Genomic DNA, 287385 nt, shown 5'->3' with positions numbered 1-287385 from the left:
AGAAGACAAACTGTGCAATACCTTATTTTCCACTCACGTGTGAATTGCTTTACTTCTCTCCCTCTTTCTAGTCACCTAATTGAACTCTTCTTTTGTCAGGCGGAGAGGGAGAACCCTGGTCTGACTCAGGACATTATAATGAAGATCTTGGAGAAAAAGAATGTCCAAATCAACTTCACTGAGTCCCTACTGCGCATGGCAGCTGATGATGTGGAAGGTGAGTTATGATGTGAGAGGAAGAAGCGTTGAGATAATGGGGTGGGAACGGTCTTTTGTGACTCTGAGATCCAGGTTCGGAGGATATGCAGCAGCGCCTTTCTCCAGTTTACACACCAGTGTTCTGTTCTTTTCCGACTTCACTTGTTTCGTCTGTCTGCCCATTTACAGAAATCATTTAGTCCCTGGGAATGTACTAAACACCTTTTTCCTGCAGAGTTCATGATTGACCGGCCTGAGCAGGAGTTCCTGGACCTAAATGACAAGGCCAGAGCTCTGAAACACATCCTCAGCAAAATCCCCGATGAGATCAATGACAGAGTACGCTTCCTACAGACTATCAAGTGAGTGCGAGCAGCGAACACACACACACACACACACACACACACACACACACACACAAAAGAAACGGCTATTTACACATGACCAACAAATGCTGATTTGTCAAATAGGGTGCAGTGTTGAGGCCTTTAGTAACTTAAACCAATGGTTAATAGTTGACAAGACACTGTACTCAAAACAACAAATGTCAGTGTCATGTTGAAGCTTGAGGAAGTCAGGGTATCACCAAGGTCAGCATTATTCAGCCTCTGGGGAACATCTGCATAAGAGTTCAAGGGCATCCGTCAGGGTTGGGCGATGTGTTAAAATTTTTCAACCAGCCACCATCAGCCCGACAACCTCCAAGAGCTGTCTAGACTAAAGTGGTGGACTGACCGATATTCCTATATTCTTTTATTCCTATATTCCTGCTTGCATAGCTAAAAATCTGCTAGTTTAGATTGTTTGTGAATGCAAATAATCTTTTTTTTTTTTTTTTATGAATCTTTTTATTGGAGGATCAAGGATGTTACATTTTACAGGAAGTGAAACAGTTCTCCAGTTTCATTTTATCTTAAACAAATATATACACATGTGGCTGTCTGAACCGATTGACTCGCTATAGTCAGCAATAGCGAGGAAATGGAACAAACAAAAAAATATTCAGGCCGCATAAGGTCGATTATATACCCCAGTATACAGTGTACTGCATTAGAATTCCAGCATTTATTGGTGAGGATATTACAGTGGTCAATTCATTGCTGTACACTTAAAGTGACTCACCTTTTGGCTTAATTTCTGTTGTGAAACCCTCACTTGTGTTGTTGTTGTTGTTGTTGGTGTTTTCCCACAGAGACATAGCCAGCGCTATAAAAGAGCTCCTGGATACAGTCAACAATGTCATTAAGAAATATCAGTACCAGAATCGCAGAGTGAGTAACGGAAACACAAACACACACCTGTGTACATTTCTCACGTTCCCTTGTTAAAAATAAAATAACGTTTCTGTTTATGTGAAGGCCCTGGAGCACCAGAAAAAGGAGTTTGTGAAATACTCCAAAAGTTTCAGCGACACCCTCAAAACATACTTCAAAGATGGAAAGTAAGTGAGACCGTAACACCCCCATGTGATGCTTCATCAGTGCACCTTTGAAACAGAAATAAATAAACCTGAAATAATAATAGTACTAATTGTTCGATGTTTTAACAGCTCAAACTCCCTTCAACTCAATTCTATTGAGGTGGAACCAGATTAATGGGGGAAATATTTATCTGTCAGTTTGTTCGATGCCTGTTCCCATTCTGAATGAATGCGCTCAAGTTATTTGTAAAGGGATAGTGACGAGACGAGTCCAGGAATGTGTTTATATACATATGTTTGGTAGGTAGCCAGTAAACTGCCAAATGTTGAAAAGGGGATTTGTTTTTTTAATTAATCCAACTGTTTATGTATTTTCATTTCATTCAAGGCAGGAATGTTTCCAGTAAACCCACTTGTCATTTGTGTTGTGTAAGCCTCCTGTGTGACCTTCTTCAAAAGTCTTAAGAGAACCAGTCTGCCCCACATTCCCAGTTCAGGTTCTTTTTGTTAGTTCCAGTTTGTTTAAACACACCTCTGTGAGCTTTTCTGGTCCTGTTTTTCTGAAGTTGCAATTTTTCTGTGTTCCCAGGGCGATAAATGTCTTCATCAGTGCAAACCGGCTCATCCACCAAACCAACCTCATACTGCAGACCTTCAAAACCGTGGCCTAGCCCCTCAAGACACCAGAGCCCCCCTCCCTGTCCTGTGGGGAGCAACTGCTAGAATGGTGGAAGCTTGAAGAGCGCCTGACCCATATATGTAAATTAGAAAGAGTTGATTTTAGGGTTGGGGGATCGATTCCATTGAAGTCGATATTCTAGATTCCAGTTCAAGAGACTGAAAAGTGCCATTTGTTTTTCCAATGAGGATTTTCCAGTCTTGAAATGGAACTGAATGGGCCCAAAGTCTTTGTTGATTGATTTTATTTGGACAGTTTTAATTTATAACCCTGGTCTTGTTTGGGAGTAGGTGAGGCGAGGTGTTTATTAAGGACTAATTGCCATTTTTCTAATATATTGATCATTTTACTTTTAGCTTTTCAATCACGGCTACACATCTCAGACCGCATTCAGTAGGGGTGTGTCTCAGTCGTCTATACTGGTTTTCTCTTCTCGGCTCCTATTTGTGTCATTTTGCCATGGTCTGTACGCGCAGGATCAGGATCTAGCTGCGAGGAGGAAGCAGTGTTGGACATTTGAGAGGCAGACTCAGATTTTGTTTCTCTTTATTATCAGAAGACAGAAAGCCAAATGACTTCCAGCACAGTGTGCGCCTTACCAAGTCCTGTAACATTCCCTCCTCTCAGTGTAATGAAGTGGAGCCAGTCCCTGCTGTTGGGGGATGTAAAGAGAGCATTGAAAGTTCTGTATTTAACTGATATCTGGTTGCAAATGTTCAATAAATAGTTTCCAAATGATGATGCTTTTTTAAATGTGTCCGAGTCCAATATGTGTGGGGTGACTCCTTTTATGATAAGGGGATGGAGTACTGTCATTTTACTTTGTTAGGCTCAGGCTCTTTTTATTTTTCTATGTAAGCTAGAAATAACATACAGAAAATACATTTTCCTTGGTAGTGTCCAAAAGAGGAAATAAATTGACTCAAATGAGGCACCAGCATTTATATGTTACTATGTAACCAATGCTAAATTACTCTCTCTGCACTTTGTCTGGCTTGCAATGGACAGTTTTAAAAAAACAAAAAAAAGAAAAAGTACCACAATTGAATTGAGCGCAATTTTGAGTCCACGGATGATTCTTCCTTGTCAGAAGCTGATGAGATTGTTATTGCGTTACCCATTATCCAACTCGACCTCTTACAGTTCGGTCAGACACTGTGTTATGCTAGTAAGAGCAGGCTACAGAGGTCTGGTGAGATAACTTCTTTCTCACTGCACACACCTAGATATTTTTGTTGCCTTCCACTCCAACTGACCCTGACTATAGTGACATCACTTGGGACAATTCATTGGATATCAAGTAGCTTCCTCTGTGACAACAAAATGCCTCTGACAACTTTTTTCCTGTTTTTAAATATCTAGTGGTACTCCCTAAGACCTGTAAACAGACTTGATGTATAAAATTGGTGGTGTTCTTAAAGACACCATCTGAAGGATGCAATGGTAATACGCCAGACGCACAAACTGAACGAAGAGATGTTTTACTTTACGTGTGCAGTTTATCTGAGACAGGTCCTTGCTACATGAGCCAGAAAGCAAAAGGAGATTGTTTGCCTTACCGAGAGAATTTCTGTGGCTCTTTTTGTTCTCCATTAGGACCAGCAGCTGATAAGTTAACACTGTTACTGAAAATAAACCTTTAAAAAAACCTTGGAAAATATCTGTCAGCATTTCAGCAAGTGTTGGCAGCCTTTATCAAGTTCAATTATATATATTGCACAAGTTATCAAGAATTTCTTTCCTCAATTGTGGTAACTGTACCAGATCATTTCCGTGATACTGCTTGTCAGCTAAAACAATTGCGTTAACAGTGCACTGGGAGAATAACATTTCCAGCACTGCCTGGACACAGCAAAGCATCAACCATGTAATCGCTGGGGAACAGAAGGAACAGCTCTGTCAAATGAGGGGTCCGTCCCTTTCTTTCCTGCTTGGTAGCTGGAGTCAAAAACTCCATCCTTTTGTGAAAAGGGTTGAAGTTGTATAGAAGAAGAAAGTATTCAGAACATTTACTTAAATAGCAACTAACATAGGATGTAACAACAATCTATATGGCAGCTGTATAGCTGTATAATGGAGTAAAATGGGATAAGTAATGTGATAGTTAAATATATGTATAGCTCAATATTTGCATATGTTTTTCAGGGAAAGGTGCAGATATTCATTGGTTCAGGCAATTATTTACTTAAGTCGGAAACATGAGCTTTTTATTTCACAATGAGCCAGTTAAAAATGAAAGGTAAATAAATTAACACATATATCCTGAGGGAATTATAAACATTTGAATCCTCCTCCACTCCCAAGACAACAGGGTCATTTAACCAGGTGCTTACACAAACAATGAGCTATTAATACTCTTGTATTTCCATTAGGTACAGCATATTTGCCAGGACAAATATTTTAAATATATATATTACACAGAATTCCCCTGAGCTCACTGTTTTTGTTTCACAGCCCCCAACTTTCAGACTTGGTTCAGTCTCTCATTAACCCTTGCTTCTGGCAGCAGCAGGCAGCTGTTACACTCAGCACTCAGCAAATGGCAGACAGACAAGGTTAATGACTAGCTTGTGACCAGAGCTAAGGAGCCAGATATTTCCTACAGGAGTTGGTGGAGACCAATAGAAGAGAAAAAAGGAGAGTGAATACAAAAATAAAATTAAATGTGTTCACTTGGTGGGGCTGATGTTGCTCTCTCATTCCATTAACTGCTGTGTCCTTAGCTGTAGTTTAAACGGCACCCGTGGTTCAGTCTAACCCCAACTTTGCGGTGTCCTGTAGAAATCAACTTGAATCTCAGATGCAATGACATCTAGTGAGTTTTAGTCACAGTGAAAGTCTTTAAGATGTATGTAAGAATCAAACAGAATGGATTTGCAAAGTGGGATCATAAGTGTACTGCTGCCAGAGCGCCCTCTTGTTCCACATGGAAAAGTCTCATTAATTTGTCTTATTGACCGTGTTACATGACATGAAACACTGCATGAAACTCTCCCGGTGAAAAACGAACCAAAACTCTTCTATTCCATTAGGGACTCAAATTTGAAAAGTGGCCGTGACTCAGCGACATAGGCACGGTTGGTCACAAGTGTGAATTTACATCCTTGCTTTGCTTGAAGTTCAATTCTAGTGAACTTTGGCAAAGTCGTAGGCATCGCAAGGCCTCACAGCCTCAACCAATAGCAAAGAAGTGTGTGTGGTTAATTGTCAGCAGGTGATAGTCAGCACGTGTGAACTTGTCCTAGCAGGGCATTGTTGTTCTGCCGTTAAACCGTTATACCACATAGTATATCTACAGTGCTTGAAATTCTTTAAATTTTGACAACTGAGCAGCATTCGAGTCATTCAAATGGCCATTAAGTGCAAAATAAGACAGCATTTCAGAAAACATACAGCATAAAACAATGGCAATGATATTCACATCCCCTGCCCAGATATAAAATGAAATTCATTTGAAATAAGGGTGTACATTCATCATCGGATTTAACATGTTCATTATGTTAGTCCATCTGTCCATCCATCAGCTCTGGCCCTCTGTTTTTAGCAGCCCTGCTCTCTTCAGTTGTTTGTCCACATTGGGAATCAGTTTATCGCTGAAGTCCCACAGTCGTTTGTCCACATTGAGCTGCTCCACCTTTAATCCCCCGCGCAGAGGCACACGGACATGAATGATCCGACAAACCTCCAAAGGAACCTTGTATCGTTGTCCAAAATTCTTGAGCACTTCGTGCACTGAAGTCTGCTCCACCATCCTGCGACGCAAAAGAGACATAAATCAGGTAAGTGCAATTCTTTGTCACTACCTTTATTTGCTATGACAGTCATGAAAAATTGGGTGTGTAGATGAAAATAATTTAAGCTTGCTAAGCCTCTTGACAATGTCTTTACTTCTCCTGATTTAAGTGTCTACCATTCTAAATCTGTGTTAAATCTGCTGCGTATCATTTCTCTATTTACCCTGTAAGGTACAAAAAAGGTCCTTAAGGTCATAACTGTGGGTGGAGTACATAGTTGCACTTTTAACAAAATATTGATTTAAATAGACAGTTGGGTTTGTTGAAATAAAACAGGTCACTAGTAAATGTGTGGCCAGGGAATAATTTCATGAGCAAACAACTAGGGCGTCCTCGAGCAAGGTCTTTAACGCCAACCACTGTGGTTGCACTGGGCACCTTCCCTCCTTTATTAATGTGTAACAGTGTGAATGTTATCAGGGTGTTTCTTCCTCCTAGTGAACCTTTCCTGAGTAAATCAAGATTTAAAAAATACATTTATATCCTGGTACAAATAACCACTGCAAATGAAGCTACAGGGTTAGGGTTAAAAACGTTCTGAGCTGATGATGTTAAAATGTTCCACGTATTTTATACATTATGCACTGTATTCAACTTTTTTTTTTTTTAAACACACACTACTCTCTCCTCATCTTTAGCCTCCTTATCATACTTTCCTTGTCTCTTTTCCATTATCTTAGCCCAGCCCAGATCCTTGGTTTAACCTGTTGTTTCCTGTAACACTGTATAATCCTGACTCTTCTTAAACCCCGCCCCTTTTGGAATCTGTCAAATTTCTCTTTTCCCGTACTTAGATGTGCAAAGATTGTCTATGTTGAAAGGACAACCACATTTTGATGATGATTAAAAATAAAAGCTACATATACGCTACAGTACAGTAAACAGTCACATCTTAAGTTAGCTAATGTTAGCAAAATGTTAGCTAACTTGCTAGCCAATCTTCATAAATTGTTAGCGAGATCATTTTACAAACATTAGATCTCAGATGTAACTAACAAGCTGTCAATTGATGTAGATTTGCTAGCTAGTATTTTGCTAACCTTATCTGACACACACACACACACAATTAAAACATTTTTTTTTTAAATATATGTATTATATAGATATACTGGACTGAATGGCAAACTGGAGATTTGTTTTTTTTTTGTTCAACAACATAAAATATGTCAGTAAATACCCAACCTGTGAATTGTTTGTGCTTTTACTTCTCTTAAAAAACAAGTGGCTATATTAGACTACAGAAGTCGACATTTAACGGCAGCACGCTGAACACACTAGTCCGCTTTTACAGCGTTGTTGTGTTTATACTCTCACTTCTGCAAACTATTCTACACTCAAACTTTCCAACTTGCAGATTTTAATAACAAATCATTGGAGTCTTGTAATGTGGTGTAGTCCATTTGTAGCCATATAACGTGAGCTTTTTACTTCTGGCGATCGCATTTACACTCCAAAACCATAAAAGTGGTATTAATTTGTTAAGATTATCTTGCTGAACAAAATGTATAAGTATTGTAACGTTTTGTCCGCCACAAATTTTATTTTCTGCATTAATCCAAAATCCAATAGAAAAAATTCCCACTGTCTTTTTGTTGAAGGAACCACGGCGATGCCAACTTCCGGGTTGGGCTACAATATGTTGTCCCTGTAGCAATATTTCTTGAAGCATTTTTTGGGCTATTGTGAGTTTTACAGCATTTGAACAATGTTTTACTTTGGTGTGTTTTACAAAAAGACTTTTTTCAGTCTAACAAATTAAGCATACCTCGGTTGAATGATCATCTTGTGCGGGTGGTATCGACTTCGGTCAGGGTCTTCCCTGTAGATGTGCTCCAGAATATTAACCCCTGGCACTCCGTTCCACTGAGGCAGGTGAAACTTCCCACTTGGCTCAAAATGTATCTTGGGGAAAATATGGTTCTCAATTAAGAACACCCCCGTCTACAGGACAGGGCACAACATGGAAAGACGGGAAGAGAATATGCATATTAATAAATAGCAAATGTTTGAATATTTATGTAATATTTGTATTCCTCAAATGCCTGCCAAAAACACCCTACATCTGGATGCTGCTGTTGGAGCATGTTCATCAGAGACATCAGGTTGTTGTGTTGGTATGGCATTATAATCTCATCTATGTCGTTCAACAGGACGTAGCGGGACCGGTCCATGGATCTGTAAATGCACTCATTGAGAGTGGTCATCTGTCCAAAGTAGTGCACGTCCCCACCACTCTCTGAGAAGAGCCAGCCTCGAGATGGATTCAGATGTTTGTGAATGGGCCAAGGAACCATCTCCACAAAGCCCTCCTGACTATAGATCTGCAACAGGCGGTTGAGGTCTGGGCCGCAGCTGGTGTTATAGATCACCACTCTGTCCACACCTATCAGCCTGGGACAAAATGAGGCTAACGTTAAATAATTGGCTCACCCAAATTACAAATAAAACAAACATGTCATTTAGCCCAGGATTAGACATATACATTCACCAGCTATTTAAGTATATTTGAACTGTAATTACTTGTTTGATTAAAAAAAAAAAGTACAGTCAATAAGCCAGCTATTTGCAGTACTTTGATTTGCAGTCTAGCAGAGGGAATTCTTAAATTCAGTATTCACCTGACATTTTTTGTTATGCTATATATATATATAAAAGACGTCAACTGACATCTGAACCTCATGCAGCCCCATGATGGCTGCCGTTGTGTTTAGTGGTGTCGTGGTTTTAGTGCAGGTGCACACTCCCTGCGAGTACTGCAGGGACAGTGGTTCACCAACCAAGAAAGTTTGTGCTTTGAGATTTATCTGGCAATTCATTTCTGCAATTTCAGCAATGCTTTAGAAAGAGTTCCGCTCTCAGCCTTCACACTGCAGGAAATACATTTTCTAGTCAGACATAGTGGTTTGTGGCGTTGGAACTGCCTTTTTGCACTACCATAAGTATTATATATTTTATTGTCTATCTTTTTAGCATTAGTAATTGTCTTATCTGTTGTGAAACTTTTAGTATTAGAAAATGTCTGTTGTGCCTGTGCACTTTATCTGTTTCACCGTGGGAGAGTGAGAAACGTCCTCTCGATTCCTTTGTATGTTTGGTGCATGTGAAGAAATTGACATTAAAGCTGACTTTGACTTTGTTGTTGTACTGACCTGTACATCTCCAGCGTCTGTGCAAACTGAAGCACATTGTTGTAGTCTCCAAACAGGTTGGAGATGCAGACTGTGAAGTTCAACTTTTTCTCCCTGTTCCCCTCAGTCTTTTTGTTTCTTATAGGAAGCCAAGTTGGGTTAAATACACTATTTTTGTCTTGCTGAGTCAAAAGAGTAACATGTGTGGGATTGCAGTTTTGAGGAACGTGACACATGAAATCTGTAGTGACGAAGGGAAAACCAAAGCTTTCCGGGTGTTGTAAAATCTGAGTTGGAGTTGGAGTTGAAAAGTGGCTCACACAGCAGAAAAGACAGTAAAGAGGTTGGATGGAGTCTTTCCTTAATAACCCAATGATGCGTATATCAAAGCCATTCACTCTCTGGTCCATGAAGGCTGATATTAGTAAGTGCTTAGTATTGTTGAGAGGGGTGATGGTCTCCTTAGAGATGTGGAAGGGGCAAATCTTTGGAGGCCCAAGTGGCTTTGGGGTCGACCCGTATATCTTAGGTGCTCTCACAGTGATGAAGAGGAGGACGACGGAGGTAGCAACGAAAAAGAAGAAGAACTTCCTTCTTAATTCTTTTGTTTTGTCCATCCAGCCACAGACGAGATTGATTCCCAACCTGAGGCAGAATAAGGAGTCACAGTTAGAATTACACATTTGAAGAACAAGCTGGGCTGCCATTACTGCAATATACAGGTGTGAATGCGATCACATATCATTCGTTTTTCCTCTTGAGGGGAACATGTATGTTTGAACTAAATTTCATGGCAATCCACCCATGAGTTGTTGAGACCTCTGCTAAAATCGAAAAAATGTTAACCATAACAGTATTTCAGTTGAGACCACAATGGTCCCTAGAGCCACGTTGCTGCCATGGATAAAAATAACTGAGATGAGGTTTAAATGATAGCTTCAAAATGTCAATTATGATTCATCTTTTTATTCATCGAGCTAAACAGACAAACAAGATGAGATAGGATAGGAGGATGTGTGTAGCAATGACACTGAGTCTACATCAAATTAGGGCTGCAGCTATCGAATATTTTGGTAATCGAGTATTCTATAGAATATTCCATCGATTCATCGAGTAATCGGATAAAACATACTTTTGCTTAATTAAAGCCTGCTTATAAATATACAATAGAAAACAAGACAGATCACTGCTTCCAATTTTCAGTCCCGGCGTCTGCCGTTCTGTACAGCAAAACTGTCCACACACGTTACAGAGCCTGCTTCCGTCTTCTTCCGCGTTGTAGGGGACACATAGCCTGTGACGTAAGCACGTTGTGTCACACTTAAAATAATCCGTGCAAAATGTGGGTTTTACAAGGCTTCGAGGCGGACGAAACTCCTCGATCATTCTTTGTAATCGAGGTACTCGAGTAATCGTTGCAGCCCTACATCAAATATTGCTTAAAAGACAACTGTCTACACTGCTAGGGATTACCTAAATACACGATGACATACACCATGACACCATGCATCAATAAGAATGTTAAGAATGTAATACACCTTTTTCACAACAGCCATTTTGACTTTAAATAGTAGGGTAAACACAGGTGTTACCAATGATACTAATTTACAGTTCAGCTCCATTTAGTGTAGCAGAGCGTTTCCAGTGAGCCAACATGCACAGTAGCAGCACCTGGACCCTGTTTGGTGCGAATGAAACCGTCAGTATCATTATCATCATTTTCCCCACCCTGGCAGCTGCAACTGTAGTGGAAAAATACAACTTAGACTTTGCATGAAGTGTAATGGGGAAGTTGAATGAATTTAAAGAGGTCCTAAACAGCTAAAAGCGCAGCCTAATTTGGTGCTACATTTTATTTCTCTTAGTATTTCACAGTGTTTGCCTTTTTAAACACCAGTCCCAGTATTGAGGTGTCAGGAACTTGCAATTAGGGCCAGGGCAGTTCCCACCAACAGACGAGAAAAACAAGCATATGAGGTTTTTGAAAAAACAAAAAGCTTCTTGCTCTTTGCTGTGGAGACCATTGATCTCTGTATGCTTTGAGTCCGTTAAATAAACTCACAGAAGAATTGTTCATTGTTGGTTGTATTGTATGATTGTTTGTATATAGACTGCCACTACACAACAGGAGAATGAGAAAGATGTTAATCATTTAAACACTGCACACGTCCACAGACTTCAATAAGGCTATATCAGAAATTATATGTAAACTTTTATTGTTAATGCACTAACCTTTCTTAAAAATCACATTTAATGTTCTTGATACAGATAATAAAGTTGTTCACTACAAGGAGCTCTGTGTTTTACTAACTTACTTTTGGTTGGTGTAAATGTTTTTGGCAGAACATTTACTGTGACTCAAAATACAGATTAAATGGGGTTATTGTGTTTGTAGAGGATTGTGTATACTCTTGTTACCCCTCCTAAGTCGGACTGACTGGTGCAGCGAGTTTTGCCTCTAAATACGGGCTACCACATTGTTGGGGGAAGTTACTGGGCCAGATTGAACCTGGAAGAACTACTTGCAGAACTATCTGCAGAACTTAAAAGGCAGTTTTTCCTTGCCGCTGTTGCCAAGTGCTTGCACGTGGTGGGAACTGTTGGGTCTCGGTAAATAATGCTATAAGGAGTTTGGTCTAGACCTGCTCTATTTGAAAAGTGTCTTGAGATCACTTCTGTTATGAATTGGCGCTATACAAATACAACTGAATTGAATTGAACTGAACTATTTTGGAGGAACATCTGCACCACTTCCCACTTAGATGAGTGCTCTGACCACAATGTAAGTAAGGTAACAAGTTTAAACTTTTTGTCACCTCATATGGCTCAACAGGAAGAAAACAATTTAGAGGGAGTAACCTAACCCTAACTCGTAAAGTGAGAGGGACATGCAAGAGGGGACAGTGTGGCCAAGGGTGTATCCCCCCCCCATACTTTTGCAGTTTTTGTTGGATTAATAATTATTAATTAGCTCATCAGAAATGTTATTTTGCTCATATGAGTTCCCTTTAGAATTATCGTGTGCTAAAAAGCAATTGAAGTCACTAGCATTCTTATTTTCCCTGGGTTTCGCCTCTCAGGCATACACAGAGGATAGAACATCTTCTTGGAGTGTGTGCATGGTCTAAAACATAAAATAAGAGGCAAGTCCAGGTGGGACGCTGCCTCGCTGCAGGTCTGTCTGACCCCTCCTATATCACACAACTGCATCTGTCAAAGTAAACCCATTACAGTTCCTGTTTTTTTTAAATTCTATCTTAAGACATTTCCGACACTTGACCTGAAGCAATCACCAACTGCTGCAGCATCCACACGGCCAGCTGGGCGCTCATTAAAGCCCTGTGTCCGTTCTCTAAATCCATCTGCAAACACAGGTTGATAGGATGACCCGCAATGCATACTTTACAGTGGTTTGAGAGTTGAGTCATTGGAAGAGAAAAAGAAGTGGGTTAACTGGTGCAGCACCTGTCCTCCTCCTCCTCTTGCTGCTGCAGCTCTATGTTTCGTCAGAGGATGTGTGAGCAGCTTTCACAATAAAAAGAAAATCCTGGCGGCTGATATTTAACTGATTTAAATGTTGTCCCCCGACCCGGTGCAGAGCGCTGACCTGTACCTTCTCTGCAGCTAAAGCCGTGCTGTGTATTTTCTATTATACTGTCCAGACCTTTATTGTCACTCCATCCATCGAACAACCTGTTGTTGTTGTTTATTTTTTCAAAGATCTTATCGTGCTCAGATCTGCAGATGATGCTCTAATGTCAACCTTTTTCCGCTGTGCATTGCAAACTGAGTGGTAGAGCTCCAGGCCCATGGCAGGTTCAAAATAGGACTCTTAAGTCTTGCATCAGACTGACAGTCTTACTCTTGAGCCTTGCTGATCAGAACGGTAGCAAATTTAAAAATCTTGAACCAGAATTTAAGTCTTTTAAGTCTATAGATGAAATTGATTTAAGCTGAAGATTGTAGTTTTAGTTTTCTAAACACACATTAGTGGTGCACAAAAACAGAATTTTAAGATCAATTATTGGATGTTTTTTGCCAAAATGTGCTGGATAAGAAAAAATTAATGGGACTTCTAGAACCAGGGGGTCTAAAATCCCTCCTCTTACTCTGCACCTCTATCATATTATATCTCTCTAAAAAAGAGCTTTTTAACTGCAGCACCTCGTGGAAATGATTTTTCTGACAGTGAAATGTGATTGTCAGCTTGCCGTATCTTCGGCCCTATATCGTACAAGAGGAAGTTAAGCAACAAACCAAAACCTAAAGACCCTAGCACATACTGCTGCTACTTGCTGCACTTATCAACACGTTTTATACGCCTCATTTTACCATCAGCGATCACACAGAACAAACTCTGCTTGATGAGGAAGTGGAAACCCTTTCTCAGGAGGAAATTGGCCCAACAGGTCTTACAACAAGCAGATGCTTAAATACCTTTCAAACAAAGCCAATCTCTTGACGATCAATGTCGAAAGGCTTACAGTGACACGAATCAGAGCAGTCAAGGGCTTAATCTTGCACTGGTTACAAGTTCTCATGAAACCAGAGTGCCCCACCAATCAGTCAAGTTTCTTGTAACACTGCCTTATCAAAGCAAATATTTGAAGTCTTGCTAGTATTTACACACCCTGAACAAAAACCCACTTAATCTTTAACAGCACAGCTACAAAAGAAATGTTCTTTTTCTCTAAACCAATGAGCACAATTTGACTGATGGAAAATCAATCAGTGTGTCAGTGTGTGAGTATAAGAATACTCTTTTCTTATGGAGGGACAGTGCCTTATATAACACAGGAGGGAGCTTCGCATATAAAACCTATTTCTATAGGCCTACTTAGATCACGTATGCAGATTCTGTCTGAAAAGAAAGTTAAGACAATGTGACCGGATGAATGTGGGCAACTGTGGTTCTGTAGCTCCAACTGCATTTGCAACAGCTGCAAAACGCCATTTCAGTAGCCTAATTAATTATTAAATAAATCATGCCCATTTTTTCTTATAGGCCTATAGTATATTTTTCTTGGGAACAGCTGTAGCAGCCTGTACGTGATAGAAGCCCTATAAGTATTACATTATAGGACACAAATATAACAGCAGGCAACGGTAATCTGATACACTGTTAATCTCCTACAAAAGAATTTAAAGAAACATTTGCAAGGGAAATAAATCACACACAATAAAATAAGTAGGCAATATAAATAAACTTACTATAAGGTACAACGCTATAAAGTCATTTCTGAGTGTGTCACATAAAGGGAATATTAAAGCAGGAGCGTTTTTACGGTCAGCTCAGGAGAGAAATACGCACATTGAAGTGTCATAACTTATTCCGAGCTCATTCGCATGTACGTTAGTTCCAAGGTTAAAATGAAGGGTGTATTCAACATGTAGTATAATTTAACTTACTCAGAGATAAAGCGCAGTCCCTGTTCGCTCTCCTGGTGTGAGGAAGACGACTGAAAACCCAAGCTGGGGTGTCTTTAGAGTCTTCAGATGTCACCTATCACCACCACCCCCGACTCCCTTTACGTCTCCCATTCTCTGCTCTTCCTTACTGCGCCTTCTCCCTGTATTGGACTTGTTAATCTCGGTGTGTAGTCATCGCTGGGCGTGACCAGCCCCCACGGCGGTGGGGGCTACGGGGGCAAATAAAAAAATAAAAAAAGAGAGAGGCTTTTTTGAAAACTGGAAGTGGTTTATGTGTCGTTTAAAAAACTACTGCCCGCTCACAAATGTCAGTCGGCTACATGAACGTAGTATACAGTATATTCAGGTCGCATCCTTTAACCGCTACTGTGACTGTTTCGGTGCATGTTGCTTTTTGTTTAGCGACTTGTAGACATCAAGGACACGCGTTCACACGAGTTTACTTTACAGGTGAGTCAGTTGCAGTTAGTTTGAATAGACCAGTTTCTGTGTCACAACCTGCGGGCTATATAGGCAAGTAGGGCTATCTGGCGTTGGATAGGATGTCTTTGACATGTAGTCAGTTACAGAAGACAGGTTTCTGTAATGTAATCCATTAGATTTCTTCAACATCAAACATTGAATAAATTGTAACAAAAAAAAAAAAAAAAAAATGGGTGCAGCCACTAATATTTGAGTTACGCAAATATTATTTACGTGCAAGTAAAATACATTTAGCATATTCAGCATTGAATTCTGTTTAATTAGACAAGTTACAGGTGTACTGTTGCTGCTGTTTTTTTAATTAAAGGCCACATAGAGGATATTTTCGATGTCTGTGATTTTATTTTAATGTAGAAAATTCATGTATTCATGTCAATGTAAAACAATTGATTCAGTTATTTAAGATAAATTGTTAAAATAATTTTACTTTCAACATACATTTTCATTTAATTAAGACATGGTACGTGCATTGATGAGAAGGGGATAGCATGTAGCAATGAGTATTGTATTTGACCTTATTTCTTTGCTAGATTTGTTATAATTTAGGCATTTTAAATCGTCCAAATCCACCTTGTTGGCTTGATATATAGTAGAAAGGCCAAGGGCAAGTATTGGGTTTGTTTGTCTTGTTGACAGTAAGTCTATGTGGAGCATGGTTTCAAATTTCAGAGGTGGGTGGGGGTTTGCAAACAATAGGGGCCTGCCCCACCTGGTCCCTACCGAAACCTGCAGATTACTTTCTTTTAATCAAGTTAAAACGAATGGCTTTGTCGGGATAAAAGATAGATGAATTGCCTTTATTTTTTAACTAGCGACACATGTTAGTGCCTCCTAAATTTGTGTTTCATGTTGGACACAAGAGCAGTTTCTACCCACAGGCCATCACTCTGATTAACAGTGTCAGGAACAAACCCTGAGACTCAAATATCCACTGCACCTGTGAATGATTTAGTCTTATTGTTTATTTTTTAAAACCTATCAATACCATTAAAACACTGTACTGTACGTACTGTCATCTATGTACAGTACACCTCATAATAACTTACACAAAAATATTTATACCAGCATCCTTCACACACTGCACAACTAAACTTTTGTTTTACTGTCTACAAGGTTATGTTTGGTGTGTGTGTGTGTGTGTGTGTGTGTGTGTGTGTGTGTATATATATATTTATTTTATTTTATTTTTTTCTTAGTTTTATATTTATACTTATATTGTTTACCGTGTGTGTTATGTGCAATCACTACTGTTTTACTGTAGTAGTATTTTGTTTTTCTTTACTACTGGCTGCAGGTACAAAGAATGCATTTCACTGTGCATTGTACTATGTATAACTGTGCATGTGACAAATAAAACCTCTTATCTTATTTAAACACTGTAGTAGTTTATGTTTACGTTGTCGAGCTTGTGTGTATGTACAATTGGAGCAAAGTAAAACCGGTCTCAGATTCCTTGTATGTGTATACATACTTTGATAGAGCGTCTACATACATAAAAAGAAAATATCAATACACATACTGAAGCACAGGAAACAGGAAATAATGAAGCCCCAGGAAAAACAGACACAGGTGTAGATATGGTAAAGAAGTGTATAGAAAGACAACGAGAGCACAAAGACGCAGACATATTTAATCTTTACCAGCACACTGTTAAACCAGATAACTTAACTTAACTCAAACAATTGGTGAAATTGATCACATCAGCATTTTTGAGTAAAATTAACTTTATTTTATTTTAGTTAAAAAAACATTTTAAAAAAGTAAGAATGACTTCATTTTGTAATATTTATTTGTACTGTAAAAACACAATACCCAGTAAAAAGTTATTACTCACGAATGTTTCTGTAACTTACAAAACTAAATTAGTTCAACCTAAAATTACTAGTAAAAGCTGCTTAATTGAGAGATTAAAAAAAGACTCTTGAATAAGCAAAACTGAGTTTGTGTTACTTTAAGATTTTGATGTAACCAGTTTTTACCTTACAAGTTTAATTTTAATACACTGGACAAACACATAAGTAACATTAATTCTCTCACCAGAGCTTAACGGTTATACCCGAATCATTTGAGTGTCGGATCCTTGATGTTCCCACCTCTGTCGAAGCCCTGAGGCGACGCAGCGAATTGATTAGTCTGATGAACCTCATTATTCCCTAATCTGAAACTACACAGTATCACTCAGTTCCTTCAGAAATGTAAATGCTCCGGTACACTTAACGCTTGGATCCTAAGGCACCAAAGGCACCAGAGGCACCAACCCCCTTTGGCACCACCCTTGACACACAAGACAAACTTGGCCCTGTTAATATTACATAGGCTACGCTGGTACAGAGTTTACTTAGAAACAAAGTGCTAAAAGAAGCATTATTAGGCTGCTCATAACACATTCAAATCTTTATAGGTTTCATTTTACATAAAGACAGTGTAAAGAGATAGCATTGTATTGCAGCTTTTACAAGGTGTAAACAGACACCTGCACCTTTTGTCTCACAGCCCGCCTCCTCCCCCCATATACCGGCTGTATGTGTCCGCTCTTTGGACTTTGGAGGTCGGCAGTAAGTTTTACAAAGTCGTCCAGGAAACACAACTCCCTCCCGTTTTTGCATGTGTCTCCACCCCAAACAACATTTTCAGGAACACCATGTGAGTCGCGGAAAAGAATGACGTCACCTATCGAAAACGAAACTGCTGATTTACCTGCTCGGTGCTTGTAAAATAGCCACTATATGACGTATCCCCCCCCTCTCTGTTTATGTAAATCTATGCGTGTCAAAGTTGAATCCCCCTTACGTGGAATAAAATAAATGCGTCAGCTGATCGGCGTTTAATGGGAGATCGCCGATTAAACTAAATAGAGCGAATATCGACCGATTACGATTACGATTATTCTCAAAATAATCGTTATTAGGACTAATTATCTTTCTTTTTTAAGTGTAAGACTTGTTTTCCACCAGCAGATGTCACCACTCTGCACAACATTAACCTTCATTCTCTGCTGCCGCATTGTACCTGTTGACCTTTATGACAGCCATATTTGAGTAACACAGAACAGTGAATGTAAGTGAATATGGCTGCTTTTGCCTTGGTCTTTATGGAATCTGTGAGCCTGGTGAAAGTCACCTCTCATCCACAATAACCAGTGGGAAAGGTCTTCCCAAATGGGTCAGTATAAAACACATAAAATAGGTGGTGCCCTTGAATGAATTAAACTGAGATAATTTAATTTGATAAATATGTGAGCGGATGATTGAGTAGGTTTTCCTCAGGCAGCTACAAAAGGTTTGTGCTGATGTGTCAAAAAGCACTGAAAACAAGTGACATCTAATTACATTATTACCAGAACACCATAAATACAAGTATGGGATGCTTATAATATTGGTAAAGACTAAACACACCGTCTAACACTATTGGTCAGCCACATAATAATCAGGTAGGCCCTGGTTCCATTCGATCATCTGTTGGCTAAACCTGCCGTGTGAGCAATATTTTTAATGTTAGTCATACTGAAACATCTGGGTGGCCTTACCAAAAGCACACTTCACCATTCAGGTAAACAGGAAAGCTAGTTGTTCTATGAGGTTATTTTTTTAACCACAGCAGTGCTTTGAACTAAATGCTAATGTCACATGCTAACACTTGCTAAATAGCCTTAAATTTAAAAAAAGTACTACACGGAGGACCTGATGATGGAAAGGTGGGGCGGAGGGGCTAGGATAAATGTTTTAAGCGTGAATTTCTGAACAAAATTTGAGTTGTTTCACAAGAGAGATGAAAACTTTGACCTGCTGGTGGTGCTGGAAGAAAACTCAAAGTTTTATTGCAACTCATCCTGTACTTGTTGGGATATTTTACTCATCCATTGCCATCCACAGAGCCATGCAGCTAGAATGACAAAAAAAAAAGGGAAAACAATATATAATCTCTAAATTACATTTATTTTTTCCATGTACATTACAGGCAGATGAAAACCGACTTACATTAAGAGAATTCAAACCACGCAGAAGCAAGAGCTACTTATCTAAAAGTGTATCCCTTTTAAGCAAATAAATAACTAAAATCATGTTCAGTGATACAGTACAAGCGTTTAGAGACCACAGGGTCCTGTGAGTTATAGGATTGCCGAACGTCCAGAGCACCATGGTCAGGCCGGGGATGTCAGTTTGAACTGGATGCAGTCATCAGCAGATCATCAGAATCTAGATATACACAATATAGTGTAACATCAGATTGTTTCTTGACAGGATGCAGTTACTTCCTGGAAACGACTATCTGCTTTTACACACAAACAAGATATTACAATTAGTGAACTTTAGACCTGTTGGTAGGCTGATTTGGAGAGAGACAGGCTGGCTCTTTTCCCCCCCGTTTCCAGTTTTTATGCTAAGCTAAGCAGCTGCTGGCTGTAACTTCACATTTACCGTACATACATGAAAGTGGTAACAGTCTTCTTATCTAACACGCAAGAAAGCGAATAAACACATTACCCATAATTTCACACTCTTCCTTTGAGGTTATAACAGTTGTCAGTAGCTACAATGCACAAAGCATTTATCAATAAAAACAGATTCAAAATCTGAACAAAGTTGGGTAAGATGAGGTAAGCTACTAATATCATGAGTCTCATCCCAGTTTAACTTAAAATAAAATCCCTGATAATTATTAGCCTTTGAACCAATACTGGACTGTATCCTATAAAGTCATATTAAAATTTTAATTCTTAATTCAAGAAGTCTATGTGCATAAAAATTTAAGAGCTACCCTAAAGTTGACATTTGTTATTGACCACACCTATTATAATCCTGTCATGAAAGCCAACGGTGTACGGTAAATGGGACAATCTGGTAAGACTTTCTTGGTTGATTCTGACAGTTTAATGAATACTAAAGGTCAAATATTTCCTCTCATTTTATTGTTCATCCAAATATAGGTTTTAGGTCACAACTTTTCACAACCCACAGACTGAAGCCACAAGCTGTTCCAGAGCATCATGAGCAGAGCCACACTGCCAAACTTGTGTATTATTGCGGTAAATTATTAAAACCTGAAATATGTAATTCTATATGATTTTTGAGTGTGAAATGATCAGTGTGGATATAAAAAAAACACAGAAGCAGAGGCAGTATACAGTCACACTTCTACATTACAGTTCTTCATATGTGCTCACACGCACCTAGTATGATTCGCTGTTATAGGCAAAGGAAGTATGCACACGCACACGCATGCGCGCGCGCGCACACACACACACACTCTCTCTAAAACAGTGCAAAGTTTTCACAGCAGACCAGAATATCTTCATTCTGCACACATCAATGCAAAGCTCTGCACCGTCACTGCTTCCCTGCTGCATGCTTTCACGCATTTAACCACCACTGTAACAACCTCCCATATACACAAAGTATTTACTCATATGCAAATGTTTTATGAGAGACTGGGTCAAGCTATGATCTAAAGCAGTGGTTGCTAGCCTCAGGAAATTTTTTTTTTTATTATTTACCATTAAAAAAACTTTGTTGTGTTTTAACAGGTGATTAAGTATTAAACAGAGAATAATAAAATAAATGCCTTATGTTTGGCAAATCAGTCAGTCGTAATGAGATGGTAAGGTGAGTTTTACATGACCAATAGAGATACTGTAGGATGACTTGTGCTATGAAGTTTCTTCTACTAAGTTCACCCACAGAATGAAGCCACCAGCTGTTACAGAGCATCATATGAGCAGAGCCACACTGTCAAACTTGTGTATTGTTGCAGTAAATGATTAAAACCTGAAATATGTAATTCCATATGATTTTTTGGTCTGCTGGTGTGAAATATAAAAGCAGCATAGAAGCAGAGGCAGTATACAGTCACACTTATACATCACAGTTCTTCATATACTAAGGAGTCTTCAAATGGACCATTAAAGCCACTGTTATCGTGCCACTTGCTGTGGCATTGAACATAATGAGCTCTGTGTGGAACCAGGATGTGTTTGCTCGCACTTTGTACAATTTGCTGTTATTGCTGGAAGTATTTGAAATTCATCACATGTTGCAGGACTTTCTGCTGGGTTTTTCGTCTCTTTCAAATGACCTGTAATTAAGCCAAAGTCTTCCTTTCACAGGATACATTTGTGTACCAAAAACAGAACCAAGAGGAGGTGCAGAATAAGTCTGATTTTCTCCAAGCAGCGAGCTCTGTGGCTGGCACATGAAGCCAGCATAGAAGTAACAAAAACTGCAGTGCCTCGGATGACCACTTGAGACTGGATACAGAAGTGAGTCAATATCCATAAGGCCTCATGTTAAAATGTCCACAGTGTAAAGTATACTTTAATATATAAATACAAACAAAATAAAACAACTTAACAAATTAAGTGATTTAGCACTAATGCCCAGTTCAGACCAAAGATTGAAGTTGAAACTACTTGTGGCTTGCTGGTGCAACACTGAAACCCTGCCAGTTTACACCAGTAGGACAAGACAGTGCATCTTCTCAATAGCAACGAAGCTCTGTACTAACTATCTAACTGCTAGATTTTCAAACTTTTTTTGTAGCTGGATATCATTTGTAGTGTCCTAAAACATAAAATGAGAATAGTGATTTGCTACAGTTGCATTTTTTTGATGAAACAATGAAAAAATAATATGAGAGGGTTGAGAATTTGGTAAATTTTAAGGTTTGTGTAAAACTAATTGATGAGGTGATCCCCTCTTTCCTCCCTCCAAATATCTGCCGTTTCGGCCAGCTGGCAGTTTTTAACCGAATTAACCAGCTGACTTGGCAAAAATCCGATTGGCTGTTGAAACAGGTGACGTGCATTACATTCTAAAACCAGCCACTAAAGATTTGACAAGCTGAGTTGTACATGCCATCAGCCAGCTTGAGTTGAGCTGAGACTACCAGTTCACCCTGCTGCAACTCTTTTACCTTCAATGTTCCAAAACCTGTTTTATCTCGTCTTGAATCTCTGGTCGACACTGGGCTTAAATAACCCCAGCTTCAAATTTCAGCAATTCTTCAGCAGAAATATGATCATATTTGCTGCTGTAGTCATCATCAAGAGACAACATAAATTAATGGAAAGTCACGTAGCATATACTATTCATAACTATGCATCCAATCAGCTACACTCAAGACCGTTTAGTTTGGCATTTTAATGTGTTCAAGGTAGCTACTGGCTAACAGTAGGTTACCTGCTGCCAGAGCCAAGTAGAGAGAGAGTTGTGGTATCTGTAACTAGCAATATGACGTGTGTTGATGCCTCCGTTGCCTGTAACATCCACACCATAGATTAATGACAGCTCAGGTAACGAAATGAGGCACCGACATCTGCATTGTGATTCAGTCTGGTAGATACCAGTCGTATAGAACCATATTGGCACCGTGTTGTGATACCCAAACCTGCTGCCAAGATTGCGACGACCCTAGCCATCACACTTTGAACGGTTCTGAGCTCAGCAGCCCCACTCTCCCCAGCACCTTGGTGACAGCGGGCAACAGTTGGTCTTTAAAGTCCCACAGTCGGGTGTCCACGTGGAGCTGCTCCACTGGCCGTTGTGTCGGGGTACTGATTGGGCTATGAATGATCCGACAGATGTCCGGTGGAACCTTGAACATTTGTCCAAACATCTTGAGCACTTCATGTACTGAGGTCTGCTCCACCGACCTGTGATACACATAAACATTCACACATGAAACTCAAAATATCTGTAATCCATGTACCGTATTCATCCACATTATGAGTGTGTGAGCCTTGAGGAAAAGGCATTCTTCACTAATAGTCCGAGAAGTGAACCTACTTTGGTTGAATGATCAACTTGTGGGGGTGGTATATCTTTCTGTCAGGCTCCTCCCTGTAGATGTGCTCCAGGATATTAAAGCCAGACACCCCTCTCCATCGAGGCAGGGGCCCCCTTTTACTTTCCTCAAAGGGTTTCTTGGGAAAGATGTGGTTCTCAATGAGGAACACCCCCGTCTGCAAAATGGTTCAATGGGTGCAGCATGGATGTTGGAAAGAAAATATATAAAGAGTTTAATAAATAATTAATAGTGTATATATAAATAATTTGTGTAAAATGTTGTGTTATTCTGAAAATTCACACACAAAATGACCCTACCTTTGGATGCTGCTGTTGGAGCATGTTCATCAGAGACATCAAGTTGTTGTGTTGGTATGGCATTATAATCTCATCTATGTCGTTCAGCAGGACGTAGCGGGACCGGTCCATGGATCTGTAAATGCACTCATTGAGAGTGGTCAGCTGGCCAAAATAGTGCACGTCCCCCCCATACTTGGAGAAGAGCCAGCCACTTGATGGATTCAGATGCTTGTCGATGGGCCAAGGAACCATCTCCACGAAGCCCTCCTGGACGTAGCTCTGCAACAGGCGGTTGAGGTCTGGGCCGCAGCTGGTGTTATAGATCACCACTCTGTCCACACCCAGCATTCTGTAGCAATGTAAGGCAACGGTTAAAAATGTATCACTGATAGATATCAGGCAAAACTGGGAGTGTATCTCTTTTAAACAAATAACTAAAAGCATGTTCAATGCTGCAGTGGTTGATGAGATGTGGCCTGACTTCACCAAAAAAGTCTACCAAGTTTAGTTGGTAGACAGACAGATGCTATGTCATGCCTAACTTCCAGCACACATACAACAATATTTCCATACACCATGGTGCTGCACACCACCACAACCTCCACATATAAATGCATAAATGAATTCACATCTAGTAAACAGAAATATCTGTTGTGGCCCTGAATATAGTGCCTTTTGAAGCTTGTAATTGTTTAAGGAACTGCCTGACATTTTGGAATTTGCTTTCTTGCCAGTAGTTAGATCAGAAGATTGATTCCACGCTCATTTCTGCACGCTAAACACAAAGCTAGAGTCACTTTGTGATTTCATTGAGGGTTATTGATTTTGATATGGATGAAATGAGTCTGATGTAACGTGTAAATTAGTGTGCTGTAGAGGTGCTTTTAGGCGGATTAGTAACTTTTAAAACAGAGCCAGGCTAGATGGTTCCCCCTGTTTCCAGTGTTTGTACAATGCTTAGCTAACTGATGCCTATCTACTATATTTGCCTTGTAAATTTGTGGTCTACATCTACAGCATGTGTGCACACTACTAGCACATCATTGTAGTCACTTCTTTTACAATGCCTGTTACATATGTTTAGGATGCCATGTTATTGGAAGCACATTTACATCCAAAAATGCAGTTTTTTGCACACAGTGTCAGTGGGACATTTATTTGACATTTTTGACATTGTGGTTTCTGGTGTTGTTGCTGTACTGACCTGTACATCTCCAGGGTCTGTGCATACTGAAGCACGTTGTTGTAGTCTCCAAACAGGTTGGAGATGCAGACTGTGAAGTTAAACTGCAACTTTCCCCCCTCGTTCCCCTCACTCTTTTTGTTTCTTATGGGAAGCCAAGTTTGGTTAAATATCCTCTGCCTGTCTGGCTCAGTCTGAGTCAGAAGAGTAACATGTGAGGGAGTGCAGTCTTGAGGAATCTGACACATGACATCCGTAGTGACAAAGGGAAAACCAAAGTTGTCTGAGTGTTGTAAAATATTTGTTGGAGTTGTAGTTGATAAGTGGCCCTCACAGCAGAAAAGACAGTAAAGAGGTTGGATGGAGTCTCTCCTAAATAACCCAATGATGCGTATATCAAAGCCATTCACTCTCTGGTCCATGAAGGCTGATATTAGTAAGTGTTTAGTATTGTTGAGGGGGGTGATGGTCTCCTCAGAGATGCAGAAGGGGCAAATCTTTGCAGCCCATCGCGGCTTTGGGATGGACCTGTATATCCTAGGCGTTCTCACAGTGATGAAGATGAGGAAGACCAAGGTAGCAGCGAAGAGGAAGAAGAACTTCCTTGTTAATTCTTTTGCCATCCAGCCACAGACGACATTGATTCCTAACCTGAGGCGGAACAAAGCAAACACGACCTTTTCTTAGTACAGGGATTATTGCGATAATAAGAAAGCTTAATGTTTGACAGGTCCATCAACCTTAAGCGTGAACTTTGTGGCTCTCTATACTAAATCACCTTACATTTTTTCTTTCTCTTACGTCTCTCTCTCATTTGCATGTAAAATGACACCCTGTCTCTGCACAATATAAGTCAGCAGAGACTAAATGACATGAAATGACACGGGAAAAGCCAAAAATGTGTTGACATGTACTAAGAGAATAGTCTGCGTAACATGTTAAAATCCTTAAAAAGGGACTTACTCATTCTACCGCATTGAAAATATATGAATATACAAAATGTGTTTATTCATTCGTCACGTTAAAGTCCATTCTCAGTGTATGTGCCAGAAGATGAGTGTGAAAAAAATCTTTCTAGTGTCAAATTCGGCACATACATCATTCTATAAACTGTTCTGGTCATTGAGGTTGCTAAGAAAACAAATGTGCAGTGCCCTTCCCTTCTACACTCCTGTGGAAAAACCTGACCCCCAACATTTTTGCAGTATTGAGTAAAGAGTAACAGTAAGGACGAATTACCGGTTCTTATGTCTTATCTCATGGGGGTTTTAAATCAAACACAACCAGGACACATTTTTATATTTACTGTATGTATAATAAAACTTATACCCATTCATGTAATTTGCATATACCTGGTGTGAACACCTTAACTTAGAATAATATAGTTAATAATTGTCCTAACTTTGCCTATCCACAAAGTTTTAAACATTTATTTCAGGGAAATGAGAAAACTGATCATGAAGTCGTGAAACCTTCTTATCAGCTGCGTCTGGATCGTTTCAGAACCGTTAAAAAAAACCCCACAAAAACAAAAACATCAAAATGCGGATGCGGTCCATGCTTTGAGCACAGAGATGCTTGTATTGCGTGTTGGTGTATTGCTGGTCTAAGCATGAATAATAAATCGTATAACTTACTGAAAGACTGTGCGTGTTCTCTTCCTGATGTTAGAGCCGGTGGCGAAAGATTGGAGGAAGAGAGTGAATGCGCTCACAGTCTCTGTCTGCGGTTTCCCCTCAGTCATGTCTCAACTCAGTGCTGAGTGGTTGTTGCATCCTAGGGTGGAGCCACGCATGCACGGTGCAGTTTTCTGAAAGACCGTCAGTAGTGGTGACAGTGCTTTGTGTGAGATAAGGTGAGATAAGGTGAGATAAGATGATCCTTTATTGATCCGCCCTTGAGGGAAATTTAAAATCAGACACAGCAGCATAGGGGAATGCAGTTCAAAAAGTACAGAAGTCTAAAAGTACAATAAAGAATCACAAAATAAGAATACAATAAAATATAATAGAAAATATAAGACTATAATGAATAATATATACACTGTATACAATATGCAATAAAATGGTGTGCAAAATATTTTGAGCAGTGTATTAAATAAAAAACTAAACTGTACATGTGCAATTAAAATATTACTGGGTGCTGTGGCATTAGTCTGATGGCTGATGCAACCATGAGATGAGACAGACCTTATGTACATTGGGCGACCAGAGGTGGTAAGTAACAAAGTACAAATACTTATACTATGTTGAGTATTTCTTTTTTGATTGTTCACTTTTACCCCCTACATTTTTACATAAATATCTGTACTTTCTGCTCCTTACAATTTCAAAACAGAATTGTTACTAGAGTTGCATTATTCTTCGCCTTACCAACATCAAGACATAAGATTTAACTTTAGTATACATTTTAAATTGAGGACGTGTGGCTCCAGTGTGTGATGGGTTTTCTCTATTTTGCATTAATGTGTAGTGATTTGCTGTGATTAGGTGTGTGGTGCATCTATAGATGGTTTTGTGTGCATTTGAATAGTGTGGTCAGTTTTGGTTTTTACTCCCCTGCCTAGCTGAGCTCCCAAAATTCCTTTTTGACATGAATCAGAATCAGAATCGGGTTTATTGCCAAGTAAGTTTTTACACATAGCTTGGTTCATTGGTAGATAAACAAATCACAAAAAAAAATACATTTATTACAATACAACAGCACTGGCAATTGCTAGGGGGAGATAAAAAAAAAAAACAAGGGTTAGCATTTATGATGAGGGGTGTGTGTCTTATAGACAGTGCAGGGCAGTCTATTCTGTAGGAATCCTGTGTATATGTGTTGGTGTGTTGGAGCTGCCCCAAACAAACCAAACCAGAGATTAATTAAGGGGTGGGTGGGGGTATAATCTTATTTTTGCAAAGTGACCCAATTAGCCTGTCAGATAAAAGATAAGATTGAGAAGAACAATACTGTAGCACCTGACATGTTTCCAGAGGGGATGGGGAGCTTGACTAGCCACCCCAAGTGCCACCCCGTTATCCTTACGTCTTCGACCCCACACTTTCAGAGTCAGGCTCTGTGTTTTAACTAGAGTGAAGATACTGATATTGTAATTAAGTAGATGACTTAACGCCCCCATTGGTACCAACCATGCCATACTAGCATGTCAGGACAGGAAGGGAGCTAAATAACGCTCCAAAGTAAAGCTAAACTGGCATGGCCAACTTTATGCTAATCCCATGCAGTTTTGTGGCAAAAACCATGCAGTTTTTTTGCATGTGGTATACATTTTCGCCTAGTGTATTTGTATATTCCTGTAGATGGGGGTCCATAAACAGTCAAAGAACACCAGTGAAAGAAGTCTGGAAATGCCTCTGCTGCAGCCTGAAATAGTAATACTAACTAAAGTACCCCAAAACTTTCAACTCAAGTCCAAAAAACTTTATTATACTGTACAAATAGCCAATCACAGCAAATTAAACTAATCAAGTAGTCCAAACACACTGTGCTGCATGTCATACATGATAACCCACCCTTAAGGTTATTAGAAGTAGGGATGCATGTTATGGATTTCTTTTTCATCCGATATGATAACCAAGAATTACTCGCTTCTCATGGCCGATACAGTTCATAACAAAAAGACAGTGAGCAAAAATGGATGATTTAAAATTCCATTGTTCTGATCTAACTGACACACAAACTTCACAAACATACTTTGGCTTTCATGGTGCATGAAGCCAATCAAACATTTTGCATAAGAATTCAAAATAAATGGTTATTATGGACCAATAATTTATCAGTTGTAATTTAATTATTGGAATAATTTATAATATAAATTTCTCATTATCAGCCAATAATTTATCTGCTCCAATAATTTTCATGCATCCCTAATTAGAAGCTCTTTTGAGACGGCTCTTGTGGGAATATCTAGTAAATTTTCTCCAGGATTTAGTACACTTCTTGCTTTTTTGCCCAGTAAGTCAAAAGGCATTATCCATAATGTAAACCAATGGATTTTGGGTACCACATAGATTTAATCATAGTAACTTCTCATAACTGAATATTAAATACAAATACTACAAATCCTGAAGTGTAAGAGGACCACTGCTGAAAAGCTAGCCACTCACCAGGTGGAGCACTGGGAATATCCTACCTATCTGTAACATGGACACGTGCAAAGAAATTATGCGTTAGGGTTTTAAAGTACCCAAAAAGCCATTCAGCTGTCTCATTAGTGTCTGGGCAGGTTATTAAAAGTGAACTGCAGTATGAAAGTAGCTTTGTGAATCATAGCAGATCCTCTAACCCTTTTGAAAGATTTAAACACCACTTTGTCCTGTGATAATGTGAACATCTTTTAAACTTGTCCCCACATTTTATTATGTTTTAGTTCCGTAAAAGCTTGTGAGTCTACATGTCACAGAACACGTATTCCTTCAATATGGTGGCACTGATGGGGTTCATTAGGCTCTAGGCAATAGGCTAAGGTACATATACACTGATCACCACCTGGGCACCCTGGTTATACAGCCCCATACGCAAAACAAACTGCGAACAAACTGTGTGTGACACCTCTCCATCAGAACCAGCATTAACTTTTTCAGCAGTTTGAGCAGTAGCTTGTCTGTTGGATCGGACCACACGGGCCAGCCTTCGCTCCCCATGTGCATTAACGAACACATGATCCTGTCTCCGGTTCACCACTTTTGAGAGGTACTGACCTCTGCAGACCGGGAACACCCCACAAGAGCTGCAGTTTTGGAGATGCTGACCTTCTAGCCATCACAATTTGGCCCTTGTCAAAGTCACTCAAATCCTAACGCTCTCCATTTTTCCTGCTTCAACTTTAAGGACAAAATGTTTACCTGCTGCCCAATATATCCTACCCACTGACAGGTGCCATGATATTCACTTCAGTCGGTGATCATAATGTTATGGCTGATTGGTGTATATACACAGTACACATCCACTGAGGTGAGATTTATCCAGGTTTTCCTTCTCCCCTCTATTTCTGCCAGGTGTATCTTGTCAATACAAGATGTGATGCCACTAATTCTTAAATATATATTACTGAGAAGAATTCTCACTCAGGGTAGACACATTATTTCAATTTATTTCAACCTTAATCAATCCTGTCCATTCTACACATTTATAGCAAATATACCAAATAGGAGCCAGACAGAGATCCACAAGGGCCTTGACAATGGTGGTGGAGTGTTGGAGGAGTGAAGCAGCACTGACTGCAATGATAGAGAGACAAAACAGTTTACAGTAGGTTTAGATCATTTCAACAATATTATCTCTCTGTGTGACAGAAAAAACCTGAGATTCCAACAATGTCGTCTGCTTGAACTTTACTTGCTAAAAATGACACAAGACGAGAGTTTACAGCTATGCTAGGGGCTCTGTCAGGGTGTAGTTAGGAACAGAAAAGCTTTGTGCTAAATGTCAGCACTTTGATGTAGTTTTTCTAACTATTAATTTATAGACCAAAGTGAAGTGATGTTGAAATCAAATTACAATTTTGACTTGATAGCACTAGAACAACAGTCAGCAGAATTCATCCTTGGGACCATGAATGTCTGCACCAAATGCCATGGCAATCTACGCAATAGCCTGAGATATTTCAGTCTGGACCATTGCAATCTGTAGAACTAAGCTGCTAGCATGGCTAAAAATATTGCAGAGATAATTGATAAATACATACGTGCAATGCAGTGTTCTTCATCCCTCTTTGTGTTTCTCCATCCCATCCATCAGGTCTTACTCTCTGAGCGCAACAGCCCAGCTCTCCTCAGCACGTTTTTCACATTTGGGATCAGCTTGTCATTGAAATCCCACAGACGGGTGTCCAATTGGATCTTCTCCAGTGGCTGAACAGTATGGGTGCTCAGTGGAGCGTGAATAATATGACACAACTCGGGTGGAATCTTGAACTCCTCTCCAAACTTCTCAAGCACTAAATGCACCGAAGTCTGCTCCACCATCCTGTGAAGCACACACGGTCACTCACAGATCATTATCTGAATGTTGCTGCTGAGACCTATTATACTATAGTTTTAAAGCACCATATGGGGGAGAGGAAAAAAAAAAAAAAAAAAAAAATATCAGTTTACCTTGGCTGAACAATCAGCTTGTACTCTGCCTTCCCGTCAGGCACCCACTTATAGATGCGCTCAAGAATATTAAAGCTTGGTACCCCTCTCCATTTAGGCAGGAGACCACTTTTACTTTCCTCAAAGGGTTTCTTGGGATAGATATGTTTTTCAATGAAAAACACCCCAACCTGCAGAATGTGGATGCAGTAGTTTGATGGATGCATTTTAAGTTGGGAGGACAGAAAGAAAATACAGTAAATACCAAATATGATCAGTATGGATATTAATATTATATGACTGAAAAGCACACAGAGTACCCTACTTTCGGGTGCTGCTGTTGGAGTATGTCCATGAGAGGTTTTAGGCTGTTGTGTTGGTATGGCATTATAATCTCATCGATGTCATGCAACAGAACATAGCGGGACCGGTCCATGGATCTGTAAATGCACTCATTAAGTGTGGCTAACTGGCCAAAATAGTGAATATCCCCTCCATACATCGAGAAGAGCCAGCCACGAGAGGGGTTCATATACTGGGTGATGGGCCAAGAAACCATCTCCACGAAGCCCTCCTTGCTGTAGCTCTGCAACAGGCGGTCGAGATCTGGGCCACAGCTGGTGTTATAGATCACCACTCTGCCCACACCCAGCAATCTGTAGTTAGGTGGTTCACAAAACAAAGTCATGTTGATTCAAGAAACACTAAAAAAGACTACAGCCACACGAATGGCTCTCCCAAGGTACAGCAGTGCTCTTAGCTATATGTAAATAATGGAATGCCAACATACTGATGTGGGTTTGGGAGATAGCAGTGACTTCCTGGTGTCTTGTTACCATGAAGTTGCTAGGCAACCAGTGGAGACTTTAGGAAACTAAGCTGAAGCGCTATCAACCTTCAGTCTGGACCAAAAATGGTGGACTAGCCGACCGACTAACCCTTGTTATTTACTCCTTAGGCATTAGCATGGCTAATGTAGTTAAGACTTTTGCACCCACACTGAGTAAGAATAATAACTGCATCACCTTACAGTGTAATGCTGTCTAGAAGCCCTACCATAATATAGTACCTTTGAGAACTGTAATGCTCATTTGAGGCCATTCTTCGTGGTGGTGGTGGTGTTGTTCTGTCTACCGTCTGTATTCTGTATGTGTTGTGTAGCGTGCTGACCTGTACATCTCCAGGGTCTGTGCATACTGAAGTGCATTGTTGAATTCAAACAGGTTGGAGATGCAGACTGTAAAGTCATACTGCAGCTCCTCTTCCTTTCCTTTGGTCTTCTGGTTTCTTATGGGGAGCCAAATCTGTGAAGATACCTCCACACTATCTAGCTGAGACAGAAGACTGACATGGGTTGCCCTGCAGGTTTGAGGAATTTGACACATGACATCCGTAGTGGCAAAGGGAAAACCAAAGTTGTCTGAGTGTTCATGAATTTTAGCTGGAGTTGTTGTATTTGATACCTGGCCTGCACAGCAGAAAAGACACTGAAGGGGTTGGATGGAGTCTCTTCTGAATATACTAATGATGCGTATATCGAAACCATTCACCCTTTGGTCCATGTAGGCTGACACCAGCAAGTGCTTGGTATTCTTGAGGGGGGTGATGGTCTTGTCAGATGTCTCCAGGGGGCAAGAGTTTGGACCCCGACGCAGGTTTCGGATCGGGTTTGGGATGGCCTCATCTGGTCCGGGGAAAATGACAACCACAACCACGAAGATGAAGATACCAATGGAGAGGAAGAAAAACTTCCGTCTGAGGTTCTTCCACTTTTCCATTCAGCCAAAGATGAGAGAATTCTGCAGCAGAAGTTAAAGTCATCATTACAGATATTAGACATTTTAAAAACGACACTTTAAAATACACATCTGAGTTGATGAAGTCAAGCTAGCAGCTCTGGAACACAGTATACAGATGGAAAATTGATGAGTGAAACAAAATCAACTTGTTAGACAAATCAAACTTTGTTTAATCACCCATGTATTCAACAAAACGACATTCATATCCTTTTCTGTGGGGTGCCTCAAGGCTCTGGATAAGGACCATTGCTTTTCTCATCGTATAGGGTCCCACTTGGCAACACACACTGAATTTAATGTAAATTTCCTTAAATATGCTCCTATTTATATTCTTGTCTTTCTCAGTGATCCATATAATGCATGTAAACAGACATTTATCATCATGGACCTTAATCTGTTAATCTCAGCACATTGCTCTGCACACAACCAAGCTGCGTCCTTGACGGGCAGACTGGGAACATTTCGGCCAGGATGGGATTGGTTACTATCCATTTTGTTGCGTAAGGCTTTAACTCTTGTTCAACTTTGTGTTCATTTTGTTTCCATGGGGAGATTACTTAAGAGCTGGTCCTTGGCAAGAACAGAGCAAAGTCCTAGATATGGTCACTGGATGTTAATGTGGGGAGATTGATTACTTTGTGCATGTTGCTTAGCTCTTTAGACTAAAAGGTGCCGTCACGTATGTTAACACTGACTACTTAAAAAAAAAAAAAAAAAAAAAAAAAAAACACATACAAAGCAGTTTCTAGACGTTTTATATCATTCTGTATATTTGTTGTTGTTAACAAACAACAAATGAAGAACCAAAACTTGCTCTCTTATGAACAGTGGATGAATGGTTTCAATTATATATGACGAGGTAGTTTAAACTGATGATGACTGAAAATTAAATAATCACACACTGGATTATATTATATTTTTGACATCATGTCAGAGGGAGGCAGGGTGGAGGGCTGGAAATGGCTCCCCATGCTGGCAGTTTGAGATTTAGGTATTTGTAAAGGTTTAGGCTACTGATATTTGTACACATGTTCACATTACAGGCAAAATAAATGCATTAGCCATTATGGCTGGCTGCAGGGTATGTTGGCTGTGGGACAGTTAAGATGCAAAACAATTGTAGTCTGTTTATTCAGCAGTCTGTAGTCCTTTAGAAATGTACCTAAGTTCGCCTACATATCTTCATTCACATTTATTCATTGTGCACATATTAAAATTCTAAATATAAATATTAAAAGTCTCTCCTGATTTAAAAATGCATTTTTTTGTGTTGCTCGGCCATGGGTCTCTCTCTTGGCCCTGGTCCACCTCTCTCTCCTCTGACCGCATCACGCTGCGTTGCGTTTAATGACGAACCACACAGACAGAAATATTAGACAAGGGCGATATAATTGCTGAATTTCCGGAGAGTTTATGCATGTGAAAACATCACCGGTGTGTGGGATTTCACGTTCATAAAAACAAGTCGTTAACAACAGGAAACACGAAAGGATAACTAACTAAAACAGTTCATGAACCCACCCAGAGTCATTTTATTGTATATTAAACATTTAATTTTCTCTATTTCTCAATCTGACAATGTTTTTTTAAACCAATAAAAATGTTTGCACAAATGATTTATCATATCCCTTGAGAAGAAAACACCTCTTATAACAATAAGCAATGTGCCGAATGTGTCCCCTAGAGAATGAATGGGCACCGTGGTCAGTAGGTCGCCGCTGTCATTTGACCTATGCTATAGTTAGATCACTTTGGTCAAAGTAAAGTGACTTAAACAAGCACAGTTCAAATAATAGCGACCGAACAATAAAGAGACTTACATCAATTGCGTGAAACATGGAGACAAACAGCAGGCCAGGGTCCAGCATCAGCTGCAGGTGTGTCTGTGATGTGCGCAGGTGGAGCGAGATGAACAGACGTTTGGCACAATGTGGCCCTTAAAATGTGAGACAGCCAATCAGAAAGAGGTATTGCCACCGTGTCCTGACAGGATAAAGCAGTGGTGGAAGAAGTAGTCAGCTCCTTTACTCAAGTAACAGTATGTCCTGTATTTAAAATCTTAGTAAGTATTATCAGCTGTATGTGGGACTACTAGTACTTTATAAGTTATAGTTAGTTTAGTCCAACTGTATCACATCAGCAGCAAACACAAAAGATAACATGGACACTGTAGTTAATTTTGTTGTAAATCAGACATTTAATTTCCTGTATTTCTCAATCTGCCACTGACTTTATAAACCAATATGTTTACACAAATGGCAAATCATATTCCTTGAGAAAAAAACACCTCTCTTAACACTGCACTAACATTATGTAACTGTAATTGTGCAAATACTTATTAATCCTGTGTTGTTTTTTATATAGAACAATATATGAGCGATATATTTATTTTCTCTTTTCTGTGTGCTTTCTAATCGTTACCCTAATCCTTACAGGTTGTGCCATACCCAGCTGGTGGTTGTAGTAATAGTAGTAATAGTGATCTTCAGATTATAGCCCATCAGCAGAAGCATTAATCTACTAAAAGAATAGACATTGTTTTTCACCAGCAGATGTCACCAAACAGCAAACATTCACCATTATTCTCTGTTGCTGCGTCAGTCTGGCCCTGGCTGCGATGTATTTGTTGTGCTCATCATCATGACAGATGGCAATTAAAAAGAGCCATCTTTGATATGAAAGATAAAAATATATATCATCCCATAAAAGACAAATCAGACTGTAATATAAAAATATATATATTGCTGACTGCTACTGAGCATACGGTATAAATATATCCATAGGGGAAATGGAGAATCCTTACAGTCTAAAATGTAGAAGAATCCTTTGACCGCTGATCAGTTCCCAGGTTATAAGGACACAACCATGGATTAACATATTAGGGGGCACCAGGGCCATTTGAGCCCAGTCACCTCCAAGCTTAGTACAGAGCACACAGCAGATTATAAACGGACGGCAGCTTCATTATTTGCCCAGACACTAACCAGTGCTCCTGTGCTGTATCTGGCCCCAGGTTTTCTGTGTGTTAGGTTGAGGTAATTTGATTATACACAGCTTTATTTATGTGTCCACTGTGTGCACAATATGATTTAGATCTTATTTAGAAACAGGGCTCCTCTACGAGAGAGGTAATAATGCCGCCTTACTTGATATTGTACTTTGATATGCAATTAATCAAATTATCAAAAAACAAGAGTCTGCAGCCATACTAGCGACCCTGTGACGCTGTGCTTTGGCACAATGATGCTTTGAGCCAAATGCTAAAACCAGCATGCAAAAATTCTGGAAATGTTATGTATAATATATATAATGTTTACCATGTTCTCCATCTTAGTTTTAATATTTACCACTGAACATCTGTGACTGATGAGTGTTCATTAGTGTTGCAGGTACTTTAAAAATTAACATTTTGACCTGATGATGCTCAATGAAGAGTCAGCGGATCCCCAGAGTTATTGCTATTCCTCTGGGGACCTTAAGTGTGTGATAAAAACCACTGACACAAAGTGAACCTGGGACTTTTCAGTCTCCTAATTGCCTTGGGCTGGTTTATAATCTAGCCTTGGACACAAAAACAACACTACACTTGAATATGCTGACAATTTTTATTTTACATTAACAATAGCTAGAAACAAAGAACTAATTGGTTTTCTTTGGGCTTTAATGGTATCTCTAGAATCCCTGTTAGCAGCAGAAGATCTCAAGCAAGCAAATTTTCCCTGGTATCGTTACACTTCTCAACGATTCAGCACTTTTGGAAACACAAATCAGAACAGCATCAGCACACAGGCCCTGCTCATCCACCAAACCAACCTCAAACTGCAGATCTTCAAAAGCCTGCTAGCCCTCAGAGACCACAGAGTCTCCCATCCTCCCAACGGTGGAAGCGCCTGACCCATTTATGTAAATTGGAAAAAGTTGATTTTAGGGTTGGGGTTGTATCCAGATTCTAGATTCACATTCAACTGCCAATTAATTATTCAATGAGGACTTTTTTCTTCTTAATCCAGAACCAAACTGGTGAAAAACGTGGCTGGATGATTTTATGTAAACTGTTTTAATTTTGCTGAGGTGAAGGGCTTATTAAAGACAAACTGCTTTTTTTCTATCATGTTAATCATTTTACTTTTAGCTCTTCAATCATGTCTATATAATCTATGGCAGCACGGTGGCCCAGTGGTTAGCACTGTCACCTCACAGCAAGAAGATCCTGGGTTCAATTTCCGACTGGGGAAGGGCCTTTCTCTGTGGATTTGCATATCTGTATGTGAAGTTTATTCTCCAGTCAATGCATTTGACCAAGGCACTGGCTTAGATCTGGAGCCAGCTGCCCACTGCTCCTAGTGCTTAAACAAATTTCACTAAATGTTGTACTTAACAATCAAGTTGATTTTGATCCTAGACTCCATTCAATCAGTTATGTGGTTTTCTCATCTCATTGAACTTTTATCTTCTTTACCCATGAGCTGTATGCACATAATTGACAAGAGCACCAGAAATGATTTCACTAATAAGCGATTTTTAGTCTGTCGACCGCAGGTGAAATTACTGTGAGGACAGGAAGCAGTGTTGGACATTTGAGAGGCAGACATATTTTATTTCTCTGTATCATCACAAGACAGAAAGCTAAATCATTGCTAGCACAGTGTGCGCCTTACCAACTCCTGTAACGTTCCCTCCTCTCAGAGTGCAATGAAGTGGAGCCAGTCCCTGCTGTTAGGGGATGTATTAAAAGTTATGTATTTCATTGACATATGGTCGTACATATTCAGTAAAAAGTTTGTACAGTAAATCAGTAAATAATGTGTCTCAGTCCTATGTATGGGGTGTCTGAAGAACTGTCTTTTTATGTGAGAAAGTGAGAGAAAGCACTCTAGGTTAGCTGGGCTTTTATTTTCAGTTGTCATGTAAACTAGGTAAATACATCCTTCTTTACAATGAGCCCAATGTGAAAGGAAAAAACAGACAAGGAGTGGAATGGTTCACCTGTTTGTGTACAAAAATCTACAACCCTCGTGCCAGAACTGTGTTTTAAATGTGCAACAGCATGTTTCTTTGGCCACTTGGGGGCAGCACAGATGAACTGTAAACACAACCATATCATATTATCATCTTAAAAAAGGTAACTTGATATTAGCAAATAGTTTCCTATTTACACAACCAGCGGACACACATATAGCAACATTAGCATTTCCACCTGACTAACGTAAGTCCAGTATTTACCCTCTGTACAAATCTGTTTTGGTCCATCAACTCCTGAAGGACATATATGTCTTTTTAGCTGCAAAATGCTCTGCTATGTTAACTAGCTGGTCACTAACTTTGTCTGTTTGGTGTTTGGCAGGTATAACCCACAGTGGGTTTGAGCAGTGAGAGTGAAAGAAACGCAGTAAAGTTGTGAACTGGGAAACCGAAACAATGAGCTGAAAGATTGTAAAAAGTTATGAGAGGAACTGCAGAGTTGAGTGATAATTCTTTGTAGGTGCATATGAGTGACCACTTTCATATTACTCATAGTCTTTTGATCCATTGTTAATATAAAAATATTGATTTCAGAGCTTCTTTCTGCTGCAGCATCATCAAAGTGTCAGCTCATCCTGTGCATTATCTACTCAGCACACACTCGGCAAGAGGCAGGGTTCAGTTGTTATATTCATGATGATGTATGATTTTCATAATTAAGTCAATCTAAAACATTGGGGCATTAGGGTTTTAAAGGAATACAAAAACCATTCAGATGTCTTCTTAGTGTCTCTACGCATTAAAACTGAGCTGCAGTGTAAAAAAAGCTTTGTAAATATGTGAAGTGTAGCAGATCCTCCAGCTCTTTATAGCAACCTGTGTACCATGGACCAGTGTCTCCACCTGCTGTAAGAAATCAGTTCAGACAGCAAAATGTACACACATATATAGGAAGATGTAAACGTCTTCTAAACCTTTATCTGTCATTTTACTGTAGCTTCTGAAAAGCTTGTTAATCGTACTACCTTCCATGTTTTTCCCAGATGGTGGCAGTGAAGGTGTTCATAGCAGCAGGTTAGGGTACATACAGTACAATGCACTCCTGGTGAGATGAGATTTATCCAGTTATTACATGTCCCCTCTGAGAGAACATGCACATCCCGATTAATAATTTAATTTCTCACTTAAAAGTGTTTTGTTCTTCCTACACAAACAAGACTTATCCAGTGCACACACACACACAAGATCCTATTATTACAGGCATCATTTTCTAAATACTGTAGTGTATGAAACTGTAAAAGTCATGAAAGGAAATTCATGGCATCCATTTTGGCTGGTAACACCGTATATAGAGAGTTCAATCAGGAAAGATGCCACAAGTGATTGAAGACTTTGGTGGTGACCTTGTATATTATACCAGTTTAGTCCTAGAAATAGTCAGGGATTACCCCAAGGGAGCCATAGACTGGGCTTTGACACTGGTGGGGGTGTGCTGGAGGTGGGAAGCAGTATAGACTACAATGATGACAGAGAAACAAAACAGTCCAAAGCTTCACAGATCGGTTTCAAGCTATTCATAACAAGAACAACATTTGGATTGCCAAGACGATAGTGTTTATAGTTTCTGGTTGGTTTGATATAAATGCTTGCTTTGCATTAATAACTCCTTGTGGATTTTTTACTTTTTAATAAGGCCTTGAGCCTGCACTTATAAATGTCAATAAACAGCTCTTTTCCAGAAGGTAAGAGGTAATAGGTCTTCCTCATGAACTAAAGAGGATAAACAGAGACAACAAACCCAACCCAAACAAAATTGTTCTTTTCAATAGCTTATAACTACTAAGTATACTAGGAATCTGAAAATATTTTAGAATAAAACCTCCTGGGCCTCTAAGGGTATTAATGTTGCTTGTCTTAGTATTATTACATTCACATTCCACGTAAGCTTTTTTTGTGATCTATTTTTTGGGCCTTTTATGCCTTTATTGGGGGTGGAAAATGTCAAAACCTGGCACCTACATTACCCATAATACATCTCAAATGGCAACAGGTGAGTTGGACATTCTGGTGTGTTAAGCTAATTGTAATGCTACAATCTAGCAACAAGCAGAGATGAGGACTGAGGTCTGATGAGCTATCTTTTTTCTAACTCCACAAACCAATATTTTTTTTTATTTTCAAACTTCAAATTTTTCATTTTTAAAATTCAATCCCAACAGACTCTGACTCAGATGACATCACTTGAGGCAATTTTCCCACACAGCTCCCTCTGGAGCCACAAAAGACACTTTAAAAGACAATTAACCAGCACACTGCTGTACTGCTGATGTGTACAGCACAGCTATTGTCTCCCTCTCGCCCATAACAAACTTAATTAATGCTACACAAATAGCCCATCATAGCAAATTAAGCTATAGCTATTAGTCTAGTACAAGCCAAGAGCTCCCTATAGCAGCATGTCATACAAAGCAACCAACCATTAAAGTAATTAGAAGCTTATTTAAGTAAGTCATAGTTCCTCAATAAATATTATAGATTAAGGTTTTAATAAACTCTTTTTCTGAAACTTTCTCAATGCTTGGCAACCCAACAAAGGTCCACACACAAGGGAAACGCACCAACTCCCAATGTGTAATGTAGGACAAATCCAAGACAGTCAAGGCCGAGTCCAAAGAGGCTCAAGTCCAAATGAGAAAGACGGAGTCAAGGCAGAGACAGAAAAGAATGCTTTAGCCATTTGCTAATGAGATGAGTTTTGGCAGCCAGGTATATGATTGCAAGTGACCTTGATTGGTAACCATGGTTACCATGCGGCCAATGTCAATGCCTGTTGTAGATGGATTTTGAATTAATTCATTAATTATTTTCTGAACAAGTGCAATTCATCAATGGTTTTGTTTTGAAGAAAGGAAGTTACTTAACAAAAAGTCCAGAGTCCTACCGCCCTGCTTAAAACCACACTGTCTGAGATGTCATCATCCCACTGCCTTCTGGCTTCCATCATCACTATTACCACCATCATCTTTTATGCTCATCGGACTTCCGCTGTCTTCAGCAACTTTGTTGTTTCCGGAGGCGAGGATGGTATATGATAGGGACAGTTTCTCTTGCTAAGGGAGGTAGTAGTCGATGGTCTGGTCCCACAGTGCCGTTGGATCTGATGCTGCTATATAATCTATTTCTCCAGTTGAGACTCGCTGTGTCATGTTTGTGTTGTGTTGCAGTGTACATTGAACTTGACACTGATTTATGCTGACAAACATATTTCACACCACATCAATAATGTGTCTTGGCTGTTAAAGGACAAACGTCTCTTTGGTCATTGTAGTCCATCAAATACCAGCCAGTGAATTACTTTTTCCTCACGTCTCCCTATCACATACACAAACACACAGATTTGTCCTGCTGTCTCTATTACAGCAGTACACAAACACACACTCACAATCATCCCCCACATTTACAAAAATGTTCTCACACTTTCTTAATGGAGGAAGTCTGATCATTGATTTTCATGGGAGTGCTGCCTTCACACGATCCTGGTGGTGTTTTGAGCTGCAGGCCACAAAGGCAGAGCGATGTGTGATGCAAAGGAGGCTTTAGAGAGCCTGCTTTGCATTTGATCGACCTCTTACTCTTTCATCAGCAGCAATGAGAACTTCTCCTCAGCCACGATTAGAGGGGCATGTAGAGAGATGTAAATTTAGACAAGATCATAGCGAAAGCTGGAAGGCTTAGCCAGCCAGAAGTTAGACAGATAAATCAGGTCAAACAGAACAGGGGACAGAAGCCGCAGGAAACATTTGTGCAGAGTTTCAATTCGCACTGAAAGATCCATCCCTTTGAAAGTAGTGAAGTGGCACACACACTTGACCAGATGCAAATGTGTTGATTTTCCTGTATTTATACATTAAGGGTGAGTTTCACAGAACATGCATAAATGTGAAAAAAGCAAAATGATTAAAATTCACCAAAAATGTTGCAAAGTCAGTCATGTTTCTCACCTGTGCTCTGTGCTGAGTTCAGAGATTAATCCATTTTGTAAGACTTTCATAAGTTATGAGAAGAAAAATCTGCTAATATTTCACTGTAAACTGTTTTCATAGACACAATTTCACTGGTAAAAAACAAGGTGTGCAGATTATCCAGAAAAAAATTGCTGCTGTTTTGTTAGGGTAAATTACGAGGAAGAACTAGGAAGAATCATGCAATCTGGCACTAATTCTGGGTAGATCAGAATCTATTATAGGTCGACTAGCTCAATTGAATCATGGTCACCTGAACTTGCAAAAGGAAAGCTTACAAAAAGACGATTAATAATTCATACTTGGGCCAAAATGGAGCACTTCTTTCAAAGAAACTCATCTGGAAATGAACAACTTCTTATAAACCCAACACAACCTACAAAACTGAATTTCTGTCTTAATCTTTCCCATAATTAGTACCAATTTGCAGAGTTCTTTTCAGAAAACCTTAAAGAAGTTATTAAGTCAGAACTGTAAAATTAAGTACCATAATGGTTTTATTGCATTACATAATTCAGAAGTTTTAGGATGGAGGCATCTGTTTCAGAAGCAGATACCTCAAAACCTGTGCACATAAAACTGTGATTTGGGTTCATTTGCAAGCACACCCATCTGGAGGGTCTAAACAAACAGATCTTAAGTTGCACTGAGCATTGCTTGCAGTACTGTGATAGACAGCCGCTGTATTTGCACAAGTTCAGTTTTGTTTCTGGTATATTGCTGCCTTTACAAACATTCACACCTGGGAGTAGAACCCCTGTCTGCTACTGTCGACTGCTGAGCGGCTCCACTGGAGCATGTGAGTGCTAACTGCCTTTCTCATTCATTTTTCCAGAGCACACTTTTCATGAGCTGACCTGCATGGGGAGCTGAACCAGAATTTCCAGTCTCAAGGTTTTACCTTTTAATCTACCAGAACAATGAAAATCTAAATCACGTCAGATAAACCTGATAGGTAGATATAAGATAAATGCAATTCCTCTCTAGATTTTTTTTAGATGTTCTCGTGTGAGGTACAGAAAAGTGGTCGCCCACTTTCCCAGAGAAAGGGAAAATTGACAGATTTGGGTTTTAACTAGCTTGTTGTGAATGTGGTGCAGTAAAAATCTGACTTAAAAAAAACAACCAAACAAACAGGATTAGCTGCAACCACAGTTAATCCCATTTTATTGCAGATACCTCTGTGTGTGTGATCTGTGTGTGTGTGTGTGTGTGTGTGTGTGTGTGTGTGTGTGTGTGTGTGTGGTTGTGTGTGTTTGTGTGTGATACATGTGTGTTTTTGTACATGTAGATATGAATGCTTCTTGTTCATGTGTGCTGTGTTCAGGTTTGAAGGCGTTGTGTTGATGGAGGGATTCAGTAGCTATTTCCTTTTTTTAGATTGAATAAATTATTGTGTTGGCAAGCATCCGTGTCTGTATGTATCTGTGTCTTGCATGTGTGTGTGCGTGTGTGTGTGTGTGTGTGTGTGTGTGTGTGTGTGTGTGTGTGTGTGTGTGTCTGTTACACACACTGTAAATCAGCTCCCTAAGGTATCACCACCTCTCAGCTCTCTTCACATGTTGTGTAGCCTCATTTTCAGCTTGAGTGCACAGATGTTTGCATTGAGGTAAAGAGACACAGCACAAGTGGGTGTGTGCACGCGTGTTAGTATCACATGTAGGTGTACGCACATATGAACAGCAGAGAAAGATAAAAAAAGGAACAACAAACACACTGAGTTGAATAATGTGTTTGATGAGGGTAAATGTGTAAGCGAATGACTGTATCGTTGCCTGTTGTTATATGTGCTAATTGACTAGATGTTTCCGAGCTATTAGACTGTGTATTTCCATTGGCCAAGGGGCAATTAGCTTATCAGGCGGGAGCACACACACTCAAAACCCCACAGACGCACAGACGCACACACGCATACACACAAACATAGATACTTGACAGTTTGATCAATGGATGTCTTACTGACCATAATGACTCGGTACGGCCCCCTTTCAATGCAGCACAGCTTGAGTCTGAATACAATAACCCTTTATCACAATCTCACGCTCGCACACACACATATACAACGCACACACACACACACACACACACACACACACACACACACACACACACACACACACACACACACGTACACAACACACGCACACACACTATAAATAAAAGGCACATCAATCATAATCATAGGCACCTTTAAAGACAATACAGCCGAGAAGAGAAGGGAAATGGCATATCCCTAATTACTGTCTCACCGTTGTTTATGCCCAATTATCACACATAAACACACATATACTGTATGAGTGCCTGTGCACACATACACACAGAGACACACAGTGGCAGTAAGGGAGGATGATGAAGTTTCTTTAAAGACAATTGGGTCTCATGGACCCAGAACAGCCCTTAGTGCCACAAATCTTTTTTCTTCTCTTCACATCCACTGACTTTACATACAATCCCTCTCTCTCTCTCTCTCTCTCTCTCTCTCTCTCTCTCTCTCTCTCTCACACACACACACACACACACACACACACACACACACACACACACACACACACACACACACACACACACACATAACTCAACAGATTCATGGATTGTTTTTTCCTTTTCTCTTTCCCCCTTTAAGTTTAAGTGATCTATTGATCTGGTGGATCTCTCCCAGTAACCCCCTGCTGGGTTGGGAGAGCCAGCCAGTCCCCGGAGATTGGAGAAGCTAGACTGTCTCCCATCGATTAAAATGAGTCATCAACGCACCTTAAGATTGCATTTATTTTTCTGTGTAGCATGTCAATGTGTCTATGTTGACAGTGTGTGTGAGTATTTAGTCCGTGGGGGGTCTCTCATTGATTGTGCAATATTTTTCTGTATGTGTTTGTGTGTGTGTGTTCTGGTTTAGCTATACTTGTGAAAGCTGAATTACGACTTGCCTGGTCCTCACTGCAACACATATTTTAGGAACCATTTCTGGTCTTTGGCAGGGGTTTGATGTACCTATTTCTTAGCGTTAGTTTAAAGTCTTGTTGTCAGCGGGGGGTTGTCGGGCAAACAACAGAAAAAAATGTTACAGCACCAAACTTCAAGACATTTCTGTATATGAAACATGCTTTAAGACCTGCTTTAAGACCTTTATGCTAAAATGTAATATAATATTCACAGGTATGTTCTCAATAGTGTATAATCACCTAAATATAGGAAACTTGCAACAACAAGGAGTCATGGTGGAGAGTAAGAAACGATCTAAAGTGTGGCCTCATTTCATTTCACAAAGCAAGTTGACAGCGAGATGCCACTGAATAGTTTTCTGGCCACTTTTTCAGAACTTCACAATAAGATTTTAAAAAATCAAACACATTTTACATATCACAGGGCTTATGAAGTTGATATTGCTAACGTGTTAGCAATTTCCTGTTTACACATCCAATGTGTTGCCTTGCAGCAAGAAGGTCCTGGTTTTGAACCCAACTTGGGACTTTTTGTGTGGAGTTTGCATGTTTGCATAGTTTTTCTATGGCTTTCCTTCTGATGCTCGGGGTTCTTCCTCCCACATCAAAAGACATGCATGTAAGCTATTACACCGTGCCGTGGCTACACACTGCTGCTAAATAGATACAAATTCACAAAACATGACAATTGGTTGTAATTATGCAAAACAATCTGCATTCTTAAATGGCAAAGATTCCCATTTGTGTTAAAAAATGCGAGAATTTCCTGATCATCCGGTTAAGCCACTAAAAGCATTTGTTGTAAGATTAGGGGCATGGTTAAGGTTAGGAAAAATTCTGTTATGTTTAAAAAAAACCAATGTTGACTGAGAGATTGTTTGGAAATGGTTAAACAAGCACCAGTCTTTGGTTACATTACACAGCTTTCTGGCTAAACAATTGCAATTGTTAACCTATATCCAGCATACCTGATTGCTGGACTAGAATTGGCCAAAAAGCATTTAGGTGTTTATTCTCAACTTAAATTGTACCCAAGTCTAAACCTAAACCTAACCTAACCTTAAATATATCTGGCAGCCATATAAGCCATTGATGGATCATATTTGGTATTGCAGAAAACAGCCAAGTGAACTCAAACTCAGCAGCAATCTGCCCGATCTAAGAGTTTACATTGAATATTTTCTTTTTTCCCCTCCATGTCCTGAATTTGTAATGTGTCAGCTACAGCGGGTGGTGTGTTGAGTTCAAAGGCTTATATGAGAAGAACATGATATTAGTAATTTTGTCTTTGAAACACTTAGTAACAGGAGTTTTTAATATGAAGCAAAATCATTTGTTTCTTTGGTTTATGTGCTATAAGGTAGGATTTTGTATCTTCTTTTACAGAGCAACAGTGGATGGAAAGACAGAAAAAAACGTTTTATTTTTACTAAAATTCAAGAAACACAGACAAAATCGAGGCTAAGAAGCTACACAACATCCAACATGGCTGTTTAATTAGTACTGGAGTTAAAGTTGTATTGAAGTTATGTTAGGGCTACAGACATTTAGGTTTAAGGCAGGGGTCAGCAACCTTTACTATCAGAAGATAGACTTTTTTTTTGGTCCCAGATTTAAAACAAAATCTCTTTGGAGCCTTATAATGCTAATTTCTCCTCACAGATGAAGCACACCAGTAAGCCAGCAGCATAGTTAGTGAAAGGATGTGATGTATAACACACATTTTAGTAACAAAATGTTACAGTTTTTAAATTCGGTGTGTAATGGCTACACATTTTTACAATTGGAGAACGTAAGAATCACTTTAGACCATCGACAATGATAATTGAAAGTGAATGGGAGCGACTAGAGAGGAGCTAAAGAGCCGCAGGTTGCCTAAGGGTTCATAAACCTCCAGCAAATGAGAGGGGAGTCAGTACAGTGTCCTCACAGGTGTAGCATAACCAACATGTGTGGTAAGTGTGAAAATGCTCATGCAGAGTGGATCTTTTTTCTTTGGCCTGTGGGGACTCTGAGTACAGTCAGCATCGATTTTCTCAGAGGAAGTCAGCTGCTGTAAGTGGAAGCTTTCTATTGGATTTATTTACTCCCTTTTCTTTTCCTCCTCTCTCCACATCTCTTGTTATCTCTTCCTCCTGTTTTTTCTGTCTTCCCCTCAAAGCATCCTTCCCCCCTTTCCCCCTTCTGCTGTCTTTCTCTCTCTTTTTCTTCATTTCTTGCCCTCCCTTTCCTTTGTTCTGTTCTCTCTTTCTTTCTGTGTCACATTTCCATGTTGTTGCTGCTCTCTCTCTCTCTCTCTGTTTCTCTCTCTCCTGTGTCTTGTGTTTTTGTCCTCTGCAGCTGGCGTCACTAGACAAACAGGACAGTAAATTTGCATTGCAACACAGAGTTCGCCATCACATTCTGCACTGCAAGTAGATACTGCTGAAACAGGAGCAACCTGTCGCCCCCCCCCCCGCACTGACGTTTCCTCCTCTGCCTCTTCCTCCCTTCTTCACTCCCCTCTTCATCTCAAGAGCTGCCGTCGACAGGCTGCAGTAGGATAATTGAGAGTTCTATAGATCGCATGGGGAACATCGATTCCCTCCACTGCTCTATTCTCTTCTTACTTTCAACAACACCTCCTCTTCCCTCCTTCCTCACCTGTTTTTGTTTCTCTCTCTCTCTCTCTCTCTCTCTCTCTCTCTCTCAATATCTCTCTCTCTCCACCTGTCACTCTTGTTCTGTCTCCCTGCCTCTCGTTCCTTCTGTGATCACTAGTTGTAACTGCTGTGATTCGCTGCATAGATAATTCAACCACCTCCTGATCTATCTGTCTGGTAATCTGTTGGCGTATCTCTCGTTCAGTCTGTCTGCTGTACAGCGCATCATTTTCTATTGTGGTCGAGAGGAGAGATGGCTCGTGAAATAGCCCTCGGAAGCTGCCAAAAGAAATGAAGAAACAGAGGCAAAATAAAAAGCAACGTTGTGATTTCACAAATATTGAATTTCACTCCCTTTTACACTTGTTGTCTTAACCTGCCTCCTCCACCTTGTTTTTACCGGCTTGTCAAAATGTGAAATTGTTGAGGGGTTGTTGTTGCTTTTACCCAGATTGTTCTGGGATTATAAGGCATTTCATACACGTTCAAGTAATAATATAAACCGCATCCATCTATCCATCCAGTCATGATTATCCTTAACCTTTTGGTGCAAATAAATCTCCTCCATTTTTTGCAGTTAAAACAATGATTCAAGCTCATGGAAGTCATTATATTTGTGGCTGAAAACAGCCAGGAGCCGCAGTTTGAATGGAGTAAAAAACTGGGTAGTTTGCAGCAGGACAAGACAAACGAGAGCTCCATCTACAGCAACATAAACTTTAACAGCACAGAATCTAAGGAGAAAGAACTTTCTCCTTGTCTGAATGACGAGTGCTCGCCACAGAGTAAAGTGGACAAACACAAGGGCAATGAGGCACCACATACAGAGACAGATAACAAAACCAGGTTGTCACAGATTATCACTTTTAACATTTCAGGGCGAATACTTACAGAGACTAAAGATTTCATAAACTGTGTATATATATTTGTAATAATATACAGACATTTTTCATCCCTGCGTTAAGATAAGAGTGCAGAAAAAAGTTCTCTAACTGGAGCAGAGGGCTCTGTTTTCTTTGCTGTTGCAAGGCTGGGTTGTTTGCACATTGATCTGCCTTTCACTACTCTGCTTCTCTCCTGATATGGATTCTTTGGCTTGGCCTTGACTAGCTCGCTTACACTCAGTCATCTTGATCTGCTGCCGACGCCGAGCAGCGAACACAAACAGCCGACCCTCGGCTGGTTTCTCCCTCTATCTGGTTTCTGAGCACTATGCCCGCTCATTGTTTCACCTTCAAGCAATTACTGCGGTGAGTTGTTATCGCAGCCATCATGTTATTTGGATGTCCACATCAGTTACGGTGTGTCATATAAAATGTCTTCATATATTTCTTATGTGAAAAGTCCAATTTTGGTGACTCACGCTGCAGGTTATATATATTTTTCTGTCTCTTTGGCTTGTGAATCTTTCTCAGAAACCCACTGGATGATGTCAAAAATGCATTGTCACCCAGCCAAAAGTAAAATAGTTTTCCTTAGTCTGTGAGAAGTTGACATTGTGGAGATGAAGGCTTTTCACCCAGAGCTGGACAAGGGGCCCTAGAAAATGTCAAGGATTATAGATATTGTGTCAGAGCTGCTGTTGAGCTGTTGTCACGGGGCCCACAGTTTCGAGCCAGGTCCCTGCTTATAACAGCAGCAACATGTCTCTCATTTGTAGATCCAGTCTGTATTATATGGAGCCCCAAAGTGTTCAATATTAAATAAATAAATTAGATATAAAAATTTAAAACTAAACCTATTATTATGAAATGTTATTTCAGCATTTTTATTTCAAATTCAAAACTCTCTTTTTACTTCACAGTGGCATTTCTCATGGCAGTGGGGATTGTCAGCAGATATGAGATCCCGCCCCTCTCAACTGTCAGCCAATCAAATGTGTCCAAGCCCCTCTCCTAGCTGGCTCAGCACCTGCCACCCTGAACTGTGCTGCCAGCTAGCTAACTAGCTCCTGTTGGCTAGAGGAATCAATGAGAGAGACTGTCCTTTTACTCTTCACAGAGTTTTCTCTCTGGAAAATCTGTAGAATCACAACACTGCTGAGGTAGCTCTGAATTAATCAGCTAGCTGTTGCCGTTAACACTGGATCTTCAGTTTGATGCTGAGTAATAATTCAAGGTCACAACCTAGTCGAGCTATTTGGCTCGGGAAGCAACATATGTGGCCTTGTTGAACCTGCAATAACTTTTTTGATCACCTGTGGGCAGCTGAGACAAGTTAGGAACATACTGGCATGCCTTTTATTTTGATTTGGTGGCCGACAGTTGCTTATGCACTCCACGTTCCTGAGAAGTGACAGTAAAAAGTGACATGAAATAAAAGTCTCATTGGGAAAAGTTCATTATGGAATAAAAACAGACTTTTGAAAAACAGCATTATTAAATAAAGAAATCTATACTTAAATAAGAAGGATATAATTTCATAATAATGGGTCGAGTTTTTATAATTTGTCAAGTTTTCAGTATTTACTGAGTAACTTTTGTATTTTAGTTTATCTACTCCATTGCATACCACCTCAGAAAATATTAGGTACCACCATTATGACCGACATTAAAATACAGTAGCATAGGCCAACCCTATTCAGCTATGGACTGTTCACGCAGGAGGTTCATTCCTAATAAGAAGATGACTTATTTTTTGTATTGTATTTGTTTGGAGACACTACAGTGTTTTTTAACTACTGATTTTACCTCAGCTTACTATCTTACCATCACATTTCAGCTCATAACTAATCATGGATGTTTGCGCACACTACATGGATGTGACTATGTAGCAATATTACAGGAAACTAAAAACCTATTTCAAATTACATTTCAACAATTTCGTATTTTAATTATTTTCATTCAAAATTGTGCAGTACTTTGATAGTATTATATGTTTTTAAATTAACGGATTTCATTTTTAACGTACCACTAGAGGCAGCTCACGTAGTAGTACACGTACCATAGTTTGAGAACCAGTGATCTATTCTATTTTTTTTTTACTGTCCTTGTTATTATTATTTCATAATGTTTTTATTTAAATATCCTTCCAGACATATTTAAGACAATTAAAAATAGTCTGCATTGAGTAATATTTTGATCTGGATATAGTTTTTTCCACGGAGACATAAATATACCTCCTGAAAGATGTCTTCTATATGTTGCACGTGTGAGTTGTATAGGAGCACAAACTAGTTGTGATGCCACAAAATCATCATCATATAAACGTCTTAAACTCAGATTTAAGGTGAAACTTTTCTCCTTCGGCAGATGAACGTGAAAACAGATTCCTAGTGTCAAACTCTGCACATACATCATTCTGCACAGTGAAGGTCAAACATTCAGATGAAGAAGGAGGGGGACTTCGGTACTGAACACTGGAGTTCACTGCATTGTCAATGTGTGCACAAAACCTTATATTACATTGTGTGCTTTATAATGTATTCTAATGTGCTACCATTTATTTTTGAAAAAGTATTTCTTTGAAAGTAGTTAGGAATCTAATTTCTGAGGGAGCCTGCCATTCTTTAATATTCTTTGTCTTTTCATGACAACAGTAGGCAAAAACCTTGCTGGTTTTTAAAATAAAATGAATAATTAGATAAATAATATTCACTCATTTTCCAGTGAAGGCACTGTTTATCTTTAGCACCAGGCTGTTACAAGTCATTCTCACTTAGCTTAGCTTTGTAGTCGTTAAGTCTGACCTGTTGCAGGAGCGCCACCACGGTCTAACCATCTGTTTCAACTTGAAACGAGCTGCAGCTGTAGGCGGTCTAGTTTTGCCGTTTCCATCTACACTTGGAATACAGAACAAAATTTCTCTTTGAAATCGGTCAGAATTTTAACTCTCTCCGTCTTCACAGGGTATGTGCTGACAAAGGGAATTTACTGTATTGAACAATGGCAATTAACAAAAGGCAGTAAGGAAGCGGAGCAGGCTGAAGAGGGAATGTCTAAGGAGAGATGAGAGAGCCTTTACTTCCTCATCAGTAAATCCTTGCTGATGGGCACAGAGGATTCTCTCTCCTAATGCTTTTTTTTCCTCTCTCTCCATCTCTCTTTTAATGAGCACACACACTCTTTCACACACCCCCACATGCATACTCTCTATCTGGATTCCTCTGCCTGTGTTTGTGCCTTTCTTTCTCTTCTGACACACACACACACACACACACACACACACCCTAAAGAGCAGAGATTGCCTCATTCTATCATCATTGGCCTTATTTTGAGCGAAGCGTGTACGGGCATACACTGCAGAAAAGCCTAAGTCAGGAGGAGAGCAGCGTCTGGTTTCTATCAACAAAGCATTACATTACATTCGAAACCACCTCCTCTGTTTGGTGTTAATCTAATGGCCCATTACCCCACCTGTCATGATGAGAAAATATGGAGGAAAAAAAATTCTACCTGACGCCCGTCTCCCATGCCTGAGTGGGGATGAGCATCTTCCTGTCATTGATGTGTGTTTGCAGGGGTGTGTGTGTGTGTGTGTGTGTGTGTGAATGTTTATGCATGCATATGTGCAGTGTGTGTATTTGGAGCGGGCATGCATGTGTGTTTCTGTATTGATGTGTTGCTCTGTGTGCGTACAGAAGGGGATTGTTGATTCCTTGGCAAGCAGAACTATCTAAACAGTCTAAACAATGGCACTTTAAAAATCCCCCTGATGCACACACACACACACACACACACACACACAGGCAGACACACACATGCTCACACTCGCACACTGTTTGTGATCTGGCATGTGATCTGTGAGAACAAACCCCAGAGTGGACACAGTGACGGGGGTGATAGCTCTTGTTTATCTGCCGCTAGAGCTCAATGTTTGCCACAGTAACACGCAGGTGTGTGTGTGTGAGTGTGTGTGAGTGTGTGTGTGTGTTTATATGCACGTGCGCGTGTGTATGCGCGGGCATGTGTACATCTGGACGCAAGTGCATGCACATGCCTTTTGTGGACCAACCCAAGGCTTTTGGTTGCCTGGCAACCAGATAGAGAAACTTGTACCTACAGAAAAAGGATTTCACTTTCTCGTTGACAACACCCAAAATAACCAAACCTGTGCAAACACACCCGCCTCCACGTTAACACACACACACACACACACACACACACAACACACCACTGTACAAAGCACACTCATTTAACACTGCTATAAAAACTGGGATTAACTGCATTGTGACCTTTGTTTTGATCATCTGTATAATGTGCGTGTTAGCATCCTCAGCAAGATCCAAAATAACCAAAGCTGTGCAAATACAGAGACAGACACACACACACACACACACATACACACACACACACACACACACACACACACACACGATACACAAATGTAAATCAAGATACATCGGTAAAGTATGCAAAGTCTGAATTACATTTTGTTTAATAGACTTACACGTGTGTGGTCGTGCTCAGAAGAAAGTGTTTCCTTTTTGTGTGTGTGTGTCTGAATCCTGTTAAGTGAGTTATTGTGTTTTCTGTGTCTTATACCCCCCGGTACACTGCTTAGCTGCTTTGAGACCCATTTAAAAAAAAAAAAAAAAAGAAAAACCATAACAACACCAACAAAAATATGAAGGCTCATTTCTGCAGCCCTCCATGCAATCTCCTCTCGCTCCGTCTGTCGCTTCGCCCGCCACCTCTTGATCCCCAACTTCCATTGAGAAAATAAATGCAATCCATTATCATTATAGACAAGAAGAGATACAAGGACAAAGAGAATGAAATGCTTCGCATCGCTTCTTTTGACACATTCATCACATTTGTGATGAGCAGGATAGGCAGAGTGCGCCTCACTTCAGCGGCTGAAACAAGACCGGGTAAGACTTTGGGACCGGAGAGGCTTGAAGTGACGCCCACGCTAATGTTCTAATCTTATTCCTGGGCCTATATTTGGATCCCACCCATGTAAATTTAGCTTCACGGATGCCTCGACACACCCAAGGCGCTCTGGTTTCTATCTCACATTTGAATAAGTCTGTTTTTCATGAGCAAATCTATTCCACGATTACACAGCGAATAATTACCTACAGCTGAATATGGAGGATGAAATCATTATTCACCGTCAGATTATTAATCACTACTCCAGACCTGATCTGGCTCCTCAGCTGTGAAATTATAGTTCTACTTTAGCAAACAACAATAATGGACTGTACTGAGTTGAACAGGGTGAAAACGAGGGAGGAAAGAGGGAGGGACTGAAGAAGCTGAGACAGACTGAAGAGGAGGAGGAGGAGGAGGAGGAGGAGGAGGAGGCAGAAGAGAGGGATAGGCAGAGAGAATTATCAACCTGAGAGGAAGAGAAACTCAGGTGGAAAACGACAGATAGACAGAGAGGGTGAGAGGAAGAAAGAACAGAGAGGAAGAACACAGGAAAAATGAGGTTGCCGAACACTGTGCTGGAATCCAGAGTAATAATTACAGCACTGGGTCCTTCCATTGTGTGTCTTGGGAAGCCGAATCCAGCCACAGCCAATTTCAATTCATCTTTATTGAAGCTATTGTCAGCAACCTGGTTGGCAGAAAGCAAAGTAAGAGGGAGAGAGAGAGGGAGGGAGAGAGGGAGGAAATGGGACAGAGGGAAGTGCTTGGGGAGAGCAGACAGAAAGGGACAGAAAGACATGATGCATGAAAGGATGAGAGCTTCTTGTGTTTTTTTTGTCACCAATTGACTGTTCGATAAACCCCGTCCTGTTGCTATATCTGTAAAGCTTTCTGTTCTTGGCACAGCCCTGAGAACGATGGCAGATTTACCGCCTGAAATCTGCAGTAATTTTTGAAACCATGGGTCTTTGCAATGACTGTGGATTTTGTCATGAGCAGTTTTGGTATAGCTAGCACCTCACATGTGGATGATCCATGTAGGAATCATGGAGGATTAACACATCCCGGCAGGTATGGAGGAACATTATCATTCATTTTGAGTCATGTTTGTGTCTACCTGATGAATGTAAGTCCAACATTCACACTCTTTTAGCTCTGCTCTTGGTTTCTACCAACCCCTGAGGGAAATATCTGGCTATTTAGCTGCTAAAGGCTCCATTAGGTTCCCCAGCGACACTGTTTGAGGTTTGACTGGTGCTCTTGTAATTGCGGCATCTTAACGCAGCCTCTTTTTCTGCAATGTCAGCACCCAACTACCAAATTAACACCGCTCAATGTTACAACACCATCCTGAACTAATATTTGCATAACGAAACACACATTCATTTGCATATTCTCCAGATGAAATGAGAAATTTTATTTTAACCCTTTAAGATTACATCCTCAGTTATATTGTACCCCTATTTAACAATGTATGCCAACAAATTTACAAAAACTAAATTTCTTGTATTTTTATATCAAAATCGAATATTTTTTTCTTCCTGTAAAACAAAATGTGACGAATGCTTACTTGAATGGATGAACTAGCCGATTTCAACCAATAATATCATGAGATTCACCCATCAATCATTCTTCAACTCTTATCGACACAGAGCGAAGATTCATTAGTTAGCCAGAGGGCGTTAGGGAGGGCTAAACACACAGCGCCATTGGCTACTGTGACAAGTCCCTCCCGAGCTGCCTATTTTTTAAAGGTAAATATGAGGAAGCAAATAGCACTTCTTCTATGTGGAAATTTGCGCTACCTTCGAACAGAAACCTGGCTTATCGCAGTTCAGGGTGGGATTTAGCAAAAAGTCATTTGGTGCACAGCAGCTTATGACTGACTATATCTGAGTGTGCATGTTTCTGCTTATATGTATTCGGTCGTGTGTGATCGCCCATCATGTTTGTGCACCATACCTCTGTGTGTTTGCGTTGTTGTTCTTCCCGTTGCAGAGAGACAAGCCTTTAATTCTGGGAGGCTTGCTGGGAGGTATGACGAGTGATGCGTCCCAGAGCAATAATATTAAGGGGGTAAATTTTACAACATCCCCTCTCTGTTGGTATTGAAGCTCTTGGAACATTGCTCTGCTCATTTTCATACATATTGCCTCTTCTGTCTTCTTTGGATGCACCTCTACCAAGATCCATCACAGAAAGAAAGTGTTTTCTTTAAGACGTATCTTACCGTAGTCAACACTGCTGAAATGCCCCTTTGAAGCGATTTTTCACAGCGGCAGAATGTTTTCAGTGCTTTTTTAAACACACACACCTCCAGAGGAACTCAGGAGCAGTCAACCTACAACACTGGCAGCCTTGGGAATCGGCTGTAACCACCAGTGTTCAGCCTTTTTTTTCCCCTTCCCTGCACTCAATATAGATTGTTGCAACGAACACAGATCTAAACTCTTTGTTAGAAATGAAGGTATACTGATCAAAATGCTACTTCTTTAGTATAAATTACTATGTCTTTTTGAACATATTACAGGTATAAATAATATCACTTCAAAGTAAGTATGGTAGTTAGTCTGTTCATGACCTCCTGTGGGGATGTACCTGCTAAAATGTGCAAATGGAAACAATTGTCACCTACTCGCACAAAAATAATTGCTGGCATGGGAGCACTTTCTATTATCATCAAAATCAAAAGTCACACTTAACACATTTGCTTCAATAAAATACATTTAAAAAGTTAAGAGTTATTAACTAATACATTACAGAGCAAAAAGAGCTTTTCCTAAATGGGTGTGTAGTGTTTTGGAAAAGCACATCCTCCAAAAGCACGAAAGTCCCTTTAAAGCTCATGCTATAGAGATTAAGAGCTGAAAGGTTACAGACCCCATTTCTTAGTGTAATCCACTGTAAAGCCTCAAAGTTAAGCATTGTACAAGACACCATATAGGGATACTTGTGTGAAGGATTATAAGGTGTCATCAGATAACCAACCCACACAAACCATGAGCTGAACCACAGGAGAAGACAACATCCCAGGAGTCGACTCTCAACCCCTCGGGCCAAATCTGCAGCCAAAGATAACAGCATTGCCTCCGCAGCCTGCCGAGGGTAAGGGGGAGTTTTCTCGTATGAATTTGACCCCTAAAGATGACCGTAAAGAGACAGATCCTTATCCCTGAATGCTCACTCCACTGTTGGTTGACATTCATCTGCTGGCACAGAGCCCGTCGCCTCAGTTGTTGGCGTGTGGAGTGGACATCACCAGCCTGACCTGCCATGACACTGCAGTAATACTGTTTCAACGGGAAATAACATAAGGTGGGTGGAAGTCCTTGTGCAGCTAAACACCACCTTGCAGTCTGCTTGACACGTTGGCAGTTTCCAGTGTGTTTTATTTAGACGCAGCAGTTTGTGCACTACAGCTAAAACGGAGGAAAAGGTATCACACTGTAGGGAATGCACTAAAATTAGACTGAAACAAAAAGCAGAAAAAAGACAAAGTACTTGAGAGCAGACCTCTAACAACTTGAGACAGGAGGAAATAAACAACTGCTTTGTTACTGGAAGTTGGTACACTATCAAACGTGGCTGTCTTCAGAACACGTCTTTATGTAATCAAAAGGGGTGAATTTTTATAATAACAATGTAACAAAGACAATGTGAAAACTTTGTGATGAGCCTACAGAGAATTATCTCCTGAATCTGCAGCTCCCCTCGCCTTTATGAAGTTGAGCAAGTTTTTGGCAGCAGCTCAGTAACAAAAGGCAGACAGACACATCAACTATCAGGTGAACAGAGTGGAGCATTTAGCAGCTAAAGAGCCAGATACTTCCCTCAGGAATTGGAGACTAAAAACAGAACAAAAAGAGAGTGAATACTGGACTTGCATCCATCAGGTGGCCAGGAACACGACTCCAAATGATTAATAAAGTTTCTCAGTACCTACTGGATGTATAAATAAGCGACTGCTTGCTAACAAGTTCAACATTTCAACTTAGGAAATGATCTGCCAACGTTGTGTTCACATGACCAGTTATTGCAGGTCTAAAGCTAAGAAAATATCCAACATTCAAATACACCGCAGCCCTATAGGCAACAAACTGTGTGATACACTGTGTGTTCTGACATCTTTCTATTAGAACCAGCATTAACTTTTTCAGCAGTTTGAGCTACAGTAGCTCGTCTGTTGGATCGGACCAAATGTGCCAGTTTTCGCTCCCCACATGCATCAAAAAGCCTTGGCTGACCATGACCCTCTCTCTCGGTTCAGTGCTTTTCCTTTCTTGGACCACTTTTGATAGGTACTGATCACTGCAGACCGGGAACACCCTGCAAGAGCTGCAGTTTTGGAGATGTTCTGACCCAGTCGTCTAGCCATCACAATTTGGCCCCTGTCAAAGTCGCTCAAATCCTCACGCTGCCCATTTTTCCTGCTTCTAACACATCAACTTCTGGGAACAAAATGTTCACGAGATAATCAGTGTTATTCACTTCACGTCAGTGGTCATAATGTTCTGGCTGATCAGTGTATGACAAGCTGGATTTAGAGTTCTGCATTAAGGAGTAACACCATAGCTGACGTGAGACCTTATCAAAAATATAATTACTTGTACATGTAGGGCCTAGGGTGGCTACAGAGGTAGAGATTGTTGATAATGATAAAGCAAGCTGAAGAAAGACTAACACAAATCTAGCAAAGCCATCACCACTGCAAACCTTCTGCCCACCGTGATCACAACTCTGTATCAAAGTGAGTGACAGAATTTGACCGCAGTGTTTGCACAGTAATAGTCTCCTATTCAGTTATGAGACAAGGTGAAATAGAAGTTACCTGGATGTAATTCCAGTGCTGTAAGCTCTTGAGTAGCACTGTCACTCTATAAGACCAAGTAAATAAAAGAATGCAAACACAATCTCTGTGGGTATTTTAATTAAAACAGGACACGACCTGATCACATACTGTACGGTATATTATAAATCAGTCTAGTGTCGCTGTGGTGTTATGAGTGGATAAAATACTTTGAAGTCACTGAAGTATAAATCCAGCTTAATTTGTATGGTAACCTTTAAGAATAGAAAAAATACATAATTGAGGCTACATCACATATATATAACTAGGTCAAAATATGTCTTGGTGGTTACAGTGTAATTTGTATATAATGCCAAGCAGATCGAGCTTAACCTGTCTAGTAATGACAGATCATTGAATCATTTACTTAAGCTGTACAAGCACAAGACATAAATCAAGCTATATCACTTATATAACCAAACTCACACACAATATTTGGTGTAAGATCCTTCTATCAATACAATATTGATATAGTGTATCTCCCAGCTCTCATATGAAGCGATGAAGCAGAAGACAGAGCAGAATTACAAACTGTGCAGCTGAGATAAAAATGGGACTTCTAAAAACATTTCACCCTCTGTTAGTTCTGACTCCTGACTCTCTGCTTCCTACGCTCTCTAAAATACACCTTCCTTCCAATCACGTCACTTAAAATTGACAAATGTACAAAATTTTATTTTTGGAGCCGCAGACGTTGAAATAACTCAATACTAGAGACCAAAAAAAGTAGAGGGAGAAGCCGTGCTTTAAGTGAAAACACAAATCTCTTTCTAATCATCTGTCTAATTCAAACTAGTGCAAGTTAAGGGGAACGTTTTTTTTGGGGGGGTTTCTGTATCAGTACATAGGTGTGCAGCAGACAGAGGCAGAATAGGTGTGAGGACAGGCAGTAGAGGTAGAGGTGGAGAGGATAGCATGCAGCAAAGGTCAGGAAACAGATTCAAACTCACAAAATTATAGGGGCACAAGGCCTGGTCCTGTTGAGCCCCTTTGATCCACAAAATTGACCGTCCATCAGTTTTGGTCTACAGAGAGCTATTTGTAAGTTGGCAGCTATCGAGGCTGAAAAATGTCACGGCGTTCCCCGACAATCAGCCCTGCAGAGCTCCTACCAGAAGCAGAGCAGCACGATGGGCTTGTCCGGCTGTGCTGCCGCCACCGGGCTGTCAGGCTGTTTGGTAATCAGTGAACTGTTGCAAACATTAGGATGCTTTGTCAAGTGGCCTGTGAACACAGGAGAGTACTGCAACTCCGGAAATGAAGGTGGTTTATAATACAAGAGGAAAACAGTGTCACTAATCCCGCCAGAGCAGGAAACACAATGACTGGACTGTCAGCAGAAACACTACAAGCAGAGGATGAGAAAATATTGGCACTGAAAAGACAAAGAAAGGAGACAACCCTTTTCCGGGAACAACACATTCATTAAAACACAAAACAACATTCAGCCTACAAAAACAGAGGCTTATTACAACCTCCTACATGCTTCATTTTTACTGCTGGTCGTTAATCTCGAGGAAAATAAACTGGAACGTCTATGTATCTTTCATCAACATGTCTCAAATGAAGTCTAAGTACCTGTACCTCTGGACTGTGAAGCTTGTAAAGTTTCTTCAGCAACCTGGAATTAATTTAATCATGAAAGAGTAAAATAAAAAAAACCAAATTAATCAGAAAGGTAATAGAAAACAGAGAACTGAAACAGTGTGAATCTTACCAAGCAGTTTGATTCTCCAGTCCTCATTCCTTTTGTCTGTTGTCAAAACTAATTATGTTTTTATTGTAAACCTGACAGCACATTTAATTGTGATATTTTAAAGCTGACAAAATGCTTCATTATGCTGTCTTTATATTGACAAATTTAGTTGATGAGCAAGTACTTAAAATAAGAAAAGACTATTTCTCAATACAAAAAAAACAATTACGTCTGTACTATGGAAACTGAAGTGGGACTTTGTGTTGTTGAATGACACATTCTCTACCAGCCTTTGTCTCCTATTTAAAATATTACTCACATATGCCATTCATAGGTAGCTCTGAAAACATCAAGCTCAGTCTGTGTTTGTCATGTGAGGACTGAAGACCTTGTTCTTTCCTAAGACAGAAGCATCATGTTTTGAAGAGAGTTACTTAACTACCAACTCTAGTCTGCAACTGCACTAAAATGGTGTATCTTCAGGCTACCCATTTTCTGTTACTTCAGGTTATTTAAAATGATCCCCATCATTAGTTTTCAGGGGCAGTGTCTCCTCCTTTTATTAACTGTTTGCAGAGAAAGCAAAACCACTTGAAGTCAGCTTACATCCACTTGATTTCTAATCGTGTCCCCGTTATTTTGATAGAAAGAAAACAATGAATTTTAAACAGGCACTGCAAAGAAGCATCCGCGAGGTTCAGCGACATGACATGACATTTACGTATTATACAGAAAAAGATACACATAGACAGAAACACTGGAGGACTTTTGCTGCAGTGCAAGACATGAGATAATTTAATGTGATGGGGGGCTACAGACCAATGGCAAACCCACCACAATATACTAAAATGTGTTGTCCTGCAATGCAGTATGATATTAAGGTTGCAGCTCTATTCTTCGAGTTCTGCAGTATATATATAACGCTAGCTGCTCGGTGAGGCATCACAGGGGTGTTTTAAACTAAATGCTAACATGAATATGCTAACATGCTCACAATGACAACACACTTTAGAAATATATGACTATGTTTAAAAATTGCTGCAAATGCACCCTCTTGGATGTCCCTATGGTAGATAAAACAAAGGGCCCTCTAGGGCGCCTTTCCATAGGAGAACATGTAATGAAGTACCCTCTATAGGGTGCCCTTCCAGTAGAGAAATCATAGTAAAGTGCCTTCTAGGGTGCCCTTCCAGTGGAGAAAACATGGTGAATTTCCTTTTAGGGTGCCCTTCCAGGGGAGAAAACATAGTGAATTTCCTCCTAGGGTGGCATTCCAGTGTAGAAAACATGATGAATTGCCTTCTAGGGTGCCCTTCCAGTGGAGAAAACATGGTGAATTTCCTTCTAGGGTGCCCTTCCAGTGCAGAAAACATGGTGAATTTCCTTCTAGGGTGCCCTTCCAGTGGAGAAAACATGGTGAATTTCCTTTTAGGGTGCCCTTCCAGTGTAGAAAACATGATGAATTGCCTTCTAGGGTGCCCTTCCAGTGGAGAAAATGTAGTAAAGTGCCGTCTAGGGTGCCCTCCAGTGGAGAAAACATGGCAAAGTGCCTTCTAGGGTGCCCTTCCAGTGGAGAAAACATGATGAAGTGCCCTCTCTAGGATACCCTTCCAGAAAACGTGGTTAAGTGCATCACAACTTTCTATGTGCTGGTGCCCTTTTTATTTGTTTTGTCCCTGCCCCTCAAATAGTCAGAGTCAGAGCCACAACATCAAAGTATTGGACAAATTAAAATTCGGATTGATGACGCTAGATGAAAAGTTAGACGATCACCAAAGTTATTACAATTCATCCTGAGGGGAACATAAATGTCTGTGCGAAATGTTATGACAATCCATCCAATAGTGTCCAGTGTGAACCTCGTGGCTATATAGGAAAAGTCCATCTAATTCTTGTTGAGATATTTTAGTCTAAAGTGGTGGACTGACCTGAGAACACTGCCGTCCCTATAGTCACACCAGTAGTATGGCTAAAAACTTTCCCTCTGCGTGTTCCTTTTGTGGAAAGTGTACCCATTACATGTAACACCAGTTTTCACAAAATGAAAAATGAGTGCAAGTAACAGTGTTAATCGATATGTTGCCTAAATGAAGAGGATCAATACCACAGGCTGATACATCTAGAAATGACTGAAAGTCACACAGTTCAGCTCAGCAGAGGAAACTGAAGGTCTTGCAGCATTTATTGTTATTCACTCCACATGAAATCTCAGTGTTTGTCAAGTGAATTATCAGCATGCTCAAGCCTCTTTGTTTGCTTCAATTGATCTAAATCATTTAAAGGCCTAAAGAGTGGAGCAGTTTTGAAATGCTTTAAGTGGGAGCGGGTGAAATGGTTGAAGTCATTATCTGGGGCCTTGATTAGTATATTCAATACCCAGTATATTACAACATAGTAAATGTGTTCAGAACCTCAAATGACATAATAAAAATTTAATTTCCTCACACTGAGGACTGCAGTGAAAATAAGATTGTAACTGTATAGTCCAGATTTCGCCTGTATTGACTCTTATATTATTGTATATGCCATATATAAAGGTTGTAAATTAAATGGATATTTCATTAGTGTATAATCACCTCAATGTAAGAATCAGTTCTTGTTACCTTAAAATTACCCATTTTTATCTACAGATGGAGCAGGTCCTCTTCTATGGAGTCCGCCATGTTGAACTGCCATGTTTCTATAGTAGCCCAGGACGGACAAACAAAACACTGGCTCTACATAGGGCCTTTCATTTCGCTGCCACTGTATTTTCTTTGTAACTTTACCGCTAAATGTCATTACATCCTTCATCCCTGGACTTTTAATTCTTAACCACGCCATCGGTGTGACTCTGTGGATAGCAAATTTTTTTCAGTTTGTCAGCTGCTCTACCATTTAGATTCAGGCTAAAATACCTCAGCTTTATATCTCAGGGTAAACCAAATTAATTAATCATGAAAAAGAACCCTACTGTAGACTCTTGGTCTTGTTTTATGTGACTCTGTGTTAATTATACTACACTGCTATTTGGACCAGGTCAGTCTTGATTAAGAGATTAGTTATTTCCAAAGAGTTCCTGGATAAATAAAGGTGAAATAGAAAACAAATGTAATAAGTGTTTGACATTTTTGTAGTTATGTGAGATTTATTGTCCTTCAGCTTCTAAAAACCTTTGTTCTGCTTTTAAATACTTTAGATCAAACTTCAATAACTAACTTTGTTTTAATTACAGGTTGCTCAGAATAATGAAAACATGATATCATCATATACACACACATACATGAGTATTGAACAAAAACAGAACTGAAATGGCAGAGTGCAAATCATGAAAAACTAAAGATCTGTCAAAAGTGTTCATATTTATCGCTACTTGTGAATATAAAAACTGCAAACTGTGTCAAATCTGCCCTTAGGCTCAGAGGAGAAAAATGATTTTAACGAGGACCTCTGACAGCTGGTGGAGTTTAAAAAAAATAAAAAATGATGTCATACACAGTTTTCATTTGAGTTATGAAACTCATCGGACACACACACGTCTAAAAATATAAACATTTAAAGAGCATAAGTGGAGATGTGTCTCTGTTATCTCTTCCCTGTTGTCTTCTAGCAGGTTGAAATCACCGCCCAGGTTTTTGGGCCCCACTTTTAGCAGCCCTGAGCAAGTAGTAAAACAACTAGCAACTTCTCTTTCCTGTTTTGGTCCAGCGACAGCCCACCAAGACGCCTCCTGGCACTCCAGCTGGCTGCTCAGCTATTGTGCAGGAGTAATGGCCACGAGGCTCCTGTTAGCTGCACGTTGTACTCCGGGTTTCTTCCCGGATCTGTGGACTCCCCGTGCAACCACCGAGCCGTTTTAAATCATGGCCTCTGATACTGGAGAGGTATCAGGGAATATAGTAACAGACTGACGCTGAGGCAGGCAGACAGCGACAGGGAGAGGCAGATGGACACAAACACACTTATATACTCGCACACACAGACTGGGCACACACTGCTGCGACTGTGAGTGAAAGCGTGACTGTGACAGTTCTGCTGTGGGGTTATCAGTGGCCAGCAGAGCATGCCCAGACACACACACACACACACACACACACACACACACACACACACACACACACACACACACACACATACAACTCTATATGCACACACACATACAATCCTGTGGGCTCTGCAGTCACTATTATGTACAGTCAGAGTCTGATGGGAGCAAACTTTGCCTTTTCCTTGCCTGCCATCATCCCTCCTCAGCTTCTTTTATTCACCGTCTTGTACCTCTTAGCCCCCCTCCTTTCTCCCCTCATCCACGCATCTACCTCTTACCCCCCCCTCCTTCATCTCCTCCTCCCCTCTACCTCCTCTACCTCTCCTTCCCCCCTGATCCATATTATCCTCTTAAGTAAAACGCCCCAATCATTCTTCCCGCGTCATCGGCAGCTATATTGCTGAGGTCACACAGACAGACAGACGAGCCCCATGAGTGCATGCATGAGCGTAGGTGCCCCGAACGGATGCTAGCGAGGCAAATATGGGTGTCATCATCTGAGAGATCATACCGCATGAGCAGGAGTGTCTGTCTGGCTCCCTCCCTTAGATTTTTCTCTCACTCTCTCTCTGCAATAACAGTTTCACACTCCCTTCCCCTCTCCACTGGGAGACAAACATTAAAGAGCTTTCTCATAATGAGGGAAACTACAGAGAAAAGACCTAAACTACACACACACACACACACACACACACACACACACACACACACACACACATACGCCCATGCATTTACACACACGTGCATGGAGCGCGCACACACACACACACACACACACACACACACACACATGCACACTGAAACACGTACACATGTCCCATAGTTACGTAAAGGTTACGTAAAAGGCATTAATATTAAAAGGAATGCTAGTGCTGTCATTAAAAGTGTACATACAGCTGTGTGCGTGGGGGATTGTGTGTGTATATGCGCATACATTCATGTGTCTGACCGTCATTAAAATACCTAATATTTTATGAAGGAGCTGGATGTAGGAGACCCTAGAGCTATTAAATTAGAGCTGGTAATGCAGGGATGGGAACCTCTGTGATGCTGTTAAGTTATAGGAGAGCTCATCCTGAACCATCCTACAGTCAGTGATGCAATGGTAATAATAACGATACATTTTATTTAGATGGCACTTAAAACCATAAATGCATGTGGACAATAAATTATTAAATTATTAAACTCCTAAGGTGGGAATAAGCCTGCACAATGTTTTCGTAAAATTTGACTAGTTAATAACACCCACTCCACAAGAGTTTGCATTAACACTTATTATTATTATGACATGCCATTAGGCCATGGACAGGTGTCATTCATTTTTAAATCACATTTTGAGAGGGAACACTTTCCTGGTAATGCTTCTACTTGTATCTTTTGTGGTGTGAGTTGGCCCAGATGCTGTGTTGTCATGCAGAGGACTGCATTGAGATGGGGATCCCACTGGACCCAACACAAATGGGCGGTTTTGACTTTGCTGCAGGTGGGAGTGGGCGGTCGAAAAATAAACTGTAGGTCCTGAAGGATAGAGACACAGGACACAGAGATGTCTGCCATATGGAGAAATTTCTCAGTTGTTATAAGTAAACGTCTTTTTCACCTACGGGACAGGAGAAGACACACAATGTTTGCGGGAGTGGGTGGTAATTGTCAGAAATCCAGTGAGAGCAGTGGAGGAGTGGGACTAAGAAAACAGTTCCACTCAGGGCTCTTTGGGTTGGTTATCTTTTGCAATGACACACTACACCAGTTAAAATGAAAAAAATGTTGTGTCTCCCGCTCATTTTTATTTTCAATACCCCCCCGTGTGCCTGGTTGTTGGGCCAATGTCGGACCGTTATTGTGTATGCTGCATTTGGCAATAACCAGAAGCTGCATGCTGGCGAGCCAGTCATAACGACAGTGTGCTGTGGAGCCAAACATTGTTCAAACCCTTTTCAGAATTTTATTTTGAATTCTGGTGGGAATCCCAAAGTCTCAAAAACAAACCCAAACCTGTCAAGCTGCAGTTTGGGGAAATGTGTATAAAATGATGCACAGGAAAACAACTTAATACAGAATACTGTATATATAATATTGTTAGCCAGTGTGGACTAATGTCATTTTAACTTCTTCTTGAAGGGGGAAACCAAAAGGGAAAAATGGTTGCTAAAGGGTTAAAAACTTCCTCTCAGAAGGGAAAGGGATACCAGCCCTTTAAAGTAGATTTTCATTGTATGAATTCATGCTACACTGTTGTGAAAAGTTTCAAGTAAGTCACATAAAAATAAGGCTATATTGTATGAATTCCATCTATTTTGTTCCAAATATTTTTATTTATGAATTTTTACTACACACTGTAATGAGGATCAGCCTTATGTAAGCTGCAAGCAACTCATGCCTTCAATAAAACATGAACTCATAGTATTCTAAAAGGTATGATAATATAATATTTACAGTTATTACAATGATGCTTGTTCTCTTTAGCAATGCAGAGTGCAGTTGAGGGACAGACTTCTCTTTGCCTTTTGGGAGCCACGCCGACTTGTAAGATATAATATAAACAGACGTGCTTTTTTTTCAGTAGGTGTTATTCCCACAGCTCATGGCGCTCGCTCTTACCAGACTCCTAACTGCTTACACTGACCGAGGGAATATAAAAAAAAACAGAGGGTTAATGAGGTTCAGGTACCGCTCCTCATCTCTTTCTACCTCCCAGCCACGGCTCCAACCCGCCTCCGCTTGCTGCATCCACCTCAACGCCAAGTTCAAACTGCCCTGCAACACCAGAGAGCAGGGAGTGTGTGCGGTGAAAAAGACTTCAATATTTATCTCCTGCCTCGAACAAAAGTATCACTTCTACAGAAGTTAGTGTAACATTTTAAAGGCATACGTGTGGCCTCAAAAGTTCACTGTTTGTGTTTTTAGCTTTTTTTTAAAAGTCAAATTTAGTTCAGCGTAGTCAAGTCTGACGTGACATCCATCTGTTCACCAAGTGAATATGATTTGCTTTTAGGTTGCAAGCTTACCACAGCTACTATTTTGGCTCTGTTGCTTTACTTGCACACATCATGCTAGCATTAGTAACACAAGGGTCTGCAAACTTTTTTAAAAATGGGGTTTTGTAGAAAGATGGCTGATTGTTGAGTCTCATTCCAAGGTCATCAAACTCCAATGTTGTGTTGCCTGCTCCAAGCCACTTTCTTTGTTCCCCACCCACCATAACCCAAAGTGTCAGTATTTGACAACCTGGGAATGAGACTCAACATCAACTATCCTTCTCTCATAATCAGGACATTGTAATTATTTATGAAAGCGTTATACAAGAAGGCTGCCGCCCTCATGAGCTGAAATGATATACTGTATAGCTATGAGGTGCTTTAATAAGACACAGAGTACAACTGCCAGTGGCTGCAAAAGAGGTCATTTGGTATGCAGATGAGAGTTCACTTCAACACAAAAAATCCCTCTTGCACACTTGCCAAAGGTTGCTGACACCTGGTTTAGCTTGTCATAGGTCAGCATGCTTCATCCTCTTCATCCAACAAGTTGTTAATAGTTAGTAATCAGCGTGGGCCAAAGTGGTGGACCGACATTGCCATCCCTAGAAACAAAAACTGCAACAAAGAAAAAAAAAGGTGGCTAAAAATGTGGATACCAGTATTAAAAACTAGTGGGGCACAGATTTTCACTTAAATCGTCTACTCACCCTACAGTCTTCACTGTATAGCATTTGGATTCAGGTCTCATCTCCAATGGTCTTAAAAAAGATAATAATTTTATTGTGGATATACTATATCTGGATTAACATCTAAATCCAATTGGTTGTTTCTTAACCCAAGGCTGTCCTCAAAACTTTCCTAAGTCCTTGGTCGAAGAAATCAAAAGATGATTTTACCAAAAAAGACTATAGTTATGGTCTTCAGATGAGTCATAGCTTCACGTTAACAGACAATAATAATTACCGTTGAAATGAATGAAATGACACCTCAAAATGTAATTAAATTCTATGTTGTACGAGACACAAGCAAATAAATTTTCTGCGATTGATTTATTTAGATTTTTTTGGGATGGGTTGCCTTTATTCTCAAGATGGACAGTAAAGCAGGGAGAGAGAGTGAAGGGAGGACACACAGCAAAGGGCCACAGATCAGAATTAAACCCAAGGTTGCTGCAGCACGGACTCAGCCTTGGTATATAGGGCTCCAGCAGGTGAGCTACCAGGGCACCCCACATTTACTGCAGATTCAACTCTTTATTAACAAGATGTCCGCAGAAAGATTTACTTTGAATCAAATCTCAGAGCTGCTTCCACTGGATTCATGAGCTAGTTATAGCCCTTGCATTCAGACACTATAAAGACCCAAGGCACCACAGAAAAAATGTGTTATGTGGAGAATATGGAAAGACTACATTCAGCTTTAAAAGAGCTTCTGAAAAGACATACTCTGACAAGTCGGTGCTTCCAGCAGCTACAGTTAACTTTGCCTTGATCTAATGCCACTGCAGTTCATCCTGTAATATCACACATGTTAACCGTTTGTTAACTTTGTTCAAATGTACAAACCTTTGAAAGGTAGGGATTTGTTGAAGTTGTCAACATGTTAACTTTCATTATTAGTCAAATAATGCAATGCAATGTTGTTTAGAGTGTACTGTATATTGGCTGCATGCCGAAGACACACTGAAACGGATGATTCTGCAGACTTACCTAATCAGATTTTATTGCTGTTTAATGTTATCAAGATGTAAGAAGCTGGAAACTGACACATTTAAGCACATGGAAGAGTGAGCAACATGTTGTACCTATGCTTCATCAGGCTCGCTAATACAGGAGAGCAAACCACAGCTCTTTATTTATTTCTTGTGCATTTTACAAGCACCCAACTGAATAATACTACTGTGCAGAGGGCCTCTGATTTTCCCAGTTTTAAAATATTAAAACTGTTTATTGTGTTTTTGTTTCATTTTAAAACCGTATTGTGTTTTAAAAGTTGTTATAATTGTGGATCCCATATACCCTCATTCATTATTTATAAGATATATTCTTATGTAGGGAAAACTTAAAACATCCCCTCCAGACATATATTACAATATATACAAACAGTCTAACTGGAACAATAATGTCTGTCTGATGATGTTTTTTCTGCAAAAAAAGTATAATTTCCAAATCAAAATCCTTAAAAAGGCCTTTACTAATTCCACCTAATTCAAAAAGGTATTCATAAAGTTTTCCTGCTGGACACAAGATGTTTCCTACTTCACTGTAAAGTCCATTCTGGTGGTTTCAAGTTTCTACATCATATTTGTGTAGGTTGCATATTGGACCATTTGTGATGTCACAAATCAGGATAGAAGGCCCCACCCCTTAAAATCTGATTCTTAGTGAGCACAGAGAAACTTGAGAAATGTGAAAACATCCTTCTAGTGTCAAACTCTGCACATACATCAATCTGCACAGTGAAGCTAAAAACATCCAACTGTAGCAACAGGAAGAAAAACATATTTGTGAGTGGAGGGGGACTTAAGACTTATATTATAATATAATATAAACCAAATGAAGACAACTATACACTGTGTATAGTAAAGTTATGTGATATATCAGAAGAGGTAATTGCCTGCTTGAGCGACAGAAAAAATCCCACAATGAATAAGTAGAAGGACATAAACACATTCCTGGAACAGCTAATGTCAGAGGTGAAAGAAAGGATGGAGTCTTGCCAGAAGAATACACTGTAAAATTGCTCAAAGTGAAATGTCACATAATTTCTACTCCTCATTCAAGGCTTACAAAAAGCATATTGGCATGAGCACCACTTCTGTGCGTGGAAACGTACAGACAGTGAAGCGAGAGATGATATTTAATGCTAAGATGCTTTCTGGAAACTGAGCCAAGGACTCGGAAGGAAACCAGAAGTTGTGCTGCTAAGTGGATTATCGCGGTCAGTTTAAGAAAATGAAAGTCCGGTCTGGTGCGAATGGGCCAAGCTCACCCCCAAGATCAAGTGCAAACAGGGGCTCAGTGTCCAATTCAGCTTTTTTGATACACTGTTTGATCTTGAGTGAAAGAGAGAGACTTAAAAGAGAGCGAGGTAAATAGAGTGAGGCAGATGGAAAGAGGGAGAAAGAGAGTGTACGGTTCAGTGTTTCTGTGAGGCTGAAATAAGAGAAGGTGATCGAAGGCAGTCAGGTGTAATACAACAATAATCGAGTGAAGAGGAATACAGGTTGAACAGGGAAAAACTCAGAGATCTTGGAAGCAGAGCGAAAGAAAGCTTCTGAAAATACCAACTCTCACATGTCAACTGGTAAAACTAGCTGTTGTGTGTCTATGTGTCTGTGTATGTGTGTGTTGCTTTTTAACCAGCCCATTATCTGAATAACAGAAGGCACAGACTCGGTCTACATGCAGAGCTTGTGGATGCGCTAATGCTGCATTTACATTGCAACATTTAAAAAGCCCTTCTGGGTTGGAATGAGTTGAACAGAGCAGCACATTCTGCTCTGCTGAGTCTGCTCAGCTGTGCAGTTTTCCGGCAGTTTGCTGCGTATTTATTCGATTCAACAATTGGGTATCTGCAGCCTTCCAACCTCTTGCGAAGTCGCAGGGTAATCTTACTTATAATTGCAAATTCGCTGTCATAAGAAGTTTTGTCGAGCTTGAAAAATGCAGAATGGAGATCGGCGCAGCATTTGCTTTGGATCTGGATGGCTTAATATATTTTGAAATGATTTACCGCAGCATCTTCAACTGCTGCAGTCAACATCAGCAGTGCCCCGATCTCCCATCGTCTCTCATCATCGTGGGAATGAGTGAAATTCATTTTGCCATCAACTGTCCACATGTGGCTGAAGTATACGAGAGCTGTTTCTATAGAGGCAGAAACAGTGGGGGAGAGGCAGAAGAAGGATGTCCTGTGGAGTGACGGAATGAAAGAGGAAAATAAAAATGAGGGCAAACACAGCAGACTCCAAAAAGCATTTTCAAACAGAGGTTTTACACCTTCCAAAAACACCTACGGCGTCACTCTAATTCCTCTCCTCTCATCAAAACAACAGTGTAATCAAGACTTATATAATCTTACTTATTTAAATAAAGTTTTAAGTGCTTGGTAGTGATGAAACAAGAAGTTGATTAAATAATTATAGTGATTGCTAACCATTTTGATAATCAATTAAATCTTTAAGTCATTTATTATGCAAAAATGCCAAATGATAGCGGTTTGGGCTGTTAGGTTGGACAAAGCAAACAATCTGAAGATGTCACTGTGGATTCTGGAAAAATTGTAAAACAATTTTCTGACATTTTATAAACTAAACCAGTGGTTCTCAACCAGGACGGACCTGAAGTGCTTCCACAATAGCAAAGCAATTAGTGTTGGAGTGACAAAGTGTCGTTCAGGCAGCAAAACAGCATGTAAAGTACAAGATGGACATATTTTTAACTGGGAAGAAAATAAAAACAGGTGCAGCACTCATCCAGCCGAGATGTTCAAAACCGAAGTGAAGAAAATAGCCTCAAGAGCCGATCTTGCTCACAGGTTCACTGTCAGCGGAACAGAAAGAGGAAGAGAGACTTTTGAAGCAGCACACAGTATGAGACCAAGCTCGAATGTGAAGGCAACACATGTAGACGTTAAGGTGGCGTTCAGACCGACTAGAGCCCTGCCTGTTTGTTGGAGCAGCAGGAGTGCCAATGCAGGGTTATCCTGCAAAATTGGTTATGGTTGAAAATAGCAGTATTTTCATTGTCGATTATGTGTTAGTTATTTTCTTGATTTAATGATTAAATGTTTGGTCTATAAAATGTCAGAAAATAGTGAACATATCCATGACAATTTTCCAAAGCACAAGGCTGAATATTAAAATTGCATCTTCTGCCTAATCGATTAGTCAAGTAATCATTTCAGCTCAAGAGACATTACAACCCAATCATGTTGATAAGCCACTTAAGTTTTGGCAGAAAATACTGTCAGCTTTGTAAATAAAAAAAAATGAGAAATATTAATATTATTATTTTTTTAAAGTAAAAAAAATAGTTCAGCGGGGTTGGGGGGCTTGCATGACAACCACTGGACTAAGCAATGACTCTATCAATCGGGGAATAATTAAGAGATAAATCAATACTAAAAATAATGTTTTATTGCAGCACGATGCTGGATCATTGAGAAACTGACAAAGCGGACGTTTAATCGCAGGATTTCAATATTCATCTTCAGAATTTAATCAAGTCATCAAACTAATCAATCACATATTTGCAAGTGAAAGAGCCGCCTGAGGAGGAAATCTGCACAAGCAGCAGCAGCAGCAGCAGCAGCAGCAGCAGGTCGTGTTACATCCAGCTCATGAACTGTGAACACTCCCAGCCTCTGGGTTGTGTTTGCTATTGTGGCCCCGCGATCCCATTGTCCCACCATTGTTAATGATAATGTCAACGGTGACGGGTGTGTGAGGTGTGCGTATGTGTGCTTTGGAGAGCGTGCAAGCCTTTGTGTGCACTGTGTCGGTGTGTATCAGCGCAGTGTGTATGAGAGCAGTGTGTGTGTGTGTGTGTAGGTGTGTGTGTGTGTGTGTGTGTGTGTGTGTGTGTGTGTAAGACCAGAGGTGACCCAGTGGTGTCCCTGCTGGTCCGGAGCAGGGATAACACCCTCTGGAGGCAATGCTCATTAATCATCCCATTCAAACACACGGAACGTAATCCATCCTCCCATCCTCTCCTCCTTCTGCTCCTCCTTCCATCTCCTCCTCTTCCTCAGCACCAACGCTCCGTAATGGGGTCACTGCTCCCATTTAACGGAGACAGTAAGAGGAGAGAGAAAGGAAAAAACGGGAAGGGATGGAGTGAGGAGGGGGGCATAGTAAAAACCAAATGAGATTAAATAAGAAGTAACGAAGGGGGAAGGCCGGCGAGGGAGGCAGAAATAATATAAAGAGGGGGAGGGAGATGGGGGGGGAGAGAGAGTGGAAGGAAATAATTACAGAGGGAGGTGTTTGAAAGTAGGAGCGATTAAGGGGAGAGGGAGGGGTAATAGAGTGAGGGAGAAAGAGGGGTAAAAAAAAAAAGTGCTGAAAAACAGTAAAAGTCTTTCCCCCTGATTAATGTCGCACAAGAGAGAAGCAAAACATTGTGTTCTTTGGAAATGTGGAGAAGAATCTTTGGAATATGCCGCTGTGGGAACCCAGCACTAATTATGTGACTGTGTGTGTGTGTGTGTGTGTGTGATTCATTCTTGCGCTGGAGGACAAGCATGTGTACATAACCGGCACACACAGAGACGCACAAAAGCTGGTACAGGCACATAGACACACAGTAGCTAGTGAGCAATGCCAGGGGACCTCGGTAGAACTGGGTTCCTCCTCCTGCTGCATTATTCTCTTTGGAATGTTGTTTTTATTTCCTGGTTCGAAACTGTGGTTGCATCGCCCCGGGTTATCAAGCATCATGCGCACACACACACACACACACAAAACGCACGCACACTGGAGCGCTTCACTCATCCTCGTCCCAGAACCACTTTCGAGAAAACAGCCTCTGACAGATGCCCCAAACAAAAAGGAAACTGGAGGCCAAAAAAACATCTGAGCCTGACAAAAAACGTCGCTTTCCCTCCCTCCCCGCGCGTGCCCTCAAAATAACAAGTTCATTTTGTTTCCTGGTGGAGAGTGGCCCTCGTGAGATGCTGCCGCCCCCTTTGCTGTTAAAGCAAAAGTTATACATGTTGGGAAATCCTCTTATTTGCTTCATATGTTAGATGACACAGTTGATACCACTCTCATGTCTGAACAGTAAATATAAAGCTACAGCCAGCTGACAGTTAGCTTAGCACAAAGACTGGGGGGGGTACAGCTAGCCTGGCTCTGTCCAACAATAACAAAATCTGCCTAAAAGCACCTTTAAAGCTCAGTAATTAGCCCGTAATACTTCGCTTGTTTAATCATTTGTCTAATCCAAAGATTTTGTTCTGGGAGGAAGTAGGAGAGTTGGAGGGGGGGGATGAGAGGGCTAGAGGTGGAAAATCATGAATTACTTTGCTGATTCAAATCACTTTGTTCGGCCCAGTTCAAAGATTCATAGTCACTCACTGTAGTCCGTTTTTCCTAAGCACTGCACATAAGGTTAATAGCTCAGCAGCTTATTATTTTCAACGAGTTTCCAGATTATGATTGTGGTTTTCGCTGTCTTTTAATGGGCTTTTAACGAGGAAGTAACGTACTGTGAATCACAGCTGAGCAACGGTGCTCTCAGTCACAGCGAGGAGCTCCACTGCTAAAAGCTACCGATTCTGTTAGTGGCAACGGTGGTTCAGTAACGTCAGTTGATAGTTCATACATATGCTGAACACCTCTGTGCGTGAGGCAAAGAAACTGCATGAGGTGAAAGGGACAGGTGCATCTAGAGACAACGGGAAGTTGATTTGCCCGCCTATCAACACGATCGACAGTCGGGAGCTGCAGCCATGGCACAGTTCATGGAGGCAATTAAAACCCTCCCCTAGAGCCTGATTGCCGCAATCTGCGTCAAAAATAGCACACAATCATAAATCTGAGACATGATATCAATCAAGGCATCAAACACACATACATGATATGATTGATTTGTGACAAACACTCCTGTTTATTATCTCTGAAAAATCCATAAATCTGCTGAAATGATAGAAAAGTGACTCCGTATAACTCCAGAATGGTAATAGCTAATACAGCCCACTTTTAATGGTGCGAAAATATAAACAGATACAGGCTTAAAATGATGGGTGCTCATGTTGAAGCGCATAGCCTAACTTGTGAATCCAAGGTATAGTTCTTGTTTATATCCGTTGGGGACCAAAACCAGTTGAGCTGCTTCCTCCCCCGAATGTTTCCAGTCTTTGTGCTAAGCTAACCTTCAATAAACGTTAGAATGGTATAAATCCTTTCACTTAACTCTCCACCAGAAAGCGAATAAACCTATACCCCCAAAATGTCGAACTATTCCTTTAAAGTGCTGCGGTCGAAGAAAAGATCATGGCTGTTCCTTGTAGTCGCAGCGATTCCACCCAACTCAGAGCAGAGAGGTCTGGGCATTTGGTGTCGACTCAGAAAGCTCCGTCTGCCAGAGACGAGGAAGCTAATTTATATAAGAATGGGATGGAGATTAAGACCTCTGAGGGTATTATGGATTTGGGGAATTAAGCATAATGGATTTCATGTAGGGCTTTCTTTTACGAGTCCCCCGTTGGAGAGAGGTACACAGTCTTGAGAGCAGATCTGATTCATTCCACGGCTGGAGAACTGGCACGTGCACGTACCAACCAGCTCTCATTCAGTAAAAAACAAACAAACACACACACACACACACACACACACACAAAGTCGCCTTTTCTTATGCCCACATTCATATAAACAGCAGCTCCCAGGGATGAGCCAGAAACTGTCAGAACTAAAATGCCTTTTGTCATCCCCAAGTGTATATTTATGAAGATTTTACACTTCTATTTCACACTGCTCTGGTTTTTGGAAACATGGATTGTTGGAAATCATCAAAATCACAAAACACTGCACAACAGTTAGTAATACTCACAGACAGGATAACTGGAAAGTTATCAACTATTTTATCTTTCGTCATGACGATGTAAACAGTGGAAATGTGTCATTCGTGTTAAGAAGCAATCCAACAACAATAAAATCGGGCAAGATTTTTTTGTAAACCTTTAAATTGTTTCCCCTGGATAGATTTTGAAGATTAACTGTTAAAAGTACCGGGGCGGACACAATAATATGAATACCTGTAAAACATCATGCTAGTCAGCACTGAACATAGCAAACCAGAGCTTCAAAAATGAACACAGAAATTAATTAAGCGCATACTGCAGGTTCAGGTCAAGTACGTCTAAGTATTACTTTTAAATATGGAATGTTACAATTAATTATTAGTTTAAAATTTCAATGACACAGTGCGTAGAATAATGCGCACTGATGATTTTCATCCTTGCTTCATCACACTCACACACACACACACACACACACACACACACACACACACACACACACACACACACACACACGATAAAGGAGATAAGAGAGAATTTGCTCCTGAATTTATCTGTTTGGTGAAGACTTGGATAATGCCTGTAACCTTGCATTTTTTCATTATATTCTTCTCAAGTCAGAGTTAACTCACAATATTGATTTATTAAAAATAGTTTGCCAGCTTATTGTTCTAATTGTTGTTTATCAGTGAGGTTTAAAGCTGTACCAAAGGTTTTTTTCTGCCACTTGGGGGCAGTGGAACAAGTTGTTAACACGACACTGACAATATCAACTTTATAAAGTCTATATGGCGAAACTTGTTAACAAACTATTGCCTATTCACACATCCAGCAGACAAAGTTTGTGGGCATCTGATTAACCGTAGTACCAATACTCGCTTTTACGTTTTTGTCCTCCACCACCTAATGAGGACAATATCTGCCTCTTTAGTCGCTAAATGCTCCACTACATTCATCAGTTAGTTGCTTACTTTGTCTATCTTCGGTTTGGTGCTGGGCAGGTAGTGTACAGTGGGTTTAGAGCTTTTTGACTGGAAAAAGCTCATGAGAGCAGTGAGAATGAATCAAAACAGCAATAACACCAAAACAATGAGCTGAAAGGCGCTAAGAGGCTCCGTAGTGGTGTGGAGAACTGCAGGGTCGGGTGATAAATCTGTGGGTTTACCACTACCAGCGACTCCTTTCACATTACACATAGTCATATGACCAGTTGTTAATATAAAAATATTGATTGGCGCAGCTTTAAAGATTTTATTTGTGTGTGTGATGGATTGCTAACTAAGAGAGCCACATAAGTCCAGTTGATGTCAATATTTTCAGTCGATTCAGTTGTTACTATATTATGATGGATAGGTTGATTAAACAGCAGCAGACAAGACAATTTTCCTATTACCCTGTTGCACTGAATGCATTTCACATAAAGGATGATGTCTATGGTTCGAATCTGGCTGCACTGGGATTACATTTTATCTGCCTCTATTGTGCTTCTTTAAAAATAAAGGCAGAACTTGGAAAAGTTTGTTAGTTGTTTTGAGGCACTTCTATAACAAATATGTAACATTACAAGCGATCATATACAATGTTATTATTATTATTTATTGCAAGGATATTTTAAAGCAGTACTGATATTCATGTTGTTGTTGTCAGTCCCTTGTATAGTTTTAACAGCTTAGTGCCATCAGGTAAGATCTTTCAGTAAATCAAAATGTGTGAATTTTTGCAATAAGGCTGGGTGGATTTAGATGCCATCACTGTGGTGATGAAAAAGTACAAAGGCCCCAGAATTCCCCAATGTGCACAGGACCCATAAATCACTGTTACGCCCCTGCACCCAGACACATAAACACAATCGCACTCCCCAGTTTCAGAGCGGCACTTGGAACGAGAGAAGATATTTTGGGTTATCTCTGTGAACGGGTGCCTTCCCCTGGCTCCCACTCCACTCGCCTTCCTCGCCAGATAAACATGTTGTTCCAAACACTGGTTCAACACACGGCGACGGGCGGAGATTAAGGCAGACTTAAGTTTATCATAAATGAAGAGCAAAGTCGACAGTTGTGTGGCCCACTGCCTCTCAATACTAAAACCACCAGCTGGGGTATTTAGGAGGTGATGGGAGCTGTGCAATAGCAGCCACCAGGCATTCCAGTGCTGAGGTAGGCTCTAATCCTCTGCTCCTGGCTCGCTCCTGACAGGGGAGGAAACAAGTCGAAACAGCAGGGAGAGGGCTCACAAATCAGAATTTATGGTGCAATTCAACACTGTCTTATAGTTGTTTCAGAGAGACACTGATCCCGAGGCTTTGTGCTTTTTGTTGTAGCTCTCAATACAGCGAATAATTCGTATATAGTGAATGTTAAAAAAGTGGAAAATTAGATTAAAAAATCAATAATACCAATATCATAGTGAAAATCTGATTACGAAAAATACATTGGTAGCAAAAAACAAACACCTGTAGTTGAATCATTTATTGGGGTTTTTTTGTATTACTTTCAGGGATGCATGATCAGCAGGTGATCTACATTTTCCCCCATTTCTATTCTCTTCTTCTGAATGCAGCAGGAAACCTGAGGTGAACAGTGCATTCTTGCAGCAGGAAAGTCAACACCTTGTTTTAAAATCTGGGTGAAAATCTGTTCAAAGCAATCTGCCCCGTCCAAAAAATATTTTTCAGAAAAAAACAAAATGGAAAAAGTTCTTCTATCCTCATCCATATTCTCCATATTGTCTGTTTCTGATCTACAAACCTTAAAACTCACATAAATGTGCACAAGGACATAACATCCCCCCCCCCCCACCACCACACACACACACTTTGAAAACTACAGCAAAAGGACCGTAAAGCTCATGTGATGTTTTCAACGTCAGCCAGGCCCCGGTCCCTGCCATCTTAGTGTCTCCGCACCAGCTTACTGCAACAGCAGAATGACACAGTAACAGACACATATCAGCTTACTATAATAACACCTAGCCAACACACTGAATAATCCGCCATTTTGCTTCAAGACACTGTAAATAAGTATTGTCATGTTACACTAGGAGGCACGAAAATCGTCATCTTCTGACCGTAACTGTTTGGCAGACACGTAATTGAGCTCCGAGTGTTTACGGAGATCATGTGGGTGGCGTCGTCTGCCAGAGAGCAAAAGGGGGCCAGAAAATGTGTGGATTCACAGTATGTGTGTCTTACATACTGTAAGTTCTTCTGTGTCTCACTACCTACTGTAACTCTCCTCTCACACACAAATTAACAAGTCCTCCAGCAGCCTTAAGCCTGGAAACACCCGCTCGCTGATCTTTCTCCCCCTCTTTTCATCTCCTCCCATCCTCCCGCAAATCTCCCTCTGTCCTCTTTAGTCCATCTTTCCCTCCCTACCTTCTCATCATCCTCTTCCTTCCAGCATCCTCCTCACCCTCCCCTCTCCGTCTCACTCTCTCTCTCTCACTCTCTCTAGGTCTCTCACTCTCTTTGTAGGTATTTCCCTTGCTGATGTTGTCCATTGAGAGCCAGTGATTGTCTGTGGGTGAGAGCAGAGCAGAAGAGTGGAGCCGATTACTGCAATGCAGAGCAACCAAACAAAATCACCGCGCTGCAGCAGACGCAGACGTGTGTTTGCATGTGAGCTCGTATGTACAGTTTGTGTACTTATTTAAATGGACTTTGTTTGTATGTGGGAGAACAAAGCGTGCGCACATTCACACGCAGTGATAAAATGATGTAAATGTTTATGTGTGAGTGTGCATCTGTGTGTGTTTGTGAGCGATGACCAGCTCTACCACAACTATTTGTCATGCCCAAACACCAAAGCTTCTGCAGCTATGCACCATGACTTTTAAATAGATCTCTTTTCACTGACATCAAACTATGCCCAACTGTGCATTTTTAATACCCTGCATGTTTATGCAGAGAAGAATATGGTTTCATGCCTTCACACACACACACACACACACACACACACACACACACACACACACACACACACACACACACACACACACACACACACACACACACACATACACACACACACAAGCTCACTCAGAAAGGATCTGCCTATCGCAGCTCAGGCTAAATCTATTATGCAAAATGACAGTGTTTTAATCAGGCTAATTGTCCAGCTCCTCACCATGTCTCTGCCATCTCTACTTAACCGATGCCACAGCCGCACTGTTTTTTTTTGTTTTTTTTAAAGGAATAAATGACACGGCGGTGGAGGGAGAGCGAGAGGCAATCTAAGCCACAGAGGCCCACAGGCGTTTGAAGTCTAAAGACTCTTTCATCCTCGACTCTGGGAAATGAATGATTTTTTTCACACAGTGACAGGACAGCTCTGACAGGACCCAAACACATGAACCATGGCAAAGCTGTCAGATAGTCAAACACACATACACAGTGATGCATACACGCACATACAGGGAAACACAAGTGCAAAATACATCCTCACACACACACACACACACACACACACACACACACACAAAAAAAGCTGGAACAAGTCCAGAACAGAAAGTGTTGCAAAAAAAAAGAAGGCGTTCATGGGAGAGGAAGTGAGAAGGGAGTGTTAAAAAGTGAGAAAGAGAGGGAGAGAAAAGGATGGAGAGAATGATGCTATAATTAGTCGTTTGTTGCTTTAACTGGCATTTAGTTTTAACTGGGTTTCTTTGTCTGTAGACACAATGGGGCTGATGTGGCATGAGTGAACTACACAGCTTAGAGGATTAAGGCTGGACTGAGGCTGTGCCGCCGCACTCACTCTCTCCGTCACGCACACGCACACAAACAGACAGAACTAGCTGCACAAACACCCAGCTTCACACACTTTCTTAAACACACACACCTACAAACAAAGGCACACCCCACTGAATACACACACACACACACACACACACACACACACACACACACACACACACACAAACGCACCCACAGGGGGATTATCTGTGCAACAGAGTTCTGAACACTGAGAGTGAGGAGGCGTCTGAAGAACTGCACTCATCACCGAAGGATGGAAAGAGCACAGCAGAGAGAAACAAAAAAAAAACACACACACAGACACACACAAACGTAGACACACTTCAGTGCGAGCTACCTGTGTGTCGAGCAGCATATAGAACAGCATCTCTCTGTGTCTGTCCTGTGAGGCTGAGCTGACAGCCAGAGCATCGAGAGAGAAAGAGAGGGAAGGGGAAATAGAGGAGAGGAGAAAGAACAAAAGAGGACGGTGAGAAGAAGAGGAGGGGAAGAAAGAGAAAAGAGAAAAAAAAAGAGGAGAGAAAATCCGATGGAGAGATGAAAGTGGAAGAGGGAAGGACAATGGAGAAAATCATTAAGAAAGAAACAGAGCCGGGCAGAGATTGAGCAATTCACGACCTTGGCCCAAAGGGCCACCAGCCTTACATGTCCTTATTTCACAAATAGATTGTATTGATTTTATACCATTAATGTGGTAAATTTCACACTATTAGCTTCTATCTCCATCCTTTAGTATGTGAGGAACCCTGCAGGCTCCCAGCTTTACTCAACTCTCATCTCATCTCTCCAACACGCTGCGTGGACAAGCTTACGGGCTTAGCATACCTCGAGCCGTTTCTTTCATGCACTATTAAGTCAATCGAGACGGAGAGAGTGAGTGTGCATTTATGGGGGTCAGGACATTTGTGTATGTGTGTGGTGTGTGTGTGTGTGTGTGTGTGTGTGTGTGTGTGTGTGGGGGGGGTGTTTGTTGTTTGTGTGTGTGTGCGCATCAATTTGCTACACAGGAGCTGCCAACGCAAGTTTTTTTTTACGTAGCACCCTTTATTGTATTTCGTGGGTCGGCGGTAAGAAGGCTGAACCAGATGCAGAATCATCCTATACATTAATATAACATGATCCCTTACAGGAGAGCTTCAACACGCAAAAACTAAGAATAAATATATTCACAACTGCCTCTACTATTGGTAGGAGATGAAAGCATAAAAAGGTACCTCCGTAAAAGATAATAATTGATAGTTGATAGAAGTGTCTGTCTTTTTTTTTGACAAAAAAAAAAAAAAAGCCTTCGCATCCTGGTTTTTTGTCCATTTTTTTGCCATTCAATTTTCCTCTGAGAAATACAGTAACCTCTGCGCCTTTGTCCAGTGAAAGAAAACATGGAGCAGAGGTCCTTGTGGCCACATTAAGTCTGGCTGATTAAGAAATCCAGAGTGCATCCATTGCCACAATGTCCTTCTGTATGTCGGCCTTCCTTGGTTTTGTCTTGCATTAAAGAAAAATAATTTCTGTATCCTTTTCTCCATAAAACCAGAACCTTTTTTAGAATTTCACACAGCAAACCAACTATTCCTGGATATGTCCCTCATCTAGCCCTGTAAAAAATTCAAACCGGATAAGCAAATTAAGTTAACTGGATGAGATGAAAATGAACTGAACTGCATACAAACAACTCCAATATTGATTGGGTATATTATTATTTTTGGCTCATCCAGGGAATGCAATTATTCGGCGGCTTTGATTGGTTTCAGTCTCAGTCGTCCATCAGCGTCCCATCCGTTGGTAGTCAAACCTCTTTGTTTAGATAAATAGATCTGTATTCATAGAAAAATAAGCATTGACCACACTGCTGGCTGTTCATTGCTAAGGCACTTGGCTGTTTTCAGTCATTTCTCTCCCTCTCACGTTGTCTCCATCTTACATGTCCGCCCAGCTCGCTCCACACCTTCCGGCTGTCACAGTTTATGACTCTGTGTTTGATGTTGCAAAGAGCTGGTGTGTTTCTCCTCCACACAGGTCTTTTGAGAGTGATAATATGAACATTAACGCCCACCACCACCACTGCGCTGTCTCCCGCTCATTGTGGCTCTGAGTAAAAAAAACGGAGCCTCAGTGCTTTACGATCGTGAGGTGTAATGGAGGGAAAAATTCTGTAGTAGCTGCAGCTGAAGTTTCGCCTCCAGGCAGATATCTGGGATCAGCTAATCCTTGCCAAATACCAACCTATACGCCAGTAGTGGGGAAAATACAAAAACTGACCTCAGCTCGTTATCCAGGAATAAACATAGTGTGTAGTATAGTCCCACTCCCCCACAGGCTCCTCTCAAAGCCACGCCAGCCTCTGTACAGGAGTCATTGTTACTGGATGATTCATCACCAGAGAGGGAGATGATGAGGAGACAAGAGAAAAGGGGTAGCAGGAAGAGGAGGCAGAGAAGGAGGAGAGTTAAAACTGGTAAGAGCGGTCCAGCACCTCCATGTAGTCTGGTGTGGTCCTCAGTCTGGCTCTCTGCTCTCCTGCTCCCTGCTCGCTCTGGCTGCTGTTGCTACCGCCTGCTGTGGAGCTGGCGGTGGTGACCACGAGCGTTTGGTCGGGTCTGGCATCCTGCTTAGAGTCCTGGGGATGAGGGTAGCGGGGCGGCGGCCTTGCGTACCGATCTGGCAGGTCTCTGAACTCAGGGGCAGGGAGTCTGAAGAGGCAGTCCACCAGTTCGACCTTAGGGGTGGGGCCCTGGCTGTCGATCACTGTGGGGCAGAGGATGCCGTTTCCGTGGAGGCCGGCGAGCGGTCCCATTGCTCCTGTAACTGTGTTGATGGGGGATGAGGATTCCTCCAGAGTCCACTCTCTCTCCTTATCCGCTGCAGAGCAGTATCCTCCCTCGCTCTCTTTGGAAGCTGCAAACGTCTGCTGCTGCTGCTGCTGCTGCTGCTGCTGCTGTGGTCGCTGTGTCACGGCTGCGTCCTGCTCCTCTTTGTAGATGGGGTTGCTACACATGTGCGAGGCTGTGGCGGGGTCGGGACCTTTCGACGCAGCCTCCGGGGGCAAGATGGTGTCATAGACGTGGTTGTGTTCGGGCGGAGGTAGAGGTGGCGTCTCTGGGAGGCCGTGGTGATGGTGGTGGTGATGGTGGTGCGTCTGCTCAGTGAAGATTCCACACTCCATCTGGATGCCAGCCAAGTCTACCTCTCCCTGGCGACGGAACGGCAGCTTGTCCCTCCTCCTCAGGGCGTAGGCGATTAGTGCCGCTGCCGCGAAGAATGCCGACACAAACAACACCAGCAGGCTGAGCACTAACACCGACAGTGGGATTGAATCCTTCCCGGGAGGGATCAGGGGCCCCAGCCCTGAGCCGGGGTAGCCAACCGATACACCGCTGTCTGCAGCTGTGGAGGTGGCTGTCTGCTCCTCCTGTTCCTGGCCCTCCTGGGGCTCCAGCTCAGGGCAGAGAAGTTCCATGGAGAGAGAGCGGAGGTCTACACCTTTGGTCTTTTCCGGGGAATGGCAGACCACCTCTCCCATCACCACCACGGCGCTGAGACCCTCCAGCCAACGCTTCAGTGGAGCTGCTTCACAGTTGCACTCCCACGGGTTCTGCTGCAAGTCCACCTGGAAAAACACATAACACCACATCATGCTGTCATTGTGTAATAGTACACTAATTACTGGTCTGCCATGCAATGCAAATTCATGAATCACTTTGGAATGTAAACACAAAATAGATAATTTAGCTGACATCTGTGTGATACATATTAGTAACTTGGTAACTGTCTCTTATGTTGAAGGATAATCCGGCAGCTCGCACTCTAATAGGATGACAACAAGAAAAATTATGTTTTCTCTGCTACCTTTGCCTTTCACCAGCTAGAATATATGGAAAATTAGTTTTTCTGCATTTGCCTAATAGAATACAGCTCTCCACGATGGCTGATGTCTTGAAATGAATTTGTGAAATATGCAGATGATGTAAAGTACTGATTAATGTAAATAACGTCATTATAGGGTCATCAAAACACTGAAGTGCCCACATTTCCTGAATGGCTGCGCACAGGCGCGATTCGAGAGAACAAGCTGAGCAGTGACCAATTCAACTTCTAGCGAACACAAGTGCTCTCTTTAAAACCTGTTCACACATGCACTACAGCAGGTTACAGGAATATTTCAGTTTACAATAAAGACCACTCCGAGTTTATATAAGTGGTTATTGACTAAACTCACCGGCAGGTTCTGTGTGACAAGCATGTGAGAGTATCACAGCAGTTTGTTTTTTAACAATAGACGGGATGTGATGCAACTCTCCCCTGTGCTATAATCCAATAGGTATGTGCGTAAATCCATTTTCTCGCTGCCTGCTATTTTGATTGTCTGTCCTAAAACAAACTCAAATATTCACTTTACCACACTTTGAAAAGGGTAAAGCAGATTATGCACAAAGGGAATCACTTACATCACATAGTATTGTCTGCAGAACTGATCTGTTCCATATCTTTAGCAATGACTTTGGCAATGAAAGCTGATATTCTCTCTGTCACACTTCCAAGAGGCTTGCACAAATGTTGTCATGCTAATTTGGTTAGGCCATCTCCCTGGCTTGCAGAAATAGATGGATGCTTTTTGAGATGATTCAGCATTGCTGCTGTGGGAGCTTTGGTACGACTACTTCCCCATGCCTCACGCTGAACAACAGGATGCTCCTTCGCTTTATTGGAGTTAGCCCACTGTGGGCTTTTGTGTGGCTTTGATAATGACATAATTGCGACCGGAGGGTCTGCTGCAGCTTTAACTCAGTTTGAACACTGAAGGTTCACTGAAAAGTGCAGTTTTCCATGTTTCAGCATGATTGTGACACAACTGGGCTGTAATTCAGCATGACTGCACATTAAAAAACAAGGTGACATTTAGAATGAGACCAAAATGTCAGCTTGTTTTAGCAGTTTTTTGACTTTCATAACTATAATCTTCCATCTGGTAGGAATTCTTGAAGCATTTTATTTCAGGTATTGTTTGCTTTCACACAGATCCCAAGGGCTCTATCCCCTTCTCTTTTGCAAGCATCTGTCCAACATGTCCAACACCGTTTACAATTTATACGCCTGGTCACCTAGTGTGTGATTTGCTGTCAACTTGTCAATCAAAGCTCTGTTGTGAAGGGAAATTATAGACTCTCAGTTAGCCCGACAGGTGCTAGTCGCAGAGAAAATGCAAGTGCATGAAACCATTATATTTTTTTTTTGTGAAGGCTTTTAGTAAACTCCCTCCACTTATAAAGTCACAAACAGTATGTTAATGATTCTAACTGTATCATTACTAACTGTATCATTAACACGCAGTATATTCAGTATACAGTCGCAGAGAAAATGCGAGTGCATGAAACTATTACATATTTTTTGTTAAGGCTTTTAGTAAACTCACTCCACTTATAAAGTCAAAAACAGTATGTTAATGATACTAACTGTATCATTAACACGCAGTATACTCAGTACATCAGCCACCTTGGGTCTCAGCAGTCAGTGTTTAGATGCTGCTTGTGATATTATTCAGCAAGAAATTCATGAAAAACACAAAAAGAAAAACCTCTTTTGTCAGAAAATATATTGAACCTGACTTAAATAATGGCATCAATTTTGGGGGGAAACTGCCATTCTTTAGCTGCGGAAGAGTAAATTTGCTCTTGTGGGTTTTTATCATTATGACAGAGATCAAAGATCAAGCAATTATTGTCCAAAATTTACTCAGGAGCTATAAAGAAATCTCATCAGGGGATAAATTCAGGATGTTCTCAGCGAGCCATGTGTCTTATAATTGATCACTTTGCCCAAACAGCAATATCCTGTCAGTCATTAGAATTGCTCCACTTAGTTCACAGAAATATAGTCAATATAAGCAGGTATTTGGAAATTCTGGTGCAGGGATTTTGCTGTAGTCTCTGGTGACAAGACGCCCCTGAGCTTCAGCTTGCCAAGCCTTCTCCATACTGATGAATGTGTTTCATTGTCTTTTGAATAATACACAGAGCGAATATGAAAAGAGTGCATTAGAAGAAGAATCTGCAGTATACGCAAAAAAAAATGTTGTTTTTCTGAAAATGTGTGTATTGGAAAACTGCCTTCATGGGTACAGTATATTTTAGGTGTTATACATACAAAGCCAGAGAAAAGCGTCAAAGCAATTCACTCATGGATACTCTTACGCAGCTAGATTTCATCGGCCTGTGATGTTCAGTGCATTCCAGGAGGCTTTTTTTTTTCAAAGTGTAATTTACTTCATAGTGTACTCACGCTCCCTTTGCCTGCCTCGTCGACTTCTACCTCAGATAGTGATTTCCCATATTTCCCAGAGCGACTTCAACAACCCCTTGAGAAGGGGCATGAACTTGTTCTATCCAGCAGTTTGTGTTTCATGAAGGTGGAGAGAGAGCGGTAGTAATAGCAAAGAGCAAAGAGCAAGAGTTTCTGGTCCATTGAGGCTATTGTCTGTGGAGAAATTGGTATCTCTCTGTGATTGCTGAACATCAGTGCAACATGGTGAGTCAAGTAAGAAGCCCTTGATCTTTTATTCTGAGGGAAAATAAACACTGACTTTTAATGCTGCCGTATTAGATATCAGGCTTTTTCTGTGTTTGAAATGTGCCAAAAAATGAAATGGAAGAATGTAGACATGACACGATGAGCATGTTTGTGCTGTTACCTGTAGTAAAATACGGTACAAAACAATAAAATGCACAGGAATTAGAATCTGTATCTGTATCTTTGCCATTTTCACACACACTAAAAAGAAGATTTAAAAATAATCACATTTTCACAATACATACATAGGGATGACCAATAATCTAATAATTCATTTTAGTTTATTACCTTTCCATCAGGCTTGGGAGGGTTACTTTTAAAAAGTAAGTATCACAATATTAAAGTAATGCAACTTGGTTACTCTCTGTTACTTTTGGGTTACTTCTATACCAAAAATGCAAACATGACAAAATAAATATCTATAAGATGACTTTGATTTATTCTGTAAGACAGCAGAACAATGAAACCTCTAGAAAAGAAAAGAAAAAAGAAACCTCTGTTCAGTTAAGGATCATTTTTAAAGAAAAACTTGCTTGTCATTAAGCAAATTCAGGCAGTAGCCTATAGACATCACAGCTGGAAGGCATAACCTGCACTGTACTGTGAGTTTGTTCCTCCTTTTCCTGCTTTAACGGCAAAATAAATAACAAATAGTGGTGAAATTTCCACCCAGTGAAACCCTTTGTTTTCACTAGAGGCCATGATAATCAATTGGCAACTGTAAGATTACGGTTGTACTCGAGACCAGAGTGTTGCTGTGAGACTCATTAAGTGGTTGTGTACGCCCTGTGCATGGTAGTATATTGCTTTTTATTTAGAAATGTATAAAATTGCATTCCTAACTGTAATATGTATTACATCTTTTCTCTGTAACTCTAACGGATTACAGTTGTCGTATCCAAATTTTGTGGTTCACAGTTTTCATGTTTAAAGAAATTTAAAAGTAAAAGTAAAGTAAACTTATATTGACTAAAATGTGTTACAGCATGATTTGACAATACATATTTTTGTAAATATTACAAGATATAGAGAAATTCCTGTAAAAAGAAAAAAATTGACTCAGTGGAATGAAAATGCAACTTTAGACTGTGATTACGAATACTTGAGTGGATATCATAACAAAATGATATCAAAATAATACTATATAAATAATAAATTAAGTGTACAGGTCATCCACCCCTACAGATAATTCGATAAAAGTGGTTATTAATACTAAATTACTGAGAAAAGCCTGTTTATTTTACAGTGCAGTGGCATGTTGTGTTGTAAACTGGCTTTATTGACATTCACTAAATTAGAAAAAGTGAGACAGACAGTCAGTGAGACTGAAGTCCGTCTTCCATCCTGAAATAGAAAATACATTGCTATACTTGCCAGACACTCTACACAGCATATAAACCATCCAACTGAAAATAATGGCTAGAATTTCTACTGACAGGCACTCTTTAATTACTAAATGTGATCATTAGAGGTTATAATTAACTCTACATTACTTGACTTTCAGTTTTTAGAATCAAATCTGTTAATACTCAACTCAGCATCATTTGACTGCCCTAACTCCAGGCTCGCCGATAGCCACCTACCGCTATGGCTAAATATTAGCTTTTATAGTAAAACTGCTTGTCTGATAACAACTTGTAAGAGTCAGTAAGTATTATAGGTGGAAATAATGAATTAGTTTCGTTTAAGATTCATGTCACAGACTACATAATATGTCAATTTAAGATAAGCTAACTTTAAGCGACGGCATTACCAATGAGGTCTGAAACTATTCAATTCAGTTCTGTATAAAATATTATTCTAGCAGTGTTTATAACTGGTTAATAGGTCACCAGTCACCTATTTACAACAAACCTATAACATCCTGATTGTTTTTATGGTATGATTCATGGTTTCAGTTAGCTTTTAACCAGGACGTAAGATACTCTGTATCACTGTGAAAAGCTAATGGCTCCGTCAGTGACAATAATAATTCAGTATAACCAGTTTAGCTTGGAGGGAGCAGTGCAGTGTAGTTTTTTTCTACTTTTCTTGTCCTGATTAAACAAACCAGATATCACATATTAATTACTGAGCTTTCGAGGTGCTGACAGGTCAGTCTCTCTGCTAAGCTAAGCTAAGCTAACTGGGTGCAAGCTGTAGCTTCATATTCAACAGATACGAGAGTGGTATCAATCATCTCATTTAACTCGGCAAGAAAGCAAATATGCGCATTTCACAAAATCTCAAACTATTCCATTACAGATTTGTTTGTGCCTAACACCTTGAAAAAGTTTCACTAATTCAATCAAACTATAGTGTATATATATATATCTATATCTATCTATCTATATATATATAGATATATATATTGACGAGCACGTACTCAAGTAGAACTGGCAATCAGGTGAATATTAGTTGGGCGTTAAATGGAATGTTTTTCCTGTCAAACCTGCCCTTTACGAGTGCGTTGTTTTCACCAGTCTCCGTGATGTGTGTACTGTTTTTCTATCCGACATCACACAAGGTGAGATGTGGCTGTGGGCAAGTTTCTTCATTGCAGCTGGCAGTGATGAGACAGAGCTGCCCCACTACACAACATGTTCGTTGCATTTACTGAGAAAGACATATGTAATCCTGAACCGTACATATTTCTGGCATCCACTCCGATGCTGATTCACCTGACTTGATTTTATAATTCACCGGTTTTCAGAGGGAAGACTTTTCCTCTGGTTATACTAGTTTAAAGAAGTTATAGACACCATATGAATTTGAATTTCCTCTGTAATGTCTCACTAATGGTTATTTTAAATAACAGTGACATCAGGGAGGTATTTTTCAAAAATAGCTTTGCATGTAAGTGGGTGTAACTGTATAATCCTGTTCTTGATGGTGACAATGACTCTAAGCTATACATGCTGCTGCTTTATGATTATCAAAAAGGACTGCTTTTTACAGCAGCTGCGAGCTTCACCCTGCTTCCATCTGTATTACCCTTTGATTTTACTGTGCAAACTCTGGCTCCAAAAACACATGCCAGCGCCCAGAAATCCCACTTCCCCAGCTTCAAACAGACCAGCAGTAAGTCAACAGGTGATATCATTGTCACATTATTTTCTGCAGTCCATGGGCAGCGCTAATGTGGCTTTGTTAGAGTAATAACAACCCCGGTAAATGAATGAATTCAATTACAGTGCTACAGATTTTGAGCTCTACAATGGTGATACCGCTGGGCTTTATGAATATGGCCCACAGTGTACTTCCATTTGGTGAATGCTTTAATGCTCTTGGACATCAGAGGCGTATACCAGCACAAAAACATAATACACTTCTACATGGTTCCTCCTGCTCCATAAACCGCTGTCGTCCTTCCCCCTGAGCAAACATTCAGAAACATCCTCTGAACCGCCAGCCTCACCCACACTGCCTAGAATTGGGAATTTTTCATGGAGCAAAGTAAAATGGAAATTCACAATGACATTCAGGCTAATCCACACCCACCTTACCTCATTCTACTCTGGCTGTCTAAGAAAAGCCTGGTACACTAAATTTGCTGAAGTGAGAGGAGGCAGGATAAAAAAACATGTAATACCTCAGGTTTCGGTCCGTTGTGTACAGCAACCAGTCACATAATTCTCCAGTCAAATATGCAAAGTAAGGTCTAACACCAACAGCAAATTTAACACATACTGTAGTTTATACAGTAGATTTTTTTTTAAAATGTTATTTACAACTATGCTCCAAAACTTGAGGGGTACAGCTTTCTCCAGTTTAGCTCCTGATTTATTAAGACCACTTATGCAAATCGAGTCAATTGCAATTTTCCAATTAGAATACCTGAGGCGCAACCATAGTCCCACATGCCACAGCAGAGCTCTCAAAACAACAGACGATGCAGATGACGGAGAAAACCACAGCTGTGCCAGAGGCCAGGAGATCAGGGGCTGCCAGAAGTTTTAAATGTGGCTATGGCTTGATCCAAGATTGCAGCTTGTTTTGTTTCTTTCATCAAGCTGTGATAATGCAATGTGTCTTGGCAATCTATTAGTTCTTTTAATATCATCTGTCTGACATTATAAACAAATATACTCTGTATAATTATACACATTTTCGTTTAGTAAATCAACAGGGGTGATCCAATTCAACACTCTCCATTTTTCACCCTGCCACTGTCACTCAACAAAATGCTTGTTGTTTTGCCTAAATTGGCTAAAAGCCTTGTGCCGGGTATGTGACTCGTTTACGCACGAGCAGGTTAGCAAATCACAATAATTTGTTCGAGCACTGAAACCTCAATCATTCAGCGAATAGGTTTGCACCAACCTGCACCAGTCCGGTGAGGTGCTCCAGCACACCCACCATGGGTAGCTGCAGAAGGTGGTTGTTTCTCAGATTGAGGCGAGCCAGATTAACTCCAGAAAATACTCCGAGAGGGAGGCTCCGCAGCAGGTTGGCGTTGAGGAACAACAGCTGGAGGGACGGCATGGAGTCGAAGGTACCAGGATCGATCTCCCGTATCTCGTTGTACTCAAAATAAAGGTACCTAAAAAGGGAAGGGGACAGTGTTTCTGTATACATGCAAAGAAACTGAAGATGCACTATGGAACTAGGAGGTTATGTTAAAGAAAACTGTCACTGCACTTCAGTACTTAGGGATGTCTGACAGTAAATGTATGTTAAATATAATAACATTTCAAAAATCCAATAAGTTTATCTGTCTTTGTCTTAACTTTGTATAAATAAGTGATTCTTCATTAGAGCAGAGTGAATTTTCACACCATCCATTTTGAAGTACTGTGTAGGTCATTTATCACTCCTGCATCCAAGTATTATAATTACATTAATGAATATTTATGTAAATAAGTCACAACGGAAATTTTACTTAATCTGCACTTTTGCTGCTCACAGTTGATTAGCTGATCGGTTCTAAAGGTTTTTTCTGTTTTTTTTCTCCGTCAATAATAGAAGTCAGTGTAAACTCAGGGAAGAATTAAGTATGACTGGAGACTTTTCCTTGCATGCTAGTCATCCAATATACTTCCACTGCTGAAATAAGTGATGGATGTGGTTTGAATATATACCAGCCCCCCTCGCCCTAGACTCACTAACAAAGGCTAACGAGAGGTTAAGAGGAAGACTTTTTGAATGTCCTAAGAGGATCTTTATTATTGATTAATGGTCAAATGAATGGGTCTGTAGATTTTTTGAACTTTATCTTAAAATATAGACACAGTGGAGCTAGTTTTCAACTCGAAGGTATCACGGCACAAACCTCATTCTTTATTTAGCAGAGGATGAAAGTTGACCTGTTGTCTTAATCAAACAGCACAATGCTAAACTCACTGGATAAATACAATTACTGGCAGCAGATATTTGCTGTATACATTATTTGCAGGGGAATTATCTTTGTGAGCTTAATCTGACAATGATACATATGCATCATTCTGACGACTCGTTTTATTATAATAACCCAAAAAAGCTAATTCCTGGCATCATCCAGACGTCTCACCGCCTTATCAACACCTCTGTATGCAAATATAAAAAAACATTAATTTTCACGTTGTCACTCATACCATGCTCACACCTCGACTGAAGCAGTGTGACTAACAAATGACACTCCTGGAAGAGAATGGGCATCTTTCATTTCAGTCAAACTCCAGTATAATGGTAATCAAAATGTTCTGCTCTGTGCTGTGCCAGTATTACAGTGAAATTAATTTCCACATACTTATAAACAAATGTCTAAATACCTAAGCTGACATGTGGCTTCAGTTTATGAATTTGTTTGAAGTGCTGTGCAAGCAACGTGCTTGAAACTCCGTGAGGGATCTAAATAAATAAATTAATCCTACCTTAGATTCTGCAGCCCCAGGAACATGTGCGGGCTGAGTCTCTCTAAGTTGTTCCCATTCAGGAAGAGGCTCCTTAGGCTTGTTAGGCTGGAGAAGGCCCCCTCCTGGAGGTAAGAGATGCGGTTGTTCCCCAGGTGAAGCAGGTCAAGGCTGGAGAAATTCCAGAAGTCTGTGCGGTAGATCCTCTGAATTAAGTTTCCACTCAGGTACAGCTTGCGGCCGTTCAGAGGCCGAGGTGTGAGCTGAGACACGTTGAGGAAGGCGTTCTCCTTGCAGTTGACAGTCAGGCCCAGGTCTGTGATGTGCAGATTGCAAGTGCAGCCCATGGGACAAATAATGGGGATGGGGGGTCGTGTTTGGTAGCCTGCCACGGGGGGATTCTGGTTGGGCATCAGGCTGCGAGGTGTAGGGGATATTCTGGAGGGTCGAGGCCTTTTAGTCGGCCTCGGGTGCCTGTCCCTGTCTTTGCGCTCGGCTGAGGAAGATGACGATGAAGTGGAGGAAGTATGAGTGTTCTGGCGGGATCCGTGGACCATGGAGGAGGGTTTAGTTGGCCTGACTCGCCCAGGGTGGGAGTTGGGTTTAGAGTTTGGGGGCAAATGTTGGGGCTGTGATCCTGCTGATGGACCACCCCCCTCTGCTTGTAGCTCTTTATCTGGGAGGTCGGCACACAGCTCCTTGCGAGGGATTTCCCTCAAGTCTTTGCCGTGAAGGTGGAAGGGATATTCACAGGTAACGTCCCCGACTACAGCCGTGTAGGGGATCTGACCCAGCCATTGCTGTAGCTGCACTGCCTCGCAGCCACAGTTCCAGGGATTCTCCTCCAGCTGCAGCTCCATCAGGGAGCGACCAACGTACTCCAGGGTCCCAGCATATGCCAGGCTCTTCAGACGGTTTCCCCGCAGGTCCAGATGAGTCAGAGACACAGATCTGGAGCAGGAGGAGGAGGGGGGTATAGTTAGCTAGGTTAGATGAAAGGACAACATGATAGTAAGCGAAAAATAAAAGCTCACACATTCCATTGCCGAGGAATCTGCTTTTTTATCTGATGATTAATCCATCTTTTGTGATATGAAATAGTATGCCACCAAAACATTAATTCAACAGCAGTACGGGCTGGCTAATTGTGTCTGACACTGATATTTTCACAGAACAGTCCCAGCATAATTCAAAAACCTTTGCAGTAAAATAATCAAAATGTAACCTGAACAGATGAGCAGGCAAGACAGGGATCAGGTTGTCGTTGAGGATGAGAACCCGGAGCTTGTAGAGGAATCTCAGAGCACCACTGTCGATTCGTTTGATCACATTGTAGTCGGCCTGCAGGTAAAATGAGAACTGTGGTGAACATATAATTGCTGCAATTGAAAAATAGACTGAATGCAGCAGGAAAAAGGTAAAGCACTCCTTATGTGATAATGCACAGAGATCTTAAGAAGATTCTTTCACTTGAACCACCCGCTAGCCATTGACTATTTCTGTCACAGCTATCTATTGTAATCTTGGGCGAATTTGTCATTACCCTGTCAATCATGGATAATCAACATGGATTGTAGTCTCGAGCCTACCTGGAGGTATTCCAGAGCCTCTAAACCAGCAAAGGTGTCATTTCTGAAGACCTCCAGCTTGTTCTCGTGGAGGTACAGACGTCTCAGTTTGGCCAAACCGTTGAAAGCTCCCACTCGGATGTCCTGGAGTGCATTGTTGCCAAGGTTTATCGACACTGCGTTGCCAAGGTGCTGAAACCCGTTGCTATAGAGACGCCTCAGAGAGTTCCTCTGGAGGTTGAGTTTGAAAGGGCGGACCCAAGACTGTGACACCTGAATGATTAATTAGAGGTCTGATTAGTTATCTTATTAATTACATGAATTTAACCGTTAGAAACACCCATAAGCCACATAAGAGACAGGATATTAGACTTGGAGATACAGTATGGTAATGAGATAAGTGACAGCGCAATAAAGTGTGGTGCAGCTCCACGTGCACGGCCAGATAAATGAACAGAGATGGTACCTGGCTGACATTAGTGAAGCTCCGCCCATCGCAGTGCACATGCAGCACGCCTTCTTTGACCTCGCACGTGCACGGCTCGAAGCACGGCTCGTCCACTTCCTCCTCGGAGTTGTCCACTAGAGGGGTGTGTGTGGAGGTGGGGGTAGGGGTGGGGGTGTGCGATGCCCGGGACAGACACACACACCCCAGGGCCACTGCTAGAGCGACCCACTGCATCCTCCTGCTTCTCCCTCTCAGCTCAGCAGCCTGGGGCTACAGCCCGGCATCGGCCCTTCACCGCACTGCACGGCGAGGTACGACACATACATGCATACATTCACATACGCACGCGCACACACACACACACACACACACACACACACACACACACACACACACACACACACACACAGACACAAACAGAGTTAAAAGAGGGCAAACAGGCAGGAAGGCAACAGCAAAGGTCAGTTCAGGATGAATCAGATTGATGATACATCACAAGCATACTAAAGCAGTCAGAAAATAAAAGTTAAATCACACAGACCGGAGTGCCACGGGCAAAGAATTACATTGCATTGGAATAATGATGTATAGGCCAACTGGAGGCCACAGTATGAAGTGATATGAGCAGAATCAACCAACGTAAACATAGGTAAGACGCATTCAGCACAGGCAAACAAGGCTTTGGATTTACAAGGTTCACCAAAGCAGGAAATATTGATTCAAAAACAACAAGCGGAGCAATCTCTCAGCTGCTACGACATTGCTTTTGAATAAAAAATTCTAATTCTGACATTGAAAATGCAAAACAAAGGGTGGGCAAGTTCACCTGTGAATCACGTTTTATCATTTTAAGAGTGGCTTTTTTGGTCAAGTGGGGAGGGGGGAGGGGGGATAAGCTTGTGATGAATATATTCATCTGTACTCTCAAATGCCCGGTGAAGCCGAAATGTCATGCATGTGTTGTTTTAATGTATGCAATATGAATATGGGTGGGTGCAAATCAGATTCATAATGCTTTTGTCTAATGAACATCTCCACTTAATAAGATGAATGGCAATCAGAGAACAGAAGGATGAGGCACAAAATACCCCATATTATCAATCAGCGTATCAGAGTATGTTAGGTTATCAACAGCCATCGAGTCCTGTCATAATCATTATTGTGATAATGACAATGGAGTGAAAGCATCACTGCGAATCCAAACTCTTCAAAATTTTCAAAAGGGCTGATGTGAAGGCAGAGCAATGACGGGCAGGAACATGAACTGATGGTGATAGTGATGGTGGTGGTGATGATGATGAGAATGGCACTGCAATAACAAGAGAATGAGAACGGAGTTGCAGTAGTCCTGGAAACAAAAACACCAACAACAAAAAAAAGAGAAGAAGAAAAAAACAGCTGAGATGTGAGTCTTGCATGAGGATATTTCCTCTCAAGTCTTAATGAGATCTAAATTGGATAAAGCATCTCGATCTGCTCATACAGTGTTGAACACTGCCATGCGAAATGCAATAATGATCATCATGGTATGGTAGCTGTAATCATACAGCAATAATCTAGCATCAGCGAGTTAGACAAGGAGGCAGCAGTGAAAACATCACCCGCCCGGGAGAGGAAGAGCAATCACAGAGATGATTATGACGGGGGGAAAGATGAAGGGAGAGGTGGAAATGAGAAGAGGAGGAGGAGGAGGAGGAGGAGGAGGAGGAGGAAAAAATGGGAACAAGGTGAAGGAATGGAGTAGAGGAGAGACAGACAGATAAAGAAAGAGTAATGGGCAGAGAGTGGGTACAAAGGAAGGCGAAACGGGTGAGGTGGGAGAGAGGAGTGGGATTGCATAAGCAGTAAGAAGTCAGTCAAGGCTGCCACTCAGGATGAGAGCTCACAGTGAAACAGCTGAAATCTGATATTGATTACATCAAAGCCCTCCTCTCGCCCTGCACACAATGTACGCTTGCCTCACAGAGAAGCAGCGCTGGAGCCAAGTTACCAGAGTGTGTGTGTATGTGTGTGTGTGTGTGTTGAAAACAATGTGAAAAAGGTCAAACCATATCCAAAAAGTACGCTTTTATAGCCTGCCAAGTACAGAAACAGGTAGCTAGACACGTGTAGATGAGTGTGTGCTTTCATAACAAACCAGTGTAGCTGCTGCAATACTTGTTGGACAAAATCCTACAATAAAGGCATGAAGAGGAGTGGAAAAACACATTTTCCCCTGTAAGATGAGAGAAAAATCCACCCATTTATCACAGCGTTTGGAGCATGTATACTTCACACAAGAAACACAGCACAATCTAGGCCAACGTGCTCAATAGTGTTTGACAAATTGGAATACAATACAGAATACAACCCATTCACAGCCCCAGTGGGTCTTCGTTTTCGTCAAAGAAAATGCATTGTTTATTGCTGGGCCCGAAGCCCCCCTGCACAGAGGAGATCGATACCGAGTCCAGATAGACCACTGGGATCCCTCCTGTTAGATTCTGCTTTGGTGGACGGCCATCTCTCCTTAATAAGAAGAAACACAGTCAACACTCAAGCCCTCTTTCTCCAATCAGCCGAGTGGACTAGTCAGCAGTCGGCATAGCTCTGCATCATTATGGTAACAAGAAAGGAAAGGACTTGAGTGTTGACTGGTGACAGCACAGCAGAATTTAAAACTCTGTCTGTCTTACTGTCTGTCTGTCCATCTAAAAAACAGGCCTGACACAGGTGTGGCTTCCCTCCCCTGTCTTTCTTGAGTCTCTCTGACTCTGAGTTTTTTTTTCCTTCTTCCCTCCTCTCTCCTCTAGACCTGCACACTGACGCAAGCCAACCAGAGATGACGGTCACTGCTTATTCTTCACCATATTATTCATGTCACATAATTCCAGTGTCTACCTCTCCGTCCTCTCTGTCGGTCAGAATACACAGAGCCTCACCAAAGCTTCACACTGGCTTTTACATGGGCCCCTGCTCCCAGCACAGACCCGCACTATCAGGCGAGCAGCAGCATCACTGATCAAATGTATGGGGGCTATCAGCCTGGATAGCCCACCACACAGCCCTCCAAGAAAATCAATTAGCCCCTAACATTACAGCACACAAATTGTAATAGTTAGTAGAATTAAAGCATGACCAATTAAACAGCCTAGTCATTAACAGAACCCATTAAGACATTTACCAGGCTATGTATGAAAATCCTTGGCAGAGTAACGCAATCCAATTGCATTCCCCATTGTCTGTCTCTCCCCACCAGCCTCTCTGATCCACACAGCGACGCTTAGCAGAGCAGGGATGCGGGTAATACTCACTCAGTCCGCCGCCAAAGAATTAGGGAACGACCGAGAAAACACTTTAGAGGCTGACTGTCGACATGTCGTTCACATTCAGCCGCACTCTTCTCCCTCTCTCTCCTCTCCTGTAGCGGCTGAGGCGGATGGGGAGGGGGGGGTGGGGTTGGAGGAGGAAGGAGGGGAGGTTGGGGGGGCGCAGAGCAAGAGCAAGAGAGAGAGAGAGAGAGAGGAGAGAGGGGGGGGACGTGATAAGACTGCAATGAGGTGGAGGATAAAAACCGGGAGAGAGAGAGAGAGAGAGAGAGAGAGAGAGAGAGAGAGAGCGAGAAAGAGGAGGATAAAAAACCCGATTGGCTTTAGGATGCAGGTCCGCTTCTCCACAGTGCAGCCCGTGGGAGCTGCGGCACTGGACCGCTGGACAGGCGTGCAATGCGCGGAGTTGTAGCCTGCGTAGTGATGGAGAATCCTCTCTTCATCTCAAACACAACTGGGTAATTCATAGCGGAGAAAAAAAAAGAAAAAAGGGGAGAGTGTGAGTGTGTGTGTGTGAGTGTGTGTGTGTGGGGGGGGGGAATTAATCATGCAATAAGGTGGCGCGCAACTGCTAGTTTGTATATGAGGCATAAAAAGCGCGCAGGGTGGTGTTCTTCCTCACCAGAGAAGCCACTTCAGTTCCTCATCATAAACAGATTACGGAAGACACAACAGAGTCACAGACAATGGGCCCCATAAACTTTCTCCTCACGTTGCCCGCGTGTGCAGTCTGGTAAAAATACCCCGACTGTTCAGCTATACCGACAATAATTTATAATCTCATTAGTTTATTCATCTCTCCTCTTGCCCTTAAGCACCGACGGATTTCGTGAAACCGGTGTGTGTTACCATGGCGACTCGTGCCAGCTGGCTTCGTCGCGCACACACGCGCGCGCGAGAGAGAAGGAGAAGAGAGAGAGAGAGAGAGAGAGAGGCTAGCACGCACGCAGCATCAGTCGGGAAAACTGTGGTGACTGTTATGGGGGGCACAGCGGAGATTACAGGGAGGCCTGGACGTCTGCGCGGCCTACATCAGAACACCTGTCTGCCAAATGGAGGCGGTGGGCGCAACAGATGCCAGAGCAATAAAGCCCCCCCACCAACCAACCAGCGCCTCCAACACCGAGCTAATCACAGCCTATAGGTGGCCGCTGCTCCATCAATACTTGCCTCTAAGTGGCAGGTATAGGCAGCCCCCCCTTGTGTGAAGCCTGGGGGTCCCCCCATGGCAGGGGTCTCCATCAAGGACACCATGGTGCCACAGTGTTGGAAACAAGCATTCAAAAGCGTTCAAATATCAGTCTGCCGTTTTCATGGTTATAGGAAAAGATTTAATAACAACATGTCTTCCACATTACTGAGCTGAAAGTTCAATTTTCAGTTCAATTTCACATTGATTTCAGCGTGCATTAAGGTGAATCACCTTGAGGAAATGGAGAGGTGCATCTCTCCCTCACACACACTCTCCCCCTTCCCCTCTCTCTCTCTCGCTCTCTCTCTCTCTCTTTCGCCATACTTCTCCCTACAGCAGTGGAGGGGAGAGCTCTCCCTGGAGATTCCTATCAGAAACAGTAACAGAGACGGTTCCAGTAATATCAGGAAGATGTAGATGATGGTTATAGATTTCAGGGCTCTCAGGTGCATTAGGCTGTATTACAGCTTCCCCACAAGGCTACTTAACGCTATCTTGCAATGGAAACAGGCTGGCAGATGCAGGGCATGTATGCACAGTCACATTCATTTATGGAGACTGCTTACAGACGCACGCATCTCAGTCACCTCTACCATGCAGGGCTGCAGCTGATGTATATAAATAAGGTTTTTCTGGAACTGGGATATTATTTCCAGCTCTGTTATTGGTGATGCCAGATCGGTGGCAGGCATAATATGATCCCAGACCTGAGGCCATATCGTCTACCTCAGAGCGTAAAAATGCCCTGTGACGGAGAATCTGGGAGAAAAAACACCCGCCTTCCTCACCGTAGTGTTGCCGCTGAACCGTGGAGGCTCCCTTAAATTAAGAAAACAAACGGAGAGGAACTGAGAGAAGATGGTTATCAGGCACCATCAGATACCTGCGTGTCTGTTCTCTAGGGGCAGGAGCCGCTCTGAGCACATAAAGCACTTTTTTGGAGCGTTGATGGGGCCTCTAAAGTAGGGGATCTATTTATACTGGCCTAGTGCTGTCTGTGGAGCTGTCCAGTGCTGAAATGGATGGGGATTCATGCTGTTTCACTCCAGCCACTTCTCCTTTCTTCCTCCTCCGCTTTCTCCTTCTCCAAAGCCTTTTCTTTTCTCCCATCTGAATTATTTCTGTCAGATCATACTAAGATTCTTTCTGTTTCCCTCCCCTTTCTTCCTTCCCTTCTTCCTTTTTTATCTCCCTTTCTTCCCTCCTTTGCTTTCTTCCTTTGATTCTCCTGTGAGCTCTTGTCAGTTCAGACTGGTTTACATGCCAATCCTTCTTTGATTTGCTCCCTTTTGTTTTCCTCTCCCTGCTCACTCCATCTTCTCTTCCTCCGTGCACGAAGTGGTCATCCCGTTTTACCTAGCTCACTCAAATTATGCTTTTGTTCACAAGACATCCAATGGGACTGGCTTGCACGCGTGGATGCGCACACACTCAATACTCGAGGACAAGCAGACACACTGAGAGTGTGAACGTGGTTTAGTCCTCTCCCCTGCCAATCCACGGGTCAGAAAATCTCCTTAAAGCTACACGTTGTACACATACTGTTGCGCTGTCCCTTAACACGTGTCTTAGTTTCTTTGGGGCCTGCATTGCCCCCAGTTCTCTAGTTACAGAGTGGGATGAGGCAATCAGAGAGGCGGGCAAGGGCACCCTGCACTCTGTGGGAAAGAGTAGAAAGCAAGTGGAGGAGAAAGAGAGCAGGGAAGGAGAAAAAATAACAGGCCAGTTGTGGGAGAGAGCGATAGGGAGGCAATGAGGAGTGGGCATTTGGGGGTTTGTGATGGGTTGGCTGAGATGGGAGAGGGGGTGAAGTGGAGTGGAGGGGAGAGGAGCCCACAGATAGAGGGGATAGATATGGGGTGAGGAAGAGGTGGAGGGATGGCCAGGAGGGCAGGTGGTTCTGTCATTAGCTCCAGATTAAAGCAGAGGGCAACTCCAGAAGACTCACCTCTGATTCACACAGTAGTACTGCAGGCAAGGACAAGCCTCCCGGGAGACATGAAACATACACACACACACATGAACACACATGCCGGAGACACAGTAGTGATTCACAGCATTACCCAGAGGCTTGTGAACACACTCATAAACACACACACACACACATATAGGCATATAACACCCCCTCCTCATTTAGCATAACTACACACACACACGATACACTGTGACTCACGAGAACATGCCCACTCCTACACACATGCCACATACAGACAGCCATGCAACACACACACACACTCTCATGCACATCGTTGAGCTAATTAATCAAATCTCCTGTTTTAATTAGGATTCAAATCAGTTGCTGTGGGAACCTTGCCCCCTGGAATCTTAAGGTAAAGACTCGTTGCTGCTGCTGCTGCTGCTGCTGCTGCCTTCAATGACTCTACAGGAAGCTACTGGAGAGGAGGATAAATTCATAATACCTACAGTGATTCAGCTGGTTGCATTCTACATTGCGTTTTCACACAGACACATTTTTCTAGGGAGGCCTGAGGTGCCCGATCTGAACTTCAATTTGAGCTCAGTCATAGAGCGCAGCACAAAAGTGGAAAAAATGTGGAATTATTACGACGCAAGGCGCTCTAATACACTCTACCCTCCCATGAAAAGGCCATGTGTGTTGCCAGTGAAAGGGGAGGTCCGTGGTTCGCAGAGGCCTGTCCAATCGATCACTAACTCAAGCCTGCCATTTTGCCCTGAAAGTTTTCATGTGGCAAGGCATGTAAAGGCACTTTCACACAGCTCTAATAGGCTGCTTATCCTCGCTATTACCACGGCCTTGCGATGAAAGCCGAGCACTGCTACGCTTGGTGCAAGAACTTTGCTCTGAAAACATCATTCATATAGTGTTTTCACAGGGGCTCCATTAGTGATCAATAGGATATGTTTGTGAGGAATCCGCCTAGTGCTTTCACTTTTTGTCTGACTGCCTTAGAGCACGTCAGAGGAATCAATATGCTAACATTTCTGTTAATCAGGCTGAGGAAATATTTATTCAGTGACTAATAGAGGTCTATTTTTAAGCAATGTGGAGGTTTTAGCATTTACACTGTTTCATCTCACACGTTGATAGACCTACCCCAGTTTATCTTAAAAAGAAGAGGATGAGACAGCTCAAACTGTAGTGGATCCACGGCGCCTTCATCTGTCCCGAGTGCCTTAATATCAGCTCAGGTGAAAGGCTGGACTTGATGAATTAAAGGAGAAGAGGATGCCAAGTAAAGCCATTAGGACACAGGAACTCAGGCGTGTATCTGGCTCGCCGGTTGTCATGGTTGCGGTGTTTATCACCTCTTTCTGCCGACAGAAGCCCAGGGGCAAATCAGATTGGCTTCAGACAGAGAGACAGAGAGAGAGTTGGTGAGTGAGGGGGAGGACATATTGGCACAGCAGAGGGGTGAAATGCCAACACGCTGCAGAGGGGAGGCTGAGGAAGGCCATTGGACAAATGTCAATGTGGCTTATTCATGATAAGATTCTGTTTTTAACTATTTGATTGTGATCTCAGGTTTGAGGTATAGACTGGTAGTCGAGCGAATCCTTACGTCAAATCCATTCACATTTTGCTCTGCTTTTCATCAATTTTGATCAAGTTTTAGTTTGTTTTTACTTGGATGTCTCAGTGGAGGGCATTAATACATTTACACACTTTTAAAAGCCACTTTAAAAGGGGGGGAATACAGATTGGTAACCCTTCAACAGGAGGGTAAGAAGCCTCCAACTCTCAGACCATCCTCAATAATCAGCTGTTAAATTTGCCCAACATCCCCTGTGGCCTATGCCTGCCACCTAGCGGCCCCCCAAAACCAATCATCCCCCGTTTGGAGCCTCGCACAGGTGCAGTAAAAAGATGTGAGGGGCACAATCTCCATGCAGCACAGTGGCTGTCATGTGGCTAGCTGACACGACAGCTCACATCCAGTTCAATTCTTACCGGTTCTACTGGCTGAGGAGATTAAATAACACGACCAATAATGACATTTACCGGCTATGACAAGTGGTCGGTTGAACACTCTCCATCTAACAATCATAATCATAAACAGATGGCGAGCAGCTGCTGGGTAACATCCAGGTGTCTACTTGTCGCCGCTGTCCCGTCCCCGCAGCTATTACAATGTAACCACTCCTGACTGCACGGCGCACACGTGTTAACGCATAAGCCACGCCCCCATTCGACGTTACAGCCAATCAGCGGGCGGCATGATGAAGCGGCCGAATCCTCTCAGCCAATCACAGCGCTCCTTGTTGGGGAGACGCTCGCATTCTCATATGTTGAGGCCCTTGTGCTGTCAGCAGGGAGGAAGGTATGGATACATTCTTGTCGCACCGGCTTCTTGAAGTACTTGTTAAAGTTTCGGTTCGGCTTCGCCTCGAAACAGACCACGAGCCGAACCCGCTAAAGCTCGTTTAGTTTTTAAAGAATATCTGTTGTTGTTTGTTGACATTAAATTCTTCTTGTAGCCCGTAGCACTCATTTTATGCGTTTATTTCCCCTGTATATGTTAAGGATACTGTTGTCAGTTCTTGGTTTGTTTTTGGGGGTTTTTTTTAGGTTGTTTGAGTGTTGCTGTGTAAAGGAGAGGTCCAGGTTTTAGGTTGGGGTCGTCTGGCTGGGTCGTATTTTAGCTGACATCCAGCTGAATAGGGCGAAACCACCAGACAGCCTGTGTGAATAGCTGTATTGTGGGCGCTGGCTGGTGTCTGTGTGTGACCAGGTTCAAACCTATAGGCCTCTTCCACACACAGAGTCTTGGTTAGTCTGTGTTGTCTATTTTTTTTTTTCTACAATACTGGTCTGTCAGGGAGGGTCTTCATCATAGCTGTGTTCAGGCTGACACGGTGTGTTGCCGTGCTGAGGAGTAAATTACCGGTGACAGCGAGCTGTCCTGTTGTTTATGGTCGCGCCTTGCTGTCAGCCCGCAGTGCCAAAGTCTCATCATCTCTGCCGAAGATGCCGAAGATGCCGCAGACTAACAAATCCAGAAACGCCCCGACGTGTGACTCCTCAGACTCGGTCCAAGCAGGAGCCTCAGCAGAAGATGCAGCCCCAGTGTCCCGGGAGGAGAGCCGGGCTGCGGGGGACGCAGGAGGAGGAGGAGGAGGAGGAGGTGGAGGAGAGGGCAATGCTGGAGACAGCGAGATAATCAAGTCCCCCAGTGACCCCAAACAGTACAGGTAAAGCACACCTCTTCTGCACAAGTTAAATCCATATTCAAGCTTTCATGCTAGCCACTCTCCTGAGTATTTCAATTATGCATTGCACTGTTGCCCTGCATGATTTATCTCCTCTATTTTGTACTTTACTCTCAAGTTATTAATATGATTGTATGTGTCGTGCAGTGATACGCGTGTGAGAATACTATTTTCTTATATTCATGAGCGTGAAAATGACCCAGATCCACTAACCCAGATTCGAGAAGTGATATCGAGCCTCTCTTCCAGCTGGATCAGTACAGTATTATTGTAGTTTGATGGGACGATTTCATGCTATAAGCACACATCAGTGCCTCGGGCCTCTGTGGGGCACGCACAAAGAAATTTGCCGTGAAAAAGCATAGAACAAGAGAGTCTCAAAGGGGTGTGAGATGTAGTCTGCAAAAAGACATTTGATTTAACAGCCTGTTCAAAATAAGAAAAAAAAACAATGAAAGCTGTAAAACTCAATGAAACAACAAACTCTCTGTGCTGTTTCACCTTTTGACTTTACTCTCTCCAGGTACGTTGTGCTAGACAACGGGCTGCGAGCTCTGCTCATCTCAGACTACAGCGGCCCATCGGCGTCCGGAGACGAGGACTCGGACGGAGAAGATGAGGGTGAAGAGGAGGAGGAGGAGGAGGAGGATGATGAATCTGGAGGTGATTCAGAGGACGGGTCTGAGGAAGACGACGACGATGATTATGGTGTTGATGAAGAGGATGACAATGAGGGGAAAAAGAAGAAAGGAAATGCAGAGAAACAGGTACCAGGAGTGACGAGACAGTTATTATTTATGCATAAGGGTTGTCAGCACAAACTGGAAACTAAGTATATTACTGTTAAATACATACACTTTTTAACCACACCTGTACCTTTAAACTTCCATGCAAACAGGGCTCAAGCTACTTAATAATGCAGGAAATATTCTAGTTTTCTTATTGTCCAAAAACAAAACAATTAAATGACCATTGTGTAGGATTTAGTGGCCTATAGCGGTGAAGTTACTGAACAAAATGATTTAACTAATGAAAACATACCTGTGAATGTTATATTCCATTTCTGCTGGACCAAATGTTACACATTGGACCTTTTTTAATTGGTTAGTCTCAACACTTTATGATTTTCCTCTCCTGTCTGCACCCCTCAGCTCTATTTCCAATCTTACAAACTCAGTTATAAATATATAATTTCATTGTTAAGCAAGTTAATCATTCTCTAAAAACGCTGAACTCGCTGAAACGCTTAGTTTTTAGCAAACAGTACCTAAACTGGTGTAAATAGAGTCTTTTAGGGACTATTTTCAGCTGCAGATTTGGTTTGAGTACTTACAGCAGCAGGAGGGCGTGTGTAGGACTGACTCAAGATAAACCACAGTGTTCATAGTAAGGAAGGAACGTGTCACCCAGTGCAGCATTGAAGGTTCATGTCACAGAGGAATAAGCTATTGGTTTTGGTCTTTTCTTAAGAAAAGCATAAAAAATATCACCAGACTCATCTTTTTAAATGAATTGCCTGACTCAAACATGACCTGATATCCTGTGTGTGTCAGTCGGCAGCAGCACTGTGTGTTGGAGTGGGCAGCTTCAGCGACCCCAGTGACCTCCCCGGCCTCGCTCACTTTCTGGAGCACAGTGAGTATTCAACCAGAGAGGGTCGAGTCTTTTCTTTGAAGAGGAAATTTTCATCTTTGCTTGGTCAAGCGTTAATTCTCCCATAGATACTCTTTTTCTTTCTTTTTCTTTTTTATCTCTTATCAAGTCAAGTCATGCCAGTTTTATTTATATAGCCCAAAGTTACAATTTTGTACAACATAACACACCCTCTATCCTTAGACTCTTTTTGGGCAAGGAAAAACTCAGTAACCATATTTAATGCATTCCTGGAGTTATTTTGCTATTTTAAATGATTTAGTGTACCCTCTTTTCCTTAACCTGTTTTGACTTCTACTTCAATTAATAATTTCTGACATTTCCCAAAATACCCTCAGAGAGGCAACAAAGAAGGAACAGGCAAGAACTTGTTGCATTAAGGTTTTTTCAAGTCCAAAAAAAGCAGGAGTTGCTCTCTTCTCTTGAAATGCAACATATCTTCCGAATTGCATTCTGGTCTAGTGATGCAGCTGTCAGCAGAGAAATTGTTATATCTGTCTCCACTACCGATATGATTGTTGAACATTGTTCCCAAATGGTCCGTTTGAAAAGAAAGCCTTACTCATTCTTACAGACTGTCATGAGAACTATCACCAAATGTTAAAAGCAACATTAAGAGATATCTATTACAGCTTTATCTGCTATCAAATTCGATGGCAGTGCAGCAGGAAATATAATACCACACTGTGTGCTGTCCACATAAAAGAAAACCACAAATGCAAGGCGCATCACCTAGTAGCTGTTGTGAATTTCCTCTTTGTATTCCTCTTTATTTTTTGATTTACAACTGGTTTTCCTCTCTTCTCCTTCCGTTGTGTCCCAGTGGTGTTCATGGGAAGCGAGAAGTACCCCTCAGAAAACGGCTTTGATGCTTTCCTCAAGAAGCATGGTGGGAGCGACAATGCCTCCACCGACTGCGAGAGGACCATCTTCCAGTTTGACGTCCAGAGGAAAAGCTTCAAAGAAGCTCTTGACAGGTGTGGAAGGATCAGAGGTCTTTTTTTGTTTTTGGTGCAGTCGCTCTTAAGAAGTGGACTTCTTGTGAAGCAGCGGATGATTCTCAGATAAACACAAAACACAGGAATAAGCAAAGGAGAGAACAAACTCAAAAAAACATAAGGCATGTTAAAAGATGATAGCTCTTTGGACACTTTGTGGCAAGACGCGTCCTGGTCTGTATACCATGAGGGAAGCATTTTTGCCAATATCAATATCAAAATAAAGTATCTGATGAATTAGTATGGAAATGTTAACGGTGGCAAACCTGCTGAAAGTTCTGTTTATGTTTGGGTCACAGGATATGGTGTAACATTGACTCCTGATTTGTACAGACTCAGACAAACATTACAAGCTCTTATCACCATTCTGCAGTTGCGCCAGTCTGTGGTGTGTATCAGTCTACATCTGATTGTCTCTGTCTGACCTGTGTCCTTTCTCCCCGGCTGGTATGTGGCCCCTGATTATAGTCTGTCTGTGTCTGTCCTGTCATCCTCTTAGGTGGGCTCAGTTCTTCATCTGCCCCCTGATGATACGAGACGCCATTGATAGGGAAGTGGAGGCCGTTGACAGCGGTGAGTCTCGATTGCCTCTGTGCATCACTTACTTGCTGAGAAGTTATATTTTAAGTGTTTTACTTGGAGGTAAACTTTTCATCAGCCGCATTGCTGCTCATGCAGCTCTTTCGCACACCATTGATCGCAGTCTTTTCTTTTCTGCCATCTCAAGTTTTTCTGTTCCTCCTTCTGTCCTTCAGAGTACCAGCTGGCTAAGCCGTCAGACTCCCACAGGAAGGAGATGTTGTTTGGCAGTTTGGCCAAACCTGGACACCCTATGGGCAAGTTCTGCTGGGGTGAGTTGGTAAACACAACCGCTGGGACACAATACACACAGGGCCTCCTTAGGGTATGTTCAGCAATAACAAACAGGAGTGCTGAGACAGATGCCAAGTCTCCTTTTCTTGCTGATATTCCTGCATTTGTAAACCATTTTCTACAGTGTTTTTAGAGTTCTGTTGAATTGATTGCTCACTTGTGACAACACTAGGGAATGCCCAGACTCTGAAGCAGGAGCCAAAGCAGAAGAAGATCAATGTCTATAAGCGACTGCGTGCCTTCTGGAAGAAATACTACTCTGCCCACTACATGACTCTGGCTGTGCAATCAAAAGGTCAGGAAAATCTATTCCATTTATTGTACATCAAGAGTCAGTCTATTAGACTAACAGAAATGTAATTGATTTCTATAATATCATACAACAAATGAATTGGTTAATTGGAAAAACAATCTGTAGATTAATGGACAGTTAAAACAATCATTAGTCGCAGCTCTAATAAGGATTCACTTCATCCATGTTCAGCCAGCTGCGGTTAATTATTTCTGAATCAGCTCAAATTGCAATATTTCTCAAAACAAATTCAGATACAAAATATCTAACATTTTTTCAGGGTTTCACAAATATTGCACAGCTAATTAACTGTAAAATGATGACTAGTGTTGACATTTCTGCTGAGAAGAGTCATCCTTATGAAACAGCTGTTGCATTCTGTATTCCTGATGAAACCTCCAGTGTTACTTAACTTCTTCAACTAGAAAATCCAGTAATGGAAAGGTGTTATGAGGATTTCTGGATCCATTAAAAACTAAGTTTATATAGTACCAGCAGTTCACCTGGAAAATTACGAGATTTAACTACTAATAAGGAAATAGGAAGACTGATAAAGTTGTCTCTTGACATGAGATTTAACTATGATCATCCCCATTTTAATGGAAATGCAACTTTAAAATGAATTTATTGGGGTTACGTCAAGGTAAACACAATGTTGACATATTATCACCTTATGAATTCAACATGGCGGCCTCCGTAGAAGAGGACCCGCTCCCTCTGTAGATAAAAACATCTTATTTTAAGATAACGGAAACACACTAATTTATTATTACTATTATACTATATTCTATTTCTGCCAATGGATCATTCTAAATGTTACACACTGCATCCAGATTTTTTAAGATTTCAGTCCTGGTTGATTTTGTGAAACTTGAGGTAATGGCGAGTGCGTTTCAATAGCACATCCAATTGACACAAGTAGGTAGAAAAACTCACCTTGAGCAGCTTCTTCTTCCATTTACAGCATAGCCGAACAAACAGGGCAGAAAAGTTTCACTGCGTCACATTATTTTATTAAAGAATAAATTCAATAACTGGCCTTTTTCCATCATGCTGTGAGCATTCAATTACGATCTGATCTCGTGCTGCGCGCGGGGCAGGAGTGTTTTTCTTCAAGCAAAGAATGTTTGCACAAAGAAGAGTGTGTATGTGTCGATAACTTGACCTTATGTGACAAGGATCCGAACTTTATGTTGATACTATTGATACTGTTGGTATCGATACACGTACTGTAGGAGAGTGCTCAGTAAACAGACAGGTGTTTATCAATGAGATGAAATTATGAATAGTTACATTTAAAAATATGCAAGCATCTTTTTCTGTGTGTAATTTGAATCCTTGATGGGAAAGAGGGCCCCTGTTAGAATGAACCTATAATATAGACTTACAGAATGTTATGTAATGCATTGAATGGTTATTGCAGAAAAATGCTGACCATAAAACATGAAACAAGCTTATATGCTCAGGCTGACACTAAACCCAGAATTATGAGTTTTCAGCCAGAATTACTGAGACGCACTCAAACTCTAATTTATCCTCCTTCACTCGGTCTGTCCTTTAGAGAAGCTGGACACTCTGGAGGAGTGGGTGAGAGAGATCTTCAGCAAGGTGCCTAACAAGTGAGTATTGGAGAAGTGGCTCTCAGTCACTGTGATGAGGTGCGTGTGATATAGATTCTGAATATCCTTTCAGACTTTGCTCAAATGTAAATGTCAAGCCTCCCTCCGTCTCTTTCTCAGCTCTTTTTACCTCTCTTCATCTCAGAGTTTTTTTTTTTATTTTATTTAACATCATACACCTAAAAGACATAATTCCCCTCTAAAGTAGAGGTGAATAAGTGTTTCTTTTAGAGAACTACACTTCTGTTTGCTTTAAGAGTCACTGCGGCAGAGTATCAACATTCATATCACTATGATGTGAAAACCACATAACCTCCAGTTTTGAATGCTTTCATTTAAATTCAAGGACTACATGATCCTGTATTGGTTGATCAAATTTCTCTCATTCCTTTAGATTTACTATTTAATTTTCATCAAGCTAAAAACATATGAAAAGTTGATATTTTAGAGTAACGCCTGGCAGAAACAAGGTGATATTTTTCAATTATCTCCTTTATAAAAGTCAGCACAATTACATTACAACTTACTGCTGTTATGAAAAAAGCAGTCTGGTTTATTTAAGACGATACTGTGGTTGTTTAATGGATACAGTATCATTTTTTCTTCTGGTAATTCTGTTTTTGTGCCTACAGTGATCTTCCCAAGGCAGATTTCTCTGATATGCTGGATCCCTTTGACACACCAGCCTTTAACAAGCTCTACAGAGGTACTGATCAATCCTACTGCGCATCTCTGAATACTGAACACATCCGATACACTCTGGTTCTGTAGAGCAGCAGTTCCCAACCTCGGAATAAATCTGAGGGGTCAGGAGATTGTTTTAAAGGATAGTAAAGCAGAATTTATTTTTACTTTTGCAGACCTCCTTCTAATCTTTTCACAACTTTGTTCTTATGCATTCCTACAATTTTACCTCTTCTGGCCTATATAAAGCATTCAAATAGAGTAATCTGAGATAAACAATTTTTTCTTGGTTGAACTTGAACTTACAACGTGTGAACATATGCAAACTACTGAGATGAGTCTAAAAGCTTTGGTCTATTGGATCACAAGCCAAAAAGATTTAGAAAAAACAAAGCCAGCAGTGATAAGCAGAAGTTGAGTTATTTTTCTATCATGCTGTTTCTCTGACCTTGTGTCTGTGTGTTTGCAGTCGTCCCTGTTGGGAAGGTTCATGCTCTGAATATCACTTGGGCCCTCCCTCCTCAGGAGAAATACTACAGGTGAGCTACATACAGTAGATATACATTAAATGGTACAGCACACATAAATGCAGAATGATATATAACAGACCATGCTGTCCCCTGACTTTGAAGAAATTGCATCCAATATGTTTGTTTCTCTTTTTCCCATTTCCCTGTCTTCTTTCCCCACAGTGGTGCCTCTTCATATAAACATAGAATTAGACCAGCCAGAAGATACCATGCTTTCCCCCTGATTGTAGAGGGATTGCGTTAATGTTTTTTGTTTCTCCTTTTCATGTTCTTCCCTCCTCTTTTCAGAGTGAAGCCTCTCCACTACATCTCTTGGCTGATTGGCCACGAAGGCACAGGAAGCATCCTTTCAGTGCTCAGGAAGAAGTGAGTGTTATTGCCTGTGTCTGTTTGTTTTTCTGATTTGAGGGGCACTCCAAAACCCAATTAAAAGGTCTTCAATTTGCAGGGTATACATGAGCTTTTTCAAGCTCTGAGCGAGCCCTGAGTGTTGGTGCCCAATCTTCAATATATACACTTTGCCAGCCCACTTGACGATGTGATTCATACATTCTCATCCCTGGATGTGGCTGTACAAGAGCATTTTAGCCTCTTGTTGCTAAGTGGCAAAGTGATTCGCCAAACCCTCTGTAGTCCCATAGTACCAAGAGCTCATCCAATAGTTCCAATAGTCAGCACCACTTGGAGCATTTGATAGAATATGCCTGTTTACTGTGTGTGCTGTTTCAATTGTTGATAAATGACAACAGTGAAATTTGAGTGTACTCCGTCTCAATTCCCAGTCGAAACAAACTGCTGAGGCAGTAGAGAGTTTGTTTTTATTGAGTTCAGACAATCACGACCTCGAGGGCTTGAGAGGCTGGTTTGAAATTGGGCCATTGTTCCCCTTCAGTGAAATTGGGGGATGTTACTGTTTTGAATAGTAGTGATCAGATGCCTTAAAGTTTAAAGGCCCATACCAGCATTTATGCAGGTTTTAGGGCATTTACTATACAACAGAATAAAGATGTTGATCTACATCACTGCAGGCTGTTTATAAAAAGTACACAGTACTTTATTTCATGCATTTTTTTCCCACCACTGGTTCCAGTTCATTTCCGTGCAGTAGGAAAACTTTCAGAGATTTAAAACTCGCTTGGTGTCATCCATCACAGTCCGCATCATTTCTACTTGTTTGGTAATGCAGTGCAGACTTTTGAAACCAACCTTTGCCTTTCAGTGCATCATAATACCGCTAGAACATTTCTTCATGCAGATAAAAGAAGACATGATGTTTCGCTGTGATGGATTACCTAGCTCAAGAAAGTTTCAAATCTCTGCAAGTTGTTTTTCATTTTTAAATGAATGAAAAGCTGCACACAAGGCAGGACACATAACCGAGTGATACATGTTATTTCTTTATTCTGCCGTTTTTAAAGCTGTGCTCACTGCCTCAAAGGGACCACAACGCTTTGTCTGCAATCAAGAAACATGAAGTGACATATTACCTACTTACTGCCTTGCACATATTTCAACACTTAGTGTGTGTGTGTGTGTGTGTGTGTGTCTGCAGGTGCTGGGCTCTGGCTTTGTTTGGAGGAAACAGTGAAACTGGCTTTGACCAAAACACCACATATTCTATCTTCTCCATCTCTATCACCCTCACTGATGAAGGCTTCCAAAACTTCTACCAGGTAAAGAAGAGCCATCACGTTTTACTCGTCTTCTCTTTATCATTCTTTGGCGCTCTGCAGACATGGAAAGACTGTGACTCTGGCCTCAGCAGAGAAAATCAGGCAAAAAGGAACAGCGATTTACATGTTGATCTTGATCATCCAAATCATTTGTTGTCAGATCTTAGAGAATGTATTGTGCAGATAGTGAATGTTGACATACTTTAGTCTCTGTTCAGCAGAGACTGGCAGCAGTGTAAGTTAGAGGTACCCTGTTGGCTGGCTTCTGGGCCTTGTGTTCAAACAGCTAATTTCAAGGAAGTGTGTTATCAGTTGCTATGACAATGCTTGGCAGTCGGCGATCAGGAGGACTATCTAATCTGAAGTGCTTCATGGAAAAATGTTTCAAGTCAACAAACTTGCATTGATAACTGCTGTATAAATGCTGCAACAGCCTTGAGGATGTTGTTTACTGTGATCAAGGCTACTTCATCACCCTCTCTTTCATTCAGAGAAGATGAACTAGGAGTTGTTTTGGCACTAGTTTAGTGACTTGGAGTGCAAGGCACAAAACGCAGTCAAGTGTGGCATGCACAGTACGCCAAGGAAGTGGCATACTTTTATTATTTTGTTAGGTGGAGATTTGTGGCATTGCTGAGGCTCACGTGGGAACATTAAAATACACACTGTCCAAAGTAATGTGATGAATGTGGCAGGCGAGGTAATATAACAATATGGGAACCTTTTTTTTATGTGGCTTTGATATTTTTTTCTCCTACTGGATGAGGACATATTTGCTTCTTTGTTGCTGGAAGTTATTTGTCAATATTAATAAAGATATTGCTATGGGAAAGAAAGTACACAAAATACCATAAACATAAAAGATACGATAAAAAACGAAAAATACCTTAAAGGAAAAGTTTGAAGATTTTATTAATTACTTTATATTTTTTGTATTTGTAAAGCTTTTAGCATTTTAAAAAGGTTGACACTTCTTGCCAAGAGTTAAATGAGAAGATTTATACCACTCTCATGTCTGTACAAAGTTGTCTATACTCTGTGACATGCACTTATTGCACTCATAGCAATTATTATGTCATACTGCTCTTCCTGTATTCTCCTCTGACAAACAGATTGGTCGGGCCTGAGGACGCTGTTGTTCACAGTTAATAATTATTACTCTTTATTCACAAAGGCGGAGGTGACATTTTCATTTACATGTTTGAATCTCTCAAGGGGGCGAGAAAAGACACACATTAATTCCTGTTTAGTATTTAAATGAAGACACCTTTTTCAAATGATTGTCATAGCTTGTTCTAATGACTGTAATCAACAAACACAGTCAACAAGATTGGCAGCCTGCATTAATGTAATTGTTATGGTTTATAAACCTTAACAGTACGTTTCACCCTAAACCCCATCATTAATGTTGAAAAAGAGGCATTTTACAGTAATTTTACCAGCAAAATGAAGGTGGTACTGTTCCATTAAAGCTAAAGGACATTTAATTTATGTGTGTCTGTGTTCTTTCACAGGTTACTCACCTGGTGTTCCAGTACCTGAAGATGCTGCAGACCCTTGGACCACAGAAAAGGCACTGCCAGTCACACACACAAACACAACAATGATGTACAAAAAAAAAAACCTATGTTTTTTTTTTTTTTTTATTCAAACAGAGCTTCTATATTCTGTCTGGCTAAATTGTAGAGGTAGTTAATACTGAATTATTCTAGGTATTGACATATTAATGTGCTTTGGTTGTTTGTTTGTTGATTTATATATTTATAGCTTCATTATTTTTGTTTTTGTTATATTCCCTTATTCGTGTTAAGGAGTGTAGATGTTGTGACATCTGGGCGTCTGCCTGGGATAAGTAAAGGTAATATTTCAGTCTGTTTGTTCATGCCTTCAGAATATATGAGGAGATTCAGAAGATTGAAGCGAACGAGTTTCACTACCAGGAGCAAGTAAGAATCCAAATATTCATGTGCTGCTGCATTAGATGCGATTGAATACTGGGTTTTTAATGAGTGCGAATGATTCCGTCTTTGTCAGATTGACCCTATAGAGTACGTTGAGGACATCTGCGAGAACATGCAGCTGTTCCCTAAAGACGACTTCCTGACAGGAGATCAGCTGATGTTTGAGTTCAACCCAGAAGTAAGTAGTTCAGTAGTTCTGGGAGTGAACCAGTTCAGTGTTTTATTCTAAAATCCTATATTTCCTTTTTTTAGATAAAGATGTTAATGAAACGGGTCACCCAAAAGTGGGAAAAATATAGACATTTTCTATGTATGATATGTGAAGGATTTTATATCTAACACCTTTTTATATGCCAGAAATATATTTGCTAGAGTTGCTGGTGCAGTCTTTGATTGGCGGATATTATTGTGCATCAAACGTTACAGTCTAATTGTGGCTTTGCATATTTTCTGTGATGACAGTAACTTCTGTTCAGTTTAGCTGCCTCTTATTTTGAGTGACAGCTGAAATTGTTGTCACATAAACAAGTAATTTAGAACAAAGAAAAAAAACAACAACTCTCTTCTCTTTGCAGAAAAGTTGACTTTTGTGTGTGTGTGTGTGTGTGTGTGTGTGTGTGTGTGTGTGTGTGTGTGTGTGTGTGTGTGTAGGTGATCAGTGCAGCTTTGTCCCTCCTCACCCCTGAGAAAGCCAACCTGATGCTGTTGTCACCAGAACATGAGGGCCAGTGTCCCCTCAGGGAGAAGTGGTTTGGCACACAATACAGTATTGAGGGTGCGTTTCTGTGTGTGTGTGTTTGTGTGCTGTCAGTGTAACAGCTCCTTCCTGCAATGTAGGCATTCAGTGAATACATTGTCTTTTTTTCCCCTTGTGTGGTGATATTCAGCCTGATATAATGCAGGCAGCCAGCCGTAGAAATGACAGCATTTATCTCTGTCTTTTTAGATGGTGAACAATAGTGTTGAAACAGTATTTAAATACAAAAAATATATATATTTCATTCTGTTGTAATAATCTGTCAATTCGAAAACATGAATCTGCAAATACTTTTTTTGTTTTATAATAGTTTGTTTTCCTTTCACACAGACATCGAGCAGGAGTGGAAGGAGCGGTGGACAGGAAACCTGGAGCTGAGTGGTGACCTCCACCTTCCTGCTGAAAACAAGTTCATCGGTGGGTGAATGAACTCGCACTTTGTTTTGCACTGTGGGCAAAAAAGTGCTGCAAGTATCTGAAATGTGTCCAATAAGATGGCCGTGAGCGAGACTTGCTCCAGCAGTTTGTACTTTTGCTCTCCATTCATCTGTCCAACAAATACAGTAATCAGATATATTGACCAGTGTTGGAAGAACAGTGTTTTTTAGTCAATGCATTCTGTCATCTGTAACACTCCCTTCTTTGTCACTGATCTAATGGAAGTGTTATAATTTTAGCTCAAATATCTTAATTCAATGCATGGTTTATTTCTCTAGAAGAGGAGGAGTGATTTCAATATTATATATCCTGGTCTGTGGTTTTAATCCCGTCCAGGTCACACACCCACCCCAGTAGTAATTACAGCCCCAGTTACTTGCTGCTTTTCAGTGAATTCCCTGATGCTTCTGTCACTAGGGAAACAGTATCTAGAGAAACGGTTTGCATTGTTTCCTTAGCTCATTTCACAGTTTGACAATAAAGGATTTTGCTAACCTGACAGATCACCTGTTAACATCGGCCAACTCATTCAGTGAAAGAAACAGTAGTAGGTGATTTTGTCTTTGCTCATCTACAGCTGAACTGATTTCATTTGTATAAGTGCTTTTCTTATTGTAAAAGTGTTACCTAATCAACATTCAGAAACATTTAAAACTGTCTGTATTAAAAATTACAGGTATATATTACTACATAGGTACCCCACCGATTTAGCATTGCACTTCTAATATTAACAGCATCAGACTTGCAAAGTCCACACTTCTCATTTTCAAACTCGTAGTCTAGACACATTTTTTTTCTTTTCCCAGTTCGTTTTAGTTGAATGTCGATATTCCTCTGAGTTAATTGGAGGGTTATTCAGATCACCTGTTTTAAAGTCCCAACAGGGGGACCTGTGGGGTCTTTCTCCTATATAATAATGGAGAGCAGCATTACCCTCATGGCCAATCAGGGTGTGACAATTGGCCTTTCTTTGGGGCTTAAGAGAGGTGGGAAATTGGCACACCAATTTCATTCTAATCCTCCCCAGACTTATTGTAGACTTAATTTATTTATATGGTCTGTGTCGGCCTTTGAAGAGGTATTTGTTTATTATTATTAAGCTTTTTTTCCTTTGTGAAGATGCTTGTGAGATTCATTTATCCAAGTAAATAGTTTTTGCATTTTTATGCGGTTGGGGAACTTGTTTTAAGGCACCATCCCGATCAGCTTAAATCTGGAAATCAGTGTAGTCTTCTGCCCCAACTGACTCTGTCTCAAGTGACATCACTTGAGACAGTTTATCAGATTTTATGCATCTTCCTCTGAAGCCACAAATGGCACATATGCAGTAGCACCTATAAATAGATTTTGATGCGTAAAGTCAGTGCACTCATGCTTTAGAAATAATTACCAGCCCACAGATGATGTAAGTGACATTCATGGTTTCTAGCAGCATACTCTGTCATTACCTTTCACAGAACCAGCTCCTGTAATATGCCGGTGGCTAAAATGTCGTCTAGAAAAACAATTGCTATCATATTGATAGCCCTAAATCCTTCACCATATTACATAAATCCAGTTACCTTTGCAGATTGCACTGATTGGAGTACATTAAAGAAAGGTCAAGATTTTAACTCAAACGTGGCAAACAAGGCTCCTCTGGTCCGAACTTTAAGGGCTGATGCATTTTGGGATTTCTTCTCTGTTTATAAATTTTGGAAAGCTACAGCACCACATTGCCGATTCTGAGAAACTGTGGAGAGACGATGCGTCTTTACTTATTGGCCCAAGGGTTACTGAATCATTTATTGGGGGGGCGACATCTTTTACAGTTTTGACAACTACCTGCATGTTTATCCCAAACTGGACATATTGAATTGTTGAAACTCACACATTATTTATGAGATTGTACCGACCAGAATTATGATGTCTTATTGTTTATGTGCATTTGCTCAGCCACTGACTTCACCCTGAAGCCCTCTGACTGCCCAGACACCGAGTTCCCTGTCCGGATAGCCGACAGCGACAGGGGCTGCCTGTGGTACAAGAAGGACAACAAATTCAAAATCCCTAAAGGTAAAATGTGTGTGTGGGTGTGTGTGTGTACTGTGTGATTCATTTAGCATGCAAGATGTTTCTATAAAGACTTTTAATATCATTAGGGAGGTGTTGACACTCATTTGTCCTTCTTCCTGCTGCAGCCTACATCAGATTCCACGTAATCTCTCCTGTAATCCAGCAGTCTGCTAAGAAGTGAGTTCAGGCTCAGATATGACCTTATGAAAACTTGTTTGTTTTTTGATGCAACACTGATTAACATCTCTTTCTTTTCCTCCCTCCTCTTTTTTTTATTTGTTCTCTCTCTCCTTGTTCCTACAATCCAATTTCCTTGTCCTTTTCATCACTTCAATCCTCTACTTCCCTTTTCTGTCCTTCCCTCCTTCCATTTCCTCTTTTATCCATTCCCTTTCCTTCCTCACTCTTGCTCTTATTTCTTGCCTTCTCCTTCCTTTTTTATCTTGCCTGTCTCTTTCACCGCCTTGAATATTAATATTTCTCCCTCTCGTCCTTCTCACCACCTCTCCTCAACTTCTCCCTCCCTATCTTTATTTCACTTTCCTCCCTTATTTTTTTGTTCCCTTCCCCTTCAGTGTGGTCATGTTTGACCTGCTGGTCAACATCCTAGGCCACAACCTTGCAGGGCCAGCCTATGAGGCTGAGGTGGCCCAGCTGGAGTATAAACTGGTAGCCGGTGAACACGGCCTGGTCATCAAGGTCAAAGGATTTAACCACAAACTGCCTGTGAGTGAATGTGTCGGATACGGTTACGTGCATAAAACCACACTGATTATTAAATGGTATTTCTCAAAATACAGTACATATCCTTAATGTGCACCACAGAACCGTATATGTATAAGATAAAGCCTATTAATGTATAGACTTTTCTCCCTGTGCTATTATATATACGATATGTATAGAAATAATATAGTAATGTAATAACTAACTAACATAATAATGTCATATATAAATGTTTTTAGATAGCTAAAATAACTATTTGGTACAACTTTCTAATAAGGCATACTTTATCTTAGCCTATAAGTGTTAAATAACATATTTATTAATGGTAATAAATCATTAATTAAAGCTTCATAGCATCTTAATAGACCCTTTCCCTTGATAGGAAATACTGTATGTTTTGGGTGGAGGATATGCACCTCATCTGGTATTTAGTTCCTAAAATGTCAAACTATTCCTTTCATAAAAGATTGATATACAACTGCTCTTGCTACTTTCAACCACTTTTAAACAATCGGTATAAAAATTGACAAACTACATGGACATAAAGTCATGAAGCATATGCTCATATTTAATCTAGACATAAACCCACACAGATGTGTGCATTGTCTTCATGCAATGATAATAATGGTGATTCTGTCTGTTTATCTGTCTGTCACTCCTCATCTCTCTTTAGCTGCTGTTCCACGTGATCATTGACCACCTGGCTGATTTTGCCGCCTCCCCTGATGTCTTCAGCATGTTTGCAGAGCAGCTCAAGAAAACCTACTTCAACATCCTCATTAAACCTGAGAAACTCGGCAAGTGAGTTGTTTACCCTCTGTCTTTTCTTTTCTCTGACATTTCCATCTTACTCTGTGACTCATCTTCAAGTTTATGATGCCTTCTAGTGGTGATATTGTGTGACAGCCCTAAATGGAAAAACCTGCTCTTGTTGCCCTCTTTTTTTCCCCCTCTTTCCACCTTCTGCTCTTTCTCAGGGATGTGCGTTTGCTGATCCTGGAGCACTCTCGCTGGTCCATGGTGGAGAAGTATCAGGCTCTGACAGCAGGTCTGAACATCAATGAGCTGATGGAGTTCAGCCAGAGTTTCAGGGCCGAGCTGTACGCTGAGGGACTGGTTCAGGGCAACTTCAGCAGCGCTGTGAGTGGACAGGCAGTAGACAGACAAGTGGCTTGATTAACAATAAAAAATTAGCTGATTAGCTAATGAATCTGTTAATGTTCATTTCTGTGCTTGCATCCACTGATTCGGAGTGTACTTGACATGTTTTTTCTGATTTCCTCCCGTCACTCTCTGTCTCTCTTATCTCTACCTGTTCATTATACTTTATTGTATTTTCTCCACAGGAGTCAAAACTGTTCCTGCAGTATGTGACAGAGTAAGTCAGCTATTACACTGAATGCACTCTCTAATGAGAACACCAATACTATACAATCAAATGGATTTGTTTGCCGCCATACACAATAATTAGCATTTGCTTCAGTTGTTCAATCCATGATTCCCCTTTAACCTTCTTCTCGTGTGCTTTTTCTTTTATTCCCTTCTTTCAAACTTTTCTGTCTTCCTCTCCTCCTCACCTCCTGACCTATTTTGTTCTCTCTTCTCTTTCCTTCCTTCCACCCTGTCCTCTTTTTTTTTTCCCCGTGGCAGAAAGTTGCAGTTCTCCAAGCTGCCAGCAGAGGTGCCAGTGATGTTCAGAGTAGTTGAGCTTCCACTGAAGCAGCACATCTGTAAGGTCAAATCACTCAATAAGGGAGACGCCAACTCCGAGGTCACTGTTTACTACCAGGTACGACTACATCTGCAGTACATCTTTCTACATTCCAATTTACAAACACGATTTCAATTCCATTTTTCTCTCCCTTTGTTTTTATCTAGTCTGGCCCCAAAGCCTTGAGGGAACACACACTGATGGAGCTGTTGGTGGTGAGTGCTGAAGAATTGTGTTTACTTTTCTGCATTCACTGTGTCAGTCCTCCATGCTTGATTGAGTTGTTGTTGTTGTTTTCTTTCAGATGCACATGGAGGAACCGTGCTTTGACTTCCTCCGGACCAAAGAAACTCTGGGGTAAGAGTAGTTATCTTTCCAATAACATTTTTTTCTTTTTAAGACTTTTGAGGTAAAATAAAATATGAATCAGTGTAGGTTTCCATCAAACTTTAAATAGAAAACTTTTCAAATTCAACTTTTACTATATTTCCCAAAGTATTAACTGTAATTTATTTACTTTGTTTGTTTCTTTTGTCTCTTTAAAAAGTAATAAATAAATAAATATCCCCTTTTCTATGTTTTAAATGTTCTTATTTATTGAGTCATTTGATGTGAATTGTCATCTTTATTGCATCTTTTGTATGAATAAATGCTATATAAATAGATTATTTATAGTTAACTAACTTTATGCATGTATATACAAGACAACATAACTAATATAGTAACAGTAACCCATGTCCCATTTGCCCCCTTTTAAAACCCTTTTTTACAATTTTGTACTGTACTCAAGTTATTTTATGTGCAACTTATATGTGGATTGAAATGAGCTGTTTCTGTCTACAATCCTCTGTCTTGGTCTTTATTGTGGATTATTATTATTATACTTTCCAGAAGAACAAGCAAGAGCTCTTCTTGTTTAGAAACTGGAGGATTTTTGTTGGGCATGTCGTGAAATTTGCAAGCTTATGATAATTAATCCTGTACTTAACTTCTTAAGTTACATTGGAACAATGTGTTTCACATTTATCCACAGTTCAAACAGTCTGTTCTGTTAGCTGCTCTATGATTGAATATCAAACTAGTTTTATTATAGAGTTCAAAGTAGAGAAAGTCAGGCCAGGTGGGACATTAACGTTGGGCAAAATTTATGCATTTTCTCATGTAGTTCTTTTGATCTGTCTCTGTTTATCAACTCTTTATCTTTTTTATCTTTTTCCCCCTCCGCAGGTACCATGTCTACCCCACCTGCAGAAACACCTCAGGCGTTCTGGGTTTCTCCGTCACCGTGGAAACACAGGCCACCAAGTTCAAGTGAGTCTGCAACACAATCGTAACCTTTCATCCGCCCAAAAGCAAGATACGATTTATCTCAACCGCTTTTCCAAAAGTAAGGTATAATTTATCTTACTGTTCACCCAAACCCAAGCTACAATTTATCTATCCTGCCCTGGAAAAATAGCGAGAGGAACTGATAAATGACTAAAAGAATCAAATAAACCCTATAGCCTATAATATATCTTTCACCTCTCATGGACTTTTCTCTCTCAGTACGGAGCTGGTGGAGTTAAAGATTGAAGAGTTCTTGGCTTCATTTGGGGAGAAGCTCAATTCGCTGACTGAGGAGGCCTTTAATACTCAGGTCTGTGTCTGTGTGTGTATTATTTTGTGTATTTGTGAGTTTCCTATTCTTATGAAAAACCAGAAATGTTACAGCAAAGGCTACAACAACCCAAAAGTTGTAGAAATGTCAAAAGTTGCTCTTCAGATATTTAATACTAGGATTAATAACACATTTCCTAGCCCTAAAAAACCCAGCCGCACATTCAGATCTGCTCTTGCACTTCAAATGCTAAAATACTGTGTGGTAGTCAGAACAGTGTGTAGAAACCTTCTGTACTAAATGTGTGTGCTTTGTACAGGTGATTGCTTTAGTGAAGCTGAAAGAGTGTGAGGACACACACCTCGGGGAGGAGGTGGACAGGAACTGGGCCGAGGTGGTTACACAGCAGTATGTGTTTGACAGGCTCAACAGAGAGGTGAGGCTAACACACACACACACACACACACACACACACACACACACACACACACACACACACACACACACACACACACATATATCCTCTTTGTGCTTTTGGGGTATTTACTCTTAAGTCATTCCAACAGAAACCTTTACTCATCATTAATGTTTGTTTCTATTAGATTACTACTGCATCCCATACAAAACAAACTTAAATCCGGTTTCCAAGTGCTGTACAAATACATATTGTACATACAACCTTGACAACATTTCACTCCTAATGTTGCCAAATGTTAAATTAAGTATGTTAAGTCATTGTTAATTGAATTCTGTTCACTAGGGGGTAAAAGAGCTTGAAAACAAGCTAACATAAACACAGCACTGACATATTCTCATGTTTTAAATATGTAATTTACACACATGCAGTAGACATAAGGCAACATTGCCATCCCACCTTATGGATATAAGTCTAATATGAACTCTGCTTTTTAGCTTTGTTTTGTTCTCCACCAACTTCTGAGGGAAATATCTTAAATGCTCGACTTTGTCCACCAGCAAGAAACTTTGTCTAACATCTGCTGCGTCACAGTGGGTTTATCTGCTACTGCAAAAAGGATTGATAAGAGTGATGAGATTGAACCAGTAAATGAGCCATAAAACCAAAAACAATAGGCTGAAAAGTTGGGTAATTAATCTCTGCGGTTACAACACTTTCTCCTCCTTTCACACAGTTAGTTTGATTAACTGTTAACTGTTGTATATTATATTGCTGTTTTAAGCTTTTAGGGAAGGACACCTGTTATTCAGCTCTCTTAGTGTTTTCTCCTTCACCATCTGTGTGTCTGTGTGTTTAGATTGAGGCTCTGAAGCAGATGACCAGGACCGAGCTGGTCTCCTGGTTCAAAGAACATAGAGGACAAAACAGCCGCAAACTCAGCGTGCATGTAAGCAATGCCCTTATATATTTGTGAGTGTGTGTTGAGGCATTTTTCTTTTGCATGTAGTAACACACTAAATGTGTCCCTGTCTCCCAAAGGTGGTAGGATTTGGTGCTGAAGAGATTGATGAGGAGGGTGGTGGTAAAAAACAAGAAGGAGTAAAGGGCAAAGAGGAGGATTCAAGTGGCTCTACCTACGGCGAGGTGTCTAAACTCACCTTCCTCACTGCCTCACCCAAGATGACGGGTTCCATAGCCATCATGGACATTCCTGCTTTCATTAAAGGCCTGCCCCTCTTCCCCTACCACAAGATACTAGAATAAACTCAGGCTGTGAGACAGGCAGATGGCTGCGCTTTGCCTCTCACTGAGCCACGTTCGGGGACTCTGCATCATTGGAGACGTAGGCACTTAACATGTGCAGGTGAAGGAAGGTTGAAACGGCTTCAGCTGCTCTCTGGACTTGGATTCTGTCTCTGGGGCCCTGATGTAGATTTTACCCACACTGTGTGCATAAGCAAAAAGCCTGGAAGTGATGATAGAGTTTTCTTTTAGCTAACTGATAATCTATTCTGCTTTCTCACACTCAATTATTTTCTATCCTCAGACACTGGGAGTGTGGGAGCACTCTATCTATTTCTCTATCCCACACTGAGTGAGAGTCTTTGAATCAAATTCTCATTTATTTGGTTCTCTGAGCTCTGCTGTTATTACTACTCCAAATCCCTGTCTTTTCCACTGTTTGTGTTGGAACCAAGATTGAGTTTTAATGCCATTTGACAACATGAATCAACTGTGAAAGCTGCGGAAATGCTGAGTCCTTTGAACTCCAGATGTGTGTATTTGAGTGATTGCAAGCTGGATTTCAAGCTCTGCTGTGCACTACTGTTATTAGCTGACCTGGATCATGTCATGGAACTGTGCAAAGAAATAAATCAATGAGTGTTGAGTGAATGAATGAAGCAATGTACTGACTACAGAAAACCGACTTAAACCTATTAAAGGACTAGTGTGGAGGATTTTGTGGCATCTAGTGGGTTTAGTTGCAGATCATAAGTTGATTGCGTCAGCCTTCACTTTCAAGAGCAAAGGAGAAGAATGAAAAAAGAATGGCTGTGAAACATGAAGAAAACACAACTGCTCATACTGTGAGCCAGCGGTTTTGTCAGTTCTGGGCTACTGTAGAAACATGGCGATTCAACATGGCGGCCTTCACGGAAGGTGACCCGCTGCGTCTGTAAATAAAAACAACTCATTCTAAGGTAACGAAAACGATTCTTATTTTAATGTTATTATACACCAATGAAAACATACCTATCTCCAATTTCTCCCGATAGAACCTCCTAAATGTTACACACTGGACCTTTTTAATTCATCTTCACAGTAAAAGTACACTAGTGAAATATTAAGACTAAAATTCAGTGTATTTAGGTTTGTTAACATTACTTTGACATTCACACTATTGATATGACAAACAACGATGTAAGAAGTGTTTGCATGCTGGGCACTCAGTATGGCGTCAGCTCTTTAATTCACACAGGTTTAATTTATGTGTAAATTATACATTACTCACAGACTCTACCTTCTCTTCCCTGAGGAAAAGGTTGTCGCAGGCGATATTGTGTTGGGCTCATGGCTGGTGACACTCAGCACTATTGAATGTAATTAAAAACTAATCCGGAGCCCAGCACAGCAGAGCGTGTTAACAGAATTGACTAATATGCCCACAGGGAAGCCTCGTACTGTAGCAACGTCTTCACCTGCAGTAGCCACACGTATGATGATAACCGTGCTACCTATATGATGGGTGGCAAAGCAGCTTTTCCAAATTAAAGGTACAAGCTTTTTGTGTACACTATATGCAGTGGTGGAATGTAACTAAGTACCTTGTACTTAATTAGAGTAGTACTTGTATTTTCTGTACAGTGAAAACCATTTATCTCCAAATTTGGTGATTTCTAAATTAGATTTTTTCTGATAAACTGAAGGATTAAGTGTCCCTTTATGGGTTGAGAATATTATCCTACTCATTAAGCTAAATAAACTATTTAAACCCCCCTTGGGATTAGCTGAAAAAGGCTTGTCACAAAGCTGAAAACATGACTTTTTAGAGATGCATGGTCCTCACAGGACACTACAAACATAACATGATACATTGCTCTAGATTACACTACCAAAGTAAAGCAGTTAAATTAGCTCAATTTTAAACCACTACAGCAATAAAATGCAACATACACTTTAATGCAGAGGTAATATTAATTACTTTTACTTTTGATACTTTAAGTAAATTTAGCCGATAATACATACTTTTATAGGTCCAGTGTGTAACATTTAGGAGGATCTATTGGCAGAAATTAAACATAATATTCATAGGTATGTTTTCATTAGTGTATCACCTTATAATCTTTGTTTTTGTTTCCTTAGAATGAGAGCTGGTCACCTTCAACAGAGTCCAACATGCTGAACCGCCATGTGAGTAGCCCAGAACGGACAAATCAAACACGTTTTTCGTGGCCACCGTAGTTTCACCTAAATGCTTGGAATGGGAGGGTGAGGTGAGGGCATTGCAATCAGCAACTACACCACTAGATGTCACTAAATCCTACACACTGGTCCTTTTTTAAAGAAGTCTGCTTCAGGGTGTCAAACCTGGAAGTAATGAAAGATGCAGTTCTTTTGTTACTGTGTGGGTATACTGTAGGGAAGTAGTGCACAGTAAAAAATACAAGAAGAGAACTGGGCTTAAAATGGGCTTTTCAGCATTAACGCAGTACAAGATTTAGAGAAACATAAGAGAAAGTCCAGCTAAAAAGAAGTAAAAAATCTACCTGTGGGATAGACGGTGGTGTTAACACTCCTTAATGATACAATGTGGAATTCACTTGACAAGTTCTGGGTATATGGTAGCAACTTGCAGTGCTGCACAGTCCCACAGAGCATTTCTTGCTGGTGACAAACACATCTAATTAGCTTTCATTTTATTGTGATCTGAGCTGTGCCTCCCTGGTTGATCAGCGGCCTTAATCTCCTCTGTGGAGAATGCAGGATATTAGGGATAGGACACCAAAACCAAAGATACTGCAGCTTTGATGGGAAAATGGATTCTGTGAATATGAACTACTACCTAGGAACAGAGACAAAGCTTCCGTCTTCATTGCACTCCCTTTACACACTGAACTCTGGGTACCACAATCCAGGAAATGCCTGCAGCTATTTGAAGACTGAAAATCTTTTTTCACACTCTGCACTCCACACAGGTTTAGTGATGTTTCAATCTGGCAGGCTCAGAGGTCATAGGAGGCACTTGACTTGTTTTGGCTGTTTATGAAAACACTGTTGAAGCCTATTTGGCCTTTGGAAGAGTGTTGAAGAGCTCTTTTAAACCTTATGTAATGGCACATGGCATTCAGCCTAATATCTTCAATTTAGTTACTTCAGAGTAAAAGCCTTTTTTTATCTGATGTTTCCATTAGTTTAGTCCTCCTTCTAGAGCTGCTATATAAAAATGGGTTTATAGAGAAATAAATCAGTTTGTGTTTTTACTAGTAAAACATGATTTACTGTAGCTATATTCTCCTTGTCACCTTACTTCACTGGGTTGTTGCAGACAATTTTTGCCTGTCACTGGCAATAAAAGACTTCGTAGTTCATCTTGAGCTAACAGTGGGACATTTTGACCACCTTCTCTTTTCAGAAATACTTAACATTCACCTTTTTAGTAAAAAGGTTTCCTTTAGAAAACTGCAGCCACAAATAATATGTTGCATGCAGATGAGATTGCCCTTCCTGCTTTTCCGAATGCAAATGCTAGTGGCTCTGTGAGCACTGAGCTAAATTCTAAAGTCAGCCTGCTCACAATGACAATTCAACATGCTAATGTTTAGCATTAGTTTACCATGTCCACTAGCCTAGTTTTGCTAATTAGCGCTAAAGGTTAGGGAATAACCAATGTTACCACAGTTTATCCTGTGGGGAACATGAATGTTTGAACCACTTTTTATGATAATCCAGTGCAATATTTGTTGAGACATTTCACTTAAAATCACACATCTCCTCAAACCCATGGTGGCACTAGAAGGAAGTCAAAGTCAGTGGGCAGTTCCTCCAGGAAGCTGGAATGTTGAAGGAATTCTGCACAATGTTCTGCAAATTTGACCAATCATTGTAGTTCATGCACAAAATGCTTAGCCACAGGTCACCAATCACTTCCTTGTTTTTAGTCATAAAGATGCAGACCATGCAGATGTGCAATGCGATGACTTCACATTTATCCTCCAAACAGCGTGATTTATTCTTAATGCAACAAGTTGCATTCAATTTTGAATGAATTATACAAAGTAATAATAATAAAATATTTTTGCAGTGTTCACTTCAAGATTCAATACTTTATTGCCATACAACTCGGTGCAAGTTGCTAGGGATTTGCTTCAGTGTGCTCAGGACATCAACAAAGACACAAAAGACACAGAACATATAGATACATACACGGTATCCCACACAGGATCACACTTGATGCAGGCAGATAAAAAAAGCATACTGTTCACAACATACCTGGATGACAGTCCAAGAGGCTAGAGTGACAGATGTCAAGTTAAAGTGACATGGTGCATAGGGATGCAGAGCGCAACCACAAACTTTACAATAAATAGATCAATAAAACTAGTATGGGTAGCATAAACCTATATAGAAAAGTATTATAAAAACAATGTAAAAGATATACAATTTATACATGCTCGTTAGGAGAACCTTTTTTCCTGAGGTACTGATTCAGTGATGGAGAGCTGTTTAGATATTTAATGGCTCTGCAGTATGTGCTGTTGAGAAAGCGGGAGATTTTTGTCTTAATAGCCGTCAGCCTTCTCCCTGATGGGAGGATGGTGAAGAGGGGGTTTGAAGGGTGAGTCTCATCTGTAAGGATCTTTAAGCAACAATCGCACAACGTCATTTTAAAAAATGTCTAAAAACATTGCAACATCCCTCACAATTGTTTAAAAAAAGCTGTTGTGAAATCAGGCATTTTAGGCTGCAACAACCCCCAAAAAAACGCCTTGAGGGGCTGATTATAACTCATCCTCTGGGAAACATGAACATCTGTACATTTCAAACTGAAAGTTTTTAAGTAAACTAAAAAACCAGGAAAAACAATGCACAGAAGAACATCCTCTGCTGTTACTATCTGTACTTTTGAGGAAAATGAGAATACGCCTTTCCCCATTGTCTGCCTGTGCAACAGAGAGCAGCTGTGTCTCACCACTTCTTTGGATCAGGAAGTCATAATTCAGCCTTTGGGGTATGTAACTGTGTCACAAGTAGTATTTCCAGTAAATGAACTCAGCCTTTGCTGTCAACACTAACTGGTGGTCCTGCTAAGAAAGGCTTTGTGACTTTGTCCCAGAGAGTTGGGCTCATGCTGTATTCTACTGTCAGAAGCCGTTCTTTCTCATTCGCTCTCTGTCCCCATCTCTTACACTGAGTACATATGCAAAGAGGAAGTGTATCACAAATGCATGCAGACAAGCTTGCCCATGAATCAGAGAGGATTAGATTTGTTCAGTGCGCACACACGCTCTCGACTTCACCCTGTGTAAACTTTCCACTGCTACACTCTGTGTCATTCCTGTTGTCATTCTAATTTCATCTGAGGAACCCTGCCAAGGCAATAATGAACTCAAGTCATGAGGCAGGGGCCATGCTGAGTGGTTGTGAGTCGTTTTGTCTGTGTGTGCATGTGCGTGTGTGTTTGCGTGCAGCAGAGAAAATGAGAGGGAAGGTAAATGGTGGAAAAGATGGCGTTAAAGAGAGGGGCTGGCCAGGTTTACGCATGTTGTTTTGTGTGCCGTGCGTGTTTGTGTGCACCGTGTGTAACGTTGTGCTGGTTTTAAATTAACCAGTGCAGTGGGGTGTATCATCTAAGCCGCTGTAATGTGTCGACTCCTTTATTCAATTTGAGCAGTAATCTTAGAGCTCCCCACTGGCCTGCCTTCATCAGCCCCCTGCTACAAAGCTAGCTTAACATAACCAGAGACGCACCGAGGCAGAGAAATGCTAAAGAGATGAGCCACTTTTCAGGATCAAGATTATACTTAAACAAATGTAGCCAGGCTAAAGCTCCTCATTATGTAGGTATTATGGTCAAGATGGATCCTGTTTGCAGAAGTGGTTTGAGATGGTTGACTCCAGCTGCTCCGGGGAATTAGAAAGATGAAGATAGTGTAACAGATTCATGAAATAATCCTTCAGTTACATGATTCTGAGGTAAAGAGATGGGTGCCCTTATGTTTGCCCTTTTCTCATTGTGAACTTCAGCACCATGGACAGCAGCGTGCACTCATCCAAACTGTTTTCCTTTAAAGACTTTACCGTCTAGACCTTTTTTCTTGAAGTCAGTGACCCATAATGTTTGAGAGACACAAACAGGTATGTGGTAACTCTCACCTGAGATTTCAGTTTCCTGTCTTAACAGCAGGAAAGAAGCCTGAAACAGCTTTTCAGTGTTGTGCTCATTCTAACATTGTTTATTCTCCCATTTATAGCAAAATCATGCATAATATAGCTTTATGAATGGATAATAAATCATTTGTTGAATGTAGTTAAGTTAACCAGTTTTCAGTTTAACCATTAAAAAGACCAGATTTTTGGTTTCCAGGTGGTCATAAATCAGCGTGAATAAATCATTAATAAATGCGCATGAGTTTCTCAAGTTGTGCAGGTATACGTCTTAATGAACTGTATATGTAAATAAAGTCATTATTAACAGGTCACAACTTTTCAGAAAAGTTAGTAAGTCATCTACAATTTTGAAGTGACTAATTGATGAATGGCTTTTACAGTAAGTAGTTATCAAATCTTCAGGTGTCAATGGTAATGTAAATGTCCTGCAGTTCTTTTCCAGAAGGTCAAAGGTCCACAGTCTTACTGATTAACTTAAGACCCTCAGTAAAAAGACAAAGTGTCCTGCTGCGGGGGGATAAACATCAGTGATGGAGAACCTGGCAACCCAAAAGTTTCTTTTAAACATGGTTGAAAACAGACCTATAAAGCACCAGTAAACAGCTATTTTTTTTTACCAACTCTTGGCTAAAGAGTATTTCATATCATTGGTTGTACTTCGGTACATGATGCTGCTGCTGTTTTGTGAAGCCTGTGTATACTTGGTTTTAATGTATGCTCAGCAAATTGGAGGAAAAGCAAGAGAACAGCCCTCTGTCATTACCCTTACTGATGCTGCTGTTTGTTGTACTGGGCAGCTTCAGGTGTGAATCTGTAGATGTGAGAATCTAGTTCTCAGTAAAAACTTCCCTGAATACAACATTTAAAAATATATACTGGCTCTCACTTTGCTTGTGCACTTTGCTTTGGGTTTTTCTATTTCTAGGCACTTTACCATCTCTATTTCCCAGCTACTACTTTCACTTGAGTGTTGTTTTTACCTTCACCAAGGAGGTTTTCTGTCAAGATATCTCAGAAATGCGTGATTTAGCCTTGTGCTTTCAAAAAAGGGTTATTAGAGCTCTTATGAAACTTGGTGGCTCATTGCAAGTTGCAAGGTGAGGAAAAAAAAATCTTTTTACTTTTACAGAGACATCAAGGCTCTAGATTCCTTCAGAATATCCAGCATGAATCTCAACCACTGTGTGTATTATTCCAACAGTTTTACGCTTTCATGTCCGGATGGTGACGACCCCCTTATCCACTAACACCACCAACTACCACCCCTTCCCATCCTCCAGGTAAAGTGATATCACACGGTTTACAGCTGACACTGTCGCACCTCTCCTTCCTCCTTCCTCCTCCTCCTCCCCCCCTCTGTTGCTCTACCCACCCCGCCCCACCGGGACCGGCGGGCAGCGGGTGCCAAACCGCCCCCCGGGAGTCGCCGCGCTGAGGACGCGGCCATGCCGAGCGATGACACTCAGCAGCCGGACTACCGCCTCGTCTCCAGCGCTTCGCACATGACGGGGAGGATGCCATGAGATTTCCCACAGGCCCTCGCTTGCACCTGGCTGTGAGTGAACCGGGGGGAAAGAGGGGATAACCGACGGCGGATAATGACGTGATGGTTCCGGTTGTAGAGAGAGCGCAGGGGGGCTCCGGGCGTCTTTAATGACCGGCGCTGGAGAAGGAAATCACTGGACTTTATTGTGTGTGGAGCCGCGATCGAGACTGGACCGCAGTTCTACACAGAAAAAGAAAAAGAAACAGTCTCTCAAACAGGTTGCTGAGATCTCATCCGATCTGAAAGGTAAGGCGTGTTGGCTATACAATCATCCGTGCGCCACTTAACGGCTCCGCGTATCAATTTATCCGCTTAATTGAGTAAAAATTAGGCTCATCAGTGATGTAATCAGTGACCTCCAGCTACTACATCAGTTCAAACATTAGCTATGTGCATATCAAGAAAAGTATGAATTAATGTTTTATCCTGCTTAAGGGGTCGTACATACTCTAGTTTGACATTACTTGCATTGATGTAGCCCACATCCTGAATCTGGACAGTAGATGAGTAAATCGATTTAAGATGGGTTTATTTTCCGTCTTATTCCTGCTTATAGGAATTCAGTATACCTATAAAGGCTGTGTGCATTGTACTGAAAGAGAGTTTGTGGACATTAATGAACCATAAAATCTGTACTTTATCATATACTACTACTACTATCATGCATTATAATGGCCACATGTATATAGATTTAAATTTTGTGTTTTGTGGAATTAATTTAATTCAGGCTACAAAACACATACTGCACTAAAACCATAATTAACCTATGAGCACTGACTGAAACTGAATGTGAGAGTGAGGCGGTGGATAAATGATGTGATGAATGATTGAATTTGTGATGTGAATGAAGACAAATCCGTCCGACGAACAGGCACATTTACTGTAGCTGCAGTGCTGACCACATCACTGCTGGGGCCCGAGGCGTCTCTTTTGCATCACGGTTACAACTGATGTCATGTCTTTTCTTTTTCTTTTTTGTTTTTGCTTTCCCAGGGGGCTTTGCAGCACAGTCGAAGATGCTATCCCCCAGATGGTGACTTCTGCAGGTAAGGTGTGTGTTTGAGCATGCTTATTCGCATTATCTCTCTCTACACACCCACAGCCAGACTCGTGCAGGTCAAAAAGGGAAGGGGTGTTTCGTGTGGTGTCTCTGATCTTGGCTCTGCACCTCAGGGATTTTGCTCTGGGCGAACTGAAAGTGTTCACATGTGTTTCAGCTCTGATATCTTCAACTGGGATCTCTCTACAGCTCATTTGGCTCTCAGTGGTTTCCCTTTTTTTATATATCTGCACAGAATTTAACCCTGTTCAGTCCACACAACCAGTTTCTTACATATCCGAGCATAAATGATCCAAAATAAATAACACCGAGGTGATTATGACACTCTGTAACCCCTCCAAACACAAAAGGAGACCAGAAAAGAGTGTACGCGTTGTCAGTCATATGGAAAAAACGGATGACTGAGTTCCGTTTAGACTATTTGAAAATGAAATCATGCACTTTTTCCTCTGCCTCTTTTCCACCACTCTCTGCTGTCTTTGTTCCCTCCTGCTCCAGCAGTGGGTGTCTCTGTCCTAGATGTGGATGTGTTTCCTCTCCTCACACGCTGAGATGAGTGCTTTCAGAGGCGGACGAGGCAGAAAAGTCCCGATTTTACTACCTGGCCAAATTGCCCTGTGATGGAAAAATATTGTTAAAGGAACGATACTTGAATAATTAAAGCCCCAGGGCTTTAAAATTGCAGGGACTCGCTGTGATTTTTCCAGCGCAAAGTTAGGGGCCACTGCAACGAAATATTCATATCATTATTTAAGAATGGATATATCAAGGAGCCACTCAGGTGCTGCCACCCTCTCACTCCATCTCTCTCTCCCTCACTCTCTGTGTAAAGTCTCCGTTTCCCATCTGTCTCCTGCTGTAAAATCCTCCCTCAGCTTCTCTGTGTCCTCCCTTTGAAATGAATTCAAACTCATTCACTCTCTCTCTATCTAATATCTTCTTAAATGAAAGCTTAAAATGAAACCTGGATGACTTTCAGCTGTTGAAGATTTGTTTAAATTCATGTAACATTATACTAACTTGTCTATTTCTAAAGAATATATAGAATAAAATAGAATATAGTTGGAGTACAAACAGGCTGCAATGAATAGTCTATTTTCCGATTTTTTGGTATAATTGATAATGGGTTTTAAACTGTTGGTCATACAAAACAAAGGATTGTAACACATCACTTTCTCATGAGTATTTTTCCACTATTTTTGGACCTTTTTTAGCTGATGTGAGGAGAGTGAGCTTAGCATAAAGACTAGATACAGCTAGTTGCCTCTGTCCAAAGAAAATCTGGGGTTTATGTGTCAGACTATTTCTTGGCTGTGCTCGGTGATCCATCTTCCTGCAGTCTCAGCTGACTGCAAGAGTCCAGGAGGTCACTGCTCCCGGACAGGAAATACTCAAGCATCTAACCCAACATGAAACCACAGTGTTGTTTTTACACTTCACTTATTGTACGGACCAAAAGAACGAGGTATAACGTGTTGAATGGTGAGCTTTAGTGGTGGTAGGAGGCAGATTTTGTTACCTTTTGGACAGAGCACGGCTATCTCTTTCCCCTTGTTTCCAGTCTTTATGCTAAGCTAAGCTAACCGACTGCTGGCACCAGCTTCATCTTCCCATCTAACTCAAATAAGCAAATAAGCATACTTCTGAAAGTGTTAAACTATTCCTTAATCTTAAAGTTTGGTTTGTTACTTAGATTTTCCTTTCAAAGCTTCTCTAAGTTTCGTGGTTTGCTCAGGCCTCACACGGGAGAGAAAGCTCTTAATTTAAAACCACAAATCATCACCACATCATCCCACATGAAACTTCTGATAGAAGCAGCGTTTTTACCTCTCGAACTTTCGATTAGGGATATGTTTGGGGGTGGTTGTGTAAGTGTGTGTGTGTGTGTGTGTGTGTGTGTGTGTGTGTGTGTGTGTGTGTGTGTGTGTGTGTGTGTGTGTGTGTGTGTGTGTGTGTGTGTGTGTGTGAGAATGTGTGAGTGAGTGAGAGAGATGAACGTGTGTTTGCACTTGTGTGATTCCGCGCGTTGGCATTTAGCTGACGGCATGGATCGTTTCATTTCCCACAGAGAAAACGAATTAAAATATGACACCTCTCTCAGCTGCCTCTCATCTCCTGCTTTTCACTGTGTCAAGAGATGACAAAACTGCTAAATATAGTTCTGTGAGTGGAGGGTGAAACCTCTCCACCTCTCTCAACATTTCTAACGCTATGAAGGTTGATAATAGATGATGTTGTGGTAGCTTAAGCAGAGGTATAATCATCTCACCAATCAACTGTTTTTGAGTGTGAAAGGGGACAAGAAAAAGACCCTATTTCTTAGCCTGTATCCTGTGTTTAAGTGATATGGTTAGAATCAACATCATCATCATTATACTAGATATTACAAAACTGTATCACGTGAAACAAAAACTTAAGTGTTAAATGAGTTGCGATGACTCTATTTGTTCAAATATGTCCTAGATGTTCCTCAGTATAGAAACACAGGTGTCACCCTGATAATGCCGTGGGTGTATGAGTTTCATTTATTTGTTTCCAGTTTGGCGTGGCGAATATCTCTAAATACTATGATAAATGGCTGCAACTCATTATTGATCTGTTGCTCTCGATTAAGAGCCCATGCTTGTTTTATCTAACAGTACAAAACTTAAATGTATCCAATTTGCTATCGTATATGATGAAGAAAAGCATCAAATTTATCGGCTAAACATTTCAGCTCCACTATAATACCCATTCGTGCTTCAACAAGCATGGCTATGGAGAAAGAAGCTGGTCAGATAAGGGATTCAGAGCTGTTGTTGGATGCATCCAAACCTAACACAGATTTGATTTGGGGGGGCATTTCTTGCTCTTTTCACATTTTCCAGGTTTCCTGCCAAATGTAGCGCAAATTTGAACAGAATTTACTGACAGTTGGCAGAAGAAAATGCTATTCTACATTTCCATCCACTACCGCTGTGTGAATATTACAAGTTAAGCACAAAACCTAAAAAATGTGATGGAAATATGGCATTTATGTTTGTTCTACGTATTAACCTGAGGAATATAATAGTCTCCTCATCGCTCCACACAAATCTGATGTTTCCATGGCACTTGGTAACATTTGCCTTTATTGATACACCAACGTTTTCATTTGGGAAGCCAATTGAAAATGTGCATTAAAACAGGTGAATGGAAACCCATTTGTCCATCAGAAAAATGTTTTTTTTTTACCTCTGGAACATTGAACACCAGCTAACTCCTCTCACTGAGCCTCTCTTTCACTCGCTCTCTTGCAAATACACACACACACACACACAATAACAACCCACTGCAAAGCAATGCTTTTGTGCCTCAGTTAAAATCCCAACAAATCTCAGGGATAAGCATTTCTTCTTGTACAGTAAAGAACTGGATCTTCTACTTACTGCCACTGAAGCTCATTTGACAGACACAGACCATCTAACCGGAGTGTACTGGTCACCTGGGAGTGGTACACTTAATTTCTTAAAGGAGGTTTTGTGGTTGTGGACATCAGATGCCTGTTGCCTCTTCTGAGACTGTTTCATCCCGCCTCATCCCTGTAACTTGTCCAAGTCAGCAACTGACAGGATTTCTAACAGATCCTCTAACTCCTTTCAGGGCACAGGGTTGTTTTGTGATCCACGGTTTGTGTGTTTGCTTGGATTTGTGTTTTGCGTGTGTATCTCAGTTGAATCAGACAGCTCTGAACCCAGTGAGAGTCATATATGAACTGCATTGGTTAAGATACTCTGACAGCATTAGAGTTGAGTCTCCCAACCTCTGTCACTTGGCGTCTTTGTCTCTCCAGTCTGTTGGAAAATCTCCAGTCTGAGGCTTTACCTCAATGCTCCCTTTCTAGCATAATTTGGTTTCATGTTAGTCAAAATCACTTATTTTTGGTTCCTGAAAGAGTCCATTGCTTTGTCTGTGTTGATATGCATCAGAGAAGGCCATAATTTCTGCATTAATGTGCTATAGTAGCGTCATCAGTGTAGCACGAGTCTTGTCATGCCATGAAAGCCAGGGGAATTTAAACAATAGAGCAGAGGAGGGGGATGCTGTGGCTAAAATAGTGAATGAGAGGCAAAAGGAGGACTGAAAAGACATAAGATAGTGAGCTGGAGGAGATGGAGAAACAGGGAGCAAGAGAGACTTCACATCGCTTTTAACGACATTATCGTGGCCCGTGGTGTATATAATTTAGTACGATGACGCAATGGAAGATACTGCACCGAGCGAGCTGTCTGGGAGGGAGGCTCACATGCTCATTTCCACACACACGCACACGCACACACACACACACACACACACACACATAAATTTCTCTCTGTGATTGTGTCTGAAATTCATGTGCATTCAGCGTTAAATTTTAAGGTTGATGATCCCGTCTTATTACAATTTTCTTGCATTATTGTTTCCATTCTGAGAGTTAAAAAGCAAACAAGACACACAGGAAAGAAAACCTCTGTCTGGATTTGACTCTAGGCAAGAAGGGGTAACATGTGTCTCCACGACAGGCAGCAGACCAAACCACCCAACCCTGAACTAACTTTGTTTTTTTAACCCTCTGGCTCACATTTGACAGTCATGACAATACTACAAGTGCCAGAATGTTTAAACCATTTCATTAGGCAATAAGACTAAAATTCCCTGCAAATTACAGCCTTGGGAGTCTCATAGCTTTTAGAAAATTATATTAATACACCAGTAATGAGAAATAAGCTTGACATTTTTTCATCAATTTAATTGGGATAATTAAATGTTGTTCTTCCACTGAGAAATGCCTGGATGTTTTAGTTAATCAACTTGAACAGTAGATAAACAAAGTCGCCTGGTGGTTGTAATTACTATAATGGCAGTGTTTAAAATTAAAACTCAACCATATAAATTAGTCTAAATTAATGTCAAAATCCTGCATTTTATGCACTGATATAAAAGGTCATTCCCTCTTGGTGCATTAATATTTGGATTGTGTGTTTGGTATTTTAATGTGACTGCCAGTAGAAAGAAATCAAGGCATCCGCACACATATTCTGTTTCTCTTGCACACAGTAAATTTATTGCTTTTTGTCAGGTAGATGTGTTTATACGGTCTATTTGAGGCCAGGCGGTACATTTGCTGTGTGCAGTGGAGATAATTATGTGTGCAGACTCTTGATTTCTTTTCATTTACACCCTTTTTGCTCTTGTGTGTGTCCAATCAGAGCTATTTAAGATTTATTTACCTGCAATGCAGATCGAACGCTGGAGGAATGTAGAACACTTGACTGTAATTTGGCAGTGAGTGTTTATGCATGTATCTATATATTATCTTGACCTTACCCTGTCTGTCAGTTATCTGTGTGTCTTAAATGTTGTCACCAGTTCTCATCAAGGCACTAAGTGTGTTTTTGAATGGTGTAGTAAATACATCTTTACTGTTTCATAGCAGTATCCAGGAGATCACATGATGATAATTATCCATGCAGCTCTGTGAGGTGCTGTTGAATCAGTCACAGTGACAAGGAGATGCACGTATGAATGAGACTTAGTATGCTGAAACTGTACTGCACGTATGCATACAACATACCGGCCATATGGCAAGTGCACACAGTAGGTGTAGCTGCATTCAGCATGCTAATCCATCTACATCCCGAGTGTCTGTTTTCCCATCCAAAGTGGTCCTGTTGGAATTCACTCACATTTTGCAATGGTGGTTTTTTTAACATCCCTGCTGTGAGTCTAATTATGTACAATTTATGCCTCTATTTGTGGATCTTATTGTTAGACCAGATTCCATATGACACAGTGGGTGTGATTTATGCTCTAGTGCTGAAACAACTAGTTGATTAATCTGAGTTTTGATAATTAGTTTATTGTCGAAGGTGATTTATTGTGGGAAAATCCCATTGCACAAGCCCATTCCAACATCTCACATGTGAGGATTTGTTGCTTTTCTTTGTCTTGTATCATTGTAAATTCAATAGTTATGGGTTTTTGGCATGCTGATCAAATTAATTTAGCTGTTATTAAGTTTGTAATCACTTAAGTCTCTGTTAACTTGTAACATATGCCAGTCATTATTTTCAACATTTTATAGGCTAAACTATTACTTGATTAATCAAAAAAAAACTAATTAATCCATAATGAAATAATAATTAGCTGCAGCCATATATTTCTGTTGAAGCTCTTTGTTTTCCTGCAGGGGTTTCAGTGAGAGGAGGCTTTGAGAGTAACACTCCACAGGCCTGTCATGGTTTGCTACCTTCTCACACTCCTCCATCTCTGCATCTCCCGCTGTCTTCTAATGTAAGTGTCCATCTTCTCTATCAGAGCACAGTTATTTTTGTCAAGGGGTGAAATTGTTTTTCCCCTGGTAACACCTGAAAAAATTGTTAGGCACAGGAATATACAGGTGGGTGACAACAGGTCAATGTTTCGGGAAATAGGTTCATTGGTTGTCTTTCTGTGAGTTAGATGAGAAGACTGATGCCACTCTCATGTCTGCGTGTTTGGTACGGAGCTGGGTAGGGTTGGCAATTTAAAAAAAAAAAAAAATCAAGTTTGGACAAATTTATTTATTGCAATTCTTTTAAATTTATTGGGAAAAAATTATGTGTTAGCAAGTGAATTGGCGCATTTGTGGCTGTTAGGCAGCTGCTTTATATAAAGTCTACAGAAGCACACTCATCAGGACAGCTTTGCTCCATGGTTTGCTCGCTAATGTCTTCCATTTTTGTCGTAAACAACATAACATTTCTAGCTTAGTTTACTGGTAAGTCAATAGGGCATGCCATAGTTCAAGCTGATAGTGGAGCGCCCTCTGGTGGATCACAAGGGGAAAAAATTGGCACACTTAATAGCTGGGAGGTGATTAGCTTAACTTAGAATAAAGACTGGAAGCACAGGGACACAGCTAGCCTGGCTCTGCTCAAAAATACACATACCATCATCTCTAAAACTTGATAATTAACACAATATATCTCATTTAAACAAACCGAAAAGTAAAAAAAGAGAGTAACTGCTTCAATGAATGTCCCTGGTTGCTTGGCAACTGCTGTGCCTGACTGTTGTTCAGCAAGAAATGTCCGAAACAGCAACTCATTTGAACGTTTGTGATCGGGTTAAACAAGACAAGATGATTAGTGAGTTTTTGAGGCATAGTTTTGCACTAGGCTAGCCGTTTCCCCCTCCCTCCACTCTTTATGATAGTTGCCTCTTGGCTCAGGCTCCGTAATTAAGTATTTTCTGCGTTATTCCAGCATGGTTACCCTCACTGCTATCTTTGTAGTCACATGATCTAATGGCGTTAATTCCCTTTTTTTGTTGTGTTATGAACTTGTAATAATAAGTGTTATTACTGGGTTTAATTCATTTAAAGCAGCAACGAGGAGCTTTCATTTTTTTGTTGATTCTGGCGCCCCCTGACCCACCCGTTGGCAGGAATTAAGAATAACTAAATAGAAATAGCCAATGATCTCACTGAAGATCTTATGTGCTTATATAGGTCATATAGAGGTATCAGTATTAAATTGAGACGGTTACATAAACAGTTTAAAACTCCTTGTAGTAGGTTTAAGTCCCAGCTATGGATGATTTCCAGCCATTTGTCAGCAGTTTATTGATACTTATTTTTACCAAGTGGAAGTTATGATAGCTGTCAGAACTTCCTGATATCTCAGACTCAGAATTAAAACTCAGACGCTGATGTGGATGAGTTTTCTGACTCTTTTTCTCTGAAATAATGTCTCAACAATGAACGAAAGAGGGGTGTAAATCTCATCTCACTCTTAGAAAGAAAGTGCAAATGTGTTTAAATATGGGACATACAGGAGAGCTCAGAGGTTAGATGAGAATGAAAATAATATGAACACCTTTAGGACATTTTGGAACAATGTGTTAAAGAGCTCCCTCCTCCATTTCATCTGTGGTGATGTAATTTCAGATTTCAGGGATTTTATTATTTAGTTTTATGTTGTATGTCTTTTAATGTATTGGGACCATGTTGTAAATACGTTTTTTCACTTTGTCCCTTGGATTTCTTTTCTTGGAGGTAATCCGTAAATAAATCATCACCATCATCAAAACACCAAGTTATTGGTGAATGTCGTTCATCCCTCCTTTAGAGTTTGAATCTATGTAAATGAGCACTAAAACAGTTTCAGAGTTGTTGTTTTTTTAATCTGTGAGGCCTGAAACTACCCCAGCTGTCTGATAACAGCTGCATGATAAGTTACAACATATTTCATCAGTTGAGGTTACATCATGATGTTACATGAATATACTAATTCAGCCTACATTGGTTGTCTTTGCAGGCATTATAGAAACCTTTGTTGGACGTAAGTATGCTGAATATTTTGCACTAAATCTTTGTTTAATCTCTGGCACTACTGAAATCCAGATGCCTAATTCTCCTGTTTTCCTCCCTCCTCTTCTCTGTCATTAAACCGAAATCTCTCTCCCTTGCTTTTATCTCTGTCTGTCTCCCACTGAAGGGTTTGATGGAGAGCTGGTCGAATGTCAGCGGGAACTATTGTTATATCCGGAGGAATTCTCGCCGGAGTGATACTGCTGTGCATTGTAGCAGTGCTCTGTTACTGTAGACTCCAGGTACCACTGAGTGTGTATGATGATGTGTATGTGTTTCAGTCCTTAAAAAGAAAAAATCCTTAACTATTTCAATATAGAGCTTTATCTAAATGAGCTCAGTGATATGGGAATATCATGTTAAATGTGTTGTAGTTGAGAAGCTATATTATATATTGTATAATAGATTATATATAGCTGTATTTGTGTGCATCATATACACTATAAATACACTTTTGCTACCAGCTCGTTCCTTTTAAGCATTTATACATACAAAAAAGTACTACTAGAGCCAAGAGGTGATTAACTTAGCTGAATCTGAAGTCTGAATTTGTTTGTATGTGTTTTTTTAATCCGTCATCCGATTAATTTCTTTACTCACAATACGACACAGACTCATCGCGCAGTGAAGATGATTTTGTGGTCCTCTCACTTGAGAGTTGAAAAAGGAATTGGGTCCAAGTTGCGAAAGAACAAGGAACATTTCACTTGCTGATAAAGTAGCTACTGCTCACTGCTGTCAATCTGTCTCTCTCTCTCATTTCCTCCCTTGCTCCTCGAAACTGGAGGTTCCTCTGCAGGCTGTCGCCACTCTCTGCCCGCATCCTGCATTAAGCACTGTGACTACAAGATTCCAACATTTTGGACAAAAAATACGGACTTGTTGTGCAATGGCCTTAAGACTGGAAGCAGTGATTAAAACATCTGCCTACTAGCTCCTCTATATAAAAATGTTTTATCTTGTTTGTTTAAATGTTACACAAACAGAAATGTAAAAATGACCATTAATGGTTTTAGATGGAGTTTGGCTGTGTAACTATCTCTTGAAGAACAGCTGGTTACAGCAAATAACATATTAATGTTTTATACATTACTGTTTGTGTATGAATTAATAAAAACTAAATAAAAATGTTAATTAGTGAGCTTTGGAGCTGTTTTTAGGTATTTTTTTTAAACTTTGGAACGAGCCAGGCTAGCAGTTTGCCCCTGCTTCCAGTCTGTATGCTAAGCTATGCTAATTACCTGCTCACTCTAGCTCTGTTTTTAGCACACAGACAAGAGAGCGGTATTAATCCTCTCAAATAATTCTTGGCAAGAAAGCAATTAAATTCATTCCCACAGTATCAAAATATTCCCTTAATAGCCTTGATGTTCACAATATAATATGTTTTATAGTACAGTAAGTACTAAACCCTGAACACCCCTCTCTCAATCTCTCTCCCCCCTGGTGTCTTCCTACCCTCTGCAGTATTACTGCTGTAAGAAGAATGATTCTGAGGTGGATATGGGTTCCGTGGTGGGAGCGGACCCCCTCTCTCACTTTCCCTGCAATGCCTGCAACGCCCTCGCCATGGATGGCGCGGCTATCAGCCCAGTCTCTCTGGATCAACTGGACACGGGTTCTCACCACAACCACTGCCCCACCTGTTCCCCGTACTCCCTCCGTTCTGGACTCACAGACAACATGCGTAACGGAGGAGAGCGGCTGGGCTTCCACACCTACTACGAGAACCCATCTGTCTCTCTCCCGCTGTCCTCCAACCCGCAGGGCTCCTCCCCTCTGAGTTACTACGGTCCCTCGGACATGTTTCCTCCCCCACCACGCCCCTACAGCACCCAGGTCTGACCCACACTCACACATACAGAAAACTATTCTGACATACTTGCACACACCTGACATTTACACGTCTAGCACATGCCCTTTTATTGGGGACTAAATTCAGGTGATGGATTACGATACAGCACAGTTACACACACACACACACACACACACACACACACACACACACACACACACACACACACACACACAGACACCCACACATTACTGCACACGCTCACTTCTTCCACAGGCTCATTCATCCATTGGAGTGACCCATAAACTGAGCCCACTGACAGAGCTTCTCTGTGGGCAACAAATCCTTGGACCAAGCCCAATGGGAGCTGCAGATAGCAGCATTAAGCAGGGAAATGGTGCAGTCATTCAAGTCGCATTTGAAAGTGGTCAGGGACACGTGACCACGCATGTAGTGTGAACACAAACGGGTCCCAAGGCACGCTGAACGACAGCCAAGTCAATTTTCTTGTGTAGGTGCTAAGGATGCAAATTTTAAGCAATTCCCATAAGCCATGTTAATGATCAGTTACCAATTAATCATGAAAAGCTTATGAAATTAGAAAAACGCATATTTTTCCCCCATGAAACCTTATTTTAAACAATTGCTGTGTACAACCCAAATACATACAGATATTTAAATCATAAGAAAATAGTTTAAGTCATATATTAAATAAAACTAAATAACACAACATAAACCCAAATAGATATTTATTATTAATGTTTAATTATTAGTAATTTTATTATCCATATTCAGTATATTAAATTGTATGCTTGACTGTTGTCATTTTTTGCATGTTCAGCTAATATGCTAGCACTGACTCTCTAGGTTAAGCTAGCTATTAATTAATTAGAAGTGTAATTGAACACAGTCTCTATTATCCCTGTAATTAGCACCAAATTACATAGATATTTTAGAAAACTTAATAGGATAGCATTAGGAAATTATTTGTCAATTACAGATCCATAAAATAAACCAAATGTTCTGCTCCTGCTCCACCTGTTGTTATTCACAAATAACAAACTCAATTATAAAGTTACAGGACATCAGTTAAATTAGATTAAACAATGTACTTAAAAATGTATATAACCAGTAAAAAACAACAGGATTGGCTACCCTGATGTCCAAATTATTGATTAATTATTAGCAGTTTTGACAAACTTCCCAAACACTGGATTTATCTGAGGTGTTTTACAAAGTTAAATCACCTTATCCATCATACATGAGTTTGTTTGTTTTTAGCAACAATCATACATTTTTGCATAACAAAAAATAAGATGAGAGCTGGGAGGTGACATCCGGAGTATTATTGTGTGTTAGCTTTGTCTTTACAGTCTGAAGAATGAATCTGTTTACTTGATACAGAATCTGAGAACGACCGCCAGTTTCTGTTATTCTCTCCTGCATTGTTTCCCAGCTCTCTGCCTGTGCTGGTGTTAACTGAAAGTTTCACATGCTGAGAAAACCCCCCTCTTCCTTTCCCCTCCAGATTACTGTACATGAGGGCTAACAGTTTTTCTATTAAATTGTTTTGGTTCAGAGGAAAGATGTGAAGGAGAAATACAAGTTTTAAAGCTTTTTTTTTTTTTTGGGTGCGGCAATTATTTGAAAAAGTCCAGTTTTAGTCTGCTTAGTTTGCTTGTATTTTCACTTCTGGTTAATTGTAATGAGACTAGACTACTAAAAGGATGGTTGGTTCTGCAGTGTCTTCCATATAAGTTGATGTATTTAACTTTTTCATGTTTACAGATTGAGATGGGGGAAAATAAAAGAGGCATCTGCTGATTTTAGAGATGTTGTAGGCAGAAACGAGATACTTGGGATCATGTACCATACTTTGTTGATCTTGAAGCTTAAGTTTTGTATCTTATAAGCCATTATCTGCTATACAGTACAGTAACAAGATGCAGTGTATTCCACAGTATATGCCTGAATCTATATATTTTTAAGGAGTATTGTAGTTTTTGTGAGGGATGTCAGGGTTTAAGTGTGTTTTACTGAGTTTGTACCAAATGTGAGTTTTCCATACTCTTCGATTATTCTTCCATCCTGATATTTCTCTGTATTTCTGCCAGTTATAATACAACAGAGGAAAACAATGAGAAGAGAATGGAAATGTACATTTGAGAGCGGGAAATTAACTTTAAATTGTCCTTTAAAATTTAGCTAAAATATAAAAAATGTTAAAAAATAAAATAATATTTACTACAACAGATAAAAGATTATTAATTAAAAGACATATAAAAGATATTTATTCAGTATATTCTCACACCACATTGTTTCCACTGAGCTGTGAGCTTCATTATCACATTTCCTAACTTTCCGCACCTCACATTCCCTTGTTGTCAGAAGTGTGCTGAATTATATCTGTAAAATGACTTTTTTAAACAAATTTAGATGTCCACTCAGCATTGGTGTTCACTGCCACATAGCCAATATACTCACTCAAAAAATGTGGTCCCCATAGTTTGGTGAAAGGGGTTTAGTTTTTGTGTTCACCGGTTCTGTGATGACCACAAAGAGCACCACTGCCGTATGAGAACCAACCTGTTATTTTTAGGTTCCTTTTTCTTGTTCTGACTGTTGAAAATTGTATTTTTCAGATTTTTCTGTATGAAACTAGAGTGAGTTTTGGTATAACCTGATACAGTTACAAAAATCCACAGAGTTTCACAAAATGTTCCTTTTTTGAGGAGGAATAAATGTTTATATCTGCCTGGACTGGACTTTTTTTGGTCTGTCTTCACTTAAAATGACTCAGACAGTAGATGCACAGGGTGTTGAAATCCCAGTTTCTGGTAAAATAAAATTTGAAAAGAAGCACAGAAATACAGTATGTGTGAAAAAAAACCACAGAGGGACACTTGAGGAAAAACAAAGACAAAAGTAAAACAAAACTTAAAGAAAGGGAAGTGAAACTTGGAAACTTGGAAACCAATGTGTCATCAGGAAAAGGGAGACACAAAAATTAAATGTGATGTTTCAGGAGAAATGGAGAAATAATAAAAAAAGAGAAACTGCAGCCATGACGTGGAAGAAAAAGTGAGAATATGAGAGAAAAAAAGTTTGTGTCATTCATGGGCGGAGGTGCTGAATCCTCTTTTGTTATTCTACATTCATGCTTCTATCACTTTACCTGCTGGACCCGTTTGCTCTCCTTTACGGCAGCTCAGCCCATGACAATAATAGACCGACGGGCCTGTGTTCTAATAACACCCCCGGGGTGAAATATCACAAATACCACATCATTTACTCCTTCCTGGTACATCATCACTGTTTAGTCAGCAGTCTAACAGGTTCACACAGCTAGGGTAAGAGTGTGAACAAAAGGAACAGAGGAAAATGGATGAAAATAAATCTTCAATAATTTAAAAAGATTGTGGGAGCTAATTATCACCAAATAAATCAGAATCAAGCAGGTGACCTGAGAGGTGGGGACCATAAACGGGTGTTGTGTGTGTGTGTGTGTGTGTGTGTGTGTGTGTGTGTGTGTGTGTGTGTGTGTGTGTGTGTGTGTGTGTGTGTGTGTGTGTGTGTGTGTGTGTGTGTGTGTGTGAGAGAGAGAGAGAGAGAGAGAGAGAGAGAGAGAGTAAGTGAAAGAGAGAAGACAGGTGAGGTGATAAGAAAGGTGAGCACTGTAGTGGGTGTGTCTAAGGTTTCACACACATTCTCAGGTCTAATATAAACCCTGCTGAACCTGTTACTGCCTATTTACCTGTGACACAAACTCCTTCACCTGACACTGTGTGTAAGTGGCTCTGACTGCTACTTATTATGTGTTTTTAGTGTTGCTACACTTTACCTGCTGGAGTATCTCTCTCTTGTTAGTCACCTTTGGACCATTAAGCAGTGTCTTTGCGTCGCGACAGCTTGGACTTTGTTCTGGTATTTCCTGTTCATACTCACGTGCTGGACTGACAACAATATCTCTCTGACTTTACATCTCTAATTCGCTCAAAGAAATACAGACAGTGGGTCCCAACACTGCTGGTGGACTTTTGAGGATTTTCCTGATTTGAAACCTTTAACCTGCAAAGGTGGTGACTGTTTGCGTTCGTGCGAGTGTAAGCTGCACCTGTGGCTGCATATCTGGGCAAGATGATGGAGGAGGTGTCTGTCATGATGGCGTATGATGCCCACGTTATGGAGCAGATGAGCGAAGAGGAGATCCTGGCCTGTCTGGTGGCTGAAACCGGACCTAAATTCACAGTAAGACTCACTGTTGCATGGATGCATTCAGACACATACATAATATCAGCAGCAAAACCACAAAGACGAACTAACTATTCATTTGATCCAAAACCATGATTTATAAAGTTACTAAAGGTTTTCTGAAAAGCAATCCTGGATTTATTCATTTTCGCTTTTGCACCTAAAAACTTTCAGATACAAGACTTTTCTAAAGTCAGTTAGACTGATCCAAAAAACAGAAATAAAATGAAACTTACTGCCTTCTGTGTACAAGACTTCCTATACTGACTGGCAGCGATAACAGTATAACAGACACTGTAGCACAAAACACATTCCTCTGCATGACAAATATGTGCTTTGAGATAGAAGGAAATGAATTCTGCTCATTTTAGATATTTGTGATATGGAAATTGTCATTTCAGGCTTTAAAAAGAATCCTCCCCTCCACTATTATTCCCTTCTGTGTCTTAAAATGATCCTTGCCCATGTGCTCAGCTCAATCTTATCTAATTCTTATCCCTATCTTGATCTCTTTTTGGGGCCTGTTCTTGATTTGTCACGCTTATACAGCATCCAGCACCAGATCTGTTTGGGCGAGATTGCTTTCTCCAGCTCAGTAAAATATGACATTATTGTATTTTATTAGCCTCTACTCTCTCCCCTTAGGTCCCAACCAAGAAAGCTAAACTGAGGGAAAGTCTGCTTCAAATAATGGATGACGAAGAAGACCCCTTGGACAAATACCTGGTCAGAAATCTTTCCTACAAGTCAATGTCTTTGAATGCCAACCTCAACTTTATACCAACTCTGTGACATTTTTGAGACAACAAATTAAATCTGTAAAAGCTATATTTTCCTCTTTTCTGCCATGTGCTGCAGACCCTGATAGATTTTTCTGTGTTTTGCAGGAGGAGAACCGTCGGCTTCAGCAGGCCAGCCTCCGTCTGGAGCAGGAGAATGACAACCTTGCCCACAGACTGATCACCAGCAAAATTGCCCTGAGGAACGCTCTGGACAAGGTCTACTTCATTGCCCTTCACAAAAAGGGGGGAAAGGGTTTAATTTAAAAATGCAAACTTACCTGCGGAAGGTCTCAGAAACTCTCAAATCTAGAGGAGCCTGTCAGGAGACGGTCAAACTGTAACCTTAATAAAACTTCTACATTAAAATAGAAACTCAGCCTGCAGCCACAGTATGCATATGAGCTTAAAATGTCCGCTAGTATTGAATTTCAACCAGCCAGTGCTAAGTGCTAAGCATGCAGTCATCTAAAAAGTTTAAAACAAACAATATGATATACACCCTGAAATATCCTGGTGCAGAGATGATCAAAAATATAAATGGTTCTGTCATTTTCATGATTTCAAGTTTCCTAACTTTCCCAAAAGCCTGAAAAAAGGCTATTTATTAGTTATCACATACAGTAATTTATTAATTTTGTTGTACACGTGATAATCTGATCGTATTTTTAGACTGGAAAATCATATGGAAATGAATACAAATAATTTTCGATGTTGATTTTAGGCAGAGGACAGAGTGGATGAACTCAATAAAGACCTTCTACAGACCAGACGTCAACTGCAGGCTACAGAAGAGGAGAAGAGAGGGAAAGAAGAGGAAGCTGCAATGGTAAGGTTCTTAATATGTCTGAAGACTTTCTAACACCTGACAGCCATTATAGGTTCAGTATGAATGAGTGAAGGATTTCTTTTCTTCTTATAGTTAAAGGAGGTGTTTCGAAGAGAGCTGGAGAAGGCTGAGCAGGATGTCAGAAGGTCGTCGGGTATCATTGCAGACTACAAACAGGTACAGATAGTTTGAGAAATACTGTATTCCCCATAAAGGACATATATTAATAAAGAATGCACTGACGCTTAATGATGTTGATGCTCTTCCTTCTACTCAGATCTGCTCTCAGCTGACAAACCGTCTGGAGAGGCAGCAGGCCGCCCACAGAGAAGAGTTGGATTCACTCAAGGTGAGAATAGTGCTCTTCCTTTGGAGCTCTACTGTCATCCTTTTCTACTTTTATCTCTCCTTCTACCTCTGTCAAGCTTCAACTTGAACACCATGTCATAGGAAATAATTTTACAACCCTCAGCTGCTCACTTTCTCATTAGGGTTCATTCTTAACAGCAGGTGTCAGTGGTTTTTAATTGCTGGATGTCATATTTTTGGGGCAGAAACGTCTTCATTCTATCTCATATTCTCCACCTTTTCAGAGCGCAATGAAGGCTTGCGCACGCTGTCGGCACGTTGTAGAATTAGATGAACCATCACCCACGACTCAGGACACAGCAGCATTAGAAGGCCACGGGATGACTGAACCAGGCCAGAATGAGGGCAGTGAAAGTCCCAGAAAGGCAGAGCAGTGGAGAGACAACCAGGAGAAGGAGTCCCTCAAGGCCCAGATCAGGGAGTTGGAACAGGAGTTGGCCCAGACCAAACTCCAGATGGTGGAGGCCAAGTGCGAGATCCAGGTGAGAGCAGACCCATTAAACCCCTCACACATATACTGCATATATATATTGGAGCATACAGTACACAAACACGTTTTGGTAATCCAAGCGTGCAATATCCAGGTCAAATCACAGCAGCTAAGGATGCATTGTCACGTACGAGAATGTAAATAAAACTTCAAACACACACACAGAGCAGAGGGTCTGTGCTTGTGGGTACAATTCTGGGAATATATTCAATGCCTGGCCCCTAATAAAGAAACATATTATTTCAACTACCTGCTCAACTTTAACTCAATAAGAACAGATCAGCTTTAGAAGAATATTAATTGAGGTTAGCAACAGAGAAAGTTTTTGGCTATTAGAGCCCATCGATGTGAAGCATCCTCATTAACTGTAGGCCCATAAGAAGTTAGGAAATAGGACAGGATTCCCCGGAGTCTAGACGCTGGTGGTGAAAGAACAGCATCCAAGGACTGATTGGCTTGAAGCACATTATTACTTTTGGTGCTAAAATTAAGTGCTAGAAAACTAAAATTGTGTTTTGCTGCTTTAAAATGTATTATTCTTGTATTGGGAGAATATTGTATATATTGAATGTATAGGGAATATTGCATTTTATTTCTTCCCATGAAACACTAAGAAACAATACTTAATAGTCTTCAGTTAGCAAATTATTAAGTATGCTTTAATTAGTCTAAATATAAGCACATTTACAGTGGATTTTGATGTGATATATGCTTAATGGATTGACTTAAGTACACTTAAAATAAGCATACTAATAGTCTATAATAACCTACTTATAAGTACAATAAATTGATTTTCTTAATACTTTTCATTTTGTTAAACTTTTAAAAACTTTAAAGTTTAGGGATAAAGGAACATTGACATTATGAATGTGCAAATATGGACTGAAGTTATAAAGTAAAGTTCACATTTTCCCTGCTGAATTTCTCACATATGCCTGTGTTATCCAGGAGCTGGAGCACCAGAGAGGAATCCTGGCCAACGATCTCCAGGAAGCAAAGAACAGCTGGATCAGCAAGGCCTTCACCTCCCTGCGGACCCCCAGTGGAGGGGGGCTTCACAGCATTAGCATACCCAGATATGGAGCTAGCACAGTGGGATGGAACCTCCACAGTGGGCCCCTCTCTGCATGGAGCACCAAGAAGCTGTCGTGGCCTCACAGAGACAATCGAGAAAATGTCTGATAGCTTGAACTGTGACACAACGGAAGGATGAAACCTCTTATTAATTCACATTGTTATATGTACAGTATGTATTCAACCCTGTAGCTGCTATTTCTAGAGAGCATAGTTTTTTTTATAGTTGTAAACCACATCTTTGTGCCATGTGACGTTTTTGTATATAGTTATTTGTAAATCTCAACTCTATATTAAAGCAAGTATCACATCAGAATCTTTTTTGTGTGTGTGTGTGTGACGTAAGGAAACCTTACTCATTAACAGTTACTTGGCGGTTCTTTCTGAAGGAGGTTTTCCTGTGATAAAACCAAATGCGCTGTTCCTCTTTCAGTATGACCACGGCTGCCTTTAAAGTGTCGATCAGCTGCTCAAGCACACAGAGCGAAGAGTTGTCAGCAGTAGACTGTAACGAAGTTATCTCTGAACTTTGACTTTGCAGAATAGATCTGACCGTCACAGAAACGGAGCAACGGAACAATAGTATAGAGCAGTCAATATATTGCATAAGTGAGGGTTGATTATAGCATTTAGCTATTAACACTAAGCTTTGTAGACAAACTAAACTCTGGTAATAATTACTGGCTGAAGCACTGATAGCTACAATGGTTGGCAGTGTGTACGTCACTTTGACTCTTCTCATTTGCGTTCTTGGAGGCCAAGCACTGGACCTGCTGAGGGCAACTGCAACATCAGGGAGTGAGTATCAATCTGTGTGAAAAATAATTATTCTTTTATAGTAATTTTATGAGGGGTTTTTTTATGTCACAAAGGCTATGCTGTTGTTTTTAAGGGTTTTTGGTGATATTTTAATGTATGTTTTATTGATGAGTGACAAGCAAGCAAGAAAAAATGGGAATTGAATAAATAGGAACAATAAAAACACACAAGCAAGGATATAATGCGTAATCTGTATTTTATGCTCTGCTCCTGTTGTGCCTGAATGAAAACAACCAGTCACAGCCAAGAAAGATAGTTTAGTGTTGAGTTGTTTTTGTTCAGGCGTGGTGGATTCCTGGAGAACAGCTAACACTAGGAGGAGCCAGAGGAACCAGATTGTATTAATAGATTGTGTCTCATGTGCTACTGAAAACTTCAGGAAATATGACACATTTTATTCAAGTCACCCGCTGCAACTTTAAGTGTAATTTCTTCTCTCAGATCCTGCCTTCACTCCCAAGGTGCATTGCTGGTGTCCTAACTATCCGAATGGGACTCTCTGCTCCTGGCCTGAACCCTCTCACTCCCCACCAGTACACTACATAACCAGCTACAGGTAAATCTGAGCAATAAAACAACTGTCCTCCTCCTCTCATGTGCTGACCCCAAACCACTGACACCTTTTAGCAGAACAGACTCCAGTTGTCATTAAGTGTCATTGAGGAACTCATTTGTATGTGTGTGAATGTGTTTGTCAGTCAGAGACATAGGCAGACGGTCACCGAGCAGTGCCATCTCATCCAACCTAACTCTTCATCCTCATCATCCTCATCTCAACGGGTACCAGCTTTATTTACTTCTACTGCACTATACTGTACTGTACTGTACTACATTATACTGTACTGTACTGCATTATACTGCACTATACTGTACTGTACTACATTATACTGTACTGTACTGTACTGTACTGCATTATACAGTACTGTACTGCATTATACTGCATTATACTGTACTGTACTGCATTATACTGCATTATACTGTACTGTACTGTACTGTACTGCATTATACAGTACTGTACTGCATTATACTGCATTATACTGTACTGTACTGTACTGCATTATACAGTACTGTACTGCATTATACTGCATTATACTGTACTGTACTGTACTGTACTGCATTATACTGTACTGTACTGTACTCTACTGCATTGTAATGTACTGTACTGTACTCTACTGTACTGCATTATACTGTACTCCACTGTACTGTACTGTATCTCCAGCTGAAGAGGGGCTTTCCAAAACTCACTCAAATCGGATTTTGAAAAAATGAAACTTAGTATATTTTTGATGTAAAGAATAAACATAGGTAAATTTGTTAGGATTTTATGCTGTAATGTTGTTCCAAAACTTTCCAAACAGGGAAAACCCCTCTTCGGTTTTTCTGTTACAGCTGTAATCAACCACAAACCACAGTTTGTCTTGTGAGTCTGATGTGACTGACAGTAAGATATGAGAAATAAGGAACATTGTGATCAGTTATGCAATGATTATAGAGTTATTCTCAGCATCACTGCTGTCCTGCACATATCTATATTTTGTGTGTTTTTACTATTATGTTTTAATTTTTCAAGTAAATAAGGAATTAAGCTGGCAGTGTGTGAAAACTAGCAAATTACTTTCATATCCTGGAGATTTTCTGAATTGAGACATAAAATAGACTGAAAAGGATATATATATATATATATATATAATATATAAAGCTACACATAATATATATTACCTTGTATCACATATCATTCTGTTTCTTTGTTTAGCTCTGGCGCTGCCTCCTTCCCAACCTGAACCTTCTCACTGACTACATCCTCAATGTCACAGCAGTTTATCCTGGTGGAAGCAGCTCCCATCTTTCAAGTTTCATGATGGAGGATATAGGTGAGAACTGACATTAGAACTAATCCTTAAGGTGAGGAGAGTGACGAATGTATAATGTAGTGCATACTGTAAAGAACGTTTTTGTTTTTCTTTCTGTCTGTAGTGAAACCAGATCCTCCCGTAGACGTCCGGGTTTCCCCTCTTGATATCAGAAACCTGTTGGTGGAATGGTTCCCTCCCCCTACGTGGGCTAACCTGGACATCGCCCCCCTAAAGTACCAGATACTGTATCAGTGGGAAAGCTGGGGTATCCCAAAGTCTGTCAATGTAAGAGTAATCTTCATCAGAACTTACACATATACCGATACCACAGACAGTCCAAAATTACCCAAACTCTTTTCAAAAAAGTTTTAAAAAGTCCCTTCGTCTGTGGAAATCTGTGGTAATTTATCATGTAGCTTTTGAGTTTAGTGTTAAATGTAAACATATAAACAACAATACATCTTATAGTGTTTACAGTTACAGTTTTAAATAACAATTACTTTAAAATGACAAGTGTTGATTGGAAAGCAGTTTTTATGTTCATATAAATGATACACTTATACAAGGATTAGTTTAACATTTTGGGAAATATGTTTATTCACTTTGGTGTTAATTAGTTGGCTTTAGAGGTACTGGTAGACTTTTAATTCAACCTTTAAACAGAGCCAGGCTAGCTGCTTTCAGTCTTTCTGCTAAGCTAAGCTTTAACCAACTCCTGGCTGTAGCTTCATATTTAAAGGACACAGTAAACTTCTAACTATGCCTTTAAACCTATTTATTCAAGTAGAGTCATTGTGTTTTATTTTGAAAATGTAGATGTTCATGGGTGATTAAAGAAAAAATTATCATACATTTTCTCCTCCAGCTGGGTCCGTTTGAGAGCACCAAGGTTGAGCTGAAGGGGCTGACACCGGGAAGGCCCTACCTGTTCAAGGTGTGTGCGAAGGAGCTGCTGGGTCTGGGCGAGTGCAGTGACTGGAGTTTACCTGTAAAAATCACCATACCAAGAGTGTAACCGTACAGATGACCTCTCACTTCCTGTTTTATTTATTCCTCTCCTTTTAAGCTAGCAGTGAAGTAAACTGCAAACAGGTTGCATCATTGTGGTTGCAGCTGCATGAGCAATGCAAGTGATAATTATTGATGTTTTGTTTTATTTATAAAGTAATAAATAGATATCTGTACAGTGTACAATAAAACCATTTCTACTGAATATTGTCTCTCTTGGTTTGTGTTGGTCTTTGGAGCAACTGATAATATTGTAACCATAATGTATCTGTCTGATCAGTTTATATATGAACAGTTTATCACCTGTTTTGACCTTTTTTAAGACACATTTATCTATTTTATCCTTGTGTGGCAGCTCCACATTTGTGTGAAAAATTTGTATTGAAGCAGTCAGTCGACTACATGCACTACAAGTGGGGTCACAAACTCAGAGTGTCTGACGCCCATTGTGCAGGAAGGAGGTTTGGGGAGGTGCAAATGAAACTTCTCTGGGCTGTACGTGCCGGGACCAGGAATAGCAGAGGAATAATTAGGCCTCTTAGTCCGGCTCTGCATGGAGAATGAGGGCTGGCGCTGGCGGTAAATGTCTGGGTTGATGCTGTTGTATTTTGCCGGTCCGGGACTCATGGAGAGGTCTTCGGTGGGAGCTCCAACCTTCCTCCGGGCTGAGAAACTGAAACTGGCACTGGAGGGTTTGTTAGGCACCTGGCAGCCCAGCAGATTAGGAAGACAGTAGCTGGAGTGAAAAAACAACACATGTATTCAGCTTATTTTTTAGCCTAACCCATCCTGCTGAAGATGTAAATCTTTAAAAACAGGTCACAAGTATGCACTTTTTTTAAACAGCTAAATGATATCCTAATAACGATGAGCACCGTAGTTTTTAGCAAACAGGAGTAAATAGTGCATTCATTGGGGGCTAGTATATGTGGCATTGACTCAGTGCAGTGCCCACGTTCATTATAATGAAGGAACATACCACTGATGTATTTGGGGAAACAATAGAGCTCTATGGTATGGAGACAATACTTATAATATCACCAGCCTTGTCCTGTACTGTCTCTGTCCTGCTGTCTTCACCTGTTGGGTGCTGGTACAGCATCCACAGAGCGGTATCTGGTGCGGTTGCCGATGGTGTAGGATGGTGGTCTGTGGTGAGCATTGAGAGGCGGAGCCTTCTCTGGGCTGTAGGCCCCCGGCCCTGGAGTCTGCTGCAGCTCACCTATGAACACGAATAGAAATTTGTTTTGGAAAGTTTTGATGAAGAGAAAAGAAAAAACTCTGCAGGCCTGAACGTGAGAGTGTATGAAGGAAATAGTCTCTAATCCTCCTCTAATCTTTTGATAGTGTGATGAAGAAAAATAAAATCTCTTTACCTGATTATCTGTGTGTGTGTGTGTGTGTGTGTGTGTGTGTGTGTGTGTGTGTGTGTGTGTGTGTGTGTGTGTGTGTGTGTGTGTGTGTGTGTGTGTGTGTGTGTGTGTGTGTGTGTGTGCGTGCGCGCGTTCAAGATGTTTCATTCAGCGGTGGAGGAAGTACCTGGATATTTTACTTAAATATACTTCAAGGGGATTTTAACTGGTTACAGTATATTCTCAATTTAATACTGATGCCTTTAAATCAACTACAGAAACAAGCAAGACCATCTGTGAGAAGACTGGATATTTTTATATATTCTTAATGTCTCCCACCAGGTCGGCTTCTGTTGGATTCCCCTTGAAATTAATTAATAAGGGTGGTGGAAGCGCTACCATTTTGTCCACAGGGGCCACCACAATAAAAATTAAAGTTCCTTGTTGCTGCTTTAAGAAAAAGTACTAAGATCAAACTGTAAAAATACTTACAAAGACATAGTATATATATATATATATATATATATATATATATAATTTTTTCCTTTTTATCACCTTTAGTCCCTGTGCGCCTTGCTCTGCCCAAAATGGAGTAGGAGGGGGTTTCCATCCGACCAAACCGGGTGACCTTGGCATCAATGTGGTACCTTGGTCCTGGGCTGGAGTCCACGGACACCACTACAGAAAACACAATACACAAGCGACTATCCTGTGACACCTTTAGACCTCATAACAGGATGTGACAGTTACTTAGCATAAGAAAGTTTACAAAGCATTAAAGATCCCTGTGAGTAACTGTTAACTCACTGGCACTGCTCAAGCGGCTGTGGAAGGAGTAGGCCGGGCTGCTGGGCTTGGTGAAGTCATGGTTGATGTATCCAACTGTAGGGGGCAGAGCGTAGCGTCCAGGGCCCGGGCCTGACAATGAGAAGAGGAGTAGGACGAGGACAGTGATAAAAATGATTCAGATTCAACTCCAAGCAGCAGTATAGCACGCCCGCCGCTCTCTGGCTCAGTGTATAGTCTCTGATGATTTCCATATGGAGATCTTTGACCTATTTTCTATGGTTATGCATTTTAACGTTCTCCCTGTGCTTGTTTGGGAATGGATTCTAAACAAAGTCGAAATCTCAAACAAGTGTGGAGCAATGGCTGTATAATTTCCTAGCAAAAATAGTTCAGCTATAATATAGTCCATGTGGAAGCACACACATACACACACACACACACACACACACACACACACACACACACACACACACACACACAGGCATACAGATTTTTTTGAACTGACCTCTTTCTCTAGCAGAGATTATCGGCCGTTTCTTCACCACCTCCTGCATTCTCTGCCAGCCTCTTTCTTCCCTTTTCTTCTTCTGTCCTCTCCTCTGCCTCTTTGGGTCCTCTGTCACTTCAGACACCTCCTTTTTTGTGTATGTGTGGCTCTCTCCTGGTAATCCATGGCCTCCTGGGCTGAATTATACATGAGCATGAGGTGAAGAAACCCTATCTTGACCGAGGGCCTGGGTACGCCCCAACCTGCTCTCCACCTCCCTTTCTACGAGGTCCCCTTAGGACAAAATGTGTTCACCACCAAGGCCAAAAAGTTGACTCTGTCAAGGCTAAAAAGAGGTCGAACAGTGATTGTTTTGGTTAAGAACAAAATCAGCACAGTAGTAGCATGCTTCTGTACAGCTAACTGTATAATGAAAATAGAGATTCATGGTGAAAGTGCAACAATAAATATGATAGTATCATGTAGTTCATTTGTCATCCTGTCCCGAAGCATCAGGTTACTTAAACTGAACTGCAGTATGTGTGGTGAACCTCTCAACTACAGTATGTATGCTGTAACTAATAGCAGCACAGCACACATGCTATTAAAAATGAAAGGACTTACACTGATCTTATGTTGCAAGTGGATATTCGGCAAGCTCAACATTGCTGTAATAAAAACCATGAAGTGATTAGTGTAAAGATTTGACAATCTTTTTGCTATTCGATAAATATGTTTTAGGTCAGTGGAAGATCTCTAATGAGCATACGGATGCAACTGCATGCTCAGTGATCAGGAAAGCCCAAATACAGTGCTAGAACTGTAGCCTGTCATATTGTTGAGGTAAGTATTTGATTTTTTTGCACTAAATTTCACGAGGGAAGGACAAGTGAAGGCAGAAATACAACATAAAGTAGGGTCAAAAGACCCACCCCTGCACTCCCCTTCTTAGAGAAAGTACATAACCCATGTTCTTTTCTGACCCCCACACCTAATAATTTATGTATATTCCCTAATCTATAAAAATATTCAAGTATTTTCTGCATAGTACCTTTTCTGATAATTTTATTTGTATTATTTTATTTTGATTTTAATTGCAGGACTTGTAATGGAGCATTTTTTCACTGTTATGTTCTTAATGTGCAGACAGAGCAACAGGAGACTAATAATAATGATGAGAATAAATACAAAATATTGTAGATATAAACTATATTTAATCCACGCTCTTGAAAACAGAATAAAAATACAACTTTTCCATTCAAACTACAAAACATAATTTCAATTTGTGGGATTGTGAGAATTTTGGGGCATAAAAAGTGGTTTGCAGCCAACAACAAGTTGAGGAAACAGCACCATATTCCACAGAAGGCTATTTAGACTGCTAGCTTAGCACACAGGCAGCATCTGAAAAGTGTCAACTGTGGCAGAAAAGCCCTGAGGAGAATTAAGTTTGGGCAAATACAAAGATGTTTACTTTCCAGTGTGAGAAACTCAGGTAGAAATTTGCTCTCCCATTTGACTAATTCTACCCCTGAAGGTAACTAAAGCCTTTAGAGCAGAGCCATGACTAAGTTAAACCCCACACCAGTTAAATATTAACCACTAGTGACTCTGAGTGGTCACAGTAATAAGACCCTGCTGGGTCACCAGCAGGAGAGGAACCCGTTACACAGGCGGGCACCGACAGGAAACAACCAGTGTCTTAAGTTCCTCCTGATAAAAACTGAGACAATGCAGCGAGCAGTGTGAGACATGTTCAAGAGACCGAGGACGGAGAGGAAATGCAGCCTGGATTCATTACACAAAGCTTTTTACCGCCCTCTCCAAAGTTTTCATTTCTGATTGTCTGTTTGTCTTCAGGAGCTCGTTCAGAAATTCCAATTAAAAGTGTTGAAAAGTTAGGCCACAGGCCAAGGAAGAACTAATTATATTTAGGAGCAGATAGCGCCACCATGTGGCCAGTGTTTTTATGTTTTTTCTCCTACATGCTAAACACCCATTTCCATCTGTGAGTATTTTAGATGGCATGTGAGTACAATCTGATGAAAACTTGATTATTCTGACTCACTTGACATTTATATATTTTGCACATTATATCCCTAAACTGTATTTAAGATAAGTGAGTAAGGATTTGTGGCATAACTTCACCTACAGTACCTCTAAGGTGCATGGAGAAGGGAGAAAAAGTCATATGGGGACCTTCATTGTATGTCATGCCTTCTATGTCTCCTTGTTTCTTGTCATCTATAATGAAGGCATAAAATTTTCCCCTAATAAACTAAAATTAATAACAGATTTAGAGGATTATGCAGCCTCAGCGGAGCCCCTGAGTGTGTTCTAGTTTGGCCTTAATCTTCTGTTGTGCTCACTTTTCCATCTGATGTTGACTGCTAAAGTGTGTTCAAAACACCACAGAGCAGGAATAACAAGCATAAAAATATATATATGGAAAAATATATCAAGATCACTGCCAGTGTATGTTGAAACTTTAGCAATAAAAAAGCCATTTATTTCCCTATATGATACTGTTAATGTAGGTGAACTGCAACTTTGTCTTCATGGTTAAATGTTGAATCTCTACCAACATGAGCTAAAGATAATGAAAACCGAAGGCAGCAAATTACTGACCAGATGTTCTGTTTCTTTCCTTCTTTGAGGAGAAACTGATAGTGATAGTGTCACTATAAGTCACACAATTTATTCCATGCATATCTGCTTATTTTGAGGGTGACATGAGAAGAAAATTAAATTCTGTATTCATATTATGACACGTGGATACATTTCTGTTTTAAACTATTTCAGTTCAGACAATCCCTGCAGGAAATGATGTTGAGAAGTAAGTCATACTGTCCGAAAAGATAACAGGAGGAGCAAATTTATGACAGTGTCTGCTTTGCTGCTGTAGTGTGCACACAACTCATTTCCAAACCCTGTTTCTGACAACATTTTTATATAACAACATTAGAGATTGATAAACAACTTCAGTCATTGATATTTCTTTACTAACTAAACATAACTTAAGAAATAAAACATAAATTTATACAGTTTTAAATATGCTGGTACAATTCAGTACAAAAATAAAGGCAGTGAAACGTCTCCATACACAAACACCATCATGTCATCAGTCACATACTGTTGCTCAGAAACACATGAACGCTGGGTGAACCAGTTTGGCACATTATCCACTTATATAACAAAGCATGAATTAGAAAATACTGTATGATAATTTGATACTTTATCTTTTTACATCAGGAGCACAGTGTCCATGGACTCCATGAACAGCCACTAGATGGTGCATTGGATCCACGGGAAAAGCTCAGAAAAAGGTCTCAGAATACTTTTAGATGCTTGGGGCAACACTTCTAGTTTGTTTGAATCTGTTTTGATCACCTCTGTGCATATTTAGAGCAGGTACATGTCAAATGTCTTTACTGATGCCCGAGTTATTCATGCTACAATGTCCTTTGAGAAAGCAGAATAGTCCGCATGGTCACTTTCTAATAATGATACCAGGATGTCCATGGCAAATCCACCTTTCAGCTCCTCCCAGTTGCACCTTTTCAGACAAAAAAAATTGCTCATGTCAACTGGAAAAGACGCCTAAAAGAGGATAATCTCACAGCTTCTCGTTGGATGTCCTCTCTCTCCGGCCACAGCTGGTATTCGCACAAAATGTCCAGAGCAAAATGTCCTATAATTCCCATATAAGAATACAATCTCTCTTTCTCAAACACACACATAGACAAAAACACACTCACTCAGTTCTTTTCTGTTGTTTTCTGCTTGAAAAGGCAGCGTGTGCTAGGATTTATCCCCTTGGAGAACCTGAATTAAAAGACAAAATCTGTTACAAATCAGCTTTTTATAAAACAAACCGTTTTTACTTTGAGTGTGTATCCGTTTGTGCGGCACATGTCTGAATGCATGTCTGTGATTAGATTTGAATACAAATGTGTGTCCCTGCATTAGTGATGCTTACCTACCTGGTTGCGAGCTTTGTGGGATTTCTGCATCAGCACTCTCCACTGGTCGTACAGCTTCATGGACATGCTGCTGCAGCCGTAGGCGTGTTTCCGCACCCAGCCGAAGAACTGCTTCAGCTCCCTGCGCAGGGTGGAGTTGGAGTCCCCGCTGGACTTTGAGTCACAGGAGCCAGACATCAACCGCTCTGCAAGAAGGGGACAGAAGGAGGAAGAGAAAGACACTGGAGTTAGACTAGCTTTGGTGTTGTGGTGGAAGAAGTACTCAAGTAAAACTACTGCAGTAAAACGGCCCCTGTAATTATATATTATTATATATGACATTATTAGATTGTAAATACTGATGCATCAATGGGTAAGTAGAATTTTACTGCTTTAGCTGTCGAGGTGGAGCTAGTTCTACTTTATAGGCATTTAGGTGGTCCAGTGGTTTCCAGCCTAGGGGTCGGGCCACGTCATAAATTTGAAGGGTCACAAGATGATTGAGGGAGTGGGAGAACAAAACAAAGTTCTGCTACACACATTTTTGTGAAATATTGGTCTGCTGAATGTGTTAATAAGCAACTGTTTGCTAACAAGTTATCAACTTAAAAGATGGTTATATGTTGTTTTCACAACTTGTTTCTGCTGCCCCCAAGTGGCCAAATAATCAGTTATTACAAGTTTAACTGCACTTAGTTACAGTGTGTGTGTGTGTGCGCCAGTGTTAGATACACTAAGAGCCATGAAAAGCCATGAAAAAAGTCAGTCTGGTACAATTTCCCAAATTCCTGTCTTTCATGGGACCTTCTGGGAAACCCTTTAAGGAAAATTTAATTTTTTTGCATCCCATGTTTTATTTTCATAGTTGTGGTCATCATTCTAATCAGTTCTGACACCATTTTATTCTGCAATTTCATTGTTAAGTCTGGGGAGACAACTACTGCAGGTAGCCACAATTTTATTGCATCCAGTAGGGCAAGCAGCACGACTTAAATTGTGTTCAGTCTCCTTTATTGATCTTTTTTATCAGTTTTTGTGAATCCATTTGTGTAGCAACCAAAACATTACATAATTATAGTCTGGTTTGATTTTGTAATGTTTGGTTTGGCAATAATTAGATTTGGTTTGGCTGTGGATTTTGATGTGATTTGATCTGATTCGATTTGATGTGATTTAACCAATGCAACCGCCAAAAAAATAAAACTGCCAATACAATACAAAACAGGCTGGGAGAAGGGTAAAGAAGGGTAAAACAGCACCAGTGCGTTCTTCTATGAGGCTGCCAGTTTCCAGCAGTGGGAAAGAACTGTGGGACGTGTGGTACGCCATGATATAAAACAAATTTTAGGAGTACAAATTGCCTCTTAAAATGGACCAAAAGGCGCACAAAAACTGAGATCAAGAGGAAAAAATGCCTTCTGAGTAAATTTAGTCCAGTGAGTGTGTGTGTGCTCACCACTGTGGGGTGTGGATGCAGCTGTAGGATGGCTCCACTCACTCCAGATCCCAGCTTTGCGAGAGCCGTAGATGCCCACGGGGTTACAGCGAACCTGGAGAAAATACAAGAATATGAACACAGGCCAAATCTGAAGCACACTTACATACACTTCAACACATGGCACACACACACACACACACACACACACACACACACACACACACACACACACACACCGTACCATACCTGGACAAAGTACACTGTTCCAGGTCTCAGTCCAGCCAGTCTACAAGATGTCTGATTCCCAACGTCATCCATCACCTACATTAGAAAAAAACACAGAAGAGTTGAGCGCTGGAGGTCTGACCGCAGTATTAAATACCAATGGGCATAAACTAAAACACAGGGCAGAGTCAAGATGTAGAAAACACAACCACAAACCATGTACAGATCTAAACATGCATGCACACCACATTGTTTAGTGGCTCCTGATCAGCATGTTTATGAAAATATTTTCATGTAATCGTGCCTGCTGGGTAAAATCTGCTCTATATTACGAATGACAGAGCTGGATATGCTGAGAAACACACACAGGAGCGTGCACAGGTACTCCTACAAATATAAAGACAGATGGCAAAAATAAAGACAGGCTAATAGATAGAGAGAAAGAAACGGCCACACGCTGCAGTTAATAATGTCTAATAGTCCCCACTTTCTCTCTGGCATTCAGTCTGTAAACACTTGTTAAGAGCGGCTACAACAGAAAACAGAACATGGAAATTACAGGCATCAGAGGGCTAATGATGTGACGTGGGGAAGCCAAAACGCTGAGCGTCTTTACAGCCATATTGAAGACATTAACAGCTGAGATGTATTCCTCCATTCCTCAGCATGACCTCATGATTAGGGCCGGTTCAGAGGGAAACAGTGTTTTGTTTTCACCACCAAACCCTTAAAGCCGCTTGGATTTAAGTCTCCTCTCTCCTCCTTCGAAGCGGTCTCATCCCTCCGCCGCCTCCTCTCCACTCCCCTTCTTTTCTTTTTCCACTTTGCGAGCATAGACTTGCTTATATTACATCTGTGTAATTCCCCCTTAATTACTAGAATCTTCACTCGTACCCAGAGGACTCATATGAATTCCGGGAAGCACCATCTGCACGGCTGAAGGTTTTACACTGTATTTTTCATTCATTAAAAGTTTGAAGAGAGGTATACACAGTGGCTCCGGCCTGTGTTTTTTTCTCCTGATCAAAACCTGACTCCTAGATTTATGAGTGATGAAAGTTTTCGAACGGCCCAACTATTAACTCATCTGGCAGAGCAGGCCTCAATCAGACTAGATTAGAGGTGATTACAGCATTAGGATGAGAAACAGCTGGGACAGTCCTGCAGTAATATAACTGTTTGTATGTAAGAGAACAAGAGAACAGATTTATGTCCTTATAACTGTGTGTCCTTGTCCTTTACCTTCCAGTCTTGGCTGTCCTCCAGTCTGTAGCGGATCTGGTATTTGGCCTGAAACAGGAAGTCCTTGAGAGCGGGCGGGGCCTCCCAGCGAACACTCAGCTGATCCTCTAACTGCCCGACGCGACTGACAGTCACACCTGATGGAGGGTCCGTGGTCACTGGAGGAAGAGGAGATGAAGGAGGTTATTATATAATAAGATCTCAACAAGAGCTGAAACGATGAAGATGTGCCAAAAATCAACTGGTTCCAAATATTTACTAACTTCCTCAGTCTTCTGGGATAGTAAAACTAATAAATTAGAGTTTTTGACTGTTACACATCACTTTGAGATCTAAAACTATTACTATTTTCTAACAAGTCAGACCCAGAATGAATCCAAACAGATCTGTAATGAAGAAAAATCACTTGTATGAGGAAACTGAGCACTGATCAGTGACATTAGGGCTGAAAATATCATTATTGTCATGATCGATTACACATTATCACCATTTAAAGCTGTTATGGCCAACATGTTAGCAAAGATGCTTATTTACACACCGAGAAACATAATCATTCATTTGGAGTTGTGTCACTGTCCTCCTGCCAAATGTTAGGCCAACATTCCCTTTTTAGCTCTGTTTTTGGTCTCTACCAACTCCTGCGGGAAATATCTGGCTCTTTAGCGGCTCAATGCTCCACTATGCAGATAGTCACTAACACACAGTAATTTGATCCATCGTTAATATAAAAATATTGATTAGAGCTGTTTTAAGGATTTAAGAAACGTCTTTAAAAAGATTAGTGTATATGTTGCCAAACAACCTGCTGGATTTCTATTTATTCTTGAGGAAAGCTGTGGTTTGTTGCGTGACTATAATGTCATAATCAGCGCAGAATCTCAAATGTACAAACAATGATTTCACAAGAGGCCCAAACTGGGGTATATTTTAATTTATTGCACCCATTAGCAAGTATATTTCTATCCTAAGAACTTAATGATAAACTTCTGGTGGACAGATGGCCCATATTATCATTTTTAGCCAAAAATCCATCGCTTGGGGGCTTCTTTCTACATTTTAGAGTAATGTTTGCGGGGTCAAGAAAATCCATTCAATTCAAATTTAAAGCGGTAGGAGTGATGTCTTTATGTGTAACAGCACATTGAAGGATTGTTCAGCGTTGGCGGAGGTTTGTGGTCTCTGAGTGCCTCCTAGTTTCTGAAGAGTTGACTTGTGTGAGCTGTAAGAGGCTTTTTCATCTGACAACGATTATCTTTTCGACAAACAAACATATGGTGACAGACCATTATTTTAACTTTCCTCGCGTTTTGTTTTGGGCTTTTGAGATCGTTTCAATATCAACTTCAGTTCCTTTTCATAATGTCATCCCTTAGCAATAAACAAACAAGACGACCCAGGGGAAAGAAGAAGACTGGAAAGATTCAGTGGAGGGGAAAAAGTGGGAGTTGACACGAGAGTTTTAGAGGATTCGTTTCTGGTCGCCAGTGTATGGAGGAACCGGAGTCTCTCGCTCAACTAAAATGTGTTACTTCAGGCGCGTCAGTTTGTACTAATGGGTGATTTAAAAAGCGTAAATGCAACGGTGGAACGCACAGTCATCCGTCGTAACACAAAGGTGGAGAGTAAAACTAAGGAAATGTAACTGTTAAAGCTTTGGTAAAACATCTTAGTACAGTGACACCAGAGTGAAGATAGCCTGCAATTATTGAAATAATGGATGCACTTCAATGTATTCTTCTTGGAGATTTTCTCTACTTATCCAGCTTTAAATTGCAGTGGTTTTTAATTCTTTAAATTATTTAGGCTTAACTAGTGAAAAATAATAATTTCAAAGTAGGATTAATACAGTACGGAAGCTGAGAACAACCATAGTTTAACCCCATATTTATGATATGAGTTGTTTTCTCATAATAACTGGAATAATCATGTTTTGTTACCCCTTACTTTTCCACTTTAACTTATCTAAAATTAAACATCATACAAAGATAAGTAGAATAAATCCATGGACTATATTTAGTATAAAGTATGAGGTCTCATAACATACATAGCATTTCTAATTTTTCAATTTGACAACCATTAATTTGGAAAAAGCATGACGGCAGGTTTCATAATAATATCTCTCATCTCATCTCTCTTCTACTTTCATTGTTATTTTGAGATAAAGAAGATATTCCATCACATTATTATTGTTTTTTCAAGACAATTATTCCTTAATCACAAGCCCAAACCAAAGATATCCTCAGACACTAGGATAATTAATTTATTGTAAAATTATTACCTCATCACCTCTGGACTTCCATAGAAGACAAAATTGTTCAAATGGTATGCATAATAGAGGACAAAGTTATTTGACAAGTACAAGTGTTGTTTCTATACATTACATGCATTTGCCGATGAAAGTCAATGAGACCTGACAGTTTACAGATTAATCATCGTTGTGTCATTCCTAAACACATCCTCATCTCAGCGTCAGACCAATACAAGTTGCCTCTAGTCTCTCAGATCAGAGGGTTCCCCTTGACTAAGGAATGCAGAGAAGACTGTAGGTGTTTCCGCCTCGCCTTCATAACTGATTAGACATGACCGTAGACGCGAGTGACTCACAGCAGCTCAGCGCAGGTGTGGTTGCTGTGTTTTATGACCTGCTGCTGTTGTGGAAACTTTCATGAAAAAAATGGCCAGGGCAACCTGAGTGAAACAAAAACGCACACACAAGTCCAGAAACCGCCTACGCTCTGCCTGCCTCTCTGTTTCTATACGGTTACCAGGCCCTGCCCTGCCCCTAGGGTGTGTAAACAGGTGTGTGTGCGCATACATTAGGGAACGGAAAAGGATTACAGTTTGATGGACGCTTGTTTCCTCGCCAGTGACGCCTTCACCTCTGAAACCCTATATGGTTTTCTCTCGGTACATTTCCCAGGCACCGATCGGAGCGTGTTAGGAGTGAACCAGGTGAAGAGCTCCAAGCTAATCAGGTTGTATTATTTCAGGTCCAAGTCTTAAAGCCTCAAAGCCCAAACTCCTCGGGCCTCGGGGTCTGCAGTCGGCTTGGAGATGGGATTAGGTTTGTGGATCAGTCTGGAACATTCCAACTCTAGATTAAAGGGGGTTAGCGAGTGTTTTCTGTGTGTGTTTCTTGTGTGTGTGTCCAGTGAGCATGAGTAAAGAGAAAATGAGCTCATCAAAAGAGAGGGCGTTTCCATTCGTCACACCTACGCCTGTCCAGGTGCGTGCATGCAAGTGTGTGTGAGTGTGTGAGTGTTTTTTAGCGGATAATGAGGAAAGAGAAGAATCTGGTCTTGTTGCATGCTCCGTTTGCTTAAACCGCACTAAGCTAGACAAGGAACCACATAACAAAGCTTTAAAAGGGAACACCGCTCAGTTCCTATCAGCGTGAAGCTGGATGAAGGCTTGTGAACAACTCTCTCCAAAAGCAAGAAGCCACAGAAGTCAAGCCAATGTCCTGTCTGTAGGAATATAAGAGATTTATTTATAAAGTGAAGTGATGCTCTTCTTCAGCATTTTATGGACAGCCCATTTGAGGCTAAAGCTAAAGTCATTCATGGTTCATAACCTGTGGGTCACAAGATAAATCTTAGGGGTCTTGAGATAATAAATAGGAGTAGGAATGAACCGCTTGACTGTTTTTCAACCAACAGGGATCCTTGAGTGGGTTGTAGGAATTCCCGAGCAGAAGGAGGATTTTTTTGGAAGTTGGAACAACAAGGGAAGAAATGGGTTTTTTCTGATTGATTGTAATTTATAGTGATCCCAGTTTGAAAACATAAGACTATATTCTCTCAGTTTGGGGTCCATGGTCTAATGTGTATGTATTGTGGGGATTCCTTGGCATGAAAATGTTTGAAAACCCCTGGCTTGACTTACAGTTTTTACTTGGCCTGTCACAATAATTACATTATCGACTTATCGTATGATAGAGAATCCATTTTATTTACAGTTTTGGTTGTGTGGTTTTATTTGTTTTATTTATTTAGGATATGTTAATATTTTTATATATATTCCAATTCCATTTTCTGAATATTCTCAAGAAATAAAAATGAATTGCTCTTTGAAAGGGTGTACTTGAATTATAATGGTAATCATTATATCAGTGGTATAAAATGGTCTTAAAATGACAATAATATCACTTATTACAATTATTTCTGGGACATTTATATAATCCAACAAAAATAGTTATCGTAACCCTTGTTACCCTATTCAAGGTTATTAAATATTTTTTCCACACTGCCTGACAGTATCACATATACTGAAGCTTGTTCCAGCTGGGAAGAATATTCAAACCCAAGACAATATTGTGCTTCATTTTATACACATTACCCCAAAATGCAGCTTTAATATACTTGGTATCTTTAAAGCCTTTGGGATCTAGTTCTATAAGAAATACATTGAATCTGCTGCACAAAATGATGTGTATGTTTTCAAAATTTAAGAGCTTAGAATAAAGACAGGAAACGGGGACACAGCTAGCCTGGCTCTGTGAAAACTTGAAGTCACTGCTGCTGGCCAAGAAAATGTCTGGCACATAACCCCACCCCCCGTAAAACCACAAATTGTTGCTGTTACGCCAAAGTTTTTATATGGATTAAACAAACAAGATACAACGTGTTAATTAATATGCTTTTGAGGTGCTGGAAGGCATATATTTATGATTTGTCTAGTTGTTAACCCTTGATTAGTGTTAATGCTAAGCTAAGCTAATTATCCTCTAACTCTTGGGAAGAAAAGAAATAAGCGCGTTTTTCAAAATGTCTGACTGTGCCTTTAAATTAAGTAATCTTTGATTGTGACTTTTATAATAAAGGCTGTTCAGTGTCACAAGTTTCATTGTTTTCTTTTTATTTGCTTCATTCTTCCTTTAACAACACTAAAAAGTGAACTACTTACAGGTTGTAGACACAACCTGTGACAAGGGGGCGCAGGTAGACACTGCTTTGTCTTTTCAAGGGTCCCAAGCCTTAAAGGCTGGTATCCACTGTCCTAGACCACAACCTGAGGGCTCACTGACATTGGGATCTAAGCTCTAAATTACAGCAGTTCAAGAAAGCGGGTCAAAGTTCACTCCTTCTCACACTCACCCACGTCTAGGATGTCGAGGGTGATGACATCAGAGGTAGCCTGGCCAAGCTGATTGGAGGCCTCCACCCAGATCTCGTAGGGCGTGAAAAGGTGCAGGTCCCGAGTGATGCTGCAGGAGTACGGCTGCGAATGAGTGTAATCCTCACACTCCTTCTCCTTACCGTACCATCTGAGAGGAAAAACAGAAAGTACTGAAATAACTCTGGACAGTATCAATATCCTTGAATAAAATGTGATATAGAATTTATTGTATAATGTGTTACTGGTTAAGAGTTTATCTGGATCTTGTGGTTTTATTAAGTCCTTATTTACAGTAATCTCACTGCAGTAAGACATTTCACTGCAGTTAGTGTGCCTGTGGGCACTGCATGTCGAGTCATTTCCCTTCTGGTGTTTTTAAATAGTGGATTTAACAATTAAAAATGTGAATAGAGCTTACAACCCATCTGAAACTCATTTCTGAAAATGTATCATTCCCAGATGAAAACCTGTTTCTCCTAATTCTCGTGAAATTTGACTTTTCTGAAAGGGTTTCACCTTCTGGCAACCACTGATGTTATTCCTCTTAAAATATGTTCTGCCAAAGAGATAAGGTATGTTGTGCTGTTTCCAGCTCTGTTTAACTTGCTCCTGGGGCTTTTTTAGAGGCATATGAAAACTCACAAAATATGTTGATTTTGACTGGGAACATTCGCAATAAGGCTACCAAGTTGGATGCTTCATCCATCTGAATCTAAGGCTTGTTTTACTTGGTTTTCACTCCCTTTGTTTCCTACATGTCTCTACATGTTGTAATTTTCCAAATAGGTTAGGCTACTCAGAAATGTTATCAATTGCCCATTCGCTGAAGGCCTCCTCACCCAATTGGCCAATCATAGCTTAGCATGGCAAGCTTGTCAAACTTTGGATTTCTCCACATGTTGAAGCAATGTTCATGGATCTGCAGTAAGAGTGACACACCTATCTAAAACCAAAATGCAAGATATAAAGTCAAGGCAAGCACATCCACTGATGCATCCTGGATGCTACTATATCAGAGATTAGGTTAATGTTAGCATATCTATCCTGCTTTGTTGGATTCCGGGAAGCGTATCCTCTAGCAACCACAGCTAAATATGTCACCCAAGATAGCGTTACATAAATATATATTGATGGTGTAAATGCTTAAAAATTATAAATATTTAAATGGATTTATGGATTTCTATCCTCAAAATCATAGTCATTATTCGAAAGAGGAAGTTGTACTAATTACAGCGGTATGTGTGTGTTTGGGGCAAATAGCGTTAATTTTGTTCTAAAGGTTTATGTTTAATTCCCAAGAAAAAGTTGATTTTGTTGTGAATGGAATGACCTGAGTATACCTGAGTTTGTACTTGAGAGTGTACTGTGTGCTAATGTTGGTCTCTCCTTTTCCTCCTGGAGCCCAGCTGCAAGTCAGGTCTTTGGTGTTCCTGGACCAGCAGGTCAGATTGACCGGCTTCTCTGGAGGCACTGAGATGGAAAGAGAGAAAGAGAGATGGGTGAAGAGAAAGGAGATTAGAACAGAGGGAAGGTAGAGAAGGGAAGATGTGGGGTCATTGAGGGTACAGAGTTACCTCCAGCCATTACTTCAGCCCCTTCCTCCTGAGTGTAATTCACCCACTAGTGATGTTCCTCAGAAATTGGTGGGGTTTTTTTCTTAATTGGTGTGTGTGTGAGTGTCTCGGTGTGTGTGTGTGTGTGTGTGTGTGTGTGTGTGTGTGTGTGTGTGTGTGTGTGTGCTGTCTGATTTGGTCCAACTCGGGATCCCTGCCAACATTCCTCGTCTCTCAGAACACAGGGTGCTCAACACCAGTGTCGCACAGAGATTAAGATCCCGACTGCATCTCCTTGTCTGTGTGTGTGTGTGTGTGTGTGTGTGTGTGTGTGTGGGTGTGTGTGTGTGTGTCTGGGAAAATGAAAGCACGTGTTTCTTCATGGGTACATTATTGTGACTCCTGAAAAGTTCAACTTTACCTCCAAGTAAAGTGTTTAATCATTGTTTCTTGCCCAGTCAGACTATACTGTAGTGATTACAATTACTTTGTTGATACAATGTCATCATAACCAATAGAAATCATGGCCAAAACTACAAGACCAAAGTTGTAATAAACAGAATCATCGTTTAAGGCTTAGTTTTAGTGGTCAGGGTACTAAAAAAGATACCACTTTCACTCTGTATAGTTAATATGTAGCTACTGTTAGCTTAGCTTAGCACAAATACTGGAAACAGGGGCAAACAGCTAGCCCGACTGTTCTACCAGCACCTCTAAAGCTCCCTAATAAACATACTATATCGCAGTTGTTGAATCCAAAACCAGTGTTAAGTGGTTATGTGCCAGATGTGCTAATGCTAAGCTAACCAGCTGCTGTCTGTAACTTAATATTTATCCTAAAGACATGAGATCGCATCAGTCTACTCATCTAACTCCCAGCAAGAAAACAGATAAGCATACTTCCCAAAATGTCAAATTACTTCTGGAAGGTAACATAAATAAATATTGAGTGGCTAGGTAACGCATTATGTAAATGCTGGTCCTCATAAGTACAGAAGTACAAAGGCGTCTGTGTAAAATGTCTTGTTATGACCCATGCCCTATGAGTGATTATGCGAGTAATGGACTACACAGGTGGTCAAAGCGTCACAAAGTGACACACTCATGGAGGCCTCTCACTGGCCTGAAGGCAGGAATACTAAACATAAAATACGGCCACAACTGTGTGGGGACACTTAAAAATCTGCCCACTACTTCCTCGTTGTCTCCCTTTATTCCCCATTTCCCTTTCACTCCTCTCTCCTCTTGGTTGTGCAGCTACTCCCGCTCCTGTTCTGCCTTGTATTTACACTTTTTCCTTAACAGTGAAGCAGAGAGACAAATGCAGACAGGTTCCTGTCTCAGAAATTGTGGCCAAATAAAAACACATCCTTCTACTACTGACTGAAAGCTGAAAAATCATATAACCACTGACAAACTTCAACTTACTCCCGACGTAGAGGCAGGAGCCCGCCAAGATGTGTCCCTTGTGGTTGTGACAGACCAGGTTGTCACCGGACGTTTGCCTCGAGGCGTTGAGCCCAGCCAGCGTCACACTGAGGTTTGTCGGGCTGAGCACTCGGTACAGGGAGCTAGGCAGCTGTTGACCATTGAGTGTCCAGAACAGAGAGCTGGCGTGGACGCCGAGGTCGGAGTGGACCCAGCAGCTGGCGGTTAGATTGGACCCCATGCGAAGGACGGGGTCCTGGGGGTAGATTACTGCTACATCTGGAGGAGATGGGTATTAGAGGAGGAGAGTTGAGGAAAACAAATTTACACTCGAAGGTCAGTTTACTCAACACTTAGAGCGCTATTCAGCATGTGGAATCAGCCGTATAATGTCCTTCGTGGCTCTGGACGGACCTTTCTAAGGAAATAACCCTGATGATGTCATAGTGATGTACTCCAGGCTATGAGTTTAGGCTTGAAACTTCAAATATTAGACAGAAAGTCTGAATTACCAACCGGAAGTGTGCAGCCTGAAGGATGTGGGTGTTTCCCAGATAAAGAGGGACTACTAAAATATGCTTTACAGTTGCATTGTGGGATATGTAGGATCCAGGGTTTGGATCCATACTAGGGGACTACAATTCAGGATATCTCTCTTTGGAGTCGTCATACTAAATCACTGGAGGATGCCTTTCAAGATCCAGTGTGTTGGATTTAGTGGCGTCAAGCGGTGAAGTTTTCAGATTGCAACTAACGTGCACGAACGTGTCTGTGTTTGACGACCTGGGAATGAGATTGGACTGTGAAGTGTGTAGGAGAAACTACGGAGGCTGCAAAACTCGCAAAAAAACTACAAGCAGTGTTTGGTTTGTCTCTTCTGGGCTACTGTAGAAACATGGCAGTTCAACATGACAGACTCATTAGAAGACGACCCACGGAATCTGTAGATAAAAACAGCTCATTCTAAGGTAAGAAAAACAAATGATTCCTATATTCAGGTGATTATACACCAATGAAAACATACCTATGAATATCATATGCATTTTCTGGCAATAGAGCTTCCTAAATGTTACAAACTGGACCTTTAAAGACTCTAGACTTTGGAAAAACCAACTAGTTTTGAGTCTCCCAGGCTAGGCTAACTATGGATTCAAAATCTAATAAAAGAAAATTTAATATCACATGAGCCGATTTGTTTGCTTTCACAACCGCGATGCTTGCTGGTATGCTTGATCTGAAGCTAGAAATTAGCATTATCAGGCTCAAATATGTTTTGCGGCTCCAAACTGATTGTTGTTGGCCAAAATGTCTCTTTTGATAGTAAAGGTTGCTGACCCTTAGTACGAGTAAAGAATGCTCCAGAAGAAGAGAAGAGAAGAGATTCGGAGAGCAAGTTTATTTCTTCAGATTGGAGGATTTTAAAGGAAAATGTTGCCCACCTGAGTAGACAGCTCTATGAAAACATGTAAGTAAGAGGATTTCCATGCAGAAAAGACAGAGCAGTGAGCGAGTGAGAGCGTCAACACTTTGTCAGACCACTACAAATCTGGGGCCCGGGGGCACATCTATTGAGCTGCCAGCCACCTTACGCTGACAGACATTGTGTGGGCTTTTGAAGAAGTTAAATCAACTGTAACTCCACACCAATATTAATCTCATAACCCTGGCTGGAGCTTTGACACAACACTTCCACACATTTATGCACACACATGAATGCAAACAAACATATGCACAGAGGGCGGCTGTCTTTGTCACCGGATACGGCGAACCAAAAGGCAGACCATGATTAGTCAATAATATGCTGATCCAGCTGAATAACAATCAGTGTTTATGTATTCCGGACACAGAGGACGGGACATTGCCCTGGAGCGGGGTGTGAAGCCCCCTTAAACCCAGTATTCTACAGTTCAAACACTTCAGTGATAGACGCATTTACTCCTGTTTATTGTCTCTGCTTGACACGCTCACTGGAGGAAATGGCTTGTAAAATGTTATTTGTTTGGAGAAGCTGAGGGTGCTTGAAGCACAACTCGGATCGGGGCAGGGGAGTTTACCCCTGCAATAGTGGAAGATGTAATGAGGAGCAAGAAAAATGTTCAATTTTTAGGAGGTCTGAGTGACATTTAGGGCTAGTTTTAAGTCGGAAAACACTTTTCTTTGTGCTGTCAGTCTTCAAAGGTACATGACATCCCCTCCTGTTTTGTAAAGACCTATTTACTCTCGACTCATCCATGTGGCGGTTCAAAGAAAGCCTATACTTTTCTCTGTCTGCTCTACAATAGACGTACATGTGGAACATTTTGAGGGGCCAGTGTGGACGAGCCGAGTGGAAGAAGTCACGCAACATTTAGTGACAATGAGCCATGCAACACCATCTGAAAGGAGATTGAGGAGACAGCGGTGGATGTTTCTAAAAACATTTTTTATACATTTATGCTCTAGGTTAATTTAATTGACGCTCTTATCTGAACAGAGGAGGGATCATCTTGTCTAACATCAAATTCAAATAAGGGCAAGCACAGGCAGGATAAATGAGACATGTACGATACGAGAAGTTCCTTTTGAATTAAAAAGCTGTTTTTTTTAGGATTTTGTGTGTTTTATAGTGAAATCTTTGGTATTAAATGATCATATCCAATATAAATACCCCTTTTATACGCTAGCAGGACATATAAACTCAAACTTTATGGCATTATAAGCTGCACTAAAATCTAATTATATGTTAGTAAGAAAATTCCACATTTAAACTGTTTTATTTCAGTGGCATCTGTAAACCACAGCACACTGAATGAAGGGGAAGCACCTCCATCATTACAGTGAATAAAACAGTAATGACCTATTAGGGCCTATAATAAACAGCAGGGCAGTTTATGATCAAGGCCCATTGTCTTCTATAAGCCCCTAAAAGTATACTTTCTTTTATTAGCGCCTTTCAAACAGGATGAATAACAGGAGATCCTCTCTGAGGAGCTGCTCTTTGCCAGTGAGCTCACCATAAAAACTAATCCAGCCACTTAACGGGGGAAGCGGACATAACTTTGATTTATTTACGTTACTGTGCATTAAGCTGCCGGTTAACATTCTCCAAAACCCGAGCAAATGATGTCACTGTTTTGTTGCGGTTCGTAAAGCCCCCTTGCCCTCCATGTGTTAAACGAATTATGGCCTGACTTGTTGAAATTCAGCCTCTTGGGAGATGAGTCCTCTCTGCAGGGATACAGCCAGTATACTTCAGCAAGAGCACATCAATAACAGGAGGTGTCAGGTGGACAAAGTGGCATTTGTCCTTTTTCACTGTGTCCAGAAACCAGCCAGAATTGGATCCTTATTATGTAAAGCAGCTCAGGAAGGAATCTGTTGAGTTATTTAGCACTGGAAACATATTTCAAATGCAGTTTTCCCCCATGAAAGATCACTGTGAAGCTTACGTCTTCCTTATAAGGGATTTACATAATCTTATGTTGATTTATTCCTCCTATGGAAACCCTGTATCTTTGGAACTCTTTAGTGGAGTAAGAGCAACCTTTTAGGGTTTTATCCTCTTTAAAAATCACTATAACATCTCCATAATATTATTATCAGGGCTTGCAGGTTTTATGCAATATCCTTCCAAAACAGTAATTTTATCCCACATGACATCATAATGATCTTATCAGGGCTTGTAGTATTTCTGTAATGTTTATATTGACTAATATACCCTTCTAAAATATGCTTTTTATCCCACACTGATAACATTATAATATTCCTCCAATACCATTACCAAGGCTTATAGTTTATCTGTGATGTTTGCATTGAAGCGTGTTGTACTATTATAAAATCCATTTCCCAACTGCATTATCTTTAAAAACCATGCATACCAGAGCAGGACAGTGTCACACTGAGCTGTTTACACTAAGATATTCGGGTGACACATGGATTAAACTAATCTTTGTGGACCAAAAAGGCAGCCCCTTGTACCCAAACCAAAAACCCTTCCCCAGCCAAGACCACGACTTTGCGCATCGATGGACATCTGTGTGCAACTTACGTGTGGACAAGGACAGCACGCCGGGAGTGTGCAGCATGAGGAAAATCCAGCAGATATCCAAGACGGCTTTCATTTTCCCCCCCAGTTGTTTTTTTTTATTTTTTTATGTCTGTCTTGATCCCTCGTCCTCGTGTTGTTGTGATGTCGCCTTCTTTTCGATCCTGGAGAGATAATTACGCACGGTGGAAAGAGGAAAAACAGCACGGGGTTCAGGCTGAATGCTCCGGATTTTATTAACAAGACAACTCTCAGGAGTGAAGGAGCCCTGCTAGAAAAAGTGTGACCCGGTGGAAAAAGTCACCCTCTGAGAAGCCATAAGGCAACTCGTCCTCATTAAAAGGCTAAAAGAGTGAGTATACCGCGTCCCGTTTGCACTCTTTTCCCTTCTTAATGCTTCCTGCAGCTTAATCATACACAAGTTCATACTTTTTAAGCCCCTCCTCTCTCTCTCTCTTCCCACACAGTCGCCAGTCATTTCCCCCCTCTTTCCGTCCTTTCACTGCTCTTTTTTTTTTTTCTTCCTTCAACCTCTCCCCCCTTCAGTGATGGGTAGGGGAGTCAGGGCCATTCACTTTCACTGAATCACTCTGTCTCTGTTACTTTCCATGCCTCAGGTCTCTGCTTTACAGTTTTTCACCATAGGAGGCTGTTGAGTCACTGAGAGCAACAGGAAAGATTTCCAAATCCTAAAGTGTCTTTTTCTCTGTTTAATGTCTTCGTCTATGGAGACAGTGTGACACAGACTCTCTTTTTCCACACACAAAAAACCCTCTTTGTACCCACTTGAATTATGATGTTTTCTGTCAGTTTTGACTCAGATGCACTATTTGACATAACTGTATTATGATGTGTTCATTAACATAGGAAACTGCTATACTGTACAGACTACTGTAGCTCTAATGTCCTATAATTCTATCCCTAATATCTCTTTATGTCCAATAATTGTGTGTTGGGTTAAAGGAATCTGCTGACCCTCTGTTGACCCTGGATGTCATTTAATGGAAATATCAGTTTTAAACAGATTAAATTATTTCTAGTCACAGCAGTCCCTATTCAGTTAACCTTAAAAGGATTTGTTAAAACAAGACGATGTAACTTTTTGAAATAACACATTTCTCCTCTGCTGAATACTTAAGAAATTAAATGCACTCTTGCTCTATTCAATAAACTCGCTGCTACAGCCTTACTTGGTCTGGGATGACCGGTAGCTTATGGTGGCTAATGTTAGCTAATGAAAGGTCACTTTGATGACTTTATGAGGCTTATCTACTTGTGCGACTATATTATATATTTTATATTATATTAGCATTTAACATTTTCTTGTAATTGTGATTTTTAGGGCTGGTTTCACAAAGGCAGACTTTGACTTTGTATAAGTCTAACTAATACACTTATAGGCTGTTTAATTCTTGAATGAGACTAGTTTTGCCATAAATTCTGTAAATTCTGATGGGTTTTTTTCAAACTAAAAACCATGGCCGACTAAGCAACCATATCAAGCTGCTCATCTGATTTCAATCCCACAGAAATATGTTTTGTTTTAACAGATATAAGAACATTTTAGTGGTATAATTTAATGAAGAGTGAAACAATGCGTAGGTGTGTTGTGATAGACAGGTATTGGGTGAATGTTAACAATTCACATATGAAAATAATGTGTACAGACTTTCTCTCCACCTCCCTACACTCATATTTTCTGTCTAATTAATTTGCCAAAAAAGAGACAAAACAATAAAAGTTCAAGATGAAATTGACTATTTTGACAAATTTAACAAAGATACTGCAATAATATCCTGAATTACTTTGGCCCTACTCCCCTATTTGTGTCCGAGCTGTGCTGCTGCAGCTTCGTCGTCAGTCACATTACAAACAAACAACCTCCTCACTGCTGTATATTTCCATCAGGTTACCGCCATGTCTAGAAAACTCCTTTCCTTCTCATTGCATTGTTAGCAAACCACAAGTTATGAGCCATGTTTTCCTTGTTTCTTTTTTTGTCATTTGGTGTCACTGGTCAGCAGGTGTCACTGACTGTTACCATGGAAACATGGCTTTTTTACCCTGGAGGTAGGGAGTCACTGCAGACCAGAGTAAAACATCTTTGTGACACCCCCCCGGCCTTTGGACACAGTGGCTGCCATTCAACAAAAGTTACATAGTCTAGCTTTAAATTGTCTTTAGAGAGAGTTAACCTCCTCTACGGTAATACTTCACATAAAACATAATCCTGGGGTTTATTCTAAGTGGATCTATGTTCAAGAACTAAGAAGAAAAAAACAGTTGCTCTGGATGCCTTAACATAAACAGCTGCAGTGTTTGGTTTGCTTGCAGTCCTATTGTCGTGAAAATGCCGGTCATATTGCTAAATAGACTAAACATGAGTCAAAACATGAATCCCCAAAACACCCACAAACTGTCTCACTTACTGCTGATTTATTTAATATTTATTTAACATGACCTTTCAGTCTAGATGACCTTCATCAAATATGTAAACAAGAATCCCAACAGTCCAATTTAAACACATAGATGCTGGATCTAGTCAGAGGACCACAAAGTTAGATCACAGGCCTGTTATTGTTAGATATTGTGGCTTGTCGTTGTAGGAATAATGGAAGTGTTACTAATAATGATCAAACCGTGACAGTGAGCCGGCACAATACCCTGAAACTGAAGCAGCTAAGACATCATTACGTATTATTTATACACGTGTATGCAGCTGGAGAAGGAAACTGCAAATATTTGACCAGGTCATTAGGACAAAAAGGCATCTTAATAAATGTATAAAATATAAAATAAATGGGAATCTCATCTCGTCATACTGCATCCATATAACTTTATCTTCAATTTTATTTTTTGCCTTAAGAGAATTTGTTTTGCAGGCACAGTAAAGACACAGGTCACAATAACATACTGACGACAATGAGAAGCAGTAGCAATCTACTGAATGGTGGAAGATATTAAAGCAGGTGAGATTTATTCTAAAGTTCTGTCTCTAAGCTGCAATCAAAATGTAAGTGTTGTCTGAATAAATTAAATTAATTATGGGAAAAACCTTCCACATTTCTCAACAGAAACCGGAAAGTTTCTAGCCAACTGATTTATTGATCAAAAATCCAGACAGGACCTTCTGTCTGAAAAGTCTTTTACTCAAATATCTGTACTTACATTTTCAAAAGAGGCTCATTACTTTAGTTTTAATGCATTTGAGGGAAATTATTGATGAGGCTTTGCAACAGCCGGTAGAAATGACCTTCAGAGAAACCAATAGAGTACTTTTCCCTTTTAAACACTGAGTACATTTCAGAGCTTGTACTTTCTTTCACTTTTACTTGAGTAAAGAAGTTGAATCAGTACTTGAGTGTCTGTACTTGAGTAAAGAATGTGTGTACGTTATCTCAGAAATATTAATCATGAATTCACAGATAATGTGTCAGCCAATCAGCAGTAAGCATGCAATAGCGCTGACAGAAGTTCTACAGAAGAAGAAGAAAGCAAGAAGGGCAACTTTCTTTCCATGGAAGAAGAGTTGTTGCCCTCAGGCACAGGTTTGTTATGTAGCTCAGTCCATAGGGACTTGTCTTTCAAGTCCAGCACAGACCACAGTACAGACTGTGGACTGGTAGCTGGAGAGGTGCCAGTTCACCTCCTGGTTACTGCCGAGGAGCCCTTGAACACCAAAACCCCTAACTGCTCCTGGGGTGCCGCTACATGGCAGCCCGTCACTCTACCATCTCTCCATATTTGCACGTCTGTTAAGCCCTGTATGCTTGTGTGATTGTATTTCCAGCCTATGTAAAGCAAATCTTCTTCTATCAGCTGAGTGGAAGCCAGTCGGCATCTCAGTGTTAGCCCTCTGACGGTGATGAATCCTCCAAGTCTGACATTAGTGTCTCTAACAGACACTGGAGACAGGCAGAGAGCAGGGGGGACACTGCAGGGAGAGGAAGTGCAATCACAACAGGTCACACTGGGATTGAGAAATCCACATTTGGGCCCCAGAGTGTGTCTGGAGAACAGAACTCTTCATGTTCATCACCTAAATGGGCGGCGTGACTAATGTTTGACAAATGGTGGCCCAAGACGTACACAAATTAGTCCTGGTCGTCGTCCTCTGGTTGGACCAGCAGTGAGTCAGCGGGAGTCCAGGCAGAGTGTGAGCCTAACAGCCATGGTGACCTTTGGGTCCCGGCCTACAATGTACCCCTTTCTCCTCACTCAGAGGGGACTCTTGTTCGAAGGGGCAGTTCCCGCTCGGGCTCTGCCGTTACTGTCCAGGAAATGTGAAAAGAATTTTCATGACACTGTCGTGGCCGTTGTGTCACTTTCCGGACGCCTATTCACAGGGTCATACTTAGAATAGTTGATTTATGATAGACAGTCGTCACCGTCTTTGTGCGTCTGTGAAAACGTTGTGTGACTGTCTCAGCTTGTGTTTTTTATGCTGCTATTGTCTGTCATTTGCATGCCCACACACATTTACATACATGTAAATCTCTCACATTTGCACACACACACTACCCCTCACTCATACGCACAAAGACAAAGACTTCCACAAATGCGTGCCACACAGTCGAACACACACACAAACACACACACAGTGCCATTTCAAATACCACATCTTCCAACCAGACAGTCCCTAATCCAAAACACCACAGACAGAGAGCAGAAGACAAAGTGTTGAGAGGCAGTGAAACGCAGTAAAGATGGTGACAAAGAGCGAAACACCGAGAGTCAGAGAGATCAAGAAAGCAGTTAAAGCGGTGCTGAAGTTCGATGAGGAAGGCTGCTCTTTAATAATGCCAGTCATGTGAGGACAATAGGCTTCACATCTCTTTGGCTGGAACCATAACATGAGAACACAGGCTCGGTGTAAACCAATGGCACATGTCTGGTTCTCTGTGGAGAGCTGATGAGACTCCATCCCAAATGCTGCACTTTAGCCACGCTAGCAGCACGACTCAAGGACGGCAGTGTCGTTCCACCACTTTGGTCCAGACTGAAATATCTAAACAACTATTGGATAGATTGCTGTGAAATCTTTTTACAGGCATTCATGGTTCCCAGATGATAATTCCTCATGTTTCTGAGGCTCAGATTTTAGTGAAATAAAGTGAAGTGAGAGACTTTAAGTGAAACGTCCCGACAGTGTTGATGGATTGCCATTACATTTGGTTCTCTTCATCAAGCTGCATCATCACATCAAAATCCTGCAAAACTAATGATCAGCCTCTGCTGTGCTTTGTGTTTAATGCTTTTTTTAAGCAAATGCTAGCATGCTAACACATTAAACTAACAAACTTTTTCTAGGTATGCTCTTAGTAAAGAAATATTTTCAGAATATTGTGCTTTCTTGTAAGACGTTGAAGTGGCCCTCATGAGATTACAATACCAGCAGTGGCCCCAAGCCAATCTGAGTTTGAGTCTTTGCACGTTATACCACATTAAGAAAGCAGAAATCTGCTTCAATATGCCCTTTCACAAAATGCATCAAAGTGAGTGTGTTTTAATTATATATTTCACAATATTTATTTATTTTCTTTGAGAAAAATAAATCCCCACATGAGAGAAAATAATACCACACAGAATCAACTGCAACAGGTTACAGATCAGATTCTTCTACATGTGACCATTTACAACTACTCTTGTGCTGGAAGAAAGCATTTGATGCACAATCAAGTCACTTTATCAATATGTTGGAACTGTATTAAAAATGAAGTCATATTTAGTAAAGTAATGTGACACAGTGCCCTTAAGAATATGAAAATTTAAAACGCAGACTTCATTTAAGCAACTACAATGTTTTTTTGTGTCTTTCTATCAATGTTACAACTATAATGATGCATGTATTCCCTATGATACATGGCACATGGTATAGGCTGTTTCTTCTATTAGAAATACATATTTGTAACCCACACATGTATTGGTTAATAACAGGAAATAATGAATTGTTGTAAAGATGATTTACTAGATAAATATTGGTTATTTTAAACATGTGGTGTTTCTTATGTTGTTTATTTTTAGAAAACAAGATTTAATAGAGAAAAAGAAAATACAGCGAACAATTCAAAACAAATACAACTTGAAAATGTTCCTGACAAAGTTTAATTAAACTTAGGTCTTTGAACTTATCCTAATAGTCACATGGGTTTTAAAAGAGTACTTATTTTAATTACATATGTGAGCCTTTGCCCTGTCATACATGTCAGTTTGTGAAAAATGAACACACATATAGTACAATACTGCATCTTAACAGTATTCTTCTTTCTAGTCTTAATTATAGAAAGAGACATATTTGGTAAGTTACACTAAAACAAAGTGGATAAAAAGCTCATCATAGAGGGACTGGAAAACTCTGAATAGCAAAGTAGGGAATAATCAGAGGGATGGATGCAGATGAGACGAGAAAGAAAATACAGTGAGTAGACAGACAGAGACAGGAAAGAAAAGTTCGAGATTGGGTTAGAGACAACAGGAGAGCCAGAAGCCACTGAGACAGAGATATTTGGAGAGAGAGTGGGGGCAGAAAGAGGGGGAATACAGACAGACAGAGAGAGAAAGAGAGAGGGAGTAATCAAGGAGAATCAGGACGTTTCCTCTGTAATACCCACAGGCCTCGGCTGAGCCCTTCTCCACAATCCTCCCTGATTGGAGGGAAGGGTTTGTTTGAAGAGGAGGTCAAGACCATCAGTACCTTGTTAAGGAAAAGTTGTGTCCAGAGGAATGAAGAAGGCTGACTCCTTCCTGAGGAATTCATCGGGGGATAGCGTGTGGTGTGTGTGTGCATGTTGGTGTGTGTGCATGTTGGTGTGTGTGCGGAAGACAGAAAGAAAGCACCCAATGTTTGAGAAAAGAGACAATGTTTTTTTTGTGTGTGTTGATATAGTCACTAAAAAGGAGCGGCGGCAGAGAGGAGGAGGAGGAGGAGGAGGAGGAGGAGGAGGAGGAATCAGATTGTGATTTAAGGAGGACCCATCAACCCCCTCCTCACATAGTTTCTAAAGCCAGGATAGCAGTGCTGGCATTCGCCGCAATAATGCATGACAGATGTACATCAACCGTGCTCTCTCTCTATCTCTCTGTCTCTGTTTCTCCCTCTCTCCCTCTCTCGCTCTCTCTCTTTCTCCTTCTTTTTCTGCCTCCTCCCATCTGGATCCAATGTGTTGTGCGTGATGGGCATCACGCACCAAGGCATAAACCGCTATAAAACTGAGAAGAAGAGGATTACGTTGTTATTCTGAGGATAGTGACTCTACGGGCAGTGAATGTTTATTAGAGTTGGCATGGTGTTGGTGTGGGCTCCAACACTGCCGTCATCTTTTTTTTATGGATCATGCACAATTACAGGCATGGCCACCTGTGTTTGCCAGAGGTGGAAATGAGGTTGATGATTTACATGAAATTGTTTCATAAAGTAGTAATTTAATGGACTGATGGAGCAACTGTAATTCGCATTTTTACATATGTTTACTGTTTTAATGCTGTTTCTCTACACTTTGTTATATTAACATTTTAAGTAATGACAAATATTTTTATTTACTTGGCTCTCCCTTGAAAATTACAGCATGTGAAAATGTTTGTTACAATCACGATGCACCTGTGAATAAATATTTATGTTAAATGTAATATTAAATATTTATTCCTCTCCCAACTTTTATATGCGTAGGTCAGTAAGATATTTCTTTTTGCAATAGTTTTGTGACAAAAATATTTTAACGTGTCAAATTCCAGGCATTTCTCGGAAATCTTGTTTTTCAAGTCATCCATTAGAATTAGGAATAGGAACCTTTGATCTTTATTTGTTATAACTGTAAGGTGTATTTACGGTGAACGTTAGTTACTGTATTTACAGAGCAGGACAATTTTATATATATATATATATATATAAGTAGACTATTGCTCTTAATAATTTGATGGCTATTTTACACACTGTTTACAATTATCTGCTACTTTCTAGACCTACTAACCTACTTTATAGATAACTAACTCCACTGTATTGTCGTGGAAAGTGGTGGAAGAAGAAGTACCTTTACTTAAGTAAAAGTAGAAATACCACAGTGTTGAAATACTTATACAAGTATAAGTCCCGCATTCAAAATGTAATCAGTGACATATAGTAATATAGACTCTTATAATATTGGCAACACAAGCTTGTTAACACCCACACTATTGCTATATAATGATTATTATTAACTATTTGCTATCTGTAAAACCTCAGGATCTTGGCTAGAATCTGAAATATTTCTTTAAGTCTGAAAAATGCTCGTCTCCACAGGCTTTCTGGTAAAAATGTTAGGTCTCAAGCCCAAGATGAGGTATTTTTTTCAACTTTGTACATCTCCCTACAGAGTCTCAGAAGACTTTAAACAACTGTTTTTTTAAAAGACTGTGTTTTACTCCCCATCAAGAGTAAACTTCATGTAGCGGAGTGCCCCTTTAACTAGTGTTTTTTTTTTAAGTTGCTTGTGTTTCTGTGTACAAACAGCAGAGGGCAGCACATTCACAGTGCATGATGTCAGGTTTACCCCCCTCTCATTATCAAACTAACACAAAGGTCAATAAAATCCTGTGGTTCTTCCTCCAAACACAGCCAGCTTTGATATGAACCCAGCAGCATTTTCAAATCACCCCTTAATTTAACAAGTGTGTTCACAAACAAACAAGGTCTTTTTTTGTTGGAGTTAGACATCCTTAGTTCTTTTATGAAGTTAAAGCTCAAACCAGGGATATTCTAAGCTATGATTATCTCTCATTACTACTGCTTCACTGGCAGCAAACAAACGGGGAAAGGAGGAAATTAACAGACATTTTATGTAAAGAGAGAAATAAGGGAATGAGGGAATGAAGGAGACACGAGATGCAGTAGAGGATGGGGACGAGGAAAGGAGAAGGCACAAAGGTTGTAAAAGAGGAAAGGAGAGACAAGTGATCACTGTGACAGAACTGAAACGAGGCCAGCATTGTGCTGTGTCACCATGCTGTTGTACTTTGTTTTATTACTTCCTTGTAGCGGTAAGTGGACTGGAGCATAATGCCTGAGTGAAACACAGGTGCAGAAAACAAATAAAATCCAGCTCAGTATTTCATTACATTTTCGATAGCATATCAAAGTAAACATCATTGTTAATTCCAACATTACTCCTTCTAATATAGCTACTCTTTTTTTGACAGTATTACGTTACGAAATATGTCTCTATTTCGTTAAGTTAAATAATATTTTTGTCAGTTTCCAGTGGTGGAATGTAATCTAATACATTTACTCAAGTACTGTACTTTAAGTATTTACTCTTTACCTGAGTATTGTTTATAAAATACAAGCATTGCTAGAGTTAAACAACCCAACAGCATATAAAGTAGTAAAAATTAGCAGCAACAGTAAAATGCTGCATATACTTCAATGCATCAGTGATAATAAGCAAATATAATAACATATTATCTAACACTGGCTTGGCCTGGTTCCTACAGTTAGATGTTTGATCTTTACTGTGCAGAATGATGTATGACATATACTCTCCTCATCATTGTGTTGTGTTGAAGGACGAAGAGCGAGCAAAATAACAAAGACAATAACTCTGGTTTTGCTCAGCACAGAAAATAAATATAAAACATTTACGGGAACACACATGCAGGAACAGAAATTCCTGAACATGTAGTTACCACACCTTTATTGTCCATAGTCTGTTTCACAAAATGAATCATCAGATGTGAATCACCTTCAATAATATGTTAATGGAAAAGAAAACCCTCTTAGTGTAACATTCATACCTTTATTACACCAGGAAAAGTTTTGGTTTGTGTTAGTTAAAAAGTATTTGCAGCTGATAAAATAACCAACAAAGAAAAAGGAGTGTGACACAAAACAATTGCCTGAAAGCAACAGTCGGCTCCAAAAGATGAAAGCGTCAAAATAGGAGATATTTGAGAAAATTGAGCTACTTATATTATTTTGCAAAGTGTCCTATGCTCAGCTATTAAACAGTGAAATAACAGCTTAATTCATGATTTCACACAGGTCATCGTCTCTAGTTTGATTACCAAAATCTTACCAAAAGGCCCAACAAGAGACAAGAGCTGAATATAAGCAATAGTGCAGCACATCAGCTTCATGTTTTGTACTGGAACTATTTTAAATTGAATTGTCTCAATCTAATAAATAAATTCAATTCAATCAATTTCACATCATCATGAATTTGCTGTTGTGTTTTTTAATGAGAAACAGAGACAATCTGCAGCCATTTAACTAAGCAGAAAAGTTCTAGTGAAGCAATCATTAACGTAACATTATGCAACCCGCACATCATCATTTTTGTTTTTATGTTTCTTGGTATTGGTGGGTGTGTTGCGAGGATACTAATGTTATCTTGAGAGAACGCAGACTGCATGAATACCACACATATGAAAATCAAACACACCCATCTGTAACAACTGAGACAGCTTCTATAATTACAGTGTTCAAGGGGAGGATTAGAATGAAGTTTAAAAGCAATCATGTGCTCCCTAGATGTCATGAAGACATTCACATAGCCTATATGGTCAGGATTCATAGCCCTACAAAATAAAAGTTTAGTGAAGGATAATCTAAAGTTTCCACCTGAGATGAACACAAATCCAGACTCTAATCACTATCTTTGTACTTTAATTTGTGTCACTACCACTTATTAAAAGTTCGTAAGAAGTGTCTGAAGAGGATGTAGTGCAAATATAAATAACTTGTCTTCCTCCAGTAGAGATAAAAGAGAGACTGTGGGAAGTTGCTAGACGAGTTTGCAAGGGGTATTTGAAGAACTTGGAAAAGCTTGTTTCATTCTGGAGAATTCTTGGGAGTTGGTTACAGTTTCAAGTCTTCCATTCCCTGTAAATTCAAAGCAAGTGCTAGGTTTGCTTAAGTCAAAAGTGAAGTCAAGCACGTTCAATGTTGGCCACCTGCCATGGGTGTCACCTCTCCTGTTATTAAAGATTTTCCATGGACAGGATATCAAGGTTCTTCTGAGGTCTGGCTGCATTTGATTACATGTCTAAGACTATAGACCCAAACAGAAAAAGATACCAGGTGAAGGGGAGGGCAGTTATTCCAAGTGGAGGGGGTTGTGTATCTTAGGGAGAACATTTTTTTTCTATATATAAGGAGTACGGCCTAGACCTGCTCTGTATTCAAAGTGTCCTCAGATAACTTCTGTTGGGATTTGGTGCTATACAAATAAAATTGAAAAGAAAAGATCCTACAGGGAAGCACATAAGCCCTTAAGCTTTATTTTTCTTTTTGAATAATCTTTTTAAATTCAAATGTTTCAAGAAAGCAGTTCTGTGTGTGTACACTGACTTTCAGGCTGTCAAACAAACTCATCCTCTTAATCAGCCCAGTCAGCCGGATCACAGAGTAATTTAGACTTTGCAATAGACCATGGAGATGAACAACTTACCTTGAAATTGCTGTCCTGTGGAAACCAGGTGTCTCCAAAACAATCAAGTTGAAGAAAAACACCTCTGTTTTCAGCTTTGTGGTAAAGCATTTTTAAAATAATCCAATTGGTTTTAGATTAAGAAGTAGGAGAAGTATTCGACCAATAAATACACACAATCCTTCAGTTCATCTGATACATTCAAAATCTCTAAATTTGGAGATAGGCCTGATGGTTTTCATTAAAATAACTTAACTGAAGGTCCTCTTATTATTGTTTTTTTTCAAAAATTCACCAGTGGTTTCTTCAAACCTCACCAATGCTCATAAGCTTTCTAGACCAAAAGCATTTTAAAAGGGAACTTACACAATTCTTGAGAGATGCCACTAGAGGTGACTTTAACATCCCTTTTGGCTGCCTCCCTTTGGGGGGGGGGACCCTGGGGAGATCTACTGTAGCATAACATCTCCCAGCTGGTCTGGTAACACCTGGAGATCCCCTTGCGCAGGAGGAGGAGCTGGATAGTGAGAACTTCTCTGTGACAACGACAAAGACAGAACATTAATGAAGAGGTTGTGACTTGTAATTATACAGGAGTATTATTATACACTGGAAGTTAAACTTAAAATATGGATGATAATTACTGTTGGAAGTGTAGCAGATGCTTTCAGAGTTCTCCTGTTTCTCCCTTTTGGAAACAAAGTAATCAAAAGTATTGGAGAGTGGTTGCATTAACAGAATCTCCCCAGCTGTGTTTATTAGGAAGCAGGTCTCTGCTACCGTTGGCAGACTTTATGAGGTCTTCAAGGGTTAAAAGCCTGATTTTGCTGAATGTTGACCTCTGGTCATGAGGACTAATAATGACTAAGGAAATCTCTTAAAGGGTTTGGTCTCATTTTCCAAAGAAAGAGTCATAAGAATGGGGAAATATACCTCTTTTGCTATTTATGCTGAATCATGTGTTCCTTTTTTTCTTCGGCTTTTCTGTCTCATCTCATTTTATCTCTAACCATACTTTTACCTGCCCACATTGGCTCTTTTGTTGTCGGTTTTTGTAAAACTCTTCTGTCACTAATTATTCACCGTATCTGTCTTGTTTTTATCACACAGGACTCACATGGGATACATACAGCCTTATCGGCTGATATAGTGTCATTAAAATAATCTCCTAAATGTCCTACATGTTGTTAGAAGACTTACTGTTTGTTAAAAGATAAAATAGTACCATCAGTCAACATGATACATCAGGGCCGAAATTAAATGAGCAGAGCCTGTTTTATTCTCCTCCATGAGTCATCAATCAAACTTTGTAGGAACTGCTGTGGATTTCCTCTACAAGCCTATTCTCCTGGGAAATGTGTGTGTGTATATGTGTGTGTGTATGCACAAAAGGAGGGAGTTTCTTGATAAGATCCTGCTGCTGTGGCGTGCTGTTGTATAATCACAGAAGCTGTCCTGCCCTGGCTGAGGTTCAGTTTCAGTTTGAGGAATGCCTCTCCTGACTTGTTGCCATGTAGGTCTCGGTGCATGCGTACTCCCGGCGCAGGGTTTGCAGTGTACTTGCTCGAGAGTTGCAGAGTCATGTCGGTGCAGAAATGCCTTCCCACCACCACTACCTCCATCACCATCATCGCGACAGTCTTTGGACGTCTGCCCGAGGCGACGCAGAAGAGCAGCGACGCACACAGCTCCGCACATTTCGCCCTTTTCGCGTGAATCTGCTGGTTTTCCTGACCGAACCGGGGAAGACCTCCTGCCGTCGGACGAGCCGTGCGTAAAAACTCTCCGAAGTGGTGACTGGTGATCTGGTGTTTGTGGATTTTTTTTTTTTTTTTAAACCAGCTGCCGTGGAGGTGAGTGAATCTGCAGCTGTTTAAACAATGTCAGAAAGTGACCCAACAGTTTCACGCAGAGTGGACGCGCCCTTTGGAAAAGAAGGAGAAGAAATCAGTGTTGATATTCCAACGCGGTTGTCGTGTGTTTGTGATGTTTCGGCCGCGCTCAGAACATTTGGTTGTGTTACTTCCGACGTCGTCGCTCTAACAGCAGTGTTTACTTTACAGGATACGCAAAGATATCCGGTAGTTTATTGTGTTGTTGTCGACCACTGAGTTTATTTCCTCCGCAGCGCGCAGACTCCTATAAGGGAATTGAAACTTTTGCTCTCCGCCCTGTGGTACATTATATAACTTATATGAGAGCTGATGCAAAACGCTTTCAGTCTTTGTTAAGTTTCTGGAACATCCTGAAAAAAACAAAACAAACAAAATGTAGCTAATTGGAGAAGGAATGAGGAGCTGAAACTCACTCAATCAATCAAATGGTTGATCGCAGAAACTTAATCGGCGAATAATCGATGAATCGTGATTTAATCCTTCTTTAATGTCAGAATTTAAAAATAAACATGGGTCAATAATGAAAATAACCCTCCAACAGAAGGATGCAATTAGGGTTTGAATCCAAAGATTATATTCAATATTGATTAATCTTCAGATTATTATTTTTGATTAATCGTTTTTAAAACATGAAAAAGAAAAAAAAAATCCCCAGAGAGATGTGTTGTTTTGTCTGTCCAACAAACCCAAATAGATTCACAATGTCACAGTGTCTGAAAAATGCTTGAACAATTATTCAGATGATTAACTGATTATCAAAATAGTTTAATTATTACAAAATTAACTTTATTCTTCCCAATCAACTAGCCTAATTGAAACGAATAATTGTTTCAACTCTGGATAAAATAAAATGACTCAATAGATCCCTGTTAGAAAATATAACACCAAGGAAGGTGATGAAATATCTATTAAGTACAAATCAATCAATCAAACTTTCTTTATATAGAACCTTTCAGACAAATAAAACGCAGTTCATATTGATTTACAAGCAATTGACAAAGCAGGTGTTTAAACAGTATTTATAGACCAATGCATGGCAAAACAACAACAAAAAGAAAAAGTTATTGAAATAAGACAATAAAAGATGAGGAGTTAAGATGATAAAAGCAAAAAAAAAAATTATAAAAAACTACACAAAATGTTAATAAAATAAAATAAATAATGGTCTACAGTACAAATTAACTGAAGCGGAAACAGTTAGTCGATCAGAGCACAAACACTGTAACGCCCCAGAGGAGCACTATCAGAATATTAAAGCTATTTGTTGTTGCATTGCATGTGTCAATACGTCGACTGTACAGCGTGTTCCTGAGTATTTGAGCAAACTTTTTTTTACCACAGATAACAAAAGAGATTTTCTTTGTTTAGTCAAAAATCGGCACGCTGTATATTGAGTGTTTCTGATACAGTGAGTTTGTGGTCAGAAGGCATAATTGGGTAATTGTAATTATTTATTGTCAAGTGTTGTTTTAGGTTAGAGTAGTTAGTGTGCAGCACTTAGCTGACGTTTCTGACCATCAAAGTCTGCTGGGGATGATTTTTAACTCTTTAATTTCCCAGATATGCCCAGAATATGGGGATATTTCAATTTGGCTCTTATGGCTGTGATTCTTACATAATACAGTGCTTCTCTGATGCTCTGTTGTCTCTTCTTAGAGAGAAAGATTTTTCAGCTGCAACCTTTGACCCCATTCAGCCACCAGGGCAGCTGAAAGATGACAAGAGCATTTTTCACTGCTGTTACAAAACTATGAAAACAACCATGTGGTCATTACAGTTCAGCAGGTTTAGACGGTATGTTACAGAGTCCTGTCATGTGCTGTATGTTCAGTTCAAAGCTGACTGCACAGGCTGACGTGGAGTTAGAAACAGCCTGTAAATAATTAACTTTCCCTCTCTTCCTTGTGTGTTTCTTACTATACATTCTCCATGATGCTAGGCCCCGTTAATGAAAACAGTGTTGATGCAAAAAAATCAATAAGTTACAATGGCTCTGTCTTTATTTTTAGTGTCTGAAAAGTACAAATTCAGATCATTTATCATCTAAATCAATGCCTCTGAGTCATAAACACATTTTTAACAATGAAGCCCCAGTAATCTGCATGGTCTTCTTCTGTTTGAGAAATACATTTGACAAAACCAAACAGTACTACCACCTGCGGTGTTAACAGCCGGGCCCTTGGTCAAACAGGCTTTTCCAAACCTAGTTAAAATCAATAAACTGGTTGCAGTGTTCTCGCAGTGTTTCTGTAGGCTTAAGCAATGCTTTATATAGTAGCCAAGCTCTGTGTCTTTACACAGTTTTCACTGTTAACCCCCTTAAAGCCTGATCAGGAGAGTATGACTATGTATGGCTGATATATCGAAGCACAATAGCCTTTTATGGAAAGCTGAGTAGCTCTACTATATTAATGACCCTTTTAATTTTTAATTTCCCTCCTCTCAATCATTCCTCGAACTGATCTTAAATCTTCTTTCAGCTAAATGTACGGTCACTTCAGTCCTCCACCACTTTGTTTTTCTCTCCCTAACTCGCTGTATGCTGACCTCAAAATCTCTCCTTTTCTCTGCATTGCTCTCCCTCCCTTTCTGCCTCACACTTTTGGTCATATGACCACCAGAAATGGCTCGAGGCTGAACAGATTTGATTGTGCAACTCTGCAAAGCTGCACTCTGTCAGACCAAACCAGCAATAACCTTCTTGTGCTTTGCTCGGTCAAACACACAAAACTTGGGTGAAAACAGTGTCAGAAAAACAAAAAAGATGATTATAAAATGTGTGTGCTGCAAGTATTCCTGTTGTTCTCAAAGGGTCGGAGTAGTTTTGTTACCAGGAGGATCAGGATTTGTCTCTTTCATGCTAAAAATGGGCCGACAGATATTGATTCATAGGGTTTCTAGACATGAATGCACTGTAGCTAACAGGCAGCATAGCCGCAGTTGATTCTTGCTGATTTGTTCTGCTTAAAGTTGTAGCAGCGAGTGGCAGTCTGGAATGCAGAGATTTCATATGTTTGCTAGATATGCAGTTGCTCTGGTGTTGTGTGAAGAGTCAGTACACTGTTTATATTTTAAATGCAATGTAAATATTCAAACTTAGAACGTGTAAATAAGAAATAGGTGATAAGAGAATTGAGGGATATTTTATTACTCTCAATCTTTCTCCTGCCTCTGGTCTTTATGCTAAGCTAAGCTAATCAAATTGGACAGACATGAAGGTGGTATTAATCTTCCATCGAACTCTTGGCAGGAATGGAAGGAACAAAATGTCAAACTGTTCTTTCAAGAAACAAATATCAGATGATATAGTCATATCTTTATAATGTAATGATATCGATCTCAGAAATCCAGAAACAGCTAGATCTTAGTCATTAGCTGACATTTACCTGTATGCTCACTGCTGAGAGTGTTCCACTACAGGGCTCACTAATTGACAAGAATCTAATGAGACTCTTAATTAGTGCTTTATAAATGACAGGTGTACCATTTATATCCATATACAGTAATTATGTCAAGCTCAGTTCCAGTGCTTCTACCTGAATGGAGTGATAAAGATTTTTCAATGAAACAAAAACACTCTTCACTTCACTTATACCTGCTCTGTACTTCCATTTTCTTTTCAGGGTTATCGACGATTCATGTGGAAATAAAACACTTGAGATTTAATCAGAAATGCCAAGATAAACCTCAGAGTGGCAGTTTACTTTTAATTCACTGGTCTTCCATTACGTTAGAGGCACATAATTGTTGTTACTGTGTTGTTTTCTTGACATCTAAGTTAAGATAGACGGTCAAACAGGTTCCAGCACAGAGATGAGCAGGAGGATGACAGCAACTTGCTCTCACGTTAGGGAGTGGTTTTATTAAATAGGAACATAGGAGTGATTGTGATTTAGAGAAACAGTGGATTGGTTGGTCAGTGACGGCCTCTGGTGTCTTGTGGGAACTCATTCATATCTTGTGCTGCTTTATAGTGTGAATGTGTGTTCTGTATATGTTTATCAGCGGGCTGCTGTCTACTGAGTCACACTCCTCTGTGACTCACCTGTCTTTGGAAGGAGGAAAAAGAGTTTTATTTGGTCCTGGTTATTATCATTGCTCAGTCTCTAAAACAATTAAAATTGGCCATCACATTATCCTAGAGCACAAGGTGGCACCATCAAATGTCTTGATTTATCCAACTAATATTGTCCAAAACTAAAAATGTTCAGTATGATATAAATATAGTATAATTTTTTATTAAAGATATCTTAAAGACAAGTGTACCTTTTTTGATTAGAAATGTGGTTGTTGCAGCAGTACAAGTAAATACATAAATTACAGAGGTATATAAAACTAAAATTAAAAAAAAGAATACGAAATAAAAAAGTATTCAGGAGTGTTTAGAGACAGGTTACGAGATAAAGTGATAGTGGTGTGATTAATAGCTGCAGAGTCGACAGGTCTATGTAAATGGTAAACACCAGACTAACGTACGATTAAGTAGGTTTAAATTAAATGTTGACTTTAAAATGTAAATGGTTAGTGGATTATCATCATAGCTGTGTTGTTACAGCTTGTATAGATTTCTAGAACAGTATGTCAATACATTTCATAAACATACAGTATACCCGGTCAAATGTTAAAAATACCATACAAATACATAAAAATACCAAATAAATTACCATCAATTGACATACAGGTGTCAGAAGTGGTACCATTTTGCCAAGGTTCAGCTTATAAGGGACAGATTTTCTATATCTTAGTTAGAAAAGTTAGTTTTCCTAACTAGGCCCCTAAAATATCTTAAATAAATCTATTTTAAGAATTTGTTTAGAAATTAGATAACATAAAACTGGTAGCACATACATTTCCTGATTATCCATTTCCGATATTATTTTACATGTAAAAGTTGTTCTAGAATAAACCAGACTAAAAACACAGAGACCATTTTCCTCAGCAGAACGCTGTTACATCAAGCAGTTCAACATATGTCTTTTCTATTTCAGCTGCAAGGAAGTGAAACCTTGAGTGTGTGACACACACACACCCCCCACACAAATGCACACACAAGGGGAAAACAACATATTCACATGATTCAATTAGCTTTCTTACAACCCGCTAAACGTCTCTCATCTATTGTAACTTAATCTTATTTTTCCTTTTTTCTGCAGAATAAGCATCACAACAGACAGGGTTAGAGAAATCCCTGTGAGGATACATCTGAATGTGCAGTTACACACATTTGCCAACCACTTCCTCTTCTCCCGTGGAACACTAAATTGCAGAGGTTTTTCTGAAATGTCAGAATGGGTAACTTTCAAAACCCCGAAACCTATGAAATCTGGACCAACAGCAGTTTCATGATTGTGGTTTGACTCATGATTTGGGAACTGTCTGATCTTGGTTCAGAGGCTGTCAGTCATGTTGGAGCCTGGATCTGTGGATGAGGGACAAGTCTGCAAGTTTGTTTGCCCACCGTATTTGTGGAGAGAAACATATGAGTTGAACGTATTTGATGTAGCAACTGGCCTTTTTTCTGGACTGCTCGCTCTGCCTGCTGACTGTGACTGGGATCACCAAAGGACCATTGCAATGTTCACACCCCTAAACCTTTGGGAAATGTCTTCTTACTGAATACATTTTTGTGTTAAATTTAAAGCAAAATGGAGGAACTAAGGACATCTGCTCACTGGAGCCTTTACATTGATGAATTAAAAACCAAAGGAATTCCCTCTGAAGAAAGTCTGACCCCAATGGGATAAGAACTTAACATTTAAACTATAGAAGACTGTACACAAAGAAATCTGGAGTACTCCCTCCCAGAATGCATTGCCCTATGAGAAAGAAACGCCCAACACGCGACCCTGACTTCTCTGCTATCGCGGTCCCCTCCATGCAGGGGTCCGGGTATCTCGACTACACGGTTGAGACCCACGCTTCCAAATCCCTCAAAGCCATGGAGGAATTCAGACGGCACGAGATGTTGTGTGACCTGGTGCTACACGTCACACACAGGGACAGGATAGTGGACTTCAAGGTGAGATTCCCTCTAAATGAATCAGAATGCAGTTTGTGCCATTTTTGGGGATGTTTGTTTTCAGAGTTTATGGGGAAAAAAATCCAACTATAAAGTTACAACAAACTAGCAGAGTATGGATCCCTAAAAACTGACATTATGTAGTAAAACATTATCAGACAAATAAAAAAATGCAACTGATTACATCACTAAATAGTATTGGGGAAACACTTTAGATTACAACCTGCAACACACAGTATAGTTGACAATTTATAGTGTCATTTTTGTACTAACCTGAACCTGTACCCGTAATATTAGATACCCAGTAGTTAAAAAATATTTTGTATTAATTCCTTAAATTCCCAGATTATTTCCCCCTTATTCTCTTCACATCATGTTTTACCTACATGTATCATACTGGTACACCCTTGGTACAACAAAATAGACTGTAAACTGTATTCACTATATAGTATTTCACTGTGTTTTGCCAAACCATAATCTAGAGCATTACCAGTATGTTGTGTTGTTAAATGATTAAAATTATGTAAAAATAAACATCTTTATACTTTTCTTTTACACACACACACACACACACGTGACGACGCAAGAAGCATGGAGTCTGTGAACCTTCAAGTAGCATTAGCTCGCAGCTAGCTAACTTTAACGTAAAACAATTAGATGGGAAACGTATTCAGCAACTGTTTTAAAATCAACTAATTGTGTACTATGTGTAGGATTCAGTGGCATCTAGCAGTGTCGTTGTAGATTGCCTTTTGAATACAGCTCACCCTTCTAGTCGGTAGGAGAAACTACGGTGGCTGCGAAACTCAAACAAAAAAGGCCATATGTAGGCGATTCAACATGGTGGCCTCTGTAGAATATCTTTAATTATATATAATTATACACACTTACTGTGTAGATATAAACAGCTAATCCTAAGGTAACAAAAACAGGCCAATTCTTATTTTCAGGTGATTAGACACTAATGAAAACATACGTATGAATATTATTTTCCATTTCTGCCAATAGATCCTCCTAAATGTTAGACACTGGAGCTTTTTAAGTAAGGATGTGCTGCTTATCTTTGTATTATGTAGTTGTAAACATGTTTTTATGTTGAGACGATACGAGATGAATGACAATACCACACTATATATGTATTCATATATACTCAGTGTAATCAACAATAATGAGAATAGTTGCAGCCCAAGTTACAGGAGTTTATACAGTGATGCTGCAACAGTATGCAGTATAATATATGGATGATGAACTTTATGTGCACTGTTTTATGATGAAAGTAAGCTTCAGCTAAGTAGCCAGATGAAAAAGCTGGTGCTCAGTGTGTTAAGCTTCCAGTGTTTTCATTTAGATAGTTACAGAGTCCTCTCCACTGCTTCACTCACACACACACACACACACACACACACACACACACACACACACACACACACACACACAAACACACAAACACACACAAACGCTGGAACAATTACTGGTCTAGACATACAAGGACATTTTCATCTCATTGCAGTAGGGAAATTGGAAATGTGGCGGAAAAAATTGGAAATGTTGTGTAGGTAGAAGTCAGACAATACATCAGTGCACTGCACTGATTGCTCCTAGTTAATTTAATGATGGTAAATTGCTTATTACTAATTTAATTTATATTTAATTTAATTATAGAAAATCAATTTAATTATGTTTATGTTAAATAACACTTTGTAGTTTACATTTCACTCTAACAAAGATCTTGGTCAGGTAGATAAATTATTGTATTTGTGCTCTAAAAATAGGAAAATGAAGGAGCAGAAAAATAAAATGAACTAATGAAGATAATGAGAAGACATTAAGTTTTAAATTGTTTTATCAACTGAATGGTGGTAAAGGAAAAACTAAAGCTTTTTGCTTTTTTACCAGCTGATTGGAGGACTGAAGCTTTTATCTTTACAATCCATATTAATTATTTAATTAACTATTTAATTTATGATTGATGATGATTTTTCACCTGTCTGATAACCTTTTACTACATTTTTGTCACTACCGGGGCTCTGTAGCAGATGTCTGTTTATCATTTAGTCATGGGCCAATTATAGTGAATGCAGTGTTTCTGTATCATCTTATACATTTTTTATCCAGGTGCACAAGGTGGTACTGGCCTCCTGTAGCTCCTACTTCAGGGCCATGTTCACCAGCAGCTTCAAGGAGTGTCGCGCCCAGGAGGTCACCCTGCGCGATGTCTGCCCCCAGGTGGTAGAAAAACTTATAGACTTTGCCTACACCTCCCACATCACAGTGGGAGAGAAGTGTGTGTTGCATCTTCTCTTGGCTGCTATGAGGTAAACACACAGTATTTAAACAGCAGCACATTGTGAAAAAGATTATCCTGAGTCTCTGAAAACAGCTGGAATCAGACACTCTTTTAAATAAAGAATATACAAGATGTGATGAATTTTTCCTCCTTTTTCTTTTGTTTTTTTTACAAGGTTTCAAATGGAGGACGTGGCCAAGGCATGCTGCGATTTCCTCACTAAGCACCTGGAGCCTGCTAATGTCATCGGCATCGCCCGCTTTGCTGAGGAGATCGGCTGCACGGAGCTGCACCAGCGGAGTAGAGAGTTTATCAATACACACTTCAATGAGGTGAGGTGTGCTTGTGCTTTCTGTACTGTACCAGTCAAGTCCGGTACTAATGCATATTTTAATGTAATTTATTCTTTACTTTATGTTAAGCAAACATGTGACATACAGTATTTTTATTGAGCCTTTAACATACACCTGTCATGTTATTCCTACATGGGAAGCTGAAAATGTTGAAGTGATGTTCAACAAAATCAGTGACTCTGTAAAACATCACCCTGAGAGAGCTCCAGGACTTCTCCATTTGAAACATGCTCAGGGTCGTCCTCATTGGTCAAGGATTAGTTTTAAAGAACTCATTGGTTGTTCTTGTGCAATGCTGCACCCATGTGGTTGCTTTTTCTGGTCCAGTTTGCAACATATACGTACATATAATAATATATGTAAGTGTAATGTAGCGACCAGTGCACATACACTGAGAATTGCCTGTATAGTGAAGTAGGAGACATCTAGCGTCTAGCAGGAAAACTTAAAAAAAAAAAAAATGTTTAAATGCATATTTATAGCTTCTGGATTTTTTTTAAGTAGAAGGAGTAGAAGACATTATTGTTCTAGGCAAACTATATGTGTCTTAGCATCAAGCGGTGTAGTTGTAGATCTTATATACATATATATATATGTGTGTATATAGCACATTTCATACACTGGGGTGATTCAATGTGCTTCTACAGGGTGATAAATTACAGGCAAGCAACACAAGCAATAAAAATTTATAGGTAAACTAGTATTTTGTTCTAACTCTTGGGACAACCAGCAGGCCAGCCCCAGATGTCCTAAGGGTTCATGGAGGTTTATATGGCACAAGCGTGTCAGAGATGTATTTGGGCCTAGAGCCACAGATTGATTTGTAGACCAGCAGTAAGATGTGTATGGATTGTATAATGCAGTCATGTGTCCTATTTTTTTGAGGACCATGGCAGCAGCATTCTGAATAACTGGGATGTTTGGTCTGTTGAAATAAAAAAGATTTATGAATGTATGACTCCTCAGGAATAAAATGGTTATTTATTCAAGTGTAAAATTACCATGGATGTTATCCTAGAGACCCATCTTTCCCACCAGATCAGTGATTTTTGTCATTGTGTAATTTCATGTTATTTCCTGTTGTTACCTGCCGGCTTTTTTCTCATCTCCTCTGCCTGCTCTTCGTACTGAACTAATTCTTGGTCACATCCAGCTCTGCTCTTAGTTCCTGAGTCTTCCTGAGATTGTACTTGTACTTTTGCTTGCCTTACACTGCCGGACTGCTCTCCATCATCCTTAGCTCCTCCACCATGGCTCTCAGTGCTCCCAGCTTAGTCCTGATGTCAGACTGTGAGGCCGTCTCTGCCTGAACCAAAGCCTCTGACAGGCTCAGGGTCAGCAGGAGCAAAGCTGTAGCACTTCTCATGTCTTTAGATCTTGTAGATGTTGATCGACCTTACATAGACTGCACATAGCAGGTAGCAAGTCACAGTTAGAAGCTACAGGACATTGTAGCTTACATGTATTTTTTATGCAGTGCTAATTAGTCTTGCGTAAGGAGCACTTTTGAATACTAACCTGTATGCATGCGTTTTATCTTTTTTATCTGAATAAGTCACATATATGTTGTACTCATGTCTTATGATAACTGTGTGAAATTGCAGCTGCAGTGTTTATTGGTTACTTGAATCCACTGGCCACTGTTCTGTGTCAAAGACAAACTCTCACTTTGGTTGTATCAACAGTACTTTACCCCTTTTTTACACTCTTTGCCAGTACGTCGCACATGTTCTCTCTCTCCCTGTCGAGGAATGATAGGAACTACCTTTGTAAGAGCGTGAATGTTCTCTCTGTGTCTGTGTCTTATCTCTTATTCACTGGATTCTATTACTTTAACTTGAAAGGTATCCACATAAGAAAATCTGAAAAAAGGGAATAAAGTGCGCACCTCCAGCAGTCAATATGCCTTTATCTGACCGTGCTCTTGTGTGCCTCTGTCCTAGGTGACTAAGGAAGATGAGTTCTTCAGCCTCTCTCACTGCCAGCTGCTGGAGCTCATCAGTCAGGACAGTATCAAGGTGCTCTGTGAGTCTGAGGTGTGTGGCATTAAATTAACTAATTAAACCTTAACTGAGAGGCATGAAAGGAACATTATTGCAATCACTGTGTGTTCTGAAACCCTGTTTTCAACACAAATATTTAGTTTATTGTCTGGTATTTTTTGCCTGTTGTTTAACCTGTTGTTTAATGTTAGAATATTAGAAGTATACTGTATATTGTAAGATGTTTTAAGAGTTTTACCACAGTCACCGAAAAAGGTTACAGTTTTTGACACTCATTTTGTAAATCTTTAAAATCAGCCAAGAATTCTTTTTGTGTGTGGTTATTATCATTTATGTCATACTAAAACAGTTCAACAGCTCCCAAGAACTCTGCACAATTGCTATGAATCCAAGTTGAATAGAGATATAAATAACAAACCACATATTGATATGTCTAATTAAATCAATGGCAGGTGTACAAGGCCTGCACAGACTGGGTCCGCTGGGATATGGAGGGTAGAGCCCAATACCTTCATGCCCTCCTGAATGCGGTTCATATTTACGCCCTGCCTCCTAAGTTCCTAAAGAACCAGCTCCTGTCCTGCCCCATCCTCAGTAAGGTAAACTGTAGTCTCATTTCCTTGTGGAAACGGACAGATACTGTTCAGTACTCACTCAGTTACCTACTCTTTACAGGTTTTTTAATTTTCTGCCCTGTCTTTTAAATCCAGGCCAATTCCTGTAAGGACTTCCTGTCTAAAATATTCCAGGATATGACACTGCGAAAGCTGCCTCCTGCACCTAACCGTGGAACTCAACTCATCTATGTGGCTGGAGGGTAATTATCTAAATTACAATTATTATAAAGTTTCCTCAACAATATTTCTTTATTCTGTACATGGTTGCTCATTGTATCCCATAACTAACTAACCTATTTCTTATACTGATAATGAGAAACTGATTATTGGACACTTGGTGACTTCCTTTCTCACAATTTTGACATACATGTTAATAAGAGACCTGCATTCAGGACATAGATGTCCATTTATAATACACAACTTGTGTGCAAAGTACCTCATGGATCCAGAAAGTGTCTTCATCTGCCACCCAGTGGCAGTTAGGAGCTCATTCACCCTTGCCATTTCTTGTGGCTCTCTCTCTACTGTGTACTTATATGTACTTTTTTAAACAATGCATCTAAATTCCAGAACACTTAAGAATGAACTACTCACTCACCATTTCCTTCTCTCTGTTCAGTTACCACCAGCATTCACTGGCCACCATGGAGGCTTATGATCCCAAGAGGAATGTCTGGCTAAAACTGGCTGACATGGGGTCTCCATGCAGTGGTCTGGGAGCCTGTGCGCTGTTTGGGCTCCTCTACACTGTAGGTTGCATCGGTTATGTCATACAACCAGTGAAAAGCATTGCAGAGAGTTTTAATTTCTGAATGTCACTCAATCAGATGAGAAATGATGCAATACAGTATGATACAATTCTTTGTTACAATAAAATATGATATGAGACATGGAAAATAAATTAACACAGGTTGTACCACTGTAATGGCACATTTATGCGTACATTTGTAATTTAATACTGTAATTATTTTACCCAATTCTCACCTGTGAGCTTCTACCCGTCAATCCTGAATAGACTAATGTTTGTTTTGACAAGTTTAAGAGATCAACATAATCTCTGTGCTAATCCCTGTTTTTGTGAATCCAGGTTGGAGGCAGGAACCTGTCCCTTCAAAATAATACAGAGTCCAGCACCCTGTGCTGCTACAACCCGATGACCAACCAGTGGAGCCAGCGAGCCTCCCTCAACATCCCCAGGAACAGGGTTGGGGTGGGCGTGGTGGACGGTTGCATCTACGCCGTCGGCGGCTCCCAGGGCTCCATGCACCACAACACGGTGGAGAGGTGAGACATTTCTGAGGTGTTCATTCTTTGAGCGTGTTAGAGGAATTATTTATTTAACTAGGCATTTGAGAAGTAATTTGCTTTTAATGACATATTATTTACTAGGATGAATGTAATGAGCATGGATTTCTTCCCCTGTACACACATTCTTAGATTAAGTGCATTTACCTCTATAAGTATGGATAATGGCATGAGAGAGATTAAATGAATAGCTGCCATTCAACCTAAAGAGCAGTCAAGAAGTTTGCAGGTATTCCTCTTAGCATAATTAGATAAAAACACGGTCTCTTTCAAAACATGTTGAGACACACACTTCCCAGGAATGTCAATCTCTTTGGGAATGGTTTACATCTTGTTGCCGCCACCGCCGAGTAGGGAGGAGTTTCAATGCTGTTGTAGATCAGTTTCAATCAATTAATAACAAAAAACACAAGTCAAGCAAGTGGCAGCTTCTTTTGATACTATTATCTTTTATCCCATATCAAAAAACTGTGCTTCAAGTGTAGCTCAATCCCTTTTTATACTGAAGGGTATAGATTTCTAAAAGATGCTACTCACAAGAGAATTATTAGAGCTCATCAGACGACACATGCAAGTCCTTTCATGAGAAGCTGCTTAAACTATTAAAATGAATGAAACACATCAGAGGAGATTAGATTTGTAGGAACAATGGTTGGCAAGAAATGGCTCTGCTCCTGAGGATGCATCCCCAGATGAATCCAAGCAACATGTAAGAGACTCAACAGGGAGCTATATCTTCCTGTTCATTGTTTTAAGTGGGCTAAATTAAGATTATGTATTATTATTTATCATTGAAATTTGCATTGCTGCGTGTAGTAATTTCAGGGTTCAGAGCAAACTGTCAGTGTCAGCACAGTGACCCAAGAAGTGACTTGGATTTAGTGTTTTTTTTCAAGGGCTTTTCGCCAGTGTTTGAGGGCAGCTGATGTAATATCAACCACCCTCCTATCAGCAGTTTACAGCTGGAATACACCCAGTGCCGAGAACTGAGCCAACAACTTTTTAATCATTAACCAGTCAGTGAACGTGCGGTCCAACCTGCCTCATCATGATTCAGTCCTTTGTTGTTGTTGCTTTCTTGCAGAGAGTTAGATGAGAAGATTAATACCACTCTCGTATCTGTCTGTTGAATGTGAAGCCACAGCTAGGAGGTTGTTTAGCTTAGCATAAAGACCAAAGCCAAAACAGCTCACCTGGCTCTGTGCAAAGGTAAAAAGAAAAACAAAGAATTCACATGCCAGCACCTCATGAAATAACATGTTATATTTTATTTATTTAATCAGGACAAAAAACCCAAGTGTAAAAATGTCATGTTGTGGTTTCAGAGTGGGTAAATTACTGCATCAGGCCCAGAAATAATTAAATAAGACATCTTATTTAACATCTTACACAATCAGACTACACCGTAGACCTTTAAACCCACTTTTGTTTCAAACAGCATGGGCATAGAGTTAAAACTGAAGGATTTTTTTATTTAGAGATGTCTGTTGAACTACAGAATCATGTGGAATTTCTTGTCTCGGTCTGCTCTCTGTGGTGTTACAACCTCTTTGGCTTCAAATAAAGCTTGTCAATAGTTGCCAAACATGGTTGCCAGCTTAACCTAATCCACTTAAAGTTGGCTGTCTTGTGTAGATTGAGAAGGTTGCTGCACACAGCCACTGCCCTCTGACTGATTCACTAATATGATTGTAGTAATTGACTAATATGTAATGTCATTAGGAACAGATTATCTCTACATTGACTACATGTACCTAACAACTGGTGTTTGTTTTGCAGGTGGGATCCAGAGTCTAATCGCTGGTCCTTTGTTTGCCCGATGTCGGTGTCTCGTCTGGGTGCTGGAGTGGCGGCATGTGGGGGGGCTCTATATGTGGTGGGGGGCTATGATGGGCAGAACCGCTGGAACACTGCTGAGAAATACCAGCCTGACACTAACACCTGGCAGCAGCTGGTACCCATGAACACTATACGCAGTGGACTGGGTGAGTCAGTGTGAACTCCTGTCTTTATGAGATTTAGGTTTGATTTAGTTTAGTCAGGATAATGGTTATCAGTTGTGTGTGTGTGTGTGTGTGTGTGCTTTTTTTAACACTCATATTTTCCAGAATAAGAATCAGAATCAGGAAGGAGGGATCACATAGGAGGAATTTGCCTGATATATTGGTGCATAAACAAAATATATCTAAATATTAAGTACTGCAGCCCACCTAGCCTTGTGCTGTCAGTGGGGGAACCAAATCCCCTAAAGCTCAGTTCTCCACTGCGACTGGCCAAGAAGTAGTCCCCTCTGTAAAAAAAAAGTTGTCATTTTTACATTTCTGATTTTGTATGGATTTCAACAAACAACATATAAATTATAAATGAGTTTCAGATGCGATGTTACGCTGATTATGCCACCTTTAGACAGCGCCATGCTCAGTATTTCCCCCAGTTTTCAGTTTTTATGCTAAGCTAAGCTAACCGGCTGCTGGTTCCGGCTTCATATTTACCACCATTTTGCCAAAATGTCAAACTATTCCTCTATGTTCCATCTCTTGTCTGTGTTTACAGGATTGGTGTGTGTGAACTCGTACCTGTACGCAATAGGAGGGTATGATGGGCGGAGCCAGCTGTGTTCTGTGGAGCGTTACAATATAGCCAGGAACCTGTGGGAGCCCAGGGCCTCCATGCATTTCTGTCGCAGTGCACATGGAGTCACAGTCCATCAGGGACGCATCTTTGTCCTCGGTCAGTTGACTCATTAATCAAAATATAAGAGATTGGAAGTTCAAACATGAGTTAAATGAAAGAGAGGGCGAGGAGTGTTTGTGATCGCCGACTCGCAAAAATATATGATCAGTGACCTTTTATTAACACTGATAAAAGGAACCTGATTTGCCTCATTGGGCTCATCAGGCTCTTGTTTCTTTTCTTTTTTTAAATATTGTTTATTTACTGATCTCTTCTTTTTCTTCTAATTAGATTTAATTTAATTAGTTTTATTTTATCTTGTTATATTTGTTTATTTAACTATTTCATCTTTTTTTCCTAATTATTTATTTTGTGTGTGTTGCTCCAGGATGTTTTGCATGTAGTTTTTGATGACTCACTATGGATTGTCTGAATCCAAGTGTACCATCACTCATTAGTGTGTACACTACCCCAAACTCATATTTTTATGAAGTAAAAGGAGTTTTGTTTGGTTAGTCAGTCCATACTAGAAAGTCCTTTAATATCTCTAGGCTAGTATATGTCAAAATGTTGGATGTTTATGCATGTGGGAGCGATAACAATACAGGCTTGTTCAGTAATTAAATTATTCTGATTAATTAGTAGACAGTTGGGTCGGGAGGTGGCCAATGAGATCCTCTGTGTTACTACAATGTGGGCTGTACTCTGTTTTATTTCTAATGTGGCTCAATGACTCAGTGTTGTTTAATTAAATAGAGTGAAGTATGGTTCAGATGTTAAGAGTAAACAGACGAGCAGCAATCAAATGAAATTTCAGATCGGGAAGAAATAACAAATCGCTTCAGTTAATAAAAATCTATTTAAAAACCCAACTATGCCTTTAAAAAAAAATCATTTTTACTAATCCATTTATTAATGACAGAATAATACAATTTAATAATTCATTGACACAATAGCTGAACAGTTCCCTAATTGGTTTATTAACAGCTTCATTAAAAATTGCATGTGTGTGTGTGTGTGTGTCCATCCAGGAGGTTTTAACCAGCAAGGCTTCCTGTCCAGCGTTGAGTGTTACTGCCCAGAAAGAAATGAATGGACGCGCATCACCGACATGCCCGTTGGACGCAGCGGCATGGGCGTCGCTGTTACCATGGAGCCGTGTCCCGGCAGCCTGCCGGAACAAGAGGAAGATGAGGACGGAGCCGAATAGGATGGGGATGAAATCTGTCCAAGTCTCAAGTGTTGAATACGGTTGCGAGTGGTGCTGCTTTTCAAGAGAGGGTGAAGTGCATTGAATAAGAAAAACATTCCAGTATGAACTCGTATATATCCTCGCCCTAATGGATCTTGTTTGTGTCGCATCCTGGAGTGCTGCAGGTATTATTTGTATGGAAACACTGAAGAGGAAGAATTTCTATATGAGCAAGTGATACAGAAAACTGGTAGCATGACAGTGACCTCGCAATGAACAAGGTGCTACAGATGTAATCTCAAACGATGATACTATTTAATTAATGTTATTCCACCGCTGTTTTTAATCTCTCAGTGTTCAATTGTATTTGTACATTTTGCAAAAGTTTGAATGGTCTTAAGTGTCCTGATTTCTAATTCCTGTCTCTGTGTCTACCTCTGACTCTGTTTAAATGAGCACTTTTCTTATGTGTTTTCTTTATTTTGTGCCAAATAGTTTCACCCAAAAACTGCCATTTTTGGAATGTTTTTTTTTTTTGTGCATTCACTTTGTTGTGTTTCTGAAAATAAAGCTAATCAAGTGTGTGAATGATAAATATTTTATTTCCAATTCCACTTTTACCTCATATGCACTGATGTTAGTAAAGACAAATGTGTTTTACTGACCTCTTGTGATCTCAGTTATTAGGATGCTTCCTCAGAAGTGTGTCGCCCCTGATGTGTAACAACAGATGCACTACCACTAGATGGTGGAATAAGTCCAAAAACAGCTGCTCGCTGCAACATAAAAAAAAATTTGTGTTGTTTTTCTTGTTTTGTTTTGCAATTTAAAAGAACTCCCTGGACACTACCAGCTAAAAAATAACAAAGCAAAAGAACAAGGGGCTCTAAATATGTTCCTATCTTGACAAACAATGACACGTTGCCAAAATAATTTAAATATAGAATGTGCACACTGTGAGCAGCAGTGATATCCTGTTTGGATAAAGAATATTTGTCCATGTTTTATGGCTCAGAGAGAATAATTACAGTGGAGCTTTTCACAGCAACCTTTATTCCAGCAGTCGTGAAGAAAGACAGAGGGTACTGGAGTCACTACAGCGTTAGTCATCAACCGCAGACGTCACTTGTGTGTTTACTTATCTCTCTCTGCACTGCTGTTCTCCATCTCCTCCATGGCTCACCTGCAATTATCCCAGCAGGCCACCAAAGAAGACAGTCCTGGACAGAGCTATTATTCAAATACGGCCCGAGTTGCCTCATCATGTTGAGATTTCTGACAGAGAAGAGACAGCAGTGCAGGAGAAAAGCATTTGTGTTTGTTTTATCTCTTTTCTGGAATAATAGATGGGCAGGTGATCATGGTCACATGTTTGTCTCCCTTTTGTGTGTCTCTCAGATTCCCAACTCGTGGACATTGTGAGCGTTCATTATTGACAGAGCAACCTGTTGGGCAGTGAGCAGAGATGTAGTAGTGGCAGCAGTGGAGGAAGCAGCAGCAGCAGAGCCCTGGTTTTTTTTGCGTCTGGGCCCCAGAGAGTGAGAGCGGAGACAGACGAGGGAGTAGAGGGCTCTTACTCACTACTTAGAGCCCCTACACAGGAGCAAGTGACTCACATGGCGAACGCATGACGCAGGCATCTCACACAGATGCGCACACACTCATTTGCACATGGATACACAAATACTCGTGTGTCCGTACACAAACACATTTGTTCTTTATCTGTCACACATGCATATGTGTGTGTGCACGCTCGTGCAAAACAAAGCTGGCTGTCTCTTATTCACAGGCTGTGGAAGCAGATTTGCCTCAATGCCTTCATTGTCTCAGGAGGGGGAGAGGAATACAGAAAGAGATGTAGCACTGTACAGCAGGGAGACTTTGCCTCCCATAGAGAATCAGAGGAGGAAAATTAGTACACATACAGATGCAGCTTGTTGTACAAGTCCATCTTTTGCATGCTTGTTGCACTAATGCTGAACTGCTTGCACAACCCCAAGAGGAACTGCTGGAGGAGAGACTCAGAGAAGCAAGGACTGAGAAAGGCTGCTCCCACCTATAAGAACTGTTTATAACTACATTTTGCTTTAATTCATCTGGTTTGTCCACAAACTAAAAGATCCTGCTCGGTGATGAGTGAACAAAGTCGTTACTTTCAGTGCACAGTTACACCAACAGATGAGCAAGAACAAAAATTTGGGGGCCTGAGACCTGAAAGTGCTTCTGGAGCCCAGAAAGTGTTCTTCTTGCATATTTTATTTCCTGGAAGTTCTGCACACAGTTCATGCCCAGTTAATCACATTCAAATGTATGAACATGGGAAGTGACAGAATCTAAAAGAGCTGATCTGATCATCAATCATTGCACAACAAAGCTTGCAACTATGCAGCATGCCGAAATGTGCGTGTAGGGTTTAAAAAAAACCTATAGGAGCTTAGAAATACTCTAAGTGACAGTACAGTATGTTGTAACACAGAGCAATCCAGCCCTTTTTTTTTTCACAAGTCTGTTCACTGGGCGAAGGAAGCCTGAAGGGGCCGAAGCAGCCTGTTCTATCACTGAGTATTACAATGAGGCTTATCCTGTTGGATATGGCTTATTCTGCCTTATTCAGATCTGCACGCAGGCAGGAGGTGGAATCGAGCCTCTATAGGATCTGAAGAGGTGGGGTTGGGGTAGCGTGGGGGTGGGGGGGTGCTTTAACGCCAGTGGGCCTATAGCTAGGTTTGTGTAGGTGTGACCTTGGGAAGTGATGACCTCATCAACATCCCTGCCTGCAAAGCTAATCTGTTACATTCTGAAGGATGCTCCTACGATGGAGCCACCCATGAAGGTGACATTGGCGAGTGGGCTGGTGGCGTGGAAACACACCCCTCAATGAAGCACGTGCAAACACATTCAAATGAGGATTCACGCAGATGCATGGTGTGAGTAGCCTACTGTACATGCATGCAAATACTGCACCCGTATCAGTCATGTGACACAGACACACTAACGATTCGTGTGCACTGTCAGGATTAGCTGCCGTAACTACATGAAACTTGATGGAAAACCACTTAGTTAACATCAGCTGATCATCCAGATGCCTGAAGCAGGTGTTGAGGTGCGATGGGTGGTTAAAAGGTCAGACTGTTTTCTCTAATCTGACCCTAAAAAAATGCTGGTTTTCTGCACATTTTCTACCTTTATTTTTCCAGAAAAGGTCAAACTTTCTCACTCATGCACGGCAACCAGCAGGTGTGGGTTCAATGCCTTGCTCGAGAGTTTATTTTTTAAACCTCTCAGAGCTGCTGCTACCGTGGATTCACTGAGTTTACCATTGATGCTAACACGTATGACAGTGTCAGCTTATATGAGTATCCTCACCCTCCTCTCTGTCAACAGATGCCCTTGAGCAAGGCACGTCCAGCTGATGCAGTGGAGCTAATCGGCATCGAGCAACAGAAGACAGACTGGTGAAGCAGTTGTGAATGAGCAAGATGAGTGGGAAGCAGAGCATATGTGCGTACGTACTCAGCCAATATACTGCTGCGTAAGTTTTTAAAAGCAGTCGCACACACTATTTAATCTTCATCATTGGCTGAGTTTCTTCCAATTTGTAACATAAAACCATTGATCTTGATCTATTTATTCATCAGTTTTGATCTATATGTCATGGCGGATTAAGAAGAACAAAGTTTCATGTGACTATGGGATCTTTGGGCACACGCACTCACCAGCCGAAGCTGATCATGAGCATCATACTGAGTCGCTTTCGCCTGATGAAGGTTAAAGTATCATCAGCATTCGCAACATCTGCAGGAGGTGAAACAGTGTACGATAATGAATATGATTTACAACCTGTTTATAATTTAAAATTCCATATGTAAGCAGTATGTATGGACACGACAAAACGCACAAACTAATAATAAATAAATATATTTGACTGTTTCTTTTTTGCATTTGCACTGTCTGTGGCACTGAGTTCACAGTGACCTTACACTTTTAGAGATGAATTACCATCATTCCTGCAGTGATACGTGTGTTGTTTTTTCTGAGATCTTTGCATTGTGTTTCGTAGAGTGTTATTGTAATTATATGCAGAGACACTGCTGGTGTTTTTCGTTAGTGATCGGAGCCTGTCTGTTGTGGGCATGTAGTGCGGCCGACTGGTCTGTGTGTTCACTTCAACTGTGTTTCTCTCAGACTCGGAGGAAAGCATGAGTGGACGGTTTCAAGCTCCCCTCTCGCTGAATTGATTCTACTATGGGTCCTCCAGAAACACGGCGCTGAAACACGGGGGAGGTGCACTTCAAACTACACCACACATTCACAATTTTTGACACTTTTAACACGCCACCTTTAAGGAATTCGTGTTTGTAATGTTTCGGGATAGTTTGTGATGCCTCTACAACGTACGCACTTGCTAGTGACAGCCGCTTTCCCGAAAATACACGTTTCCAGCTCACCCCTGTACCCAAAGATGGTATATTCCACAATTTATTCCAGGGAAAGACTGACAGTTTTTTGGGTCATGAAGCAGCTGTTCAAGTCAGTGGTTCGCCCTCCCTCTGCAAGAATAAGGAATTAGTACATTTCAAATTAGATAACGACAAACGTTGGTGCAAGAAGAGAAAAAAGTATGACATTGTGTCCGTGGCACAAAATAAAACCATTTAAACATGACGAAAAATATTTTTTATTGCTTAACAAAAAAAATACAAACACATTTTTATCACAGTTAATTTTCAACACATTAATATGTGCAATGTTGTGTTGTTTATATTTTGCAGTTGTTTTAGTGCAACGGGGTGAATGAGTGAAGCAAATTCCCTTTTCTTTATAATTCTTGTGATATTAAAGGTTGAGAACTTAGATCTCCCTCACACACACAAACACACATATTGTAGCAGACCTACAGTAGAAAGTGGAGTTGAACAATGGTGGAATTACTGTTGACCCCTCCTCAATAAATCCAGTCCAACGTTAGGCTGTGCCTCGGCGATCCATCAGCCTCCTATATAGGTTTAAATTAAAAGGTTTTATTCTGCGCCTGTAAAAAATTCAAACATCTGACTTGGTTATTATAAATCTCGTGATCGATACATCTCAGCTTGGTGCATAGATCAACGCGTGGAATACATTTTTTGTATTTACATGAATACTGTATGTGTGGGGGAAAAAAACTGTTTGTGTTTATGAGGAGTGACTGAATTTGTGCATAGCTGCATGCGTGTACTGCTGATTGTTTTTGTGCATGTGTGTTTGTGTAAGTGTGTGTGTGTGTGTGTGTGTGTGTGTGTGTGTGTGTGTGTGTTTGTGTGTGTGTGTACATGCAACGTGGGTCAAGCCCCTTGGAAACAGCAGCAGAGGTCCTCTGCTTTTAAGTGGATTAAAACTCCAGCACAATCCCCAGGGCCAGCAGGCATTGGACAGACTGGGTGTAGTTTAGATGAGGACTTAAGACTGATTATCTCTCATGCTGCCTTTGTTTTTGCTGCTACTGTTGCGTATATAAGTAATACCGTACAGTATAGGGAAATCTGTATGCTATACACATTAGCAGGGAGACAGCCATTAGCTAGTCAGCCTGCAAATCAGTGTTATAGTGTTTTTACCATCTGTGTTAAATCTTTTTGCTGAGTTTCAGCCCAGCTCCACTTTGAACATCAACTGTTACCAACTTTGTCGTGCTGCCGCAGTGGAAAGATTCCTCAGCTCTGAATGTATACCTGCAGAGTGTTTATGTTTAGTCTGCCGTCATGCAGCCTGTATTATCTACGCTATAATATGTGAGCTCCTGTTATGGTTTCCCCGGGACCCACTGTGTCACTCCCATACTTCTTGCAGTGTGTCAGCACCAATTAACCAGGTCAATATTTCTGTGCTCCAATTGTTGCATATACTCCAAAAATCTCGATGTGTGCTTCAGTCCAGTGCTGCCTAATATCTTGTTAGTTTTACTCATTATTTTTTCTGATTTAAAGCAGATTGAGTTAGTTAATTAACGGCTCAAATATGTGTAAGCACATGGCTTTTTTCTTTCATTTTGAGGATTAACGGTCTCTTTTCGTGCAATGTATGTCACAATTTGGGACAAATTGCCTTTAATGTTTGTGTTAAGCAATATATTATTGGTGGTTGTTTTCATTTTTGTGACCCCACATGATCTTCATAACCTCTATAATCTTCTTAGGATTTATGAGGCTTGGAACCAATGAAACAAATTTAATGATCCAGCTTTTTTTCACTTCCACACATGTCGGGACAGAGGGATAGCTGTTGTTTTTATTAAGTGAGCGTCACCAGGTTTTGAAAGGCAATGACAAAAACAGTATATAGATGACATGTCACATACCCTCATATTTGTATTGCTTTGTATTGGGTGTGGATCTGGCTATTGAAATCAAATTATCTGCTCTATCTCTGTCCCTCCCTACTTCCCTGTTACCGTCCAATGTATACAGCCCAATGATGCAGAGATGCTATAAAATTAGTGTTTAAGGAAGTAATGACAGTAAGACAGCGGTGCTCCCAGCCAACAAGATAATGATGTCTTTGGCATACAAAAGGCGATGTGCTCCACTTATCTGAGTGTATACTTTGTTTTACCACCAAATTTGTTTTAGACACTGATGCATTTTGTGTGTGTGTGTGTGTGTTAACAAAGCCCAATCTGCACACTATAGTGAATTCATTTGACAATGTCTCTAACAGGATGAGGGGTTCAACCCTGTAGGTTTATCAGCATGTTTTGGGTTCAAATGTTGTTGTGCATGTTACAAAATAAAATATATTTAATATAACCAGCTATGATTTGTAGATTGCTAGAAGCTATTTTTTTCTTTTTTGGATATGTCTTGTGCTTATACAGGAAACAGGAAGGAAGACCAGAACCAGTGGAACCAGTTTACAAACTGGCCTATAGTTCAACTGTTTTACTCCTTGTTTATACTTAAAAGTACAGTCTGTAACATTTAGGAGGATTTATTAGCAGAGATGTCATTTAATACACATTCACAGGTATGTTTTCATTAGTGTATAATCGCCTGAAATTAAATTGTTGTGTTTTTGTTACCTTAGAATGAGCTGTTTTTATCTACAGAGGAAGTGGGTCCTCTTTCTGGAGGCCGCCATATTAAACTGTTTTTCTACAGGGGTCCAACACTGGCTCTTTCATCACCATTTTTCCCCCATACACACTAGGATGGCTAAGCTGTATTCAAATGGCTGCAATCTGAATCAATCAAACTTTAACGCTAGGTGCCACTAAATCCTACACATTGGTCCTCTAAAGTTATAATCTTTAATATTTTAACCCTGGTTGATTTGGTGGTTACTTGTAATACTGGTGCGAAACTCAGACACAAATACAGTGCATTTCATGTTTTGTTGTATTGTGAAAATAAAAACTCTCCTTGTTTTGCCAGTTAAACACTTGTATTGTGAGGCAGCAGCAGTAAGAAATTGTCGCTTGCATTATAGTAACATAATACAGCTCTAATACAGCTTGAGGAGAGTGAAGAATAAACAGTAAGGCTGGTATCAATGAGATACAATAATGAACGGTAACACTGCATTGCATGCTGTATTGTTTCCTATGAATCACTTGTGAGGGTAAAAAGAACTTGAATCCTGCCCAGGAATGGCCGACTCCACCACTAATAATGACACTTTACAGAATGTAAATACATTGAATGCCTCCATAAACGGTATAAAAATCTATCTCTTTATCTAATGAAAATCTTAAAGTGACATAGTGACACATATCCATTTTCAGTGTAGAATGCGGTCAGAACCACCCCCAGTTTGGAGAAGCAGACAGGAGTCCCGGCATGGAAGCAGAGCAATGTACAACTGTGGGTGGGGGCAGCAACAAAACATATTTTATCCACTTAATAAAAGGCCCGCTGTCTTTTTTTTTTCCAGGCGCGGCTGCAGCAATGCTACACCAGTGAATAGAGGTCTCGCCTATTTTTTTCTGTGAGCCATTCACGGTTCCCAGCAAAAGTAGACAATAAAAAGGCCAGCAACAAATACACCCTTCACTACAGTTTCAGTGTCTATATCTATAGAATATGTCACAGACAAGTATATATATTTTAAACTCAACACCTCCTGTATCTGTTTCACATTTAAAGCTCTCTGTGAGTTTTGATTTGTTTGTACTTATTATATCTATCATAGGTAAACTCAGTGTAGAAAGAGAGGGCTAGCAGCAGTAGAAACGCTGGCGTGCAGCAGCCGTCACGCACTGCTCACATGGGCAGTGTGTCCAAGACGTTAGCTTCCATGTTGGTACTCCTGTTTGCTTCTCCAAACTGGGATTGTGCTGTCTACTATTGCCAACACTTGGCACGTCTCCGCTTGTTGATGACCAATTGAGATCCACCACTTCGGAGTAAACATAGAATTACAATCATTGCACTATGTAGCCTATGTTCCAAACACAATTATAGTTGCAGCAATTATCATACCCAATTTGTCATCACTATTGCAGTCTGATGAAGCATAATTTCTTTTCCAAAGAGTTTTTACATTATGGACCCTAAACCTGACCCTGACCCTCACCCCAACAATGACCATTCATTTCTCTTTCAGCTATTGTCACACGTCAACCATTCAAGTGCAATCAAGGGCAAAGAGCTGTTGAACCCGTATGATTTCTCTGGTTAAAACCCCCACGTTACACATTTGTTATATTGTAATTTAAAGAACATTCATCTCAGGTAGTTGGTGGCAACATTGTCACAAACTTGTCAGTTGCTACATGCAGTTCCCCAGTTGCTTTATCTGGTAGTATATGTCTGATCATAGAGTTGAGCAAATAAAAATTCCCTCCGTTGTTATTTTTGTGGCCACTTGTTGACTTTCTTTGTAGTCCTTTGTGAATCATTTATTCGATTGTTCTGGAGGAGCTGGAGTTGTGCATCTCTTTCCACATTCAGGCTTGGCACATTAAGAATCAAACCTCTTAGCCTCTGACAGATGGATGATGCTTTTACTATTAATTCTACGAAAAAAAAAATCTCCAAACTGAACATCAAAACTCTTCTCCTTGCTCATGACACATCTGGTTTCCTAGGACACTTGTGGTTGCCTAGGAATGATGTTAGGTTTTACATGGTGATGACATCACCCTACCCCCAATCTTCAGGGCTGCTGTGGCTCTAGAAAAGCAGGTTTAAGTGGCCAGAACAGGTCAATTCTAATGTCTGAGAACCAGTGTTTTGTAATGAAAATGCTAAAAATTTTGTTCAGAAACTAGGTCCAACACCGGTCCCTTGTTGGTGGAAAAGCCTCAGGGGTGAAATGGGATAAGGCCCCACAGAACCCCACTGTGCATGTGAGTGTGTGTGTGTGTGTGTGTGTGTGTGTGTGTGTGTGTGTGTGTGTGTGTGTGTGTGTGGGCGGGTGCATGTATACCTGCATATATATATATATATATGTGTGCTTATACGTGTGAATGTCCATAAGACTACGTGTGTGTGTGTGTGTGTGTGTGTGTGTGTGTGTGTGTGTGTGTGTGTGTGTGTGTGTGTACACGTGTGTGTCTGGGTGTGGATGAAAGTGCATGTGTTTAAGTGTGTGTGTGTCTCCTCCCGCCAGCCTCTAATGGGGATCATGTGTGGAGTCAGCAGCGCAGACACACAAAAACATGCTAACCCCCACCCCCCATGCACGGTCCGCATTAACACGCATGTGCACGCACACACAAACACACGCAGACACACACAGACATGCACACAAACACACACAGAGAGCGTGCCTCAGTCAGCGAGTTAAGAACAACTCCTAGGGGAGATAAAGCACCAGTTTCTACGTGTGTGTGTGTGTGTGTGTGTGTGTGTGTGTGTGTGTGTGTGTGTGTGTGTGTGTGTGTGTGTGTGTGTGTGTGCGTGGCAGAATACACACTCTGTTTCAGAAGGATGGGGGTTTGGGGGGGAGATGGAAGGCAGAGGGGGAGGGTAGGGAGCAAGAGGAAGGAGGGGTGAAGAGAGAAAGGAGAAAGATATGGGCAGTGAGCACAGGCAAAAGGATGGAAGGGGTGTGCATGTGTGTGTGTGTGTGTGTGTGTGTGTGTGTGGACGAGCAGGGAAAGAGAAGGAGAGCGAGTAGAGAGGGAGAGAAAGCATAAGATCGACAGAGAGGATAGAGTGAATGGCTGAGAATAAGAGAAAGAGAGCAAGAGAGAGGTTGAGGGGCCCTGCACAGGGGGGAGAGGAGGCCCTGTAGTTTTAGCCAAGGGGCGAGACAGTCAACAACACATGTATCCAAACCTTCAGACAAACCTCTTCATCCAGGACAATAGAACAGTGAAGCACACAAACCTGCTCTGCATGTTTGTAACCACTACAGCATTATCCATTGTCATTTCTGTTCATTTCTAATGTTGTGAATGTTCCGTGTTGACCCCTAGAAGAATCAGCGCTGCCCCTTGTGATAACTGATGGGGATCTGAATACACAGTGAGCGATCACAGGTTTGTTCAATGCACTCTTTCTGAAGCAAGAAAACAATGTGTGCCAAATAAAATCAATGTTCAAGTTGAAAATTATTAAGTAACATTCAAGCAGGTCTGAACATTGAACTGCAAACACAGCTTTGGGCAATCAGAAAGTCTCAAACACTTCAACTTTTTTCATTATATGAACATTGACGGTTTTGGCGAGTTCCCTGCGAGTCATTTACCTTGTTTGATTAATAATGTAGTTATGTTACCATTTAGACTGTAGCTTTAGATTCAAGTTTATCGATTTATGTGAGTTCTCCACCAATTTAGCATTATACTATAACACTGACACACATTCTGACTCATGATGGACAGTTTAAAGAGTAGAGAGAAATCAATGCAGCAGAACCAGATATATCGTCTTTTTATTCCACACATTCCTCTTCCTACCTGGCATCTACACTACCCACAATGCAACTCGACAGATAATTCAGTTGGAGATTGTGTGCAATTGGTGTGTTATGCTAGTCGAAGATAATGTAACCCCAAGCTGCTAGCCTAACTCTAACCCTAAAGGCAAGGATGAAGAGCTACAAAGGTCTGTAAGCTCACCAGTTTTTTTTAATTTTCAAACACGTAGTCTTCAGTCCCAGTTGACACTGCCTCAACTGACATCACTTGAGGCAGTTTATCAGATTTTACACAGCTCCCTCTGCTTTAAAGTATTTAACTTTAAATATCTAAAATGTGATGTTCCTCTAAGTTTTAGATTTAAATCTGCACTACTAATTTCCCTCCACGACAAGCTGAACATCACACACATTTAACATGTTATCAGATTTTTCTTATTCTTATTCAGGCTTTTTTGGGGGCATTGTTGCAGCCTAAAATGCTTTCATAGCAGCTTTTCTGAAACATTGCGATGCATGTTGCTTTATTTTAAGGCATTTTCTTGCAATTAAATTGCATGAGAAACTGAAAAGTGCAAAAATAGGGGCAATGTTTTGCTTAAAAATGTTAAACAAGTTGTTCCAGTGAGAATAAAACCGCTAGTAGTTTGACGACGTATGACCCAACGTTTTGTGTGGGGGACTGCTATGATTGGTGAAGCTCATGGGAAACTACACTGATGGGTCAAATTTGCGGAAAAGTTGTAGTGATTAGACCAAACTGCAAAGACACACAGAATTCACAAGGATTAGTTGAATTTTCGGTAACTGTTGCAATCCCAGCATCGCATCTTACTGGAGGGAGCTCAAATGTTAGTTAAGAGTTGCCTCTTTACACATCCAGCATACATTAGCATTCATATGGAGTAGTGTTTCTGGCCACCTGACAAATGTGAGCCCAATACACTCATTTTGTAGCTCAGCTTTTGGTCTCCACCAACTCCTTAGGGAACTTTAGCAGCATGTTCACCTGCTAGTCCCTAACTTTGTTTTCTGTTTGATGCTAGGCAGGTAGGTCTGCTGCCTACTCCTGCTGTATGAAGGGGTTTTTACACATGAACAATGCCCTTTGAATGTCGAAGGGTCGCACCTGGGTAAAGCATGCAAGAGGGGAAGGAGCACTCATCCGTAATGATGACGTTGATATCAATACACACCGAGTCTCAAAATGACCACAAACTACAAAACTAACGGTACTGAAAGCATAGGGTGGGCAGAATGGAGGGCAGCGTGACTCCAATCTGCCTGCCAGAGAGACACTTTGTGGTGTGCTGGGACTGAACTATGAGCAGGATGCACACTTTTACTTTCTCTGACTGGAAATGTGATGTTTTTACATCAACAGATGGCAAATAAAGGCATTAAAACGTGATGTAAAAGTGACAACTCATGTTGGCTGATATTGATTGGCAGTCTATATAACACGCCCACTCCCTCGCTGTGAATTCTCCAAACAATGACCTACTCTGTTCACACGAGCTCACACCAGGGAGCTTTACACGTTTAACACGTTTAATGTCCGGAGTCCATTCGGACATTTGTGTTTTCACATAAAGTTCTCCAAGGTACTCACGTCTAGATCACGGCAGGGTTGCAGTGCATGTGTGAAAATGGCTAAAGAAACACTGATGAGAGCTGTGACAGTGAACCAAAACCTCAAAATCAGGGGAACTTAGGTGATAGTTAGGTGATAATTCTTTGTGGGTTTGTCACTATAAGTGACTCCTTTCACATTACGCGAAGACATTGTTGATAGCAAAATACTGATTAGTGCAGCTTTAGTGTCCGGTCCATTTTTTGCTTACATTGCTCATGTTGGAGCACTTCCCTGAAAGGGTATGAGACTCTCCAAGTTTAATTATCAGTATGACAGATGAGCATTAGAAATAATCAGCTTTTTGATGTAAAATACATGCCTGCGTAAAAAAACAAGAGAAGTCACCTACATTCAAATTGTGTCGTGTGCACTGCTAACACTGAGTGAAAGCAAAAGATTACACTTTGTAGAAACCTAATAAAACATTTCAAAGTTTAAAGTAGTTTGCTTTTGGATTCTGGTTCCATTTTCAATAAATTCTACAAATAGGTGTAGTGTTACTTCTCATTTGCTTCTTCTCATTGCAACAACAGCTGAGGCTCATAGGTATCGCAGTATTTAGAGCTTTCCTTCATACCAAACTGGTAGAAACATAGAAAACAAAGGGGAAAAAGCTGAGATCATTACAGCTGATGGCCAAAAAGAGTGTTCTGAAGTCTGAGGATGTCATAAAAAAAAACTTTTAAATGGAAAGTTGCACTAGGGAAAAACACTTCCATAACCAACGGCTCTACCCACCTCGTAACTTTGTTTTTTGTTGATTAGGTAAATTAATCTTCTTAACACAACACAACACAAGTCATTCCTAACAGAGCTCAAAATTAATCAACACACTTTTACAGTAGCAGTTGTGTGGTAGTTAATATATTAAAAGGACACGACTGTGAACAGCAACATCGCCATGGTCACTTGAGAAAAGCGTGCAAAACACACCGTTCTCAATCTCAGAAGGTGACAGAAATACAGCATCTGAAATTACTCTACTAGTTGAAAGAAAATAACATCTGTAGACTGTCTGTGCAGCCAATTATACCACCGCACACTCATGTTTGTGTCTCTGATAAAAAAATAAAAAAAGGTCTTGTAACTGTTCAAACGTTTTCAAGAGGACACACAATCTGGATCCAATTTGACATCCAAGTCAACATATGTTTCTGTCGCGAGCTTTCAGGTCAAATGTAAATAAAAGACTGTGAGCACTTTATGTTGTGAATTCTTCACACAAAAGAAAAAAGTAAATTGCCACATTGCTGAATCCATACCAAATGTACAACTTTTGCCTTTGTGGTGCATTGAATGAGGTGTTTAAGTGAAAAACTAAATCTTATATGTTATATTCTCATACATTCTTTATAACTTCTGCTTCATTGGTTGACTGATTTACTGGTTTGGTACTGAATTAAGATACTATCAGAGAAAACACTTTCACCAAAGTTTTCATCTGAATTGATCATGCAAAGATAACAGTAGCTATATTTACAGGCATTCAGAATTTCAACATTGTTACCAGAGAAATTCCAGTCCTTTGTTGACACGTTCAAGCACATTTTCTGATTGCAATAAACACTTTATTTTGGCATGTAAACATTCCAGTCCTTTCACTTTTGGTTTTAGCCGCTGACAGGACACTGTTTCTTATTTGGACAGCGGCAAGATGACCAGTTCAAAATGGATGAAGGAGAGAGCCCACAGGAAACAGGAAAGGAAAAGACAAATTTAAGCGTGTGAAAAGCAGTCTTTCTCACTGAACTTTCACTAAACTTTATAACTGTTGTTTATTCAGAGCAGTGTGTGCATGTTAACAACTTAACTCCACATTTATGAGGTATGGGCACGAGATCAAGGTTATTCCTGGTGAGCACAGTTACTGCAGTTGGTTATATTTGGACATTTGACTAGTTTCACCATTCAAAAGGATCCAGTCCATTTCATGTTATTCACTATGAAAAAATATCTTTTACATACACTTAAAGGTGCAATGTGTATAGAATTTAAAGGACCAGTGTGTACAAACTAGTTGCTGTATTTGCAAATTGCAACTCACTTGCTTCACCCTCCCTTTGTAAGCACATGGTGGCGAAACTACAGTGGCAGTGAGATACACGAAAAATGTGAACAGCCCTATCTAGAGCCAGTGTTTGGTTTGTCCATTCTTGGCTACTATAGAAACACGGCAGTTTAACATGGCAGCCTCCTGTAGATAAAAAAGGATCATAATAACGAAAACACAACGATTCTTGTTTTCAGAGGATCATACACCAATAAAAACATACCTATGAATATATTATATCCAATTCATGCCAATAGATCCTCTGAAATGTTACTGGACCTTTAAGAGATTTAAAGATATAACATGTATTGTATCTGCAATCAAACGTCTCAAAATGCTAGGCCTACATATGTTTGTGAGTTGTGTACTTATTTCCTTCCAAGAATGTTCAAACATTTTTATTTCATTTTAATCAAATGTTTTCCTACTTGCATATAATTGCAAACCTGGGATACGTGGGAACGTGACCACACGTAACGTGAATAAACTTACTACATACATTACCTCATCAACCAATGTGATTTCTGCCTTAATCACGTCAGATAGATTTTCATCAGCAATGGCGGTTGTTATTGTTTTGATGTGAGAGAGCCCCAGCAACAGAAATTACATGCTGTGTGTAAGCATTTAAAAAATGTAAAAATTAAGGGCAAGTATCAAATGTGAAGATATAACAGTTTTGGCGTTATGTCAAAGACATCTTTGTATTTTGAGATATCTACTGAAGTTAGCATGCTAACCAGCTAGCCCCAGCCCATCCTGTTTCACGATCCACTTTGTGCCTCAAGAGGCAATAGTCAGATATAGCTAAGGCCTCCCCACATAGTTTGACCTGGGAGATGTGTGCAACTTCTGAATTCTTTGTTTCTGTCATACTCGACAGAAACAAAATAAAACTGACCAAAATCATCTCAGTTAGTCTTTCCACTGTTCCAACAATTACCAAAATGAAAAATGAAATCCTTAATTCATGGAGTTAGATGTAAAGGATATTCAATTAATGTCGCTGATGCCCGACCTCCCTCTTAATGTTAAGCTAAGCTCACCGCCTCCTGGCTTTAGCTCCATACTTGAGACATGAGAGGGGTAAATCTTTAGCTCTTCTCATCTAACTCTCAGCAAAACTGCAAATAAGTGTATATCCCAAAATGATGAACTATCCCTTTAATGACATGTAGTCTGTATTGCACAATTTTCAGAGAAAATAAACATAAACAGAGGTAAACAGGCGTTAACTCTTTCAAAGCATCTCCTTGGTTTTCCAAACTCAAATGAGTTGTCAGTTCCTAAAAGGCCCCTACGGCTGAATAAGGTGAAAGGTCGTTAACTTACATGTTACTGTGTCAGTTGCTTACAGTGGGTGTGTGAATCTTTTTCTGTGTGTGTGTGTGTGTGTGTGTGTGTGTGTGTGTGTGTGTGTGTGTTTATATGTATCAGTCCCTAAAGGCATGTCGCTGTCAACCCCAGGAACTTGTGTGTCTGACTGCAAGTCCACAGTCCGGCCCTGTCAGAAATAGGCCGGGTTAGGTTAGAAAATGTTTCATAAGCTTAGACTGACCTCTTTCCTCTCTGCTTCTCCCTCTCTGCCTCCCCCACCCACCCCTCTTTCTCTTGGTGTCGCTGTCTCCCTTGTATCCAAACAATAAAACTGTCAATACACAAATAGTTTTACGACAACATGCACACTGACACCTGAAAAGTCTACTTGTCATACTGTTCTCCTCGCTGAGCCACATCCCAACTTCCTCCACAACTCCCTCTTTCTTCATTTTTAATCTCTCAGAAAAGTCTCCGTTCTCATTAATATTTCCTCCATTCTGTTTTCTGATAGCTTTGTGCTCCAAGAGTAATATCCTCCCTACTAAACTGACTGAGGGAGGTGACTGAAATATTTGAATGTATATGACACTGTGTGTGAAAATGAATGTGCACGTCTTTATGCTCAGGTGTGTGCGCCTTTGCACAGATTTGTGTGTGAGTCTCTGTCCATGCGTGCAGTTGCCAGTCTGTATATGCATTTGTGTGTGTGAGCATGTAATTGCATGCATGTGTCTCCGTGTTTGTCTCCGTCTACCATTTGACTGCCATCTGAATCTGTGGCACGTACAGCAGAGCTACGAAACAGCAGATAGACAGACAGGCGGAAGGCAGGAGGGAGAAAAGAAAAGGGAGGGGGGGAGAATGAGTGAAGAAGTAGAGAAGAGAACAAGTGAGCAGGAGGAGGAGGAGATGAGGACAGAGAGCAGAGGAAGAGAGACAGGCAGAGAGAGACGGTGAGCATGAGAGAGTTAGACAAATAGAGATACAGGAAGAGAGAGACAGGCTCCAAGAAGGAGGAGGAGGTGTGTGTGTGGGGGGGGGGCATCAGCATACAGAGGCAGTCTGTGGTCTTCCAAGCAGCAGCAGCAGCAGCAGCAGCAGCAGCAGCAGTAAAAATAGGGGAGAAGAAAAACAACGATGGCTTGAAAGATTAAATTCCTGTTGGAATAGGAAGTGCAGAGAGAAGGAAGGGCAGAGCCTGATCGAGGCAATGGGAGGACTGGGTGCTGCTCGGGGTAAAGGTGTTGGGTTTGGTACATATTGTTTAAAAGACAAATCCACATTGATAAGCTCAAACACCGCCAGAAAGAACAATTAATGATGAAGGATGATTACCTGGGAAAATGTGCATATGTAGACTTTATGCAATAAGATGATGAAACATTCCCAATACAGCTGCTATGGATCCTGGAAGCAGAAAGCTACTTAAAGGGTTGGTACACCCAAATTATAAAAAACACAAAACATGCTTCTTCACTTACAGATAGTAATATTTAGCCCTGCAGATCAAAGTTTTAAGATCATCCATATCCAGATCTCGCGTCACGTTATTTATTAACTCAAATTTGACCGCTACACTGTTTCTGTAATCTGTTTAACTGAAAATTCTGACTCTACAGACATTAGCTGTAGGCCTACTTAGCTGGAATGTGGCTGTGTGAGTTTGTGTGACGGCTCAGACCCACCAGGAATTTATGTTATTTTCTTTAAAGGACCGGTGTAGGCATCTAGCGGTGAAGTTCCAGATCTCAACCAACTGATTACCACTCGCATTCGCATTCCAAGCATGTAGAAAAAACTACGGTGGCCATATTGGGTGTGTCATTTCTAGGCTACTCTAGATAAAAACGGCTCATTCTTAGATAACAAAAACATGGTTCTTATTTTCAGGTGATTATACACTAATGAAAACCAATGACTATTATATTCCATTTCTGCCAGTAGATCCTCTCATATGTAACAGACTGGACCTTTAACTTCTTGTCTCTTTGCATTCATTACATGCATGCATTACATTACATGTCGTACAGCTTTGGGATAAGCACAATTCTGTTTTTGCTTAAAGGTGCAAGATGTAAGGATTTTTGTGTTTAAAACATATTTTTTTTTTACAAAAATTGGCAACAGAATGTCGAGAACTAAAACTGTTGATGTTATGTCAAAGATGTCTATGTCTATGTATTATGTTGGAGAAATAGCTACTGAAGATAGCATGCTAACCAGCTGGCCCCGGCCAGTCCTGTCTCGTAATACCACTTTGTACCTCAAGAAGCCATAAGTCACTGTAGTGTGCCCTCAGTCCAACAACACCGAGCTGGTTTTCTGGCCAGGTTTCTCTCCTGGCACCCAAGGACTGACTCTCTCATAACCCCTGTTTGGTAGCTACAGTTAGCAGCCATTAGTGGTCTCTCTGGTGATATACGTATTGCACCTTTAAGTTAAACACTCAACTTCTATAGTCCTTTCAATGTGCATCATCCAGGGTGAATTTATATCTATTCCTGTCCACTTATGTCTTCGCTTTAACGATTTTTTAAGTCATTGCCTCGCCTTGAAATTCACGTGTGTTCAGCCTGAACACTTTTACAGATATCTAAAAAACCTCAACAAAACAATTAGAAAAATGTCTGCTCCCACTAAAGGTAAGTGAGAGCATGATTTTTTGTTAAGTGGGTGAACCATTTGAATTATTAATGGTAAACATCAGGTTTTGTCAGTGATCAGTGTTTTGCACCAACATTCATAGAGAAAAAAGCTATAAAACATTGGCCTAAGTATACAAATCCTCAATATATGTTGTGTCTTTAGTTAGAGGCACACCTTGACTGGAAAAACTTGCTTCCTTGCTCTCATCTTTAGACTTGCGTTCCCTTCATGTGCACTGAATTCGGCAAGTTGGAGCACATTATCTACAGGTTGGCAAAATGAATTGGGAAATGTTGGAAACTACTAAAGTGGTTCCCAACATTTTCAGCCCGTCCCAGGTGGCATACGTCTACAGGTTGTAACCAGTTCAAACAAAGAATTCTTTCCTGCTAAATACTGTATTTGAGCACTTTTAGAGGCCCGTAGAGCTCCAACTTGGGAAAAAATTACAATATCAATACAATAGTACACTCAGAGAACATAAACTTAAAGTTGTGTAGCCAGGGGTGCCCCCAGAAATTTTTCATAGGGGTGGCCAGATGGGGAAATGTTGGGAAATCCTGGAAATCCTGGGGTGGTACGCCAAAACCAAAAGCCATAACTGAATTTCAGGAATTCTATTATGCTGTTGTAGTATATAGACTAGTTAAAAACTATGTCAATATATGAGAGTTAAGGAATCACGTACGTTACTATCTTATGTGCATAGACTAAAACAAGTATAGTTAACATTTTGAGCTCCATAAAATTTAAATATGTTATGTATCTGTATGTGTTTTATTTGTCAATTAATTGTTATTCAAATAGGCTAGTTGCCCTTTTCCTTAAAAAGACAAGGCCTGGCCCCTCCTTGACGGCGCCCCTGTGTGTAGCAAAAATATGGTTTCTCATGCTCATCTCGCAACGCCTCAAAATAACACACTGATAACAAAACAAAATTGGTGGGTTTTGCAGGTCAATTATTCAGAATTTTCAGACTGATTGAACATTGCATCCCTACATGGAGGATATTCATTTTAATTTATTTTCAGCTGGTTTGATGGATAATGATTCTGCCGAATGTCAAGGCTGTTCTTACATCTTCTCATTTTCTGTGACAATGGTTTGGAATTTTGATTTACATTGATACGACACAAAGCAAATCTTTTTTATTCTATTACCCCTAACTCACAAAGGGAAAGCCTGTTTTTACAAAAAGAAAATGGAGGGGCAGAAGGAAGGAAGTGATTGCTAAGTGCTGGAACGGGTCCCACATCTCTCTTACAAGCCCAATGAGCTCTGATAGAGAAATTCCAACAAACTGACTGATTGGCACTGCAAAGGATGCCATTCAATTAGAAATGAACATGTGAATGGAATGCTTCTGAGAGGAATCTGGAGTGATGAAAAATACAGGTTTGGCATGATTGAGCTCAAACCTGTTTGGGGATTGCTCATGCGTGTCTTTGTGTCTATGCGTGTGTGTGTGTGTGCACTCTCCCTGATAGGATAGGGGCTTCGTTAGGGTAATTACAGCTTTGCTATGTAAATAAGCCTGTCATAGAGGGGAGAGACACACCCACCTCTTTTTCAGACCCAATTAACCTAACTCCCCTGGAATTTACATACCTAACAATCTACAGTAGACACACACACACACACACACACACACACACACACACTAAAAAAAAAAAAAGCATTCCAGCACTATTGCATGCACACTTAAAGTGCAAATATGCTTAATCATGCATTTGTGCATGCACCAAACTTTCTCTTTCCACAGAGAGCCAGCAGTCTTAGACACCAGGCAGCGCAGTGTGTGTGTGTGTGTGTGTGTGTGTGTGTGTGTGTGTGTGTGTGTGTGTGTGTGTGTGTGTGTGTAAACTTGAGTCCCTTTGTGTGTGTTGGATCCTGGTTGAAGCGGTAGACTACAGCTAGCCAGGTGATATCTGAATGCATAAGGCATCACCTCCAGCTAACTGGCTGCTGGAGCTGTGGTGAGCAGCATCTATCATCTCAGCCGCAGATGAATGTCTGTCCTGAGTGGCTCTGTGGCATAGTGAGGGGAGCACAGAGTGCACGAAATGACTCATGGTGGTGGAAGGAGAAAGGAGGAGAAGGGAGGAGGAGGAGGAGTGGAGGGAAGAGGGAGGTGGCAAGGTGGAAAGACGAGGGAGAGGGGCACAAGGGAGAGGAAAACGGAAGGAGGTGGAGGATGAGGAGGAAGAGAAACGTATTGGAGTGATAGAGATTGAGAATGCAGCAGATAAAGATGGAGAGAAAGGCTGAGAGAAGGAGAGAACATGAGCAATTGGAATATTCAATAAGACTGCGTAAGAATGGAAGGATGGAGATCCATTGGGAAGACAAGTAGAGTAAGAGTGAAGGTGCAGAAAGGAGAGGAAGAAAAGGAAGAGAGAGAGTCAGAAGAAGCAGAAGAATGAGCAGAAGAAGGAGTATGAGGGTGGAGAAGTATGAACGTAAGCAGGAGACAAGAAGAGGGAGAACGGAAATGGAGGAAGAAATGGAAGGGGGAGGAGAAAGAGAGAGAGAGAGAGAGAGAGAGAGAGAGAGAGAGAGAGAGAGAATGAAGGATGTGGGTGCATGAGGAAGAACAGAGGGAGATAGTGGTGAGAAGGCAGAAAAGTGGGTCAGAGGAGAGGACGACGATGTGGAAGAGAAGGAAGGAGTGATGAGGCGAGATGGAGAGAGAGATATCAGAGGGAGAAGCGAGAGAGGGATGGAGAGAGGGGGATCATAATGGAAGTTTGGAGGGCAGCATTTCCAGGTGCTGAAAACCAAATAAATAAAAAAAACTCCAGAGTTGTGGTGTTTCGGGGAAACATTTACATTCAAATACAAACAGCAACCAGAAGTGAGTTTGCAATATATGAATCTGTGCCGAGGTTCAGGACACAAACTGGTTACTGGTACAGCAGTTTCTCTGCCATAAACCTCATCTAACAAAACTCTTTGACACTGAAACCATACTAAATGAAAGTTGTGAAATACAGTCACAAGATCCTCTCAGCAGAGATGTGATTGAATTATTTAAGGCAGATCCAGGGTCAGTTAATGTAATACATTATTGACGTAGTACAAGGTACAAAGGCTGATTTTAAATCAGTTCCGTGTCATTTCTCTGTGATGGGAAAAAAACCCCTTTAACTACACCAAATAACCAAATTTTAACCAGATTTACATTAGAATTATTTAATTTTTAACATTTCCATTCAGGTTTTTTTTCAATGCACAAATTAAAAATTCACATAAGAACCGGTGGATGGAAACACACTTAATGACATGTTGAACTTACTGTGTAATTGTACATTTACATATTTACAAAACTGTCTATTATAGTATATATAGTATAACGTGTTTTACAAATACAGTTATTACGTACAACAGCACCAGCAACATTGGAACGTGGTGTTAGATGAAGCAAAGGTTAAACAGATGGATGGACAGGAATGAAGCATGTGGACAAAACACTAACAGCCTTATCTGCTCATCTGCATTTGATAAAACAGAGAGAAACTGACAAACACGGCGATGCTGCTAGTGTTTATTCTGTGCAAAGGAGGAAGAGCCAGTGTTCCCAGGGATCATTGGGTTCTCGGATCAATACTGGTGCTATGATGAGACAGTGATAGAGTTTGTGGTCTAGAGCTTAAAAGATACCTACACCATCACTTTCTCTCTTTCCCTCGTTCTCTTGCTCCTTGACAGTACCTACAGTGAGCTGGCTAAATTTGAAAATGCATCTTAATTTCACCGTTTTGGCGTTCTGTCCACAACATACGCCGACGTTTCACACCCAGAAATGTAGCTTGTTCCAAGGTGGTCTTCAACCTGGCCTTTTTTTTAGATTTCTCATATCCTAGAGTGGATGCAGACACATGGGTTTGAAAAATAATGGTATAACCCTCGAAGTTTATTCTGTCAGACTTTGCGGTGATAAAATACTCATTTGATTGACAGCACAGAGGCACAAAAATGACACGTTATTTGGTTAACAGGTTGTTTTATGAGCCACGTTCAATCACTATTTTATGCTCATTCAGTTTTTGTCAACAAACACAGTATAAGTGAAGTAATGTATTTATTTTATGTTTTTGGCATTTCAGTGTGGATGGAGACTATCATAAAACAACCTGAAAAGGTCGGAGTGGACACATGTTTTCAAATTCAGCCAGTTTAGTGTGGACGAAGTCTGAAACACATTTTTTTTTAAATAACACTGCACAACGAGAGCAGTCACTGGTGATTATTCTCTGGAACAAACTGGAACAAAACAAATGCGTAAGGAAGAGAAAATTCCTAGATGTTTTTCTTACTTTGTCTTGCGCCACATTTGAGTGAGATTGTGAGTTTAACTATAATTCAGTGTATGAATATTGTTAAACATACACAGTTAATTGCTTGTAAAATCACATTAATGTACATCTATTGCATCTTTTAGTACATCTGCGTTGCTATACGTCATATACACCAGTTCACCAAGGAAAATTCTTGCCGACATAACAGTCCTCACTCTTGCTCTTTCTCTATCTTCTTCCTCCATTATTCCTCTATTCTTTTATATTATGTCCGCTCATCATGAGCTGTTTGTATTCTCATGAAAAAAAACAAGCCCTACCACACTCATACAGAAATGTATTTTCTCTCTTCCTCTCTCTCTCTCTCCCTCTCTCTCTCTCTCTTGCACACACACACACACACACACACACACACACACACACACACACACACACAAATACGTGCGCTTCTCCCCACACGTACACACACACCGGCGTGCACACAAACACACACGCACACAGACAGTCAGCTGTGCCCTTCCCACAGCTAGTAGCACGAAAACAGAACACACTGCCTGTCCCTGCCTTACACACATATACACACACATGTGCACACACAAACTCTGCAACTGCCCTCTACACACTCTTAAAGGGACATGACACAGACTTATGCATTGCTACCGAGAGCCAACGGCATACCTGGACACTACATGAACATTTGCAATAGCTGTGGCATCCTATATTATGATGTTCTTGGGTATAAATGTTGGCTTTCAATGTAGCATTTGTAGGAACTGTTCGGGAGTGGCTGACATTTTGAGAATTAAATCACTCTGAGGCAACGAAGCAAGAACCTACAATGTGGTTTAAGAACTAATGGCAATCATTTGTGCACAATGTTTCCCAGTTGTTACATGTTGTGTTATGTATTATTATGTTTGTTGATGTACTGCATTTTGAGAGTGGCATACACAAGACAGACCATAAAGATACTGAATGAAATATTACATTTAAATTAGGGTAAATGATTAAGGCCACCTTAAAATCAAGACAATGAATGCTGTAAAAAAGGAAAAGATCAAGGAAAACTGTACAATATGTCCATATTGTTCAGTCAGTCATAGTTTTTGACCTCAGACCTCCTTTAGATACAGAAATATGTTCAGCTGCCCTCAGAGATTGAATAGTTGAACAAAATAAAACTATGAAATAGCAGCAAAATACAATTAGTTGGGGATCCCTCGCAAATCTTTTAGGACCCCTGGTGGTCCCTGGACTCCAGGTTGGGAACCAATAGCCTAGTATTGCATTAAAAAAAAGACAATAAAGTTGCTTAAGGCCTCCTGTTTACAGTTATATAATCAGGTAACTCAATAACCTCAATCAGTGGTGTGCACAGGCTATCTGAGGGTCAGGGGTGAGAGTTAATGAGAGGCACCTCTTCTGTGTGCGGATTAAAGGGTAATGCTCATAGTTGTCCTAAGGTCCCATTACAGGACAGGTACTTGGGCTGAACACAGGGGGCACCCAGGTCAATCAAGTGCCCCTTACGGTGTGACATTAGCACAAAAAAACCTAGAAACAATGAAACGAACCATTAGGATACATATACATAGCAACATATCACGGTTAAATAAAAGTTTAAACACAATAGCAGCCATTAGTATTGGCTATTTTGACACTGTATGTGAACACAAATGCAATGTAAGGCCTGAACTTGAAGGCGTCCAGAAGAGAACTTGAACTTGAGCGAAGTCGACAAAAACTGTAGACACTGTAGCTTTAAGAAGCCCCCACCGTCTCACAACAGGGGGGGCGTGAGCTGAATCCAGGAACAGCGATTGAAAAAAAAAAAAAAAGCTCCACCAGTGGACTGTTTCAAGTTCCCCCCGACTGAAACCCTGCCTGATTTGTGGGCAATGTTGGGGATGTAGAAAAAAAGGAAACCGGAGCAAAGAGAGCGCAAGGGAGAAATAGGGAGACAACACTAACTGGGTAGCTATGGAGATAGTAGGTTTTCCTGGTAGCTTTCTTTGACAGGTGTCGAGTGGGATAAAATAAAGTATCAGAACAGCGTCCAAGATGTACGGCAAGGGTAAAGGAGCTGTGGTCCCCTCCGATAGCCAAGCAAGAGAAAAGTAAGTAAATTATTGCACTGTCACAACACAGATCCAGCCAAGAAGAAGAGTGTGCTAGGTAGCTAAACTTGCTAACTGATGTGAGGCACCTCAGTCACTTCAGCAGGAGCACGCACGCTCAGCAAGCTCTTTTTTTTTTTTTTTTTTTTTTTGTTAGCATGCAAAGCCGCAAAAGTGATTCTTTGATAGTTTATTCGCTGTATTCGCCACTTTGCGTGTCGTGGTGCCTCTTCCATCCTCCTAACTACACAGGCATGGCTGCTAAGTTAGCCGGGGCTGCTAGCTACACTGCCAGTTTCACTCTTGTCTTTTCTTGTTTCTGTCTAATGCAAAACGGAGAGCGGCAGTTTTTAAGGCGACAAAAGTTGCACCGCTTCTCCGACGAGGGAGCGTCGCTGCACGTGTTTGCAGTAAGAATGCATTACAATTTTGGCACTCGAGGCTGAATCGCCCAGTGAGGAGATGGGGATCCCACTTTAGTTCCATCTCTCCCCCTCGCCCCAGTGTTGAGGAACAATGCATTCGGAGTGACGCTGTGCATTGTAGCTAGCTGGCTTTTGTGTCGCCCCGCTTACAGCAGCAGGTAAAAATAGAATACAGCTGTTTGGGGCTTTGTCACAAAATAGCTCAGGAACGTGTTCTAGAATTGTTCCACGTTCCACAGTGATACTCTTCTCCGAACGCGCTGGCTACATTGTATCCATGTGTGTGCGTTCGGTAAGCGGGGAGCCACTGCTACGTTCTCCGTGCGAGCGGAGCGGCGCCTCATAACTTTTGTGGCCCGTACAGATTTTCCTTCAGTCGCCCCGAGTTGTGCGAACGAGTGCCGGGGGATGGACTGCTTGTAACCGCCGCCACCGCTTGTTGTAGGACAGCCACATACATGGGTTTTTTTTTTTTTTTTTACGTGGCTGGTTTTGTCAGGAAGCTTAGGTTGTGTTAGCTTGGGGAGCCGTAGCCCTCCAATCCCTTTGTCTGCATGCCACCGTCTCGATGGCTGTTGTTCGCTCAGGAGATCATGCCGCACGCTTAACAACACTCAAAATCATCTGCAGAGGTTTCAAATGAATGTGATATATATGAATTCATCAAACTTCTATGCATCAGTTGTGAAATAGAGGCTAATATCTGCAGGGAACTTCCTTTGCCGATGGTCAACGTTAACAAAGCCAACTAAGACCCCCGTACATGCTTTCATTAAACTTTGTTAGATGCAATGGTTTTAAAGCCCTGTGCTGTGTTAATGGTCAATGGTGGTTGCTATTACACTACAGCTGAATAACCTAGAGGTAAATAAGAGGTCTGCACAGGTGTATGCTTATGGTTTTATTCCTCAAAGTGGATGGGTTTGAAGACCAGCAAATGCTCACTCTGGCTGGCTGGACCAGTCAGAGGATTGGGGTACTAAAGTGGGACAGAGTTGTCAGACTCATGTGTATGTTTGCGTGAAGATCAGCCAGGCGCCCTCATTACCTTAAGCGCACACCTCCCCTTCGCCGTGTTGTGAACCCATATTCGTTATTCTATCTCCATGCATCGCTCCTCTAGTGTCTCTCTTTCTTCATCTGCCTCCTAACTCTCACTTCCCATCTCTTGCTGCTCCTCAAAGTCCTCATCCCTCGCTTCGCTGTTGAATTATTGAGACGGACTGAAGCAGCTGCTCTCAGCTTTGCGTCAGAGTTGAGTGAGACAGAAGAGAAAGAAAGAGACAGAAGAGAAGGAGATATGGTGGGCAGACTCATCCATGTTTAAAGAGGGGGTTTTGTCGTGAGCCTCGGGCAGGATGTCAGGTGTGCCGGTGGTATACATCAGGGATTTCTCACTCTATGGGAGTAAGCCTGTGCACGCACTGATGTCCCATCTCAGAATGTATGGGTGGGGGGAGGAATGGATGGTGGTGAGGGAGGTCAGGAGGTCACCTCACATGTTATGATGGAGGAAGAACATTTTGTTTCAGCATGAGAAAGGATGGGGAAAGTGCATAAAATCCAAAGCGAGCAGAATGTGATTCCAGTGTAAAAGTTTGTCACCAGGTGTTTATAACTTTAAAAAACTAGAGTTTAAGAGTTGCTGGAGTTATTTTATCTCGCCTTATGAATATAATTTCATATTCCGGCTGTCAAAATCGACCATGGTTGTCCTCTTTTTCCTGTCCATCATGACATGACTGCTCCTCTGATCCCCTCTATCACTGACCGTTTCTTCCCTCAATAAAAATGTGGCATGCCCCCTCTTATGTTCCAGTCAAAACAAATTTTTCTCCTCTTCCTTTTTACTCCACTGTCCCAGAACTGCTCCTTCTTCTCCACCTCCTCCTTCTCAAACTTCCCTTTTCTGCGAGCTAGCTTCTGAGCTTTAATAATGCAGTAGGCCAGGTGCACGCACACGCAGCCCCTTCTGCAACCCACACGAAAACACACATACACACACCACACATAAAAATTTCATTGAAGGCCTCTTGGGGGGGATCTGCAGTGTGATCCTCCTATCCCCAGACATAAGACCAAGTCTAACTATTCCCTTCAAACCTATAGAAGGCTGCACATGTATTAAGCAAGCCGACAAACCTGCAGTGTACAGGGAGATGCAAACATATCAATATTTGAGGCACTTGCTGTGTTCTAAAGCTTCATGTGAGCCTTTGCCAGGCATTTTAAAACGGTTAAAATCAGTAAGATGCAGATAATCTATAGGTGTGATCAGTTAACAGGAAAGTGCCGTGATCTGTGTGTGTGTGTGTGTGTGTGTGTGTGTGTCGCGCTGTGCAGGTGTGTGTGGCCCAATACTAGACTGACCTGCAAGTGGCAGTGACTTACACTCTACACCAGCGGTCACAGAGAGCTTTGTGACCTACAAATTGGTAGGAGCCTCAGAAAGTGGTCAGATTCCCCTGGCTAAAGTGGTCAAGTGTGTGTGTGTGTGTTTGTGTGTTTGTGTGTGATCTGCAGTCTTTAGCCTCTTGAGAGCAACGGTCATTCGTACAACAAACGATCCGTTCCGCTGTCTGTGTTGGATTAAGCTAGTCGATGCAGTCAGGATGTGTTCTTGCTGTTATGTGTTATTGTTGTGCAGTATGATACATTTATTTAGAGTTGAATAAAATTAACCAGTGTAAATCACTCGGGGAAGTTTTGAATTCAAGCCCGCCTCTGCTTTGTTTGTTTGTTCATCTGGGTGTCTGAATGTCTGCCTGCGCATGTATGTTTTCTTATCTTGGTGACTATCTGCAAGAGGGGAACACCCATGGCTATTTATTACCTTCCAAGCAGGATGGACTGCTGTACACGAAGAGATGCACTGCACATTGAAACTGTGATCACTTTTATACACGAGGTGTAGGTCTGCTTAATGCACGCTCAACCCGCAATTAACCCGTTCATGGTATTAGGCACATCACACTTTAATCTGTGGTCAGCAACGTTCAACGAGACTTGTGTCTACAACTTTGCTTCGGTGCATGTTAAAGATAAAGTATAGAAGAAAGAATTACTTTACACATGTACCAAGCAGAGTTTCAGTTTCTATTCTCTCTGGATGCCCGCTCTCTCTCTCTTTTGCACTCTTTACTTCTCGCTTTTCTTCAGAAAAGTGTCACTTAAATCATCTTCCTATGTCAATAACTTTAATTAAATTCCTACCCATAACATAACACCAAAGCTGGTTCAATAAAGTGTTGTCCAACCTATGCTCAGTAGGGTCAGGAGGGTCATGACGACAGCCAGAAAAGAGGAGCACTGCTGAGAGCACTCCATATTGACCAGCAGTGTGTAGTCTAGATGTTGTATGGGATGTTGCGCGCACCCTTGAAAGTTTATCTCTAGTTGTGTCTAAAATTATTAGCATCGTCCTACTTTGTTATCATATGTACCAAATACCACTTAATATTAGCGTGTACTCGTTGCTGCGTGGAGTGCAGATCGCTTTGACGTCCAAGCTGAAATGATCCTGTGTCACGCTCGAGCGAGAACTTTGTTGCTCTCGGATTTAGATCTTTAGCTATGTTAAAAACACATTTAATCATAAGATTCTTAAGGCGCATGCATTTGTATCTGCCAGCTGCCGCCCCTCCTGCTGTGATGATGTTTAGAAAATGCCCCCTGACTGCGTTGTGTCTATGTGAAGGACAAGGTGTGATCATGTAGCGACCATCGGCTCCAAACTACAGTTATTGTCTATTTGCCTATTCATATCTTTTACAGACTACATTAACATACTAACAATGCATATTTTTAAACATTTGCATAACATTAGTAATAAGATCAGGTCAGGCACACTCTACAGCAGTTGTTTCTGCCATTTCTGTTGCTCCCATGTGCTTGCCTCATCTGTAGCTTCATTCAAGGCGTTTAGCAGAAATAGTAACTAAATTAGTTGATTCTAGCCTTGACCCTCACACAGAAGTGTGCAGTGCTTTACTATGCCCCATGTGGACATTTACTTTGTGCACATTTATTTATTCATGGTTATTTTAATAGGGGCACACACCTAAGCATAGACGAATGCCATATATTATAGTATTTTATAGCCTAAGCTAATTTGCAACAGTTGTTCCTCAATGGGTATTAATAAAAAAAGCATATATACACCGCAATGAAAATGCATGCAATCATAAAAAAAAACACTAACAATAAATAGAAACTAATAAAGTAGAAGAACCATAAAAGTAGAGAACATCCTTGGGAAAGACATCTGATCATACCCTATTTCTCTATTAAAAAAAACCTTTTAAAGGACCAGTGTGTAGGATTGAATGGCATTTAGTGGTGAAGTTGCAGACTGCAAGCATTTGAGTATAGCCCAACCAGCTAATTCTTAGACAACGAAAACACAATGATTCTTATTTTCAGGTGATTATACACTAATGAAAACATATCTATATTATATTCCGTTTCTGCCAATAGATCCTCAATGTTACACACTGGACCTTGAAAATTATTTTGGCTGTGATTAGGGCTCCAACTATTTCATTATCGTTATTTTACTATTTTGGCCATTAAATCATTTGATCTATAAAGATGACGTCACTGAATGTTTTCTTTTGCAAACTTTTCTCTAGTGTAAGACCAAGAAAAGCACGATATTCTCATATTTTTGAACCTGGAGTCATTAATCGATTGTCAAAATAGTTTCTTTTTGGATCGTTATAATTCTCCATAGCTGCACCCCGAGGTCTCACCTCGTCACTGAGGGCCATAGTGATGCAGAAGCATAAAGATAAATTGTGCATTGGCAAATTGAGTGCAGTTATTAAAACTTACCCTATTTAATTTCTTTAGAACATGGAGATAGTGCGCTTATCAGCTTCCTATCCAAATTTTTATTGTCCAACTATATATCTTCTTAAGAGGCTTAAATGCACTAAATGAGCTTAAATAGACATCACCTTCATCCGACCATTCAGAAACAGTTTAATGGAAGACAGTATTGCAAAAGCAAATTGGCTCTTGGTGTTTAAAAACAAACTGCACAACAGCCTTATTATCTCAAAACCATGTTTCATTGATCAGTTCATTGACTAATGATGAGGACTATGACACTGAGCTACTGTCCTTCTCATTAGGACCTTATTGGCCTGTCAGAGGACTGTCTGCTCTGGGCACACAGGGCACTGTCATATCCACGCTGCCGGTCGATTGATGGTCCATTAACAGCCTATTAAACACGACTAAGTGAAGGCGTTAGGAGCACAATGTTGGGCCAATGGGGGTTTCCCACTCCACAGCATGGTTCTTGTGTGTTAATAGACCCTGGTGGATTGCCGTTATCAAGTGTAGCTGGCCTGTTATAATAGCGGTAATTTAAAAAAGTCTGAGAGCTTTTAAAATATTGTTCGAATTAGTGGGAATGCCCGTTAGATGCACCTAATCCTGTCGGTACCTGGTTTGTTCAGCCATAACACAATAGTTTTCATACAGGTCGGAAGGTGTTTTTCTGTTGTGATTTGAGGATTTTGAGTGCTTAGGTTTGGTAAGATGCACATAGCCAGTAGTGGAAAAACTATATAGGCCACAGAGGTGCTGCTGGGATTTTGGGGCCCTTTTGGATTACAAGAAAATTTCCAGAAACCTTTTTAGAGATACTCTGAAGCTTCACTTGCATTTCAACCACAGAAACCTAGAGCCAATTTTATTTCCTGGGTCATGGTTTATACCCACCAAACAGTCCCTTCTCCTGAGGTGGTACTTTACGGCCAACCAGGAACTATCAAAGTGAAGGCAACATTACTGAAAGTTGCTTATTGGTCAAACAAGCTGTAAAACTTGTGAACAGCATTCATTCATACCTCAAGCAAACGGCGGTTGTGGGTAATAGAATTAATATTAGGATTATGGCTTAATTGCCATTGATGTTTAAATGACAGTTATGGAGATGATCGCTCAATTTATTGAGGAACAAACAAGATAAATGAAGTCAGCAAGCAGGAAAGGAAGTGTAACCTTTCCCTCTGTTTGCTAATTGTGCCAATAGCTTATGTAACGAATAACCAGAAAAAACTCATATGCCCTACTTTCAAGACGGACATGTTGACTTTTTTGCTATTGTCAGTCACTCCTTCCACCTCTGCTCTCTTTTCCAGCATCCATTCAAACATCATAGTCACGTTACATTACATTAAAAAGAACAGCGTGAGTCTGTGTTGTTTATCCAAGCAAAACCTTGAAGTAATTTTTTTTTTTTATCCATTGTTGCTCTAATACCTAACCTTGTATTTTCCTCTGTGGTAAAAATATAAACACAAAAGAAAGAACTCTACTTTAACAAATAGTTCCTGACTATTAGCTCAAGGGGCCTCTCGTTTCTGGGAATATTTGGTTGAAAATCGCTCTTGTAGGTCTGCTTTTGCTTTGCGCTGTGCCATTACATTGGTGGAAAGATAAGTAAGCTGAAGTTGGTCTCTAACAATTTTTTTTTTCTCTTTGCATTTCAGGTTAGCGTTATATGTGTACGAGTACCTGCTACATGTGGGAGCACAGAAGTCCGCACAGACCTTCCTGTCTGAGGTAAGATGCATCCATGACTAACTGCTTTTATAATGTACAGAGATAATCATTCTTATATAAAGAATGGATGAAAAAAGAAATGAAACACGTCACTGTTTACTTATGAATTTAGAATCACTTTCTTCATTAGAAAAATTGTACATACTATAACCCAGCTATAGTGGATGTTTATAACAGCTTGTATTATCAGAGCAAACATGCTAAACATGATTACAGAGCGTAAGGTGTTGCATCAATTTTTCAAAAGGAAATCCTATAAAGTTACACCCAGATCATGCTCACTGTCTGCCATGGTGAATCTTGGTGCAAAAACAACTGATGCAATTGTATTTAGATGTTTGTGGGCTTTGTGTTGCTTGTATACATTTCCAAGCCTCCTAACAGCCACTTTTGGGTGTTAACAGTGAATGAATGAGTGGATATATGATTGAGCTATACCCTTTATCCAAAACACATTTCAAATGTTAAAAAGGGAAACAGGGGACATAGCCATAAAAAGAGGAGAGTCGGGAAGATGGAGATCAACAGAGCCAGAAAAGTGCCCATCTTCACGTCCGAGGCCATTGACAGTTTGAGACTGACTGATTATATGTTCTTAACCCCTGGACCTGCAGACATAATCCTCTCTCTAGTGGCTGCAAGTGACTTTTCTCTCTCCTCTCCTCTCCTCCAGATTCGATGGGAGAAGAATATTACATTAGGGGAGCCCCCTGGATTCCTCCATTCGTGGTGGTGGTGAGTGTCACCTTTTCCCACTATGAAAAACAATATTTTTGTCTTTTTTGTTTTGATACAGGAAGCTTATGCATTTTTTTGGTTGGGGGTGTAAACAGTTTTAGAGTACATATGTCAGGCTGTGTAAACCCCCCTCCCCTCCCCACACATACATGCTCATTGATAGAGCTCTAGTGTCCATCCCGACCCTACATAATTCATTACCGTCATATGAACAAACAATGGCTTCATTTGAGCTTTTCGTAGTCTGAAGGTTTGTGAAAGAGCATATATCATACTTCATTTATACTTAATAATATAATAAACATTCACACATTTGTGTAATTGAGAAATACCCATTTTAATTTAATTGATTGTACTTGCCCTCCTTCATGCCTAAAAGATGACTTCCATAGGTGGGAGGTTTAGCAGAGTGTCAGCCTTGGGGTTGACCAGACTCACTGAGGGCGTGACCCCTCCCTCCCCGTCTTCTCCCCTCCTCCAGTTCTCCATCCCTTCACCCCCGTTCCTGAAACAATAGATCCAGATGGTTAGGGAATGGACTCCCCCCTCTGTACTCCCCTCCCCCTCCTCACCCTCTCGTCACCCTTTGTGTGCCCCCCACCTCCCACTTTTCTCCTTTGTTCATGTGGGAGAGGGATTCTTAGCAGATTAACCCGTTGCATTCCATCTTCCTTTGTGCCACCTCTCCCTTCGCTGTCTTCCGCCTGCCCCCCTCCTGTCATTTCTGCCCCTGGCTAAGATTTGACCTTTAGGGTCATCACCTTAAGCATCGATCAGCAGTTTCACTTGTTTTAGTTTTTTTTTTTTTTTTTTTTTTTGAGAAATTTGGATGAGGCAGGAAATCGCACACGTTTACAGGCACTACAATATACTGTAAAATAGTATACATTTATATCATATATCATACATCTTACTTAATTAAGATAGTTGCTGTTTTTTGACCTGATTTGACAAAATTTGTATCAATTTATTTAAGTCACTCGCATGATAAGGCCGACAATAGTCTATAAATGTTGCATAAACAGGAGCAAATAATGTTTTCGTTAGGGACTATTTTCTGCGTCGGATTTGGTGCGCTAGTGAGCGTTTACAGCAACAGGTCGGTGTATGCAGTATCGACTTGAAGTCAACCACACTAACCATTTAGTGGATGACCGATAATGTAAGATCGAGCTATTTTAGGAGGATACAATTCACAGATTACCAATATTTCTAGAAATCATCAAAGAGAAAATAAAGAATAAATAGCTTAACATCAGTACTGTAAAAACTACAAGCCTTTTTGCATTATATGACCCAAAAAACAGTTTCTTTTTTTCTAGGATGACATATCCACTGATACCGATATGTCTACGATAGGTTAATATATATATATATATATATATATATATATATATATATATATATATATATTAAAAAAAAAAAAAAAAAAAACTTCCCTCTCACCCTCTTGGGGTGGTATCTGTGTGTCATCCTCAAGCTCGGGTCCTCTACCAGAGGCCTGGGAGTTTGAGGGTTCTGCGCAGTATCTTAGCTGTTCCTAGGACTGCGCTCTTCTGGACTGAGGCTTCTGATGGTGTGTGTGTGTATGTATGTATGTATGTATGTATATCGTGTGTGGTGTGTGTGTATGTGTGTGTATATATGTAAAAATATATATATCCAGATATAAAAATATGTATCATATATAAATTCATCGTCGTTATGAAAACAGTCACCCGTCAAAAGCCCATTCATGTGTTTTCTTTTTTTTTTTTTTTTTTTGGTACACCTACTATATTTGTTTTATTTTACTTGTAATTCGTACAGTTCAAAGTTACAGGGTCAGTGCGCATCTCTGTAAATGTGCCATTTTAGCTTCAACAGGAACAGCAATACTGTACAAATAGCATGGCACACTACTCCTACTTGTTTGTAGGATCAATTCATTATTAGTTTTGGTCTTTTAAGAGGATTTATTGACAAAAGACGTAAAAAATCACCAGCCTTAGCTTTTAAATCAAATATAAAAAAGACTTGAGCGCTAAAACACCTTACATTCTTACATTTGCCTCTAAATGCTTTGTAATTGGAAACGGTCTGGCAGAGCTTTAATAAATTATGTTTATGGTCCTCACCACTCTTGTCTAAAGCTTTATCATGGAAAATACCATTGGTGGTTGTTTATAATGTTATAATTTATTCATCCCGTTTAAGATGTTCTTCACTTGCTCCTTCCTCAGGAAGATTAGAACACAGCTACAAGCCAATGGATCAGAATAGATTCTGTGTTGCTGAAGGACATTCCTGAAATTAGTACTGCACATAATACAAAGGAACAAATTATTTAAATACCTGTGGATGTAGAATTACAGACTTGTAAATATACCCTTAAATGCTCTTAAAAAGTACAACATCGTAACTTTTCACCTGGGGGGGGCTGCTGAGTCAGAAGCATGAACGTCAGGCCTATAGAGCACCATCAGCAATAAGAGACCAAGGACATGTTTTAATAAAAAGAAAATGAAGGAACAGAATAATAATTTGAGAGCATAGAGGCCTGGGTAAATCTTAAGAGGAGGTTAGTTATTCTGTTCAATTAAATAGTTAAATCTAGAGGTAGGTTCTTTCTTTGCACGTAGTATAAAATGATACTGTTTTGTATAGGCTGACACTGAAGATGTGCTTTTTTTTCCCTCTTATTGATACATACTTAATCTTTGAACTGTGGGGCTAACCAGTCAGGATTTGCTTTTCTTCTTCTTCTCCTCTCCTCGTTTAGAGTTGTCTTGTAAGTCCAGTAGCCTCTAAGCAGTTCTCCCTGTTGATGTGTCCTTCAGCAACACAACAGTTATCGTGTGTGCTCCTCTGTAGCTCAACCATTCACTCCGTCCTTGTCATGGAAGTAATACGTCAACTTTTGAGATCAAAATATTCCATAAATTCCCCTAAATGTGCTTAAACAGCTCAAAATGACTTAGTGACTTCATTGTGGGACTGTCGTAAGCCTCCCAAATTTGTCTGTGTCTTATGAAGTGCAGAGGCGTATCAAAAATTCTAGATGTTTAGGATTGAACATGTCTGTGTGCGTCGCAGATTGCCAGGACATGTGAAGTGGCTGCCTGATTAGTCCTCTCGTTATCCATGTCGCTGTTTCACTCGGTTTATAACACTTCCACTAAATCAATGCACAAAGGCTGATTCAATTAAGACCTCTTAGACAGGTAGCACACAGGCAGTTAGCGTTGTCGTCAGGTGTGTGTGCGTGTCTGTGATTTTCCACTTGTTGTGTTCAAATAGACAAATAGAAAGAGAAACTCAGCTCTTGTTGTTGATCCTTCTTTTAAGGATCAAATGATGAACGAATTCCCTCACGATGAGGCAGTTTACCAGTCATAACTTGTACAAGAGCGTATTTTAGAGATCAAGTTTAGGCTTAAGTCAGTGTAACACTTAAAGTTTAGGGTGAAGAAATGAATGCAGTCAATGCAAGTATGGTAACGTGTGTCTGTGTGTGTCTGTGTGTGTCTGTTTGAGTGAGTGAGTGAGAGGTTGATTGAGGGGGTCGACTCTGGCATTGTATCCCTCTTACAGTGATGCTCAAGTGTATAAGAGGCAGTTTAAGAGCGCTAGGGAGATAGTGAGAGTGTGCGAATGGTTTATGAATAGCTGTTATACATTTGCTTGTATTGCTCTGTTTGGTAACCTTTGACCTCTCCTCCTCCCAACCCCCTCCCTCCCCCAATTTCAGCGTATTCTGGGATTTGTATTGTGCGGCTCCAGACCGAAGGGAGACATGCGAGCACTCCAGTGAGGCAAAGGCCTTCCATGACTATGTAAGTGACAGACGGGCTCTGCTCCGCTGCTTCTTTTTCATTTTTTGCTCAGGTATTTGTTTCTTTATATGTCTGCTTTTGACACACATGTAAACACAGTACATATTTTAATAGTGAGATCAAGTGTGAAAAGAAAATCAAGTGGTGGCACCCACAAGATAATGTAGAGGATAATGTGCATCTCAAGGACGGGGAATATAATCGTTAGCTGTACTGGAGAGTAAAAACCATTTAATTACACAAATAATCAAATTAAAATTCATGCAACATATGTGTGTCATTCAGCCTTATTTGTGTTAGCAGGGAGTAGGGCTGTAACGATTAGTTTCTTTATCAATTAATCTACAGATTATTTTCTCAATTAGTAGATTAACTGTTTGGTGTATAGTGAAAAATATCCATCACACTTCCCCAAGGCTCAAGATGATGTCCTCAAATTCCTGCAAAATCTACTACAACAACCTACTACAAAACCTGAAGATAAACAGTTAACCTATAACTGAATTGTTTCAGCCAAAGAAGGGATATGTGTTGCATCAAACCAAGTGCTTCTAATGTCTGAAGTTCCATCAATACATGACAAGACAGTTGCACTACACCACATGACTAGGAGTTCAGAGTTGAAAACAAATTAAACAATGAGAGAGATGGAAGTAAAGTAAAAGAACCAAATTATATCTTGTTCATCAGTTTGGCATAAATACAATAACAATACCCATGATCCTTGGCCACCGTTGCGAATTCAAAAACACTTAATTTCAGTTGGGAACAAAATGTAGCACTATAGTCGCTGAATTCATCCAAAAAAGATCAAGTATCTAAAAGTAGACTTATTTAAGTTGCAGGTTGTGTTTTCAGTTTTCTCTTTGGCTTCTGTCTGCCGTTAGCGACGCATGTAACAGAATTTTAAAGGCACACTATGCAAGATTTGTACCTTAATATAACAGCTTCGAAGTAATTTCGATGGTAAACGAACTTGTAGTATAGCGAATCAATACCGATAGCAAAGCAGGAGAGGGACGCCGCTGGCAGAACCAGCAATGCAAGTCTGACGATGGCGCCCCGCCTAATCTCACGAGAATCACAAATTGCTTTACGGCGCGACATGACATATATCAGCGACATAAGAAGCAGCCTCAATGGAAGACGTTACCTAGTCAGTAGACATCTTCGGAGTCTATCTTTGCCTGTTCGATGTCCGACCTTTCCATCCTACTGAACACCGGTATACAGGGGGGAGGGGATCAGGCCGTGAGTGCAGAGACGCAGAGCCGTATATAGAGACGGCTCTGGTGAGTGGTATTTACGACAGGTAACGTTAAATACAAGTACTCCGCAGCGACTCTAGGGGTAGCTGTTTGACAAAACCGGAAAACTGCATAGTATGCCTTTTAAAATCTGTAATTGGATGTTTCCTACTGAAATGCACCTTGGGAGTTGTAGTTGATGTCTCCCAATAAGATTTTGGCTTTGACTTACTATCACAGAACCACATATTTCCAAGCCTTAAAGATGCTGTATTCATAAAATCATGATCTCCATTTTGATGACTTTATAAATAAAATTGACTTGACTTTACTTGAGTGAGAAAATCCTAATACTTCTTCTGCATAAGACCTGGACTACGGTCCAACTAGTAACAGCTCCACTATTCGGCCTAATAACACTGTAAGTAAGTGTTTTTTTTGTCCACTAAGGGGACAAACTGTAACTGTATCCACTTGTGTGTAAATGTCATGTGTTGTGATTGACACTGTGCGTCCTCTCTGGCCAAGACAGGGTGGCATTGTGCGTGTGTGCGCGTGTGTGTGTGTGCGCGCGTGTGCGCTGTATAGTGTGTGGAGATAATGGAATAGAGTTCTAATCCGGTAATCCCAGCACTGGGCCGAGGCTAAGCCAGGGATTTGTGTGTGTGTGTGTGTGTGTGTGTGTGTGTGTGTGTGTGTGTGTGCGTGTGTATGTGTGCGTGCGTGTGCGTGTGTGTGTGCGCGAGTGTGTGCGCGCGAGTGTGTATTTTTGGACGGGGGGCATCTTTGGCAACCAGCCCATAGAAGGAGGGTGGAGGGGCTCACACCCCTAGTGCCAGAGTACCAGTTAACTGTGTGTGTGTGTGTGTGTGTGTGTGTGTGTGTGTGTGTGTGTGTGTGTGTGTGTGTGTGTGTGTGTGTGTGTGTGTGTGTGTGTGTGTGTGTGTGTGTGTGTGGCACTTTGGCACAGCCTGTGTGTGTGTGTGTGTGTGTGTGTGTGTGTGTGTGTGTGTGTGTGTGTGTGTGTGTGTGTGTGTGTGTGTGTCTATATAAATGTAGATGGGTGTGCTACATGGTCGCTTGCTGTCTGCTCCTAACAGTGATAAAGCGAAGGAGACGGGACCGGTTTAATTTTGGCTCCAGCCCCCTGAGGCTAGTCTCTGAGCACAGGTCCTTTCTACTGGTTTCAAAAGAATGAGCCGGGTAGAGGCATCGGAAGAAAAAAACAATGTTTCACCTTACCTCAAAAGAGTTTCTTAGCCTTTTGAGGATTGCTAGATTGCAAGCCAGCATTTAAGAGGCATTATCACAGTTCTCTCTGCTGGGCGCAACAAAGGTTTGTGGTTACAGTTGGGGCTACATTTTTGGTACAGTTCTGACACTGGTTATTTAAAGTAATCCAGCGGCTGCTATATTAGTGACTTGGTAGTTTATGCCAAGTTTTAGGTTCATCATTGCATCTGAATCCCCGAAGCGGCAGGCTTACAGTGTTTAGCATTTGTAGATGGTGGTCATTTTCCCCTCCTACACAGATTTATAACATTATTTTTATGTGTTTTTTTTTTTTTTTTTTTCATTGATCTATTCATACAGGCTTTTAATTGAGGCTTAAATGGCTTAACACGTCTTTTTAAATACAGAATTTACTCGTCTTATTTTGTTTTTACAATTTCATTGTGATTTTAATTTGATGTTTCGATAAAGTAATGGAAAGTAAGGAAAACAAAAGATAAGGCACATTTTATGAATTGCATACGTTCACCAACAGATGTAATAAGGACAGAGTTAATTTTGTCTGTCCATGTTGTGTTGCAGTGCTTGCATGTCTTCTAGTTAGCGCCATTAATTTTAACTGGCATGCATGTTGTCTGCTGCATTAATAGACAACAAAACAAGTTGTGTTAAGTTATTCAAACACCATGCCATACATCAGTTAATTAGCTTGTTTGATTAGCAGTGTTAATTGTTCAATCAGTCTTTAATCCCGGTAGCCTCATAAAGGTTTTAAACATTTTCGAAATACTACACAGTTTTCTGGGTTTCCCCCAGGAAATTGGTTAATGGAAGTGGTCAGTGGTGCCAACCAGATCCTGGATCAATTTCAGGGCTAATTAGTGTTCTAAACAGTCGACTCATCCCTTCAATACGTGGCCTTTGCTGTGTGAATCAGCATCTCTGATTGTTTTCCATGAAGCTAATATATCTCATGAAAGTATTTATTTCTTCTGACATTAGTGTAGGCGGCTTTCATTTGTCGAGGTGGGGCACCTTCATTCTGATACGCTGTTGGAAACCCTGAGCTTTACCTCTTTCAATCAGACAATCTAAAGATCATAAGCCATATTTCCATCTAAATTTAGCACAAGTTTTAATAGAATGAATGCATGTTTTCATCCACTTCTGTTGTATGAACATTAGAAGTCGTGCTTATTGAGATAAACAACTGGTGGCACTAATTCTCCAGTGAGGTGGCATTAAACCACTGCAGAAGAACAGCCTGATGTCATAAAAAAAGCACCATTCAAAACTGAATAAAAAATTATGTCTAACAGGATGAAAATATTTGATTCATGTTTATTTTTTATGTACTCATGTGAGGAAAGTTACATTGTCCCTATCACTCTACACAGATCTGATGTGCATGAAGTCACATACTTCTGAGTGTTTTAACATAACAAGATACTTTGTAAAGATTTATAAACAGTTCTGTGTGCATGTAGAGTATTAAATCTGATGTGTCAACCTGCAGTTATGTTGTTGATGCTCCATAATTCCACTCTTCCTCTATTTTTACCTGCACTGTTGCTCTTCACTTTAAACATCTCTCTACCTTTATCAATTCTCTCACACTCCTTCCCCAGCTTTTCTTCCTCTGCTTTGCTTTTGTGACTCCAGTCTGTACGGTTCTCTGCGACGCCTCCACATCTGCATCTTTCCTCCCTCCCTCCCTCCCCTTTTTCCTCCCACCCTCTTTACTATATCTCTTACTCTCTCCTTCACCCACGCCCCCTCTCGTCTCCATCGCCTTATCGCTCACTCCCTCATTCCAACTCTCCTCCTCTTTTCCCCTCTCTCTCTCTTCCCTATCTCTGCCCTGACCCCCCCCCCCCCCCCATCACCACCACTACTACCTCTGTTCCCGAGAGAAGATTGATTGGCTAATCTAGCTGTTTACCCACAATGCCTAGTAGTGCCGAGGAGGAGAGGACAGTGTAGACAGTGAAGACACAACCAAGAGACAGTTGAGGTATTTGAAAATGGAGGTTAAATTAAAAAGAGAATTTTTATTTAGTAAAATAATGGTTCTAAACGTCACAATTCTTCTAAAATTATACTTGTTTAGCGGTTCGTTTTATTAGATTGAGGAAAATATGATGCAATATTTTAATTGTCTTTTCAGTATTTAAGGATCTGCTTTTCTGAATTCATCTTTTTTCAAGCACAAACAGTAGTATAAAGCACTAGAAACATTATTTATTTAAGTGTACATTTTGGGGCTTCTTGGTTCCTTCTTATGCCTTGAGGATGGCACTGGTCTAATTTTACTTTTTGTTATTGCTTTAAATGTTAATGAAATATTTAAACCCAGCTCCATAGTTAGCGGCTGTCTGTTATACTGCAGGTTTGGTTTACCCGCCAGAAGTCAGTTTTTTAAATGTGTCCTTAAAAATCCATTCAAACAGGCTCTCATATATGCAGTATATTTCTGCCTTACTAACATTATGCTGAATTTTTCCTAACATTATTTTAGGGCCAAAATGATCTTCACTGCAGTTGAATCAAAAGAAGCCCCCCCCCCAGTTGCATGCATTCTGCCTTAAACTGTTTTGCCTCCTTTGCCACCAGCAGTATCAGTGCGCCTTTAATGAAATATGTGAAAAGAGCTCCATTAAACTTGATAATTAGCTGTTGGATAAAGTTAGGAAAACTGCAATACACATGTTGCACAACCTGATGTGTTACAGGAGTGAAGGCAGCAGTTTCTCTTTGTGTGAAAGCCTGGAGGTAATGTAAAACTGCAGCAGAATGGACGACAGTAGCTAATGAAAATACATCAGTTGTGTAAAATAAAATGAAAATGATGAATCCAATAGTTTAAAATGTAATGTTTTAAAATGCAAACAAAAACTCTAATAATTATTAGTTATTCATTTTGTAAATAATGATTTTGTTACTTGATATAAACAACATAGTGACCTAAAACCACTGAAAGAAGTTCTACTTCAATGCATTTGACTCAATCCATGACTATCAGGGCTAATGTTGTCTTGAAATTGTTGTGTGCATGGTTTCATGCTTTTTAAAGAGTTTTAAAAACCCGCAGCGGTGGTTTATAGTATGCATGTTTCGTAGTTCAGAAAATAAGCCGTAAAGCCGTTGTTTTTTTTAAAGCTGGATTCACTCACTCAATACAATATATATACATATTATGTACTGTCCTGTAAAAGTATAACTTCACCAAAACACTCAATATTTGCTATAAAACTGATGTATTCTTCATATCTGGGTCTAAATCTAATCAATAAATAAAGCTAGGGACTAAATGATGGTTCCATATATTTTGCTGCAGGTTTTGTGATTTTTAATTCCTGTGTGAAAGGGTGGCGTCAGGGAACTGTGTCTATGACCAAAATAAACTTAGATTTATTATGATGTTTCTTCTTACTTCACATTCACTCTAAACAGTTAGAGGTAGTGGAGCACCAGTGAAGATCTTTTTGGCCACATCCTCTGTATGCTAGGTCATTCGGACATCTTTTAATGCGAATAACTCTCAATATGAACAGGTGGAGTGGACAGGGTGAAGGTTTAGGGTCCTGTTTGGGATTGTCAATAAAAAGTACCATTTTGTTATATTAATAAGCGCCTATGCCCAAATGTTAATGCCCAAGTTTAGTGAAATTCTCTTATTGTAGTTAAAGCAATATTCCGGTTCGCAGTTGTTCTCATTCTCCTCATATTCTTGTCTTTCACCCTCTCTGCCTTCTCTCTGGAGTGTTGGCTAAGTGGATGTTGTGTCTGCAGCTTGTATTAGTGCTGTCATCCAGTGTGTGTGCACGTGTGTTTGCGTGTGCACAAAGTCCGCCTGTCTGGTTCAGCACTGCTACCTTGGCAGCAGCTTTTGGGAAGCGTGTGTGTGTGTGTGTGTGTGTGTGTGTGTGTGTGTGTGTGTGTGTGTGTGTGTGTGTGTGTGTGTGTGTGTGTTTGGCGTGCCAGTTTAGAGGACCAGCTGGGCTTTCAGAGATTGTGTGTGTGTGTGTGTTTGCGCATTCGTTTGTCAGACGTGACGGTGAGAGTAGCAGCCGTATCCTGTTGCTCCAGAGCGAAACACACTGTTTTGACTGGGCTGATAAATTAGCTAGATCACCACAGTCAGCTATTTTTCCTCCCATCTCCACACACACTCTCTTTTCCATCCTCACTCCTTCACCTCCCCCCTCCTCCTCCCTCTTTTTCTCTCTCTGTGCGCTAAGGACAGCAGGTCAAGGAGACAGTGATGAGGTACATATCAGTGTGAACCAGAATGTAGATTAGTACCCTCTCCAGGCAGGGACACACATAAATACAGAGAGAGAGAGAGAGAGACACACACACACACACACACACACACACACACACACACACACACACACACACACACACACACACACACACACACACACACAGAGATACATTCGTTGTCTCTTCCTACCTCTCCCCTCTCTCATCCAGTGTTTATGTCTCTGTCTTTATCCCTGTGAAAGGTATCAGGCGGAGGTCAATAATGTGTTGAGCACTATTGATCTGTCCGGTAGGTCCTATGGGTGAGGGAACGGGAGAGGTAAATGGAGAGGGAGGGATCAATGCTATTCTGTATAGCCCATCTACATACTGTACTGTACCAGCCAATCAGATCATTAGTCTTTTGTTCTCTGATGGATTATTCATCAGCATTGTGGGTTTGTACTAAGGAGGAAAAGCAAGCACAACATGGTGTCCTCACAGGGAGCCACAACTATGGATTAAGACGTCAGAGTTTGAAATATTTTGCCACAAAGACACCGCCGAGGTGCCACAGGGAGGTGGATAACGTTTATTACACGGTACTTGGGTTGTCTCGATTGAAGCCGACTCAATGTTTACAATAAGAATCAAAGGTTGTTGGTTTTTGTTGCATGTCTGCAGCTTTTTTGCCTGAAGCAAGATCCCACAGACCAAACCAGATAACCCCCTCCCCCCAGACCTGGAGGAAGTAGCTTCAGTGAAATTAAACTACACAACATTATTTCTAGCGATTTAAGGGCTGCAACTATAGATTAGTTTACTGATTAATATGCCTATTGTCCTATTCTCAATTAATTTTTTGGTCTGGAAAACAGGAAAATTACCCATCACATGTTCCCGTCTTCAGGTGACACTCATGTCCGACCAACAGTCCCAAACCCAAAATACTATGTTTTACTATCATATGAGACAATTAAAAGCAGCTATTTTTTAAAACTGTCAAATAACTTTTCTATCAATATACTAATGGATATACTAATACTTTTTTAAACATAGTTTTTTGGGGGCTTTTTCCTTTTTATTGGATAGGACAGCTGAAGATAGACGGACAGGAAACAGGGTAGAGAGAGAGGGGATGACACGCAGCAAACGGCCACAGGTCAGATTCAAACCCATGGCCGCTGCAGAAGGGATTCAGCCTCTGTACATGGGCGCCAGCTCGATCAGATGGGCTATCCAGGCATCCCTGAAAGAGGATTTTAAAGGTCCGATGTGTAACATACAAAGGGATCTATTGTCTCGTCTTTCTGTAACCTTGGAATCCATGGTTGTGGAATCATCACGAGGAGGCCGCCATGTTGAACCATTTCTACAGTAGCCCAGAATGGACAAACCAAACACTGTAGCCCTGTAGATGGGGCTTTTTGCGTTTTCCACATTATTTTGTTTGAGGGTTTTTTTTCTTTCAAGGCAGGAGAGGTGACTGAAATCAGGAGGAGAGAGAGGGGGACAAAGTTTGGACGTTGTGGTTACTTGAGGAATAAACAACCAGGACTAGTCTAATGAATGCTATATTCTGATGTGTCATTACAGAAACAGAATTAGGTGGATGCTATCTGTCAAAATGTCCTCAAACTGTGTAGTGCACTTGGTCAGATAACACAAACAGCTCTATCTTCATTTTATTTAGCTAGAATTTAATTACATTTTTGTTAATATATGAAAGACAGTACAGATTTCTGTATTGGATATTTTCACAGTTGCCAGTGCCATTAGCGCTTTCTCTCTTTAGGGGTTGGAGTGACAAAGTAGCTGAACTCTGTCCTATTATAATTTTCGTTTTAATTTAGATAATAGATTATTATTTACCTAATTTGTTATGTTAATTCATGGGTGTATAGCCAATTCAGATTGAGCTGTTTGAGTCTTTTAAGGGCGTTTTCACACATACCTCATTTGGTCCGGACCTTCGGACTTTTCAGTTTGGTCCGAACCAAAATTGTAGGTGAGAAAGGTGCCACGGACCACGGTCCGGATTAAAAGACCAACATTTGGTCCAGACTAAAGAGGTGGTCTTGGTCCGGATCAAACTGAACCATGGTTTGGTTCATTTACAGTATGAAAACACTTTATGGATCGTTCGGACTTTCGGACCAATCACAGGAAGTTAGGCATACTAGAAAAATAGAAGAAGAAAAAAACTGGAAGAAAACCCCCGCCAGAACAAGCAAAAATTAGTCGTGGAAGTACGTGGGGAGAGGAGGAGATTATATGTTTATGTTGGTAGTAATACCATAATAACGCAATAAGGATTTGCTCATTCATTTTCATTCATACGGAAAAGACTACCCGCCAAAATGACAACACGCCAACGTCAGACGCATATAGTGAACCAGTCTCTTCAATAACATTTTAAGGAGACTGAAAGTTATATAATCCTGGCTGGGGAAAAAAATCACCAAAAGAAGGCTAATGTTAGCAGTTCCATCCAGAACTACTGAAGCCACACCGATGAACTACAGTTCAGGTTGTAGTCCAGATACTGTATTATTGATAGTCAGGTAACATAAAAACTCACCTAGTATTATTTTTGTGCAGACGTGGCTCCGGGATGCTATGACATTGTGTTTGTGTAGCGCTGCCGAGGAAAGCCATTAAAATATAGTTCACAGTTTAAATAGTGTAAATATTCCCAGACATTTGAAAATGTGTCCCGTGGGTTTTGTTGAACTTTCAGCCAGCTTCAATGAAAGAAACGTATTCTTCTCCCTACTGCTGCATGTCAGGCGTTAAGGCCTTTTCAAGTTGTGCTTCCTTTGCACACTCATTCATTTATAGACTCTCCTTTCCATACATTCAGCCTGAATTCATATGAATTATTCAACTCTACTACAAAAACCCATGTCTATTAAATCAACTAATTAGTGCAGCACTTACGTCTGCTGTGGATTGCACTGTCTTCTTGAACTTGTTTCTTTGCGTAAAGGTACACTCTTGTCCCCATACCAGTCTGTTCTGTTTGTATCAGCAGTCATTGTTTACCTGCACCAATGTCAACAAGACAAATTCCTGTAGATTTACTTTCTTGGAGAATCGAGTTATTCTGATTCAAGGAGGCAGTCCTGTCACAAGGTTTCCTGACAGTCTGCCACTTCTGAGCGTCGAGTTGAAATGGAAAGGTAGATATAGGCGGTACTGTGGGCGCCACTACAAAAACTAAAAAAGCACTGTTGGATCCTTTTGTATTTCCCCAGGCCAGTTGGTTTTAATAAAGACCGGCTGCATACTAAATCTACCTTTGCTGGTGGCAACTGCTCACTCTCTCTGTGTGCTCTGTTTGCATTCAATTTCAATTAGCAAATTGTAGAATGCGTAAGTAGATAGTAGATCATTAATAGTCTATAACAATAATCTGACAAAGTGATTGATTGTGAAGATAAATCTTTCTCCTTTTTAACATTCTTAGTTTTTTTTCCTCCTTCATCTTTTTTTCCTCTTCTGCCTCACTCTTGTATCTTCTAACTCACTCTCTCTCTCTCTCTCTCTCTCTCTCTCTCTCTCTCTCTCTCTCTCTCTCTCTCTCTCTCTCTCTCTCTCTCTCTCTCTCTCTCTCTCTCTCTCTCTCCTGCATCTTCTTATTCTCTCTCTCTGCGCTCCTGGAGCGGGGGATGCCAGGGGGACAGAGTGCAGATAGGACCTGTCTCCATAGCAACAGCTTCTGCAAGCTGCTGACACCCTACTGGGGGGGCTGAGGGGAGGAGAGGTTGTGATGGGGAGGAATAGTATAGGGGTTGGGGCACAGGGAAAGGTGTGAGTGTGTGTGTGTGTGTGTGTGTGTGTGTGTGTGTGTGCATGCGCCAGTGCTGGGGAAATAAGTGAAGGGGGTCACGGAGAGGAGAAAAGATGGAGAGAAAAGCGTGCAGAAGAAGAGAAATGAGAGGGAAGGAGGATGGAGAAGGAGAGAAAGAGGCAGCCGACCCTGTTTCTTCCCCAGGGACTCAGTGGCCTGCTCATGTTCACTAGCAGAATTAGCATAAAGATGGGGGGAGGTGTGTGTGTGTGTGTGTGTGTGTGTGTGTGTGTGTGTGTGTGAGAGATTTTCACTCATTATGTGTGTTGGTTTCAGATAGTCCGGAGAAGGGCAGCGGGTGTATTTGTGTACATGCGTGTAATTGGTAGTATGCGTTGTTGTCCAAGCATACAGTATGTGTCACATGGATGTTGTGTGTTCGTTTGGTGTGTGTGCTGGTGGAACGGTAGGGGTGTGTGTGTGTGTTTGTGAGAGTGACTCCCTCCCCTGGGTCTTAAACCCCCTCCCTGTTCTGGTCCTGTAGCCTGCGGTTCCCTCCTGTCTGCCTCTCTGTACTGAAGGGCTGCACTTTATGAGCCTGTGATGCAACTCTTTGTGTGTGTGTGTGTGTGTGTGTGTGTGTGTGTGTGTTCATGTGATCATGTGATTGCGTGCATGTGTGTGTTTGTTCCGGCATGCTTATGTAAGCACTCTGAACACGCGTCTCCATCTATGTGTGTTGACAAGAATACAGTTATATCATATTTAACTCCCGGGCTCAATCATTCACCCCCCCATCCTAGATTCCAGTTTTATTTTTTCCATATTGTCTAACTGACGTAAAGGAGATTGGAAACGGCAGTATTGTTGTTACATTTGGTAATATGATTAGCACTAGTCAAGCAGTTACTCTCATCAGGTTTAAGTTAGTTGTTTTTCGCTTTTAAACATCTTTTGCCCTCCAGACTTCCAACTAGGGATGTTACAATTAAGTTCATCTATTTTCGATATGAGTCCTTTTATAATATATATATATATATATATATATATATATATATATATATAAAAAAAAAATATATATATATATATATAATATAACACCAAGCCTATACACACGTATCATAACAGCTACTCGGTTCAAATAGTGAAGGTTCTCATTCAAAACTATAAAGTTTATCAGCTTCAATTAAATGTAGTCGAACTGAAATCCTAAAAATGTACGTGAAGCGACTTGCTAGAAAGAATACATATCACTCAATTGAATTTGTGGGAGCTACAGAAATGGTTATACAGCGGTCGCAATCTTTGACTTGGAGTACAGACATCGGCTGCAGCACTCTAAACCCGTCAACAGCTGTCAAAGCTTTGTTTTGGCCTAATACATAAGCATAACACGATCAACAGCCGATATGACCTACCACGGGTTACGTTACGTCTTTTTAACCGATGAAAGCGACAGTCTAGACTGGCTAACAATTTGCTTTATTTTAGCCGATACTGATCTATTAAAATATGCATGGATTGGCCCTGATAACAATCCTTATGATCGGCCCCGGGACATCCCTACTTCAAACTGCATCTAATACTCAAATACTCAATTTTGTTATATGATGTGAAACTTTTATTGAATGTATTGATAGTCATAATATAAAACGTTGACTTAGACCATTTAGTCATTTAAACAATAATTGGTTGGTTACTATTTAAAAAGTGTATAAGCATCAGCTCCAAACAGTTATTTTAAGAATTAGTTGTTCCTTGCTTTCAATTATCTTTTGCTTTTCAGCCTTCTTAAAACAGCCTCTAGTAGCGCTTCATAGGGAAAAAACCCTACAAACTCAACTTATTTGCTGATGACTTGTTACTATATTTATAAGTAGTTTGATTATATTTAGAATTTAAATAATGAAAACGTATTTATATTGGTATATAGAATATTAAATTAGATAAGAAAAATTTCATTATGCTAGTTATTTAAAAAATGCATGGTTATAGTTTATGAAGAGAATTTTAAATGAGCAATTTAAGAGAAGATATGCAAGCACTTTTAAATTACTGTTTTGTATATTAAGATTTAATATACAAAATACTATGACAACATACCTTTTAAAAAAATATACCTTACAAACAAAACCAGTAGAAATAAATAAATAATCCAAAGTGAAACTAAATAAAATAAGTTAAACCATTAGTAAACACATTTTTTAATATAATGTGGAAAATGTATCTGTATAAAAATAAAACACAAAGATAATACAGAAGTGTGTTGATTTAGTTACCTGTTTCTTTGACAACACCACCTACATCCTCCAAAAGGACCATAGAGTTGAATGTAAGACTAGAGGGAAAATGCACTTCATAAATGTATGATTTTTGATGATCTGTTTTGATTGCATTGGATGTACTCAGCTGTACATGATGGCACCTCCAGTGTATATGGTGTTTCATCCAAAGATTCAGTTATACATTACCATATTCCCACAGTTAATGCAAGGTGAAAACGATAGTTGTGTGGAAACATGACATCTGAGAGGTTGTACTTCTGTAATTCGTTAGATAACTAAATAAGCAGACAGCATGTGGTTTGGTGGTATATGAGATTAACCATGATACAAACAAATAACAAATATAATCCTATGAAGCATTGCATACATTATAGATTGACAAGCAGAAGCTCATGTTGGTCAATAAAGCACCAGTAGTACTCTGTGCACAGTAGTGTTTATGGATGAATGTAGATTATATGCTGCAGCCTGCTCTCTTTAAAGCTTTATACCACTTAAACTTCATGAATGTTTCTCCTACAGACTTGACTCTTCTAGCACAAGAAGGACATTTTGGTGGGATTTCTCCTTGAAACCTTTCTTTGTTTCTATGTTAGTTCACAGAAAGAGTTGAGGTGCCTTATGTGCTCCCCTGTCTACCGCAGAGATGAGGGAACAGTTTAAAGTTTGTAATAGAAGACACTTTTCTAAATTAAACTTTGGGGGGGGGGGGGACAAGAGTTTGCTGTGATTGCAGGTGCAGACACTGCCCCCTGTAGTAATTTTGTGCCCAATGCATCATGTTCATAAATATTACTGTACAGCAGTTAGAGATGGACACACAGACACTTAAAACACCACATTTAATCACTGCATTTGTGTGTTTCAGAGCGCAGCGGCAGCGCCCAGCCCAGTGATGGGCAACATGCCCCCGAACGACGCCATGCCAGGTGGTCCCATGCCCCCAGGCTTCTTCCAGGTATGAATTACCCCCTCTGTCACTGTCCTGTTCACTCCTCCATCTCTCCATCACCTCCAAAAACACTCTTATCTCTATCTCTCTACCGTTCTTCCAACTCTTACTCTTCAAAAACAAAACGACTAACTTTTTGGCAACGTTTGCATATTCTTTGTATTCAACCTCCAGCACTGGGAAATGGTGTCAAAATACAGTATATTTGGTTAATTCAGTCATGTTTTAATTGGAGTTTTAAATAAGGCAGCAACACTTAGAATTTCCCCACTACTGATAACCACTTAACTCTTCAATTAAAACACCCAAATCACCCAAATTAGAGTCATCTTTGTCATTTCTCCTCTAAAAATATCTCTTAAGGCAGAGCATTTCAGACAAACTATTAGAGCCAGACTGATATCAGCAGGCCAATATTATTGACTGATATTATGTTGTTATATATTGGCATTAGTGTTACTGTTTGCATGCTGGGCAGAAGCTGCAGCAATAAATGTTTTATTTGCAGCATTTTTATATTTTACTTAAAATTCAATTCAAGTTAATAAAGAGTTATGGTTTTATTGTTTATTACATCTACTGTACCCAAATTTACAGTTTTTCTTATGTTATCTTTTTCTCCACTGTCCTGTGAAAACGTGTAATTCCAGGACCGCAATACTATTTCATTGTTATGACTGTGATGCCTGATTTTTAAAAAAAGTAATTGTTCAACATAAAACCTCACAAAATGTTTGTTGTTGTAAAACAAAAAGAATGCCAGCTGATATATTATCAGAGTATCAATATCAAAAACAGTCTTTCACTCTAACATCAGCAATCAAGTTGGATCAGGTGACAGCACAATTCCAACTCTCCCATCTAGTTTTTCCTTTCTTCCCACATTTTTCCAAACATCGTTTATCCCACTCTTGATATTTACACCCACGAGAGCCTCTGATCCTCACACCGTTCATTCATCTGTGACTCTCTCTCTCGCTGGGCTGCTGTTCGACCGATTTGTGATTCAACCATCCCGTATTCATCCTCTCTCCACTCCTCCATCTCCATCTCTGTCTCTGACCTGTCCCGGCTCTGTGAAGGGAAAGGTTTTAGTGTGGGAGATGGCTGTCTGAAGAGTGAAGAGAATGAGACACACACGCACACACCAATGCATACAAACACATGCAGGCATTTGTGCACACATTCACAAACAAACACACACATCCTCTGTGAGGCAGTGGTGTGATGGACAGCACTGGCATTTGGCAGGAGGCACGATAAGGTGGTGGAGGAGAGAAAAAGCGAGTGACACGTTGGATAGAGAGAAGGGATGAAGAGGGGTGAGAGGAAGAGGAGAGGGAAATGTGAAAGATCAGTGCCACCAGGATTGTGGCCCAGTGTTTGTTTCTGTGGCTACCTACCACTCCATTGTTTGCTTGCTGAGAATGAGGCAATGTGCTGAGAGGGTGGTGGTGGTGGTGGTGAGGGGATTAGTGAGAGTACGACTGTGAATAAGCAAGGGGAAGGGTGGGGGGAGAGAGAGAGGGTGAGGAGAGACGCATGGAAGTGCTATTTATAACATTGGTGGGGGAGTGAGATTGGGCAAGGGTTTGTGTGAGTGTGCATGTGTGTTTGTGTGTACGTTGTGTTCAAGGGACCTTATTGTAATGGAAAGCTTTAGTTGTTTGCAGCAAATATGGTTCATGCTCATAGTTGGTATCATAATAGGAGAAATATTGAAAAGATTTCAATAGATACCTGAGTTTCAGACCTGATGCCTAAACAATACCACTTTGAAAAATATGTACATGTCATTATGTAAAACTGTTTTTCTTATTTTTTTATTATTCAACAAAAGAAGGCGCATGCTCAAATGCTAAATGTTGTTGAAACACAGGCAGCTGTACAAGAACTTTGTCTGCATAAAATGGTTGATGGATTTAAAGCAAATACTCTCAATCAGAGATTAAGTTAAAAAGATTAGGCTGTAACTGCAACTATTATATTCATTATAAATTAATCTGCTATTTATTTTTTCCCAGATCCCAAAGGTGATGTCTTCAATTGCCTCAGTTTGTCCAAGCAACAGTTCCAAATGCAAAGAGATTCAGTTTACTATCTTATATCTGGAAAAGAAAGCCTATTTATTTGTTATCAAAATGGTTGTTGATTCACGTTCTGATGATCAACAAGGCATTGAATTGTTTCAGCTCTAAACAAGATCACAAATTTGGGATGCTCCGATTTGCCAAATCAGCATTGGGGCAATTATTGACCTTATTAAGAGGCTAGGGTATCAGTCAGACAGGATTGATTGTCTGTTCTGTCATTGTAAAGTTTTTTCTGTTATCAGTTACATTAATTAAACGGACTCCATTTTTGAGCCCCACAGCCAATCCCTGGTGTCACATTACCTTGCATAAAAAAATATCCTAATGAGTTACTCACAGTGTGGTCTACATTAAAAAGAGCACTGATATCAGATCAGTTACTGGCAACATTAGCTGAGCTGAGGTATCTGAATTGATATCGGGAAAGAAAAGGTCTGTGCAATCGGTTAATCTCAAGCAAATCAGACCACGTTAGAGCTGCAGCAATTAGTTGATTAAAGTTGATCGACTGGTAACCATTTTGATAATTGGTTCATCGTTAAAGGCAAATGTTGAATGATTTCAGCCTCTCAGATATGAGTATTGGGTGCTTTTCCTTCCTTTGCAGTAATTGACAGTTTTTGTTACTCAGTGCTGTGGACACACGTCATAAGCAGGCGTTCGATATGCAGCCCTACTCATGTTGGAGTGTCTATTGTGAGATGTGGATTATTGGACTGTGATTCTTTTGTGCATTGGTTTGTACTTCACCTGTAATGGCACAACACGTGTGCTATTTATTGAAGCTTTTTGAGACAAACTGACAAATCTCTATGTAGTTTCTCCTTCAGAACTACATAAATGCTTGCTCTGGCTAATTGTAGGTATAAATATATGCACCCCCGGACTCACCAAGGCAATCCATGTCCCAGTGCCGAGGAGGGATACATGGAAAAAGAGACTGTTGCATAATGAGTTATTTATTGGGGATCGTTAACCTCTTGTCTTGGGGTGAAATGTCAGCAATAACACAGCAGTGTGTCTGAGAAGACTGGGAGTGGCTTTTGTCATGGACAGGGCACTTTATCATATGAAAGCAGGCTCACAATAAGCAGGAAAAACTTCCAACTTCAACTTGTTTTTGTCTATATCATCTTTGTGGTTTGAAGTTGCCACTACTGCCTGTCCTGCTGCTGCCTGTCCTGTTGCAGTGTGCCTTTGGCAACACTGCCCCCATGTGGTTGAGAGGAAAGCTACATGTAGTCATCTGACCTGAGGGGTCCACAGGATCATCTCTCTCAGTGTAGCCGCACATGTTAAGGCCATCCAGTAAAGTAATTATTCTTTAAACCGATTCCTTTTTTTGGGGGGGATTCAAAGGCAAATTAAAACAGTCTTCCTTTTGAGCTTTGGCTTTTAATTCTGTGTTGTTAATTTTTTAAGGAGTTTATTATCTAACTGCAGATTTTAAAGAATCCCCCAAAAATGTCCAGCTTTATCCATCTTCGTGCTCCTCTTCTTCCTCCTCAACTTAAAGACTCCTGGCTGACTCCCCCCTCTCGTCCCCCCCCCCGATGATTTTGATCCGGGTAATTCCTCCAGATGTAACCCCCCCCACCCTCTTGGCCCATCCCCTCTCTGATATGGCTCTTCTTTCTTAAAGGGACCACCCGGCTCTCAGCAGTCCCCACACGCACAGCCCCCCCCACACAACCCAAGCAACCCCATGATGGGACCCCATGGCCAGGTAAGACGCAAACACTTTCTCTCAAACACCCCTCTCTCTTTCATTCCCTCTGAATCTCCCACCACCCCCCCTTGCCCACACACAAGCTCTTTTTTTCTTTCCATTCACTACTCGCACACTTTCTTCTTCTCCTACCCTCGAGCCCCGTTAGCTCTAGTTTCGTTCTGGCTAACTCCTTGTAGATGTCAGCCCCCTCCAGTTGCCAACTCCTTTATGAAAGCAGAGCATCCAGAGGCAGCAGGGCCCGCTCCTCACCAAGGCCCAGAATCGGCTGTCCCCGTGTGGGATGAATAATTCACTCCGTGCCCCACCCCCGGAGCAGTTTGTGGGGGGTTGCACACTTATCTGCTCCTCCATTCTTAACACACACACAGGCACACACATACACAAACGCACACTCCCCTCCACTCTGATACTTGTTCTTGCACCTTATGAATAAAACAGGGGAGAGGCACTATGGACACGTCACATATACGTATAAAACACATGGGTACACATATATGCACCCACTTTACACACATGTAACACATTTGGAGTTTTAAGTTACCCAAGTTGCCAACTGAATAAAAGCATATTTAGTGTATTCAGCCTTAAAAAAAACTTTCATTCTCAGTCGGCGTGTGTTTCAACACTTGTCCAGAACAGTAGCTACAGATGACACTGTGGAGGTAAAGCTAGCCTTTGCCCATTAACCACGGCAGCCCGGCTCTTCATTCTTGTGGTTTCTGGTTTCCGTCTTGTGTGCGAGAGAGTGTGGACATGCTTCCTCTAAGGTTTTGGACGGTGTTGTTGGCCTGAGGTGTCTCTAACTACGCCAGGCAGACCACAGGCCGAATCAGCTTACACCACAGTGAGAGCAGGCAGGGGTGTGCAGGGAGCTGTGTGAGCGCTGTCTTTACACATGCACACACACACAAATCCATGCTTTGAGGGTGCGTATAAGCAGGCATTGTTAAAATTCATTAAATGCAGACTCTTGCTTAAGTGTTTCTTTTTTATGTTTACAGGCGGATGTGCTAATGAATTTGCAGTCTTTCAGTGTCATCCTCCATTCTCCAACCACACTGTGTCCATCTGTGTCCTCAGTGCTTTCCCTGTTTGAGTGCTCTTGGATTTATCAATAATGAAAAATGTAATTTTCTCTGTGTCCCTCTTTTGCCTCCCTTTTTTTCCCCTCTTTCCTCAATTTCTCTCCACAGCCATTCATGTCACCACGGTATCCAGGTGGACCGCGCCCCGCACTCCGAATGCCAAATCAGGTACTTGAGCAGTTTTTAGGCCATTTCTTACTCACTTTATTTATTTATTTATTTTTTGACAAATGTTGAGAGCAAGTATTAAAGTTTGTGGTCTCTTCTCAGCCTCCAGGAGGAATCCCTGGCTCTCAGCCTCTCCTGCCAAACAGTTTGGACCCGACAAGGCCGCAAGGTAAGACTGGGACACCTCTTGTGGAAATTCTGAGTCTGGGTTTCTTGTGATGAAATGTTTATTTTGTGTGGTAAATGATGTGTCTGTTTATAGATGGTGACTGTAAGATTAACCTATTATGTAATTTTTCAACTCAACAATTACTTTTTAGTCTATAGTATGTCAGAAAATAACAGGGTTTCAGCAGATAAAAGAACTGTCGGTTTTTCCTGCTGGTATAAACATTATTAATAAAATATTTGTGTGTGATTTTGGGGGAAAAAGGCAGAGAAATCCCCAGAGCTGTTGTTCCAGTCCTCTGACCGTTTGTAAAATTCATATGTTGACCTTAAATCAATAATTTTTTAATTGGTTAATCTATCTATCCACTTTCTGTTGCTTGTCAGGTTGTGTTTAATGATTATTAATTATATTATTAGCAGTTATTGTTATATACAGCTGAGAAGTACTGACAGTAATCTGACTATAGATTCTTCTTACTACTACTAATACTGCTACTACTACTACTGGGGTTTTAAAAATGTCTTAGAAAGTCTTAATATAAACTTGGTGAACCCTGGAGGGAGAAACCCTGAATGAAGATAAGATCTATAACTAATTCCCAGAGCCCAAGAGGTCGCCTTCAAAATGTGTGTTTGGGGATTCAGCTCATAATGATGAGAGATTAAGAAAAACTGCAAAACCTGCATATTGGGGAAGCTTGAACCTACAAATATTTGGCATTTTTGTTTGCCCCATTACTTAAAATGAATGATCAATTATTACAGTTTCTGATACATTTTCTCAGTTGATTTGCTAGTTAAGTTAATTAATTAATTTATTCATTTCAGGATTGAACTTCACCCATCTACTTGGATTTTTGTACAAATTCAGTTTCAGTGGTTTTCTTCCCTGTGGATTGAACAGTTGTGGGTGTGTCTGGCTCAGGAACATGTCCGTAGTGATTTTAGCTGCAGATAACAGTTTCAGGGGCCCCGGGGGGTTACAACTAATGAGATTAGGATGAAGCATTGTCTGTGGCAGGTCTTAATTCCTGACTTTAAGAGACGAGCCATATGTGGATTAACATGAGCGTGTGTGTGTTATGTGTAGTGAGTTGCAATCAGTGTGTGACTCTGTGGATCTGTTCTTACAGGACATCCTAACATGGGTGGACCAATGAGAATGAACCCTCCTCGAGGAATGGCCATGGGCCCACAGGTACGAATAACCTGAAACCACAAAGAGTACTTTTAAGAGTTTGCTTAGGCTTGTTTCTTGTTGTTTGTTTTAGGCACAAAAGGCCAAATCCAAGACAGTTCTAAGAATTAGAATCGCAAAAATCAAGAAAAGCAAGGATATAGATGAGAATCCATAATGAGGTCTTGTTGAATGTTCTTACAGAATTATGGAGGTATGAGGCCTCCTCCCAACTCCATGGGTGGTCCAATGCCAGGGATGAACATGTAAGTTAAATCTCATCTATCTGGGGAAATATAATAACTCTGTAACCTGCATTGAGACACCAATAGTCTCTGCTTTTGCTGCATCTTCTAAGAGTTGTTTGTTTCCTTTCTCTCGCAACATTTTAATCTCTCTGTCATTTTCTCTCTAACCTTATTTCTTTCTTTCTTTTTGCCTTAGGGGTCCCGGAGGAAGAGGGCCCTGGCCAGGACCTAATGCTAACTCTGTGAGTCAGAAACCCTTGACCTTTACGCATGACCACATATAGGTGGTGGGCAAATAAAGAGGGAACAACCTTCAGTGCAATGCAGTGTACAACAAAGCAAAACACAAATGTTGTGCTTATGATATTCAGCTTTTAGCTGCTCAGAGAGGTACTGATTTTGCTCTGTTGAAAACTCTTAATTTGTTGTGTCGGGATTATTTTTGAGGAAAACGTGTGACCACTGTTTCCTTTAAGGACTTCAAAGAGATATTCACTTTTACTATAGAGTTGAAACAACTCCTTGCTTCAGTCTGAACATTTATACGCTATCTGTTTGTGGTATTTTATTGGATTGTAAACTCTTATTTTGTTCACGCTGTATAGATTCACATTCAGTATCCTCTGACCCTCAGATCTGATAACCTGTTTCCTCTTTTCCCCTGCAGATAGCGTACTCCTCCTCATCTCCAGGGAACTACGTGGTGAGTTAAAATCTATCAAAACCAAAGCAGCTCTTCTGAATGCAGTTTTTATTGTACTACTTCATGTTCTGATGAGTGTTATTTTAACCTCTATCATCGATTGTTCCCCAGGGTCCTCCAGGCGGAGGAGGTCCACCTGGAACTCCCATCATGCCCAGCCCAGGTGGTGCGTCACCTATCTACATCCCCAGCACTAACACTAGTCTCTGAAATAGATGTCTCTTCCATCTTTCCTCACTAAACAAGCATGAATGTGTTCCCTCACCAAAAAGTGTTCTCATTTTTCACATCAGTTTATTTCATTTCACCACTTATGTTATTGTTTGATAAAACATTTGTTATTCATGACTCTCTCTAATATCGTGTAACTAAAGTTTGTGTTTTTCCTTAGATTCAACTAACTCCAGTGAAAACATCTACACAATGATGAATCCTATCGGACCAGGAAGCAACAGACCCAATGTGAGTCTCACACAATTTAAGTTCACATAGTTATTTAACAAAAAGCTCTGGGATTTTCTTTTTAAGTGTTTAACTTTCCAGTTTTGTAACAGTTTCAGACACTGCAGATTGATTCTGCGTTAAAATCGTGGATGTTGTTGTAAAGATTAATTGCACAACCTTGCCCACAAAAAAGACTCCAGCTCAAATAGGGTTTATAACCACATCACTGGGCACCAACACAATTCAGTATTAGAGAAACATAATGCCGCCACACTGAGCTCAGTAAGAATCGACAGGAAATGAACCAGGCAGAATAAATTAAATAATCTGTACTACACCCCGAGCTGAAAAGACCACGGTTGTTTCAAAGAGGTCAAACGTGAAAAATGATGTTGCAGTCTTTATAAGCCTTGTTCTACATCTTTTTGCCAGTTCCCTATGGGACCTGGGCCTGACGGGCCAATGGGAGCAATGGGAGCCATGGAGCCACACCACATGAATGGATCACTAGGTGGGTTTAAACAGACTTTTGCTGATACTTGTACAACTTAAACAGTTTTTTTCTTTGTTTAAAAAAAAAAAAAACACAACTGATCTATTTCTCTCCTTTCACTTCCTCAGGGTCTGGGGATATGGATGGGTTGCCAAAGGTGAGTAAAAATAAATGTTTTCAATAAACTCCTCGTTAGTTGAGCTTCTTCTAAATGAAAACATTTATTTAGAATCTTTATTTCCTGCAGTTTGGTGATACTGTTTATAAGAAGCAGTCTCATCTGTTTTATTTGCCCTTTCCCTCCTCCAGAGCTCCCCTAATAACATGGGGGGCATGAACAACCCTCCTGGAACGCCGAGAGATGACGGCGAAATGGGCGGGAACTTCTTGAACCCATTCCAAAGCGAAAGTGTAAGTAGAGCGAGTGAATGACATTTCACGACCCTTAACAGTTATCCTTGACGTCCTGACATAAACCAGTGGAAGAATGCAAGCAGAGGGTTTGTGTGATGATTTCAGAGTATTGATAATGTCCTGGTAAAGTTTGTGTGTTGTCCCTTTTTATTTTTTTTACCTGTATTGATCGATCTGACACTTTATATTTGAGCAGAGGGATAGCAGTGTTACTTTTCAACTTACACTTGCTTTTCTGGACGCCCTACTTTGTTTTTCATTAATTAAAGGCTTATAAGAAGTGCTATACACATCATTTTGAACTGGATTTCCAGTTCAGCTCTGTTACAAGAAGCTGAGCAGACCTGTGAGGACCTCCAAGTTTTGTTTCCAACAAATCTTAGAATACTCTTAATGCTTGGGACACAGCACTATAAATTTGAAAATCTGTTCCTGAAGCGCACAACAGCGTTAAAAATAATTATAAAAACGGGGCTGTGAAGACTATCTGATGTTCTGCTTGCATTGTAGCCGCTTACTAATCACTTAACAATTCATTGTATACCCTCTGTATCAGTGATTTCAGTGAACATTTATTTATTCATTTATTTACATTTTTCCGCCAAAGAACAAAGAAAGGCTGAAGTGATTGTCAGTGTAGTTTTCTGTTTGGTGCACAACAGGTGGAGGGGGGTACTATTGTTCCTTGCATTGTGTAAGATTGTGACGGTCTCTTACCCTCGGCCTGGAGAGCTACGGGGTGCACAGGCTGGAATTATAGTCAAGCCCTAATACCCTGATTCAACCAATCAGCTGGAAAACGTTATAATTATTGTGAACTTAAAGCCGTTTAGAAACAATAGAAGAGAGTTTTGATGCCAACACCAAAGTTCAGTTTCTTACTTTTAGGAAAAAAGTTTTTTGAAATGTTAATTAAAAACCTGCAGCTGTACAAGATCTTTGCCAAATTAAATAAAAAATTACATTTCTGGTTTAAAGAACAAGTAAACAAGGCTTTGAATAATAGTGTTTCTGACTCTCTGTACCATTAAAAGTATTACAGTTCAACATCAACCCTAATCATCAGAAATATGATTATTAATTGATAGTATTGATTACTTGAGTCAGGTGTATTAGAGTCTGCCTGGATCCTGAGTCTGTGCTTCCTCTAGCTTTGCAGGGCTGGGTTTGAGCGCCCTCTGGTGTTTAAATGTTGTCGGTGACATATCCACTCATCTGTGCCCTCCTCCCCCTTCCCTCTCTCTCTTTTCAGTATTCACCCAACATGACGATGAGTGTGTGATTTTATTTTTTCCTCTTTTTTTTGTATTTTTGTTTATCCCCCCCCCTCCTATTTTTTTGTACCCCTGCACCTGATTTTTATTTTATTTTTTTCAATTCAATCCTTACTTCACCTCGGATTGGACCACCTCCCCTCCTCACACACACACCTTCTGCCCCCTCCCCCCACTTCCACACGGGATCCGCTATCTCCCCCCCCTTCCTCTTTTCACACGGGAACTCTATGGCCACACAGCCTTCTGGGACAGCCCTTGAGCATGCTGGGACTCTAATTAAGACGGGCCCTCCTGGAGCATGCAAGATGGCCGCCAGTCTGAATAGGAAGCAGTCACAGAGCAACAGGAAGAGCCTCCTCTCTGACTCTGGCCCCGGCCTCCCTGGCTTCCTGTCAGGTTCTAGACAATGAGCGAGGGAAGGAGGACAAACAGAGAGAGAGAGAGAGAGAGAAGGAGAGAGGAGACTGGATAACACAGCCCTCCCTTGAGGACGCAGTGTTGGGTGTTTTTAGCAGCTGCCTGGAAGCTTCTCAACCACGACTTTGGAGTTTTTAAACAATTTTTATCGTCTTTTTTTTTTTTGCTGTTCCTCCCAATGGATTCATTTGAGGGTCGGACGAAATGACCCCTTTTGCCCGCCCCCTCCCCCCCCCTACACATTGTTCTCTCTGTGTGTACATTTTGAACAGAGGTGTTGTGGTGATCAGTGAAATTTTTTTTTTCTCCATTTTTTTTGTGTATGTATTGTATCATTGCTATTTTTATTATTGTATTATTGTTATTAATGATATTGTTATGATCATTTTAAGATTAGGTTCTAATTTCTGTTGTTTCTAAGGGCACATTATTATGATGAAGACAGCGTATGTGCACACAAATCGGAAATTATTTGCTGTGTAACATGTGGCTCCACGTGAGCACACTGCCCCCTGCAGGCAAGATTATATCCATCGCGGTACTGATTGGCCCTTTTTTTTTTTTTTTTTTTTTTTTATCTTTCTCACAGTTTTAGCAACCATCTTTAAATTTTTAACTTCTTGCTCAATAATCCAAACCCAGAAGAAGAAGCGGCTCCTGTTTTTAGTAGCTTCCATGCAGTGAAATGCACAGCTCTATTTATTTATGTACTTTAAATTTGTCTTATGAATCATTGTTACTTTTCTTTTTTTTCCCCTTTTTTTTTTTTAAGTGTTATCCCTGGGTTTTTTTTTTTTTTTTAACTGCAGAACTAGTAGCAACTGTGTAAATATGCAGATCCAGTCAGCAGCGTCTCCGTCTGACATCATCGTAGACCCCCTCTATCCGAGCCCTAAAGGTGCTGAAAGTTTCTACCGTTTTGAACCCCACTCATGCTGCTTCCACTACTACTGCCCACTTAGTTACTGCTCACTCTCAACATGTGCGTAGGCTGCGTTATCGTCTCTGCTGACCTGTCGTGAACACTTGGATAGTTTTTTGTTTGCTGATGAGTCCTCAACACACTGTGATATCTGTCTGTGCTTAATGGAAATTTTCTTTCGCGCGCCAGTCAGTTTAGCTTGCATTTTGTTTTACGTACATGCAGTGCTCCCTCTTTTTACGGTTGCTTCTGGTGAAAGGACTTCTGGCTCTCTGCTGATAGGATCTCTGGTGTTTTTATGTCGGAGCAAAGCAGGTCAGGAAGCGTCAAGGCGTTGCTCTGTTGACTGTAACGAGTGGCCTCCCTCCCTTTGCTCATCTTGAAGATAAAGACCTCCTTCCTTCTCCCTTTTCTCACCTTTCCAACGGGCCAGCATCGACACACAGTCGCACACACCATCCCTCTCTGATTTTTTTTGTACAACTCTCCATCTTCTTGATTTTATTTTTTTGTAAATACTGTAAAATGCATTTTGATATCATTGACATGTTTTGATATTTTCAAATCACAACAACAGTTGATCAGAAACGTGCTGATTCAGGCAACTGTGTGTATTTGTTCAGATGGTGTGTCTTTTACTCAGAAATGATATGAATGATGAGAAACAGAAACTGGAGCTGCTATAGACTATTATGCTATTTCTTCTCATCACAGACAAACGTGGGGCTTTTACTGTGCATCAGAGCTGTAGCGTCGAGGGGTCTTGAGAGGACGAGGGAGGGAAATTTTGAAGTGTGTTTGAACGCCTTTTAGCTAACTCACTGTCACACACATTTCCTCGAAAAATCTTTTAAACATGGTTTCTTGTCCAGAAGCCTCCCTACTCTGCCGCTGTTCTTGGGGAAATTTTGAGTGAGGTGGCCAAAGAGCCACAAAACAGGCATATTTTTCACCGTTTTTGACAGGGAATTTGCAAGAACAGAGCGAAAAAAAAAAGAGGCCAGTTTTTCATACTAGAACTTGCCTCTGACACACTGCATTTCAGCTTCTACCCTCTTGACACAAACTCAAAGCAGGGCACACGGGATACTGTCTCTCAATCCAACACACCAGGGACCAGTGAACAGACTTTACTATGAAGGATTTTTTTTTTTTTTATCTATTTAAAAAGGGGCGGGAGAAATGTTTTTGGGAAAGTAAAGAGAAAAAAAAATAACGGACAGATTCGTTCTTAATGCTGAGAAGAAGTAGAGAAAGTGCGGGAACAGGCATTTCCTCCCCTGTACTTCGAAATACTGTTGTATAAAATGCAGTTGAACTTCTCTCTTTCTGTCCTGTAAGTAAAGCCGTCACAACGTTGATCATTTCTGTATTTCTATTGTGCTGATGTATAATACTGTAACATTCAGGGGTAGGGAGGGTTAAGAGAGGAATTTTTTGAGGGGAGTAAAGATTTTTTTTTCTGTTCAGTTCCTCATTTTTCCTCTTGATGACAAAGCAGTATTGAATATGAGGCAGTCTGTCCTTGGGGAGTTGCTTTGTATCTCATGTTAGGGTAGTTTCAGATCCTAAATGTCTCGTGTAGTAAAATAAGAGGTTCCTTCTTCGTATGTTTCTTTATATTGTAAAGTTTCTTTAGACAAAAAAATGTTGCTTATTGGAAAAAAGGTGGGAAAACTGCATTGATAAATGTTTTTTTTGTTTTTTTTGTTTTTAATTTTCATCAAGTTGTCAGTCGTTTTTGCCTGTGTCCCCCTTGTTGTAGATACATATTAAAAACAAATAAAATGACTTCACTCCTTTTGCCATGAACATGCACTTTCTTTCTGTATTTACACTTTTATGGTTTACCTCCACAAAATGTTTAACTGAGGCTGTGTCCTGTGATGAGGATGATGAGATGGATTCCTTGTTCCATTATCACACCCTAAATGAAATATATAGATTTTAGAATACTGGTTCCCTGGAATTCATTACTCAGTATCCCAGATTAAAGCTGTGGTTCTTAACCTGGAGGTCGGGAACTCCAAGAGTTTGTCTCGGGAACTCCAAGACAAATCTGAGGGGTGGAAAAAATGTGGAGAAAGCATTATGTAGCTATATGCTATTTTGCTAAACTATCTGCATTTTTCCTGTCATAACAGCTGATTTTGACCATTTCAGACCTCTAAAAACAAACAATCCTCAACATCATTTGGTTGAATTAGCTCTCAGCTCGTTGGGATATAAAACCTCTGAGGCGGGGTCTGCAGGCATAGCTTTGCTGTAAAAGGTCACAGTTCAATTCAATTTTAAATATTAACCTATAGAAAGTAATACCATGATTCAGAAATCCTGGTCTCTTCTGTGAGGGAACTTTTTATAAAATTTACATTCAGAACGTCAGAATTTGTCTTCTAACACTGAACTGGATATATGGAGGCAAAAACATGGCAAAAAGTTAGTATCATACTTTTTTAATTGCATTTTATCCTATATATTTTACTGGTTTGTTTTGTACTTTTCTAAAACAAGCTTTGATATTGGGATCTTAAAATGAATTACATGGTTAAATGACGGTTGATGTCAGAGATCCAGATCATGGAGGAATGAAGGTGCTCAGTCTCGCAGGCCTAAATGGTTTCACCTCCCCTCATCTGTTCGAGCTGAACTGAGTGGCGACGCAGTGACCTCCTGCTCCTCTCAGTGCAGCAGTAGGCAGGAGGAGCAACCAAGGAGGTGACGGAGGAGGCGAGGGGCAGCCGAGGGAGTATTGCTGGTCGCACAGATGCTCTAGATGAAGAGGACGGAGGAGGGGAGCTCGGTGGGTGAGGCAGAAACACCAAACTCCTGCTTTTGAAGCGTGGAACCTGGAGGTGGGTGTCTGATTGGTTGACTAAGGGAGGAAGGTGAAGCAGAGGAGGGACCACCATGACAGAGGGGAGGGTGTTCCTGCGGAGATGGGAGTGAGGAGACGGACAGGCAGGAAGCTTATCACTTTTTTTGGTCATTATGTTCGATGTTGAGCCTCCAGGTGTCAAGCACCTCTTGGGGACCAGTCTTCTCGGGGTTGCCTGAGGCGAGTTCACCTCAGTGAGGGAGAGGACCGACTGAGAAACCCTCTGAAGGACATCCCCACGGCAGCTGTTGTAATTCTCTCCTCCATGCTTGTTAACCTCGCTCCCTGTCCTCTCTTTCACCCTGAACTGATGAAAATAAAGCTCCTCATCCTCTCCTGCCTCATCCTCCCTCCCTCCTCTCTCCCTCCTTGAATCCTCTCTGCCTGCCTCCTCCTGCAGCCTCCTCTCCCTCACGCCCTCCTCGTAAGCCCGGTTCAGACAGGCCAGGTTGTGGATGGCCAGCCAAGGTTCGGATGACAGCCTTTGTCTGGGCGGTGGAGAGCTACACTGGCTCAACGGACTCGGCTCACAGGAGGGAAGTCTGCTGCTGCTGCTGCTGCTGCCACTTCCTCTTTTGCCTGATGGAAGTCAATAAGACAGTGAAGAGTGAGAGTGAAACTAATACATATGGAAATGGTTAAGAAGAACAATGTGTCTGGTATTCCTTCTTTGTTGATCTTCCTAAGATTTTTTCTATTTTTTATTTTTTGCCCTTTAGAAAGTTTTTCCTTATCCAAATCGACTAAAGCTAGAGGGTGTGTTATGCTCTACAGGTAGTGAAGCCATTTGAGGCAAATTTGTGATTTGGGGTAGATAAATAAACACTGCACTATTCACCTTATTCTCTGGATGGGAAACCCCCACTGAGGTGCCCTTGAGCAAGACCCTTAACCCCAACTGCAGTTTGCAGAATAAATGATTCATATTCTGAAACATAGCTTAAATAAACAGATGTTACAGTCTATCACTTTACCTTCACGTCTTTCCTCTAACACTCTTATCTAACCGCATTTAAAGACACTCTTCTTAGTTTCTAGTAAATGAATTAAGTGTCAGTTCCTGTGTAGCAGAAGACATGTTGCTTATTTCATTATAATGCAGCTCGAGTTATCTTCACCTCACCCTGGCAACACATTTTCATCTTGTCTCCTCAGGAATGAGAACTCAGCTAATGATTTCAACCACCAGGAATTTGTTCTCATCTGTCTAGACTTGCCTTTGTTAAACACTACTCTGCTCTATCCAGGAGGGGCACAATGTCTGCATACAGAGAGACTCAGAGACTGAGCTCAACATGAAGGTGGAAAAGCCAGACAACTTGCATAATATTATACATACCCCCAGCATGTTAACATGACATAAAAATGATGAGATTGCATGTGGAAGTGGCTTTCAGTTGTGTGGTAAATGTGTCTATCTCAGTGGTAATATCATGCAATGATAATGTGACTTGTGCAAGAGGAAAGTGGTTATAATGTTTGCTGCAAAAACATGCATGTGTTCCTTAATCTGAATTTCAAAACCATCAGCATTCACTCACTAGTTCCTCTGAAGTTGAAGATGTTTTCTCCCTCAGGTGAATTGGGTGAGCCCGTCTTGAGGACGATGTCAGACGGGGACATGCAGGACACTGGTGAGGTATCAGGAGACGGAGGAACATTCAGGTAACGCCTGGTCACCGGGCCTCCATTAACACCCATCTCTGTGGCGATGATGATGATGTCACGACCCCTGGCCTGGCAGGCATCCATCAGCACCTGAAACACACAGTGCAGGTGAGGTATTGACTGGATTTAACCAATTTGGGGTCTTGATGGTGCCTGGAACTGAACCTTTTCGGAGTGATATTCAGTGTCAATATATTTCAAGTGCTTTCATAAGTTTCCTTTCTAACAATTCAGTGTTTCCTCCATATTTGTAGGGAGCAGAGGTGGCCGTGAAAAACAAAAAAGGACCTATCTAGAGCCAATGTTTGGTTTGTCCAGTCTGGGCTGCTGTTGAAATATGGCGGTTCAACATGGCAGACTCCATAGAAGAGGACCAGCTCCATCTCTAGATAAAAACAGCTCATTCTATGGTAATAAAAGCAATTCTTATTTTAAGAAATTGCAATTATACACTAATGAATGAATGACCATGAATATTATATTCCATTTCTGTCAATAGGTCCTCCTAAATGTTACACACTGGACCTTTAAAGTTACTAGTTCCTCTTAAGTTAAGATTTAGTATACAAAAGCTATGATCAATTTATAAACTATGGTGCATTGTTATAGATTAAAATAAAATGAGCTCCACCCTAATGTGCCACAACATTAAAACACACATTAATGTATCAAGTATGATAACCTTTATAATCTTTATATATAGCGTAATGTAATATAAACACTTTAACTTGCAGTGGAGTATTTCTACATTGTGGTATTTTGTACTTTAATTTAAGGATCTCAGTACCTCTTCCACCACTGCTAGAGCCTGAACTAACCGCTGTAGAGTGCTTTTGCAGCTTTGTTTACCTCAAATTAACATAGACACAAAAACGTTATTGAGATGCCTCCCCCCAGTCCCCTCCATCTCCTCCATCCATCAAATGTATTGATCTAGACAGCCCTGAATCGTTGTTTTCCACTCCTAACTGACCTTCAGTGTCGTCTGGTGCTGTGCATTGATGGCGTACACTAATGCTGAGGCTCCAGAGTAGTCCTCCATGCTGGGGTCGGCTCCTGCAGCCAGCAGGATGGATGCCACCTGAGCTCCTGCTCGCTCCATACAGGCGTACATCAGAGCGGTGCGTCCAGCCCGGTCCTGTGCGTTTGGATCTGCCTGATCCGTACAAAAGAGGGCAGTTCATAGAAGTTTGTATCACATGAAGCCTCAGCAATTGCTCACTGTGAACAAAGTGCCTGTCAGAGAGCTCAGTTGTGTGTTCAGACATACTATTCCTTTTTTAGGAAGACATGTTATTTGCTTATGGTCACATTTCCATCTCACATCTTTATGAGATCTGATCTAGCATCATTGCCAGAGTGAGAATACACTTAATGAGATTAAGAGAACTCTCTAATGCACATTCCTCCATGTAATCAATAATTACCTTACCTCAAAGTACACTGTGTTGTGTTCTATAGCTCCAAATTGGCCACCAAATTTGGTAGGTGGATGGAGGACACAAGCAGTTGGAAATATCAACCTGCTTACTATGCATTAAAAGAGCTGCATACCTCTCTTACTGCAAGTACATTTATTATGCATTAGAAATACATCTAAATCAATACGCTGTTGAACTTTAGTCTGTGAAAACTTGCTGTAGATTACATTTAAGCACATGTATTCTGAGCTCAAATTGGAAATATTACTAACTCGACTGACCTTGTTGTGGAGCAAGTATGTGAGGAGTTTCACTGTCTCAGGCCCGGGCTCCCCTCTCAGGGCCTTACATGCAGCTAGCAGAGCGGTCTCTCCTCTGGGGTTGCGCCCGTTGACCTGAGCCCCACCTTCCACCAGCAGGCGGACCAGACGAAGCTTAGCTGAGGATGCTGCACTGATGAGGGGGCTGCAGTCTGACAAGGGGTCCCCCATGGCTTGGAGGGCGAAGGAAAGTCAGGCTATGTTTTCACCTACAAACATTCACTATCTGCTAATGATTTTCTGATGATGATATTTATTTTTTTTACCATTTATGGTCATACTTTTCAACAAGTTGTTTCACTTTTGTGAACCAAAATGCATTATATAAAACATGATTTTAAGTAATGCTTCTTATTCAAACTTTAAATAAAATGTTTAGTAGGTCAAAAAATAAGACAAAACTGGTCACAGACATAATTTATTGGGAGTCAGTGAAGATTCAAGCTATTTTAAAGTAGATATAAAAATGTAAAGGCTGATAATGTTAATACAAATGTTTAATAATAGACATTAATATGGTATCCACAGGGTAAATAATGGATTGATACACATCCACAGCACATATAGTAAAGAGTAAACTCACCTTGATGCTTCCTCTTCAGTGCTTAGTTCCTTTTCTAATAACAATAAATAAATAATAAAGAAAAAAACATATTTAATTTGTTCAGATGAGTTGCATCATTTCAAGCCATTAATCCATTTTATCCTTTAAAACGGTTTACCTTGACTTGTGGATGAATCCTCATGTTGCTCGCTGGCAGCAAACCATAAAGTAGTCCATAAAGTAACTAACTTTCATCTAGTCCGTCTGTAACTCCTCTGTCCCCTCCTTACCTGCTGGGTTGAGGGCAGGCTCGGCCCACAGCGAACGTTCAAAGTTATAAACGGTTATTGAGTCCAAAATGTCACCTGTTGCAGACACCTGTTGTGCTACAAAGACCCAGAGGCCCTTTGATATGAGTCAGCTTTGAACAGTTCTCATCTGCCTTGTGACCACTGTCTGTGTTCAAACACTGGCAGAGGGAGACAGATGACACACACACACACACACACACACACACACACACACACACACACAAACACACTGAATTTCATATGCACACAGCAGCTCATTTGTATCTAAAAATGCTCTTGTTCTTTCTTTTGTATTTGCTGGTTTTTGTGTCTTTTGTTCTCTGCAAAGCACTGAGCAACTGTTGTGTTAAATAGATAAATCTGACTTGAATGATTTAAAAAGAGAGGGAGAGTGGGAGAGACCAGGAAAGCACTTGAGCAACCCTCAAACATCAGACATGCAATTAAGTCAAACAGCAATTAGTTGGAGCTAATAAAATTAGCAGCAAGCATAAGCAGCAGGAAAGCATATTAATCAAAAATTTCCTACATCCTAAACATGCAAACATGTCGTGAATGGGCATGAAACAATAATAAAGACCCCTTGTGAAGTGCATTTCAAAGTATTTTTCTATAGCTGTGTGTTTACTGGTGTGGACATCAGAGTCATACATATTGTGCCTTACCTGGCGTGTGCTGTTTTGTAAGTTGTAGTTTTTTCCCATTCTTCTTGCATGGAAAAAACATAAACAACATTTTTAAAAGCGGTAACTTAAACTCTAACTACACTGTAAATAACTTACTTTTTTATTTAAGTCTGAATGGTAGACTTTTACTTCTATGTGGACTTCTAGAATATCACATATTTGCCCTCTTTCCACCTCTGTTAGTTATTATTACTGACTTTCTGACAATATTCAACCCAGGGGTTACCCTTTGAAGAGTTTTTATAGCGTCAATATGAGAAGTGGAGACTAAGGGGATAAAGTCTATACTCATCATAGCAACACTGGATGAGAAAAACACCCGACTGAGCCTCTCAAGCCAAATTCTGTTGTAATATCCTCTACAGCCAAAAACTGACATCTACAAATAAAAGGCAGAATGAATAAATGATTAACATCCACAAACAGGTAATGACTTTTCCATATTAGATTCAGTTCCCAGGACTGTCTCCAAACCAGGAACCAAAAGCAGAAGTCAAATAAATCTGTGTTGAGGCTGATACACCTGACCAGAGAGACCAGAGGTTACCAACAGGGTTTTCCAATCCCAGATTTAAATTAACCAAATTAAAAAAAGCAAAGCCACAAACGCAATTAGGAGCATAATAAACGCATATTAGAATCTGGCACATGGGATCATGGTTTAGCAAAAAAACAATTTACAGCAGCCATTAAAATCTATTTTCCCACAGTTGAATGCAACTGCTGTATTTCATTCTTTTCATATGGTATGAAGAAACATTTGAACTAACTCCTGTTGTTCAATACACCACACTGTACATCAAGTCTGCACTGATTTTTATCAATATTTCATTATACTTACTAACTTACTGCACCACAATACGTTTATTTAACAAAGCAAATCAAAGTGCTATACAAGGCATTAAGACAATAGAGAAACACAAAGCAATATAAAAAAACATATGAACAGGATTTTAAAATAAAAAGCAAAAACTGAATGCAACAAATCTTTTTCAATAAATAGCAGGGGCGAACAGAAAGGTTCTTCAATTTAAAAGACGAGAGTTGGACGAGACCTTCCAGGTGCATGAAAACTGAACAGTGTTTGTCTGTACCCTGTGGGCAGCAAATCTGTCCCAGCCAACCAAGGAGGTCTGGATGGTTCATAGGATATCAGGTTTTGGGCCTTTGCATTCATCGGTTTAACAGAAAGCCAGTGCAAAGATCTGACACCTGCAGTGATGCTCCACTTTATGGTCTCAAAAAAAGCACTGCTCTGAATAAACTGACTTTTTAGAGAGACCGTTACGGCAGTCGGCTGTGCTAAAGATAAAAGCATGGCCAGTTCTTAGTCTTGCTGAGACATAAGTCCCCATTATATAAGCGAGACAATTGGATGTGTATTGACATCTGGGGGTGATTTGGCTGTGATAAAGTGTGCCGGATAGAGAGGGTTACACAGGGTACTTTCCAGAACAAACCAGGGTGGGGCTCTCTCTGAAGGCAAGAACCAGTGTGCCATGTGTCTAAGACTAAATGCATGATGGTAATCCATTGGTCAATTGGTCTCTGTAGTTTGCGTGGATTAAGTTTGGATCGTTTATTGTTCCATAAGAATGTATTGCATACGGTTCAAAGTTACACCAAATCAGCCATAGATTTTTTTGGGGGGGAATGTTATTCCTAGATACGTAAAGCCCTTCTTGGGCCAGCTAAAATGACCTGACTGGAAGAGTGACTTAGGGCAGTATGTTGTTAGGGGGAGTGCCATTGATTTTGGCTAGTTAACATCCAGAAATGTTTGAAAAATTGTCAACTATCTTCAGCAAAGAAGGTTCCGGATCGGAGACAAACAGGAGAATATTGTCAGAATACAGTATTAGCTTTTTCCTGTTTTTAAAGTATGATTATATTCATAAATTCAAAACCTCTCCTGCACGTTGATAAAACTTTTTTTTTAAATTACTCTAATCCATTACAGTTACAGAAAAGAAGATGTAATCAGATTATATTAACATTTAGTAAAAATCCTTAGTATACATAAGTTTTTCTTTAAAAATACACTAAGCAGACACATTTTTGGTGTTTTCTTTTCTAAGATTACATTGTTTTGTTGTCATCAGTGCTCTTCTTATTGATATTTCTTCTTCTTTATTTGCATGTTTGGTGTTGAGGTGATCCATAAGTAATGAAAGGTAGGTTACTGACAGGATTTTTAACAGGTAATCTATCTATCTATCTATCTATCTATCTATCTATACAATGTGCTATTTGTATTACTTTAAAGATCTGAGTCCACTGCATAAATCTTTTCATTCTTAATATATATTACATATATGAAAAGGAGGTGATGTAATTTTCAAAAATATTTGTTTGAGGGATGCATGGGGGGGGGGGGGGGCGACTTCAGTATGTCTAAACCCTGTCTACAGCCCTGGATGAAAACATTACTCAGCCAGAGAAATCTTTTTTAAATTTCTTCATTCAGTCTCTGTTCACGCACTCACAACCGAGAAATTCCCCGCGTGCGAGAGAAACAAAAATTAACATAGTATGAAAGGGCACAAAAAAAGAAGTGGTTACGTAAGGCCTACGTAACGATTTATTTATGTCTCTGGGCCAATAAAATGTCCTCAGCCGTCATGACGTAATGCGATCTACTCCAGAATAGCGCGCGGCGGAGGAGCAGCCACACGGAGCCGTTCAAGCCTCTTTTTTCTCTCTCCGGTTCCCTCTCGTCTTGTGTTTTGTTTATGTATGTGTGGTTCGTGTGGTCCGGAATAAGCCCGGCAGCAGGAGGGCGATTTGCGGCGGGATGTCGGCGCTAAAGGAGACCCAGTGTTACGGACTGTCCAGCGGTAAACTGAACCGCGGCGGCAACATCTCTGTTTTTCATGTCAAACTCACTGACAGCGCGGCAAGAGCCATTGGCTCCTTTCAACACGCCAAGGTAGGGTTGTTTTATTCATTCTTTATTTAACATTTACTACTCGAATAATCACTTCACGACTCGGTTTTTGTTGCACCACTTTTACTTAAAAGCGAAGTGATGAGAAAAAGGCGAGGAAGGCGGGTTTGTGATTTTCATTTGAGCCCGAACTTCACCAGTATATCTTCCTCCCTCCCCCCTGTTGGTTTGTTGTCTGCTAACAAGCCTCCTTTTTTTTTTTTTTTTTTTTAAATATGAAATGGAAATACATGTTGCATAATGCAATGCGGAAACGCGTCCCTGTGTGATGATGCTTGTAACAAGCTTGCTGGCCAAGTCGTTACAAGCTTGCTGGCAAGTATTGTGAATGTTAATCAGTGTCGGAGTCGAGGAGGGAAGAAAGAAAACAGGCTTTTGGTGGTGGTTGGGGGGCTGGGGGGGTTATAGTAGTAGGAGGGTATTTTAGATTGTATATGATGAGATTGAGTACTGATCTTTTTTCAATATATATATCATGAATGTAGTTGCAGCCAGTTTTTGTGTTCAGTATAGCTTCAGGGAGACAGATGGTCACATTCAAAATCAAACATTTGACCCAATTAATCACAAATGAATCACACACAGCAGGAAGTCTGAGTACAGAACAGTCATGTACACTTCCTCAATTCAGTAATTCCTAGTAAAGCAGATAGGAAACTCCTATTACAGTCACCCATCTTATAAAGAAAGGTGAAAACCACAGTGCTCTTATCATACCTCTCTGTTTTACTCTCATTAATGCTGTCATGATGAGACCGGCAGGAGCCGAGGGGGAAACCACCTGACGCTTCTAGCATGCACACAATACTGTGCACATATCTATCTGTCTTTATTTAGCGTTAAGTGTGGCTATTCATAACCCTCTTGGCCTGATCACAGAGACAAAAAAATAAATAAAAATAACACCTATATGTGTGTGTGTACAGACAGCCACCTCTCTGCACCCATCAACAGGTGGACTCACAAATCCTCTCCATGAAAAGGTCAATTAGATTCCAGTCATCACATACTTTCCGTCAGTGCTGCAAATGTGTCACTTTGGCCTGTCATTTCTGCACTTTCCTACAGGCTAATTCACCCCTGTGAGAGATGACAGGCTGTTATTTCACTGTATTCTCGTGTGACAAGATGTTGGATTTGAGCGGCATGTCGTATTGACCTTAGCCAGTACCCTCTTTAAAGTTGAATATATTTAAAGGGGCTCGTCGTGCAAAGGTGTCCGCAGGATATATGAGGGATACCTCTGCAGTTGCCAGGAGGTACACGGAAAGATAGTGGAGTACTGGCTTAATTAAAAAAAATTGCAATTATGATTTGATTTAAAAACCTATATGGACATGTCTGGGAAATAAGCAATCGAGACGGTTTGCTTGATCTTCAGTATTTGTCATCATTAGGGATGCACCAATTCGATACGCTGGATCAATATCTGTGTCAGTACAAAGGTTATTAAGGCTGCTGTCTCGAGGAAAAATGAGCAGCTCACTTCTTTCTTACTCCACACCTCCAGACTTTCAGTTTACTAGCCGAGGCGGCCTCAAATGACAAGTGATACATGTTTAAATTTTGTGAACTAGCAGTGGTATTGGCTGATAACCTGAGTTGAGGAGTTAGAATTGGTATGTGGAGAGAAGCTCTGACTGATACCAATTTTAGAAACATAAAAATAGAAATTCACATATTACTAATATTGGGGAATTTTTTTTGCTGTAATTTTTCTTTTCTATGCGGATTGTGCACCAATATGACTATGCAAAGGTACTCAGACGGCTTTTTTCTTAAACCAATAACTTACATAATGAATATTTCACTTAAATAATCTTTAATATGTTAATATTTTAACATACATTGTTAACCAATTCTAGCTGACACGGCAGAGAGCTGCTTCTTCTCCCTTACTCTGTGCAGTATTGTAAATTGCAGCACTCTAAATTTTGCAGTGACACTAATATGTTATGCATTGTATACCGGGAAAAAAGCCTGGTTTCATACCGGCGAATATTGGATTACATTTACGCAGATATCAACACAATCACAATATGTAATAGACCCCAATAACCAACTTCACAAGCCAAACATCGAACCAACGTGAATCACCACAGGCTGCAATTAAGGGTGTACGAGGGCATACTTGAGCTGTACAAAATAAAAGGGTGGGATCCACTGTCATACTTTTCACTATGCAGAGGCATGAAGAGCAACAGTGCACAGAGAGAGAAGTAAATGGGTTAGTACTAGCGGTAATGAAACCACAATGAAGGAAGATATAGAACTCGTACAAAAAGTGCAAACCACAAAACATCCTCTGTGTTGTATGTTTTACGTATGTCTGTGCTAGTATGTAATCAGACCTTGTTAAGTGTGTGGGTGTGTTTAACGGTCACTCCGAGACGCTCTCAAATCAAATGTGTTGTCTTTTTTCTCCAGGGTTTGTCCTCACATCCCACCATCTGTTTTAATGGGAACCAAGGGGTAAGAAAGAACATATATTCATTCTGGTAATTTCCTCTGATGCATTAAGATTTGAAAGACGTTAAATCAGTTTCTCTTGTCTGTACCTCTCTCCTTCACGTCACAGAAAATCACTATCCCTTGTTTGGAGAAAAGAGATGAATTGAGGATCTTCACCTTTGGTGTGACTAACGTTGCACGTGACAATCCACATGGAAGCTTTGACTGCGTCCAACAGCTCAGCACTGGGTAAAACGCATCAAAATGTCATATAAAACACACAGTTACTTTATACTTTTTGAATAAAAGTAATATTTGTTAGATTAAAGCTTCTAGATTTCAAGGGGGGAAAAAAAATAAATAAATATATAATAAGTTGATCAGATGGTAGCATAAAAATAGGGGACATCAGTCTACTTCAATTTAGGAAATTAACTGAGCTTTTGAACAAGTTTCAATATTTTAAAATGTCTCCGCTCCCCTACTGCTTTTAGAAAGTCACCCCACTGGTAACGTCTCTCTGTCAGTCTCTTTTCAAATGCCAGAGCGAACCCAGGGTTTCTGACTGTACAGGCACAATGTAGAGAACTAAATTTAATAAATGCAAGTACAAATCTGCTGTTCTGACTCCTGACAATACATAAACAATCAATGGAAACACACAGGGAAACCACAGATCCCTGTGCTGTAATGAGTATTTAAGTAGTCCAGCTGATGTACATCTAACTGAACACTTCCGAGACATAAGAACCAGTCAAGCAACTATGTACTCAAACAATCTTTCAGTTGTAATGGTTAACATGTGGAAGCCGTCTCTGTCGGACCGCTGACTGTACTCGCTGTCCTCCCTCCTCCTCCCAGTGCTGCCGAGGAGCTGTCATGTCTCGGGGTGATTCAGAAGAAGATGACAGTCAACGCTACAGATGACTCGTACGATAAGGCCCGTCAGAGCATGGCCCAAGCCGAGGAAGAGACACGGAGCCGAGGGGCCATTGTCATCAAACATGGGGGGCGCTTCCAGGGTAGGAAACGCAGAAAACACTCGCATGTGCACGGAGTCTGCTTGGTTATACAAGAGATAACTCCAGCTAAGGAATAAGACTGGCCTGAAGACAGATTTGTACTGTGCTGATAATATCCACAAAAGAAAAAAGAAAGGGTGGAAAAAAAAAAACACAGTCGGCCATATTGCATTGGTTGCTATAGTAACATGTGTGGTAACCAGAGACATAGTAACAGCCAGTGTTGTTTTCTCCAGCAGGTTTTTGTCCTTTTCTTCTTTAAGTAAACTTTCTATACAGTATACACACACACACACACACAGCCATGTATGTGCTCTATTGTATATATTAATACTATATTTGATCTAGTTGTTTTAAAGGACACAGAGACAAACATACTTTAAGAATATAGAAACAACATGCTCACCACAATATAAATAACACGAAAAAATAACACGGTAAAACCAGTGATTGAGCTATTTTTTTGTGTCACCGCTGCCTTTCTACGTCTAACCACCAAACCACTTCCTTCTAAACAGATATTTAAGCCACCGTCATCTTGTTTCAGTAAACGCGCACACACACACACAGACATACACACTAATTTTGATGATTTTTGTCAGTTCAGAGGAAGCCTGTACAAAACACTTCCTCACTACAGGCTTGTGCAACTGTGTGGTTATTTCCAAAATTAGATAGCAGTTTTTGCTCATGGGGAAGTGTGTGCATCTTCGTAGCCCGTCTGTGGGTTTCTGAAGAGGTGAAATTGGGTCTTTTCTCTTTTCTGTCACAGGACAGGATCCACTTCCTCTGGCGTCAGGGCTCTATTTAAGCAGTAATTTCATACCTTCGTAGTCGGGAGGTTCCCAGTACAACCTAGTCACTTTCTTTTCAATGCAGCACAGTGAGAATAAAAACTACAGCACGAGGTACCTTCCCTTTTTTAATGATGGAAAGCTCCGCCAGGCTCCTGTAAACTCCTTTGAAGATATTTTACCTTTATATGGCAGCTTTTGATGTGAGATTTCCTGTTTCCTCGCAGGCAAGAAGGTAACGGTGCGAGCCCCGGCCCCCGCGCTGGCCAGCCTGACCAAGCCCCGGCACCCGTCCAAGCATCTCCTCAGCAACGTCAAAAGGGGGGTCGGCGTGTCCAAGCCGAAGAAGGGTTCCTGTGCTTCGAACAGGAAGAGCGTGGGTGACGTGCAGGAGAGGCCGCTCAGGGAGAGAGTAACACACCTGCTGGCTCTGAGGCGGTACAAGAAGCCCGAACTGATCGTGAGGCTGCAGAAAGATGAACTGACCGCAGGAGACAAAGACATGCTGGACTCTGTACTGATGGAGGTAATTATTTCTCTTCTTTAGTCAGGTGAATAAAAGTCTCATTAAAAAGTATGCAAGAAGAAAAGATCTTCAGAGACAAACACAGGTGCTGTCAAAATGGTAACAAACACTAAACAAGTTTACATTTTTGCCAATTGAGTTATTACACAAGGATGTTAGACATTGTGAGGATCAAGAAAATTAATGAGTTTTTGTGTGTGTTTTGTGTATATTTGTATGCAGGTTGGCCAACTCAATAGTAGAGACAACTCATTTGTTCTAAAGGACGGTCTGTATAAGGAGCTGCAGAAGGACTGGCCAGGCTATACCTCAGATGACCAGAAGCTTCTTAACAGAATCCTCGTCAGGTAACACAAATGAGATACTTTTAAAGCCCGACTAAATCAACCAAATAGTTGTAGGAAATATGGGCCATCTCAAGAAAGTGTGAAGATTAGACAAATTGTTCGTATTAAAAAGCAAAGAACTAGTCGTCTGGCCCACTCTTTTCCTTTTTTTTGTCTTTTAATGGTAACTGGCTTTTCACTCACTTTCGAAACTCCGTCATTTCATATTTATCTGGCTGTTAATAACTAAAAGAACAAGAAACCTGGTTTCCATAATTGGGTAAAGTATTTGAAGATTGGCCAGCTAGACTGCCAGATTTCATCCTGGAGAAAGCAGGTTTCTTGGCCGATGTGTAACTGGGTTTCTAATTGGCTTTTTTACATTTACGTGTGTGCATGCCAAAGACTCTCTTGTGACAGCAGCAATACTGGAAACTGCCACTGCCTGCATTTCTTTTGTGCACGTCATCGCACAGATTGTGTGGCCGGTTTTGCACAAGCCAGCCCGCACCGAGAGGGAAGTGAAGCAACAGCAGCAGCAGTTTAGACTTGCAGATGTAGACACGTTGAAGTCGCCACCTACGTGCAAAGAAGAGCACTGCAGTTTAATCACTCGGCAGCTGCTGCAGGCAATGAGTGACTCAGCTGTTTTTCTTTTGTGTTGCTGCTGTTCACTTTGTGGGTTCTTTTGTGCTTTTACATTGAACACTTGTACCACCTGTTAACTGCACTTGTTTGTGTGACACTAATGCAGTGAGCTTTCTCGCCTGTATATCAGCACACATCAGCATGTCCATATCTGCATGGCCGCTGATGTTGGCGTCTTTGCTGATATGTGGTGTAGATTAGACTGGATGTCACATGAATGACCCTATGTGACATTTTTGTTGCTTGGAATCATTTACAAATGGCACTAAGCACACTTTAACATATGCAAAACCAAGTGTAGATTTAGTAGAATTGCCAGTTTGTTTATCACCTTCTTATTGCTGTGCAGGAGACTGTTTCAGCCACAACAGAACCTCCTCACCGTCCCAAAGGCCCAGGTCAGTCCACTGCGAGACACCCCTAACTCCTCCCCAGCACACCACCCAAAACCTTCCCTGCCCGAGGAGTACACCGACCCTCTGGCGAGTAAGAAGCCCAGGATATCCCACTTGTCCAGCAAAACAGCCAGTGAAAAGTCAAAAGTGATGCCGTCCAAACAAGTGGCTCATAGAGACATCACAGGAGCGATGGGGAATGATGGACAAAAGAACTTGCTTGATCCTCGAAGGCTTTTTGACTCCTTGTCAGAAGTCTGTCAGCGGGAAGCAGAAGTGGCCAAGAGGCTCGACCCAACTCCCCGTGCTCAGGAGGGGCCCAGAGGAACAGCAGACAACCCTCAGCCCAACTCTGATCGTCCTCCACCCCCTCTGGTAGTGCCAGATCTGAACAGACACACAAACAAAAGGAAGAAGAGCAAACACAAACACAGAGATCAGGTGAGAAAACTACTTTTTATTTAGTTTACAGCTTTTCTATTGTATAAGATGCATTTGTAATTGGGATTTGTTTTTACTTTGTTTGTTCCAGGAGAAGGATAGGTGGAGAGACAAGAAGGAAAGGAGAAAAGAGCGCAGTTCAGAGGATCCAAACAATCAAGTCTCCCTGGACTGCAAAGGTGAGTGCTGTTAGCTGTTGACGTCTGACTTTCAGTCCGTTTTTCCGTATTTTTAAACAGTTTGACATCGTTTCTTCTTTCTTACAGAGCCGAGCGAAATTATGTTTGATTCTAATGTGCTTCAAGCGGACAATGACCCAGCAGACTATTTATTGTAAGTAAGGTAAACCTTTTATTGGAGCAAAAAAGAGTGTGTGCATGTCTGTCCTTGCTTTCATTTTCTCCAAAAAAAATCACACTAAACATACATAACCTCTGCAGAGGTTGACAACCTCAACTGTAGGCACTAATCATAGTGTCCCTTTATGTTCTCTGCACAGGACGTATACTGGAATTCGCAGTCACGACCAGAGACAGAGCTACAAGCAGGACTTTAACAGGGAGTACAGCGAGTACAGAGATCTTCACGCACGTATTGATGGCGTGACACGGCAGTTCATGGAGCTGGACATGCAGCTCAAAAAGCTGCACCACGAATCACACAAATACAAGGTAAAACCTAAAGAAATCCAGCACTTCATTTTATGTTTAGAGCAACACTCATCCTCTGAAAGCTTTTTTTTTTGCAGTAGTTGAAGTATCAAAAGAAAATTTGCTGCTGCTGTAGCGTACACAACTTCCTTATTGTCATCCCAATGCTTACTATGTTCCAGTCTTTATTTCACAAAAATACTGTTTCCCCACTTGAAGCTCTGATCTTGCCCCAGAGGTTGCACATAAAGCCATATACTAGTAAAATAATCACTGAGTACAACACACTGACTAGATTTGTAAGGACACACAAAATCCACAGTTCATTAGCCCAGTTTTGGGGTTCCAGTTTAATATGATTTAAGGGAAAACAAAAGAAATACAGAAGATAACATATATATTCTGAAAATGTAACAAGTGGTGCTTCATGGGCTTGAACTCAAATCAGTAAGTCAGGTGTGGTCCATTGTTATTACATTAAAGGGTGGAAAAGTTGTGTTTACATTCACTGTTAAACTCCCTTTGCATTTCTTTCCTCATAAAACATTTGCAAAGAAAATATTTTAACTCCTACATTGTTTACATCCATGTTTACTAGCTAGCAGTCTTCTTCTCCGCCTTTGGTGGTGCATTGCTCAATATCTTGGTGTGTTAAATATAATAGTAATAGTAATAATAATAATAATAATAATAAAAAGTAATACATTTAAATCAACTATAGGAGCTAGAAATGAAGATTTTTCACATACATTCTGTTGATCAGTCAAGTTAAAGTGGTATGAAATTTTTCTATGGATGATTTAAGTTTTGCTTTTTTAGTCACATTTAATATTTTTAAGACTGTGCACATTTTGCAACTTGATAAATTAATTCTTATTTCTATTTTTCTCTCTTGCAGACGGTTCATAATCAAATTCTTCAAGAGTATTACAAAATTAAAAAGGTAAAAACTTTGTTTAAAATTCAATATTCATCTCAAGATTGCTTAATGGGACTCTACTCCTCTTTCTTTTGCTGTTACATAGATAAGTCATATTTATTTATTTTTTTTTGTCTCTATAGTCCAACCCCAACTACAACCAGGACAAAAGTCGCTGTGAATATCTACACAATAAACTGGCCCACATCAAGAAGCTCATATCAGAGTACGACCAACAACAACTCCGTGTGGATCCATCAAGTCTCAACTGAACTGTAGACCAGTGAGCTCAGAGAGTACAATGATCACCCCGAGGCAGGTGAGGTTCACGCTGCTGAACTGGAATCTGTGGTCTTTGTGGCTAAACGTAGTCTCACCGGACCTGCTGGAAATGTCATGGAGGTTGGGAGTAATTTGTGAAGAGCAGCAGTGGTGCGCTGGGAAAAGCAGCCCTATGATATGAGATCTTTTCTTTGAAGATGGGGAAATGGTTCGACCAATGGACTGCTTCTTCAGTGACACGATACTGCCAAGGACACAAGGAGTAACAATAGTTGTAAGGCTCCTACAGCTAAAACTCTCACTCTTAACAGATACATGAGATGAGGTGCTAAAGCCTAGAACATATGTAGATTCCCCATCCCCATCACACATTTTAGTTTTTTTGTAAATTAAATCAGTTTGGGTATTTGCCTATGTGTTTGCCATGTCAGTGTTTAAACTGAAAGCATGAGATAACTGCACGCTGTACATACCCAGACACCTCATATGAATGGCAGGTGGGCGTCCTGATGGCACCTTGGGATTCCCATCCTGCGAAGACATCTGTTCTGCGGGTTTTCCTGAAAGTATTGCCAGTGAAATGGTTACTAATTCTGGACCGGATTCATAGTATTCCACTGGTGTTGTCCTTCATGTGGCTTTCCCGGAGCACAGAAGACTGTTACGTTGAACATAATGCTTACTCGAAGTTGTATTCAGGGAATTTACAGTACGAGCTGCAGTAAAAGAAGCTTACACTTAAAACTGATTTTCAGAGTACAGAAAGGTATTGTTACTGTAGGCTGAGCCTGTTAAAAGAAATAAGATTTTGTTGCATGCAGTGTATTTTACAGAATGCATGAGGAATAAATCAGCAGTTTTGTTAGTTTTAAATAAATTCATTTGTATTCAATTTGTATGAACTTTTCCTTATTTATAATGCTTTTTATTTATGAATGCCACTCAAATCCCACACAATGCACTTATACATACCCTAAAACTAGAAAATACAAGTAAAAAAAATAGGTTTAAATGAACTGAAATGTATGTTTTAATTTGCTGGAATAAATATTAACCTTAATAAATATGACCTTTTTATTTAAATAAAATGTATTTTAAGTTTGCTATTTTTTACTTTCTTAGATGCCTTTTTGATTTTAAAGTGCTTCAAGTTGTAGCTTTCATTTACTCTTCGGTGAGCTGAGCTTTGCCTCTTACGACCGTCAAATCAATATATTAGTTCATTTGCCAAAGCTGTTTGAACACAAGGAATTTACTTCCAGGAGCTCTTAATCTACACCATGCCAAGAGCAAGTATAATGGACAATAAATATTGACAGAATATACAGCAAAATTAAGGACAACAAAGCTGAACATGCTGCGTTCTGTTGCACAAGATGCATCTCACACTGTATATCTCATTGATTGTAACACCAATGACCTAATGCTCTCTATGGATGAACCTATAAATTGCCAAGCTTATAATCTTCATTAGTGCTTTATTTAAAGGCCACATGCATGTCTGCGAGGCTTTATTTCATTAGCATCCATACTAAGCCAGTAATTCAGTGTGTTGCCTCTTCAGTGTGGCCTACCCCAACATCTCAAAACTGTCAAGCAATGTATTAATTAGACCATTAAAGGGCAGACTGAGTGTGAATCAGTCCTGCATTAAAGAGAGGTGCCTTTAAAAGACAAATATGTCTGTATTATTCACTGTTTTGTCTGTTAGAAGGGATCTACGGCACAATTTCAATCTACTCAAGCAGTGCCTTTATAAATACCCTTAAAGTTAGAAGATATGAGTACATTTATATTCCTTAATGAGATTAGTGATGTTTTAATTTTCTGGAAATGAAATGTCAGTGGTAGCACTGTCAGCATATTGTCAATATACAACAGGTCTGCCTGACGTGTTTTGATCAATTTTACTAATACAATAAAGTGTAAACTCAAGTCCTAGCACAAAGCAAACTTCCAGGGGAAAAATTAAAAACCAGCAAAATGTAATAGATTTTTAGTCTAGGCATGACTTGGGGAGTTCATATGATCCCTTGTGAAGTAAATTATAAGTAAGTAAATAAATACAGTA

The 287385-nt window shown here is 40.5% G+C and overlaps 15 protein-coding genes and 3 long non-coding RNA genes across 29 annotated transcripts in view; 10 read left to right on the top strand and 8 right to left on the bottom strand.

Annotated features, from left to right (window-relative positions):
- Window positions 1-3035, top strand: part of LOC127353916 (programmed cell death protein 10) — an 8345-nt gene extending 5310 nt beyond the window's left edge. The window contains exons 4-9 of one of the 2 annotated variants that reach the window (XR_007881399.1): window positions 100-217; window positions 434-560; window positions 1391-1469; window positions 1557-1639; window positions 2007-2115; window positions 2208-2360. Coding sequence is in view for 1 of the 2 variants with exons in the window: in XM_051383526.1 (XP_051239486.1) it covers window positions 100-217; window positions 434-560; window positions 1391-1469; window positions 1557-1639; window positions 2208-2289 (489 nt within the window). In the remaining variant the exon portion in view is untranslated. Of the gene's footprint in view, window positions 1-99; window positions 218-433; window positions 561-1390; window positions 1470-1556; window positions 1640-2006; window positions 2116-2207 lie in introns of both variants that reach the window. The other variant, XM_051383526.1, reaches the window with a different exon arrangement.
- A 1452-nt stretch (window positions 3036-4487) lies between these two features.
- LOC127353521 (glycosyltransferase family 92 protein F13G3.3) lies at window positions 4488-17351 on the bottom strand. 2 transcript variants are annotated; one of them, XM_051382787.1, is made up of 5 exons: window positions 17170-17351; window positions 9241-9864; window positions 8152-8482; window positions 7857-8032; window positions 4488-6049 (listed from the first exon to the last, which is right to left on the bottom strand). In XM_051382787.1, exons 1-5 carry the CDS (start codon window positions 17277-17279, stop codon window positions 5818-5820), a joined length of 1473 nt encoding a protein of 490 aa, XP_051238747.1. In that variant the 5' UTR covers window positions 17280-17351; the 3' UTR covers window positions 4488-5817. The 2 variants fall into 2 exon arrangements, with proteins under 2 accessions (XP_051238747.1, XP_051238757.1); XM_051382797.1 differs by lacking the exon at window positions 17170-17351 and adding an exon at window positions 14629-14825.
- A 1697-nt stretch (window positions 17352-19048) lies between these two features.
- On the bottom strand, window positions 19049-26137 carry LOC127353537 (uncharacterized). Its single transcript, XM_051382824.1, has 5 exons — window positions 26034-26137; window positions 24418-25047; window positions 23232-23562; window positions 22914-23089; window positions 19049-22780 (listed from the first exon to the last, which is right to left on the bottom strand). The coding sequence occupies exons 2-5, from the start codon at window positions 25017-25019 to the stop codon at window positions 22546-22548; spliced, it is 1344 nt and encodes a 447-aa protein (XP_051238784.1). The 5' UTR covers window positions 25020-25047; window positions 26034-26137; the 3' UTR covers window positions 19049-22545.
- A 3331-nt stretch (window positions 26138-29468) lies between these two features.
- Window positions 29469-32164, bottom strand: LOC127361527 (uncharacterized; the record flags this gene model as incomplete). Its single annotated transcript, XM_051396220.1, has 5 exons — window positions 29469-29621; window positions 30089-30369; window positions 30498-30667; window positions 30802-31132; window positions 31647-32164. Coding segments are annotated over 4 exons (1251 nt in total), but the record flags the coding sequence as incomplete, so codon positions are not given.
- A 48362-nt stretch (window positions 32165-80526) lies between these two features.
- Window positions 80527-97280, bottom strand: LOC127361386 (SLIT and NTRK-like protein 3). Of its 2 annotated transcripts, none has more exons than XM_051395962.1 (7): window positions 97036-97280; window positions 93891-94171; window positions 93446-93697; window positions 93082-93197; window positions 91878-92807; window positions 90349-90568; window positions 80527-83089 (listed from the first exon to the last, which is right to left on the bottom strand). In XM_051395962.1, the coding sequence occupies exons 2-7, from the start codon at window positions 94104-94106 to the stop codon at window positions 81929-81931; spliced, it is 2895 nt and encodes a 964-aa protein (XP_051251922.1). In that variant the 5' UTR covers window positions 94107-94171; window positions 97036-97280; the 3' UTR covers window positions 80527-81928. The 2 variants fall into 2 exon arrangements, with proteins under 2 accessions (XP_051251922.1, XP_051251921.1); XM_051395961.1 differs by having other exon boundaries at window positions 97166-97280.
- A 5328-nt stretch (window positions 97281-102608) lies between these two features.
- On the top strand, window positions 102609-123505 carry LOC127359811 (nardilysin). Its single transcript, XM_051393979.1, has 32 exons — window positions 102609-102673; window positions 103286-103544; window positions 104086-104329; window positions 105116-105197; window positions 106039-106192; window positions 106713-106786; window positions 106969-107064; window positions 107259-107381; window positions 108940-108997; window positions 109630-109703; window positions 110151-110220; window positions 110500-110577; window positions 111764-111884; window positions 113399-113457; window positions 113776-113830; window positions 113919-114023; window positions 114497-114620; window positions 114933-115019; window positions 116976-117095; window positions 117221-117272; window positions 117671-117821; window positions 118492-118619; window positions 118796-118958; window positions 119165-119196; window positions 119469-119607; window positions 119697-119744; window positions 119834-119886; window positions 120757-120840; window positions 121078-121168; window positions 121449-121565; window positions 122404-122493; window positions 122586-123505. Exons 2-32 carry the CDS (start codon window positions 103321-103323, stop codon window positions 122808-122810), a joined length of 3321 nt encoding a protein of 1106 aa, XP_051249939.1. The 5' UTR covers window positions 102609-102673; window positions 103286-103320; the 3' UTR covers window positions 122811-123505.
- A 6451-nt stretch (window positions 123506-129956) lies between these two features.
- LOC127360057 (protein FAM163A-like) lies at window positions 129957-144447 on the top strand. 3 transcript variants are annotated; one of them, XM_051394313.1, is made up of 7 exons: window positions 129957-130033; window positions 130138-130728; window positions 131476-131528; window positions 137730-137833; window positions 139840-139863; window positions 140020-140134; window positions 141360-144447. In XM_051394313.1, the coding sequence occupies exons 6-7, from the start codon at window positions 140042-140044 to the stop codon at window positions 141735-141737; spliced, it is 471 nt and encodes a 156-aa protein (XP_051250273.1). In that variant the 5' UTR covers window positions 129957-130033; window positions 130138-130728; window positions 131476-131528; window positions 137730-137833; window positions 139840-139863; window positions 140020-140041; the 3' UTR covers window positions 141738-144447. The 3 variants fall into 3 exon arrangements, with proteins under 3 accessions (XP_051250273.1, XP_051250282.1, XP_051250289.1); XM_051394322.1 differs by having other exon boundaries at window positions 131476-131533; XM_051394329.1 differs by lacking the exon at window positions 129957-130033 and having other exon boundaries at window positions 130110-130728.
- Window positions 144448-144584: 137 nt separating this feature from the next.
- LOC127360030 (rab GTPase-activating protein 1-like) lies at window positions 144585-149795 on the top strand. Its single transcript, XM_051394297.1, has 8 exons — window positions 144585-145935; window positions 146584-146664; window positions 146826-146936; window positions 147442-147546; window positions 147640-147723; window positions 147824-147895; window positions 148140-148397; window positions 149354-149795. Exons 1-8 carry the CDS (start codon window positions 145825-145827, stop codon window positions 149585-149587), a joined length of 1056 nt encoding a protein of 351 aa, XP_051250257.1. The 5' UTR covers window positions 144585-145824; the 3' UTR covers window positions 149588-149795.
- Window positions 149796-149937: 142 nt separating this feature from the next.
- ebi3 (Epstein-Barr virus induced 3) lies at window positions 149938-153364 on the top strand. Its single transcript, XM_051394309.1, has 6 exons — window positions 149938-150277; window positions 150740-150854; window positions 150997-151078; window positions 152052-152169; window positions 152273-152436; window positions 153017-153364. The coding sequence occupies exons 1-6, from the start codon at window positions 150184-150186 to the stop codon at window positions 153164-153166; spliced, it is 723 nt and encodes a 240-aa protein (XP_051250269.1). The 5' UTR covers window positions 149938-150183; the 3' UTR covers window positions 153167-153364.
- Window positions 153358-156066, bottom strand: odf3l2a (outer dense fiber of sperm tails 3-like 2a). Its single transcript, XM_051394302.1, has 5 exons — window positions 155806-156066; window positions 155319-155429; window positions 155067-155189; window positions 154240-154381; window positions 153358-153895 (listed from the first exon to the last, which is right to left on the bottom strand). The coding sequence occupies exons 1-5, from the start codon at window positions 155852-155854 to the stop codon at window positions 153550-153552; spliced, it is 771 nt and encodes a 256-aa protein (XP_051250262.1). The 5' UTR covers window positions 155855-156066; the 3' UTR covers window positions 153358-153549.
- Window positions 156067-158720: 2654 nt separating this feature from the next.
- Window positions 158721-175235, bottom strand: crlf1a (cytokine receptor-like factor 1a). Of its 4 annotated transcripts, none has more exons than XR_007882079.1 (10): window positions 174781-175235; window positions 170754-171032; window positions 169113-169242; window positions 167751-167920; window positions 162655-162812; window positions 161434-161508; window positions 161206-161299; window positions 159767-159955; window positions 159546-159612; window positions 158721-159343 (listed from the first exon to the last, which is right to left on the bottom strand). XR_007882079.1 is itself a non-coding variant. In XM_051389023.1 (10 exons), exons 1-9 carry the CDS (start codon window positions 174851-174853, stop codon window positions 159589-159591), a joined length of 1188 nt encoding a protein of 395 aa, XP_051244983.1. In that variant the 5' UTR covers window positions 174854-175234; the 3' UTR covers window positions 158721-159343; window positions 159546-159588. The 4 variants fall into 4 exon arrangements, 3 of the variants coding, with proteins under 3 accessions (XP_051244983.1, XP_051244993.1, XP_051244974.1); XM_051389023.1 differs by having other exon boundaries at window positions 159771-159955; window positions 174781-175234; XM_051389033.1 differs by having other exon boundaries at window positions 158721-159612; window positions 174781-175234.
- On the top strand, window positions 165144-167493 carry LOC127356955 (uncharacterized). The gene is made up of 2 exons (XR_007882083.1): window positions 165144-165606; window positions 166314-167493. It is a non-coding gene; the product is annotated as an uncharacterized LOC127356955 (long non-coding RNA).
- Window positions 175236-183753: 8518 nt separating the features above from the next.
- Window positions 183754-187492, bottom strand: LOC127356949 (uncharacterized). The gene is made up of 2 exons (XR_007882080.1): window positions 186821-187492; window positions 183754-186712 (listed from the first exon to the last, which is right to left on the bottom strand). It is a non-coding gene; the product is annotated as an uncharacterized LOC127356949 (long non-coding RNA).
- A 214-nt stretch (window positions 187493-187706) lies between these two features.
- Window positions 187707-205104, top strand: keap1a (kelch-like ECH-associated protein 1a). Its single transcript, XM_051389002.1, has 12 exons — window positions 187707-188029; window positions 193225-194090; window positions 196206-196405; window positions 196553-196709; window positions 198674-198766; window positions 199186-199332; window positions 199444-199550; window positions 199970-200099; window positions 200438-200634; window positions 202435-202640; window positions 203209-203385; window positions 204360-205104. The coding sequence occupies exons 2-12, from the start codon at window positions 193878-193880 to the stop codon at window positions 204536-204538; spliced, it is 1806 nt and encodes a 601-aa protein (XP_051244962.1). The 5' UTR covers window positions 187707-188029; window positions 193225-193877; the 3' UTR covers window positions 204539-205104.
- A 2436-nt stretch (window positions 205105-207540) lies between these two features.
- On the top strand, window positions 207541-208450 carry LOC127356959 (uncharacterized). Its single transcript, XR_007882090.1, has 3 exons — window positions 207541-207623; window positions 207905-208052; window positions 208159-208450. It is a non-coding gene; the product is annotated as an uncharacterized LOC127356959 (long non-coding RNA).
- Window positions 208451-229167: 20717 nt separating this feature from the next.
- Window positions 229168-270579, top strand: zgc:110158 (uncharacterized protein LOC553590 homolog). 3 transcript variants are annotated; one of them, XM_051392654.1, is made up of 18 exons: window positions 229168-229429; window positions 236358-236430; window positions 237104-237165; window positions 240899-240983; window positions 254658-254747; window positions 258477-258560; window positions 259760-259819; window positions 259922-259988; window positions 261124-261188; window positions 261372-261433; window positions 261612-261657; window positions 262083-262118; window positions 262230-262284; window positions 262510-262580; window positions 262995-263073; window positions 263184-263212; window positions 263365-263466; window positions 270541-270579. In XM_051392654.1, the coding sequence occupies exons 1-18, from the start codon at window positions 229374-229376 to the stop codon at window positions 270562-270564; spliced, it is 1146 nt and encodes a 381-aa protein (XP_051248614.1). In that variant the 5' UTR covers window positions 229168-229373; the 3' UTR covers window positions 270565-270579. The 3 variants fall into 3 exon arrangements, with proteins under 3 accessions (XP_051248614.1, XP_051248606.1, XP_051248599.1); XM_051392646.1 differs by lacking the exon at window positions 270541-270579 and adding an exon at window positions 264722-267897 and having other exon boundaries at window positions 262230-262281; XM_051392639.1 differs by lacking the exon at window positions 270541-270579 and adding an exon at window positions 264722-267897 and having other exon boundaries at window positions 229169-229429.
- Window positions 268521-274180, bottom strand: LOC127358997 (ankyrin repeat domain-containing protein 34B). Of its 2 annotated transcripts, XM_051392626.1 has the most exons (7): window positions 273893-274180; window positions 273095-273385; window positions 272956-272989; window positions 272334-272545; window positions 271605-271787; window positions 270505-270721; window positions 268521-269542 (listed from the first exon to the last, which is right to left on the bottom strand). In XM_051392626.1, the coding sequence occupies exons 4-7, from the start codon at window positions 272541-272543 to the stop codon at window positions 268698-268700; spliced, it is 1455 nt and encodes a 484-aa protein (XP_051248586.1). In that variant the 5' UTR covers window positions 272544-272545; window positions 272956-272989; window positions 273095-273385; window positions 273893-274180; the 3' UTR covers window positions 268521-268697. The 2 variants fall into 2 exon arrangements, with proteins under 2 accessions (XP_051248586.1, XP_051248592.1); XM_051392632.1 differs by lacking the exons at window positions 273095-273385; window positions 273893-274180 and having other exon boundaries at window positions 272956-273083.
- Window positions 274181-276547: 2367 nt separating this feature from the next.
- LOC127356726 (RNA polymerase II elongation factor ELL) lies at window positions 276548-286206 on the top strand. The gene is made up of 12 exons (XM_051388729.1): window positions 276548-276842; window positions 279288-279332; window positions 279439-279560; window positions 280173-280333; window positions 281355-281653; window positions 281876-282000; window positions 282977-283463; window positions 283555-283642; window positions 283730-283796; window positions 283963-284134; window positions 285012-285056; window positions 285176-286206. Exons 1-12 carry the CDS (start codon window positions 276708-276710, stop codon window positions 285302-285304), a joined length of 1875 nt encoding a protein of 624 aa, XP_051244689.1. The 5' UTR covers window positions 276548-276707; the 3' UTR covers window positions 285305-286206.
- Window positions 286207-287385: the final 1179 nt, after the last annotated feature.

Source organism: Dicentrarchus labrax, unplaced genomic scaffold (assembly GCF_905237075.1).
Source record: "Dicentrarchus labrax unplaced genomic scaffold, dlabrax2021, whole genome shotgun sequence".
Taxonomy (NCBI): Eukaryota; Metazoa; Chordata; class Actinopteri; family Moronidae; genus Dicentrarchus; species Dicentrarchus labrax.
This window is presented reverse-complemented; position numbering and strand designations above follow the sequence as displayed.

Excerpts from the sequence above, each read along its gene's own strand:
- LOC127353521 (XM_051382787.1), bottom strand. The coding sequence starts at position 17,279 with ATGAGGTTCATCAGACTAATCAATTCGCTGCGTCGCCTCAGGGCTTCG. Across the intron at positions 8,483-9,240 it reads CAGACGCTGGAGATGTACAG|GCTGATAGGTGTGGACAGAG; the intron begins GTCAGTACAACA and ends ATTTTGTCCCAG. Across the intron at positions 6,050-7,856 it reads AAGATGATCATTCAACCGAG|GATGGTGGAGCAGACTTCAG; the intron begins GTATGCTTAATT and ends TTTGCGTCGCAG.
- LOC127353537 (XM_051382824.1), bottom strand. The coding sequence starts at position 25,019 with ATGGCAAAAGAATTAACAAGGAAGTTCTTCTTCCTCTTCGCTGCTACC. Across the intron at positions 23,563-24,417 it reads CAGACCCTGGAGATGTACAG|AATGCTGGGTGTGGACAGAG; the intron begins GTCAGTACAGCA and ends ACATTGCTACAG. Across the intron at positions 23,090-23,231 it reads TCCAACAGCAGCATCCAAAG|ACGGGGGTGTTCCTCATTGA; the intron begins GTAGGGTCATTT and ends ACCATTTTGCAG.
- LOC127361386 (XM_051395962.1), bottom strand. The coding sequence starts at position 94,106 with ATGCAGTGGGTCGCTCTAGCAGTGGCCCTGGGGTGTGTGTGTCTGTCC. Across the intron at positions 93,198-93,445 it reads AGGCTCTGGAATACCTCCAG|GCCGACTACAATGTGATCAA; the intron begins GTAGGCTCGAGA and ends TTTTACCTGCAG. Across the intron at positions 90,569-91,877 it reads CTGGGGCTGCAGAATCTAAG|GTACCTTTATTTTGAGTACA; the intron begins GTAGGATTAATT and ends TTCCCTTTTTAG.
- LOC127359811 (XM_051393979.1), top strand. The coding sequence starts at position 103,321 with ATGCCGAAGATGCCGCAGACTAACAAATCCAGAAACGCCCCGACGTGT. Across the intron at positions 104,330-105,115 it reads AAGGAAATGCAGAGAAACAG|TCGGCAGCAGCACTGTGTGT; the intron begins GTACCAGGAGTG and ends TGTGTGTGTCAG. Across the intron at positions 111,885-113,398 it reads GCTTCCAAAACTTCTACCAG|GTTACTCACCTGGTGTTCCA; the intron begins GTAAAGAAGAGC and ends GTTCTTTCACAG.
- LOC127360057 (XM_051394313.1), top strand. The coding sequence starts at position 140,042 with ATGTCAGCGGGAACTATTGTTATATCCGGAGGAATTCTCGCCGGAGTG. Across the intron at positions 140,135-141,359 it reads TCTGTTACTGTAGACTCCAG|TATTACTGCTGTAAGAAGAA; the intron begins GTACCACTGAGT and ends TACCCTCTGCAG.
- LOC127360030 (XM_051394297.1), top strand. The coding sequence starts at position 145,825 with ATGATGGAGGAGGTGTCTGTCATGATGGCGTATGATGCCCACGTTATG. Across the intron at positions 146,665-146,825 it reads ACCCCTTGGACAAATACCTG|GAGGAGAACCGTCGGCTTCA; the intron begins GTCAGAAATCTT and ends TGTGTTTTGCAG. Across the intron at positions 146,937-147,441 it reads TGAGGAACGCTCTGGACAAG|GCAGAGGACAGAGTGGATGA; the intron begins GTCTACTTCATT and ends TGTTGATTTTAG.
- ebi3 (XM_051394309.1), top strand. The coding sequence starts at position 150,184 with ATGGTTGGCAGTGTGTACGTCACTTTGACTCTTCTCATTTGCGTTCTT. Across the intron at positions 151,079-152,051 it reads CATCATCCTCATCTCAACGG|CTCTGGCGCTGCCTCCTTCC; the intron begins GTACCAGCTTTA and ends TTCTTTGTTTAG. Across the intron at positions 152,170-152,272 it reads TTTCATGATGGAGGATATAG|TGAAACCAGATCCTCCCGTA; the intron begins GTGAGAACTGAC and ends TTCTGTCTGTAG.
- odf3l2a (XM_051394302.1), bottom strand. The coding sequence starts at position 155,854 with ATGCAGGAGGTGGTGAAGAAACGGCCGATAATCTCTGCTAGAGAAAGA. Across the intron at positions 155,190-155,318 it reads CAGCCGCTTGAGCAGTGCCA|TGGTGTCCGTGGACTCCAGC; the intron begins GTGAGTTAACAG and ends TGTTTTCTGTAG. Across the intron at positions 154,382-155,066 it reads AAGGCGCACAGGGACTAAAG|GTGAGCTGCAGCAGACTCCA; the intron begins GTGATAAAAAGG and ends TCGTGTTCATAG.
- crlf1a (XM_051389023.1), bottom strand. The coding sequence starts at position 174,853 with ATGAAAGCCGTCTTGGATATCTGCTGGATTTTCCTCATGCTGCACACT. Across the intron at positions 161,509-162,654 it reads AGGACAGCCAAGACTGGAAG|GTGATGGATGACGTTGGGAA; the intron begins GTAAAGGACAAG and ends TTTCTAATGTAG. Across the intron at positions 159,613-159,770 it reads CCCACAAAGCTCGCAACCAG|GTTCTCCAAGGGGATAAATC; the intron begins GTAGGTAAGCAT and ends CTTTTAATTCAG.
- keap1a (XM_051389002.1), top strand. The coding sequence starts at position 193,878 with ATGCATTGCCCTATGAGAAAGAAACGCCCAACACGCGACCCTGACTTC. Across the intron at positions 196,406-196,552 it reads CTTCTCTTGGCTGCTATGAG|GTTTCAAATGGAGGACGTGG; the intron begins GTAAACACACAG and ends TTTTTTTACAAG. Across the intron at positions 199,333-199,443 it reads CCTGCCCCATCCTCAGTAAG|GCCAATTCCTGTAAGGACTT; the intron begins GTAAACTGTAGT and ends TTTTAAATCCAG.
- zgc:110158 (XM_051392639.1), top strand. The coding sequence starts at position 229,374 with ATGTACGGCAAGGGTAAAGGAGCTGTGGTCCCCTCCGATAGCCAAGCA. Across the intron at positions 259,820-259,921 it reads CACTCCGAATGCCAAATCAG|CCTCCAGGAGGAATCCCTGG; the intron begins GTACTTGAGCAG and ends GTCTCTTCTCAG. Across the intron at positions 261,658-262,082 it reads CAGGACCTAATGCTAACTCT|ATAGCGTACTCCTCCTCATC; the intron begins GTGAGTCAGAAA and ends TTTCCCCTGCAG.
- LOC127358997 (XM_051392626.1), bottom strand. The coding sequence starts at position 272,543 with ATGGGGGACCCCTTGTCAGACTGCAGCCCCCTCATCAGTGCAGCATCC. Across the intron at positions 271,788-272,333 it reads CATACTTGCTCCACAACAAG|GCAGATCCAAACGCACAGGA; the intron begins GTCAGTCGAGTT and ends TGTACGGATCAG. Across the intron at positions 270,722-271,604 it reads AGCACCAGACGACACTGAAG|GTGCTGATGGATGCCTGCCA; the intron begins GTCAGTTAGGAG and ends TGTGTGTTTCAG.
- LOC127356726 (XM_051388729.1), top strand. The coding sequence starts at position 276,708 with ATGTCGGCGCTAAAGGAGACCCAGTGTTACGGACTGTCCAGCGGTAAA. Across the intron at positions 276,843-279,287 it reads GCTCCTTTCAACACGCCAAG|GGTTTGTCCTCACATCCCAC; the intron begins GTAGGGTTGTTT and ends TTTTTTCTCCAG. Across the intron at positions 281,654-281,875 it reads TGGACTCTGTACTGATGGAG|GTTGGCCAACTCAATAGTAG; the intron begins GTAATTATTTCT and ends ATTTGTATGCAG.